At 45.0% G+C, this 231,099-nt stretch overlaps 2 protein-coding genes across 3 annotated transcripts; both read left to right on the top strand.

The window, feature by feature from the left end:
* Positions 1 to 394: 394 nt before the first annotated feature.
* On the top strand, positions 395 to 88,453 carry LOC147684182 (cytochrome P450 2J2-like). The gene is made up of 9 exons (XM_086944595.1): positions 395 to 686; positions 23,227 to 23,389; positions 31,654 to 31,803; positions 44,044 to 44,204; positions 44,755 to 44,928; positions 57,264 to 57,411; positions 72,351 to 72,538; positions 86,472 to 86,613; positions 88,001 to 88,453. Exons 1-9 carry the CDS (start codon positions 510 to 512, stop codon positions 88,249 to 88,251), a joined length of 1,554 nt encoding a protein of 517 aa, XP_086800721.1. The 5' UTR covers positions 395 to 509; the 3' UTR covers positions 88,252 to 88,453.
* Positions 88,454 to 98,533: 10,080 nt separating this feature from the next.
* FYTTD1 (forty-two-three domain containing 1) lies at positions 98,534 to 228,395 on the top strand. Of its 2 annotated transcripts, XM_086944593.1 has the most exons (10): positions 98,538 to 98,772; positions 109,723 to 109,839; positions 121,868 to 122,016; positions 136,526 to 136,623; positions 175,420 to 175,473; positions 178,756 to 178,873; positions 182,567 to 182,628; positions 208,787 to 208,861; positions 214,305 to 214,425; positions 225,697 to 228,395. In XM_086944593.1, exons 1-10 carry the CDS (start codon positions 98,538 to 98,540, stop codon positions 225,790 to 225,792), a joined length of 1,125 nt encoding a protein of 374 aa, XP_086800719.1. In that variant the 3' UTR covers positions 225,793 to 228,395. The 2 variants fall into 2 exon arrangements, with proteins under 2 accessions (XP_086800720.1, XP_086800719.1); XM_086944594.1 differs by lacking the exon at positions 175,420 to 175,473 and having other exon boundaries at positions 98,534 to 98,772.
* The last annotated feature ends 2,704 nt before the right edge of the window (positions 228,396 to 231,099 follow it).

The following is a 231,099-nucleotide window of genomic DNA, read 5'->3' as shown; positions in this document are numbered from 1 at the left end:
AACCATCAGCGATATAAGTATTTCTAAAGAAGGGGATGGTATGGTCGGGAGCAGGGAAAGAGAGGGGGTGACGAGGGTGCGGGCGAGCAGGGAGACATGGGGGAAAATAAACGGAGAGGGAAAAGAGAGATCAACAGGAAGAAGCAGGGCAATAGAAAGAGTGAGAAAAGATTGTGAGAGAAATGGAGACGGTAGGGAGAGAGGGTGTAATAGAGAGGGAGATAGAGACGCATAAAAAACAGACGAGGGAGAAAAATACGATAGAGTGTGAAAGAGGCATGGTGACCGAGGGAGTGAGAAAGAGGCAAACAGAGAGGGAATGACAGAAAGTAAAAGAAAAGGCACGAGTTAGATGGGAAAGCCCGTGTGAGAGGAAGAGCGAGGGTGGTGTGTGATTGAGAGAGCGAGCGGGGAGAGGCACTCGTAGTACCCAGGAAGGAGGGGACTGCTCAGCGTCCTCGGATCCTACCGAGCACTTTGGCAGACGGCATCCGGGAGGTGGAACTGCGATGGACGCGTTGGGGCTTGCCGTGGGGGCCGCTACTGTGCTGGTAATTCTGCTCATAACCCAGTTTATGACACTCCGACGCGCTGCAAGCAAACTGCCTCCGGGGCCGACCCCTCTCCCCATCCTGGGGAACCTGTGGACGCTGAACTTCACCCTGCATCATGAGACCCTCATGCAGGTACGTGGAAGCCTCAAGGTGAGCCGAGAGAGCGCGCTGCGAAAGCCTTTCTTGCAAGGTGAAGCTCTAACAGTGAGGGGTTAGTGATCAAAGAGACGAATAGAGCTGACGACTGAGATCCTGTATAAAAGAACTGAGCTCCACGTAAACGTCCAATCTCCTTTTAACCTCTACTAGTTTTTATTTGTGGTGAGATTATTGCCGCCAATACGCCGATTCGGAGTTAGCGACCCTAAGAATTCGTTTTTTATGTATAATGGATCTTAGGCTTTAAGTAGGTCGGGTCCCGCCTGGGTTGAGCACCAGCAGTTTTTAAAGGTAGGGGAGGGGGGAGGGCTCGAATCGGGTCCATATCAGGCTCTGTTTTATGGCTTTGCGGACTGCAGCGAGAGCATGCACATCGATGTGTGTGTGCTCATTTTGCTCACTTCTCACCAGTGCGCTTCATCTCTCAGCCCACTAACGCTCAGTGCCCACGTTCATTGTGAAGGTCACTCCCAGGGCCCTGTCCATGGCCAGCGCTCCTCTATTCTGTAACTAGGTCTGCGCTTCATAGGTCTACTTACTCTAGGGCTTTTGGAGCGGCGGCCGACCAGCGGGAGGCCTGCTTTTGGGGGGGGGGCAGCCAGCACCTCAGTTGGACTGCTTTCTGTTGGGCTGGGTGGGCTAATTTTGGGCTGGTTTTGGGCTTGGGTGGTATATAGACGGCCATTTTATGTCACTCACTTCCCACCATTTGGTGGTAGTGACACGGCAGCCGGTTGTGGGCAGTACTGGGAATTGTTTTCATTGTGGGAAATTACTGTTTTCATTCTTGCCTGCATTCTCGCCTGTTGGCTGACTGTGGGCCTCTAGCTTGCGGTATTTTGCCTGATTTACCTTTGGGTGCGCGGCGTGGTGATCGTTGCTGTGTGTAGAGTTGCGCTCTAGTGTATGCACGTCGCGTCACGACGCGACGTGCCGGCGGCCATCTTTAGGATGCGCGCGCACCTTAAGTAAAACGGCGCGAGTGTCGGAGCACAGAGGTTGCCGGCTCGGCGCTCTCTAGTGAACATTATTAATTAAACAACGTATCTGCCCAGCAAGTGTCCTGTCGTTATTCTTGGGTAAAGAAGCATCATTACAATGGCGACGAGGTCGGGATGAAGACCTAAGGAGGCATACCAGTCTGAAAAGAAAAAAAAACGACCTAGACAAGAGAAGGACCACGGCTGGGAACCAGACATCCGAAGCATCTACAAAAGTGGCCTGTAAGTACACCCCACAGACCAGAAATCACCAGAGAGCGCGGCAGAGCCCACAGTCACGCGAGTGGAGCTAGAACTGAGCACAGGGGAAGAAATACAGGGTGTGCACAGGGAAGACCACCCAGGGAACCCCACGACGCAGCATGACCAAGGGCAGGAGCACTGGCGACCGATGGGAAGAGCGAAGGGGCAGACACAGAGACCCCCCAACTGAAAACAGAGAAGATAGAGGAAAACAGTGCACCGGGCAGCCCCAGAAGTCACAGTGGTACCCCGCCCACGGAAAAGCGCGAAAGAATGTGTGCGCAAGCAGCGTCTGCGACGGCCCCCGTACAATTTTTGCCCAAGCCAGGAGAACCACTGATGAGGTGGGAAGATTGGAGAGACTATATTGACAACTTCATCGAAGTGCTAGAAGATGAAAATGAAGAAAAGTTCTCAAGCAAGAGGAAGAGACGGATATTATTTCACTACCTAGGCCCGGAGGGGCTCAGGATCTTCAAGACTCTAATACCCAAACAGCAGGGGAGTACAGATGACGATGTATACGCCCACGCAATAGAAGAACTGAACGAACACTACAAACCGGCGGTTTGTGTTTCGATTGACAGGTATAACTTCCAGCAAAGAAAACAACAACCCGGAGAATCAGTGGAAGAGTACGTGGCGGCGTTAAAGAAGTTGGCATCAACGTGTAGATACGATACATTCCAAGACGAATTTATCAAGGATCAAATCGTAATGCACACCACGAGCACCGCAATGCAAGACAAGCTGTGGGCCAGCGGCGACGCCACGTTACAAGAAGTGATGATAATCGTCAAGAGAGCTGAGCTGGCGCGAAGATGCGCAGAGGCTGCAAAAAGAGAGGCTGCAACAACGCCTGTGGTGAACAGGATAGAAGACGAAGAACCCCGGCAGGGACAACAGAAGCAAGGGGCCCACATCGAAGGGACCGAATAGGTGGCAAGGGATTCCAGGGCCACCGGGAAAGCAAACTGGGAACAACAAAAAGTCCTGCTACAGATGCGGAAGTTGGGCACATGAGGCTCATGACAGGAAGTGCCCGGCGTTTCGCGCCAAATGTATGTATTGTGGAAACATAGGGCACTATGAGAAAGTATGCCACAGGAAGTCATCCAGAACTATGGTTAAATACATCGACCATGGACAAGAGGACAAGGAAGGGAGTGACCATGAAGACGAGGACACGGTACTCTGCATCTACGACCAAGTACTGAGTGTGGATAACAAAAGGTCGACCAAGCCAGTACTGGACATGACGATCGGAGGAGTGCCGATAAATATAGTGGCGGATACCAGATCCCCCTACACCATTGCACAGAGAACGGTGTGGAATGAAACCTTCAGCCCACACTTGGGCCCAGACTTGGAGAAATTAGACATAAGGCCGGTCACATACAACGGAGACCGCATACCCATGTTAGGATTCCGACCGCTAAGGTTTGAATTCAGAGGGCGCAGGGCCTATTGCAAACTGTACATTTCTGAAAAAGGACCATCGGTGCTGGGTTGGCTAGACCAAGGGGACCTGGGCCATCAAACTAGACCCCGGAGGAAAAGAACAGATCCTCCTCACTGAACCGGAAGAATGGCCGAACCTGGACAAATGGAAGAAGGAGTACCCCAAGGTGTTTGGAGGCACGGTGGGGAGGCTCGAGAAGTTTGCACACAAAATTGTCCTCAAGGCAGGCGCCATACCGGTGACTCACAAGGTGAGAAACGTACCTCTCGTAGTGAGAGAGGCGGTACAAGAAGAATTGCAAGAATTGGAGAGAAGGGGAATCATCGAACCGATCACGTGCGCAGAGTGGCTGGCACCATTGGTGGTAGTCATGAAACCCAGTGGAAAGGTCAGACTATGTGTGGACCTGCGTGAATTGAATAAGAACATTGTGGTAGAGAAGTTTCCCCTACCAAGGATTGAGGAGATGCTAGCCAAGACGAGAGGGATTAAGTGATACTCTACCATCGACCTAACCTCAGCGTACCATCAAATCGCATTGCACCCGGAGAGCAGGAGGTTAACTTGATTCATTACCCCCTTCGGGTGCTACCAGTTCCCCCGCATGCCGTTTGGACTGGCATCAGCGGCAGCGGTGTTCCAGAAATTAATGCCCCAACTGTTTAAGGACATGGATGGCATCCAGTATTTACAGGATGACATCCTTGTGATGGGCCGCAACAGATTAGACCACGATGCCAAACTGACCAAAGTGTTGAGAGTATTACAAGGCAAGGGCCTCACAGCGGAGTGGGAAAAGTGCCGCCTGGGCATGGAATCGGTGACCTACCTAGGGCACGAAATAAGAGTGCAAGGGATCACCCCTAAGGCGGAAAATGTGAAGGCGATCAACGAGGCACCACCACCCACCGGTAAGGAGGACGTCAGGTCCTTCTTAGGAATGGCCGAATACTATAGTAAATTCGTGCAGCATTTCGCAACAAAGACCCACCACATGAGGAAGCTAACGAGAGAGAGCTCAGTGTTTTGCTGGACGGAAGAAGCGCAAAAGGAATTCGAGAGGGTAAACAAATACGTGGTGAGAGCCATACCCCTGCAAGGACATGACCCTCATGGAAGGACTGTGCTCACGACGGACGCCAGCGACAAAGGCTTGGGCGCGGTGTTAATGCAAGACCGGGGACAAGGGGGGATGGACACACTAAGCTTTGCTTCTCGCACCTTGAGTGACACAGAAAAGAAATACAGCGTCATCGAAAAGGAGATGCTCGTAGTAGTGTGGGCAATGACCAGGTTCAGGCAATTCCTGTGGGGCACGCGATTTCAGCTAAAGACAGACCATAAACCCTTGGTGAAGGTACTCACCTCTAGTGGGCACGCGAGTGCCACCCCCAGGATCTCAAAAATGACATTGAAGCTGCTAGAATTTAGATATGATGTGGAGTACATTCCAGGCAGTCGGAACAAAGTCGCAGACTATCTAAGTAGGGCGGCAGCCATGGAACCTGGAGGAGAAGAATCGACAAGTGGGAAAGAGATGGTGGCCCTGACAGATGACCAGGAGAAAGTCATCAGCAACCAGGAGAGGAAGGAAGCCTACAGTGAAGACCAAACAATACAAGAGGTGAAGAATTTCATAGTACAGGGATGGCCGGAGAAGAAACACACCAGTGACACCCTGAGAATGTACTATGAGGTCAGAGAAGAGTTGTCAATGGACGACCAAGGAGTGTTTGTGTTCAGGGGAGACAAGGTTATTCCCCCAGCTGGCATAATCCCCAAACTACTGACCTTACTCCACGAAGGCCACTTAGGGATAGGCAAGATGAAATTGAGGACTAAAGAAGGGTACTGTTGGCCAGGCATGGACTTACGAGCAGAACGATATGTCAGAGATTGCCCACAGTGCCAAGGAGCAGACAAAACTCTTAAGCCTTTGCGCCCGGCGCTAGGGAGAATTGACTCCCCACAGAACCCGTGGGAGGAGTTGTCCATAGACATTTTGGGCCCAATCCTAGATGGACAAGGAGTCCAAAAGTATGTGTGCGTCCTCATCGACAGATACTCTAAAAGGCCTGAAATGAAGGTGGAGGAAGTAATGGACACAGAGACCATCTTGAAGTTTTTGAGTGACACGTCTGTGAGAGAGGGCATTCCAAAATCCATCCTGAGCGACAACGGCCCCCAGTTTACCTCAGATAAGTGGACCAACTTCATGGAGAGAAATGGTATCCTCTCCAAGCACACGTCGATCTATCACCCAGCAGGAAATAGACTAGTAGAACGGTTTAACCGTGTGGTGATGGGATCTGTGCAAGCAGCGATAGCCCAGAACAAGGACTGGGAGAAAGAGATATGGCAAATGGTATGGGCATACAGAATCACCCCCACGGGCCCGGGTATAGTCCTTTCCAAATCTTGAGAGGGCGTGATCCCTTCACGAAGGACAATCGTGTGTGGAAGGAGAAAACCATAATTAGTAAGTGGTGCCCTGCGGTGGTTCAAGCGAACTTAGAGAGGGCACAAGCTGTATATGCCAAGCACTACAATAGACGAAGGAATGTGTAGGATACCGGACTAGAAGAAGGCGAATGGGTGCGAGTTAAGTTGGTGACTATGCAAAGAAAGGGGCAGAGCAAATACAGCAAACCCCTGCAAGTTAAGAAGGTATATGACAGAGCGGCCTTGTTGAGTGATGACAATGTGTGGTCTCAGGACCGCATGGCGAGATGCAACAAGGTGCTGCAGTGGAGCCAAGGGGGTCAAGACCTGGAAATGGCGGCGGAGCCTGAGACAGGAGATGAACAAATCGACGAGGAGATGGACATGGGAAGTGGAGAAGTCAGTGAGGAGCAAGGTGACGGAGGTAGCCCCGGAGCGGAGCAGGAGATGGACATGGGGAGACAGGTGGAGAGCCAGGCGGCGCTGAGCAACAGAGGAGGCAGCGCAGAGACTCCGGGGAGAGAGGCCATGGCTACTCCGGTAAGACTGACCCGAAGGGGGAGAACTGTGATGAGACCGGCCAGGTTCCAAGACTTTGATATGAGCAGCGGACTGTAAGTTATAAGTTTCCATTGTTTGGAAAAAAGGGAGATATGTAGAGTTGCGCTCTAGTGTATGCACGTCGTGTCACGACGCGACGTGCCGGCGGCCATCTTTAGGATGCGCACGCACCTTAAGTAAAACGGCACGAGTGTCGGAGCACGGAGGTTGCCGGCTAAGCGCTCTCTAGTGAACATTATTAATTAAACAACGTATCTGCCCAGCAAGTGTCCTGTCGTTATTCTTGGGTAAAGAAGCATCATTACACTGTGGTGCAGGAGTCCCTGGTGTGGTGTGCGGCCTTGACTCATGGTGCGTTTTGAAGACCCCCGGGTGGTGGAGGCCCTCCGCCTTCTTGCTGATGCGGGCCGCATGGATATCCTGTGGCCCAAAGTCAAGATGAGGCCGCCGCAGCGCGCGGCTAGCGACGCGGCGGCAGCAGTACTCGCTGCTGAACCGCCGCGTGTGCAGCAGCGGCTGGGGGCAAAGGGAGGGGGACGCGGCCGGGGAGCGAGAGATGGAAGGAGGCGCGGCCGCATAGTAGGAGCGGGCCGAGGCGGGGCGCGGTCCAGATGCCCGTATTAGAATTTGTGGAGGGGGCTGGGGGGGGCCACGCGTGTGGAGTATTCCGCTGGGGAAGCACTACAGGAGGGGAGGTAGGGCGCGGGGCCGGGAGGGCACAACTCGGCAGGAACAGGTGGTGGGGATGCCATCGCGGGGGAGAGTGATGGGGGGTGTCTCCCCTGCTGATAGAAAGCTCTGGGGGGGAAGGGAGCAAGGGGGAAGGGGGTGGGGTGGAGGGAGCTAGGGTGGGTGCTGGGTACTCCCTGGGGGAGACGGGGAGTTTGGGGGTGACACGCCGGCCGCAGACCACAAGGGTGGGGCCGGGAAGGAGTGAGCAGGGCGGGCAGCGCGGGGGGAGGGATTTGATCACGGGGGTGTGGGGGGGGGGTCGACGGATTGACGGAACTCTGGTTTTGGGCCGGAAAACGCTGCGGTGTTGAGGACCGGGGGGGAGGGGGTTGGGGTGGGCGGGGGACAGTGGGGGGAGGATGGGGGGTCTCGGAGGGAGTGTCTTGGGTCTCGGAGGGGTGCAGAGCTTTTGGGGGAGTGGGTGAGGGTGCTTCCGTACGGCGAGAGTTGGAGGCCCTGGTGTGGAGCGACGGGGAGGAGGGCGGCTTGGGGTTTGGGGCTCGAGGGATGCGGGGGGGATGTGGGGACGTGGCGGGATACCCCTTCGTGTTGAGGAGGCATTTGGCGGGGTGGGGAGGGGTGCGGGCGGAGGGACGCCGGTGGATCGGGTGGGGTGGGGGGCATTTTAACCCCGCCATGCTGGACTCCACTTCTTTTTCCCAACAGGGACGTGTGAATAAGGTAATCAGGAAGGGAGTGTGCCCGGACGTAGTGGTCATCCACCTCAAGGAGAACGATTTAGTTCAGTGCAAGGGCCTAGCTTTGGTGAAGCAGACAGTTGAAGAGAGATTTGCTGGAGGTACGGCGCCAGTGGTCCGGCTGCCATATAATATGGTCGGAATTTGTACCCAGGCGAATTTGGAGGGGAGCGGAGCTGCTGGCGGCCATGGATAGGGCACGTAGGAAGATCAACAGGGAGATGAGGAGTTTCTGCAAGAAGGAAGGTCTGGGCAGGATGGAACATCTAGAGTTGAGCTATGGGGCAGTGTACTTTTTTAGGGAGGACGGAGTCCACCTTTCTCGGTATGGGATGGAGCTGTACATTGTGCAATTGAAAGAAGCACTGGACAAGGTTTAAGGGGTATGCAGATATCGGAAGACACATGAGGCCTACAGGGGAGTCGAAAGCCGTTAGGACTTTCGAGTGGAGTTTTTTCCCCTAAGTAATGGGGGATTTTAGGAGCTCTAGTTTACTGTTAGGGTAGATACAAGAAGGTATTTAGTTAGGTAGGTAGGTAGGAAAGTTGGAAATTGCAAGTTTGTGTTGATAATTGTTGCAGGGGGAACCATGTTTAGGGGAGGGGGTGGGGGGTGTTAGGAAGAATATATTTAGCGAGGTTTAGTTTTGTACGGCACAGGCCAAGGGATTTTATTTGTACATGCACAGATGTGAATGTACACAGGAATTCGTTATTTACCATGCAATAGTATTACATGGTAAATAACGAATTCTTAGGAGCCTGTGGCACTGTTTGCAGTGCCACCTACATATAGATTTACCGATTCGGTAAATTTACTAAATCGGTATTTTACAGAATCTGTAAATTTATCGAATCGGTAAATTTACCGATTCTGTAAAATTTAAGCACCCACATCTCAATCACCAAATACCGGTCGGTAACGGCCGAAATCGTCTGTTACCGACCGGTATTTGGTGACCAACATCTGGCCCTTAGTTACTAATTCATGTTTACGTAGATGAGAGCAGAGAGGAACGCCTTGCAAAAACATATCAGTCATTTTCAGGAAAATAGGAACATGTGCTATTTGGCTGAACTCCCATTTTGCTACAATATCTTCCAAGAAGGAGTCCAAAGAACGAATGCAAGCTCACTGTACACACGTGAATAGTCCAAAATAATAAACTAGTATTGGCAAAGCCAATAGCTCCTGCATCTGCTAGAGCTACTGGATTTGGCAATGTGTTTTAGCCATGTTTTAGGCCACGCCCCTAATTGAATAAACCACACCCTTTTATGAGGTTTGTCACACGCCTTTTAGAGCACCCCCAGTTTTTCCCCACTTAAAGCCCTGTATGAATCCCATTTTAGGAATATATAAACTTTTACCGACTCCTAAAAAATGGGACTGCAAACCCATATAGATTCACTATTTAGAAGAGGCGTTTTCTTTTGGGCATCCCTTCCAAATACCAATCTGAAATGCAACATATGATAGTTTTGCATTCGAAACGTGGTGTTAACCCTATTTGCAAAAGAGAAGTGGATCCCTTGGGACCTGTTTCCCTTTGTAAATATTAAAATGAAAAATCCTCAAAAAAACTTAAAAAGCAATCTTTTTTGTACACAGCACTAAAGTTTACATTATTGTAAAGCAATCATTGACATGGTGGCCTTCTGTCTCTCATAGACCACCAGCCCAGTGATGGCAACCAATCGTAGTGAGTCACAATTTGCGACTTGCCTCATTACCAGTGATGAAGTTACTTCAAATTATATTTTACAAACTGACCTACTGGTCTGTAAAATATTTATTGTTCCCAAAAAACACTGTTCACATTGCAACCAGTTTTTTACAACCAGTAAATCGTCCATCTGGCCCTTTATTCTCTGTAATACATGGTTGACACGTCAAGCTCCACCAAACACTCAAATAGATCCTTGTACTCTTTCCTCTTATGAAGACCCTGGACAGCCTGCACTCTCCTATGTGCATTCAGCAACATTCTGTATTTTTTCCAGTATGTTTTCTACAAAACATTTACAGTAGTCGTATCTGTAACCTTATCTTAAAAGTGCAACAATTCCGTTGGTATCAATAATGTATGCAATGTGAGAAAGTGTCACATTGTAAGGTATCCTGTGCATCCACCCTCCCTCCCACACAACGAAAACAACTTGAACTGCATTGTGGTAACTAGTTTAACTTTGGGCGTGTATTTACGCAGACATCTGCAGTGTTGCAATGTCTGTGTTTATGCGCCTGCCAGCGCTCTCTCTGGCACACCCATTTTATCTTTGGCCAAATACCTGAGAAGATTCAGATTTTTGGTGACCTACTTTTCAACAGGAAAGAAGCATACATCTCACAAGCATGCCCTATGGAAGGGGCACGTCAGCGGCTGGCAACACCTGGCAACAGGACTCACCCAGCAAGATACGAAACCGCCCACCAACGGGTGCTTTTCCGAGGCAATAGAACCATGCTGCTTGTTTTTGTTCTGATTTACATGGGAACCAGTTACATTACAACAAGCTCAGATTCACTGTTGGGAGAGTAAGTGATTTGCCTAGAACCACAGGTTGTGGAGCAGGGGCCAGAGCTCGAACCTGGTTCCCCAGTTCGAAACTCGGCGGCTCTGGACATTACTCCACCACCCCACCATCCTCCTCTTTTAGTGAGGTTGGGCAAAGTATTTCATTTAAACGCAAATTGGGCTGAACCACGCCCCTTTTAAGCTGGATTTATGTTTCACCACGCCAAACCCCCACCAGGGGAATATCTTAATTTGTTTACCCTGCCCAAGATGCTGAAAATGGAAGTACACATGGCAAGACATGGGGACTTTTTCTGAACTTGCGTTTTGCCGCCCTGGTTTTTTTTAAAGTGCAAACAGCATGTGACAAAACACAAGATAGTGAGAAAGTTCCCAAATGTTGTTAAAAATAATGTAACAAGGAAATAGCTTTGGAGTGAAACTCTTGTGTAAAGCATCAATCCAGACGTAATGATCGTGAACATATTTTAAGAAAACAAGCATTTGCAATGAATAGGTCTCACATGTTTTTTTAGAGTTAGAGCTATTGGCGTTGTAAAGGAAATGTTTTTACTTATGTGAAAGAAAACGCCCAAGTGTGAAAAGTGATAGAAAGCGAGAGAGAGAGAGTATACAGAGACAGTTAAGAGTTATTTGCGTATATAAGTGAGAGGTAGACTGAAGAGAGAGAATGAGATAGAGTGGAAGAGAGTTAGAGAAATGTAGAGTGAGAGAGAGACACAGAGAGGGAGAAACAGAGAGAGAGAGTTAGGCCCCCATTTGGATAACTGCAGACTTTGCCCGCCCGCCATCCCATCGTGGAAAGGGATCGCCCGCCATCAGGGCGGGGGTCCCGTGGGGGCAATTAGGATGCGCCCGACACAGGTGATGGTGACCTTGACTCTTGTGATGGTGACCTTCTCGACCACTGCGATTTGTGGGACTCTGCTCGATCGTGAGGATCCGGTGGACGATCCTCGGCAGTCTCGGACTGCTTTGGCATGATGTCACGCGGTTGTTGGGCGAGACGACCTGGCCTGATCTTTTTGTTGGTCTTTCTGATATTCTCCCCAGACATTCTCAAAATGATTGTCTCTCCCGCATTTCCGGCATTGTTGTCCAAGTGCGGGTCATGCATCAGTGTGAGGGAAATTGTATCCGCACCGGTAGCATTTGAGCGGACGTTCCAGTCTCCTGTCCCTTCTGCTTGAGTCATGACATCTGCGACCTGTGTGCTGGTGATGGGTTTTGGGTCGTTACATCCTCTGTCTGTCACGAGAGTGTCTGCGGGTGGTGCACGATAGAAGTCGGAATGCCTGTTCACGCTTCTCTGTGCGTCCCGCCTCCATCTTCTTGGCGTGTTCCTCTGCCTGGTCATGAACTCTAGTCATCTCTTCAATCTCATCTAAGGTGTAGCTTTTCTTCAGAAGTCGTCTTTTGAGGGATTCTGATTGGCATCCCTCTATGATGCGTAATCTGAGAGCATCTTCAGTGGAGAATTTGTCGAATTCACAGTATCGGGCGAGCCATTGAAGCCTTGTGATGAACATGCTCATTGGTTCTTCCTTCTCCTGCGATGCTAGATTGAAGGTGTACCTTTCGTAGTCTACATTTTTCTTGTGCAGAAACTTAGAAACTTTCTATTCAGGGCATCACGTACTTTGGTATATGTCCCAGCATCATCAGCAGGCAGTTCATTGATGAGTTGACGCAGAGCGATTAATTTCTGATCTTCTTCCGTCACCTGAGACCCTTGCATAAACCATTCTTGCCATCTGAGGCCCATTCCTCCTCCAGCCACAAGTGCGAGCGGTTCAGGAGGGCGTAAAAAGGAGACGCCCATCATGCCTGGTCTGTTGGTCGCAGCTGGGACTTGGGCTCGTCTTGATGGTGATCCCGACATCTTTCTCTTGTTTTCTTAATGATTCGTGCTTACAAACAATCACTTTATTGGTGGCAGAGGGCTTTCCCTGCACGTATTCGCTGGTGCTTCTGAAGTGTCTGTTTTCTTTCTATACACTACACTCCAGCCATCTCTGGGCAAGTTCGTAGCGCTAAACAGCAGGTCCGGAGCTTGAATTGGCATGTGTTTGTTGGAAAACCCTGGCTGCCTGACCTCAAGATGGCCACCAGCTATCCCTAACAGGGAATAAGTGGAGGAGCCTGACTCCAAGATGGCCGCCGTCCTCGAAATCTCGTTCTCTTCGAGATTTGGCTACAGTTCACACTCTTCCAGCTCCAACACATGCAGTCACCACGCTGGACCGGGCACGACGTGGAAAACCGGGTGGCCTCCCGGCTTCCATCGGCAAACTTCCAGGCATCAGGTACAGCCGGGGTGGGCTCCCGGCATCAGCAACTCTCACATGGGCAGCACACATGGCTGGGGTGGGCACCCAGTCCTCAGCGCACAATCGCGCTAGCAAACTCCACTCCACAGAGCTTCCAAGCCGTGTAGCTCGGGTCCAAGTGACGCAATGCTGTCGGCCTTAACTCTGCCGAGGCACGCACTCAGAGGGGCACGCTCGTCGCGACTGCAACACTGTACACATGCCACCACGGGGACAGGGTCACCAGCTTCAGGGATCAGCGCATTCAAACAGTGCAATGCATCCCACCCTCTTCGCCAGTTTTCACGTCTTCCCTGCAATAAAGTACACGGACTCGGTGACGTCGTTGCAGACCTTTTATTACTGTGACCCTTCCCTATCAGTCCCTACTCTATTCTGCCCCTATCCTGTTCCCTCCTCCCTTTCCTGTCCCTCCCATGTCTCCACCCTCCAGCAACTAGACTGCTGCTTACCCCATTACAGCCTTGATGGACCGAATGCATCATTACATAACCATCCCCAGTACACAGGCTGAGCTGCAGAAGACCAAGCTGGATTTCTACCAAATGGCACAGTTCCCACACGTAATAGGTTGCGTCGATGGGCCCCACATACCAATCTGCCCACCTGCAGCAACAGAATATATTTACCGCAACCGCAAATCCACTCACTCCATAAATGTGCAGGTGATATGTGAGGCAATGTTCATCATAACTGCCATTGTGGCAAAATTCCCAGGGAGTACCCACGGCTCGTACATATTCAGGAACAGTGGTATCCATACACGTCTGGCTGCTGGTGAATTCAGAGAAGGATACCTACTAGGTAAATCATTGTGACACACCCTGATTAATACTTTGGCTCAACCTATTGGTGATATACATTAATGGCACTTTCTTTTGCATATAGGTGACAGCGCATGTGCCCTCCGGTCTTACCTACTCACACCATATCTCAACCCATCCACACCAAGGGAGAGGAGATACAATGTGGCACATAAGAGTACACGCAACGTGGTGGAGCGCACCTTTTGACTGTTTAAAAGCAGATTCCGTTGCCTCCACAAAAGTGGAGGTGCACGTCAGTACAGCCCCATCAAATATTGCAAAATAATTGCTACATGTTCAATGCTACATAATCTAGCCACAAAAAAAAGAACAGCAGTGCACTAACTGACTCCGAGGACAAGGACAATCCCCAGCCAGAGCCCTGCGCAGCTGGTGTTGCAGTAGAACAGGATGGGAGACACAGACGGGCTGAGATAACGTGCAACTATTTCTGAGTGAGTAACGAGACAGAGCCAGTTACTGTATTGTGTAATGGTGTTTAATCAGCACACCACCAGGATCTAAACCAGTGTCCATACAGACATGGGTAACATCACCCATTAAATGAGTCCCAAATGACAGTAGGATCTATTTTTTGCGCCCACGCGCTGCACGTCCACGTTCACTGGCCACACTGTCTGTGCTGCCGCTATGTTCCTGCGCAGCGCTGTGGCGTTCACTGCGCCTCCTGCCCTCAATGGGAGAGGGCGTAATGCTACCACGGATGGTAACCTCCTCACTATCCCCCCCCCCGCTTCCATAGTGACCGCCTTTACATTCTGCAACAGTTCCAGTGCAGAGGTCATTGACACCATGCCCCTGGCCACGTCCCTACTACAATGTGCCATCTCCTCCTGCATGGCAATGGACCTTCTACACATTAGGGAGGTAGCCGTGGCCAGCCGGTTCACTGTCTTGGTATAGGCCTGGAGTCTATGCCTCTCCTACAAAGACGGTCCTGCTCCAACTGGCTGCAGAGCTTGTCCACAGACTTCGCAATGTCTCTCATGCCCTCAGACATGTTGTCACCCATTGCACTGATGCCCTTCTCAATTCTGTACATGTGTTTGTTAATGTGAGCCACCTCTCTATGCAATGATCGCATCTCTCTCCATTGCAGGCGCTGGACCTTTAGCATGTTGCCTTCCAGTCCAGCAAAAACACTTTTACCATGTTCCGAGCCTTGAGAACTGGCTGGCCTTGCCCTGCGGCGTCTTGATGATGTGTGGGCACGCTCAGATGGAGTCCCAGCCCTCACCATGTTGCCCTGCTTATGGACAGGAGACTGTTGACCCCCTGTACCCTCCTCCTCCGACTCCTCCATCTGCTGAAGGGTGGCCACGGCATGCCTCCTGCCTGATTGTGGTGGTGGTGTTGGTGATTGTGGCACTGGGGATTGAGTTTGAGGAGATGGCGGCGTTCTCTGGTGCTGTGGTGATGTTGGTGAAGGAGAAGTTGGTGGTGGTGGTGCGGAGGTTGTGTGCCCTGCAGGCAAACTCTCTTCCTCCTGTTGCCTTCCCTCTGACCTGGCTGCCATTGGTCTGCTCCCCTCTGCAGCACTGCGAGATGGCTCGCCTGTAATGACATAATGTACATATTCTCACTTCTCTGGCTGCATTTGCATTGCATTAAACATCATGCATACAGATCACACTGACTGTCCTCAGCTTGCTAATTTCTTTCGCATGCTATTGGGTTTGCTAGGCTGACTGTCCTGTACATCTGTTCCCTAGGACTACATCTCCCACAATGCATAGCAGGTAATGAGCAAGACATGTAGTGGAGTGGGAGCCCCTATGCCTCTATGGGGATTGGGGTTGGGGAGGGGGTAGCACAGCATGCTGGGCATGCATCTTACCTTGTTTCCTGGCAGCTCTGGCAGAGCTTTATGCGTCTCCCACGCCACTCATACTCTCCGGCTGGAGGGTGGACTCTACCATCAGTTCCAGTGATGTTGGTGCAGGTGCTGTGTTCTTCCCTCCACCAGTTTTGCCGGCCTGCCTCTGCCTCTCAGCCATCCTTGCTTTCGCCGTCTTCCTGAGGTCGTACCACCTTTTTTGATGTCCTCTATGGTACGCTGGGTGACCCCAATTGCATTACTTTTTACTCTGGATCCCAGTCCAGATCAGTCTCTTCTGAGACTCAGGCACATGGAGGGACTGCTTTCCAAAAAGCTTGTCATGGTCCTGGTTCACATCTTGTATTAGTACCTCCAGCTCCTTCTCTCTGAACTTCAGCTTCCTTTTCCTTTCTGATCCCTCCTTCTCTCTCTCCTGGCTTGCCATTTCCAAGGTTTTTTTCTTGGGATTTGAGGATGTGTGGCTCTGTTGCTCCTGGATCCTCAGTTCACCTGCCTGCCTCACAGTCAGCTCCAATTTCAGTGCAGCTGCCTGGGCGTGGCCTGGGTGTGGCCACTTCCTGTTTGGGAGGTAATTGGGAGGCACAGGATTGGCTGATTAATCAAAAACCAAATTTTTGAATTACCGAATCGGTATTTACCGATTCGGTAATGGATTCGGTAATTTCGAATCGGTATTGGTGTTTCGGAATTTTATTTACTGATTGCTTCCGAATCGGTTTATTTTTACTGATTCGGTATTTTTTACCGATTTTTACCGAATCAGTAAATTTTTACTGATTGTTTATGTACATCGGATATACCGATTCCTTAATACCGAATTGGTAAAATTCGGTATTAAGGAATCAGTATTTCACGATTACCTACATATGGCCCATAATCATTTAAATTCTAACAATACAAAATTAATTGTAACATTTAATATGCATACTATTTCCATTAAAATTTAAACAAAACTATGCAAACTATTAAAGTAAATATATAAACAATGTTCTACTCCCATTTAGCACAACACATAAATATTAAGAATGGATAAAAATACAATTGATAAATCCTCCTCCGATAAATGCAACAGCAGTAAAAGTGATAAATTACATATATAAAATACTAGCAGCCCGCCCCGGCGTTGCCCGGGGGCAGAAGGGGGCTGGGGGCTACTTTTAGAGTATTAGTGTATTCCCGGCCGGAAGCCCGCCCCCACCGCCCTCCCTCCCGCCCCGACATTGCTTGTACCGCTGCCCTCCCGCCCGCCTCCAGCCTGCCCCGGCGTTGCCCGGGGGCAGAAGGGGGCTGGGGGCTGCAATTTGAAAATTTCTTTAGTCCCGGCCGGGCCCCCCGCCCGCCTCCCTCTTTACCTCAGTCGCACTCGTACTTAGCCCCCACGCCAGCCCCGACATTGCCCCTCTCGCTTTACCTGAGCCGCCGCGCCACTCAACACTCCTCGCCGCACGTCAGCCCTCGTCCCCGCGCGTCATCACGTAGGTGTAGGTCGCGGTCAGCGCTACGTCGCGGCCGGCGCTTGTTTTAGGGGACTACTTTTTTTAAAACTATTTTTTTAATTTACGTTTATTTTTTATTTTTTGCAGCCTATGTCCATCTACACACCGTGTGGTTTACAACAATGTATTGGGTGTGTGGATTGGCACTGTGGTTCCCGAGTTTACCTTGCCAAAAGGTGCAAGTTCTCTCTTTATAATAGTAGTATAGATTAATTTCTTCATTTTGAACCTAAGCTGTGCACAGACGTTACCGCACATCCCTCACTGTGCGTGGCCTTTCAGCGCTCAAAGCTGGGGGTTGGCTGCCTACCCTGCATCTACCCCACGCCCCTTGTACACTGCCTGCACCATCTCCTGTGCGTAAATTGCCAATGTCAAGCTTGTGTGTCGACTCCGACGTACGAGTTTCTCACGAGTGCCCTATATTATCTATGTGTCTGTTTACACCTGGCCACTCCCCCGGGTAGGTTTGTCTTGGGGTTACCCCTCTAACCCCCATGACTGTGATTTTTTTACACAGTTATTCTTTGCATTGAATACATATAAAGTTACGTTTTTATGAAAGACAGAGATTCACATTAGGAGCAGGTCTCTGGCACAACTTTTATTAACTTATGTGGTAATGGCCCGGATGCAAAAGAAATAATCTTTTTCAGAAGTTAAATCTTTCTGGGAAGATTTGGGAGGGAGCTAAAACTCATCACCCCTAAATGTCTCTGACAGCCTAAACGGTGTTTCATAGTCTCCTACAGCAGGAAGAATTTGGCTATCTCGTTGTGAATGTCTTTGCCAGGGCGAGTTCACATTCTGAATAGTATTCAGAGTCAGACAACAGCTCGATTTTGGCTTCCACAGTGGCTGTGACGCTTGAAGTCTAACAAGTGGACTCGGAATGGTATTCGTTTTAGAAATAACAAATTCATTGTGGAGTTTACGAAACGCTGAGAGTTAACTGAACTGGTGCCTATTGCTTGGGGAAACGTTTTTCTACTCTTCACTTTTAATGAATATAAAAATTAGCTGACAGTTCCGATATCAATTAAATTAAATGAATTGCTTATTGAAGGTGAATGTGTGCGCCTTTCCGATGAAACACAAAATGCTCGCCGCATTTGCTTTATAGAATACTAGGCCCAAGAGTCTGGAAGAATAGAACCCAATGGGCCATTTCATGGCTTAGACCCATGGTATACTCTAGACCTGTTGTCCACCTATTGTCAAATCATAATACGAAATGTTGTTTAACTACTCGCTACGGCTTTCAGTGATTTCTGCAGAATATTTTCGGAGGGAAGACTAATATATCATGTTTTCAGGAGCGATCTGGAACACCAAACTTCTGACGAGGTTATGAGGTTGTTCTTAAAAATGGGACGCCCGTAACAGAGAAATGTCAGGTAAGAACGGAAGAAGTAACACCTGAGGATTTTAGGAAATGGGTTATCACTGATGGTGGGTTTGGAAAAGACCACCATTCTGAGGACATTGGATGCCATGGGAAGGAGGAGCCTCGCTGTCCTTTACTATCTCACGCACTTGCTTCCATGCCCTCCTCTGGGTGTTAGCTATCTCTCTGGACAGTCTTCCCCCGACTGCCCCTCACCCCATGGAACGTAAGGGTCTTCCCTCCATTAGTCTCCGAGGGAGCCCTAACGTGGCAGCCTCGCCTACGTGTAAATGCATTGAGCGCTTGAGAGGCGGTGGTCGCCTACACTGCAGTGGCTGTGTCTGTGCCTCGTTACGCCCGTTTTTCCCTCCCGGCTTCTACCTGCCCCCTGCTTCTATTCCGATCCGACCACCTCTCCCCAAACGCACGCGGCGAGTTTCCTCACACTCCACAGGTTAGCTCAGCTCAGGAGAGTGGATGGCTGCCCCTCGCGGGAGGTGGGAGGCGGCTGCTTGCGACTCTCGACTCTCGCAACCGCTATGCTGGGGTGCCTGGGGCTATGCGCAACCATACTGTGCAGCACAGCAGCGGCTTCTGATGCAATGAGCCAGGTGAGATCCGAGGTGGCCTTGGAGGAGGGGGCGGGGAGCATCAGACGCACGGTGTTGCGCGCGCAGGGGATTCCTAGTAGACTACAGCTGTTGTGTTGGGGATCGATCGATTGGGAGCCGTTTGAATACATGAGGGTAAACTTCTCGGAGCAAAGAATAATCAAATTCGTTATCGCTCATTTATTGCTAGTGGCCTCAAAAACGATTCTTATTGGAAACTATAATTTATTGGCAGGCGAAGCAGTTATTTAAGAATAATCTGGTGGGCTACTAATTTACTTTTGAATCTGTTTGGTGATTAACAGGTAAATTCCAGATTCTGCCCCTGTAGATAAATTAACTCTTTCATCCCGCAGCTACGTGTCTGCTTCAGAAGCGTGTAATCCATCGGTAGTCCTGTGTTGCTTTACGATTTGCTTGCTGCTTTTGGCAAATGAATCTCGCACGCATGTAAACTCTGCGTCCCGCATTTACGGGTGAGACATGTGCCTACTCCCCGCATATCGTCATTACGTTACGTGTCGGTTGCGATCAGCGCTACGTCGCGGCGGCGCTTGTTTTAGGGGACTACTTTTTTTTTTAAACTTTATTTTTTTAATTTACGTTTATTTTTTATTTTTTGCAGCCTATGTCCATCTACACACCCTGTGGTTTACAACAATGTATTGGATGTGTGGATTGGCGCTGTGGTTCCCGAGTTTACCTTGCCAAAAGGTGCAAGTTCTCTCTTTATAATAGTAGTATAGATTTACTGCACCCATTCCAGCCAATACAACACCAAGGAAACTGTTAAAGAGCAGAGGGGTAAAATATAATATTCCCACTCCAGTGAAAACAACAGTAGAAAAGTGTTGGATAGCATAGGGATACAATGTACTATTTCCTCTCAATTCAGTGCAACAGTAGGGAAAGGGTTGGATAGCGGAGGGTTAAAGAGTGCAAAAGTAGGAAAAGTGTTGGATAGCAGAGGAGTAAAACATTTCTATTCCCACTCCAGTGAGAGCACCAGTAGGAAAAGTGTTGGATTGCGGAGGGATAACATTTACTATTCCCACTCCAGCCGGTGCAACAGTAGGGAAATTGATGGATAGTAGAGGGGTAAAAATTACTATTCCCACCCCAGTGAGTGCAACAGTAGGGAAAGTGTTTGATTTTAAAATTTACTATGCCCACTTCAGTCAGTTCAAAATTAAAAACAAAATATCATCAACAAAATACAAATATTTAATAAAACAAAGTAAATAAAAAATATAAATATGTTAAAAATTAAAATACAAACATATTTAATACTAAAAATAAAAAATATATAATGTTAAATACATCACAAATACCTACAAATATTATATTAAATAAAAAAATTAAATCAAACAAATGAATATTTGTATTTAAAAATGATTTATTAACAAAAGCATGAATTATTACAATACTTTTAGTTTATTTACTTCCTACCCTATAACACCACACAATATGTAACCCCCATCTAAAATAAATAATGTTTTACTTGCATAATTAACATAATTATCAATTAAACAAATATTTTTGAGAAACAAATTAAAACACATACAAATTAATTAACTTCCAATCCTTTACCCCCATAATCCCCACAACACACACCTAAAATTAACCTGTAAAAAAATGAATTACTCAATTAAAATTTATTTTCTAACTAAACGTATTTAACAACTAATTGTAAAGTAAGTAAAACTAATTTATGCCCCTCCCTTTACCACTATAAATCCAAACCCTCCCAAAAACAATTACATAATTCATTAGCAATTAATGAATTAATATTAATTATCAACTAATAATTCATTACAAATAAAATACTTCCCACCCTTTACCCCATGAACCCCACAACCCATACTTAAAGTTAATAAACAATTTCCATATATAATTGTCAATTAATTAATATTATTAATAACTAATTAATTAAAAATGAATAACTTCTCACCTTTTACCAATATGAACCCAACCCCCCCCCCAAAATATAATGAATCAAATATTAAAATGATCAATTATCTATTAATTAAACTATTACTCAATTAACAATAAATTACTTCCCAACCTTTACCGCTGTGAACCAAACTCGCACCTAATTTTTTGTACCTAATTACCATCATTAATAACAAATTAATTAACAACCAATTAATAATTAATTACAAGTACATTGCTTCCCACCTTATACCCCTATAAGCCTCACAACCCACACATAAAATTTACAAACAATAAATTAAAAACTCAATTAGCACTATAAAATCTCAATTTAATAAATATTATTAAATAAAAAATCATTAATTTATTATAATTAAATTACTTCACACCCAAATTCCCTATAAATCCACAATCCGCTACAGAACTAAATAACACAAAATGTAATTAAAATAAAATGTATGACTGCTACAAATGTACCACATATTAAAAACTATAAGCAATACTTATACAAAAAAATCACATACATTTAAAATATATACTAAAATACATAACACTAATAAAAAAATCGATATTTTAAACAACTATATTCATGCGAACGATATTAATGACTTCTATATTTTTTAAATCAACATTCCTTAACTTACGTTCGATATTCTTGACCACGATTTTCTTGCTGTCGATATTTCCGTGTCAACTTAATATTAGTGTAAGTCAACATTTCCAGCTCAATATTTGGTCTGAAGACCCTATGGAAATAAAGCCAGATTTGCAAATATGTTTTCTTAAGAGGGAAAATATTTTCTCTGATGAAGAAATCCTTTTCCCCCACAGCCATCCAGGTTTTTGGATGATGCAGCAATTTGCTGAAGTAAAACTCTGATCGTATGCAGACTGGGAAAGGGTCAAATAGTTTGTGAATGCCAGCATACTCTTGTCACTGTTTTCCTATCTTTCACACCCTCCTTCTTTTACCATTCCCTGCCTTTTTCTCTTGCTGATGGTAAAAGTCTTTTGATGAAAAGTAAGGAAATCATTACGATGGCAAACGGACTTCCGTCCGTCCGCCATTGTGCCGTGCTTGGGACCGATGCGGCAGTTCCGCACATAAGATTACGATGCGACCGCAACCGTGGCGGTCATATTGTGTTTCTCTGACATTATGGCAGGTGCTGCTGGCTGCAGCACCTGCCGCAATGTCAGAAATACTGCGTTTGCATTTCCCTCCACTACATGGCCACCTGGTGCAGGGAAATGCCCAGTGCATACCCACCTCCCCCAACACAAGGGGAGCTTGCTACGGGCCCCCAAATGCAATCCTCGCCAGCCTGTGAATGGAGGTTCCACCTTCATATACCAGCTGGTGGGGAGGCAGCATCGTAATATGGCATATGGTGCCTGCTAGGCACCGCCACCATATTGTTGATGCAGGGTGGGTCCGCCAGTCAATCACGGTGGATGGACTTTGCATCCGCCAGCACATAGCTCGCCATTGTAATTTGGTGGGCAGAAAAGTGCTTTACGATGGCGGTAAAACTGCCATCGTAATCAGCCTCATTATTGAGTCAGTGTCCTCAATAATGAGTGCCAGTGCCCACCTCTTACAATCATCACCTCAAACCACCAGCACAAGTGAGGCCTGGATTCCATGACTTCCACCCACTAGCTGAATGGACTACATTGCAGCTGCCACATTCTATTCCACTTACACTAGCCAGAAAACAGAGTATAGATTGTGCCAGTAAACTCAATGCAGCCAAATGCCAATTAATACGCTGATTAGAAGACCACAAAAACAGAATGTTCCTGTAAGTGAGGGCGCGATTCTTCATAGAAGAGATCTGCAAAGAGGCCTCCTTTATTCCAGTCAGTGGGCCATGGTGAACTCACCTCTAAATTCACAAATATGCAGTGGCGTTACTGGGGTGGTGGTGGACGGCCCAGGCGGAACGAGTTTTGGGGACGGCAGCCTCCCCCGCTATTATCTGCCGTCTCTGGGCAGAAACAGCAAGCCCTCCCGCCGCGGGGCGGCAAACAGAGAATCCTCGCCAGCATCCCCTCCACCCCCGGTTTTCACTGCGCCCGCTGCGGAGTGGCAAAGGGAGGGACCACCAAGGGCGGCCAGAGGGCTAGCTACATCACTGCAAATATGCAATGCATCCTAAATGTATTAGTATTTATTACGCACTGCCAATCAACCACTTCAAATGGCTAAAGCACAATATTTCAACAAAGCAGAACTACATACCAGTTTGAAACAGAACCCTTGTCCATATTACTCACACTTAGGAAAATGTTTATTAATCAGATCAGGGCCCATAACAAAACCATATGTTGCTCACCAGGAAACCAACTGTACTGTTCAGACAGTTTGGTGTCAGGCACATAATAGCTGTACTTTTGTATCCTTTCAGCTTACAAAAAGATATGGAAACACAATCACCGTGTGGATTGGACACAGCCCCATGGTGGTGGTCCATGGATACGAAGCTGTGATGGACGCCCTGGTCACCAGCTCAGATGTGATGAACAATCGCCCATTAACTCCATCTCTAAAGGACTATGCAAAGGACAAGGGTAAGCTTGAGGATAATTAATTCTATTTATCATATTATTAGTTGTAAAGTTTACATTAAAGACTTAGGGCCCCATTAGGATGGCGGGCGGATCGCTCCCGCCGGGCCCGCCTGCCATCCTTGCAGCAAAGACCCCCGCCATATTAATATGGCTGGGGGGGTCCGTGGCGGACGGAAAGACTGTCCGCCGCTATTACACCCGGTCAACAATTCGACCGGGCGGAAAAGGGTTCAATATGGTGGCGGTGTCTGTTAGACATTGCCAGCCATATTTGGATGTGGGCTGAAAGATGCCTTTCCATGGTGGCATTGCCGCCACGAAAAGGCATGCGGTGTCTGCTTGCAGGGGCCCGTTGCTGGCCCCCAGGGATGTGGGGGTGCACATGGGGGGTACCTATGGTACCCCCCTGCAGTTCCATGCACAACATGGCAGGCACTGCGCGGTGCCTGCCATGTTGGGCATGGAAGTGCACAACATGCCTTCCTGGCATTGTGGCTGGCGGTGCTGAGTGCACCGCCCGACGCAATTTCAGGAATGCAGGATGCGCCCGCCGGTGTGGCAGGCGCATCACAATGTATGCAACGGGACCCCCGCACCAATGGCGGGCGGTTCCATTCCACAGGGGGCCGCCCGCCATCCTAATGACCCCCTTTGGTGTCTCTTTCAAATGGCAGCAGGTGTATCGAAACAAAAGTAAAGCACATCAGAAAACCCATAGATCTGCCTTGCATTTTGAGATATAAACCAATAAGCCAGGCCGATTGCCTTCCCCAGGTGAGGTGACACAGTTGAGGGAACAACAAAGGTATGGGCAGCTAAAGTGTGCATGGGAGAAGCATGGTCAGCGAAGGTGTGGCTATCAAGAACAAGAATAACAAGCACAGACTACAGAGGTGTGCCACAGAGATGTTTCAGAGCAAGGGAAAAGTGGTCTCTAGCCCAGGGCGCCAGCCTTTGAGAGGTCCAGCTCTGTTCTCCAGAGTCCTGCCCTGATGACTTTGAATGATTCTTCAAAATTGTTTGTTTTAAATACCATTTGCCTTCAATTTAATTCTAATATGAGTGATGTGTGGGAGTCTATTGCACACAGTGCTGAGAAATATCTGTTTTTCAGCATCATGCAACACCCATAAAAATATATTTTTCTATCAAAGCAGGACCTTTCATATGAGAAAGGTCACAGAGATTATTTGTAATAATAGTAGTGAGCTGCTGTTGCATTGCAATATTGAAAACACACTCACTATCCCATGGCAGTATATAGAAACAAGCATTTGCAATGCAATATGTCTTGCATTTTTGAGAGTTCGAGCTATTGGCGTTGTAAATGACAATGTCTTTTCCCGATGTGAGTTAGTAAGTTTATTGTGTTGATTATTTAAAATCTTACAATATTGCACATTCGAAAAAAGTCAATAAAAGCTATATTCATACATAAAACAGTTAAAATATCATTCAAAATTTAAATATTTAAAATAGTTACATCTCCCAGTTTCCTTTTTGCTGTTGTTAGAAATTTTACAAACGTAGCATTTAAAATAATATCATTCGAGTCCAAACACCTTATTAGGGCCTGCCTGCATGACCTTATGCCTCGTGCATTTAGAGGAATCTTAAGCAAAGTTTTTCTCTCCTGGGAGAGTTCCGGACAAATACAAAGAAGATGAAGGATATCCTCCTCACAGGCGTTGCACAATCTACATTTGGTTTGCGTTACTGTTCTTGCCCAAGGTGGACGATGGCACAGGCCTGGCATTTTGCCGAATCTTGCATTTAGGAGCACCTGTTTATTTTTTTCCGTCCAAGGAGTCACCAAATATTGTTGGATTTCTTTCTTTTTAGAACCATTTATTATTGTCTGTGCATGTTTTCTTTTGGCAAGGATCGCTTTATCGTTTAGAATAGATAGATAGCTTGCAGTTTTGTTAATTATCCTCTTAAATGATGTCTTGGTTATATTTGTATCCCATATTGACGTCACTTCAAAATCTTTTATCGATTTCGTTAAGTACAGCCCTGCCAGAGAGTTCATGTCATTACTTAATTCTTTCCATAAGAGTTGTGATATTTCATTTTGGTGATCAGTTTTTATTTGGTTCCAAACTTTTATGAAGTGTGCTTGCCTTGTGTATTGTTGATTAATTAGTCCAAAATCCAACCTTACTTGTGCAGGTGAAGCGTTTGCTGGTAGCCTAAATAATGCCCGATATACTCTGGTTATGTTTTTATTCAGGATTTCAGTATCCCTACCCATTGCAGCTTCACTACCGTATGAGATAGTCGGTTCTAGTCTTGCAGAAATAATACTAAGAAGAGGGCTGTACGTTAGGCTGGGAAGTGATTTCTGCACAATTCTGAAAGCAGCAGACAATGCATTTGATTTCCTTCGGATGTCCCTTTTTTGTAGTTGAAAATTGCCTTTTGAATCAAATAGAACCCCCAGGTATTTATATGACTCCACTTGCTCCAGCTCGATGTTATCCATATACATTTTAGTAGTGTGTTTTTTTGTATTATTTTTAGTAACTACCATAATCTTGGTGTTTGTGTCGTTTATGACCATACCATTTGCCTTAGAGTACGTGTGAGTCCTCCTAATTAATAGCTGTAAACCCACTTTGGTATGGCTCAATAATATCACATCATCTGCATATAATAAGTTTGTGAGCCGCTTATCTGCTAGCTTCGGGGGGTGCGCATTTTCATTATCCAGTATAGGCGTTAGATCGGCAAGAAACAAATTAAAAAGGAGGGGAGCTAAAACACAGCCTTGTTTTAGGCCTTCCTTTGCTGGAATCTCCTTAGATAATGAGTTGCCGTCCCCCATCCTCACACTCACCCATGTGTCTGTGTACAAAAGACGAATCAATTTAAGTAGTGAGGAAGGTATTTTCATTGTCTCGAGTTTTTCCCAAAGTAAATTCCTGCTTACACAATCAAATGCGGATTTAAAGTCTATGAAACATAGATATAAAGGTTGCTTCTGTCTAATTGCCTTGTCAATAAGTAGGGTGAGAATAAGAATTTTTGTGGTTGTACCCAGTCCTTGAATGAAGCCTGTTTGATTTAAAGGCAATTTGTTGTTGTCCGCCACCCATTCTTGTAATTTAGTCAACAGGATTCTGGCAAACAGCTTGGCGTCCGTGTCTCGTAAGGTGATTAGCCTATAGTTTTCTGCCAGTGCCCAGTTTCCTTTTTTGTAAATTGGGGTTATTAAGGATCCTCGCCATGACTTGGGGACAGTTCCTGTTAGTATGACTTCTAAGAATAATTTCTCTAGAATAGGCGCCCATAGTTCGGGGTTTTCCTTAAAGAGTGCAAATGGTATGCCATTTGGTCCGGGTGCACCGTTTTTCTGTTTTTTTATCAATTTAATTATTTCTTCTTTCTCGACTGGTATTTGCATATCCAATTTGTTATAATGATTGGAAGGTTCCATGTTGTTATCATTTTTTCCCTCATAAGTCTTATCCGACGTGATTGTTTGAGTAGTGTCCTGATTGAGGTGGTTCCTCAGGTAGATCTCCCATTCCTGCTCAGTTAGCGGTGATGAGACTACTTGCTTATTGGGTCTAGCCAGTTGATTGATAATTTTCCAGAAGTCTCTTGAGTTCTTCTGCTTACTGGCATAAAGTAGTTTTGCCCAGCTTTCTTGTTTTACTTTATTTTTCTCACACCATATTAATTTTTTTAGGTTTTGATTTAGTTGCTTCAAAATTCCAATATTTTCTTCTTTTACTTCTGGTTTCTTCATTGACCTAATAACCTTGTTGCGATCTTTCTTTAATATCGTAATTGCATATGGCAGGTTTAACTGCGGATCCTTGTCCCTGGGTAAGTCATTCCTTCTTCGGTTCTTATTTGACTGCAATTCACTTTGAGTTCTGATTAGTAATCCAGTGAAGTTTTCCATTTGCTCAATTCCTGATTCTAGTGCAGTATCTTTAAAGCATGATTCAATGAGCCTTTCTATCTGCTCGTTCATTACTTCTTTGTTGCCAACATTCCAAAATATTTTTTTATAGTTAGTTGTGCCAATTTGCCCTTGAACAATGTGGTTTTGTTCAGAGTGTAGTGGATGTATCAACAGAAACGCAGCTGCAGCACTGCCTAGAGGAGTTAGAATGGAGGAGTTACTGGAGGTGTCCAGAGAAGCTGCTAGAAGCACTGCCTAGAGGGCTAGGAGTGAGGAATTACCACTGTGAACAGAGACACAGCTGCAGCACTGCCTAGAGGACTCAGAATGAGTCAGTTACTGATGGGATCAGAGAAGCAGTTAGCAGCACTGCCTAGAGGACTAAGAATGAGGAATTACTGATGGGAGCAGAGAAGCAGCTAGCAGCACTGCCTAGAGTGCTTAGAAGGAGGAATCATTAATGAGACCAGAGGAGCAGGAAGCAGCGCTGTCAAGAGGACTTAGAATGAGAATTTCTGCTGAGACCAGAGGAGCAGGTAGCAGCGCTGTCAAGAGGACTTAAATGAGAATTACCGATGACACAAGAGAAGCAGCTAGCAGCACTGTGTAGAGGTGTTTGAATGAGGAATTACCAACGGCCACAGAGAAGCAGCTAGCAGTATTGTGTAGATGACTAAGAGTGAAGAATTACCACTGGGAACAGAGACACGGCTTCAGCACTCCCTATAGGACTTAGAATGAGGAATTACCAAGAGGACCAGATAAGTAGCTAGCAGTACTGCCTAGAGGACTAAGAATGAGGAATTACCACTCGAACCAGAGAAGCAGCTGCAGCACTGTCTAGAGGACTTAGAATGAGGAATTACCATTGGAACCAGCGAAACAGCTGCAGCAGTGTCTTCAGGACTAAGAAAGAGGAATAACCACTGGGACCAGAGAAGCAGCTAGTAGCACTGTATAGATGACTAAGTATGAGGAGATACCACTGGGAACAGAAAAGCAGCTGCAGCACTGCCTAGAGGATTAAGAATGAAGAATTATCACTGGGACCAGAGATGCAACAGCAGCATAGCCTTGAGGTCTAAAAAAAATGAGGATTTACCACTGGGAGCATTCTAAGTTAAAGCGCTTGTAACAGAAGTAGGACAACCATATAAAGTGAAGCGTTTGGCTGGCTCAAAAGTTACCTCACATTTAAAAATGTACTGAAAAAAGTTACAATGTAACACTGCCTAAATAGAAAATGAATACTATTAGAGGTGTCTGAGAGTAATACTAGTGCAGTAAGACACTGGTTCCAATTTAAAAAATCATCAAATGTTTGCAGTTGTAAAAGCTTTTTAAAGGTGTAATGGTTTACTTGGACCTTGTAGCCAATTCAAACCTAACATAAAGACAATATTATAGCATTAAGCTTTGAGAAGGGCAGTCCTGCCAAGCGTCACGCAACAGGTGTGACGCTCACGCATTTCAGTGCGGTGATCCGCATCACCGCCCTGAAATGCATTATCACGCATTTTTGCCAAATGCCAGGCGCGCCATCAGCGACGTCTGTGCCAGCCTCTCTGCTGCTCCGAGAGAGGTGCTGGTTGCTGAGCCGAGTTCGCAAATAGTTAACCAAAGCGCTCTCAGCTCTGTGGAGTCGCTGAGAACGCTACAATGTATCTCTACACTCTGCCCAGGCAGCTGCCTGCTGTTGGAAACAATGAATGCGGTAAATGGTGTGGCGCCAGCTAGGCGTCGCGCGGCTTCAGAGACACTCATTACCACACAGGGGGGGGGGGGCGGCAGGCTGCCCTCTCAGCAGTCAATACTGCAGCTGTCAATCTACCCATGGGGGCGGGGATAATCCGGATGTGCCGGCGGAAGTGTGGAGAAACTAGGAAGTAGGCAGAAGCGGCGGGGAATCTGAGAGAGTGCAGGCGAGACTCGAGTTTCTCTCGTGCCATGGCCGCCTGCCGCTCAGGGGCCGCAAGAGCGACCTGGGATCATGAAGGATCGATTGCCGGTCCGCCCCCCCGGGCCGCCCCCCCGCTAAAAACACTGTAGGCTGCACCTTGTTGACCTTGCCGCATCGTCATTAACTGTTGATTTATTGCCAAGTACCACGCATCGTAATTAACACGCATTGTCATTAACTGATGAGTTAATGATGATGCTGGTACTTGGCAGGTCTAGCAAATTACAACAGCCGACAGAGTGACACAAATGGGTGCAGTACATTTAAGTGTGGAATGAGCTGACCTTGAGGTAGCGCAGGCGGGAACTCACTGCTGCACTTTGCAGCGCGTTTTGCCTGGTGACTAGGCCAGGGCTCCGTGGCGTAAGGATTTGGAGATGCTCCAGACCGTCGTTTACCTGCTACTGATAGCTACAAACTGGGGTCACTTCACTGAACAGACAGCCCTCTCTCTGTGACACAACCAGCTGCCACCCGTCGGAAGGTCGTCATATCTGCCATTCCGAGGGAGGCGGAAGAACATGGCTTCTGCACGCACCAGGTCTTTACTCTTCTGCCACGGAGGGCTGTTGTGAAGATATGCATTGCAGCATGGCCCAGTCGGGTCAGCTGAAATCTTTTGATGCTCCTTGACCATCTATTGGTGTTCGCTAACAATTAGCGAGCAGTGACACAAGACAGCCCTGGCAAGTACCAGCGTCGTTGGCGTTTGCAGAGGAGAGCTGGGGGGCATCACACCCACAAGAAGTAGACCACTGAGCGGGCAATGTGCTGTCTGTCACCAGTAACGTGGAACGAGGAGGGCAGTGACATCGACTATGCATTGTTGGGGTAAGTGTCACTAAGCACAAGTTACATTACAAAAGGTCACTCTTTTTTTCAGTTTCTGTCTTTCTGCCCATGTTTGTAATGGTCAGTGCCAATTCACCCATACCTTTATGCCCCATTCATGTGTCCCTACGTTTTGTTGTGAGTTCCCTGTGCCTTTCTACCCCGTATCTGCCTTAAGATGTAGTAGGGTTTCTCATTCGTGAATGGATGTACTTTGTGATATTTATGTGTTTCCCATGTCTTCATTACTTCATTTTGCTTGTGAGAAAGTGTCACTCATATTGGTTGAAATGTCACTCATAATACCACTGAAATTATGAAAATGTCACACATGGCAATGTGAAACCTTGGCAGCTATGGAAGGGTTAAAGAGATTGAAACCTTATCTTACCTCACAGTCACACAGTCATTTGCACAGAGCTCTCTCCAGAGGCGCCTGGCCTTCCGGGCGAGGGCACATGGTTTTCTCCCATGCAGAGCCCACGCGGACACCCAGCGCTCCCTCGTGACTTCGCAGACCCAGGTTCTTCCCTGTGGGACCGACCCGAACGCCGCAGCCTGCTTCCGTGAGGCCGAAAAACGGCCGGCCTCGGGTCGGCGTCGACGGAGCGAGAAAAATGGGGGGAGCTTGCAGTGGCGCGAGCCGCGCGCTGAGAGCGTGACGTCATCCCGCGCGGTGTCCGTTAGGGCAGAGCGCGTGGCGCCGGTGCGCGCGTGCGTCCCTTGGAAGCTTTGCCCACGAGGCGCCTGTGGGGCTTAGCCAGGGTTGACGCATACATTTTACACAGAAAAGTATGTTGTGACATTATGCAAAGGCTTGGACACGAATCTTAAGAGGGCAGACTGGAGACCAAAGTAAACTAAAGTTGGCTCCCTTTTCATGCCTATCATGAATCAAAAAATGACATTGATATTGTCATTTGCGTTATTAAAGGAATCCAGAAGATGAATAGTTGCCCTAGCGGAAACCCATAATCACCAGGAAGCAGTGGTTTGTTGTTTCTCTTACCCTTCTTTTTGTTGGGTGGTCATAGTGATCTATTGTGTAGCATTTTAGCACGTTTATCGGAGTCTAATATTAGACATACCTGAGCTTATTTGGCAGTCAAGGCAGGAAATCAGGTTACCACTCTCAGGTCAATGACTTCTTCAGTGCCCATTACCTACCCGAGAAAAAAGGAACACGTACGTATTATCACACCATTTACCACTGGTTTTAGTCCAAGTATGCCCATTGCTCCTGGTAGTAATACGCCCTACTAACAGTTCTAAAAAGTTTTCCTCAAAATGACTGATGTGCTACTGAGGTAGGCGGTCTTCGATATTAGGAGTGCTCAGATGATCTGCAGAAGATAATGGAAAACTGTGTAAAGAAAGATCTGTTGAAGTGTATACGTCTGGCTGTTTGAAAGGAGGGAGTCTCCGCTTCAGGTATGAAATGGAATGTGAGGATGGAGTGACATTGTCATGAAATCTCTTAAACTTGCCTCATATAAACAAGGCTTATCTGGTCCAGATATCAGTCAGAAATAAATAATGGGTTTGTGTTTGCTACAGGGGTAACTTTCTCCAATGGGAATACATGGAAGCAGCAGAAGCGCTTCTGTACAATGGTGCTACGCAATCTGGGAACTGGAAAGAAGCCTCTGGAACAGAGGATCCAGGAGGAGGCCAGGCACATGGTAGAAGGCTTCACCGCTCAACAAGGTAGGCATAAATCTGTGCAGTTAATTGATGAGTGAGTCGTTAGAAGGTCATAGGTGAAGCGGTGAGCCTCTGAAATCTCCAAATCAACCACACGATTATGTCTTTTGAGGCATCCTACTGGACTGATAGACATACTTCTAAATGTATGTACAGTTTGTACAAGAATTCTAATATTAGTACAAATCTCCTGTGGTTTGCTCGTCAACCCCACTGTTGCACACATAAAAGACAATTAGGCAGCTGCACTCCTGGCTTGTTCTTTGATCCTCCTGTGACCACGTTTGCTTACCCAGGGGTCATGAAAGCAAGAATAGAAAGGTAACAAGGCCATACAAGCAATATGTACTTTCTGCAGCTTACACTCTGCAGCAAGCACAAGTCTGTTTTGGGACTAAGGGTTGGACAGTGGATCAACCATCTTACATCTGTGTTATTGCAAGGCTTTGAAGGTGTTATGATGTAATTTCTGCTATAACTGGCATGTTGGTGAATTCATATCACGAGTGTCCATATGACGGCAATGCTGAATTTTTTTATTATTATAGAATAATTACTTCATAAGCTTTAATGATAGTTTTCACAGTGAATTGCATAACATGTTTTAATCATACATACTAAAGACAGAATCTCTTTGGCAACCAGTTAGGGTCTGACTCAAACTCTCCCATTTCAAATGAAGATTGAGGCAGAGTGGTAACCTCCAAGCTACTAGTCCTTATAATCAAAGGTACTCTGGATCACTTCCAGTCCTATTCTGTTCTGGCTCGTAATCTGCCCACCGTTGTGAATTTCTCTGAAGAATTCAACCACATGTCTGACTTTGACCATTCCATAGTCTTCCTTCAACCGCTCAATGGTGTTTCAAAATTCCAGCCACTTAGACCTAGTTGTGATTTCCATGATGTATTGCAAAATGTAAGCTGGCTTTCTTGCTTCCTGTGTAGAATCACGGTGAGAGGTAAATACCCCACTGAGCTGATTTAAGATATGATGACAATATCCCAAGGCAATGATTGAAAGAGGCTAATCTAAATAAGCCAATGGTTGACAAAAGTCTTCTTTATATATATGAACAGCAAGAGGTCATGCAGACAGCTGAGCTGCCAACACAGACCTAATGACTAGAATAGATTTATTAAATATATTTTACATTATTCCTTTCAATCCTTCCAGCACCTACATATGGGATATCTGGTACTTATATTTATGTATAACAGACCATGTGGATACCCAAAAAACATTAACATAGCTCAACTGGCAAGACGGTGGGCACATATGAGGGGGAACCTTCCTCAGCAAGTACACCGAGATGCAAACCAAATCATCATCCTTATAGTTCTTCTCACTCATGAAAAGATGATTATCTAGAATGCAATAATGAATTGTATGAAACCAGTTCAGAATCCATGACCATTCTTTCAGGGCACTATGCAAACAACACCCTTCAGCATTTGTTGTTTCCCCTTTTTGACAATCATTATCTTAAACATTACAATTCTTGTGTCAATCAAGCAAGGAGAACTTTGCAATTTCCTCATAAGTAGCAACATTGCACTAGACATTATATTACTTCATAACACACCAGCGTGACCACCTGATTACTGGTCATTGCTGACACTGTCTCCAGGCCTAGTTTTTCACCTAAAAGTTATTCATTTCACTGGTGTTAGACTAACACCCAGAATGCAGTTGGCTATTAAACAAACGTCTATGATCTGGCTGGAGGTGGTCACCCTATAAAACACTCCATTCCTTTCCCTGATCATGAAGCATTTTCAATTGGGTTGCATGTGCCCATGTCATGCAGAGAGATCTGATTTACCATCACTCATCATTTGTTCAGTTGATAAAAAAAATATTGTCCATTTATAAGGACATTATTAGTGAAAGAGAATTAGTCACAAATACTTCATGAAATGCCAAAAGAAAACAAGAAAATTGCCAATTTGCAGATCAATCAATAGTTCCTCTACACATTTTAACTGTCTCTTTGATCAGGCCAGACAGCTAAATATTACTATACCTTTAATTTCTTCAGCAGAAACTTCTTTGCAGCCATTCTGTGGAATATACATCACAAGAAGAACCCATGAATGTTTTTTTTTTTTAATTAATGTGATTTCTTATTTTCAACAACATTAAAACATTGTGATCAATAGCATAAAACATGTCAATGGCGTTGTCTTAACATAACACGATTCACCTGAGGTTGGCACAAATAACACGTCGTAAAGGAAGGAGAATGAGGCCCGAAAACACCCACAGTGTCAGCGTAAAGAAATTAACAGACAAATCTAGGCCTCAACATGCCACCCATCTTCAGCGGCCCACTGAACTGTCATCTGGAAGACATAATAGATATGATTTTAATAACTGTCACCTTCTTGGTACTATTCGGGCCACTAAGATAGCATGGCATAGAATTCAGCTTTTGCCTAAATAATTACATTTTTGTATTTGCCTAAGGCTGCCTTGAAAACCTATTTGTCCTCACCTTTATAGACAATACGCCATCTCCTTTCTGCCCTATTACACAATTATTTTAACTCACGGAGCGAGGGATTGTACCATAACTCAAATGGTTTAATTTCTTTTAAAGAAATGACTGCATTGAAGGTTTATACAATTTGTTTCTCCGCAGCAGCATAGTCGTTCTCGACGGAGCTGTCTGGATTCAAATTAGCGTCACTTAAAAATAGGCCTAGCCAAGCCAGGCCTACTAAGCTTATTCCATGCTCTTACACTATGGGCCTGATTAGGATTTTGGCAATGCCGCTCTGTGTCCGCCCTGCCGCCGCACCACCAAACCCGTGATCAGGTCGCCCGCCAGATTACAAGTGTTTCTTGTGGGCTTTTTTTAACGTTCCAACAGAGGTGCCCTGAAAATGAGTACTGCAATACGAATCCCAAAAACAGTTCCTGCACGGCATTGACTATAAAGTCCATGCCGTGCAGGAACTGTGGTACATACACCCAGGGGGGGGGGCACAAGTTGTTCCCCACTGAATGCATCTTAGGGCACAGAGGCACAAGGGGTGGAGAGGAAACTTGTAATATGCTTGGCGGGACAGCTGCAGTATATGCGTGGAACAAGGCTATAACATGAAATGGGCACAACAATTCACACTACACTACTCAGCAAGCTCCAGCAGCCCTTTCATACAGGATCCCACTCCAAGACACCAAGACACCATCCTTGTGTTGTCCCACTGAACATCTTGACCACCACAGGAGCCATCCACACCAGCAGCAGAATAATGATGTAGCCAACAGGGTTGGACGAGGCTGAATCAGAGACTTTCAAGTTGATAATGTGCTGGTTTTTTTTTTGTTGAGTAAAATACACTATTTTATTCTTCCATGTATTTTACCATGAGGAGATGATTTCCCTGACTGTGAAGTCTCCCTATAGTAAAGTATAGAGAAAATGTTTTAAAAAAATTAACTAAAAAAATAAATATTACAAATAATTTTAAGTTAAATATTAATATACATTCATTTTATGTAACTACTTTAAAAGTAGAACAAAACAACAAATGATACAGCACTATTAAATACATTTGTTATTAAAACTTTAGTCAATGGAAACATATTAAATGTAACTCTTTTTTTATTCTGTTTAAATTAAAAAATGAATTCTGAACTACAGCAAAAAAATGTTTTTAACATGCGTTAATAAGTATTAAATATCATGTATAGAATTCATTAAAATGTGTTTATTTTCATTAAAATGTATTCAAATTAGCTTCTAAAATTATTCTATAAGTAAATAATAAATATGTACTATTTTTGTTTTTTAACATTCATTTATATTTATTTTTACTTTTAACTATTTCAAGTAATGTAATTTAATTTAATCTCATTCCTACAGGGCTATATTTTAAGTCCGTACCTCCATTATTAGGTCTGGCGTTAGGCAAGACCTTTTGCTTTTACTAAAGTTACATGTATAATATGGTTACTTAAGAGGGCTTTCAGCCACCTCTTTTCATCCATTGGTCTGAGGTTGTGTCATTCACATTTTGCTTTTGCCAACTACAGCATAGGGCTGTGGGTCAGCCTACTTCCGCCACTGGTTAACTTCACTTTGAGTGACTGCATTTTTCCCTCTCACAATTAGCACATCAGCACACAAAGTAGTTCCCTTCAGTCCCAGTGTTTTTGTTTTTACCTTTATAAATACTTTAGTGTTACCTTTATGTTTAGAACCAGAGATGAAAGCAAGATGCTTTATACTAGGTGTGAGCACAGGCCACGTTCCACGTTCAGTTCCTGTCTCCTGCCAATGTTGTTGTAAATTCCTTTTGGGGTGTCCTTTGTTTATCTGACTGCTGGCATTTCACAGCCTCCATTTGAAACTGTTCTGTATTACGTTATCTTCTTTTTACCAAGTGTGCAGTCCACAAACCGACAGTAAAAAACAGCCTTTATCATTTTAATTTGTAACACTTTTTGAAAATTAATTTTATTATGAGCTTTTCTTTCTTTCTCTCTTTCTTTCACTCTACCCTTTTTGTTTCTTTATTGCTTCATTTCTCTCTTGCCTTCTTTATGTCCTACTTTCCTTTCTTCTTTTCATTTTTCTTTTTCTTCTTTCTTTCATTTTACTTTCTTTCTTATTTTTCGTTCATTCTTTCTTTCTTTCCATCTTTCTTTTTGTCTTCTTCCCTTCTCTTTCCTTTCCTTTCCTTTCCTTTCCTTTCCTGCTTTTTTTCTTGCTTTTATTCTTTCTTGTTTCAAGGCAAGAGGCTGGTAGTTAGTGGCAGAACCATTTGCCTTTTTGGTCTGTGTTAACTAAGACCCTTTGATTTTACTAAAATTATGTTGATGACACAGTTATAGGGGTTTTCAGCCACACTTCATCCATCTGTCTGCGGCTGTAGCCCTCACAAATTCTCCTACCCACTCAAGCATGCATCAAGGGGCAATGCTTCAGTCCACTTCAGCCGTTGGCTGAATTCACTATGAGTTTTTTTGTTTTTTGTTTTTAAACTTCATTTGTATTATTTTGCAAAAGTACATGGAGGTACATTTTCGTGTGGTCCATAATATGCAACATCAGATATCAGAAATAGAGGCATGCAATGATAATAGTTTGTGCATGGCATTGCTAGCAATTACAATGTACAGTCTTAGGAGGACATATCGAACATGGGCAGAGCAAATCAGGTCAGTTGTCACAGTGCTAGCTGAATATATATATACATTCTGTCAGGGAAAAAAGATATTCCATAGTAGTATAGAGCATTGTATCAAGGGTCCCAAAACAGTCACTTTTCTTGACACCGATACAATATACCTCACAACTCTCCGTACAGCACATCCACAATAACATAACATAGGCCAATAAGTACAAGCTATGACATTGCGGCAACTCCCTCCATGTGTCCATTATCTGGGGTATTACCATGTACGACCCCTCCGAATCCGATCCTGCAGTGCTCACAAGATAAGTTTTTAGTGGCTCCCAAATATCTCTAGGCCTACTTGCCAGCGGTTGTGTTTCAGCATAAATGGAAGTTTGCTCTTGACAATAGATGACATCAGTGAGCCAGTCCTTAAACTTCGGGGCCCTCCCCCGTCCCCAGCGGCATGCCACTCGCCATTTAGCCAATAGTAGGGTAATGTCTAGGAACTTTCTGCAATGCTTGGGTGTTTGCATAGTATAACCTAACAGCATTAGCAATGGATCCCTTTCCCCACCATGGCCTCCAAAGCCTTGTGCACCTGCGACCAGTATCCCCACACAGCAGGACACTCCCACGCCAGATGCAAAAATCCAGCCCCTGCCCCATTACATCGTTCGCATCTATCATTGTCAGATAATTTAAATCTATATTTCTTAGCCGGTGTATAATACAGTCTCTGCAAGAACCTATAATGAATAATCTTGAGTCTGCAGCTAGCTAATATATTGGCTGTGACCCCACAACAATAGCTCCACTGTGCATCAGTAACCTCCCCGCCCAGAATTTCGCCCCATCGTAAACAAGCTGACCGTTCAAACCCCTGTCTCCGCTCCCTAATGCTACCATAAATACTAGATACCAAGTGCGTCACGTTTGCGGAACCCAACATACAGTGCAGAGGCTCTCTGGCTCCTGAGGAAAATCTGGTAAGATATCCCTCTTTCCCTAGCGCAGCCGAACATAATAAAAAATCTCAAGTGATGTGGGACGTGTAGCCCCAAAAAACAGAGTCATGGACCGAAATTGTCCCTCCAGGAACAGATCGCTCCATGTAAGGACCTTGAGGCGCCGACAGAGCATTTGGAACCCCTTTTCCTGCAACAACACCAGTTTGAGATGGTAGGTTAGTGGCAGTCGCACCGAATATAGCAATGTAGTTTGTAACAGTGTCGCTATTCGCCTCCAAGCATTAATCGTGCATGTCACTGTCATGGGTGGTGTCTCTAAGGCCTCATCTGGGCCATGTATAAGGCCACTCAGGGTTAGGGGATGCGCCACCCAGTCCTCCGCTGCTATTTGGGGCATAAAAGGCATAGGCGCCATCCAGTGATAGGCTTAATGGGCCTGCGCACTCATATAGTATCTTCAAAATCTGGGATATCAAAGCCTCCTTTAAATAAGGCTGCGCCACAACCGACCATTTGAGCCGCGGCTGTTTTCCACCCCAGAACAGTCTAATCAGCTTCTTTCGCAATGTCTTAAAGAAAAAGGCACCCGGATAGTAAGGGACATTTAAAAAGAAATATAAAAAACGTGGCAATATCACAATTTTAATGAGCGAGGCTCTACCAGCCATGGATAAGGGAAGGGAGATCCACTGTGTAAGGTTGGAGGTCAAATTAGTAATCGCAGTGCCACAGTTAAGTCGAAGCGTCTCCTCCCTGGCTCTAGACACCTGGATCCCCAAGTAACAAGGTCAGAATGGCACCATTCTAGGGCAAAGTCCAGGGGGAATACGGGAACAGCAGGAGTGAGTGGGAAGAATTGAGATTTGCCCCAATTGATTGGCACCCCTGATAATCTACCGAATACCACAAATTCACGCAGTAGAGGATTTAAATTTTGTTGCGGGTCTATAACGTATTGCGTTAAATCATCGGCATAGTGGGAGATCGCAATTTGGCGCTCGAAGCATTTAAACGCGCTATCGCGATGGAGCTGACGTAGCCGACATGCTAGGGGTTCTATTGCCATGGCAAAAAGAAGAGGGGAGAGCGGGCACCCCTGCCTAGTACCCCGCGTTATAGTAAGTGAGGTGGAGAGATGCCCATTAATAAGGACTTGAGCTGTAGGTTGTGTGTATAGTAGTTGCACCCAAGATATAAATAGTTTGGGGAAACCCATTCTCTGCAAAACGGCAAATAAATATTTCCACTCAACCGAATCGAATGCCTTTGAGGCATCTAAAAAAAATCGCAGCAACAGGAAAGTCAGGCGCCAGTTTGAAGCAGGGAGAAAAGAGTGCGCAAGTTGTGGGTAGTAGATCTGCCGGGGACGAATCCAGCCTGATCCGGGAGTATGATTTTTGTCATCAGGAGGGACAGACGAGTGGCCAACACTTTAGCTAAAATCTTTGCGTCACAGTTAATCAATGACAACAGACGATAGGAGTCACAGCCAATGGGATTTTTCCTGGGCTTCAAGAGGGAAGTAATCACCACTTCCTGCATCGAGCGGGGCAGGATCCCCACCTCTAGCGACTCTTCAAACACCTCCTGGAGCACAGGAGCCATAATGTCAATGTAGCATTTTTTAGAATTCAGCGGGGAGACCGTCCAGCCCCGGTGCTTTCCCGTTTTTGAGTGACATTATCGCCTCCCTTATCTCATCCAGCTCTAACGGGGCACTGAGGAATGTCCTGTGTACGTCACTTAACCAACAAAGGGCAATATCCCCCAGAAAGTTTTCAAACTACACCTCTCCCACATTCTGCGTGGTGTACAATTGACCATAATGCGACGCAAATATTTCCAAGATTCCCGCAGTATCTTGGCATGTCCCTCCCTCTGGCTTGTTAATTTCCAATATGGTGTTACTAAAACGTAGGTTCCTAGTGATCTCCGCCAATGCCTTCCCTGGTCTTTCTCCTTTACAGTATCTAGTGCTGTCCCCGAAACTTAGCCTCCCTCACTGCCTCTTCCTCATACTCTGACAGCTTGGTCCCAAATTCCATGTGTGCCTGTCTCGCCTCCCCATGCACCATGAGGGCCTCCAGCCCTCTCAGCTCTCGGTCCAAGGCATGTATCTTCCTTTGTATATCTGGAAAGACCCCAAAGCTCTTGGAAATACAGTACCCTCGGACCGTGACCTTAAATGCCTCCCACACAACCTCAACGCTGTCAACTGATCCCTTGTTGCCGGGGAAAAACCCAGCAATTTCCTCCCCAAGTTCCACCTTGAATACCTCATCCAACAATGCGTCAGGCTGAAGACGCCACTGTGGCCTAGGTCTGTCACATCCGGGCATGCGCAACTTTACCAATACAGGACTATGATCAGAATATGTTCGTGCCCATGTGCCAGTGTAAGACGCGAAGTGTGTCCCCTCAGTCCGCAGTGGATAAACAAATCTCCAGCTATCTAGTAATCCTCCCTCTTCCATAATACCCTGCAGGGCTTCTCTAGACCGGCTCTTGTAGTGTGCGACTCCATCCGCCCTATACTGAGCTGGTATCATGGCAACATTAAAATCCCCCCCCCCCAAATAATGTGCATAGATCCAATATTTACAATCCGACCCCACAGTGCCGTAAAAAATTCTGGCGTATCGACATTGGGGGCATAACAGTTCACTATAGTCCCAGTGTCAGTCCCCATTCCTCCCCATACAATAACATATCTCCCAGAGGGATCAAGTACCTTTCCCAAAACCAGAAACTGTATTTATTTTTTAATCAGTATGGCAGTGCCTCTAGCATAAGCCGAGTATGATGAATATAACCGGACACTCGCCCATCTGCTAGCAAACGTGTTGTGAGCCTGTGAATGGAGATATGTCTCTTGGAACAGTGTGATGTGCACCTGGTGTCTTTCCAAATATGCCATAATTTTCCTGCCTTTCCTTGCATCATCCAGCCCTCGTATATTCCATGTCATGGTCTTTAAGGACAAGTCACTCCCTGTCCCTGCCATCCTGTTTCTTGCATGCTATAAATTTGCCCTGTAGCACAATCGGGCACATTTCTGCCTCTCCACATCATTATTTGTAACCGGACCGCACTCATGACCTGCCTCCCCTGCACGGAAAAAACTTTCCCAACCCCGCCACCCCCCTCCCACTGAAGCATCCCAATCATGTCAGCCATGTACCCTCCCACCCTACTCCCCCCAAAAAAAAAACAAACCATGATGCAATAGGTGTATTCCCATTCGGGTGTACCTCCAGATGACGCACTTAAACCTTGCTTCCAGTCAGGGAACCGCCAGCTCTCATTAGTCCCCATTACCAGCAAGGGTGTCCGGTTAAGGTCACGAAACATGCTACTTCCCCCATAACAAACTTTGTATATGAATCCTCAACAACAGGCACTAAAACCCAAGTCAGCAAACTCTGTTATACATTACAGTCTTCCAGTGGTAGTCAGTCCTACAGCTATTCCACATCAGTGATCACACATCCACAACCCCACAGGTTACATCCCTTCGATACTGCATGTTCTCACTCAACATCCGACAGTGGTGACTCTTCCAGTCCTTCTTGTTCATCCGGGACATTTTTACGCCGTTTTAGCATCTTCAAGAATTTCTCCACCGACTGTGGCGTAGTATGGATAGTTTGCGTTCCCTGGTGGGTGATGCGTAGACGCGAAGGATACAATAGAGCATAGTCCACCTGCTCCTGCCGCAACTTCTGCTTTACTCCATTGAACTTCCGTCTCTCTTCTAGGACCCGTACCGTGAAGTACGGGAATATGGTGAATGGGACTCCGCTGAAATGAAGTTGTTTCTTCTCTCTTGCCACCTTCAGGACCGCATCGTGATCCCGATAATTAAGAAGGGGCGCTATAATGGAGCTAGGCGCCCCGTGTTGGTACTTTCTGGCACACCTAAAATTCTGACATTGTTACGGCGGCTGCAAGCTTCAATATCCTCGTTCTTGGCATCTATGATTCGCATGAGCTTGTCCATTTGAGTCACAGCCTTTTTCAATTGTTCCGTTACATCTTCAGTGTCAGAGATCCGCTGCTCTACCTCCTTGAGCCGGGTGTCATGGTTGTCCAGCTTGCGTGTGATATTATCCATGCGAGTCGTGAGCGTATCTACCGTATCCGCTATTGTTGCAAATCCCTGCCGCATTTTGGTAAGTATATTGTGCAACTCGCTGTCTGTAGCAGTGTTTTTATCAGACGACACCTCCATCGACCTAGTCTCTTCCTCCTCAGGCGTCTTTTTTTGGTTTCTTTTAGCCTCGAATGTGAGGCGCGGTTGGCGAGAATCCAGCCTGCCCATGGTGCACCCCTCCTGCCACCTCAGCACAGACCTGGCTAACTGTATATGAACTCCTCACAAGAGACCCGTCCAGGCAGCAAAGCAGCAAACCTCGCAATCCATGCCAAAATGTCCGCAGCGTCACTCCCGTCAGCTCCCACACTCCAGCAATGTTAGGCAAACGCCTTTCGAATGACTTCAGGAATCCAAACTGCTCACAGTGTAAAAGATATGCTCGTACTTTCAGCTTTGCGCTTGTCAGCCCCAGAGGCAGACGCCGCACTTGCGACGATCGCCAGGCAGCATGAAGTCAATTAACTACCTGCAGGGTGATCAGCTCAAGCACCCACTGTGGTCGCCGCCATTTTATAAGTCTCTCGGGAGCGTTAGGTCCAGAACCATCCGCCAACAGCATCCAGAAGTCTCCCGTTATAGTATTTCTGAGCTCCCTCCCGCCAGTATCGGGCAACAACTTCTTCTGCCCCTGACACCTCTCAGGTATGTTCCAGGTCAAGGGGTCTGGTGAGCGCACTCACACGTCCCACACCCTGTAATGGAGTCGTATTGCCCGCTTATTGTCTTCCACGCGCTCCAGTCACTCGGCAGGCACAAAGAACAGGATAAATTGCCCACTCGTCCTCACCGTCAGATCTGCATCATTTAGGGCCAAGGAGCACTGATCCAAGCAGCCATTGTTAGGCGCGACCCCCGCGGGCCTCCATGATGGCCGCCGCCATGTTAGAACTGCGGCCGATGCCCCGCTGCGTCTGCACTCCTCCACCCGTCGGCATCGGACCACTGCAGGCACACGATGTGCTGAGACCGCAATACAGCCCGCCGGAGTCCAGCAATGTGTTTTCCTACTCCCACAGCCGTTCACAGTCAGCCGCGCACAGGCGACCGAGCACTCACCCCGTGCGGCCCGCTCACCACATGGAGACCGCGGTGCTCCCGCAACAGCCGCTCCTCTCTCTGAGCTCCACAGCAGCACCAGGTCACCTCGCAGGCGTATCGACTGCAGCAATATCACCTCCAGTTGCCGCAGGACAGTTGATGCAAGCAGTCTATAGGCACCACTGGCCCTAAGTCGAACAGGGTCAACAGTCCATGTCGTCTCAGCGGGACGTAGAACAGGATAATTTTAGGATAAAAAGCCGGACAGCCGGAGCCTCACGGAATCGCGGCCATTCCGCTCGTGCGCCACCTAGCGCCCCCTGAATTCACTATGAGTTATGGAGTGTTGCCCTTTAACAAGATTTACATCCACATGCAAAGTACCTCCCTTCAGTGTCGGGGAGTACTATGGTAATTTGTGCTTGTTTGAGACCAAAAATTTTTTGCCTTTAGTCAATTTATTTTTTAGATTGATGAACACCCTCTAGATCCCGAACAATAAAGATTTCAAAACCATTACAAAACAAGAATTTCCAAAAGGCTAGCAACAATGCCAGACCCATTGGCTTTGCGAATGCTTTTTTCTATGGGAAGATGTTGTCGTACCAGGAATTGGCCATGTGTAGGGCTGAACATACTGCAAAACTGTAAGTTACAATGAAAGTGTAGTTCATGAATACCAAAAATTAGTAAACTTACTCAATAGGGTAAACTTACACAAAAGTTTATGCTGGGAATCAGGCCATATAAGTAAATTTGTGTTGTTATTAATTTGATGTAATGAAGTCCCTGACTGTGAATAGGCGGTCTGTTTAAACAAATGTACAAAAAATGTGACATTCGTGTTTTTGCAGAAGGGCATCCATTTTGTATCTTGTCATTTTTGATCATTTGTGATCACAGAAACTGGAGTTGCATGAACACGTGATGGTGTCTTCTCTTTTCCCAGGGACTCCCTTAGATCCATCTTCCCTCATCGGGGGTTGTGTTGCCAATGTGATCTCCTCTTTGGCGTTTGGGCATCGTTTTGACCTCAACGATAGCTCGTTCCATCATCTGATCGAAGATTCAAATTACATCACGTATTTCCTGGGCTCCAACTTGAGTCAGGTAAGGAAGCCAACTTTCACAGATGCTTATATATTGCAGATCGTTTGTTAACTAGGCCACTTCTGTAGTGCTTGTTGGAGGGAACTTAGGGCCTGATTTACTTCAACGGCGATAGTTTTCACTTCCCGCCAAGATTATTGTACGTCTGCTTGATTTAAATTCGGGTGAACAACAGTTTGACATCACTTGACACTTCTTCATCTCCACAGTGGTAGGAGGTTTGGCTATATGTCCACCCACCTAATTTGGATAGGCAGCCAAGTATCTGTTTTTGAATGCCTTCCACCTATTCTGGGTTTGGTAGAGCGCAACAGCTACCCCAGCAATGGGGCGTCCCGGCGCCTCCAGGAAAAACATGGTGACAAGGGGTATTGAAAGGTGCTCAGCCTTCCCCCTGCCATGGGAAACTACATCATTGTGACTGAGTTCCCTCTCTGGCAAAAAAAAAATAATGCTTGAGTCTGTGCTACCCATAATATACACTTTCATGCAGTATTATAACAGATTAAGATGATAAGCATTTGTAAAGGAGCCTTCTTGTTCGCTGCAGGTGCACAATGCTTTTCCATGGGTGTCGCGAAATTTCTTAGGACCTTACAAGACACTGACTGCGCATATAGAGCGAATGAACAGCTACGTAAAGAAAGAGATCAAGGAACATCGGGAGAAACCAGGAGGGGAACTACAGGATCTCATTGACTTCTACCTGGACCAGATGTCGAAGGTCAGTAGCTGGAAAGTTTTGTTGGCCATTGTGTAGAACAACTGTAAGTAATCTTTAATGAGACTAACTTTAAAGGGGCCAGTGTATAAAAAAAAAGTTTTCTTACCAGTCCCGCATCACTAACAATAGATATTACAGATTGTGACTTTGTTTTGATGATGTCTGGGGGTGTTTCCAAACGTATTGTGACACCATTCACCAGATGGCCCCTTTAACATCCGGCAGTATGCCTGAGCTTTTAAAACCTATTTTTTGCTGTGTTGCCTTGTGTTCTCTGGAATTCTTATAAAGTCACCCAAAGTAGCACTGGAGCAGATGTATAAAAATGGTTAGTTGCTAGAAATAGATGACCTGCCACCCTATAGTGCAAATACTCATAAACTGGGTCAAACGCATCACAATAAATTTTCACCAGCATCTTTGCTGTGGTGAGTGTATCTTCTGTTGTGGAGTTACAATGTGCTTTGAGTTATGCTTAAGATACATTTTCCATTGTAAAAGCATTTTTTGATTTGCCTATAACTTTAGACCCCATAAACGGATTTGCACAAAACTTGGCAGTCTATTATGTTTTGGCATACCAAGTTTTGTGAAGATCCGTCCATAGGAGAAAAAAGTTAACGGGCAGTAAAAAAGTTGATCATTTCTCTTTTTAGCTCCTTTAGTACATCTCGCCAAAAGATATAGGAAAACAGCAGAACGGATTTACACCAAATTAGGCATGTAAGGAGGAAATTACCCAGAAAGCATAACCTTTCATTTTGGGGCAACTTCTTTTAGTAGGTTTAGAGAAATTATCGGAAACAAAGGTATAAAACAGGATTTAAAGGTTTAACAATCTGTGTTTTAATTCACAATTGACGACTTGTGAATCATGTCAATCACACTTCGAATTTTACAAAATGTAATTGGGTGGATTTGGGATGAAAAAATATTCATCCGGCCATCTTGAAACTCATGAGTCAATTCAGCAAGTTATGTGTGTTTCAAAACATTTGACAACACAAAGGTTTAAGTGTCAGTAAAAGATGGGCGCACTGCTAGAGATCAAAAGCGCATGAGTATACAGATTAGCAACCATAAGATTGGTGGTGCAACTGGGTGAATGGAAAACCTATGAAACCACTCAGAAGTCTAACCAGACGGCCGGCTAGACCCTAAACATTAGAAACAAAATACCCTATGCACACACATTCGAAAGTACAAACAATCGTCATATCATTGGATAAGTACAAAATGCAAAGGGTAAGGAAGCAGAATGACAAAGGAGTCTTGTGTAGACTGAAATCCTCAGTTCTTTATTTTTTTGACATAGAAACAGTCAAGTCAAGTCAAGTCAAGTAATTTATATAGCGCACTACATACCCAGAGGGTCTCAAGGCGCTTAGGAAGGGGAGGAGGATTACTTGTCAAATATCCACGTTTTAAGTTGCTTTCTGAATGCTAGGTGGTTCTGGGTAAGGCGAAGGTAAGTGGGGAGTGAGTTCCAAGTTTTGGCTGCCAGGTATGAGAAGGATCTGCCTCCCATGGTGGTCTTGTTGAAGCGAGGTACAGTGGCGAGGGCTTGGCTGGAACAACGTAGTTGGCGGGAGGGGGTGTAGAAGGACAGTCGTGAGTTGAGGCATTCTGGTCCGATGTCGTAGAGTGATTTGTGTGCGTGGGTTAGCAGTCGGAAAGTGATTCTCTTATTGACGGGTAGCCAGTGGAGGTCTTTCAGGTGACCAGAGATGTGTTCGTTGCGCGGGATGTCTAATATGATCCTGGCTGAGGCGTTTTGGATTCGTTGGAGTTTCTTCTGGAGTTTGGCGGTAGTACCTGCGTAGAGGGTGTTTCCGTAGTCCAGACGGCTCGTGACCAGAGCATGGGTGACTGTTTTCCTGGTTTCGGTGGGGATCCAGCGAAATGTTTTTTTGAGCATGCGAAGAATGTTGAAGCAGGATGAAGAGACGGCGTTGACTTGTCTGTTCATTGAGAGTGAAGAATCCAGGATGACGCCTAGGTTCCGTGCGTGGTCTGTCGGGATGGGTGCTTTTCCAAGGGCTTCCGGCCACCAAGAGTCGTCCCATGCAGAGGGGGATGTACCTAAGATGAGGACTTCTGTTTTATCTGAGTTCAGTTTCAGACGGCTGTGTTTCATCCATTCGGCAACTTCTTTCATTCCTTCGTGTAGGTTAGTTTTGGCGGTGCCGGGGTCATTGGTGAGAGAAAGGATCAGTTGAGTGTCATCCGCGTAAGAGATGATGTTGAGGTTGTGTTGGCGGGCGATGGCCGCGAGGGGGCTCATGTATACGTTGAAGAGGGTGGGGCTGAGTGAGGATCCTTGTGGTACGCCACAGATGACTTCAGAGGCCTCAGACTTGAATGGTGGGAGGCGGACTCTCTGGGTTCTTCCGGTGAGGAACGAGGTGATCCATTCAAGTGCTTTTCCTTGTATTCCGATGTTTCTGAGGCGTTGTAGAAGGGTGCTGTGGCAGACTGTGTCGAATGCTGCAGAGAGGTCGAGGAGGATGAGGGCGACTGTGTCTCCATTGTCCAGTAGAGTTCGAATGTCGTCTGTTGCTGCAATGAGGGCGGTCTCAGTGCTGTGTTTTGCTCGGAAGCCAGATTGTGAGGAGTCGAGGGATTTGTTGGCTTCGAGAAAGGCGGCGAGCTGGTTGTTGACAGCTTTCTCGATTACTTTGGCCGGGAATGGAAGGAGCGAAATGGGGCGGTAATTTTTGAGTTCGGTGGGGTCCGCTGTGGGTTTTTTCAGAAGGGCGGTGAGTTCAGCGTGTTTCCAGTTTTCCGGGAAGGTGGCGGAGTTGAAGGAGCAGTTGATGACGTCTCGGAGGTGCGGTGCTATGACGGAGTCTGCTTTGTTGAAGATGTGGTGAGGACATGGGTCTGTGGGTGATCCTGAGTGGATGGAGTTCATCAGGCGGATGGTGTCCTCAGTGGAGATTGGGTTCCAGTCGTTAAGGGTGTTCACGGGGGGAGAATGTGCAGCATATGGTTGGGTGGGTTGGTCTCCAGTTTGGTTGTCGAAGCTGTTGTGGATGTCTGCAATCTTGTTGTGGAAGAATGAGGCTAGGGAGTCGCAGAGGGCTTGAGAGGGTGTGATGTCGTTGGAGTTGGCCGAGGGATTGGAAAATTCCTTGACGATGTTGAAAAGTTCCTTGCTGTTGTGGGCGTTGTTGTCAAGTCGATCCTTGAATGCTGTTTTCTTGGCCTTGCGGATTAGTTGGTGGTGAGTGCGGGTGGCGTTTTTGAAGGCGTCCTTGGTGCTAGTGGTTGGGTCTTTTTTCCAGGCCTTTTCAAGGGAGCGGCAGAGTTTCTTGGACTTAAGATCATCGTTGAACCATGAGGCCTTCTTGTTGCCAGGTTTGCTTTGACGTTTTTTCAGTGGTGCTAAGGTGTCGGCGGTGTTGGATAACCATAGGGTGAAGTTGGCGGCGGCTTGGTCTGGGTTGGAAGAGTGGGCTGGGGTGTTTAGAAGGAGCGATGAGGAGATCTGGTCGGTGGTGATTTTGTTCCAGTTTCTTTGCAGAGTTGGTTGGAGGTGGTTGGTGGGTTTTGGCTTGTTGTAGGTGAAGTGAACGCAGCTGTGGTCAGTCCAGATGAGATCCGTAGTGTGGCTGAAGGAGACATGATTGCTGGAGGTGAAGATGGGGTCGAGTGTGTGACCTGCGATGTGGGTGGGGGAAGTGACCAGTTGTTTAAGTCCGAGGTTGGAGAGGTTGTCCAAGAGGGTGGTGGTGTTGCGGTCGTTGATCTTTTCAAGGTGAAAGTTGAGGTCTCCCAGAAGGATGTAGTCTTTGGAGGGGAGCGCGTGTGGAGTGATGAAGTCCGTGATGTCCTCACTGAATTTTGCGCGGGGTCCTGGTGGTCTGTAGAGGAGGGTGCCTCTGAGTGTGGTCTTGGGGTCGATGTGGATCTGGAAGTGAAGGTGTTCGGAGTTGGCGAGGTTGGCGTCAGAGCTGGTTGAGATGCGGATTGATTTCTTATGGACGATAGCGATTCCTCCTCCTGTGTGGCCGGTACGGTCTTTGCGAGTGATCTTATAGTCTTCAGGGATGGCAATGGTGATGTCTGGGGCGGAGGAAGCGTTCATCCATGTTTCCGTTAGGAAGGCGATGTCTGGAGAGATGGTGTCTAGTAGATTCCATAGGTCAATGGCGTGTCTGTGGACCGAGCGGGTGTTGAGAAGGATGCATTGTAGGTGGTTGGGGTCGGGAATCTGTGGTGTGGTCGTAGCGGAGATGTTGTCGGTGCCGCTGAATTTGCAGGAGTAGCAGGAGAAAGGTCCATGGGTGTGTCCAGGAGCAGCTTGGACGCAGTTGGGGGCACGACCGGGGTTAAGGGCTAGGAGGGTGGCGGCATCGTAGGTAATGCGAGAGGGCTGGGCAGCGCGAGGGCCAGGGGGTATGGCGCTGGGCGCGGTCCAGGCGCGGACGGGCGTAGACGGGCTTACCTTTGGCGCACCTTCGGCGCGGATTGGGCGCGGTCGCTGCGCATGAACGCTGCGCGCGGGAACTACTGTCATATATGGATAGTGAAGGGGGAGGGGCGAGGGCGGCTCAGCTGGGAGGCGGGGCGGGCTGCGCACGACAACGACAAACAAAATGGAGGAGGGGGGAGCACAACAGAGCGCTTGGGGAGAACGCGCTAATGCAGCATAAAAGTAAAATCACAATCAGGTTAAAGCGCCTACAGAGCAAAGCGGCAGCCAGGCACAGCTGAAGGCTGAAATCACGAAGCAAATTCGGCAAGAGCGCTAATGCAGCATAAAAGTACAATCACAATTAGGTTAAAGCGCCTACAGAGCAAAGCGGCAGGCAGGCACAGCTGAAGGCTGAAATCACGAAGCAAATTCCGCAAGAGCGCTGCTAACGATACCAGTGAGGCGCTAGGGGCACTGGGAGCGACCACTCCGGCCAAAGCGTTGAGCGAGTCACAGCGCTTCCAGGTCGGGAAGCGTCGTTTGTAGTCTGTGGGAGGGCGGCTCACCTGGGAGGCGGGGCGGGCTGCGCACGACAACAACAAACAAAATGGAGGAGGGGGGAGCACAACAGAGCGCTTGGGGAGAACGCGCTAATGCAGCATAAAAGTAAAATCACAATCAGGTTAAAGCGCCTACAGAGCAAAGCGGCAGCCAGGCACAGCTGAAGGCTGAAATCACGAAGCAAATTCGGCAAGAGCGCTAATGCAGCATAAAAGTACAATCACAATTAGGTTAAAGCGCCTACAGAGCAAAGCGGCAGCCAGGCACAGCTGAAGGCTGAAATCACGAAGCAAATTCGGCAAGAGCGCTGCTAACGATACCAGTGAGGCGCTAGGGGCACTGGGAGCGACCACTCCAGCCGACACGTGTTTTATCGCTCACGGGAATCTTCAGGGCTCGAACGCTACTGTATACGCAAAGGAGGTAGCTCTGCCGGTGATGGAGTCACGGAGTTCCTGGTACCGATACCAGGAACTCCGTGACCAGGGAGATCTAGATGCTGGTGCGCAATTCGCGTTTTTCGTCTTGCATCACGTCTGCTACACTACAATATGGATACTCTACAATTTTACAACAAAATAGAAACGGATTGAACTCACGACTTTGTGACCTTCCTCATTGTTCTACTTTTACTTGTATTGGTCAAGGGCCCCACCGGGTCGGAAGTATCACCGGCAGAGCGACCTCCTTTGCGTATACAGTAGCGTTCGAGCCCTGAAGATTCGCGTGAGCGATGAAACACTTGTCGGCTGGCTGCTGTTTCTATGTCAAGAAACTAAAGAACTGAGGATTTCAGTCTACACAAGACTCCTTCGTCATTCTGCTACCTTACCCTTTGCATTTTGTACTTATCCAATGATATGACGATTGTTTGTACTTTCGAATGTGTGTGCATAGGGTATTTTGTTTCTTGTGTTTCAAAACATGACTGGTGAAATTCAGTGGTTTTACACGTTTGAGCTAGAAACATACCTTGGGCCAGATTTAAATTTTGGCGGATATGGTACTCCATTGCAAATGTGAAGGACCCACATGCCTCATTTAGAGACAGGCGGACCTTAAGTTGCCGGTTGACGCAGACCCCGTTGGAGTAGAGGCCAAGGAAATTATACAGCCAAACTTAATTTTGGATTTTGGATTCCCTGTGTAATGTCTTTCTTTTCCAGTGTGTCACTGCAACGGAAAAACTGAAGTTGAGGGGCAGAAAAAAAACTCAGAAGTTTGCCTCAGAAAAACAAAAACTTTTGTATGGTTTGAGTCAAAACTGATGGCAGTCGTCCAGAAAATCTTTCCTACATTGAAAGCCACAGCTTTGACTTCCCGTCCTCTAAATCTTAAATAAGGCCCTCCGTTTTTAACTGTTGTTTTATAGCTAGATAGGTAAATAGATAGATAGGTAAATAGATAGATAGGTAAATAGATAGATAGGTAGACAGACAGACAGACAGACAGACAGACAGACAGACAGACAGACAGACAGACAGACAGAAAGATAGATAGATAGATAGATAAATGGCTTTTTTGGTTGTACATATTATCCAGTTCATATAAAATAGTTTGGGTCTATGTAATATTTGTACAAGATAAACCTAAAAGAAATTCAGCGGTGTGCTGTACAGGGTCAAAGGAAAAGATTAACTCAAAGAATGATTGGAGATGTAGCTGGAGTCTGGCAGCTGAAGTGTACTGTCCCTGCATTGTTATGCAGTTTACTATTCTTTCTATGTGATAATTCAAATTAAAATACACATATTTGCCATTTCATATATGGTCTTTTTAAATCCAGAAGTGCATTGGAATAATGAGGATATGCCACCCGCTAATCCATCATGTACAGATCTAGTACATATTGGTATCAGATTTATGATATACAACTGATGAACACCAAACTATATGTTCATGAACTGAAGTTATAAAGGTAGTCCCTCTATTTACTATCCGAGTAACATATTGGGGCATTGTAAACTCTATTGACCGTATTCACAAATTAAATCCCTGGGAGTACATTCTGCACACATAGTTTAATGCCTATGTTTAGGTGTAAATCTATGCTTAAATGCAAGTTTTCTCATGGCAGAGATTTATGCCTAGTACTAAGAGTAAGGGTACCCGTGCCATTATATGAGGAAGGGGGACATGTAAAACTCATAATGAACCATAAAGTTGCTATAAGTAACTTCACAGGCATGTTTTAGGTGTAAATTGCCCAAATATATTTTTACGTAGTGTAGGCGGTGTTCCACCTACTGTATGTAGATGTTTGAATTGAAGAGAGTCGGGAAAGAGGTATCACAGAAGGAAATGTTACCTTCTAGAAACACATTTCTGCTGGGAGCACAGTAAGTGATCCAGACCTGTGTTGGCCATTCTGCCAGTACAGGCAAGAGGGCTGCTTTCAGAGCTGGGTGACATACGATGACCCAACCATGAAAATCTCCATAGCTCTATTATAGTAGCGGTCCCAGAATCATTAACTCCTTATATATGTGCAGTTTTCTACATGTAAGAAAGTGAATTTTAATTGGGATGGCTGGTAGTCTTCCACAAGAAATAAAGTCACTAACTTTTCAGGTCCAACACAAGGTTTCAGTAATTTAAAACTGAGCTCAACACCTGGTAGTGATGCCATAGAGCAGACAGGCTTAACATAGAGAAAATGTCTAAAACGTTTAGAAGTCCCAAAACAGTTAAAAAGTCAACCTAATAAAAATCCCACTCCAATTAATACAAATTTAAATTAGAGTAAACATTCATAAATAAAATGACAGCAAAAGGACAAAAATCCAATAAGGGGAACCTGAGATATGCATTTTTAACAATTTAGGGTCTTTGCGCATGGGTAAAGAAGTACAACTTCCCACACCCAGGCCACTGTCTGCTATTGGAGCAGTTTCACCCCTCATTAAGGTCAAGCACTGGATGGATAGCTGTTGTCAGGCTCATGCAAATTCACCTCCAGGAGCTCCAAGCAGGAAAAAGATAACTATCTAAACGTTAATTTTTCTAAATATTTATAAAAACTAACTTTACCATTATATTGGATTTTTAACACATTTTTAAATTAGTAGTTGAATAATTTTTCTTGCTGACTCCAAACCTGAGATTGTAGAATTAATCTGTCCTTTAGTTTTCTCATTGGACAGCCAGAACCTTCCACAGTAAAAATAGCTTTGGGGGGCTTGTCACTGCAGGGATATGGTAACATTACATTTTTATAAGTCCCACTTTTAATTACTATGCCCCCCTACCTTGTGGGCTACAAGGCTTACAAAGAAGTGACTTATTAATCACTCAAACCAAGCTTTTTCTGCGGTTAAAGGGATTATGTTGACTGGACGGGTGGCAGGTGTGAACATTAGCACTCAGGCTGCAAAGGTAGGCCTGAAGTTATGTTTTCCTTGTCACATTAATGGATTTCACAATAAGTGCTACAGTGCATAGGTGACATTTAGCTTTCCATGCCGTGGAGGTATTCAGCCACAAAATAGGGAGACCACGCAAAAAGGGCCATTTTCCCACAGTACAGTGTTGTACACTTTATTTAGAACAAATATAAGGATTCCCTTTTTATGTGTTTTAAGTAAAGAGACTGTATCTGAAGTTGTGATACAACATATGTCTCACTACCTATCCCTGGTTTGGATCCCCTAGAGATCTCAGTCTCTTTACTTAAAACACATGAAAAGGGAATCCTTATATTTGTTTTAGAGTACCTAACCCCTCCCTTTTCATAAAAGGGTTTCTCCTTTAAACTTTTTTGATTGGTACACTTTATTTAGATCTTCCTAGCCTATTGTAGGGCGCTGAAACATATTTTCAGAAGGGTAGCATACCACACAGTGACCGATTGCATGCTTGGCAGAGCATTGCATTTTTTGTGACCCTGTATCAGAAGCCTTTCTGTGATGCAGAAGTGACCAGACAGGTACTCTTTCCTTTCTTTTTTTTAAATATTTTAAAATCTTGGTTTATACAGGTGTCTGATGTATTTAAAGTAATATGACAACATTTTTACATTCATTTTATTTATTTATTTATTTATTTATTTAATTTGTACATTGTCTACATATTTTTACAATGTGATGTATATGTGTGTCTACAATGTGTCTAAATTCATATGACCATTTATTCATTTTTTTGCATGTCCAGTTTGGTGCTGGCAGTGTTATTCTCTGCCTCCTATCTGATTCCCTTAAAATACCACCGAAGTCCCAATTATGAGTCTGGTGGCTCACTATGAGGTGGATGGTCAGACCGCCCTGGGACCGCCGTTTTGCTGTGGTTAAAGGCCACAATATATGTCCCGCTGAGCATATTACGAGCTTCCCCTCCGCCGGCAGTGTCATGGAGGTTACTCCTTCATAAACACCATGGTGGAGAGGAAATGGTGCACACAGGGGGTCATAACATGTGCCCCCCTGTGTGCATGCCCACCAGTTCCTGAGCAGCATGGACATTCGAGTCCATGCCATGCAAGAACCTTGTTGTGTAGTGCCATTGCAGTGCCTTTTTCAAAGGAAATGCCACCTTTGAAAGAGGCACCTCTGTGGTACTGCCACGCCCCCTACCCTAATGACCACTTTTAAGTCTCAGGCTGGCAGGTGGTGCGGGGGCATGGCGTGGTTTACCGCCCGCTTCTGAGCCACTGAAACTCGCAATAGGCCCCTGAGTGTCTATGTGAGGTGTGTGACTTGCTCTAAATAATTAGCTGTAGAAAAATTGAGCCGGTTTCAACTTTGATACTATGGAGTATATGTAGATGTTACTTTAGTGTACTACAACTGAATTATTTTTAGTAGGTGTTTGTTTTGTATTTACCTCTCCCTCCCTGTGCTTCACCTACATTTTCCTTTTCTCTCTTCCCATTTTGTGGAAATTATCTCTTTTTTCTTGCTACTCCTCCTTCCCATTTCCACATTTGCGCCAAAATCACAAACCTACACGCACATGAGAAATAAGGCATGCATAGGTGGAGATTTCCACCTGTACCTATGTGAATTCCACTTAAAATACACGTAGTACTGCAGGAGTACTATTTCAGTACTCATAAATGCCTTCTATAATACATTATAGAATATTTGTTAAAATGTTGGTTACAGTCCACAATTGTATTATTTTTGCAAATTAATTTCGAGCAACTAAGAGATGGTTTCCCTTTGCACTACGTATGGGTGTTTTAAAAAAACTCACATCCACCATAGCAATTTATATACAGAAAGTGACATTCAGGAGATATCATTTATGATCTCAAAAGCCCTGTATGAGGCAGAAAAGTCTTCCTAACTCGTAAAAGTGATTTTGAGACTCTTTCTCAATCACACACTAGAGTTATGAGTCATGAGAATATGCATCATCATTTTGTGGCCACAATTGCGCGTCACAAACCATTGATCAGTTATTGATCCCTAGGATGTGGTAGTAACTGATTTGCAAAGGGGAAGCTATCCACAGGGGAAAGCCCCACTTTGGGAATAATGTCGGGGAGCCTTCGGAGGAGCAGTCAGGGGAACCCCGTATAGCTTTCCATAAATGAAACATAGAGAGTACTTGCCCATTCCATGGACAAATGGCACCTTTAAAATAATATTTTTAACTGTTGCGAATACAATTGCAGGGATGAAAGTCAGATGTCCTTGGCTAGCTAGTTAAGTCAAGACCATATTGATTGCAAGAAAACGTGGTAACATCAGACAGCCATTTTAAAAGCCATTACGAACTGTCTGCCATGCTGCAAAGCATCTGGTCAACAATGCATAGTCTTAGAGCCAGCTGCCGAGGGCTATGTTGGTTGTTAAAGGCCCTGAACCCGAGTGTCCTGTGCCTATAATGCAGGCAAGAGCCTTTAACAACCGGTATAGCACGAGGCAGAAGGGCTATAAGGCTATTAGAACATTCCATCCGTGAGGGTAGAATGTTCTAAATTAAAAAGGGAGAAATATAGAGACAAACATTGGAATGTTGGAAATCAAAGCTTATACCAGCCGTTATTAAACCTGAGCCACCCCATTGTCCTCAATGGAGCTCTCAATATTCCAATGTTCTAATATAGCCTTAGAGCTTGCCGTAGTGGGCTCTACCAGCCATTAAAGGCCTACTCCAGAGTAGCCTTTAACAAGAAAGTGGGCCTTTATGGAGGGCTCTAGGGCTATTAGAACATTCCGCCCCTAGAAGGTAGAATGTTCAAATTTGAGACAAAGCCCTCACGGAGCCGTGGGGGCTTGAAATACCCTTGGGTTCTGTGAGGCCTTTGTTAAGCATTGGCATGTTGATGCTCCGGGCTTCTACCAGCCGCTAGAAGCCCGTAGCACTCCATTGTTTTCAATGGAGTGCTCAACCTTCCAATGTTCTAATAAAAGTAATATTGCCGCAGGTTATGGGCAGGCACATAATAAAGTAAAAAACTAAAAAACATAACAAAGACACCGAAATTTAGTCAGCGGCCACACTGTTTTTCATGTAGTCTCCAACTGTTTCGCCTCTGCCATTTTGCTGAACTTTACCAAGCCGTAGAGCAGTGGCTGTGTTATAAGCCACTGAAGTAAATACAGTTCATAATGTACCATGAACAGCCACCGCTTTTGACAGTGAGGAAAAGAGGGTCGCTGCATTCCTTAACAATGTACAACACCCTCAAAGATGCACTTCTTAGATACTTATGGCCACATTTTTAATTTAGAGGACTAGCCTCTTTACAGAATGAGTGCCGAAGGCACCTGCTCCACCAAGCTGTGGTCCGCCAGAGCTGGCATAAGAGCGGGTATCATTTTTTCCACTGAAGTGACACCTCAAATGAAGAAGCTGCTCTACAGAAACACAATTTATCACTGGTCATACTATGGTGGACTGGTGGACAATCTGCACTTCTGTTTTTTTCTGAAGACCAACATGGGCCTGTCTTTGTCGAACCACCATGGTAGCCATAGTGATCGCAGAAACCACACTGGTGAGAATGGCATGGGAAGAGCTCCATACATTAAAGTTGATCCCTCAATTTTGTTTCCAATAGTGTCAAATGTAGTTTTCCCTTTGATGAGGCCAGCAATGGCTCCACTTTTACAAATGAATAGGAAAGACTTGGAGGACGACCCGCGGCTTCTGTTATGTGGGTGCATGAAATGTACCATCAATATGAGTATAAACTGGTCACTTTAAATCCACCATGCTGGACAGGCAAAATAATTGCTGTGGAAGTACATTTTTGTCCGAGCCAGTTCCCACAATGGGGGAGTGAGCTAACCCTGAAGACAAAATCCTTGACGTTTTGCCACACTGAACATGCTAAAATGCCTGAAATGTATTTATTCAGCAATATTCATGCTAATCATGTTAATAATCTCTTTCTTGACCTCTGCAGAACAAAGGTGAAGGTGACAAAGAATCTATATTTGATGATGCAAACCTGTTTCAGCTTGTGATCGATTTTTTCATTGCCGGCAGTGAGACTGTTACCACAGTTCTGATGTGGTGTCTCTTGTATATGATAAAGTATCCAGATATTCAAGGTGAGGCAATAAAATAACTCTTGATTTAATTTACACCAATTTTCTGAAGTGCCTGGCTGCAAATCCTAGGTCATATGTACCTGGACACGAGAACTGTGGTTGTTTGTAAACTTGAGGTATAAATGACAAAGAGTTTATTGTGACCTACTATTGTGGAACTCCTGTCTTACTCCTGAATTTCAATCATTAATAAGCCAAGAGTTGTAGTAAGCCATGGGTAAGCCAAGAGTTGTAGTAAGCCATGAATAAGCCAAGAGTTGTACTAAGCCATAAGTAAGCCAAGAGTTTTAGTAAGCCATGGATTAACCAAGAGTTGTAGTAAGCCATGAGTAAGCCAGATTTGAAATAAGCCATTAGAGCGTAGAGTTACAGTAAGCCAAGAGTTGCAGTAAGTCATAAGTAAGCCAAGAGTTGTACTAAGCCATAAGCAAGCAAAGAGTTGTAGCAAGCCATGGTTAAACCAAAAGTTGTACTTAGCCATAAGTAAGACAAAAGTTATAGCCCAGCTTCTTGAGGACTGCGAATAAGTATATCCATTCAATAGTATCAAACGCTATAGTGGCATCCAGTGACACCACGATCGCGTCTTCCTAGATTATGGCCAGTCGCCCCAGTACACTGTGCAATCTATGCAAATTTAGGGCTGTGTTCCGATGAGGCATAACGCCGGATTGGTCAGGGTGCACCAACTTACAAATAACCTGGTTGATCCGGGTTGCCTATAGCTTAGCAAGGATTTTAGGTTCACCAATTAAAAGGGAAATGGGCCTATAGGATGAGCATTTGTCTCTCTGGTTTCCCTTCCTTTTGTATGGTGACTAGCGTTGCTATTCTTTGGTCACGTGGAAGTTGGCCTCGATCTCTACTCACCACAAACATTTTTTTAAGGTGGGGTGCAAGTTTGTCAGGCTTAAGCTTGTGCAGCTCAATGGGTATTCCATTAAGGACCCAGGGCTTTGCCTGGCCGGAGGTTCTTAATTGCCTGAGATATTTCATCATTTGTTAGGGCACTGTCCAATGTTTGCCGTTCTTTGGCCGTAAGGGTAGGCAAGGCGATGTCCGCCAGGAATGTCATCGAGTCCTCCTCCAGTAAGTCAGAGCAGTGTTGGTAGACCACTTTGTAGTGATCTGCGAATACATTGGCTATATCCTGATGATGTGTTAGTACGTCACCTGCGTGACTTTTGAGTTCAGGTACTAGGCTATTCGTCCTCTATTTCCGGTCAAGCCATGCAATTAATTTGCCAGCTTTGTCTCCCTGGTCATATAGTCTGCCGTCCCTGGCTAAGGTTTTGGCCATGTCTGTTGCGACAACCTTGTACTTGGTTCTTTTCAGCAGTAAGTGATGATGGCTATCCTGGGCCTCCCCTGGAGCTTTAGGTTTAATCCACACAGACAACACAACAAGAATGCATTATTTAAACAAACAAACAAGGGGGAACAAGATTGACTATGCTATACCTGCAGGCACAGCAAATCTGGGATTGGGCTATTCAACGTCAGATAACTCTGACAGCAGTGCATGATCCAGGAGTGGCCAACATTCTAGCGGACTCATTGAGCAGGTCGATTACAACCAATCACAAATGGAAACTTCACCAATGAACGCTGGAGCACATCTTTCGTTTGTGGGGCAAACCACGTTTAGACCTTTTGCAACCAGTTGGAACCTTAAAATGCCAATTACTTGCCAGTTGGCTACCCCAACAGGTATCATAAGGGGATGCGTTTTTGATAAATTTGTCAAAGATTTATGCTTATGCTTTGTGAGAAGTTGGCCTGGTATATGATGTCCACTATTCTAGTGGGCACCTTGCACCAGTCCAAACGACCCTTATTGATGGTAGGTTGTAAAGTCAACCTTATAGAAAGCTATTCTAGTGGTAGCTGTGGAGAACAGCCTTCAGGCTAAGACTTAGAGGTGAGTTAAGCAAGTTTTTTTACCAGTTATAATCTCTTGAAAGATCAAATGAAAGCACACCACACAAGGTATATATCAAATATATATATGTATTTAATCTAAACACAACTCCTCTGGACTTTTTATGATTTCAGAGGTAAAAGTACAATACAAAGAACTTAATTAGCATACGATAAGTTGCACAGTATACGTATTGCCCTAGGGGCCTCACAAACCATATACTAAAATAGTTGTATAAGAACCACGTGAGGGATAGAAAGCAGGCCTAGGGCCTGTAGAACCACTGGGGCAACCAGGAACCACCCAAGGTAGGGACGCAGGAGGCCCACGGGGGACGCGTGCAGTGTCTAAACACAGCCGCGGATCATCATTGACTTTCCGTGGAGAATGAACAAGTTAAAATTTGAAAGAATAAGGGCACTTAGAGGTGAACGACGATGGAACCCTTTTAGACTAGGACACCAGAGTACTCGTGTTACCTCACCCAGGGAAGCCGGGTGCATAGGTGTCTTTTGGTGTCAGGTTTCGTCGTCGATTCCAATGGAAAGCTGCAAAGAAATGCTTCAGGTGACCAGAGGAAAAGTGTCCGGGTGGATCCAAGGGTGGATCGGAGATGTGAAGAACCTGAAAGCCGAGGGGACAGAGTATGGGTCATTAGCCAGTGACCAGGATGGCGAGGAGAAGATGCCAGCCAATATCGGGTGATTTCAGGTGAAAAAGGTGAAGCTTGACTCCTCAGCCACGAGGACCAGGAGGCGTCAACGACGACCAGGAGCTGGATTCGAGCTGTCCCACAAAGGATGTTGAGAGCTGTAGCGTCGGAATCTGGATTGGGCCCAACAAGCCGTGGCAACAGCAACCCACGCAAGATAACAAGCTTGGCTTCGGTTCAGACCAGCAAGGTCTGAGGGACTCCTCCTTTGGAGGAGAGTCAAAGCACATCTGGAGCAACTAGGAAAGCTCAAGGAACAAAGGATTGGCCTTCATAGGGGCTCGCTAGCCAACGGACTAGGAACCGTGAAGGCGCGTCAAGCTGAAATGCACAAAGCAGGCCCACTGAACACTCGTGGAGTGTAGGCCTCTGAGCTTTGGTGTAAAAGATGCTCTGGGCAGGGGCTTCAAATACCCCAATGCACAACTTCGGGATACCTCGGGAACTAGGTGCAGTAGCAAAAATGCAGGATGTCCAGGAGTTCCGGTCCCACGTCTCTCGTGTCAGCTACGGGTCTCAGCTTTGCTGGGATCTCGGGTCAGCCTCAGAGATGTCTGGAAGTCCATGTCCTGTGTTGCAGATTCTTTGGGATCCGGCGGGAGCCTCAAAAATGCAGACTGGCAAACATGCTGTTGGTGCCTGTTTGAACAGGGTGGTCACTCCTTGACCACAAGCGAGATTTCTTCCATCTTCCAGTCAATATGGAAGGTCACAGGTCCAAGATATATGTTGCAGAGATTCGTCCAGGGTAATCTAAAGTCCTAGGGACTGGGCTCCTATTCTTTTTTTTTTTTTTTAACCTTTATTTATGTTGCATGTAGTTACAGGTATGGGCCTACAGCCATCCCGGCCGGCCGCTAAGCAGAAGTAAAGCAAGCATTATGCGTGGTTAAAGCAGTGTGGCCCCCAGGGGAAAGGGTAACAGTGCGCGGCTTGTATTCATACACAACAGCTGAAAATCAGGATTAGAGAGGTTAATTTTTCAAATAAGAAACTAAGAAGGTGTCGCACAATCGTACACAGTCCCGCAACAATGTGCAAATCAGGATATCGGCAATCAGCAATGATACGAAGGAGTCATCGGGGGGGCAGAATACACAAAGCAGGAGAAAGGTGGGCACAGCCCCATCGGATAACAAACCTTACCCCCGCCCCTCAACACCAAACATATCGCAAAGAGCATGCGCGACGACGACACTAAAAAAGGAAAGAAAGACTAAAGGGCCATACAAACAAAGAACAAACAAACACCCATCCCACTACCCCCACCCTGCACACCCGCAGAAGGTCATGGCCTACCCCCCCAGCCGCGTGCCTGTCGCCCTAATGGAAACCCGAAATATAGAAAGAAAAGGAGAAAAGCGAAGAAAATAAGCGGAGGGGGGCCCTCATCGTGTCGCCCAGCCCCGCCCTTCACCCCTACACCACGGAAATCCCAGAGTGGAAGCAATACTATACTGGAGAATAACCAACCACTAGTATAAACACGATACAATATCAATTAAACATACCCACTGCACCGTCTAACAATAATAGCACCAATTGACATGACCCACATCATCCCTGACCCTGTCTAGCAGTAACACAGCCAGAAGTCCTCTCGTTGATCAATTTAGAACACAATCCTAAAAGTCCGTACAGTGCAAGTGGGTCCGGCTGGGATGCAACCACGGAAGAGTTCGATAATCCAAGCCCATCAAAGTGTAGACAGTCAAGAACAAATTATATCAACATCGGTCCCGGAAGATTCCCAAAGCTCACAGGCGACGACGCCAACCAGGAGAGGAAAGGCACACAATCCAGCCATCGCTGCAACACGACCATTCCATTCCAAAAAGAGAAACAGCACTCCATCTCCAGCCGCCGGCCAGGCAAATGTCCCAAGGTGACATCCAAATAAGCAATCGAGTCGGCCCGCACAGGAGCACGGACCTTAGGCGGTCCCCAGTGCCCACGTGAAGCCAAAGTTTCCTCCGGTGGGTCAGCAGCAAGTTCACCGGCAGTCCCGTGGAGTCGGGGCGTGGCCGCCAAGGACGGCGAAACAGCGATGGCGTCCATTCTTCCCCCAAGTCTCGGGCATGGCAAAGCATAGTTTCGTGCAAAACAGCTAGAGCAGCTATCACGTCCCGGGAAATGAACTCCTTTGTATGATGCGAGCATCTCAGCCCCACCTGCAGATCAGCAGTCCGATCTGGACTCGGGTCATAGAGAAATGCATCCGCCGCCATCTTGATCCAGCCGGCCCCGTCCCTCTTCACCACACTCAGGGACTAGGCCTCACCATGAGGAACGTGCTTCCAGGGCAAACAAACTGTGGGCGAGGCCCCAGAGAGGAGAGCCACCAAAAGGCTAAAGTCCCGGCCGGGAGCCTCCCGCCTATATCGGGGGTAGACCTTGGTTATGCCCGGGCAACAAAATTTGGGGATGGGGGGGGGGGGGCAAAAGTCAAGCGCCCCCTCCGGTCCAATGTCTCCCCACTGCTCCTCAAGAGTCGCCAACAAGCGGACCGGGTCTTCACCGCCAGAAGCGGTCTTTCACGTCAACGGCACCCAACGGCAGGCTCCTCGTGGCCATCAACAGCCGTCGATGCTACAGGCGTGGCCGAAGACCCCGCAGAGTCAACGCCCCGGTCTCGTAGCCGCTTAGGCCGCGGGGCAGACGGGGACTATTCAGAGGATCCGCTGCACACCGGAGCTCCGGGAACACGCGGTAGGTGTTCGTAGTTCTTCTCCTATCAAAATATGTTCTCTTAGATCAGGATAAGCGCCAGGATAGTCGTGTGGGGCGAAAGGGCTCACGGAGCCGAGCGACTATGCGGCCCTTTTGAATGCCTGCTTGGCTCCTCCCCCTGGGCTCCTATTCTTATAGTAAGTTTAGGGGTTGGACTAACTCTAGGGTCCAACGTATGGGAGGACCTGGGGAGGGGGTGATTACTCCCCTTTGTCCAGTTTGGCGCCAGAGCTGGGGCAGAGTACCCCAGCAACCGGTTTGAACTGGGAAATGCATGGAGCACCTTGTGTGCCCCAGACAGTGTCTGAAAAGCATTCACTGAATGCAACCCACCTTGCCCCAATACACTAAAGCCTGTCTGGGGAGGTGCTAGCAGCTCCCTGGACAGGAAACCTATTGTCCAGGCATCCCCTGCCGGAGTTTTATCCAGCAGCAGGAGTGCAGACTCGTGTCTGTGGCAGCAGCATCCATTTTGTGATGCTGGGGCTCTGTTTAACTTTAACCGGGTGTACCAGTGTGTACATGTCTTTTCCCTGTAGAAGGGTGGAATGCTACCCTGCCGCCAGAACTGGCGGGGGGTAGTATTCCAAAGTGTTTGACATCAACCACAACATGTTTTGATAAAGCCAAACCAAAGTTAGCTTTAACCGCGAGGATTATAATGCACTTAAGAGTATATGGTATGGCTATGAAATGAAATGAAAAGTAAATTTATAAAAGCGCGATTGCTGCCCGGGGGCGTCCAAGCGCTAGGAACCACCAGAAGCAGCCGGACAGAGATGCTAGCTGAGATTACTGAGGGAGGTTGAACAGGAATGTCTTTAACTGTTTTCGGAATAAAGACGGGTTGGGTTTAGATCTAAGATGAAGGGGGAGTGAATTCCAGGTTTTGGTGGCATTATAGGTGAACGTCCTGCCGCCAGACCTTGTCTTTTTTATTCTCGGAGCTATAGCCATAAAGGCCTGGCTCGATCGGAGGCTTCTGCTGGGTTGATAGTGTTTTACTAGGTCACGGGTGATCATAGGACCTGTGTCCCAGAAGGCCTGGTGGGCAATACACATGGCCTTGAAGAGGATCCTCTGACGCACTGGTAGCCAATGAAGGCTGATCAGTCCAGCTTTGGCTGATTGTCTGCATGGGAGCTGTAGCAGTGTGCGAGCCGCACAGTTCTGCACTGTCTGAAGTCTGCGCAAGGTGTACTCCGGAGCACCAAGGTAGAGGACATTGTTGAAGTCTAAGCTGGACTGTATCAAACCCTGGATGGCTACCTGCTTAGCCTCCATGGGTAGAAGGGGGAGGATTTTCTTTAACATCCTAAGAAGGCCAAAGCAGGTGGCCGAAAGTTTTGTAGCCTGGATGTTAAATGAAAGGGTCTTATCCAGCCACACTCCGAGGCTCTTAATGTTGTCCTTGGGTGCTGGGGGGGTGCCTAGACAGTGGGGCCACAGGGAGTTGAAAAAAGTGGGGTTAGAGGGGCCCAGGAGCATCAGCTCAGTTTTATCCCCATTGAGCTTGAGGGATGATGAAGACATCCAGCCCTTTACCTCCTCTAAGCACTTTCTAAGCCCGCCTGACAGTGGCATGTCGGCCTCCTGCGCCAATGAGACCACCAGCTGGGTGTCGTCCGCGTAAGAAATAATCTTAACCCCAAATGGACGGACAACCTCAGCCAGTGGCCTCATATAGATGTTGAAAAACGCAGGGCTTAAAGAGGAGCCTTGTGGGACTCCACACCTCAATGGTCTACTCATGGACACTGACTCTCCATCAAATACTTGAAAAGATCTGTCCCTCAAGAAGGACTCGAACCAGAGCCAGGCTTTATCCATTATTCCGACATTCGACAGGCAGTTCAGCAGGGTGTCGTGGCTGACCGTGTCGAATGCAGCACTAAGGTCAAGGAGAATCAGGGAATCTAGGATTTTTCTGGATTCCTTTGTGACTACAAGGAGGGCGGACTCAGTTCCGTGTTTGGGTCTAAAACCCGTCTGGGTGGAGTCTAACAGCTGGTTGTTTTCCAGGAAATTCACCAGTTGGAGGTTGATATATCTCTCCAGGATTTTACTCACCCAGGGAAGCAGGGAAATAGGCCGGTAGTTGCTAAAATCTGAGGGATCCAAATTGGGTTTCTTTAGCAGGGCTCGGACCATGGCCCACTTCCAAACGGGAGGGACAGTGCCAGAGGTGATGGATGAGTTGAAAAGGTCCATTATGGTTGGCAAGGTGATCTGGGATGCTGACCTCATGACATCTGGCGGAGCCGGATCTCCGGGGGATCCAGATTTCACCTTACGAGCCACGGACTCTAAAGTTTCAAGATCTAGAAGGGGGAAGTGATCCAGTATAAGTGGAGGCTCTGGTGGGGTGTCTGCCAGATTTGTATTGGCCTTAGCTAAAGGGGCAGTGGCTATAGAGGGGAAGGATGAGTAGATTTTATTGACTTTTTGGTAGAAAAATTCTGCCAAGTCATTGCAGTGGGCTGTTGTTTTTGCCTCGTGCAGGCTAGATGATGGGGGTTTGGTGAGTTTTTTCAGTATTTGAAAGATTTCTTTGGGTTTGGATTTGGCTAGTATAATTCTGTCAGAGAAGTATACAGAATGGGCAGCTTTGATTTCTGCTTTGTAGGCATTAATTGCGTCTCTGTATCGATTTGTTGCCTCCAAAGAATAGTCTAGACGCCATTGTCTTTCTATTTTTCTGCATTGGCGTTTCTTTTCCCTGAGAGCCTCTGAGTACCAGGGGGCAGTTTTGTGGGAGCGTTTCAGCGTTATTTTACTCAGAGGGAGCGTGGCTTCCAGGGATTGTGTGATCCAGTCTTCGTAAGCCTGATTGGCTAGACAAGGATCCTCACTGTGGAGGGGTTGGTTGCTGGCGAGCTTATTGGTCCATGCGTCAACTGGCAGGCGCGCCCAGGATCTGGCGTGTCTTATCATGGGTCTAGTAGGTGGTGACTTAAGCGTGGTCCAGGTGAAAGGTACCAGTGAATGATCCGTCCACGGGAGGGGGATTGGTAGTCCTACTACAAGGTCTACACAGTTGCTGAACACCGGGTCCAGCAAGTGGCCCTTGACGTGTGTTGGGGTCTTGACATGTTGGATTAATTGCAAGGCAGCTAGGTCATCTACAAGCGTTGTGACTGTATGATCGAGCGCAGTGTCAAAATGAAGGTTGAGATCACCTAACAGAGTGAAGTTAGAGGCAGTGCTAACGCGTTCAGCCACAATCGAGGAGAGGTGATTGTGGAACTGCTTAGGACGGCCTGGGGGGCGATAGATTAGTGTTCCTGAGAAGCAGTTGTTAGGAGAGAGTTCCAGACTGAAGGCTAGGCTCTCACAGTCTGGGATTGCTTCCGGAGTAACTCGGCAGTGGAACTGTTCTTTGTAAATAATTGCTAGGCCCCCTCCTCTCCCCTCAGGTCGGTCCTGACGAGTAATTTGAAAGCCTGGAGGGAGGGCTGTTACTAGGGCAGGGTCGGAATCTATCGCAAGCCACGTTTCCGTGAGGAATACTACGTCTGGGATGCGTTCTTCTAACAGAAGGGCAATTTCCGCCCTGTGTTTAGGCAGGGATCTGTAATTTAACATAAACATACAGTACTCGTGTGTCATTTCTTGGACCTGCTTAGGTTTAAGAGGTAATTTACATTTTGGACAGGTATCTGGAATTTCTTCTGCATGGTAGAAATGCAGACCGCAGTCCAATCCTAGGGGCCTAAAACTGTGAAGAGTTCCGGCACTGTATGTAGTGGTCTTTTGGGGTAGAGATGTAAGAGGTATGGCCCTGGGCCCGGACACGGCGCGAACGAGCGCAGACGAGCTTGCCTTAAGCGCGCTATATCCTAGATCAGCTATAAGGAGATGGTTCTGAAAGCTACAGAGGGGCTCAGCTCATGCTAGGGCACCCTCTCACACAAAAGAAAGCACTCTGCCTTCAGGATTGTCAAGGCCTGCCATAGGAGTGACTTATAGGTTAATATGTGTCTATATGTAAAGGTAGATATAGGTATACTATATCTCAGTAAGGGATGTTTACACCACCTTACCCAGGCTGCAAGTGCAGACCTGTGGTGCCATTTTGGAAGGCTAACCAGGGGTGGCATAATACATGCTTCTGCCCCTGGTAGGCCTCTGGGGTAACTATGCCCTGGGTACCTAAGGTACCATATACAGGGACTCACAAGGGTAACCCAGTAGCCAATCAGGTATGTACCTAAAGTACATGGATTGCTGTTTGATTCTCCTCCAGAGGCGGAAAGCCGGGAGATGTGCTGTGAGAACTGACAGACTTGTGTGTGTAAACCCCTTATGTAGTGCTGTGCCACGGATTTATCGCAGCACTTTCTCCTTTTTTAATACATCAAAAATGTATTCACTGTTAATTTTACCTTGCACTCTGCTCTAATTTAGGCAGTAGTTTTAAACCTGCATTTCCCCGCTCTCCGGGCGGTACTCAGCCGAGTTAGGTGCGGAGTCCCTTGGTCCCGGGCTGTGCATTTCGGCAGCGGCCATCTTGGGTGGGAGGTATTACACTCTGCACTCTAGTCGTCAGTATTTAAGTAGACGGTTATGTCTCCGCGCAGCGGACGCGGTCAGCGGACGCGCCGTATTAGCGCCGGAGTCACGCCAGAGTCCAGCCCGTCTGCGCCCGTCCGTGCACCGGCCGGGCATAGGGCCAGAAATGCTGTCTGTTTAGCTAATACCAGGAATTTCAGTAGGGAGGAGCTCCTATCTTTACAGTCTGGCTCCCACATCTGTAGGCATCAACTAGATATATCACTATGGAAGGGCCCTGTGAGTTGCCGGGGATGTCAGAAAACCTTCCTCTGGACACAAATTTCTGCTCTCACGGTTGGGAAAAATGAGTTAAAGGGGGGGTTGATTAATGCTAGATCACTGCCCAAACACGCGCTACATATTTATGATTTAATAATTGAAGAGAATTTAGATTGTCTTTTTGTCACGGAAACATGGCTCAAATCATGGTGCACCCCCGATATAGTACACGCCCTACCACCAGGATACTGTACACAAAGGGCGGACAGAGGGGAAAAACGGGGGGAGGGGTGGCCATTATTTACAGGGACTCACTTAACCGCACCGTGGTTAAATTACAAGAGCTGAAGGAGGCCGAAGGGATGGGCTTCCACATCAAGATCAATGATACTTTTTCTTTTGCGGGTGCTTTGATATATCGCCCCCGGGCCCGTGCAAGGGCTTCCTTGAGAGTATTGGGGAGGCTCTGAGCACTCTGGCACTCCGGTTCTCTAATTTTACGATACTCGGGGACGTTAACATCCACCTGGAATCTCCTACAGATGCGGCAGCAATTTCTTTTAGGGACACTATGGACGTGCTAGGGCTAGAGATTCTTACCACACAGCCTACCCATGAGGCAGGCCACACTATTGACTGTATTTCTACCAATCTTTATGCACTTAAGGCCAAATACCCCATGGTCCAAACATGGTCCGAACATGCGCTGCTACCCTTTACCCTATCAGTAGAAGGCACTAGGAAGGGCAAGCAGTGGGGAAAAAGCACTCAGGGTAGACAGGAGGAATGGAAAGCCGTGATGGGCCATCCGGATTTGGCGGGGATGGCTAGGGATTGTAGGCCCCAACTTGCAGGACATCCGGACACGGATAACAACATTTTTTGTGAATGGATGTCCAAGCTTAAAGACATAGTAGGCCCCATGAGAAGCAGAAATAGGCTACGCCAAAAGAGACAATCAGCTCCATGGTTCGACCAGTTGCTTGAAGTCAAACAAGGCGAGGTACGAAGAGCTGAGCGTAGATGGCGGAAAGGGTACTGCGATGAAGAGCGCAGCAAATATAAAACAGCTAGGAGCGCATACCATGCACTGATTAAACAAGCTAAAATTAAGTTTTACACGGCAGCAATTGAAACTGCTAGTAACAAACAAAAAGCCATTTTTAAGATCGTAAACAGCTTTAATAAACCCAAAATATTAGTGCAAGACATCCCGCCCTCAGAGAGTCTCTGCGATACTATTGCAGACTTCTTCGAGGATAAAGTACAGGGCCTTACGAAGGATTTCGCAGTTCCTGTCTTAGGGGCAGGAGGTGGTAGCCGCAAGGGGAGTCACGAGGTCGACCAGCTGGCGACCTTTTGCCCAATTACCTTGGAGGAGACACACCGGGCAATATTGGCGGCCAAATCTGGCTCACCATTTGATCCATGCCCCTCTGCGCTCCTACTTCTGATTGTGGAGGTTGTTAATCCTGTGATCAATGAAATTGTAAACACTTCACTGGCCACAGCTAACATTCCCCCAGATTGGAAACTAGCGGCAGTTAAACCGCTGCAGAAAAAACAACTGCCCGACCGCACCACGTTATCTAACCTCCGACCAATCTCACTACTCCCTGTACTGTGTAAGATCATAGAGTCATTTATAAATAAACATATGACCAAGTTTTTGGAAGACAGTGAGGCGTGGCACCCTAATCAATCAGGCTTTAGAGCACAGCACTCTACCGAGTCAGCCCTCCTGTTCACCACTGCTACCATCTGTATGGCTCTGGACCAGGGTAAGAAGGCCGTCCTGATCTTATTAGATCTGTCGGCGGCCTTCGATACGGTCTCGCATGCCATCCTGATTAACCGGTTAATACCATCTGGCATTACCGGTAAAGTCCTGGAATGGATTAAGAACTTCTTGAGTGGCAGGAGACAAGTGGTTACTTTGGGTGAATTTAGCTCAAAGGAGAAACTACTGACGACGGGAGTGCCACAAGGGTCCAGCCAGAGTCCAACATTGTTTAATGTCTATACTACCCCTCTGATCAGGTTGATATCATCATTTGGCATTGATGTGGTGGCATATGCCGATGATACGAAACCATCTGAAATGTAATACGGACAAGACTGAGATCATGCCAATGGGTCCACAAAATGATTTTGTCTCCAAACTATGGTGGCCGGAGAAGGCAGAAATCCCGCCTCACACCACCGACTCGGCTCGAAATTTGGGGATCAACTTTGACACCGCCCTGTCATTCAAGCAACAGGCACTGAAAGTAGCAGGGACATGTTTCAGTATCATCAAGGGACTAAGGAAGTTTTTCGATCTACTTCCATTGGAGGCGAGGAAAACGGTAACAGTTGCCCTGGTGACATCAAGGATAGACTATTGTAATAGTCTATATGCAGTTACTAACAAAATGGTCACCCATAAACTTCAGATGGTGCAACACGCAGCAGCCAGGCTGGTGCTGAAATGGCCGAAGAGGTCATCAGCAACTGCAGCATTAAACACTCTACACTGGCTACCAATAATCAAAAGGGTCCTTTTTAAGATACGGATCATTACCTTCAGAGCCGTCCACTCCCTAGGGCCCAAGTACCTATGGAGGAAGTTCTCTAGGTATCACCCAACACGCACCCTACGTTCCTCAAATGCTAATCTGCTGTCTGTGCCAGCTTTCAGACTCAGTACGAGAGGAGGTAAATCATTACCAGTTTTAGGGTCAAAAGCCTGGAATACCCTTCCCCCCCAACTTCGGGCATTAGAGAGGGAAACTGAGTTTCGAAAGGCACTTAAAACCTGGATTTTTAAGCTACAGGACACCCACGCTAGAGCACTAGTGTGAAAGTCGGACCAGTTGACATAAGCAGCCTGACCGCTTTATACATCTCTGGGTCATTCAGTGGTGCCTAGATGCTCCTTGGAGCGACAGTTGCGCGGTATAAAAAACGCATTACATTACATGGAATTAATTGTATAGAGAAAGCAGATAGACTGGGGCCCTGAATAGCAGGATCCCAGCCCAACTCAGTCGAAAACCAGCAAAACACCAGGCAAAAAGTGGGGGTAACCATAGTCAGATTCAACCTTCCTACACGCTTTTCCTCCGATTACTTTAGCCCCAAGGGTGCTTGGGAAGATGAAGAAAGAACCCTGCAGAATCCTTCTCATAGCTCCCAGGTGGCCTCGCCAATTCTGGTTCAAAAACCTTTTATTCCTATTGCAGTGCAAAACCAGGCTGTTGCCCCCATTCCAGAACTTACTGATAATGAACTGCGGCCAGGTCTGCCATCTAGATCCAACATCTCTGTAAATAGCCGCTTGGCTCTTGAATACTTTGAGTTTGCCAACCTAGTTATACATGCTGACTGTCGGGAGGTCCTAGTGAATGCCAGAGCGCCCTCCACTATCAAGACTTATAAACTGAAGTGGAAGAGATTCTGTCATTGGTGTGCAACCTCTGAAGTGCACCCTATTCAGTCTCCGCCAGAGCAAATACTGCCTTTTTTCCTCCAACCGGCAAAACCTGGTCTTTCTCATTCTACTATTAAAGTATCCTTGCTTCAATTTCCAGATTTCGACAGCGGAATGGATTACAGTCTCTTTGGTCATCAAGAATAATAAAACAATTTTTTAAAGGATTGTTTAGAATGTTTCCTTCAATTAAACGCCTACCTCCACCGTGGCATCTCAACAATGTATTAGCGCAACTTATGAAAGCTCCCTTTGAGCCTATTCATAGGGCTGATCTTAAATTAATTTCATGGAAAACATCATTTGTACTGCCTCTTACTTCAGCCAGACGAATAAGCAACATAGATGCTTTCGCTACTCGACATCCTTTCCTTCAGTTTGCTAAGGTCTCTCTTATACTTCTGACAAATCGTACCTACGGTCCCTTTGGATTTTCACTTAAACAAACTAGTCACCCTAAAGTCTTTCTTACCTAATCCTCCGACACCAGCGGAAATGACCTTACATTCCGTGAGTAAAACTATAGCATGTTGGATTTCCTGTGCGATCCAGTTTTGCAATCAGCAAGCAGGCAAACCTCTATGTTCAACAGTGAAAGCAAATTCTACGAGAGCAGTCTCCTCCTCAACAGCTCTCTTCGTCGGTGTGCCTATTCAGAAAATTTGCAGAGCAGCAACCTGGTCCATCAGGCACACTTTTACAAATCATTTCTCTCTGGAAGCTGTAAGTAATGCTGATACAGCTGTGGGACTGGCGGCGCCACGTAATCTTTTTCTATAAGGTGAGCGTCTATCCTTCCAACCTTCTTTTACGTTTTAAAATGGCTATATTCAAGGTCACTGTTATTCTGTGCCTGGGCATTGTCAGATTAATATATATATATAGGTGTATAAATATATAAATAAGTGGTACATAAGTGTGATATACACCGGGTGATGTACTGTTTTATTTCGTTCTCTGTGTTCTACATGCTTTCTTGTATGAACATTCATACCTATGTGATAAGTGCTATCTATTCTGATTCAAGCATGTGAATCTATGAAAGATACCCCAATCAATACAGGAGAAGAAAATAAGTTACTTACCTGTAGACTGTGGTTCTCCAGTATTGGTATCTTAAATAGTTTCACATGCGACCCACCCTCCTCCCCAGTTTTATTCTACGCTTATACTACTCGAAAATGTGGAGAGGGTTGTAGTATGCTTTACAGTTACACATATAGGAGACATTCTTAGACAGGTCTCTAGTTCAGTCTAGTTTGCCGTGAGCAAAATGTGCCATACCTCCATGTGTCTTTCAGCAGCCTCTAACACTAATGGTGTCTTTTCAGATAAAGTGCAGAAGGAGCTGGATTGTGTACTCCATGACTCTCAGACTATTCGCTATGAGGACAACCAGAAGCTGCCGTACACAAAGGCGGTGATACATGAAATCCATAGACACTGCCTTCTTGTTGCATTAGGAGTGCCCCACCAGTGCACAGAGTCCACCACAATCCAGGGATTCAGCATCGAGAAGGTAAAGATCCTTTCTTGGGCATGGACTTCATGTCTCACTGGCCTAATTAAAGATATATCAGACACTGCTGATTTAATTGGATCAAATTCATAATCGCCACATGCCTTATTATTGCATGAATGTGTCTTTCAACAGAGCTAAAGTTACAGGCATATCAGGAGAACCATCTGTCAAATGTAAAACAGTTATTCCTAATAGTCCAGGTATGCAAGAATGTGAGTTTAACTGCATCAGCACCCATTGGACACTACACACAGAGCTGCACTTGGGCAGTTTATCAGTAGCCCAGCCAGGGGGAATGTCAGGTGATTCTGAGAAGCCAGATGAATTAGCTATAGGCACTGGATAGTATTTGGGACATTCTCACAAGACTGTAGCAGTCTCCGAAACACACAAGGGTACCCATATCCGCATATCACCAGGGTATCTTTCAAACTATATCTTTTTTTCTTATAGTTTAGCAATGATTGTTCCACTCTTTCAAATAACCACAAAATCAATTTCAACAGAGACCCACTTTCCCAGTTCAGCCTTTCCTTCATTGAATCACCTTGTCGTCTCCAACTTTTAAGCCAATTATTTCAATTGAGGTGAACCTGGGTTACAACTCCCAGCATATATTGAGCTGATTGAAAAACCTGTACTGGGAGATTTAGTTGCTAAAGAGATGCAGGTAACCTGAATTGTGCATTGTTAAGCAATGGAATATAGGTGCCTATCTTTAAAATGCAAATATGTTTTACCTATTTGTATTCTTTTTTTAGGGTTCTTTCTGAGTCAATCCAACATTATAGTAGACTCCTTGAAGTATCTTATGTGAAAGGTTCACTTCTCATATGCTGGGAACCAGTGTAGGGACTCATCAGGTAAAGGGAAGCAGGTATTGCAGTCAGATAAGGATGACCACACCAGACTCCTCAAAATCAACTGTTCCCCCCTTCCTGCCTGCCGAAGAACTGACCGAGTTACCAGGCTTGTCTTTGCTGCTATTGAGATGTATGTGTTTGCTTCTTTCTGTGTATAGCTAAAGTGCAATCATTAATTGTCTTTCATGTATGGAATTATAGATGGGTAACATTGAATTACAGGGATGTTTTCACTGCTGGGTTATGGCTGACATCAAATAAACACCAAGAGTGAACCACCGGTTTTCTATGATGTCACTAAGAACCCCCAGGTGAAAAACATCCTTGTAATTCACTTTTTTACCCATCAATAATTTTGCTATGTATGGTCCCCAAAATCATCTGCCCCAGCTTTCAACTGCTATGCAGAGGTTGAGGAGTATTGGGGAAGCCGTACATAACATTGCCTCCATCATGTATCCCTATCCCAAAGGAAAACAAAGAAGAAGCTTACCTGACATCTTTGCCCAACCACCCTTCCTTCCCCTTCCAGGAGCTGTGCTTTCTGCCTTCATTCAGAGCAGATCTGCAGAGCTGTCTTGCCAGTCACTCAGGGAGGCCCCTCAGCTTACCCTGGAAGGCCCGTATGACATCACAAGAGTGGGTAACCAGTTTTGTTGTCAACTGTTGCTATGTCACAGCAGTGGGTTATGAGATTTAGATACTGAAATAAACGATAGAGTCACTCTGTGAGAGCCATACAAACAAAGCAGTTCATCCGGCAGTCAGGCGTTTATCTAGGGAATCATTTTGCCTGCGTCCAGCAGTCTGCAGAAGTTGGTTAGGTGGGAAAGGTTTCGCTTCTATCAGCCCGAGGCAGACGTCCTATCCCATTGAAAGCTAACCATTGCAATTAATTTAATGTAGTCCATACAAAACAGAAATGAATGCTGAGCAGGCTCCATGATTTCTTGGTCCACTTGGCGTTCATTTTCTATGTTCCTCAAACAAACTCTTAAAGTGGGATTTTGTTTGTGGAATACATGAAGCACTATCCTTGAAGTGACGTGTTTTATCGTTATGCATGCAGCCTTGTTTTATCCCCTGGCCTGGGATGCCTATGCCTTTCAAGGCAGACAGGCAGGGAAACTATTTATTACGTGCTCCATGATGCGCCGTATTGTAAATACATGGTGTCGTGCAGATGGTGCTATGAAAGGTGTTTTTGCCCACCGGTGCATCACTTTTCATAAATGAGGCCCTTCGTTTTTATTTCCGGGAACGGCCACGCCACGCATGGCCGACTTGGAAATTGAACTGAGAAAATATGCATGAGGGTGACTGCCCTAAATTGACAGTTTTCTCGGAACACCATGTCTCACGGAGAAGAACCAAGCAGGGATCACAAACATTTTGAGGAGTATCATATTTGAAAGGACCTCCTGATTCTTTGAAGGTGGTAACCTTGTGGTGGACGGGTCACCACCTTTGATTAACCACCTGTAGAGGATTCACCAGTGGTCACTCACACACTCCCCCCCCCCCCAAAACAAGGTAGTGAAGTAGTGAGCCGGTGTGGCAAAAGAATCAACAATTTACAGCAGTTATCCCATTTACCAACCTCTGGACTAACTCCCAAGTGCTGTACATAACATGTGTTGTTATTTGTGATAACAGAAGTACTCAGTTTACTGACCCCCAAAAGTATCAAGGCGGAGCTGGTCTTGCCTGCACTTTATCTTGTGGCCGGTAGACGACCAAATGTTTTAGCAGTCTGCATTCATTCCCCTCAGCCATCCTCCTGGCTAACCCAAAATACTAACCAGAAATCTATAATGAATCCAAGGTAAATCATTTACATCAAATTAACTTACCTTCTGTTGTATTGCACTCAAGCATACCTTTGCCACAAATTAAACGGAAATTAAATAAAGATAAAACATATTCTTAACCTAACGCTAACCATAGCCTTGTATTATACTACATTGATTTTGTTTTTAAGTAACTTTAGTTAATGCTAACCCTAAATATAATTTTAGTGTGATTTGAAATAAATGCATTTATTAAACCTGATTAAATGTTTAGTCAATGGTATTCTACTGTTTAAGAAATAAGTGTGTGGTTTTAAAGCTTAATGCTAAATTATGTGTCACTTAAAAGTCACTTACCTGATGCTTTGGGTGAAATGACTGACCCTGCAACGCAGGACGTGCATTAAAAGCGGTATCCATGTAATTTCAGGAGAGTCAGTGTCAGACCAGGAATAGTGAAGTAAAGTGTTTCCGTCACAGGAGAATTCTGCTACTTTCAACCTGGAGAGACACTTGACAATCTAGAAAGAGTCTAAAATATGATCTGGGTTGTAAGTGAAAATATGCTCTCTCAAAGTTGCCACCCCTTGCCCTATCTTGAGCTGGACGACCGTCCCTTATTACTACTCAGAGGAGCTGAAATCCTATATTGAAGTAATACCTGGTCACGGGCTACCTAACAATGCCAGATCACCCCTGATGAATTCACGATACCGCCTCTTTGCACCAACCCCCTCCCATCTCCAGCCCTGCCTCTGTGAGCCTCATCACACCCCCTTGGTATTACAGCCCACTCTCCCATTCCACACCATCCACTCTAAAAAGCCCGTTGTGTACACCACAGCCTTGCATTGTAGACTTGCTTGAACTACCATCACCGACATGCATACCTGCCACACTACAGAATCTTCAGCAGATCCTGGCTCAAAGCACTTACAGAGAATATATTTCAGATATGTCGAAACACTTCCTGTTTTTCTTTAAAATGCCCTTGTATATGCCGCAAAAAAAATATTTTGTCTGCTGGATAGCATTCTAAAAATACTGACAGAGGACATTTTCATGATTATGTAGTACTTTGAGTGTACCACTAGGTGGTGCCCTAAGCCTAGTTATTGTCATACTTGGTAGTGTGTACAGTCCAGTGCAAACTCACACAGCTGCGGTGAAAGCAGGCTCCATCTGACCAAAATCTCTTCAAGATAACAACTATTTTTTGAACATGTTAACTTACACATGTCTTGGCACCTGGTTAACACTATCCTTGGTGTAAAATAGTTACTAACACAATTAGAAAAGTGTGAAGATAAGATATGAATAGTTGAGCGAGTTATCTGAAAGATTTTCTTACCAGGTTTACTCAATATTTTTGTTTAAAACATAGGTAGATGGAAGGGCCAGGACGTGATAGCAGTTAGTTTGCAGAAGTTCAATTTATGAGCGAATTTCAAACATAAAAAGTCATGCTTGTTCAAGAAAATGCACAATGTAGCATGCTTTTGGTGCAGAACATTGCTGTTCATAATTAGTGTTGGCACGTTTTTGCTACAAAGAATTTAATGTCAATTTAGGCCAAGCAGCAACACTGCACAATTTAGAAGAGAAAACAAATGTGTTTGCTGGCAATCTTGACCAGAGTTGCGTATGTTAAGCTGCTTATAATATGTGTTGCCAACAATTTAAAGACTGCCCGTTATTCTTTTCACATTCTAGCTTTCCCTTTTATTTTGCATGTCTGCGACTGTAAGCTATCTTTTATTAGAAGGACTGAGAGGCCAAGAGCCAGATGTACGACGCCCAAAATAGCACCTCGCAAATTGCGTTTTTTGCGATTCGCAATTTGCAAGCCGCTATTTTGGATGTACAACAGTGTGTAACACACTGTTAGCGATTCCCAATGGGGTCACAAATAGGCTCATGAATATTAATGAGCCTCTTGCAATTTGCCACCCCATTAGGATTGGCAGGCCCTCCCAGGGATGGTGACCTGCTGGGCTCAGTGGACCACCATGTCTGGGACTGCTTTTAAATAAAGCAGTTTTTTATGCAGCCCGTTTTCCTTAAAGGAAAACAGGATGAATTTAAAAAAGAAAAAAAATAAACTTTTTTGTTTAATTTTTCAAGGGCAGGCAGTGGTCCCAGGGACCACTGTCTGCCCTTAAAAATATGTTCCCATGCATTTGCAAAGGGTAAGGGGTCCCCTGGGGACCTCTTCCCTTTTGCAGCAATTACCGCACTCACCACCCTCTTGAAGAGGGTGGTAATTGCGGTCGCAAAACATTTGTACATGCGGTTGCACTCGCTATTAGGAAAGGAATGCCCCTTCCAAAATAGCGTTTCGCAAATAAATTGCGACTCGCTATTTTGGAATGGTAAATACAGCTATTGGTTTTGCACATGCAAAAACCGGCGTACATCTGGCCCTAAGATTGTAAAAAGTGGCTTGAGAGAACAGTGATGATGTGACCACATAATATAAGGGTTAAAATACCCCTCTCATTAATTCAAAATGGTTACTTCAAGTTATATTGGGGTTGCCTGACTTTACAAAAGAAATTACTCAGTGGAAGTAGTAATATGTTGATTCTAAAACAGGCACATAACACGTTATAAGAAATCCTGAAGAAGATCAGAAATAGCAGAAATTGAGCTGAGGTGGATGCCAACAGGTGTCAACACTATGAGATGGTCCCTATATGGTTGAGTTCGTTCATAATCTTCTTTACTGAAGGAATATGCCAACTCACCAGAAGACAAGAGAGAAACAGTCAAGCAAATCAAGAAATAGAATAGTAGGAGTGCCTATGAAGATTCTCCAAATATGATTTTATTTGTGGTTATTGGGAGAATAGGAATATTTTTAACTTAATGTGTGAGATTCTTTTAATTAACAATATATGTGCCTGCATATCCTAAAGAGCAGGGTTCAACAGTGAGCAACAAGGCTGCCATACTGGTTTCACACAACATGGGTTCTGTTCCAGTCAACAATCAATAGCCATAAGCACTGAATAGTCACGCCCAAGCACCCCGGATCCCAGAGCACTGATAACATTGTACATTTATGTATATGATACTTTGTGAAAGAGTACACTACATATATGTTTGCAGCCCAAAGAAAGCGTAAAAAGGTCCAAGTTTCATTTAGTTATCGTTTTAAAAAGAAGTTAATCCCATAACAGTTAATAATTGATAGAAAAGTAACCAAAGAAATACTTACAACAACATTTTCTAAAGAAAAAATAAAGGGGATATGTGACATTTTTAACTAACAGGCTGCAATGCAGAGTATAGAAAAGAGAATCTGGCAGGGTGCCTTTAACCACATGGCTGCTGCGGGGATTTTTGCGCTGTGCTGCAAATTGCTATTCTGCTGCAGATATGACGAGCTCAGCTCGTCATCAGCACACGACACCCGTGGGTGATGACGAGCTGAGCTCGTCATCAGCAGCGAAAGGGTTAAGAGCCTCTGAACACAACCTGCATCTCATCGTGTCCCACAGGTGACCAGTCAAGTCATTTTTCCAGCTCCTGGAAACAGAACCCTGGGGCATTGAGCTCTGCCGTTTTGCCCAAAAACCATTGGAATCTTTCCAAACTTTATATTTAGATTTCCCACTCGATGTCCTGACGTTTAGAGTACTTTAAAACTTTTATTCTGACAGGAAAATATTTCTTTTTCCAGTAAAAAAAATCCTTCACTTTTTGTAATGTGTCCTTCTTGCGGGATAAAGTTGGCACAAACAGATCCTCACAAGACCTGTATCCTGTGTTTCCCATAAGATCAACTTCCTGATTCCTGCAGCTGCTGTTAGATCTTCTCAAGGAGAACTCTGAGGAACAAACATAAGATGAGGCTGCATGTACTACAAAGAAGAAAAGAGCTTGAAGATACTGCTAGGTCTTCCGGAGGCCATGGAGAAAGTCAGCCTTCTACCAGAGGGCCTTCTTCCTGCTTCAAGGATTTCTACAGGGGTAGATCCAAGGAGAGAAAACACCAGAGGAAGAGATATTTCTCCTGATCACCACTGAGGAGCCTGATGTTGAAGAGCATGACGTTGAAGTTTGACCATCTGCCTACATGTTCCCCATCAGATACTACTTGTAGACACCACTCAACGAGAAGACACCACTCAGTGGCAACAAAACCTCCTGGCTTTCACTGCCAAAACATCAAATGATGTCAAAGGCACCACTTTTGACATCAGGGCCTCCATTGTAGATGTCGAAGTCACTACTGCCGATGTTACAGCCACCACCGTTGACATCGAAGCTCCCACCGTTGACGTCAGAACACCATCCAAATCTTTTTCAACAACCAGAGCAAGGTCTGCATAACCATCTATCCAACTTTCACCAAATGGCTACTAGACCTGGGGGAAAAAGTGAGTACCTGGCACTCCAGGCTGAGATTATTCACAGACATGTTTACTTCCTCATCATACATCTGATTACCAGGGTGAGTGACACCATCCAGATTTGATAACATCACCTCGTCTTTCATGTAGGATCTCTCTGTCACCGTGTCCCTCTGTTCCCACAAGACCACAGGAAGATACCACTTATTCAACACACAAGTCTGAAAAACAGAGAAGACATTGTTCAAGATCCAAATTAAAGTCTAAATCTTGGAGAAGGTTAGACTTGATACAAACAGTTAGCTTTGGTTCTACTCCCAGGCTTAGAGGCCTCATTTGAAGTCCCTGGGGCACCCAAACCTCAGAATTTCATAAACTTCATGTAAAACAAAATGTGTAAACTTCTCGATCTCAAGAACATTTTTGTACATGTCAACTCTTACATTACACCTTCAAGATTGCGGCTTATGTCACAGTTTGCCCAGTGGTCCTGTATTACATGTATTTTAGTAAGAGATTGTATATAAAAAATGTAGTTGTACAAGGGGAGCGGGTTAAAGTTATGCCCAGTTGCACCGCTGGCATAGAAGAGAAGGTGCAGCATGGATGAAGAGGTTTGCAGTCATATATTCAGCAGTACTGAGCAGGTGTAGAATGAGCAGTGCTGTGGGAAGCAAGATGAGGACATTATGGGCAGGGGAATTCTCTTCAAGAAGACTTTGGTAGCTGGGCTTTCACAGGGCTTTTTCTCAGCTAATTGGGTTGTCACTTTCAGAAAAACACCTCAGAACTCACTTGTTCCATCTCTTCAATGTTGTCTTAACTTTTCTGTCTAAAGGTTGTTCAGTCTTCTCTGTCCATTAGTTCTCCGGTTGCATTGTTGTGTAGCGTAAGTGAGTTTTCTTTAGATGGCTTAATTTCCTTTCTGGTGTTGACTTCTGCTTCAATGTTTTTTTTCTGTTTACTGTGATGTAATGCATCTGAATTCTTCGTTAGATGTCTTAATATTTTCTGTGGTGCAAGAGCGATATATAAACCTGTTAAATACATAAATAAAATCTGTATGTAGAGATGCTTCAATCAGACCCACGCATGTTACATTTGTAATTATGAAGTTTTGTGCTTTGGTTTAGTGTACTAATCATTAGGGTGATATAGGTAGCCAAAGCTTCAAGCATTTTCAGTGACTAACAGCCAGATTCATCAACCCAAATTGCAATCGCAACAGCTGCGAAATAGCTATTGCGATCACAATACCAAGAATCGCAATTCAAGAAACAAAACCTGACCCAAATGCGAAATCGCAAAACATTATTTGCGAATTCACAAAGATAATCGCAGAATCAAGGTGGAACCCCCTATGCGAATCGGAAATTGCGAGTTCCCAATGATTCTGCTATTCAAATTGCAAATTCGCTAAATAATCGCAAACCAAATGCATGAAATATCGCAAAAAGCGAAAAACATCAAAATCGCTATTTGCGAGGCACAAATTAACCCGTTTAGCGCGTCGAACATTCCGCCCCAGTGCGGACGTTCGATCGCGCTAACGGGATTCGGACGTCCAACGGTCGTGCGCAGCACCAGCGAGGTAGTGCACGCGACGACCGTTGGACGTTCGCAGCACGGAAAGGGTTAAGGAGAACCCAAACCAGGTGGTAACCATGAAGTAAAAAAAAAAGTTCAAAAAATTTTCCAAATGAGCCACAGGTACGGGGCTGACCAAACACACTTAAGAAGACACAGTAGGAGCATGAGTACAATCACAATGCCAGGACTCTACATGGTGGTTAGGCGGCAAAGGCTCCAGGCTGCAGCAAGGAACAGACGCAGGATCCAGGAGCGAATTTTCCGCCAGCGGGTCACACTTCTGGGCCAAACGGAGGAGCAAATCTACTTAAAGTACCGGCTGAATGGGGCAATGATTACTAAGCTCATCCGGGACCTTGACCCCCTGATGCAGCACCCAACAAGGAGGCCCAATGCTGTGCCCACCCATGTCCAGGTCTTGTGCAGCCTGCACCTCCTGGCCTCGGGAAGCTTCCAGGGGATAGTTGCTGTTGCAGGGGGGATCTCCCAGAGCACCATGTCCCGCTGCCTGAGGAGTTTCCTGGATGCCATGTTGAGCCGCCTACACCATTACATTAAATTCCCAACCACCCAACAGGACTTGAATCAAACCAAGCTAGAAGTTTACATCTTAGCACAATTCCCCCATGTAATTGGATGCATTGACTGTACCCACATCCACATCTGCCCACCCGCAGAGACAGAATACATGTACCGGAACCGCAAGTCCTACCACTCACTGAACATCCAGATGGTGTGCAACCCTAAGACAATCATCACTGACATAGTGGCACAATACCCGGGGAGCACGCATGACTCCTCCATATTCTGGCACAGCGGCATGCACACACGACTGGCCAGGGGAGACTATGGCGAGGGACACCTTCTAGGTAAGTACATGTGCCAACAAACAGTACATTGAGACCATGTAGCTGCGCATGACAGGCACTCACCCTCTGCTCCTTTCATTCAGGTGACAGCGCCTATGGCCTCCATGAGTACCTCCTCACCCCATACCTCAACCCTGCCGCACCACAGCAACGGCGTTACAATGCGGCATTCATTCGCACTCGGAATTGCATTGAGCGGACATTTGGGCTTTTAAAGAGCAGATTCTGCATCCTACACAAGACTGGTGGGGCCCTCAAATACCAGCCTGAGGTCTGCTGCCGCATCGTGGCTGTGTGTGCAATACTCCACAACATTGCTACCAAGTGGAGGATACCTGTGGATATCTCTGGTAGTGAGTCGGAAGGGGACAACCGCCAACCTGCAAACGTGCATCATGCACGCGGGGAGAATCCTGCTGAAGGACACAGGCTCCGCAACCAAATCACAATGAACTGTTTCTAGTGCACCCATTCCCCTCACACAACACTGCACTCATGCATGACAAATGTAATAATGACATGAGTCTGATTTACGTGAGACCATAAATTCTTATTGTTTATTCACAATAATGTGGCTTTTGTTTTCCATAATATCACATGCGAACTGTATTCCGTTATACAGCCCAATGAAGGGGTAGAGGGCTTGCTTGTTGAATCAGCATGGCCCTGCAGGCAGAGTTAAATGTGTCACTGGCGCCTCCGTCCAGACGCACCCAATCGCCTCTCTGTGTCCTCCACAACACTGTTGGCCTGTGATGCTGCAGTGAGCCTGCTGCTGTGGCGGCGTTCCGTTACCAACGGCAAGGACATGCTGCTGTGGCTGGAAGTGCCCTCGCTGCATCATCCCCCCCACCTGCTTCACCATGGCCAGTCGGCCGCAGACTCTGCACAGCTGCTGTCACCTGTTCAAGGGCCCTGGCGACGTCCTGGCAACATTGGACCATCTGCACCTGCATTGCAAGGGAGCGGCGGGAAAATTGTGAGGTGGCATTTCCAATTATGTGATTGGACCTGGTGTAGGCTGACAGGCGGGTCAACAGCTGGCGGTGGCGGCGGCGGGCGATATCCTGCTGGGATACCAGGATCTTGCTGTTCTCACGAACAGCTGCGGTCATGCCCTGCATGCATTCTGTGAGCTGGCCCATATTTTGCGCCGTCTTATGCAGCTGCAGGTGAATGGCTGCCAAGTGACGCGCCTGTTTCTGATGTACCGCGAGCATGCGGCGTTCAATGGCCAGGCCAGGATCCCATACATGGACGCCTCTGCCCGCACATGTTGAGGCATCAAGCTGCAGTTAAAAGAATACTAGAAAAAATATACATAACCAATAGACATGAGACTGAACAAAATGTTGAAGGCAAAGCGGTAGATGTCACAACGCGCTTTTCGGCTCTTGAGCCTTCTTCAGGTTACCGTCTATTGCTAAAAATGTGTGCGAACTCAAACCTAATTCTTGGCTAGGATGTGACAGGTCACTCGATATTTAGGGTTTCTTGATATCTTCAAATGCAGGTAGATGAAAGCGAAGAACATATATGTTGTAGCTGTCAACGGATGGGGGTGATATCTAGGAGTCACTAGATCAGTTCCTGTCCGTTATCTACAGTTTATTGGCACTGGGGGTAGTATAGGATTGAACTTGCTGGACATGAAAATAAAAGATGTCTATAAAGTTTCTTCACACTTAAGTTATGAGGCAACTGGATGACGAGGATAAACGATAATAGCATCAAAGGAATTGTTCATTATCTGGGGATAGCCAGAGAATTGCTTCCCGGGAGTTGGGATCTGTGTAATAATTAACGTTCATATTGCCATATCTGCTGAGAATGGCTGAAAGTTTCTAACTCCCGGTATTTCGAAGAAAGGACCGCCTGTGACTGAGGACGCTGGATACAAACCGGGATCTTGCTGTTCTCACGAACAGCTGCGGTCATGCCCTGCATGCATTCTGTGAGCTAGCCCATGTTTTGCGCCGTCTTATGCAGCTGCAGGTGAATGGCTGCCAAGTGACGCGCCTGTTTCTGATGTACCGCGAGCATGCGGCATTCAATGGCCAGGCCAGGATCCCATACATGGACACCTCTGCCCGCGCGTGTTGAGGCGTCAAGCTGCTGGCGCGTCAGTCCGCTAGACTGTGATCTTACTGTGGCTGTGCGCCTTGTCTGCCGGTGGTGTGGCCTGTACCACTGCCGTGGGTGTCACTTGGGGTGGTTGCTGGGCACCTGTGGCTGCAGAGGTGGCCCTGTCCACATGGGGAGGTGGTGGTACTGCTGCTGGTGGCTGAGATGGTCCTGGTCTTGGTGCAGGTTGGCCCTCACACTTGGTGTCCTCGGGGTTCTCCTCTTTATGTAGGGCCTCACTGTCGGTGCTGGGTTGTTCAGACGCACCTGTGATGTAAATGGGTGCATGATTAATTATATGTATCTTGCACATGAGATGTTGCTACATCCATGCAGGCTTGCTTTCCCTGACTGGCTTTAGGAATTACTTTGAATTGACAGGTCTGGCTGTGTGGGGCTATCTGGGAATTTTGGTCACACTACAAGTCCCACAATGCAATAGGGCATTTCAGGTGTGCATGGCCCGCATTACTGGGGTTATCAAATGGCTAGCTCAGGAGTCATGGGCATTGTTAGGGGACGGGGTCGCAGTCGCATGGCACTTACCTTGGGATTGTTGGGTGGGTCGGGAGGAGTCCAGCTGGGTAACCCCCACGCAGGCATCAGGATTCAGGGTGTCCTCCACAAGGTCTTCCAGTGGAGTGTTGGGTGTGACAGTGGGCTCTCCTCCACCGGTGGCAAGTCGCTCCCCAGCCTCTCAGCGATTCGCTCTTTGGCACGCCCTCTGAGGTCGTACCACCTCTTTTTTAATTCGTCTATCAAGCGCTGGGTCACCCCGACTGAATTGACCTTTGCGCGAATGCGCAGCCAGATGCGGCGCTTGTCAGCCTCAGGCACCCACCGGGAGTCCTTACCAAAAAGGCGAGCATGTTCCTTACAGACTCCCTCAATGAGGAACTCAAGTTCCTGCTCAGAAAATTTAATCTTCCTCTTCCTTCCTGGTGCACTGCTCCCTGCTGCTTCCTGGGACATTTTGAAAGTTGTTGGTGTCCTGGTGTGGTGCTGCAAGTTGTCTGTAGTGGAGCTCTGGATAGTACTGCTTCCACTTTCAGGCTCAGTGATCAGAATGAGGGAGGGAACATCCTACTACCTGGTTGTGATGTCATCAATGGGCTCGAAATGCGACTTCCCGTTTTTGCGATCTCGCAGTTAGGGAGATCGCAAATTGCAATTTCGGTAATTGCGAGTTTGCAATTTCAACATGGTCAACGGAATCTGCCGTTTTTCTGCGATTTTGCGGTAATCATTATCGGCAATTGCGGCCGATTGCGATTCACTTTTTGAAATCGCTTTTGTTGATGCATCCCATTCTGCGAATTCTAAATTGTGATTCTGTATTTTTCGCAATTTAAAATTCGCAGAATATGGGATTGATGCATCTAGGTGTAAGGCCTCAGTTTCAGGTGCCCCAAAGTAGTGGTTTCCTACCTTTGTTCCTGGGACCCCTGTGGGTCCACGAACCCTCCTCAGGGGGACCACGACTACTTAAAAAATTAAATAACATTAACAGATTAATAAAGTGTATATAAATAAAGAAGGTCAATGTGCTATTGAACATTTTAAAATATACTGTAAATGTGTAGAAATTGGAGACTAGAAATTAAATTGGTATCCTCAGATTGATTTGTGGGAGCAGTGCAGGTGCATCAAACAGAGTATAGTATGGAGGATGAGTGTCCTCAATTGAGTTGAGAAAAGCTCCAACCTACATATTAAAAAAAAAATGGTATATGTGTTTGCGAATTAAATAAAGTGTGTCATTATTTGTGAATTCGTTTGAATTTTTTTTCTGTATTTTTTGTGTATTGTTTTGCTGTTTGAATCATCGACAATGCTTAGGATGAGCCCCTCAGCTAGCAGTCATGACTCAGTAGGGGGGTTCCCGGATTACAATAATGATTATGGGGTGGTTGAGGGTTCCTCTGGTTCCAGTGATGATTATTTGGAGGTCCCCAGAAGTAAAAACGTTAAGCACCACTGCCCCAGAAGACGTCACAACAGTTTTCACACCCAGTAAAATCAGATACCCCAGAGTTCGGAATTTAGTACCCAACATGGGTTTTCCCTAGATTGTGGATATAACATATATTTTGGTGCATTTCACATCAAAATCTACATGTCTCAGTATTTACCAGGGCCCTTTTTCTCCAATACATTAAGCCGGTTTGAAAAAATATTTGGCATGTAGTGTGAACTTTACTGTACCCACACAAGTATTTGAGCAGGGATCAGTAAAACCAAGGCACTTATGATTGAGGGTTAAGTCAGTTGTCCACCCTTTTTGCTGTGATGGTTGAGTCCATACTGTTTGGCAGTAATTCATGTTTTTCTTTCAGGGAACCGTAATTTTGGCTAACTTAGCCTCTGTCATGTATGACCCTAAGCACTGGGAGAAGCCTCAACAGTTCAACCCTAGCAATTTCCTGGACCAGGAAGGCAAATTTGTGAATCGGAAGGCGTTCCTTCCCTTTTCTGCAGGTAAAGGCAACATTGTAGAGTGTACAACATCCTGCAGACATTGGTGTCACCTTCAAAGTTGAATCCCCATCTTTTTGCAGCAATTCCCTTTTAAAGAAAGAGCTTGAACTTCTTATCAAACCCTAGAGTTAATGAGCTTGATCTTATCAAACTCTAGGGTTAATAATTTTATTAAAACTATTTACTTTTTTTTTAAAAATCCCAATTATTCATTGTTACCCAGCTATAATTCTACATGTAAGAAAGGATTTCCACCACTAATGTGTACAGTCACAAAGCAGTGCAAAACAGCACAGGCGGCCGAAGGCTCTCAAAGATTGGTGGTGGAAGTGATTGGCAATGGCTGGATCATTACAATAACAGGAGATTACATATCATCTACACTTCGCACTTTCACAAATTTTCTTAATATTTGTATATTATATTACACATATTTACCACTCTGGCCACAGAGGGATTAAGGGCCTGATTTATATTTCAGCGGACTGGTGACTGTCATAATTGCGACAGATAGCCTGTCAGCCAAAATATAAACTTCATTATATCATATAGGATTTATAATTCGGCAGACGGGATTGCTGTCACCCTTGTGAAGGAATAATCCATCTGCTGAGATCTAAATCAGGCCCTTAGTCTGCGTAACAGAGTGATGTAGGTGATTGGAGCAGCCTTTGCCTCTTCCTTTAATGGAGGCTTGACGAGCCAGTTGTCAAAGTACTCGTATAATTGGTGACCCTGTCGCTTGAGGTGCTTGCCAAATATAGAGTTGTCTGCAGCTCTGCAGACAACGCTAACCATTGACAGGAACCAACGTCATGGTAGTTCCTTTCAACGTATTAAAAGTTTGACGGACAGTACCATGAAAATGACGGTACCTTCTATCAAACTTTAAACATGTTTTTGTTTTTTTCAAAAACAAAATCCCAAAGCAGGATTTTGTTTAAAAAAAAAAAAAGAATGACCCGCAAATCATGAGAGTTTTCTCCCATGGTTTAGGTGTCATTTAAACTCTAGTACAGTCCCTTAGCCTCACATTTTTCATGGTGTAAAGGAGAGTAGAAACTAGCCGCACGACAGACCACTCTAAATTGGGCAGGCGGTTGAATGGCGAAACCTCTGACAGCCCTTACCGTCCTAGTATGTCAGCAGTAGAGATGGAGTAGACTCCCAGGCTGGCATAGTTAAGGTCCGCCCATTTGTAAATCAGCTGGGTGGAGCTTCAGTTTGTGAAGAGGGTACTTAATTGCAATGGTGTATCCTCGTCGCCAAACTCTAAATTAGCCACTGTGTCGGTATTACCCACACACCATTTCTTGGGGCTTGGTGAAGATGTAGACTGGAGATTGTACCATATACCATCTGGTGATTATATTTCTTACTTTCACAGGACAGCGCATGTGCCTTGGGAGTCAGATGGCCAGGACTGAGCTCTTCCTCTTCTTCTCCAACCTCCTGCGAGAATTCAGATTTCAGCTGCATGATGCCGGTGCCGAAATCAACTTAGGTTATGTTTATGGCTTGACTTTGAAGCCACAACCATGTCAGATCAGTGCCTTGGTGAGACGACCTGCAACATCAGTGAACACAGGAACATTCAAAGAAGAGAAGGAAGCAGACATTTGTAGAAATAAACAATAACTGAGGCTTCCAGCTTGGTAATCAGCTAAGCAACACCGCAAGCAGCATATGCCGTGAAATGTAGTAACTGCCGCCTTGCCGTACTATGCTAACTTTGCTTAGCTCAAAACTGTGCGAAGATTGGCTCTGATGTTCTGGGTCTGATATATTAATGACAGGCTTCACTCTATAAGGTATTATGACAAGTAACAAGCCCAGGCAAAGCGAGAAGAGCGGCAATGTGTGCAACTAAAATAAACAAATATGCACTAGGAATTACAATTAGAGTCAAATGTATTAAATATCATTATGATAAAAATTCACAATATATATATTTTGTTAGATAAAAATTGAGAATTTCTCTATACATAAAAATAAAACAATGTGATCAACAAATCGTGTAATACAAATCAATGTTGAGAGGAGATGGTTTTCAGTTGAAAACCATCTCCTCTCAACATTGATTATATATATATATATATCTTGAATTTTTATCATAATGATATTTAATAAATAACTCGAATTGTAACTCCTAGTGCATATTTGTTTCTTTTAGTTGCACACATTGCCGCTCTTCTCGCTTTGCCTGGGCTTGTTACTTGTCATAATTTGTTTTACCCTGGTCCAAGAATTTGATCCACTGCCAGGGGGTCCCTGTTACTTGCAAGGTTTACTCTATAAGGTACACATAGGCCACCTACTTAAAATGGATGAGGTAAAATTCAGATGTCTGAGGCGTCAGTGTTTATACCAATTGCAGAAACCGGCACCTCAAGAGACAGCACGCCTCTGTCTGCTTGCAATTGAGCATGATGCTGGCAGGTGACTTTAGCCCCTATACTTATAGCCTGGGCCAATGGAATAATGTGGCAGGGAGGGCCAAATTATGTGGCAGTGTTGAGTAAATTATGCAGCAGTGTTGAGTAAAATATGTAGCATAATGCGCCACATTTCTTAATAGTATTACTTCATTATTTTGTAATTTTTACACTTGTTACTACTGTCTGAGCATTGTTTACACTTAATTAGTAACAGTTTAATACCCAAATACAGCAATAAGCAGCAGAAGGGTGTCCTGTCAACTTTTGCGAAGGGTCTTCCACTGTGTGGTGACACGTGTTGGTGCATTTTTATTAACTTTTCATCCATTTGCACCAGAAAAAAAATGTATTTGTTAAAACCTGCAGTTTATGCAGCAGATGATGGATTAAGTGGCAACTGCAGCAAATCCATAACTATGCTAAAAAAGGCAGCGGCCACTCAATCACATAATCCAAGTGGCCCTAGTTATAGTGGTCACACTGCCACAATTGGTGGGGGAAGGGGGGATTGGAGGGGACATTGCAGGAAGCATTCACCAGCCCACTCCCTGTGCTGACAGCTTGCAACTAGAAGCTATACAAAATGGAGAGCTTTGATTTATAAGTAATTACTGCCTGTGCTCAGCAGCTGGTAACTTTTGAATGCTGTGCATGCACTTGTGTAGTGTGGTTTGCATTGATAAATGTATAGCACAGCACATAATTGTACATTATGAGATTTAACTTGGTTTGGCAAATCCAGCTGCATTTTGCAATAGTGCCTTGTGAAATAAATAGCAACTTAGTACATGTGCCACTGTTTTGGACTTTGCCCATCTGAAGAATTCCTTTGAGCTGCATGAACCAAAAGAGGGAAGAGAAGAGGACTTAGCAGGAAAAGGAATCACTTACAGAATATTGAGGAGCAAAATATCGACCTGCAAAATTATCGGTGACAAAATATCTACTACCAGAATATCGAATTCCTATCTACAAACAGGTAAGTACAAAAATATCAAATCCAAAATATCGTTGTAAATAATATAGTTTGTTAAAATATCGAATTTTTAAAATGTCTTAAAAGTAATGTAAAATTAATGAAATAATAAATATAATTAAGTAAAACATACTTACAAATACTTAAATAACATTAAAATTAATAAATAATTAATGTAAGATAAAGAATGTAAACATGCATTTTAATTTTTTAATACATATATATTAACTTAATAATATTTAAAATATTCCATATTTTTGGCGTAGGATAGCGGGAAGGTAACATTTCAGTGAGTGCAACAGTTGGGAAAGTGTTGGATAGCGTAGGGGCAAAAATTACTATTCCCACCTCAGTGAGTGCAACAGTAGGGAAAGTGATGGATAGCGTAGGGTAAAAATTACTATTCCCACTCCAGAGTGCAACAGTAGAGAAAGTGTTGGATAGCGTAGGGAAAGTAATGATTTAATAATTAAATAAAAACAAATAATTTATCAATAACAATAAAATATTAATTAAAATTCACTTCAAAGTATTCAATAATTAATTAATTATAAATATCAATAAATATTATTTCTCAAAAAGTAATTACCTATGAATAATTAATTAACAAATTCATTTTCAATACTAAAAATGAATAAGTGATAAAAAAATAACAATTAACAGTTAATTAATTATCAATAAACAAAAATATTTTTAATAATTACTTAATTACAATTAAATTACTTTCCAACCTATTCCCCTATAAACCCACAACCAGCTACAGAACTGAAACGCAAAATTGAATTAATTAATAATTCCTAAAAATGTATATTAAATTTAATATAATTAAATTACTTCCCACCTTATGCTCCTATAAACCCACAACCCGCTACGGAATTAAATGACGCAAAAATGAAATAACATAAAATTCAGTACTTTAAAAAAATTCAAACCTACATTACAAAAATAATACATACTTTTAACACATATAGTAACACTTAAAACACTATAAAAAATCGATATTTTTAACTATATTATGACTGTCGATATTACTAACTTCGATATTATGAAAATCGATATTTCTTACCTGAATTTCGATATTCTGCACCACTATATTTTTGCAATTCGATATACTGCCCATTCTATATGACAAACTCGATATTCTGTCCAGTCGATATTTTTTGTTCATTATTGTGACTGTTCACCCAGGAAAATGCCTGCTGAAAGGTGGGTCTTCAGAACTCTGCTAACGAAATGTTTGATTTGTTGGTCAAATTGAGTTTCCAAAGTCTCAAGAGTTGCACATAGCTGGACCTTACTCTTGCTTTGTTTTTCAAGATGTATGTCACACTCAAAAAGCATGTCAAGTAGGAGTGCAACTTTCTTGGGTATTCTATTGATCAGGTTTGTAAGTAGGAAAGGCCTGGTCCAATGACTAAAAGCAGGACCAATTGAATTTGAACTTCTCTGTTACAAACTCAGTGGAGGGCATGCACTGCAGGTTGGATGTTGACTAAGATTTTTGCTGGTTGGATTTGGCCTATTGCTTTGTGCTGGCTGGATTTGGTCTGTTGCTTTGTGCTGGTTGGATGTGGCCAGTTGCCTTGTGCTGGTTGGATGTAGCCTGTTGCTTTGTGCTGGTTGGATGTGGCCTTTTACTTTCTGCTGGTTGGATGTGGACTGTTGCTTTGTGCTGGTTGGATGTGGCCTGTTACATTGTGCCAGTGGGGTGTGACCTGTTGTTTTCTGCTGGTTGGGTTTGGCCTGTTGCTTTGCGCAGGTTGGATGTGGACTTTTGCTTTGTGCTGGTAGGATTTAGCAGATTGTTTTGTGCTGGTTGGATGTAGGTTGTTGCCTTGCGCTTCTTGGATGTGGCTTGTCGCTTTGTGCTGGTTGGATTTGGCCTGTTGCTTTTTGCGGGTTGGATGTAGCCTGTTGCTTTGTGCTTGTTGGATGTGGCCTATTGCACTGCGCTGTTTGGATGTAGCCTATTGTTTTGAGCTTGTTGGATGTGGCCTGTTGCTTTGTGCTGGTTGGTTGTAGCCTGTTGCTTTGTGCTTCTTGGATGTGGCCTGTTGCTTTGCGCTTGCTGGATGTGACCAATTGCTTTACTATTGCTGGATGTTGGCTGTTGCTTTGGGCTGTTTTGATGTGGCTTACTGCTTTGCGCTAGTTGGATGTGGGCGGTTGCTTTGTGCTGGTTGGATGTAGTCTGTTGCTTTGCATTGATTGATTATGGTCTACTTCTTTGCGCTGGTTGGATGTGGCCTGTTGCTTTGCACTGGTTGGATTGTTGCTTTGTGTTTGTTGGTTGTGGCCCGTTTCTTTGTTCTGTTAGGTGTGGCCTGTTGCTTTGTGTTGGTTGGATGTGGACTGTTGCTTTGTGCTAGTTGGTTGTGGCCTGTTGATTTGCGCTGGTTGGATGCGGCCTGTTGCTTTGTGCTGGTTGGGTGTGGCCTGTTGCTTTGTGCTGGTTGGGTGTGGCCTATTGCTTTATGCTGGTTGGATGTGGCCTGCTGCATTGCTGTAGAAGAACTTTAGGAGGACTTGCTTTTTGAATCATCTAGTTTGTTAGGGGTAAGTGGAGACCAGAAGCCCCAGATAGATGGAGCTGCTATAAACAAGGCATGAAATCACTAAAGCCATAATCAGGTATTTGCAATCCAGTGTGAGCTGTGGGTTCTGTGCTTTCTGCCAGAGCAATATGGTAAATACATGTATTTGTTAAGGGATGAGTCTGATAATCCTTATTTAAAGCTGGGGTGGAAGTTGATGAGTGTTCGAGAAATAGTGATCTTTATCAGAGCCAAACTGGAAACCAAATCAACCCAGGCAAAAATGTTCAAACTAGTTCATAATTGCACCACATGAAAGAGTCAATAAATGATCCTGACTTTTCCAGTAAAGCGTGGGAGTTTTCACATCCTTTAGTTGAAAAAAATAAATAGCCGAAACTTTGTATGTTACAGTTTTTCAAATATATTTTCTCAAAGCCTCCGAGAATGTACAGACAGGTCAAGTCAAGTATTGTGTTATGTTTTGGCACTCCGAAGAGGTCCACATAAATGCAAACCAAAAAGGACTGTGCAAAAGCTAATACAAAGAAAATGACTTTAAAATAATGATAATTTGTAAAATGCTGAGGGTACCATTCATGCTTAGTACTATGCTCTACTGTGAAGGCCCAAGTGCAAATAAAGTGCAAATGCAAAATGATTTCAATTCAATAATAAAGTGCAAAACGTAAACGGGACAGAGGACCATGCATCCTTACTAAAGTACCAAGAGAAGCTGTGCAAAATAGGCAGATAAAAACTATAGATATGGAAAGAGGATTCATTTGGCAATATGAAGCTTTACTAGTATAGTCCTTCTATTATTGGAGACATAATTTTGAAAACACAACAAAGCTGTTGAAACTCTACAAATTTTAAAGGGATTTAAAAAGCGATAGTACACCCACCACTCCTCGTACCTATCGAGAATCCAGCGTAATATATAACATATGAAAAATACTGTTTTGTAAAGTAATTGCAAAGAGTCTATGCTACCCTCATCTAATGAAAATAAAATGAAAAGAAATAATACAAAAAATTATGAGCACATTTAAAAAATATTTTAATAGTGTTTAAAAATGAAAAATGTTTTGTGTAGTCTGTTTCTGCTAGAGGGGGCGAATAAGCATTGACGAGCTTCCGCTGCTGAGGTTATATTATACTTTATAATGTTTCATATTTCCTACTTTTGAATACCATGTACCCTACCCTAAGGACAATAAGGCCTGCTTACGGGTGAGTTATACATATTAAAAAGGAAGGTTTGAGCCTTTCAAAAAGGGGTTATTTTGACAGGTTGAATTTGCAGTTTAAAACTTTACAGACATGCTACAATGGTTGTCTTGGATACATGATTTAAAGTGCCACTACAGCGGAAGGCACATTGTGTGCTGCAGTTCACTGGTAACATTTCATTTATCGGCAATGGATATATTTGGTACCATATGCTTTGGCGGTATAGGCAAATTAAATAAACCAGTCAGGTGTATACTAAATTCATCCTGTTGAAAGGAGGAGTACAAGCACTTTACCATTGGTAAGCAGGGGTAAAGTGCACAGTTCTATAGCTAGCAAAAGTAGGGTTCTGCAAAAAGACAGAAAAATCTTGGTGACGCTGCAGAAAACTCAGTTTTGTTTACAATATGATTATCTAGGGGCATGTATTTCAGATCGGGTTAACTGGCAGCCACAAGTATGATTTGAATAGGATGCAGAGATGGTGTGATCTATTGAGCACAAGCTTTCTTTGTATGAGTGCTTAGTTATAGCATAAACAAGTTGCTGTGCATTAAATTTAATAAACAGCAAATTCCATTTCGAAATGTTAAATCTTCTTAGTGAGACCTTGCTAGTCGACCTGTTTTTAGAAGTGGATCGAATGGATGTATTCCAGGATATGTGTTTAACAGCTAATGCCTTCTGGACTGGCCAAACATTGCAACCTTACATTAGGATCATTAAAGAGGGTATAACACTACCAGGTTGCTCTGAACTCCCATGCTTTAAACGGCATAATAGATATGTAATAAAATCTGCCCTCTAAATTTTCAGGCAAAAGAGCTGTTACCCTCAGAGCAGAGATGGTTCTTATGCAGAGGTACTGGGTTTATATGTGATCATGTTTGATAATCCAATAAATGGATATAAAACAAAGGCAGGGCTGGGCAGTTTAACAAAGTCATATGTACTTGGCGCCTGTCTATAAGAGATACATCAGCTAGCTGTCCAGCCTGCATTTCCCCTCAAGAAAAAAAATCACCAATTTCTGATTTTGTTCCCATTATCCAAGACTCTAAGTGGGTCATTAGGATGGCGGGCAGTGGCGGGCGCATCCTGCATTCCTGTCATTGTGGCGGGCGGTGCACTCAGCACCGCCCACCACAATGCCAGGAAGGCATGTTGTGCACTTCCATGCACAACATGGCAGGCACCGCGCGGTGCCTGCCATCTTGTGCATGGAACTGCTGGGGTGTACCGGGGGATACCATAGGTACCCCACATGTGCCCCCCCAGAGTCCCTGGGGGCCCGCAACGGGCTCCCAATGTCAAACACTGCAAGCCTTTCTGTGGCGGGGTTGCCGCCTGAATAGTAAAATGGATGGCGGTGTCTAACAGACACCTCCACCATATTAAACCCTTAGCGGCGGACGGTCTTTCCGTCCGTCGCGGTTCCCATAGTAATATGGCTGGGGGAATTGGGTAGCGGGCGAGTTCGCATCACAGGCGGACTCTGTGGATTGTAGGGGTGTCCTGTTCATGCAGGGCCACCCTCACACTATGAACTGAGCACCCTGCCTTCAGGATTGAAAGGCCTGCCTTAAGGGGTGACTTATAAGTTTTAAGTGCAGTGATCTCAGATATAAGGAAACTTATAGCTTATAGCACCAGCTTACACAGGATGCAATGACAGGCCTGTAGTCACAGTTTGAGTGGTCTCCCAGGGGTGGCATAATATAGGCTTCAGACCATGGGGGACCCCTGGTGTAACCATGCCCTGGGTACCTTAGTAGCATATAGTAGGGACTTACAAGGGTAAATCTGTAGCTGGTTATAGTGGATGACTATCCAAAATACCCAGAGGTTAAAATAGTATCCATTACCTAAAGTGACGTGATACTGAAATGGGAGAAGATAATGGCCACCCATGGCTTGTTGCAGGGTGTTAGAACGAATAGCGGGCCTATGTTTCGAGGACAGGAAATGGCTGAGTATTTTTAAATCATTGAACATTACACACCATAAGGTAACATCTCAGGTGGCTACAAAGAAATGGAGAAGTGGAACGCTTCACACAAATGATGAGCAAGGTGATTCAGATTACATATGCCAGTCAGCAGCCATTACAGGGAGCAATACATCCCTTCATTTGTTAATATAGACAGACTCTCCACACGATCACTGGCTGTGCTCCGAACAAAAAGTGCATGGGTCAGGTGGTTTTGTCTGCCATCATCATCCCCCCAGGACAACTGGTTTCAACAGCAATGAACAAATACTGCAATGTTACCAGAATCAAACTGGAGCAGTCGGCCAGAAGAGAATGTTTAAAAAAATAGATTTGGTGAAGTGGTACTAGTATGTGACCCATACCCTGGCAGCAGGTTCTATCTCCCTTTGAACTGAACCCTTAAGTGAGTGATTCATCGGTAGGGCACCATGATAATTGGGCAATGTGACAGCAAAGTTGTCACCCAGAATGTGTTGTTTTTCAAAAAGTTTAAAGGGCCATTATCTGAAACATCAGCTGAGGGAAACTGGCAATGAGCCCTGCTGGCCAGTGTAAGTGCTGAGCCGACTGTGACAAGTTATGGAATAAGTAGTCGGCGGAGAGACACTAACGGTGATAATTATGTAGGCTACTCAGCTGTTCCTGAGACTCATCGCACTATCCAAGAGATTTGCTCACCAGGTGATCATTCTCGCTAAAACCTGAAAGTGCATCCTATATCTTCTACTTGTTATCTTAACTTTGAAGTATGAAGAGAGGCAGTGGGTTGCAATATTGCTGTGTGGATTATGTTCATTAAAAAAATTGATATTTTGTGAGGAATGTAATGTCCTGATTTCCCTTGAGGAAAGATCAGTCCAAAAGAATGGGGGGTGCCAGATGCTCTCTATGTGATAGTAATGTGTTGGAGAGGTCTGATGGACGCAAACATAAGTAATAAAATGCTGGGCTGGAGAAGGGCCAGTGCTTATCATGCAATCCACTATTTATTTATTTTTATATAGCACGGACATTACCCAAAGACAATAATGCCAACCCTCCCGATTCGAACGATAGACAACTGATTGCAAGGCTCGTCTCCTACCTCCTGATTCCTGCATGCAAAACCCCAATTCCTCTGCAGCCTTCAGATGGCAGGGGCTGGTCTTGTGTGGCTCGGATTATGCACTGACAGTATTCGTTTTATGTACTGTTTAGGGAAAAATTCCAATCACACATTGATTTGTTTTGTAGGTTATTTATAATGGTGTTGTCGATGTAGATCATCCACATCGACTGACTACACTATCTGAAGCGGCATCATGCCCGAATCATAGAGAATCCTAAGAATCAATCGACCAAGACTATCCTGACTTACACTGTACTTCTACAAACTGCCCTGAAGAAGCCCCAGGCCGGATGGCCGTGTAAAGGGGCAAAACACGTGTTGGCTGTTTCGTTCACTTACTATCACGGATAGAGTGACAACACACCATTATAAATAGCCTACAAAACGAATCAATGTGTGATTGGAATTTTTCCCTAAACAGTACAGCAAACGAATATTGCCCTGGCAATCCTGTTTGAACCTTACTTAAATTAGGGGGTTAGGGGTTTCCCCGTTAAGGGCCAGCACAAAAGAAGAAAATCATTGCTCAATATACTGCCAATAAGGTATCGGGACCTTTCACCCCTTATCTCCAATAACTATGCACTGACAGAAACCTGCTCCTGCGTGCAAGTACACAGCATTTTTGGGACACATTCTCTTCCTGCCATAGCGATTTCTCTATGCTCATGACATGTTTGGAAAAAACGTATATTATAATTTCTGATGTCTGATCCTGCAGCAGCACACTTGCAAGTCCTAAAGACGCGGATAGACCCAATGAAGGCCGCAACAGAAGTCAATGGGAGAAATACATTCTCCAGATTATTTTCTTTGAATGTCCCACTTTCCTCTTTCAAAATGTTGGCATATATGCCAAAGGTGCTAGAGTGCTTTGCAATAGAAATAGATAATTTTACATGAAGCTTAAGGTTACATAACCAAAGGTGTTCATACAATTACATTAGGCACAAGATTAGATTACCAAAGAAAAGAAAGGTTGAAATAATCCGAAAACCTGGGAGCATGGTACAAGTTATAAATTGCAGCAGAGATAGCAACTGAGCATCAGTAGCAGTTGTAGGCTGGTGCCTGGTAGTAAATAGAGTTATCAGGATGCAAGGCATTCATCAGTTTTTTATTTATTTTTTCTTTATTTAATGCGATTTTCTAAAGCGCGAACATTACCCGAAGGTGTCAGATCGCTTTACAAAAGAACCACTTGCGATACATGAGTTACATAAAAGATTCAAACAGGAAAAAAATTGCAAATGTACAAGTTGTAAAGTCACACAGGGAAGAGATACAAATAGAAAAAATTGAAAATGTACAAGTTGTAAAGTCACTCAAGGAAGAGATACAAATGGATAAACTCTAAGAATCACATAGGAATGGTAGTGAGTACAAAGGTCTACTACATATACTAGTGGTTAGAGTTATCTCTATAAACATATATATACAAATAGTAGATTTGCTCAGGATCAGAAAATCTACTAGGGAGGTTCTCAGTGGGTTAAATGGCCCCATGAATACTTCCTGCCAGGGCAGGTCAACCCCTGCACACCATTGAGGTTTCATCTGATGTGAAAGGTAGTCCCTCTTCACTGTCGCCAGCCTCCTTATCAACGCTGCCCGTTGCAGGCGCAAGGCGCCGTACGCAATGATGTCAGTGCGCATAGTGACGACGTCTCCGGCCCCAGCCGGCGCATGCGTAACAGAGGGCGGCCGGCTCGGTGTTCTGTGGAGAGGCGGCTCCGGGTCCCGGGGGGAGGTCGAGGCGGGGGCCGAGGCGGGGGCTGTCGCCCGAGCAGCCATGAGCGGCCTGGGCTTCGGGGACGTCGAGATGGACGGCTCCGAGGGCGGAGAGGTGCTGGACAAGATCGACATGTCTCTAGGTAACCCACCGGGCGCGCATCACTGGGGAGACGGGGATGCTGCTCCCTGCCGGCGGGGGCGGACCGGGCCATTTCACGCAGAGAGGGGGGGTTTATTAGTGAAGTTGTTAGCTCATCTGTAACCCAGCTTGAATGTTGCGGAGCATTGGAAGCATCCGACCCCCCATTTCTAGCGATGGTTCGCCCCTGCAGATGGTCTGTCAATAGGAGGACTGTACCATTCCCTTAGTACGCGGGTCAGTTCGGGTCACGTCACTCCTGGGCTGTCAGTTTCATGGTTAGGGTTCCATCTGTTTGATCGGGATTGGGGTTAGTTTGCAGGCCACAGGCGCTTAAAAGCAAGAAAAGAAGCACGTGTTCCTCAAACCTGTCAATTGCCCCATATCATAGGATTGGCCATTTAACTAGCACATCTGCACCTTAGCGCTGTTAGATTCAAATTCTCCCTCTCAAGATCTGCCCTGCAAGCACTGGCACACCTAGTGCCGGTGACTCTGAGTGCGCACCCACATGATCCACGCCCAGCAAGACCAGCACGTGCAGAGGAGACCTTGTATTTACATTTTAACTTGGAGGAGTGGTCAGATCTGTTCTTAAACTTACATTGGTCATTACTCCGATCAATGTCATCAACGCCCTCTCTCCATAGTCACAGAGAAGTACTTTTACAATTTCTTTCATTATATTTCACTGACGTTAACTGGATTCCCCCAGGAGTCTCATGTAACTGTGCTCTTTCCTTTGTAAACCTCTTGGCTTGCAGAGGTGAACTCTCTTCTCTGCATCATCCGGCTGATCTACCTCCATCCACTACGTGCCAGAATGTAGTAAAACTGTACTACACAATTAGTACTAGTCAAGTCAAGTCAAAAAGCTTTATTCGATTGTTCATAGTAACAACCATAAAAGCAGATTTCAGTAAACATACATTGACGCATAAAATCCACGCATTGTTAAAAACGACATAGAATAGGAAATCACAAGCAGAATATACAGTAAAAAATATATATATATATATATATATAAATATACATGATTATGTTAGTTAAAATATATCTGTCAGCAACACAATTACCCCGCCATACTTTTCCTAAATTTAATTGCTAGTTTTAAAAAGCTGCATACAAAAAAAGTGCAATCACAGCTTAGGAGTTGGAGGTAATAAAGTGCTGGTCTGATTTGTGCAAAATTCATTTGTTTGAGGCATGGTTTCGTCAGCAGAAAGCGGTCATAACCTGACAAGGGCCATGACAGGTACGGTTCCATGCGCAAAGAGGTTTTTAGTAGCACATGTTTCCGGACACTGTCTTTCTTTAATTCAACCTCCTCCCGAGCCAAATACCTAGATGCAATGAAGGTCTTCTTCACAAAAATAACATCAGATTTAGTGATGGAATCTGGGGTTGCAAAAAGATCGGGACGCCCTAGTTCAGAAAAACAGTTACTGATATATTTAATCCAAGGGACTTTGAACCCGTTTTCCCATGTTAATGCTTCTTTCAGGATTTGTTGGGTAAGGGGTATATCAGTATTTAGCCAACAGTTTAGCCAACAAAGTAAGGGATTTACGGCTATCCTATCGCATAAATAGGGCATGCCAAACTCTTCATCGGCAGAAAAGTTTGCTGTTCCCCTTGGAACCCTCAAATCCCGTTTTAAAAAACTATTTTCTGCAACCTCCAGGCCTCTAGAGGAGGCATACCCCCATAGCTCACTTCCATAGCATGCAATAGCAGTGCTCTTAGCTTGATAGAGTTGGAGCAATGCGGCCACCGGACTATTACCCATTTTTCTTGCGAAGTCCAGTATTGCTGCATTGGCTCTAGTTACCTCTCCCATTTTTCTCTGTACTGCGGGTCCCCAATTTAGTTGATGATCAAAGAGGACACCGAGGTAGGAAAATGTTTTAGGTACAGGAATTGTTTCCCCATGAACGTTAAAGGAGTTTGGCTTTTTTTTCCCTAGGCCTACCTTCATGAAGTAAGATTTTGAGTTATTGATACTCAGGTCTCGGGACTTCATAAAAGCATGGAAAGAATTTAGCAGGGCTTGTAGGCCAATTGCAGTCCTGGATATCAGGACTGCGTCATCCGCGTAGAGCAGAACCGGCAAGCCTTTCCGGCCGACATAGGGGTAATCTACTCCTGTACTTAAAAGATGCTCTTCCAGGTCATTAATGTATAGGTTGAAGAGGAATGGGGCTAGAATACACCCTTGGCGGACGCCCCGATGTATTCCAAAGTCCCTCGTTACTTTTAAGTCTTGTGTATAACGAACATTTGCTCTTGTATCGGAGTGCATGTCGGCTAGTAAATTTATCAGGTTCTGCTCTACACCCAACACACAATTAGTACTATTTGATTTGAAGTTTATTTCTAGCAAGAAAGGAAGGACCCCTACAAAGTTCTCAGGCATAGCTGTCAGACAAGGACCCTACTGATAAAGAACTAGCTAAAGTTCCACCTCCACAACAAACAACCACAATAAGAACGGTATTGAATCGTAAACATTCCATCTGACGTATTGGAATAAAGTCAACAGTGACCCAATAGTTTATGAGTAAAATGTAAAGCAAATTAACGATTATAACAAAGATGTAAGTCCAGTATATGCAACAGCTTTTCTACCTTTCCTGAAAGAGAAACTCCCCAAAAATATATTTGAGTACAATACATGTTTTTTATAACTAGTTGGAACCATAGGCCTGCTAGTTCTTTAAGATTAATCACCACTTCTATCTTAATGCTCTCACCCACGCCCCCTACATACGTCAGTCCCACCAGTGGTGTCGCCGTCCGTTATATTTTCTCAGTAGTCATTCTTACGGTATTATTCCTTCATCAATTGGCGCTCTCCCCCAATCCCTATCAATCTGCACTCTTACCAAATTTCGACTGATCAAGAAGGAACACAGAAGCTATTAATTCTTGCTTCTGGAATAGATCTCAACCTATCTCTCCAACCATATGGCAATAATGCATGGTTCATTTTAGTTGTATTTTATTCTGTTTCCATAGTGTAATTTATTCTTCCTTTACTTGTGCAGCTCTCTGATACCTTGAATGTTTACTTTGAGTTTTAAAGAAACATAATAGTAAATATTTGTTTACATAACCCTCATTCATTAGTAGAGTACTTGTCATATTGATATTAGATTCACCTTCCATTGAATAACTTTCCTTGCTAACAAGATAGCACTCCATGTTCCACCGTCTCTAACCCTTCAACAAGATGTCCTACTTGGGAACCCTGATCATTTGTACTGGTCCAGTAAATGTTGACTTTGCATTCATTAATCTTCCAAGTTTTCTCCACAATTACCAAGCTACCAACAACAGACTTACATTCTTTGGTTCTCCTAGTACGATAATGGCACTCTTTGCTCTGTTTCTGTTTGTCAACAATGTTATCCTTAACACCTTAGCTGCGTGTAAACATTTCTCCCCAGTGCTGCGCTGTCCATTAGAACTAGTGCTGAATGGACGTTCAATGGTCGTGCGCAGCACTGGGGAGGTAGCGCTGCTGACGACCATTGGCCGTCAGCAGCACTTAAGGGGTTAACATGCTGCAGCACTTCATCCTTCTTTAGAAATCTGCTAACCCTCTAGCCAGCCATTTGAAGTAGGGCTCAGTGATTGCGCATCAAAGGTGTTTACCGTCGTTAGAACTGTGTCAAAACAGGGGGTGACTCCATCATAGTGGTGGAGGAGCGTCACCCTACTGAGCCAGTCAGTGAAAAATTAAAATGATTTTTATTTTATTTTTTCCACTGACTGACTGAGCCAGGGAGTCTTGGGCAGGGCAGGATCTTGGCAGGGAGGAGTGGTGGGTCCATTGTAATGTGCGCATGTCTGTTTGGCCAGCTGTCTTAGGCCTGCCAAACAAACATGCGCACTTGTGTTTCTCCAACCCAGCTGTGTTGCAGCACAGGCTCTCAGGCACTGTGAGCAGCAAACCAGGCCGCTCAGACCAATCCTTGCGCTGCTCCCATTTGATCCCCATTGAGAGCAGCATCTGGATTGGGTGGAGAACCTGCGCTGGTGTCCCAGGGACTACTGTGACCCCATCAGGAGCATGAGAGAAGAGAAGCACTAAGAAGGCCAGCAGGACAGGTAAAGATTGTTTTTGCTTAAGTTTGTTTTTGCTTTTTATTTCCCTAATATCCCCCCACCCCCCACTTAAGTTTTGCGACAGCCGCCACTGGGCGTAACAATAGCCCCTGCTGTGCAGAGGTGGCAGGCCCCTGGTCTCAGAGCTCCTGACAGGGTTCGGAGCATGGGGGCTCATGCTATGTTACTCCACTGCTTTAGAACTCAATACATTTGATTTTTTATCCAACAAAAATTGTTGGATAATCTCCTTGCCCACTTGCTACAGTAGGGCTATTTTTAGCACCCACTCGTCTGTTCTGGCGAGTGAACGTAAGCTGGAAGTAACAGGTTTTCTGCTCATTCAGAAAGTGAATGAGCAATAAAGACTCCTTTAAATTATATTTTTATCATGACACATTTGCTGTCTGTTGAAGGACAGAGGTCAAATGTCTGTTTGTCTTTTCACTAATTGTTTCCTATCCTGGAAACTGGTGTCTACTTTTCTTTCACTTATTACAGTTAGAGGTCTTTGTCAAGTGAGCTGTCTGACATTCACTGTGAAACAAAAAGCTGTAAGATCTCGGGTTTTTATTTCTAACTCACAGCATACAAACAGCTTGTAAATGAATAGTACAAATATTTCACAGTATTTCAGGAATGACAAAGAACTTTTTTTTGTATAATTCATAAGTGTAATGCAAACAAAGATTTAAATAGGAGCAAAACAAATCCAAACACTTGGTGATGTGCAAATGACAAATATTTGCAGAAAGCCAATTTCCCAATATAACACACTATATAGTTTTATGAGGAAAGACATATGTCCGCGGACAAATGGGGCTATTTTAATGGAAATCTGCAGATTGCAAATGAGTGTTACTGCTTAAAACCTAAATTATGTATTTATTAAAATCATTTTTAAACATGATTTGAGAAACATTCTTGCCCTTGCCCTGATGACAATGCGGTTCATGAACTTAGGCAAGTCAGTGGTCATGTGTATCCTTTATATTGCTAGATTTGTATTCTATATGGAGCTTAGTCTAAACTAAGTCTATATTAATTCAAGCTTAATTATTTTTTTGGACAGCACAATGTTTTACTCCGGTATTTGAAGCTGCTGTCATGTGATAAAGAAGAAAATGACGAGTCAGTGAATTCAATATTTGTCCACAATCACATAAATTGAGTCCAGTTTAGGGGTCAAAAGCTTTATAATTAGGTCAAGTAGATTATTTAAGTCACTAGACCTACAGGTCTAGTAACATATTAATGATTTTTCGAGGCCTGCTTAGGAGTCCTTTCCTTCACAATTGACAGCTAAAATCTGTCGCTATCACCATGTCCATAGTAAATAAGTAATAAATCATTTGCTACTGTAATCCATCACTATTCTTAATATTTCATATTTGGAGAAAGTAACACATGGTCCTGCAAAGTATGTCTGTTTTTCTCTACGGTCCATTGGGTAAGGGTGCTTGATGAAATGATTACTCGGGTGACGCTTGTAATCCAGTTTGGAGTACAAGAGGATGCAGGTCCAGTCCCTCAGGGCACCTCTCAGGCCACAGATAGCAGATCCAATCCTTGTCTGCAGATTTAGAAAGTGTTTTGTGGTGCCGCACTTTGGGATAAAACAGACAAGCTCAATAAGCATATGGAAGATTATTAATTAAGAGTAAAAGTAGAAAATAGAAAACATGCCACCACCTAAGTTTGGCAGGCATATGCTTGAAAGTACCACCAAAGCCACCATACTCAGAAGCAACATATTAGTCCTCTTGGGGTGAGAAAATATTGATGCACAATACCATTCCAAGGTGTCTCCTCTGTAAACATCCCTCGGGTGGCCAACTTGGATGGTAAAGTGTATAATGTATCCGTGATTCAAGATGGCCTACTTCTGCTGCTAAACTTGGTAGATATATTGGAACATTATAGCAGCAATACACTATTGACCCCAGGCCACCCCCCACGGCGCCTGCGCTGTAACCGCGTCTCTGCCCTCCGGCGCCGCAGGTTCACTCCTGGCCTCGGTGTCCCCCTGCAATCTGTTTTTTTCTGCTGTTGCCCACTGTGAATTGTGCATTTATTTTGTAATTCCTTTCTCTGCTGTTGCCCACTTGTGATTTGTGCATTTATTTTGTGATTCGTTATTTTCGTACTTGCTGTTGGTATCCCTGCCCTCTGTGTGTGCCCCCGCTCCCCGCCGCTGCTCCCTCGCGGCCCGCCCTTTTTCTTTGTACCCCCTGCCCATTTGCCGCCCTGCTCCCGCCTCCCAGCTGCTCCTCCCTCCCACTTCGCCTCATATGGAGGCCGCATGGCGGCCGCGCAGCGGACGCGCCGCTGTCGAGCTGCGCCCAGCGCCAGGACCCCTGGCCCTCGACGATGCCAGCCACGGACCCTTCACCTGCCAAGCCTGCAAATTCACCTGCCTCCAAACCTGCACCGCACCTGCCAAGCCAGCCACCAGCAACAATCACCTCAAGTCCATCCTGCTCAACACCCGCTCCGTCCACAGGCACGCTGTCGAACTCTGTAACCTCCTCGACACAACATCACCAGACGTCGCCTTCCTCACAGAAACCTGGATGAACGCCTCCTCAGCCTCCGACATCGCCATAGCCATCCCTGATGGCTACAAGATCACCCGGAGGGACCGCGACAACCAAACCGGAGGAGGCGTTGCCATCGTCCACAGAAACACCATCCAAATCAGGACGAACTCCGACGACACCCTCACCGCCGCCGAGCACCTTCACTTCCAGATACACACCGACCCCAAGACCACCATCAGAGGCACTCATCTACAGACCCCCGGGACCACGCACACAATTCAGCGAAGCCGTCGCAGACTTCGTCAGGCCGCACGCCCTAACCTCCTCAGACTACATCCTCCTAGGGGACCTCAACTTCCACCTGGATAACAACAATAACAGCAACACCGCCACCCTGCTGGACAACCTCGCCAACCTCGGGCTGAAGCAACTGGTGAACACCCCCACCCACTACGCTGGCCACACGCTTGACCCCATCTTCTCCTCCAGCAAACACATCTCCTTCAGCCACTCCACCGGACTTCACTGGACAGATCACAGCTGCGTCCACTTCAACTTCAGGAGAACCACGACCCACCACCACCCGCAACGGGTTCCCCGCAGAAGCTGGAGCAAGATCACCGCCGACCAGCTCACCACCTCCCTCAGCCAGAACCAGCCCACCAACACGACGGACCCCAACGAAGCAGCCCGCAACCTCACACAGTGGCTCACCAACTGCGCCAATGACCTCGCACCACTGAAGAACCCTCCCAGCCGACCCGGCAGCAAGAAAGCCTCGTGGTTCACCAACGACCTCAAAAACTCAAGAAAACCTGCCGCACCCTCGAGAAAGCCTGGCGCCACAAACAGAAAACATGACAGCCCTCAAGAACGCCACCCGCAAACACCACCAGCTGATCCGCACCACCAAAAGGACAACATTCAAAGAACGACTGGACAACAACACCCACAACAGCAAGGAATTCTTCAGCATTGTTAAAGAGCTCTCCAACCCCAGCGCCTGCAACAACGACATCACACCCTCGCAAGACCTCTGCGACTCACTCTCCTCGTTCTTTCACCGCAAGATCGCCGACATACACAACAGCTTCGGTGCACAGACCACGCACCGAACCAGCGCCCCCCCCACCACCACCCTCTGCACCTAGACCTCGGTCAGCACCGAAGACACCACCCGCACGATGAACACCATCCACTCCGGCTCCCCAACCGACCCATGCCCACACCACATCTTTAACAAAGCCGACTCCATCATCGCACCCCAACTCCGGGACATCATCAACTGCTCCTTCGCATCCGCTACATTCCCGGAGAGCTGGAAACATGCCGAGCTCAGCGTCCTCCTGAAGAAACCCACTGCGGACCTCAAGAACCTCCGCCCCATCTCGCTCCTCTCTTTTCCTGCCAAAGTCATCGAGAAGACAGTCAACAAACAACTCTCCGCCTTCCTCGAGACAAACGGAATCCTCGACCCCTCTCAGTCCCGTTTCTGAGCAAACCACAGCACCGAGACCACCCTCATCGCAGCTACCGATGACATCCTGTCCCTGCTCGACAACGTGAAACAGCTGCCCTCATCCTCCTGGACCTCTCAGCAGCCTTCGACACCGTATACCACAGCACCCTGATACAGCGCCTCAGCAACACCGGAATCAGAGGAACGGCCTTGGAGTGGATCATCTCGTTCCTCGCCGGAAGAACCCAGAGAGTCCGCCTCCCCCGTTCCGATCCGCGGCCACCGAAGTCATCTGCGGCGTTCTGCAAGGATCCTCGCTCAGCCCCACCCTTTTCAACGTCTACATGAGCCCCCTCGCAGCCATCGCACACCAACACAACTTTATCATCCCCTACGCGGACGACACCCAGCTGATCCTCTCCCTCACCAACGACCCCGCCACCGCCAGAGCCAGCCTCCAGGAAGGAATGAAAGACGTCGCGGAATGGATGAAGCTCAGCCGTCTGAAACTGAACTCAGACAAGACTGAAGTCCTCATCCTGGGACGACTCCTGGTGGCCCCCAGCCCTGGGCACCGCCCCCAAGCCAACGGACCATGCACGCAACCTGGGCTTAATACTGGACTCCTCCCTCACGATGACCAAGCAAGTCAACGCCGTCTCGTCATCCTGTTTCATCACCCTGCGCATGCTCCGAAAGATCTTCCGGTGGATCCCCACCGAAACCAAGAAGACGGTCACCCAGGCCCTCGTCACCAGCTGTCTGGACGATGGGAACACCCTCTACGCTGGAACCACAGCCAAACTCCAGAAAAGACTCCAGCGCATACAGAACGCTTCGGCACAACTCATCCTGGACATCCCCCGTCACAGCCACATCTCTGCCCATCTGAAAGACCTGCACTGGCTCCCCGTCAGCAAGAGGATCACGTTCAGACTCCTCACCCACGCACACAAGGCTCTCCACGACATGGGGCACAAATACCTCAACAGCCGCCTCACATTCTAAACACCCACCCGCCAGCTCCGATCCGCCAGCCTCGCCCTCCCCCCACGAATTCGCAAAGCCACCGCCGGAGGAAGATCCTTCTCCGACCTGGCGGCCAAGACATGGAACTCCCTCCCCATCCACCTACGTCTGACCCAGGACCATCTCTCCTTCAGGAAACAACTCAAGACCTGGCTGCTTGAGCAGTAGGGACTACCCCCCCCTCCCAGGGCCTTGAGACCCTAGCGGGTGAGTAGCGCGCTTTACAAATTTGTTGATTGATTGATTGACTATGGACAGTTCCATTCTAAGATGGGTGACTATTTTAGAAATATTGGCCACATAGAATGCGGCACACTTTTGATAATAGTGTATTGATGTGTTACTTCAAATGCCGATTTCTCCCGTTCCTTAAAACACCTAACTGTGAGGTCTGTACAACTGCTGAAATAATTTGTCCTGTTTTACATACTTTGGTCCAGTTAGCATTACAACCCAGGTTTCCTTGATTTTTTTTATTTTTACATTTGGCAGCATAATCACTATAAAACATACTTCTCCTAAAAGTACAAAGAGTCTCCGCTTTAAAATCCATGAACATAAAGACTCTAAATTCTTTATTAATACTAGAACTCTAGTTTGAAATGTTTCCAGGCAGTGTTTTCTACGGATCTTTAACATAAGTTATTTTAAAATATTGTTTTGGTAGTTCTTGCAACTAAAGCATTGTGAGATAAAGTAACACAAAAGAATATCCCATACCAGACAAGTGGGAAGGCAGCTCTACTGTTCTGACTTTTTAATCCTGACACAACCTCCTTTCTACCAAAAAAAAGAAATGTATTAATGATGACGTCGCACCGTAAAGTTCCTTAATGGTGAAAAATTCAAACATTGATAACACTGCAATTTAAAATACAACCATTTTATTTATTGTCTAAACTGTTCATATTAATCCAAAGTGCTAGCTCAGAATATACCTAATAATTTCAGCTTCCAGTTTGAGCCGTTGCTACGCTAAAACCGAAGTAATTCCTAAAATCATTTGCCCCAAAAATCTTTCACTGCTGGATAGAGCCAAAATTCCAAAGAAGGTTGGTAATCCTTCTACGCATATGTTTCTTTACCCTATCACGTGAGCAGAGGAAGACTTTCAGATGGTTTATTTCAAAATTAAGAACACTTTGGTCTTGACACAGCTTACATAACAACATTCCTGAATTCTGATTTACACAGTCTGATATGTTAAACTATTAGGAACCCGTCTAAAAAAAATAATACACTTGGGTTTGGTCTCTGCCAATATCATTCACGTTTTGCCCCTACCCACCACAGCATAAGGCAAGGAGGAATGAGCCACACCACTTTAGCTTTTGGCTTTCTTGCCTCGTGAGTCACAACTTTTTTCCTCATCACAAGTGTATAACAGCTTACAAAGTGCTTTTCAGTGCTAAGCTGTGCTGGACTAGCCATGTTGGGCAACCATGAACAGTAACTTACCTCTTTCAAGTTTCTGTCTCCTGCAGTGTTTGGTTTCTCTTTTTTTTCCAGTTTATACATTTTTGAAGGCTGGCTTTACTTTCCAACCTGACCTATATATATTTTTTTTTTTTATTCCTCCTTTGAATTTTTTTTTTTTAATGTACTACTCACTCCTCCAGCTTGCCAAGGCAAACCTCTAGGCTTTGTCAATGTTTGTTATTCTTTCTGTTGAAAGAAGTAGCTCTTGAAACAAGACAAAAATTGCTGTGGTTGGGCATCACTATAGCTGAGAATTGTGTATGATTTTGCTTGCTACGGTTTCATTACACTCTTTTTTTTTTTTTTCTTTTTTTTTTCTCTCTCAATTTAACAGATGATATTATTAGAATGAACAGGGCGCAGAAACGCAGGCTGAATACCCGATACTACCCATATGCAAATGGTCGTTTCAGGCCAGGAGGGAGCAGGTGGGGATTCCAGCAACAAAAAGGTATTTGAAATGCTGCCTCTAGCCTTGTTCTTCTCTTTGTGCTGGAAGCCAGTGTTTTGTGTCATTTGTGATTGAGCAGTTTTGCGTGTTCCCAATATGTGGTTACTTCATATGCAAAAAATAACTGATCAGTAAAGCTGAAAATTTCTTTTCAAGTTCGGAAAATGTTCCTGTGTACATTTTTTAAACCCTTATTAAGAGGACTGTGCAACTTTTAATATGGCTTGCTCCAGGTGTTACACTCCTGATCTCACTATCTGAAAATTACTGACTCGAGGTTGTTTTAAACCCTTATGACTTGGCATCAGGAAGCACAGTCATCGTGAGCCGCATGACCTTTTTCAGGAACTAACATTATGGAGAGATGCCCCCTGAAGCACATTGTTTTTCAAATCGCCCATGGTTTTAAACAAATGACTTTAGAGACCATGCCTGTGTATCAACTTTGCATATTATAAAATGCTGTTTCAGTCTAGTTGCCTTTAAATTTGTTTATAATTCTGTTGAAAAAGTCTGTGGTTTTCATTTTAGCATGCTCCTTGAATTAAAGTTTTGCCTATTTCACTTAATTTTCTGCTATAGTCCCTCATTCTATAGCTGCTGCCGCACACAGCAAGCTCCCAACGTTTATTAGCACATAGAGTATCACCCCCTATCTTGAGGTAAAGTAGCCTTATTTTGTGCTGTCATAGACACTGTGCACCCCCACAGTGATCCAGATAAACTCTGCTTTCCTCTGTGGCCCTTCGCTCCTGTACCCAAATTAATGCCATCTAGTCTGAATTAGAGGCTCTGAAGGAAAGTACCTAAAATGTCTTCTACTAGTCTTTGGTCCAGTTTTTTTACTGTGCATTTGTTTTCTCCTTTGCTACTCTCTGCCATGTTTGGCACCACCAGAGTTTTATTGATCCTGTGTCTCTTTAGGGAGAGAGGAGTCTTGCTTATCATGTATGCCCTGCGCATGCGCCTAATATATTTCCTTTTATGGTGAAAACTCACGAAGCCATTTTCTGGAGAAAGTAAAAGGCTTCAGCTCGAAAATATGCTTTAAAATAACACTTGCTTTAAGACCAGCACAATACCCAACAGTGCTGAGTGTTTGTATCAGTGATCACTAGGATTGGATAAACAATTCATTCTCATGGCAAAAAGCATTGATGATCGTAGTCAGTCAGAGGAGTCTCATTATGTGAAAAATGCCCCTGGTGGAGTAGGAGCTGGGGGATTGCTAGACACTTTTATAGCCGAGTTCCTCAATACTCTTTCAAGAATTAATTTACTCTGGCCTCCCCAAGGATAGCCTTAATTGCTTTGTTGTGTCATTGTGTCTCACCCTTTAGTAATATGAGCAGATCTCCGGGATAACTCTGAAGGTGCAGGTTTGTGGGTGTTCTCAGATTTAAAAGCATTGCAGCCAATCTAACAAAAAATTGGAAGGGTCAGCCTCGAGGTTTTATAAATAGTAAAATGTATTTCTTCATACTTGCCAAAACAGTGAAGTACAAGGGATTCAGTTTTTTTTCTCCACCTTTGGGGCCATCGGGTGGCCTAGGTTATTGTATTTTTTTTTTTAATTTAGTCCACCTACACTCTGAAGGGTTTAATTGCTCTTGAGCTCAAACAGATGCTATTAGTTCTGAGTAACCCTGAAATAATTCCTTAATGTTTCATAAAGGTTCTGTATTAAATATCCTCTGGAAACAAAAATTACTTAAAAAGAGCTCTATTGGATTCAGAAGGATTTTAACCAACGGTAGTCATTGTAGAACCACGTCCTGTTTATGGGGAGCTTGGTATTTGACTCTAATGCAGAGGTCTTCAAACGTTTTGATGCCGAGACCCCATGTCAAACATTTTAAGGCATAAGGGCCCCCTACTGGTGCACATTTCTAGAACCTGGTACTCATCATTGACAAACATAACCCCCCCCCCTTAATTTCCACAGCAAATAATTCTTATGGTGGGGAAATAATATTGAACAGTGTTTAGCAAACCAAAGGTCAGTGAGCATGGTGATGTAGTCAAAACAAAGGGCCTCATTTATGAGGAATTGGCTTATGGCAGCGCCGCAAGTCTTCTTGCTGTGCTGCCCTAGGCCAATGTTGAAGGGCAGGAATACAATGCACCGTATTTATGAGATACAGTGCATTCCTGTCCTTTTCCCTTGCGTTGATGCACAAATTGCTGCCTAGCACCAGCATAGGCAGGGTTGTTTTTGTACAGGAAGGGGCGCCTTCCTTCACAAAAACAAACCAGGGAGGCGTTTTCCTCTTTCTATGTGAGCTGCAGAATGCAGCACACATGGAAAGGGGAAAACGAGGAGAAATGAAAACATTTCTCCCCGTTACTCCACCACTGGGTAGGCGTCCATTTTTGGAGCTGCCCCACGTTTACGCTATTTTGTAAATATGGGGCAGCATCAAAATCCATGGGTGTTGTGTGGGAACCCCACGCAAAGCCCATGGAAAACCTCCTTGATGCAGAGTAAGGCAACGCAGTGACTTGCGCTGCCATGTCTTACTTAATAACTATGAGGCCATGTAGAGTGACTTTGCACTGCCTCATAGGTATGGTTTAGAGGGTTGCGCCACAGGAGCGTCAAAAACTGATGCTCTGGCGTTGCAAGCCTCTCCTAAATGAGCACCAAAATATTCTGTACGTTTCACCATCCACTGTCTGCATATAAAATAATGGGCAGCGTAAATGAAAAATACATAAAAAAAGTTGTTACTCAGTGGGAAATGCACAGTGGTACATTATGAAACCTCTATTAGTTAATGCACTGCAGAGGTCTGTGTGTTACCAGAGAGCCACAGAATTAAATCTTGATTGGTGCAGGTGAGAATTGTGATGGGTATTTTTTTGAACTACGAGGTCACAGCATGTGACAGAAAGCACTGTGAATATATGTCATTATTTTATACTTGCATTACAGACAGTGTAAGATAGAATGCTGCAAAATGTGCAAATAGTTTTTCGATAAAATGGTGCTTCCAAAATGTAGATTTTAGTAATTCCAGAGCGGATGTAATGCTATTTTTTTAAAGATACAGGATACACGAGTACGTGTACCTAGAAAGAACGGAATATTTTTGAGGTACTTTACCATTGAGGGAAATAGACATTTTTCTCGAAGTAGCAGGCTAAGACATTATACAGAAACGCCTTCGTAAGTTATACTCGGGCGTAAGAGAAAACCAGTGTCGGCAATTCCGTTAAAAAACACAATGCCCGCGTTAGTCTGTTCGTGCACTATCCTACAGCGCGTAAGAATGCAAGTTCTGTCTAGAACAGTGCCCGCATTCAAATCTCTACCGGCGTTTACCTGCTCGGTTTATCGCAGCGTCTCCTCGTCAGCTTCCCGGCTTTCGTGTTCACTTAGGGCGCCATATTTAAACGTTAAAACGTGCACTGCCAACTATTAGCGCCATGTTTGGCGAGGCACGTAATATATAATAGTGAATAACTCTTAAATGCGGTATGATTGCTTCATACATATCGGTATCCTAACTCGTAGCGTGGTCTTTAGAAACAAAGATAGGACTAAATATATGATATCTTATTTTTATTAATAGTTAACTAGGGGTTACTGGTACGAACGAAATTTTGAATACGTTAAACTTCCAATAAATACTAGCATCTTACACGAAGTAAAAAATAATAAATGATGTAGTGAAGACCCGATTACAAATTGACCGTAAACAACAAAATAATTTATTTACTTAGGTATAAAATAACTATGATGCAGCAATCATACCGCATTTAAGAGTTATTCACTATTATATATTACGTGCCTTGCCAAACATGGCGCTAATAGTTGGCAGTGCACGTTTTAACGTTTAAATATGGCGCCCTAAGGGAACGCGAACGCGAAAGCCGGGAAGCTGACGAGGAGACGCTGCGATAAACCGAGCAGGTAAACGCCGGTAGAGATTTGAATGCGGGCACTGTTCTAGACAGAACTTGCATTCTTACGCGCTGTAGGATAGTGCACGAACAGGCTCGAACGCGGGCATTGTGTTTTTTAACGGAATTGCCGACACTGGTTTTCTCTTACGCCCGAGTATAACTTACGAAGGCGTTTCTGTATAATGTCTTAGCCTGCTACTTCGAGAAAAATGTCTATTTCCCTCAATGGTAAAGTACCTAAAAAATATTCCGTTCTTTCTAGGTACACGTACTAGTGTATCCTGTATCTTTAATTGCTGCATCGGATCTGATGTACCCTTCAGTGAGAATACACCTATACTACGATAGGTGAGTTTTTCACAAAACAATATGAATAAGAAGCACCTTATGTTTATAAATAATAGCTCCCACATATATATAATTTTCAAAAAACTTACTATGATAGTATACCTTTGTTTCAGGCTCTTCTAACTGATTTCTACATATCACAAAAGCATTGTGAAGCTTTGTTTTGGCAAGACTTAATTGTGACTGAGGTAATACTCTGCTATCTTTATTAATGGAATGGTGCGTTTGGGACTACTTTTATTCAGTATCTACCTTTTGAGCACCTAGTGTATGATATACCTGGTTTCACTGGAATAACTTTTCCTTTCTTTTCTTAATTTTATGGGTTAATTTTGGTAGCCTCCTGAATTGACTTGTTTGGCTTTATACACTTTTCTTGGTGGAATTGGTTATGGGTAATATAATATCTCTATTAGTTGGTACAACTAATAATGTAAATATGTTTGGGTTTCAGCCCTGATGAAGTCTGTTGATGCAAGGATTAGCATCAGACGAAACACGTGTTGGCTGAAAGTCAATTAAGGACAAAATTGTGAATTGGAGTGAAGAAATACCAATAAAGGAGATTGGAATACTGGAATTGTGGAATTTTCATTAACTAAAGACTTTACTGTGGCAAGGAAGATATCACCTCTGCACTAAATATTATTGAACATTGTACCGGATTGGTGAATTTACAACCTAGTGATTAATTTTGTGGAGCTCAGAGAGATACTGTTTTGATTGTCTATTTCCCTGGAGTTCCGGGGTATCTTGGGTCACTGTTGGTAACCAGTACCTTTCTCTCTTGGAGTTCACTTTTCAGATTTAGCTGAATTTGTAATATATTCCTGTACTCAGAGCTGTGCGCCTGATCTTTGACTTGGTTGCCAAATTAGCATTAAAAGTTTTGGATTGCAGGGACAAGTGAAGCTGGGGAATGCGCTTCCCAGGACCCCCTGGGGGTTGCGCCCCCACAGATTGAAGACCTTTGCTCTAATGGGTCACTGAACATTTGGGCTGAATCAGAATATTTCAGACTTGTGCTTGGCAGGTGGAATATGTTGCTGTCCCTCTTAAGAGTTATTGGTGCTTAGTCTACTCCAATGGTAGTCCTCTCTAAGCTGTAGCCAGCTATGTTGTTTCCGTTTATTAGAGTGAGTCGAAGGTTGCAGGGGAAAATGGTAAACAGGAGATGGCTCTGTATGGACTAGAAGCACTTGTATGGGCTCAGGCAGGTCCTTGGATTGGCTGAGAAGCTGCCCTCTGGTGATCTGTTGTGGGATTCACAAGTCTTGGTTCTCTTCAACATGTCATATTTGAAAGTGGAGCACAATTCTATGACCTTTAGGGTAAAAGTCCATATGCTTACGAGAGCTCACCTATTAACCCTACCACATACAACCATAGAAATGTCATATTGCACTTAGGAGCAACTCCACACCTCTACTAGCAAGGAAATACTCTACCACATGTTTAATGTCACAGTTCTGACACTTCTTCATATGGTTATCTTATTTCAATACCCATATGGAGCACAATAATACAGTGTATATTGTGGGCATGGGACAGTTGGCATTTCTTAAAACTGCTGATTCTCCTTTTAAAGGTCCAGAGCCAGTGCAATTCACTAAGACTGCTCCAGTTTTTATGGCAGAGTATTGACCGCTCCCAGTGTAGTTGCTGTATTTTATCAAGCCCATATCAATTCTGCACAGCTGCTCTACTTTGACAGAACTACTCTTTGTTCAGATGATTCCATTTGAAAATGCCCACTTCAAGGCCTACCAATCCATCTCCAGCTGTTTTTAGTGTAACATTTCTTGTCATTAGCGCTCAGCAACCTACTTAATCAGAGAAGCTTAAAACCCCAATCAGGTGATGTGGCCTAGTGTATAATCCAGCTCCAGTGCCTAAGGCACTCCAGGCTATCTCAGTCTAACATTGATTCACAACAAGATGTATCAACAATAAAATACATTGGCCTTCCTTCCCGCTCCGTTGTTGCTCAAGAATGTCTCCTCAGGTAAAAAAAGCCATCTGTTCCACAGATCTGGCCCAGTTGTCATTTAACAAACTTCTTCTTGCCAGATCTCTACTCTATGGACATCAGGCTCAATTTGATCATTTTTTTAACTTCTGCAAACTGTTTAAAATAAGGTCTGCTTTCTACTCCATATTTGAAAACGTCTTCATATTCACATAGCCTTTTTGTTACCTTTTACACCGTCTAGGGTGCACCACTGTCTAGAGTGCACCACCTCATGAGTCCAATCAATATTCACGATTCAAAAAGGGGGTGGTGATGAACAGAGTGTCTGAATTTAGCAGACCACTCTTACCCAGTCAAGAGATCAGGGCTTGATCCATCACCGTTATTTAGCTCACTGCATCACCCCAGTTCAGAACCTGGCTGTATGCAAATTAGTCTGACCCAGTGCCTCATGGGAACAGGGCAGACCAAACTACCAAGCCAATTCTTCACCGGAAAGGATACAAGCTTCCGGGGACCGGTTTCTGGCATTTCAGCTGTCGTCGGCCCGGCTTGCTTGAATCCTGGTGGTGCAGTGAGCAAGGGACTCATGTCTGAGTATACCCTGCCACACTTGTGGTGGCCAAAAACGATTCAAAAAGGGGGTGGTGATGAACAGAGTGTCTGAATTAAGCAGACCACTCTTACCCAGTCAAGAGATCAGGGCTTGATCCATCACCGTTATTTAGCTCACTGCATCACCCCAGTTCAGAACCTGGCTATATGCAAATTAGTCTGACCCAGTGCCTCATGGGTTTCCTTCCCAGTGTAAGAATTGGCTTGGTAGTTTGGTTTGCCCTGTTCCCATCATGCACTGGGACAGGAACAGACTAATTTGCATTTAGCCAGGTTCTGAGCTGGAATGGTGCAGTGAGCTAAAAAAATGTGTTGGATCTAGCCCTGATCTCTTGACTGGGTGAGAGTATTCTGCTTAATTCAGATACTCTGTCCATCACCACCCCCTTTTCTGAATAGTTTTGTCCACCATAAGCGTGGAAGGGTATACTCAGATGTGAGTCCCTTGCTCATTGCACCATCAGGATTCAAGCAAACCGGGCCGAAGACGGCTGTAATGCCAGAAACCGGTCCCCCGGAAGCTTGTTTCCTTCCCAGTATAAGAATTGGCTCGGTAGTTTGGTCTGCCCTGTTCCCATGATGCACTGGGCCAGGGACAGACTAATTTGCATGTAGCCAGGTTCTGAGCTGGGATGGTGCAGTGAGCTTAAAAAAAACGGTGATGGATCAAGCCCTGATCTGTTGACTGGGTATGAGTGTTCTGTTTAATTCAGATACTCTGTCCATCACCACCCCCTTTTCTGAATCAATCAATATTCAGGCCTTTTATTTCACTTGGAGATAACGCTCTCATCCAAAATTGGCATAAACAGGTCTAGACGTGCAACCAGGACTGCATAGCCCATATTAATTCTACAAGTAACTGTGAGGAAAACTCCTTCAAAAACTTGAATTGGATCAGCTTGAAGTGGGTGTTGAAGGATAAAAACTTGTTGTGAAACTTTCTTCAATTATATTTCCACTGGCGTTATTCATGTCACTCTACATCCTTTCATAACTAGAATGGGGGCTTTACCGCTGATTTAGGTGGTTGCTACGGAAGCACCTCGTAGGTCACCCACTGGGTTAACCAGTTTGTGCAAGATCGCATAGATGATGAATCTGGCAGGACGCAGTTGCCTTACACAGTGAAGTTGCAGCAGTGAGGCAGAACATTGCAGACCTTCATGCCTGTAAGCATTCATAGGAAATCTGACACGTCTTGGTCACAAATAGCATTCGATGCTGCAGCGCTGCATAATGTCTTTAGATAGTCTGGAGCCCTATATCTCTTCTGATTTTTTTCTTTGTTAGGAATTTCAGCATACATTACTCCACCCTGGGGCTCTCTATCCCAGTGTTGTCAAAACATTCACATCTTCATTTTTTGTTTCCCGATCATGCAGGTCTGAGACCTAGCACGCCCTGAAAATATAAAATGATCCTGCAGCAAAAACATTTTAGGAATGGCTATTCTACCTAGGAGAGAGCTGAAACATAACTTCAAACCCACTCAGTCTCCTTAGTTTCAGAATTTGTTCCATAATTATGTCTCCTTGTTGTTGCGGTGTACCTGAACCCCCCCATTACTTGAAAGAACTAGCTTCCTCGAGGATCTGCATTCGGGCAACACACATGCACCTGCACAGGGAAGACTTATCTGGACACACTTAGTGTTCCAATGATAGTCAAAGCATAAGTGTCCCTTACAGATTGTGGTCTTGACTTGCACAGAAGCACCTGCAACCATATAAAGAACTTTTCTCAGTGACCAGACCCAGCTGCAGGAGTGTGTTTTCGGCGTCTTTGAAGTCTTCATCATCTGCAGTATTTAACAATGTAATTTTGGGGGTTAAATCGATCAGACAACCCAGGCAACACCTTATAAGTCTTGTATGGCTTTGCACAACTGTGGAATTTCGCTTCAGCCCTGGATTGCGTGTAAGAAATTTCCACCACACACATTTTGTATCTAAGCTTCTGTTCATACACCAGTGTCGCTGGGGGATCAAAAAGATATGGTGTAGCTATTTCGTTTGAATAAAGTGGATTCATGCCACTATAGCAGATTCTTGTGGGCCATGAGTGCAAGGATCCGTTCTGTATCGTCAAGTTACCCCAAGCCATGTTTCCATTTTCCTCGCAGTTCAGGGAAAGTGCAAGGTGTATTAATGAGTACAGTATTGTGTACGGCTGAAGTAGGACCGCTCATCGGTAGTTGAGACACAGTTTATTTGGCCTCTAGTGGATTATAGGTGGGTATATCTGTGATAGTTGATAAATATGGCATTAGTACTTGGCGCTATTGAAAGTATCTAAAGAATTGGGGATGCTCTAGCTCAACCTAATTTGCATTTCTTAGAATAATTTCAGAGTGTTGGTCGCAAGTATGTTCCACAGGGATGTATTCTTAACAGGTCTCATGCTCGTAATCTGTCTAAAACATTTACTTGGAGTTTATTAGCAAACTGCAAGGGAGTCTTCTCTGTAACTTCTTATCCCACTTTATTTGTATGAGTTAGACTGTCCAAATGGCCAAGATTGTCCAAGTGGCAGGCGGCGAAAATGTGTTGGTAGTTTCCCCATAAATATAGTGAATAGGAGAGCTTCCAGTCATTGCCCATACCTCAAATGTATATGCTGGTTCGTATATCCAGTCCTTCAACTAAAGCAGGTTAGTGGCCCTATAGTATGAAGCTATATCGAAAATGGTGAGTTCCCCATTGTATGGTGTTTTGGCTGCTTTTATTAAAAGCCATTTGGGATGAACCCATCACTCTAAAATAATATTTTCAATAATTCAGTTAAGTAAGAGTGGTGCCAGGCAGATAGAACAGGTAGTTCTGTAGTATATAAATGATCTTGGAGAGTATGATCTTAAACACACACGATCTTGATAAGTGCCTCCCGCCCAATCAACGATGGCGGCAAAGCTTACCAGCGGGAGAGTGGCCCTAGGTTTACTGTTTAGTATGGAAGTCGTGTTGGCTGTGCTAGCCTAGGTTTCATAGTCTAAAATTTGTATCCCCAAATATCTAAACCTTCTAGTAACAATCTGGTCCATGCTTCCATCGAATTTATGTGGTTGATTGGAAACAATCGTATTTTGCCCAGTTGACTCCAAATGGGCAGAAGTCTTGCGTCATCCTACATGGAGCAGAAATTTGTCCATGTACAAGAACCGCCTAATAGCTGTCTGACAATCCGAAGCCAGTAACACAAGAGTCCTGTCTGAGCAGGCGTGCCAGAGGTCTCGCCACTAATGCATCAAAGTAAAGGTGACGATTGCAACCTTTGTTTCGTGCCCCTTGGTAATTCAGAAAAAATGCCTCCGAGTTTTTTCTGTGTAGCTCGTGACACTTCACTTAATAGTTTTTACATAAGACACAAAATATAGGCTAAAACCAAGATATTCTAACAAAGACAATAGATATTGCCAGAACAGACTATCCGTGGCCTTGTCAAAAACTAGAAATATGACCTTGGGCTACTGCGATCTCCGAGCCAGATGGCATAATATAGCAATCTAATTTTATGTCTGGTTGGTTGATGTGATATGAGGCCACTCTGATAAAAATGCACCAAATCAATAATTATAGTCATCTATAGTCTTTCTATGATTGTCTGTTAGCTTAGTTTCACTACTGATTAAGGCGATTGGACTGTATGAGGCACACAGATTGGCCAGTTTATCAGGTTTTGTATTGACTGTTGTATGTACCTCTTCATCGAAGAACACAGAGCTGTAGACTCTTGCAAATGCAAGACCAATTGCAAATGCTAGTTTTATCCTGTGTACTTGAAGCGGCACTGAATGTATCCATTAAAAAAGACGAACGTGGGCGTTTCGTTAAAAAAAAAACTCTACATTGCTTGCCAGAAAACTGCCCTTCTTGGCAAGCAGAAGCAGAACTGGAGGTCGCTCCATAAGTTGTTCAAAGAAAGAAAGCATCCTTCTTCCTTTTTAAGAAGGACACTATAAAGTCTTCTAGATCTTCAAAATGGAAGTCTTTCGCTCAGCCTTCTCGACGACTATCATTCAATCAGTCATTAAGATTTCAGGGCACGAGGGGACGCTAGAGAACCCAGCTGCAAGATGGCCTCATATTGGTGTGGCTCTGCCGGCCGGAGCATTAATCCGTCATTTATTCTGCTTCAAAAAATGTCTCTTTCCCTGATCGACCTATGCTGGTAGAAATTAATGTGATTCAAGGTGAATTCAGTATTGATAGTTGGTGCACGAAACAGACAGGAGTGATTTTTCGTGCTGTTTTGCATAGTAGTTATTATTAATCTCGAATGTGATCCTTCACGTTCTTTGGCTCACCCCTTATATGTATTCCCACTCTTATCGTATCTCTTTTCTTGAACCACCAAACCCAAGTCCTTTGCTAAGACTCTGCCTTTTTGGGCTGTAGGGTCACTCCTGGTTTAGTTACTGCATCACAGGTGTTCCTGCAACCTTTTAGTTCAGACTGTACCTCCTTAAAGCTTGGGAGATTTGTAAATGTCAGCGCATACAGTCTTGATTAATGGCTGGGCATCCGAGCTTTATAAAGCTGTATTAGTGCATGTGGCTCCAAAAAAGGGGTGACCAAAAATTGCATCCTCCCCGGTGCTGCTGTCCAGTAATAAAATTCCATGTTAGAAAGTACCCAACCTCCCTGCTTTGGGTAGCTTAATCTCTTTTGTGCTATTGTCAGATACTTTTAAATATTGCTGACTTTTATTAAAATCATATCATTCCTGACAAGCTAGTTTTCTGAAAATTGTATTTTGATGCATCATTAAAATGGTCAAACACGAAAGTCCAGTATGAACCTGGCTCACTAAGAAGGCGATTGCTAAGATGCTCTTTCTGACACATGAGTTGCATGCATCTCTCCAAAGCAGAGAGTCTCCCAGGTTCAAATGCCTCCTTGACTGTACATCGTTCGCTTGTACATATTGGGTTCATGAAGGGACCAGAGGCTGCCAAATCCACTCACTTTTCTCCACTACCCTCCTATATTAGAGCTCTAGTGCTGTACATAAAGGGTAAGTACCTTATTCCATTGCGTGTGCACTTTTGCTTAAATTGTGTCAAATTAGTAAACTCGGTAAAAGCTTTTTAAGCATTCTGTTTTGAAACTGCATTACAGCTTGCCTGGATTAGCCAACCTGCCACTTGTTTTTTCAATGCATTTGTTCTGGATCTTATTACAGGTTATGGCCGGGGTCGCTATGGTTACAGATGGCGAATAATGCCTGGAAGGCGGCGCCCTTATAGAGTAAAGACCGGCCTGGCAGCCTGGAAGGCATCAAACTTTCGGGAAGGAGTCAGTCCTCTCAGCCGCCTGCCTCTCAGCGAGAGAGTAAGAATTCAATGTTTCCCTCTGTAAATTGTGGTATTTTCAATGGATGAAGGGGTCGGTAATCATGAAACATGGATGCAACTATTGAAACATATCAAGGTGACTTTTTATTCACTAATTAATGTTAAAAGGAGAAGATCGTTGATCCAGTAATAATCCGATCGAATATACATTTCCTGAATGGCATGTGTGATCTGCATTGAAGGTGTTTCAACAAGTTGCTGCATTGGTTTTGTCAATCTGAGCGCATGCTGTTTGCTGCTTTTCATTTCTGGTCATTGCTGTTAAACCAGTGTCCCAGCACAGACCTCTAGTGTGTGTTTTAGGAAGCGATGGCATGACAAAAATAAAATACACCGGGAGCTACATTAGCTGTTCATTCCAAGTAGAGGCCCCCTTGTTATTTCATGAGATCCGTTCTATTAGAGCCAGTACTCTGTCATGAGACCAGAAGTTTGTTTGCAAGTGTCCGTGCAAAATGCATGATCTATAGCTAAGCTTACCACTTTGTCTGGGAGATGTGGGAAGGAGGTGAAGGGTGCCAGCAACAGATTAGCAATGCACTCTTTATCTGTGTGATTTCAGGCCTTCTTGGCTTGGCCTCTTTGCAGCACTTCTAAAAGTCCCATTGTTGCCATTCACAAACCATACTTTTCATGGTGTTTGGAAGGTTGTAAGTACTGACCAGAGTTATGCTGTCTACAAAACGTGTTTGAGTTATTGAAAAGTCATTATTCCATCTGTGGTGAGCACTCTGGGTGCATAACTGTTAAAGCATTCACATCTTGTCTTATTTTTTTGTAGTAAGTAAATGAAAGGTTATGTAGATTTGTTGCTTACTTTGGTTATTCCACAGAGCAGCCTTTTGTCACACTGTTGAAGTCTTAACGCAAGGGCTTGAAGAAGAGAAGTTCTGAGTGAGCTTCTAAGAAGCCACACATTGTCTTGAGTTCTGTCTCATCCTTACTTGGATATATTGAGCGTTGTAATTCCTACAGGGGATCTGTGGAATGCTTAACACATGTTTAGTAAGATCTTTGTAAGTGTCTTTTTCTGTGAGAGCTTAAGTGTGCCTGTATGGTTTTGCAGAACGGAGTATTCTCGTGCTGTGCATTATTCTACCTTCTATTTTTTTTTTTTTTGGTTCAGAAGTTATAATTTGGGTTGTTCCCATTGGTACAGCAACTATGATGAGTGTAAGCTTAGAAAACCTCAGTAAATTTGCACCATCTCATGATTTCTTCTTCTTTTTTCTCTGCCAGTAGATTTAGAAATGAACAGACAAGCTGTTGAGTTTATTTTCGAACTCGGAAGATTTACTGACAGCAAAGTGATAACAAAAGAAGGAAACTGATGAAAAACTGCACTGATGCAGACATACAGGGTGCCCTCATCTACAACCTTCCAGGGAAAGAAATGGGGATTCAGGCTGGCGAATTTTAATTGTTTTCTCTGTAATTCTTGAAAGTTTTGTTTAGTGTGTTGGGTGACGGCTTAGACGTGATGTAGCTTAAGGGTCAGTTGTGCCAGACAATGTGTTTTCCAGTAGCTGAGAGTTAGGTGGCTGTAGAGGAAGCAGCTAAAACAATTTGCCAGCACCTACTTTGACGGGTTCTTTCCGGGGGAGGTGTTTAATGCGGAAGTTGTAAAGTCCGTCCCAACAAGTATTTTTTTGATGCTGAGAAGGCATAAGCAAATCATGCCTCATTGTAAACACTGAGAGCGTTAAAAAAAATATCTGAAAAGGTGACTAAAATTGTACCCTGGTTGAAGACGGTACAGGCACAACAGAAACGTATGAACCTATCTTGCAAAGTCTAATTGTAAGAATAGAGGTTTAGTTGTTGAGAATGATTGCATGCTGCATCTGTTCAATAACATGCATGGTGGAACATGCTGCCAATCCAGGAGTAGCGGTGAACCTGTGGTCTCCGATTACAGAACTGGGACGATCCAGTCGTTATCACTTACAAAGTGCCCAGGTGGCGACATTATAGCAAAGGGAACAAAATACAAATGACAGTAGCTATACCTTTTATCTATAGCATGAAACACAGAGTGGGGAGTACATCCGAACAACATGCAAACTCGGAAACGACTTCAATCGGCGAAAAGCCATGATGCCCGTTCATTTCCCCGAATGCAAGTCCGTGCATTCTCGCTCGTTTCAAAACTTCAAACCGACACTACTGTTGAAACTCTGCCAAACCACTGCAATGTTTTGCAAAAACAGTGTACAGCAGAGTAACACTCTCGAAGTTGGCACATGACATTTGTCACTACAAGACAGGGCATCATTAGTGCCATAACATGTGTATGTCAGGGGGACCAAAGGGGACAAAGCCCTCTCCACTGGAACTCTTTAATCTGATATTGAGGCAAACTGATCACAGTAAGACAGTGGATTAAACTTTTTAACCCCCACCCCCCTGGAAAAAAGAAATCATGCCCCTCCCTCAAAAATTCTCACAATTCTATTAAACTGGCAATGTTTAAATACGTCTAGACTTATTTAAACTTTGCAGTTAAGTTCTGTTAAAGTTTTAAAAATGCAATCAAATGCATGGTTGCCAATCATACTATTCTGGTCAGGCACGCCTTACTAACATGTAAAGATATTCAGTGTGATTATTAAAAATGGGAGTAGTGTTTTAAAGAATATTTGGAGTCCCTTCCCCTTTGACACCTTCTAGCCATGATATAAATGACAAAAGATATTAGTCATAGCCCATTAAAGAGCGACTTACTGCCGCTCATGTTTTTTCCCCACTGAAAACAAAGCACTGTTCTCTGCATAATGCTGCTTTTTGCCTTAGCCTGGTGCACCCACTGGGATGGCTTGAAGCCCTCCTGGGGGGCACACTACCCAGTTTGAAGACCCCCACTGTAGAAGGTAAATAATGCAGTGTCCTCACTTCATACTAGATCACAAATGAGTATTCTCTGTAATTCTGGAAATAAGTATATTGCACCTGCGTGTCTGATCAGATATAAATACATACGAAGATGTTTCACACTTGCCAATCAATCTCCACTCAACTTGTGCAATTATTTCAAATTAAAACAGACCAGTTTGGCCCTGTGATGATCATTGTATCACGCTTTTCTATTATAATGTTGCTATATAAGCACGTTATCATTCATCTCATGAACGTTGGCTACAAAAAGTCCGGTTTAGCTGGTAGGAAAAACAAAATGTCAAAATTGTGCCTCCTAGTAATTGCATCTGGAGTCCAAGGGAATGCATTGTGAGAGAAATGACATGTGTTTCGGTGCTGTTTGCGGCACACACTTTTTCAGATTGTTTTCTGCTGATATGAGTGAGTGCAGTGAAACTGCCATTCAGTTTTGCAGTGCATGTCCTCTGTCCTTGTGATATGAGCTCAAATTGGCTATACCATTTATTTAACTTTTCAGTGAAACAGGTGGGCGAGGAAATACCCGCGTGGCATCATGGTTAAGTGCCTCATGTGGACTGAGGGTATACTTACTCCACTCAAATATGTAAAGGAAAAAACAGGGCTCCAGCCTCTTTTATGGCTCGCTGCAGCGTGAGTCACTGCAGTAACATGTGGCAGAAGAAACATGTAGAAAGACCTATTGTCCATTAGATAAGTCACTCCTGAGTGTACATTGTAGCCCGCAGGGCTGGTGACCTAATGTACAGTGGTGAACAGCTACAAAATTGTATTTACACTGTGCAGGAGAAGTGGCACTTTTCTGTGGAAAGGTGTAGTTGTGATTAAATGTTTGATTTTACAACTTTGAAGACAGCCATCCTATGTAGCAAACTCTTGGCTTGAACTTCAAACCGATGAAATAAATAGCAATCCGATGTTCATTTAATAGGGATGTCTCAGTTGCACTCTACCCACTGTAGAAAAATCTGTCTGTTGGTTTTTTGCATCTCAGAATACGTAGAAAATTCTTTCTGTGGTCCATAAGAGTCAAAAGTTAACTGAAGATTATGTTCTAAAACTAAATTAGCTGCTATTGAATATTGTGTTTTGGTTGTTTTGTTTACCTGCACTCTTGTCAACTTAAGAACCACAGTGCTGGTGCAACTAGTTAGCAGACAGAAACAACTTAATGTATTGCTGCCCATCACCATTTTCCAATATCCACTCTATCTGTAACTATTAAATAAAACCATTGTGATGTGCTAAAAGGTCCAAGAGGCCTACAAAGAGACAAAGGAGAGGGGAAGCTACCCTACTCAAACAGGTAAAACAGTACTAGTCAGAAAAGCGACCTCCACACCATCGTGGACCGTTTTCGTCGACATATTTGCTTGGACCTATTGCCCCACCACCCATTACCTGTCCACTCTCCCAAAAATGTATTTCGAGCAACTTGAAAATATTTAGACACTACCTTCAAGGTAGTCAATCGCACTTCCTCTCCCCCCACCCTAATTCTGAACAGGAAAGCCACACCCACCTTAGAGAAAGCGTACTTCTTACCCTCTTGAGTCACCTTTAACTTTAAGTGTAGCCCTATAATTCCACAAACTTCCTTTGTATGCAGAGTCTTTGTTGTCAAACTGTGACCTTTGTCTGACTAGAGCCTTTTGGCTTAAATCTCGAAACAAAAGCAGGCATCTGTTTCCGATTAGAACTACTTTCTGTCTGATGTCGGCTTGTAATATCTTAACCTTGTGCTGGTAAGCAGGGCCCCACTATGATTTGTTAGCACAATGAAGGGTCTATTAACCATGTCCGAGGGCATTGTGAAACCCTCCAGTACCAACAAGTGAAGACTCCTTCCTCAGTCCACAAGTTCACTGTGAACTCATTTTGAAGAAGAGGCTTTAGGCTGGTCACTCTCGATTGGAATATTTTGAAGACTGGTCCTATGCATCAGTTTACATGTGACACTTAGTTTAGATGGCACTAAATGTAATTCATGGTTCAGAATGTCTTCTGATAAAGGGGGACTTTGAGTCCCACCATTCTATCCTTAACTGCTACCAAGGTGTAAAAGGATGTCCAAGAAGGACTTTTGCAATCAGCAGGAACGGCAGCCAAAAGTAACAAAGATAAATTAGACCCGGATAGTAGAGGAGGTAATATCTGCTCTCATTGGCATGTCCGTGGGTTGAACTGTTTCTCTAGGCTCAAATGTAGACCAACTTGAAGGTGTTATACATTTTTTTTTAAAGCCGGTTCTTTTGCCTTGTTAAGAATGTCCACTCAATAAGAGTGGTTAACCTTAACTTTTGAAGGCAGTGGTGAAGGATTTTGCTTCACATTCTCAATAGATCACCCACATGAAAACCTCTTGCATGGATCTCAAAGTAGGACGAGTAGGTCTGGTACGGACTTTGTGGCCAATCTGAGGTTGTGAGGATCATATTTTTTGATCCACACTTTCTAAAGGGTGAATTTTAGTGGAAATAAATTCCTGACCAGTGTATCAAAAGGATATTTTAGACTGATAGTTTCTGCTTTCCCTTTCCAGTCGGAAAATAGATTAAGTTGTGTCCTCGTGTTTGGTATACTAAAGAGTACATCTCCATCATGCTGTTGTAAGAGATGCCTGCTTACCTTGTCCATCTTGGTGTTTTGAAGACCTGGAGTGGGACTGAAGTAATCGTTCTTCAGCACTGTATCTTTCACAGACGTGCATGCTGGAATGAATCCTCATTTGGTTGTGAATCCATAGTACATTGTAACCAATGTCTGTATGCGGTGGACAAGCATACAGCCCGTCTCCTTTGAGTAGGTGTTCAGCCGTGGTCATACCATTGATCTCCATTTGTTTGTCCAAGTTTCTCTCAGGCTTCAGGCAGTGGAGGTGATACTAAGAAACCTTCCTACTCGGTTTAAGTCCAAACCAGACACATACTTGGTTTTGAAATTGCCTCACAGGTCAGCGAAAAAGAGCTTCTCGTACTCTAGTAGGAGATTGTGTAACTGCTCTAACAGCAGAGGTTGGATTGCACCGTTTAAAGCAAACTGATATCATTAAACTATTGGTTTCCCTCTAGTGTTACCCATGTAAATATGTTTAGATTCGGTCTTAAAAGTTGAATTAATCCCCTTTCTTGCCTTCTGATCATTATCAGTATGTAGGTCCCCAGGCGAGTCTTCATCTTTTTATTTTTTCTTCCCTAACATCTGCATTTATTGGCCCTGGGGAGCTGTGACCTTGCCTATGCCAACCGAGGAGGTTATTCTTCCAAACGTTGCCTATTCAGAGTGAACTTTGTAAATGAGATGCGCAATTTGCTCATGAAATCTTTATTATGTGCCTATTTTCTGTGTATTGAATTGAAACAGCCTAAATACAATGCAATGCGACTATCTCGCTCAGTTTTTTCTTAATAAAGTGGAAACAATATACTCTGCACTGGGAGGCAATACCCCTCCACCGAACCTTCTGGCCGCTCTGAGTTCTGATCAACCCAGCCCCCTTCTTGACCGTCCAATCGCCCTTGCTACTGACCGGGGAAACTTACTCAACACCTAGTCAATCTTGGCATGACCACGCTTAAACTTCTTCTTCATAAGATTCACTCAGGATCCCCACTCGATACCCTTCCCCTTTCTGTACTACAACAGCTTGAACAGCCAGCACTTCAACGCATTTTGGAACTTCTTAATGTATCCCTTATGGAGTCTTCCGTCCCTGCTGACTGGAAGCACGCAATGGTGGCTCCTCTATTGAAAAAAGTTAATACAGACCCTGCTCTTCTTCCAATTACCGACCTATTTCTTTGCTTCCCGCTCTCTAAAGTTTTAGAGAGACATATCAACATCCAGTTATCTCACTACGTTGAAACTAACAAGCTTCTTCATCCCTCCCAATCCGGTCTTAGGACCGGCTACTCGACTGAGACAACACTTTTAGGTGTTACGGAACTGCTTCGCAGGAACATGGATGCGGGCGATACGGTAGCCTTGGTACTATTGGACTTAAGTGCGGCCTTTGATACGGTATCTCATGCCGTACTAATACAAGCCCTTCAATCCATAGGAGTAACGGACGCCGCTCTAAATTGGCTGACTTCATTTTTGGCGAACCATACATTTCAGGTTTTTTCATCTTCTGCCAATTCTAAGGTCCACTCATCCCCCTATGGGGTCCCATAGGGCTCGATTCTTAGTCCCTTGTTATTTAACATTTGTTAGACCCCTAGCTATGATTGTTGAGGAATCTGGGTTGTCGATTTTTTTTTTTTCCTATGCCGACGACACCCAGATTGTCTTCTCCCTCTCAGCAGGGAAGACCACAGAGCCCTTAGGATAGGGCTAAACAAGGTGGTGTCATGGATGAATGCAAATTTGTTAAAATTGAATGGTGAAAAAACGGAGGTGCTGCTCCTGGGCAAGGAGAAAGGACTCTGGGGCCCTTTACATTGGCCAACAGAAATGGGACCTCTTCCTCAGCCCTCCTCGCAGGTCCGCAACCTTGGCTTTATCATTGATGAATCTCTATCTATGCGTCAACAGGTCACCAAGGTTGCAGCTACCTGCTTTACCATCTTGAGATGGCTGAGGAAGATTGTGTGGATGTTGCCTGTCCATACCCAGAGAACCGTAGTCCAGGCCCTTGTTACTTCAGGGCTGGACTACGGTAATATCCTTTACCTGGCAGCTAATAAAGATGTCATGCGCAAGTTGCAGCGTGTGCAAAACACAGCCGCTAGATTATTGTGCCATGCCCCCAGATTTTCCGCGGCCTCAGGTCTGCTGAAGAAGCTACACTGGCTCTCAGTCGAAAAACGGACTAGGTTTAAGGCTTTAACCTACCCGCATTAAACACAATAGAGTCCCCCGCTATCTTAAACTCCTAGCCCATCCCTATGTACCTTCCCGCACTCTTCGGTCCGCCACACAAGCTAAATTCCAGGTACCCAAGATGAGACTTTCCCGTATGGGCGGTCGGTCTTTTTCATTCTTGGGCCCTGTCTTATGGAATGCTCTCCCTCGGTCTTTGCGCCCACAATCCGACCTTCTCTTGTTTCGAAAGTCACTTAAAACCTGGCTATTTGGCCAGTAGATTGTTCTTACTCTGCTGCTCCTTGATAGCGCCGGGAAACCCTTGATGGGTAGCTGTTTGTGCTCATATAAATCTAAAAAAATAAATAAAATAAAACCAATCCAGCCATAGCTTGAGACTACTCAAGCAGCCACAGTTTATACTCCTTATCCATGTGGATAAGTGTGGTTTCTGCCTTAGTCGTATGCACTCCATGACCCCTGATCAAGGTGATGGAGATAAGCTTTACCAAACAAAATCCTAATAGTTGTGAAAAACCAGTTAAGAGCTTGCTTTTTTGCTCATCACTTTTGCTGCCAAATAAACTTTCTAGGCTTGCATCATCAACACCTTCAAAAGCACCTTTTGGCTGTATAGTGATTGATCTTAGGCTTGCCCCCCCAATTCTGAATATATAGTATCCAAAATTTCACACCCAATGTGTGAACCATCCAAAATGCTTGGAAATCTCCCAGTGAAGTCTAATGTATGTACAGCATCACAAGGCAGATGTTTATAGCAGGGACAAAGAAGTCTCAAATTATCTGTATGTTGCAGAAACAGTACAGTTCTTTCACTGTTCTGTCCTGCTTGAGTTTGTAAAATTGTGAATGCTTGGAAAAGTTAACCTAGTCAGCGTCAAGATAAAAATGAAGAATTTCTGTAATGTACTTAAAAAGCTAAAGAAGCTGATCTTCAGCAGCTAAAGATGTTATGTCCAGAAACGTCACATTTTCAAATATTTAATGACACAGCAATTGATGACCAAATGTAGGTGCCGATGTCCCTTATAGTTGGGCATTCAGGATAAAGTGAAAGACTGCTTGGGAATAAAACTCTGTACAGGTACGTTTGAAATCCTGGGAAAAGCAAATAGGGATGGTGACTGCCAAATCCTTATGTCCTTTAATTTACATCCATCAAAAGGTTACTTCATTTTCACCAGATTACAAGGGTTTTAAGGCCTGACATCAATGAGAACAGGCCATTAAAAAAAATAATTCCTTGAGGAAGCCTAGATTGGTGACAAGATGATGCTTAAGACACAGATTGTCACCGCGCCGCCTTACACCTTTCAAAATATCCTCTGTTTGGTTTAAGAACTGCAGTTTCTTTAGTCCACAAACACCCAAGGATTATTAATCCCAGGTGGGGGAAGCTTTACCTCTTTTACAAAGAATAGCCTTCAGTCCGTAAAACTAATCTGTATTGAAATTAATTTTGGATCTCGTGACTTCTCCAGCACCCTTGTCTGTACTTTGCCTCCAAATTTCCAGAAATCCCCACCAGATTTACAGGAGCTGAATAAAAAAAATCTTTAGAAAAAAACAAGTTTTAAAAATATCAAACTGGTTACAGGTGATAATAAAGTGCATTTTGGCCCTTAAAATGACTAGTGGCATGAGGCATACCTTAGACTTTTGCAGACTGAACTAATTTCTCATAGGAGAGTGTTTTCAAATGGTCACTTTGGAGTTGATTCTGAATGTGTTTCGTCTAGCTGCTTTTTCTATAAAATGTATTTTAATTGTTTTATAACTGGGCCTTAAAATATGAAAAAGGGGGTCTTTGGTATACAAAGTACAATACATTTCCTGCATCACTAATAGAATGCAACCCCAACCGTTCTTTGTTAAAGTGGCGGCCTTTGAGCTTATAAATGGGTTCCTCTAATTTTGGACATCTTTCCATCCCTCTTAACCAGTTCATAAATGGGTCGGTGGATGTACCTCTGGCCCGCGAGTGCAACTTTGGTTTCGGCAGTGAGAGTTGGCCCTTTTCCCAATTTTTTGTCAGTTCAGTTCCTCTAGCAGGTGAAGTCGGGGCAATGGTCTACCCTGCTTCAGCGGCTAAAGCTGCAGTGTCCAACCCCAGGCACCTCCACCTCTCCCCACTCTTGCACTGCTCCTGCCAGACCCTCTGCACCATTGCAAAGTTAGGCAGCATACGGCACAGCAGGATCAGGCCTTCTCGGGCAATGGACATCTCTCCAAAACACCTCCGTGGTACCCCGCCAAAAATGGGGACTGCCACTTCAGGGGCAAAAGTTAAAACCGCAATGGTTCTTAACCAGTCGGCTATGGACCCCTTGGGGCTTACAAGGGGTCTGTGACTGCTTGGAAATTTAAATAATATTAACAGATAGTGCCTATAAAGAAGCAGAAGGCGTGATTGAAAACAGTCTGTAAATGTGAAAGAATTGAAAAGGTCAACGCTAAAAATGAAATTGGTAGCCTCCGATTCATTCGTAGAAGAATTTAAAGTGCATCAGAAAGAATCTAGTATTGACAATGGGTGGCCTCAATTGAATTTAGAAAAGCTCCAACCTTCATAATACATTTTTATATTTAAAAACAAATCTATATACTGGTTTGTGAATTACAGAAAATATTTAATTTTCCTTTGTGTCTAACAAGTGCTTGTTTCTGTATTTTTTGTGCATTATGTTGCAGTTAAAATTATTGAAAACGCTTAGGCCAGTGTCCTTGCCTTCCAGTAATGACTCAGCGGAAATCCTCTGATTTCAAGAAAGATTCAGAGGTAGATTTCAGTAATGTTTAAGGGGTGTTCCACAGAAGTCGAAAGGTAAAGAACGACTGGCCAACATGATATCACAGGGTGAATGGGGCTGGCTGCAAAACGTGTCAGCCTTTCAGGCCACACCCCTTAATCTAGAAGTCTTGTTAGCATCTGTAGTATTCTGAGGTGTTCTGGATGAGACTACATTGCTATTGTGAAATCAGAAGTATCTGTACAGATGCCTCCTGTTTGGCCACAATTTGTCTCCTATTATGTGTACTTTCTACAGAGACCTCCTGCTCACAGTCACAGACTTTCATTTTCTTTACTGCAATTTTATAAAAGCACAGTCTTCAGAGGGACTGGCCAAAAACCTAGAGGTTTTGTACATCATTGTACCAACTTGATTTTTCCGTAAACCTAAAGATATCTGAGCAAGCTCCTTGCCAAAGAGGCCAGTTAGCTGGGGCCCAACTGGTCAGCTCTCTGGACATGGCATGAGTTCCACCGGTGAGGATAAAAGCAGAAAGCACTGAAATTTGATTTGCCACTTGTCTTCAAGATCTCTGAAAACAGTATAGTCTCATGCATTTGTCAGGTTACATTACCCCTTCTGAAAATGAGCCTTTCAAACCATATGCCTCTTTTTGGGACCTCCTAAGAGATGCAGTTGACCAATATTTTGCAGTTCAAAAGATTTTTGAAACTTTGTCTGTTTGCTTTAATATTCAGATTTCTTAAAGTGTCAGTCCTTTTAGCCACAAGTTCTCAAAGTTATAGTGACAGTGCCACATAAATCTGGAGATTAAAGTGATATTTCTGGTGTTGAAGTAATTTCTAAACTTTTATTTTATTTGTTGATGTATTGTCCGTGTTTCCTTACTTTCAGTGCTCATTGGCTGTTACATTCTCTTTAACTTTGTTGAAGTTCTTCCTTGCACCTCACAAATGGCAGTTGAATCTTATGAACCTTCATTCTTTCTTTCACAGATGTATTTCTTCAGCTCGTCGGAGAAATATCAGCAATGTGCTTAGTCTGCTTCTTGCCTGGGAGAAGAATGAAAGTCCTGTGGGCCAGGATGGAGGGCTAAAGGGAATGCTTTCAAAGTAGCTTGTCATGGAAAGCCGTCTTTACTTTTCTGCGAGTCCAATCACTGGTCTCTCCAGAAAGGGAAACCTTTTAACAACCTGGTGATGCATCTCATGGCCTCAATCTGGCCATTTTGGATCATCTTTATAAATCTTTATTCATGATGTCTTGCCAGGTTTTGGGCTATTTGTTCAGCAGTAGTAACAGATCTGCAATCGTTGAATTTTAGTGATTCCAGAGAAATGAGTCCCCTAAACTTATATAGTTTGAACATGTGTGCTGCTAGGTACAACTTTGCTTTACTAACCTTTTACTGGAAATTGTATAGAGCGAGTCTGCCATTGGTGTGGCATCCTAGGACATCTGGAATTCTTGAGTTGAGAGGTTTCCATTGAAGACTGGAGTCTGATTCAGCTTATAAAAATGTAATGGCCCTACTGTGCAAGGATCTGTCCCTTTGTTAGGTGCCTTGTAACTGAAAGCTCTTGTTGAAACTTGTGGGCTGTTTTAACTCGATTTAAGGATCCCTTGAATAACTTGGTATGCCCTGGTGTCTTACGTGTGTCTTGAGCAAATAATTTCACCTTCCAAAGTAGACCACCATAGAAGCTCGACCTTTTATTTAGGTTTTCAGGTTCATTTCACTATCTGTAAAGCACCATGAATGTATAATTTTCAGATTGGCAGAGCAACCACGATGTCATCTGCAAAAGTTGCTTATTGGGTGCATCTTGCAGCAACAAATGCAGGCTTTTATCAAAAAAGTCACAGCACCCTATTTGTTTGAAGGTGCTTCTGCCATATACTGTCTTAACGCTCCCAGCAGATATGGGTCTGTGGAATTCGGTTTAGGAAGCAGGCTTGAAAGTCATGGTAGAGAAATACCTCTGATGCATTTATTCATTTACTTATTTATTTTGCTTCATCCTCAACCCCTCTTTCTAAAACACCAGTCCAGCCATCCCAAAGCTAAACATTTGCAGTGCTTACCCTATAGATGCAGATAGGACATTTGGAATCTTAAGTTCGAACATTGCCAAGGAAGGGGGAGAACCTGCCATCAAGTCAAGGACATTTGTGGTAGGTCTTCTTAGAAAATGTAAAGGGATAGGAACCTTTTGGAGAAGCTATTCTGGTGCTGCCTGGAGAGCAATGCTGCATTTTCACCCTGATGAATGAGTGAGTGTATCAACCATGCTGAAAGGGCTAGGACGGCGACCATTTTTTTACTTTTACTTATGTTATTAATGTCCACAGTGGAAAAATACTTCAAGATGTTCTAGGCATTAAAGCGCCTCAGACAATAATGCGTCTACCTCTGAGAGCTTAAAGTACAGCTGCAGACTCCTGTTGGGTTGTATTTGGAAGACAGTATGAGCAACTACTAGGCAGACCACCCCAACTTTGCTACATAGTCTTTATAATGTATATCATTTTGAAAGTTTATCTGTCCTAGGCTGGGATGTCTGTAACTGATCACAAATAATTTAAGGCTTTGTGATCCTGATTTGTGTAGTGCACACCAAAATGGGTGTTTAAACACAGTGGAGACCAACTAGTTTAATCAGTTTCCAACTCCATGGCTTTAAATGTCCTGACACGCCCTACATCAAAGTCTGCTCTTTTCCTTCAGTACCATCCAAGTGCCATAGCACATTACCAAAGTGCCTCTCTCACTTACCTCTTGGCCTCCTTCCTCCAGCATCTCCTTCTTTCTATGGTAATCTACTGTGACTTTGCCCATTCCCTGCACCCTCTCACAATCAATGGTCACATCCTCTGCTCGATGTGAGAGAGCGAATATATTTGTGGAAAAGGTTTTAGGTGGGTTCGACAGTGGTGCTTTGGAAAGAAAGAAAAGGCTCTGAGGGCCCTGTCTAATTTAAAGAGATTTTTATGTTGGCATGCATTGGTAATCCTATCGTATTGACTGAAATGGTGTAAACTAAAACTATATTCATCTACCCCTGCTATGAAATTTCAACACCGGTCTGGTTAAAGCAACTTGATCTTCCGGACATCAAGGATGGCAAATGTATCTTTAGGCAGGAGACTTGCTTTAGATTCCATCTGAATTCTTTACAATTGCAGAGTAAAGTCAAAAATATTATGCACTATACATAACATGACAACTTTTTTTATGTGATCATATTCCAGTTGTTTTAAGAGCAAATGTGACATCCCTAGACCTTTGCGACTGTTGAGTTAACATCTGAAGGTTTAGAATCTGTCTGCTTTGAATTAAACGGGTGCGGTGTAGCTATAAGGATGTCATGGCTTCATGTAAATAGTTAGTCTAATCTGATCAAGTTTTCAATGTTGGCGTTTTCTCTTGGCACCCAAGTTATCCTGCCACTGAAAAAGGTGGATAATATTTAGCTTGAGTAAATGGTTTCCAGATTAAAACCACTGAAATTGTGGTCGCCTGTGTTGTATGGTAGATCAACCTGTGACCTTTAGAAGATTGCATGTTGACACCAACAATCTTGAGTGTGGTGCCTTGAAAAAACTAAAAAGGAATTGTGATAGAGAGGGAATGAAGCATTTAAGCCTGTTCAGGTTGGAGAATAAATTGTGAAAGAAGAGCAGTGTTTTACGTGTGCCAAATCGTAGGTGTGATAAGATTCTGAGTAGGCAGCCTGAACTAGTGATGTTTCCAGTGATTTATAGGTGGTGGAGTTCTTATCCAGTGATGCAAACCTTTCAGATTTTGTAGGCAGAAGCAGTACAAGTGCAGAGATGGTATTTTAGAGTAGGTAGATATGAAAAGGGATTTCTTGCTGACAAACACCCTTCATCTCTGAATGTTTCCCAGCATCGTAAACCCTACAGATCAGATGTCTAAAGCATTATTTGTGAGTGGTGGAAAGACAGAATGGGGAGAATGATCTTTCATATCTTTTTATTTATCGAAAGAGCATGCAGCGTACGATGTACAAAAGGAGTATTACCCCTCCGAGGTCACCAGAGTGGAGGAAACCCCTGCCAGGTCTGCAGTGGCCGTTGCCGAGGAGGTGAGAGACTTCTATAGGTAGAATGATGAATATATATGGTGCTGTGCACTGAAGATTGTGTGTTGGGGAGGAGGTTGGGATCTTGAGTTTGTATTCTAAAAACCTGTATTGCACCCGATTCAGATGAGTGTACTGGCATTGTGAGAGGTGAAACTACCATATATATGTGACTACTAAACCGCTAATGCTTAATCTACATACCAGGCTATATGGGTGCATTCAAATGGAAACATTCCATGCATTTTGTGGTTTTTATTATCATATGTGGTATAATGCATTTTGCATGGGAGACCATCCCTAAGGAACAGTCTAGTCTACTGTAACTAAACAGAACAACCGAAACCTGATGCACTACTTAGTTGTTGAGTTTATGCCCCAGTTGGTCTTCCCATAACCATCTGGATGAAATAATGCAGCTTTAGTTGTTGACTTACCTATCTAATATGTACACACTCCTTTTATCCTTCACTTAACCCATCTATGAGAATCACACAAACAGTTTGGAAAATCTGAATCAGAGCTGTCCTGAAATATGCCTCATAGATATTTAAGAAAAAACATGTGTTCGTTTTAACCACATTATTCTTTTAAAGAGGACATTTTGTTTATTCTTTTGTACTATTACTGTTTTAACCACTGCCAGGTTTTTAATATAGTTTGAGTGTTTCCTATTCATAACCTATTTGGATGGATGTGCTCCATTGTAATCCCTTCAAACCCTGAAGTAAGAATTGACTCAGTGGGGGTGGTGTTGGTAGGTAAGGGTGGATGGGGGGAGGTGATAGGGAGGGGGCGGATGGCATGGGTGGTATGGAGGGCAGGGTGGGAGGTGCAGTCTGCAGTTCTATTGCAGCCACAGAGATGTATAGTAAAAGGTTGCATTTTCTTGCTCATCACATTAACAAGTTTAAATGCCTGTAATTCTGCCTCTTTGTAGCCTATTAAATTACATACCTGATGATTCTACCACATATTTTAATACTTTAAGAATATGTATCCCTCTTAGCTGTTGGATATATTTGACACCCCTGTCCCACAATAACCTATTTACCGCCTTGCCCACATTGTACTATTCTTGCATCTAGTACTAACGGTATTCTTAATTCTGATGCTTCAGCTACTAGTACTGCTTGTATTGCTGCTGTTGGTTCCGCTATTAGTAGTAGTAATCCTTTTACCCGAAATGCTGCTGTTCCCAATTATACCTTGATTTATCATTTTGTTACTGATGATGATAGTGCTGTTACTTTGGTTTTATTTCTTCGGGTTAACCTAGTAAGTAATCTTGCAGGTAAATTGATAAAAGTGAGCAGGGTCTTGGGTTTTAGGGGCGAGCATCCATATTAGTTTATGGAGTTTGTAAAATGTCAGCATGAGTAGATGTTCGAGGTCTGTAACTATCCCAGATCCTGGTAACTCGCTCACGTTCTATCGTGGGATTATCTTCTAGATCTATTATTAACGGCTTCCTGTTACAGGGACTCTGGAAGAGCAGCTATCCTATCATCTGTGAACATGGACAATACATTTCCCCCATCTTGTCTTCCTTGTGTATATGGGTTTTCCTGATTCTTAGTGTTGAAGGTTCAATAGTTAGAGCAAATTGAAATGAGGGCAGCCAAGTGTGCTTCGGATCTTTTTCTGAAGGAATATAATTTAATGCTGTCAAGTCCACAGCTTGCCCGCGATTTGCACCTAGCATTTAAATAAATATCGGTAAAATCTGTCCCCTATATTTCTTCCATGCTTGTAAAGATTGTAATCATGTTTTTGTTGTGTTAATATGTATTGTCCTTATCCTTTGTTTCTATCCTCATGTTAGTGTCATCTCCCTTGTAGATATGTCTCAGTGCTGCATTTATGAACTGTGGGTCTCTAAGAAATTGGTAATGTCCCTCTTGTTGTTGGCATGGAATAAGAAAATATATGGCAATCCAAGCACACATTAATTAGCAGTAAAAAAAAATAAAGCAAGTCTGCCTGTTTTCAGTCTTTGCATGCACTACATCTAAATGCAAGGCAGGTATGTCAGCACGTGCTACATACAGCCAGTCCTGTATTGTCGGTAAAAATACACACAGGGCCTGATTCAAAGACTGCACGTTGGAGTACATTTTGTAGTACTTCAAAACGTACTGCAAAGTATTCTTCACAAGCTGCACTTTTGTATTTATTTCAACTTTGTAGTACCGTACATGTGTAATTTGCATTTTTGCAGAAACTTATACTTTTGTTATATATCCAGCACTAAATATTTTCAACCAGTGGTACCGCAACCACCCTTCGATTGAAAATAACGGAGGTAGACACTTAAAATAAAGCCCCATAGTTAATAATATTAAATTAGATTGATTAAAATAGTTCAAAATAAATATAAATTAGTTTTAAAAAATGGATTGAAAATTGTACATATTTTTATTTAACTTATACATTATATTTTTAATTTAATATTTAAAATAAAATGTAACCTTACATTTGACTAAATACTTACATGAATTTTAATTCATACTATATACATCAGTTTTAATAACGCACAGTAAAGATATTTTTGTCTTTTTATTGGGATTTTTTATTTTTTTTATTTTAATTTTATTTTTTAGTCCTCATCTCACCATGAAGCATGCAAATATAAGCTTGAAACCAGCCTTCTATCTTGAGCTCCCAGAGTTTCTGCTATTGCATTCGCTATGGGCCGACCAGGCCAGCTTTCTTTTTTTGTACAAAGCCTGGTGTAATCATTGGACTTGGATCTTAAATCAGCCTCATTTCTTTGCCCAAATCTAGAAGCTGTGTCCAAATACTGGACTCGTCACTGACCCAGTGACCCGTGCCCAACTGGGCCATAGCGGCCCCTAGCCATTTCTCATAAAGCGGGGGGATGGATCCTTCCATAACCTACATATCTTTCTTCGGGCTATTAAGATCAAATACATTAATAGGCCTTTCTGTCTACCAGTCAATATGTGCAGGGGGTTGTTGTCTATGCCAAATATGGCAGTTGATAGATCAAGCTTAAAATTTACTTTTAAGATGGCACCAAGCGCACACTCTACGTTTTGCCAAAACCCCTTTAAGACCCCACACTCATAAAATATTTGCTGATCGGCTTGGGTGGAGTTACATCTAGGGCACTTAGAAGAAGCGAGGGGAGCAAATTTAGCAATTTTCTTTGGAGTGTAGTATAGCCTGTTGATTACATAAGAATGATTCATCTTTAAGGAAGCGTGTTTAACTACTTTGTATAACATCTGCAAAGAGGGCTCAAACATTTCTGGGGCCACAGTCTCCAGCACTGATGAGTCCCAAACTGAATATTGTAAAGCGCCCGCAGTTTCGCTCGCTTCCAGCATCTTCCTATACCAGAAACAGACCTCCTTTTTAATAGGGTGGATATTCTGGCATTGGAGCTCGATTTCCCAATTTCCACCAATGTTTGATTTCTCCGTTGCATACCAGGAGGTAAGTTGCAGACATTTAAATATTGAAAGGGAGTCCCCAACTTTTAACCTTAAAACCTCCTAAGGGTGCACTCCATCGGTGGATACTAGGTCTGACCAGAATCTAGGCCCAGCTTTCTTAATGGGGAGTGCTAGGCTGTCCATTAGGCACTCTGGTTTTTCCAGTGAATCACAAATTGGGGCGAAGTCGGAGTAGTAGCCAATGCCCCATATTTTCTGAGCCTGTACCACAAATTCAATGCAGCTGTCAAGACCTTCAGACAATCAATCACAAAAAAGGGGCGAGGGTCAACTAAGTTTTAACTCTATCACCCTAGACCCCCAAAGACCTCAATTGTACACACAACAGGGGTGAATCGAGTATACACAACAAACCGAGAAGGCCCCAATAGGGCAAATCACTCTATTTGAAAAAACTGCCCTCACTCACATACCAAGGTATGTGACATGCTTCATCATTGGGCCTGCTTACAATACGTCCTGGTGTACCCCACACAGGACGGAGCATAAGGGAGGGGAAAAAATAATAAATTTCTCTTAACACGACATATAGTCAGGACAAATGGACATCAACAACATTAAACACATTAATTGGTGAGAATTGTGCTAACACCAAGTGATCTCAACCGAGAAGTGCGACAAAAAAGTGCAGTATAGGGAGTGATTAAAACTGATTAAAGGTGTCCACCAAAAACAAACTTTATTAAACTTTCCTTGACACCCTTATCAGGATTAAAATTTGAAGAAAAGGATGGGAATGGGCCTCTAAGGAATAATTAGGAATCTCAAGGCATTCCTCCTACCACTGCCAGAGTCCACATGTTTCGACCGCTCTGTATGCGCCTGTAAAGTCACTCCGGTCTTCTTCAGGACCGTCGCATTCGGTGTCAATCTGGGATCCCCCGTACTCTGGAGAAATATTATCCCACCAGGGGGGGGCAGGTCAAATTGATCCGTGCCTCTCCTGTGTTGTATGTGAAGAGTGTTCCCTCAGATGCGGGAGAACATTCACGAGTTCATAAAAGTTACAAACTCGAACTGGTGTCCGGTAAGGGGGACGCCCAAGAACACAATCGTTCCGTAGGCTCGCCCCGGCTCAGTCACCTTCAAACCGGAACACCGCGCAGACAAACTGTCTTTGAAAATCTAGGTGCACCAAACTTATACAAGAAACTCTCCCCGCCACCTTCAAAAGCCACCATCTCTGTTAGAATCTTCCCCCAATTAGATGCCCCCTCCGTTGAAAGTAAAGCCCGGATTAAACTGGAAAGTGTATAAATACCAGAGTATATCCGGGAGTGTCAAGCCCCCTTTCTGGAGTTTGTGGGTTAATTTTTTCCATGAGAACCGAGCAGTTTTGTTGGACCAAATAAAAGATCCATTTTTACTTTGTATTTTCTCTATTTCTGTAGTAGGGGATCTGTGTATAATCTAGGGAATAGTCCCGCTCATGTGCGGGGACCCCGGAGCAATCAAAAATAATCTCTTAAGCTGTCTTTTTGTGCAATCCTGCATACACTTGAGAGAGAATTTAAAGACAAATAATGCAGCCTATACCTATCAGGCTACACTGTCCAGTACTTCAACTAGATATTCCATCAAAATTAAATTCAGCACAGCCTGCCAAGTTTCTTTAATAGAAAAACCTCCCCTTTTACCAAGAAACCCACTGGAATGATAGAGAGGAAGGGGTGGACAGACAAGCCCCAGGCTGCCATTATGTGGCTCAAAAAGGGATACTGTGCCTTTAAGAAAACTTTCTAGAACTCTCAGTATCCCAGAATGCACCGCAGGTCCCCTCCACTTTCAGTTCTTTTTTCCGGCTCCTGCTAGCAGGACCCTGGGGCATTGAGCTCTCCCTTTTTAGGGTTTATTTCAATTTTTTGCACTTTTAAAGTGTTAGTGTGTTCACGCGACGTGTTTTTGTGCCTTATTTAATTTCTGGTAATTCTGAGCCCTCGTTTATCAAATATGCCTGCCTTATTGGATAAATGCCCTGAGTGCTCTAGGAAGAAGGCTAAGTCCGATCCACACGAGGTGTGTATCCTGTGTCTCCCTTCTACACATGTTCCTGAGGAGTGTGAGATCTGCCAGACTTTCTCCACCGCGACCCTAAAGGACAGACAGGAGATCAGGCTCCAAGGAATGGAGCAAAGAAAGCAGCAAGGTAAAGGTGGGTCTGGGCATGCTGGAACTGCTTCATCTGCCCGTGCTGAGGCCTCTGGGGGCTCCCCAGTGAAAAGAAGGCCAGAAAACGCCACCGGTCTCCGTCGCTAGCCTCAACGGCGGCGTTGAGAGGAATGACCACAGTCTGTTCCCTGTCTCCCCAGGGCTCTGGGTCGAATCGGTATCTACGTTCGACGTCAAGGGGGACTGACATCGAGACCTCCGTGTAGGTCGACGTCTAGTACAGATTCATTGTCGTCGTCTAGTCATCGACGTCCAGGGAGACTGCGCTCGCCGTCGAGGCGACACCGCCGTTCAGCGTTGACTCTGCGTTCGACGTCGAAGAAGAGATCGTCTACGTCAAAAAGATCACAGACGTCGTGACTAAGATCTTCGAAGTCGCGGCGATCTTCGATGTCGAGAAGGAGAACTCGGACGAGAAGGAGAACTCAGACGTCGAGACGCTGCTCGTCAACGTCTAAGGCGTTCATCGACGCCGAAGAGGCGCTCAGAGCCTAAGAGGAAGGCATCGCCCTCCAGGAGGCGTTCTGACACCAGAAGCTCCTCCAGATCATCGGGGGCACAACGGCAACGTCTTTCACAGACAGGGGGCACGGCCTCTTGGTCTCCCCAGTCAGGTCAGGCGAGGAAGAAGAGGAGAGTGGAGAAGTCTCCGGGCTCTGTGTACTCTGTGGTATACTCGCCCCCTAAACCAAGGTCGCCTTCACCACCGCCTCCGTTGCCAAAGGATCCGCCCCCTCGGATTCCGACACCGAATCCACCTCCGCCACCTCATGGGCGGCCGCCTGCTCCACGAGGTCTGTCTCGTTGCCGCACTTTCCGACTCTTCCTACAGGGCCTCTTCTTCCGAGGTTCCCAGTCAGGCCGCCGCAACTTCCGCTGCTAAGACCTGCGGAATGCCCAAGGCTGAGGAGGTCTAGATCCCGGGAGATCCAGGAGTCGCCGTCGTTCGTCTACAAGATCCAGACGGCGCCACAGGAGGGGCAGGTCTAGGTCCCGTACGGATTCGTCCAGCGCCAGGGACTACTCACCTACCCTGTCAGAATCCCGTCAGACGAGGGTGTCGCCGGTGGACGACATTATCTCCATCCAGGATGTGCTGCTCAGAGGGGTGAGCAAGCTGGGCATCACGCTTACTGTGCCCACGCCGACTGCCTCAGTCATTTTTGAGACCCCTCATAAGAAGCAATTGTCTCTACCTCTGTTACCGTTAGTGCCGGGATTGGTGGAGCCCGCCATGGAGTCGTTCCTCACTCCTGCGACTACGAAATCAGCCCCCTCCAGGCTACAAAAGAAGTACAGGGCTCCTGACTCGGACCCAGCATTTCTCAGGGTGGATCCAGCACCGGATTCAGTGATAATGACAGCGGCGCGGAAAAAACATGCCACCACTCCATCATCTACAGTGCCTCCAGGCAAGGAGAGTCGCTGGATGGATTCGGCAGGCAGGAAGGTCTGCGGGACGGCCGCCACCTCCATGAAGACCGCAAGCGCCTCAGTGTTATTGGGACGGTACGATCGGGCTCTGTGGGAGTCCCTCCAACAGTTCGCTGACCTCCTTCCCAAGGACAAGAGGGAGGATTTCATGGAGATCCTGAACGAAGGGCTGCTGGTCTCTAATCAACTGATCAGCACAGCTGCGGATTCCTCACTCCCTGCAGCCCACTGGTAGTGCCATGGAGTCAACCAGAGTCGTCATGCCTGGCTGGGTATACAACCTTTAGCACGCACCTTTTACAACGCATGCCATTACAACGCATAGCGCTTTGGGGCGATCTGACATAGGGAATGGATAGTGAATAGGTTAATTTACTATCCAATAACCTTCCCTAGTGTCCACGGGGACTGGTGTTGGAATAGTAAATTAAACTATTCACTATCCAGCACCCAAAGCACTATGCGTTGTAAAGGTATTGCGTTGTAAAAAATGCGTGGTAATGGTATGCGTGGTAAAAGTGTGCGTGCTAACATCATACATCCGCCTGGCTGCGGCTTACGTCATTGAAACCTGAGGCCCAACAGAGGGTAGCCAACTTAGCCTTTTCGGGCGAGACCCTCTTTGGAAAGCACAAGATGGCCCGGATGAAGGCAGAGGCTGAAACCCTGACTGCTGTCTGGTTGGAGAAGCCCAAGGAACAAAAGAAGACCTACCTCCCGTTCCAGAGACGGTACGGGGCGCAGGGCAGGGGGCTAAGCCAGCAAACTGGACAGCAACAACAGCAGCAGTTCCAGAGGGCCGGGGTGGGCAGCAATCTGCCACCGCGACCAAAGGCCTGGACGGGTCTAGGCCCTGAGCTATTACTTCCCCGTCATCCTTTACCCATTCCAGTTGGGGGGGGGCGTCCAATTCTACCTGGCAGAGTGGAAAAAAATTACTCCGGACAAGGGGGTGCTGAAAATTGTTTGCAATGGATACAGTCTTCGGTTCATCAGCCCGCCTCCAGCAATTCCACCGGTTTGCTCGCAGTTTCAGCTGCGCGAGCTCCAGGCGGAGCCCCGATGCCCTGTTAAGAAAAAGGGCAATAGAAGACGTCCCTCTGTCTCAAAGGGGAAGAGGTCTTTACTCACGGTTCTTTCTGGTACGCAAGAAAGACAAGAACGAGTTCAGGCCCATTCTGCATTTGCGACAAGGAAACAAATTGATTTGCAAGGAAAAGTTTTGCATGCTGTCCTTACACCAGATTTACCCTCAACTGCAAAGGGGAGACTGGCTGTGCGCGATAAACCTACAGGATGCATACTTCCATGTGCCCATTGCACAGAAACACCCGAAGTTCCTGCGATTCCAAGTCGGCGCCAATCACTATCAATACCCAGTACTACCGTTCTGGCTGAAGTCTGCGCCCAGGACCTTTTCAAAATGCATGGCAGTGGTAACGGCACACCTGAGAAAGAACAAGGTGTTGGTCTACCCGTATCTGGACGATTGGTTGATCAAAGCATCCTCCTTCTTGAAGCTCAAGCGCACTTCCAGAAGACGTCCGTTCTCTTGAACAAGCTGGGGTTGCACATCAACATGTCCAAGTCTGTCCCGACTCCGGTCCAGTGCCTACAGTACTTGGGAGCCTCCATCAATATGCTGTCAGCAAGCGTGTTTCCTTCGGAGGAAAGACGTTTATCACTCCTTCGGAAGGCTCAGGCTCTTATGACTGTTCCATCTACAACAGTGAGGACGGTGTCTTCTCTACTGGGGTCGATGGCCTCTTGTATCTTCCTCACGCCACACGCACGGCTACACATGAGACCGCTGCAGGAGTGTCTGATACGACTGTCTCTGAATGCTCTACAGTCTCGGCAATGGTGGTGTTCAGCGAAGAATCTCCTCAAGGGGGTTCCCTTCCACAAGGACATTCCCACTATTGTGACGGATGCTTCTCCCCACGGCTCGGGAGCGCATTCCAGAGAGTTACAGATACAAGGAACGTGGTCCCCGACTGAGTCCACGTATCCTATCAATTTCCTGGAACTCAGAGCTGTTCGCTTGGCGTTGAAGGCCTTTCATCCGTCCTTTCAGACCAACTCTCTGCTTGTACAGACGGACTATACGACCACGATGTATTACCTCAACAAGCGGGGGGGGGTTCAAGATCGCGCACTCTGTCGCAGGAGGTGCAGGCGATCTGGCACTGGCTTCTAGCCTGAGGACTGACGATAACGGCTACCCATCTACCAGGTGTGCAGAATGTTCAGGCGGACGCACTGAGCAGACTGATTCAGGAAAACCACAAATGGGTCATAAACGACAAAGTACTCGGAGGCGTGTTCGCCAGGTGGGGCACTCCGGACGTGGATCTGTTCGCCACTGCCGAAAACAGCAAATGACGAGACTTCGCATCCAGGTATTACCAGCAGGGGACGCTGGGGAATGCGCTATGGACGCTGGGGAATGCGCTAAGGATCAACTGGTCGAACAGCTTTCTGTACGCTTTTCCACCCATTCCCTGATTCAGGCATTGCTCATCAAGCTGTCCCAGTCCAGGGTGCGGATGATCCTTATTGCCCCGGAATGGCACAGACAGTGGTGGTTCACGGACCTGCTTCACTGGTCTCCTCTTCCTCACATACGGCTGCCTTGCCGGCCGTACCTTCTCACGAAGTTCGGGGGACAGATGGTACACCCCAACCTCTCGTCTTTGAGTTTGGTGGCATGGCTCCTGAGAGAGTGCAATATGGGCATTTGAATCTTCCTGCAGATTGTATGGACATACTGAAGGAGGCTAAGAGACCTTCCACTAGGACTTCTTATCCTTACAAGTGGAAGAGATTCTGCATCTGGTGCAAGTCCAAGAACTATGATCCTACGACATGTAAGGAAGATGTCATCCTTCCATACCTTTTGCATTTGGCGCAGTCTGGCCTCAATTTTCAGTCCGTTAAGGTCCATCTAGCTGCTCTGACTGCCTACAGGAAATGCCCTTCACAGACTTCCTTTTTCCAGATTCCAGTGATAAAGGATTTTTTGGAAAGCTTGAAGAAAGTGTTTCCTCCTGTTCGTCTTCCTTCGCCTTCATGGGAATTGAATGTGGAAACCACGGCAGGATCAGCCAGGGGCGTATCTCGAGGAGGAATTAACTTGTCGTCTAAGATAGGCTGATCTTCCAAGACCTCATACTTATTGGATATTCTAATGACTGGATGGATGAGGACTGACTGAGCAGCTAGGGTTTCACCCTGAGATGACTGAGGGGGCCCAGGCACTACTAAGGAGATTTCTGGGAGTGAGAAAGATTGACTACTCCCCTGACATTCCAAGACTTGCTCCTGGGAGGGTCTGAACTTTCTGAACCGACATAATGGTTTTATTATGTAGGCCCTTATCTGAGGAAGCGGATATAACTTTATAAAAGGACTTCAATGAGGGAGTAACTCTTACTTTTGAGACGGATATATTTTTTTGCCCCTTCCTTTCCCTATACCTCCTGTAATTGTAGCCTCAATTTCGCCCATGTCTTTGCACTGCCTAGGTCTTGTCTCCGTAACTGGAGGTGTAATGCGTAAGGTTTTATCAGCCTCTTCTTCCTCGAAATGGCCCACCTGATTCCGAAGGGTGTATCTACACACAGTTGTTTTGAGAACACGCTGTGGCTGTGGCTGTGACTGTGGCAGCGTGGGGGGGATATGCTGAATACTGCCAGTATTTTTTTCCATGCAGAAAAAAAACGCCTGAGGATAGCACGTCCGCGAAAGTTCAGCTCCAAGCCGGCATGTTTCCCCTCACGATGCACTGGGATTTTTTTTTTACTTAGACCAGAAAAATAATGAATTTGTTTTAAAAGATTTCCATTACGTAAATGGTTAATTCATAATGAATAATGCTGTCGCATTTTTCTGCTTTGTTCTACACTTAAAGTATATAAAATGTGTCTTTGATATTTAGCATGAACACATTTTTATTTAGTTTCGAGTGAAATAATGTTTAAAAAGTTTCCATATACTTTACCTTACAGAGATCCTTAGCCTCACTGTAAAGTCTTCATTTGGTACATAATATTTAAAAAATGTTTAACTCTCAAAATAAATATTGGCAATATTAAATCTCTCTTCCATCTATTCTTTTGTTGGGCTATTGAAGAAAAATACTCACATTTACTTGTTCATTTAGTAATTACATTTGTTCTGCTCCTGCAGCCAGGGGATAGTTCTTAGACCACACTTGACACAGCTTACCAATGGCGTAGTTGCATTTCATACGTAAGAGCCACTATAAGTGCAACTAGTCCTAAAACTCCTTTAGCAAATCTCGGATAGCATTAATTTCTGTCCTTTCCAAGTGAGAAACATTGCCTCTTTTGGCTAAATTATGAACAAATTCAGTGTCCATGCCACCACAACACTGGGGCATGGTGATTTGGTGTACATCTCTCTACAGCCCCAACTTTGTGAGCTCTCCAGGATGGTCATTTCAGATCTGTGATTTTGTTAATCAGCAATTGATCGATTTTATATTTTCACAATTAGACATTAAGGGGTATATTAGGATGGCGGGTGGAAAACCTCCCCGACCGCCATGGTAGCGGTAAAAGACCGCCCGCAAGGACCGCAGCATAACCGCCGGTCCAATTACGATGCTCCACAGTCTAAATCAGACTGCGGCAGTCGGATTCTTGCCGTTAACATTGCGGCGGTTGTTGCTGCCAACAGCACCACCGCAATGTAAAAAAGAGCATGTCCTGCATCCAATGTTCCCTTTAATTTTTTTCCTCTGTGTGCGGCAGTGGAGGGTCTCTGTGCTCTGCAACCATGGCTCTGTGCGCCATGAACCGAACCTCGCGTGTCTGCGGCGCCAAATGCCACTCGTTTTTGGTGCCCTCTGCCCCACTCGCTTTTGGTGCCCTCCTGCCCTCTGTCCCACTCGCTTTTGGTGCCCTTCTGCCCTCGGCCCCACTTGCTTTTGGTGCCCTTCTGCCCCACTCGCTTTTGGTGCCCTTCTGCCCCACTCGTTTTTGGTGCCCTCCTGCCCTCTGTCCCACTCGTTTTTGGTGCCCTCCTGACCTCTGTCCCACTCGCTTTTGGTGCCCTTCTGCCCCACTCGTTTTTGGTGCCCTCCTGCCCTGTCCCACTCGCTTTTGGTGCCCTCCTGCCCTGTCCCACTCGCTTTTGGTGCCCTCCTGCCCTCTGTCCCACTCGCTTTTGGTGCCCTCCTGCCCTCTGCCCCACTCGTTTTTGGTGTCCTCCTGCCCTCTGCCCCACTCGCTTTTGGTTAGCGCATTTCAACTGGGTAACACCGGCGACAGACCGGCAGAACATTTAATATTATTACTCAATGGACTTGTGTTCAGTTAGTTGACTTGAACAAACTCTGAAGGATGTCGGGCAGAGTTGGAAGCCTGCAATTCGACCCCCTCCCGAGCTTCCTCCCGCGAAATTTGAAAAAGACAAACAGCGAGAAACTTCCAGAAAACACTGAGAATCAGCGAACCCACCGTGCCCTAGAGCATTTCAAACGGCTATTAGGAACTGGACCCTCTATCCGCCTTGCCCACCTACCTCCCACCCACCTACCCCACCCAGCTTCTCACGCTGGGAAGGGGTTCTGATAACTGCTCCACATAGGCTTTTCTCCTGCTGTGCGTCAGTGGAAAGAAACTACACACTCCCAAATAAAGATTAAGAGTTCAGTGGCAGCAACACACATAAACACGAGGAAAAGTGGCACTGCCTATGCACACGCAGGAACAGACACACCAGGCAGGCAGGCTCAGCCTTCCATCTTTACTAGGTCGGCAAACTTGGAGCGATTTTATATATCTGTAACATCAGTGCTTGGAAGAATGCATTTGATACAGCGCCTTAAGATGCAGCTATGTTTAAATACATTATATTATTATTAATAATAGTAATAATAAATATAATGATAAAAAATGACACCGTTCCCAAACAGACAGTATGGGCTGTCAATCAATTATCAAGGGATTGAATGCTTCTGATAAAGTGTCACTCATAGTTGTTGAAATGTCACAAGAAATTACAATGAAATTATGAAAATGGCACACACAGCAATTTGTGGCGCTTGAGGCTATGAGGGAGGGCGGGGTAGACTCTGGCCATTTGTTTAAGGATTGCTGTTAATCAGAGCCCCTTCACGGGCTCCGATTAACAGTAATACGCAAACAAAAGGCCAGAGTCTTCCCCGCGCTTTCCTAACAAAAGCGTAGGCCGTTTCCAAACACAGCGTGTGTTTGGAAACTGTCTACTCTTTTTGTTTAAGTATTACTGTTAATCGGAGCCCGTGAAGGGGCTCTGATTAACAGCAATACTTAAACAAATGGCCAGAGTCTACCCTGCCCTCCCTCATAGCCTCAAGTGCCACAAGCCCTCCCCCCACCTCCTTACCTGCACGCCTCACGACCGCTCCGCCGCATTCGCGCTGCTCGCTTCTTTCAAAGCGGCCGGCGGCGCGACTTCCAGACCGTGTGCGCGCTCCACGCTAGGTGGTGCGCGGTGAGGTCAGGAGCGGTGCACGCGCGCCTTAAAGGGAACGTAGCCTGCATCTCCCTGCACTGTGTGGCAGGCACTGCACAGTGCCTGGCACAGGGAAATGTAGGGGTGTACCATGGGTACCCCCAGTGCCCCAACACATTGGGGGCCCGCAATGAGCCCCCGAAACATGTCTCTGCATGCCTTTCCATGACTGTTCCAAAGCCGCGGAAAGGCTGGCTACCGCCGGCATCATAATCGTGCCGGCAGTGCATGGCCCTGATACGCCACAATTGTAGCAGTGCAGCTCCGCCTGCCAGGCAAGTGGGCGTACCTCAACCAGCGGTAAAGTGGCGGGCGGAAAATCACACCGCTGCAGTCACTGCAGCGATCTTAATCGGACCGGCGGTTTACGTGAGTTTCGACTGCGGGCGGGTGGCTGCCGCCAAACCAGCGGCGGCTATCCGTTCGCCATCCTAATAGACCCCTAAATGTTTAGTGGGGTTTCTGGTGCTATAATTCATTATCCTTTGGCGGAATTTGAGGCAGATGGCCTTGGGTGTCCTTGTGGGACCCCCTGAGCAGGCCTAGGGTCTTTCTACCCTGCCCCTTTTACGTCTTTTACGCACTTGTTTATCACTTTTCTTGTGTCTCGGTTCTACCGAGACACAAGATGACTGCCAATACTTCCTGGTTTGGAGTGTTGACAGCCAATTAGCATTCAGCTTGTGCACGGGAGGGTACGCGTACCGTACTTCGTCTATAGATATATCTATGATTTTACTTTTGATTTTCTCAGGAACTACTGAACGTATTTACACCATTTAACAAAAAGCGTAATCTGCTAACCAAACTCTACCTTTTTGACAATTTTGGTGTAATTCCGATCAGCAGTTCGGGCTGTAGCCTCACTTAAAGGTCCCTATGGAAAATTGCATAGGAGAAAAAACGTTTTGGGAGCCCCTTTTTTCTAGGCCCCGCTTCACGAATCACCCCGAAACTTTCAGCAAAGGAGCGGAGCAGGCCATCTTCTTGGAGAATTTCGTGTGTATTCGTCGACCGGCGCAAAAGTTATTCCAAATTTGCCGGTTGTGCTCAGAAACCTGGCTGCCGCCTGCGCTGATGTGTCAAAATTTCCCAAACTCCATTAAGAAAATGAAAACTGGCACTAGTGCTCAAAGGAAGCAAGCCTGTTTATTGTGTTAAGCTACCCCAGATGCAGGAACACAGAATCTCATTTCGGCAGTACAGCTGCCGTTTACAATCTGCAATCCACCATCTTGATGCTCCATTTAAAGTTAAAAAAACAGACCAGATACTATATATTTTGATAGCAATTTTAAAAGGGCTTGTTTACCAATGTGTGACATTTATGCACTGAATAAATGAAGCGCGTTTCTTTTGCTTCTCAGAATTATTTCACTTAAAGCTATTAGGGAGTAATTTCAGAAAAAAATATCTGATTCGTATAACAGAGAGCAATTCCTGTGGCAAGTATCAATATACCATCACACACTGAAGTGTTACATTCAAAACCCGAACTGGAGTTATTTTGAAGTCTTTTGCTACTGTTGAAATCAAGCATTCAAAACATATGCTTTTAAACCTGCATGCTGCATTGTGTTAAGAGACTGGTGAATAGTCATTTATAACACCAATAGAAATAATGCCCCTCTTCACCGAATAAAATCGGAGCATTAACCTAAAAGTCTTGTTAACCCAACATATATATATATATACACCCCCACACTATACATACATACCTACATACACATACGCACACATACATATTAGCAGATTCCTGAACTTGTTCTATGTGGTGGGGTGGAGTGAGTACCACCGACTCAAATTACGGGCCAACTTTTACCTGCAAGGTATTGGCAGAAGCACCCATTGAAGGAGGAAGCACGCCTTCAATTCTTTTATCGATTTATGCACAGGTCAAGGGGGTGGTCATGAGAGCAAATGGTATGCTCAAACAAGGCTCCAGTGTGAAGGTTGTAAGTAACAGTGAATCCTGGGTAAAATGAAACCTACATAGCTCAGAGATATGTCAAGACAAGCTCTAATGAACCACACACTTCATGAGATGCTGTTCGTCATAACATATAGAGACTAGAACCCTTATGATCAATCACACCTTTATCTGTCACAAAATTTGAAGCTCACCCAATACAGTTTAGGTGACGCACAAGAAGCTGCAGTCCGGACAATGTCATCCGTTTTAATTGGCTGTCTACCTATGGTCACATTGGCTTGATCTATGGCTAAGAGGTTGGAAGGCAGAGAGAACAATTCAGCCCCCCCTACCGAGGAGCCAGTGCCAGTCACAGCGACAAAAACAATGGCATTAACACAGTAACCTGTGGAGGGAAGACAGGTGTCCACTGACTCAGCGAAGCCATTCAATGGAGGCCATTCTGTATGGCTGACCAGTACAGCTGTTAGAAATACAGCAAACTGTGTAGTATAGCCCAATATGGAATACCCTACAAGTGGAGAGCAGCCGGGTCCAAGAAAGACCAACAACTAGTAGGCACTATAACACTTAAGGAAGTAACACTATTTGCACCATCGGAGCTGCGTTGCAGAGTGTTGTAAAAAGGGGGCGTGGCCGCTGAACACGGCTCTGCAACGCAGCTCCCTGGCGCATACTGGAGGTACCTGGTGAGCTAGTTAGCCCACAGGGGACCTCCGGATTGAAGAGGAATAAATTCCCCAACCTAAAACGAGCCACAGGGCGTTGCACACGTCACCTCAGGCCCCACCCCCTTCCTTCTCTATTGAGCAAAATATTCCTCTAAAATCAGGCGAACTACGAATTCCCATTTATTCACCTGTTATCAGGCGAGACCTCAGTGCTGCATCTTTCAGCCCTGTACTGATCCTGAAAGGTAATTTTAACCGTACTTACCAGTAACTTGCATAGGATATCATTGCCTGCTATATAAAATATATATAAATTAAAAAATATATCAAATAAAAAAATTTAAATTTTTATCTTTTTTGTTGTTGTTTTTTTAAAACCTTTATTATACCTTCACACAGTTACACAGCAGTTTGCCTACAACCCCGAGGGGCCGGCCGCTAATAAAAGAGCAGTGATAGCCATGCATAAAAATCCACACAGTAGTCACACTGCTACTGTAAAAAGGCACATCACCAACTTGAGTGAAAGGCATATAGTCAATATCACATTGCAGGTTAAGTAAGGTTTTGTTTTTTTGTTTTTATGAAAATAACAAAAAGAACATTCAGGAAATCACAATGCGGTCACATAAAGGTAGTAGTGCAGTTTAGCTGTACGAAAGATTCATATGGCAGTATGTGTTGCTATCTGTTGTCTGGAGTCCCAAACCGAGGCGAAGGAGGACGTTATCCCCACATCCATTCGCATCCCTATCACCCCTCAGTCTACCCCCCCCCCCTCATCATCTGACTCTAACTGGTCGTCCTCTGGCAGAGGGTCACAAATTTCACCACGGTACACATTCCATGGGGACCATACCTTATTCCATTTACCTGGGCACGCACGGCTTAAGTATACCACCCTCTCAGTTACCATTATCTTGTCCATATTCATGCACCACTGCGACTTCGTTGGTAGTTCTGCACCCCCCAACGCTGAGCAATATCTCACTTTGCCACAATCATGCCTAATGTCACCCAGAGTTGGCCATGTCTGGACAGGTCGGTTGGTCCCCACACGTTTAAGAGACATCGCCTTGGTTCTGGGAGGAGCGAGGTCTCTAGAGTCTGTGATACAGTGCGCAATATTTGCCGCCAGTAATTTAGTATGCGTGGGCAGTCCCAGAGTGTGTGGAAAAAGGTACCCTCCTCCCCACAGCCACGTAGATAGAAAGGATGTTGTATTCTGTGGATGCGATGTAAGAGTGTTCTTGTATAATATACTCTATGTAGGACCTTAAGCTGTACGAGTCTCAGCCTAGCTGAGATGCCTACCTCTTTTGGTGACGCCAACGCCTCATTCCATTCGTGCTCGTCTAGGGCGTCTGCTTCCCTTTCCCATCTTTCCTTCAGGGGAGCCAGCGGGTCAAGCAAGTTGTTCAGGAGTTTACGATAAGTGAGTGAAGTCGCTCTTTATATCATAAAGTCAGTTAGGAGGCGATCCTCCAGTGGGGAGGACTCTGGTAGAGTCGACCCGAAGGGGATGGCTGCCAGCAGAGCATGGCGTATTTGAACGTAGCGGTATGACTCGTGTGGCCCCAGGTCGTACAGTTCCCTCAGTCGGGTAAATGAAATGACTTCGACCCGCTCCCACATGTCGCCCACCGTGGATATTCCAATGGAATCCCAGTGAGAGAAGCCCTTACTGTATCTCAGGTTTCCCAAGGCACGTGTGTCCCAGAGCGGGGTGAGTTTGGTAATTTTCCCCTTCCAGCCTAGCGCGGCCGTCGCCACATGCCACAGTTCCACAGTAAGTTTGGTAGGCCCCGTTAAGGGTCTTATTCTACGTCGGTCATAGAGTGGGGCAAGCATGTTGTTGGTGCCCAGTTGCGCCCTATCTGTTTGAAAAGCTGGATCAGATTGTGAGGCATGTATCCGTTGATTAATGGGCTTGAGCTGTGCCGCCCAGTAATAGAAGTGCAGATTCGGCAATGCAATGCCTCCATCGTACCATCCTCTGTGTAGTTTGGCCTGCGCTATGCGTGCCGGACGATTGCTCCACAGCAGCCCAGAAACAACTGCCGCTACCTTCTTAAAGTACCCCGGCGCCACCGAAAAAGGCGTATTGTCTAGAATATACAGAAAGCGGGGCAAGGACATCATTTTATACAACGCTGCTTTTCCCAACATTGTCAATGGTAACCCCGCCCAGAATTTGACGTCTTGCTTAAGTCATTCCAACGGTGGCGCCAGATTTAGTTGCATATATTCCAGTGGGTCCCGTGTGACATGGATCCCAAAATACTTGAGAGGAACCAGCTAATCCTAGGGGACAGTCCGGTCCGAGCGTCGGAACCTGGCCCTTCAGTACATATAGCTCCGATTTGTTCCAATTAATTGTGTAACCTGAAATTTTGCCGTGGTCGTCACAGATTCAAAAGAGCCGGCACGCCTTGTTCGGGATCTGTTAAGTACACCAGCATGTCGTCTGCATAGAGGGACAGCCGGTCTTCCCAACCCTCCTTCCATTGTATCCCTTAAAGTAAGGGTGTCTGCCTTATTAGGTTAGCCAGTGGCTCTAGGGTTAGCGCGAAAAGCAAAGGAGATAGGGGGCAGCCTTGTCGAGTGCCTCTCCCCAGCGAAAATGTGCGTGAAATGTCGCCATTCGCCACCACGTGTGCCCTCGGTTCCGTATATAACAGCCTAATCCACGATACAAAGTTCAGGCCGAAGCCCATACAGGACAACACCTCAAAAAGGTAGTTCCATTCCACCAGGTCAAAAGCCATTTTCGCGTCCAGGGCCAGTATAACTGCGCTGTCGTGAATCAAGTCCGCCCTCGCCAGCACCCCATGAACCCTGCGGAGATTTAGTGCTGTGTTCCTATGTGGCATAAATCCTGATTGGTCTGGATGGATAAGATCAGGCAGATGAGCCATCAACCGGTTAGCCAGGAGTTTAGCCAGGATTTTACCTTCTGCGTTTAATTAGGAGATGGGGCGATAAGAGGAACACTCTTCCTGTGGTTTCCCGGGCTTGGGTATTGCTACTATAGTGGCCATTCTCTGATCTAGTGGAAGTGCACCCTTCTCTCGGCACTCCTCATACATATCGAGCAAATATGGACTAAGGTCCTCGGACTAGGACTGGTACCATTCCACTGGAATGCCGTTTGGTCCGAGAGCTTTACCAGGTTTGAGCGCTCGTATGGCCAGCTGTATTTCATCGCTGGTTATGGCCACATCCAGGTCGGCTATTGCCTCTGGTTGTAATACTGAGATTTCCATTCCACTCAGTGCATCCTGTGCCATGACCGCGGTCACCTCCCTCTCTGGAGTATACACCTGCTCAAAATGTGCCGCCAGTGCTTCTACTATCTGTTCAGGGTTGGTTTGCGTCACGCCATTTCTATCTTTCACCTGCTGAATCCCTCTGGAGCTCCCCCCCCCTTTTGTCGAGCCAGGCCAACATCTTTCCCGCCTTATCACCTACATCATATATCCGATTCTGTGTGTCAGTAATGTGCCCCTTCACCATAAGGCGAGCATGGTCTGTGTATAATCGCTGGTTGAGTGCAAGGGTATGTGCCGTGTCATCTGTAGGGTTAGCCTCGTGTAAAGTTGTTACTTCACGTAGTGTTAGCTCAAGCTTAGATTGTTCAGCTGCCTGTTCCTTTTTATGGACCGCGATAGAGCTTATAGCTTGCCCCCTTTGCACTGTCTTGTAGGCCTTCCATAACACCTCGGAGGAGGCCACCGTAGCCACATTTTCATCAAAATATTGTGTTGTAGCTTTCTGGAGGGTTTTCCTAATTTTCGGGATTTTGAGGTACGATGCTTGAATGGGGTACATGCGGTTACGCGATTTTGTCTGGGTGGAAATGGTTAGTGATCGGAGAATGGTCTGAGATGCCTCGAGGGTGTATGTCTGCAGTATCTACGCGCTGTAATCCTTCGCCTAAAGCCAGGAAGTAGTCTATCCGGTAAAGACTGTTCTGGACTGTGGAGTGGAACGTGTACTGTTTGTCCTGGGGATGGACGTGACGCCATATATCTACTAACCCCATCGCCGTCAATCGCTGAAACCGAGAGGGCCCCCCAGGTGCAGTTGTCGCTGGAAACCAATCCAGCTGTAAATCTACCGCTGCGTTAAAATCCCCACCCAAAATTACATCACTCTCGGGGAGAGACAACAGAAAGTCACTAAGGGCTGGAAGCATTATTGAATGAAGGGATGGCGGAATATATACTGAGATCACAGTTAGTGGGCGACCGTCCCATTGTCCCTGCAGAGCTGCGAAGCAACCCTGACTATCAGTTTTTGTGCTCAGTGGAATGAAGTGCGAGGATTTTTTAATCAAAATACCAGTTCCCCGGGAGCCCGATGAGAACTCTGAGTGCACCGCCATCTTGTACCCTCTCCTATCTAAGGCCATAGTGGCCCCTCCCGTCAAGTGTGTCTCCTGTAGGAGCCCAATTGGGGCTTGTGCCTCTTCAGCGCATTTAGTACCAGGCCGCGTTTCACCTTATCTCCTAGTCCCTGCACATTCCATGAAGGTATTCTAAGGGAGGAACCACTCGATCGTGACTCATCATTCCCCGCGTCAACTAGCTGTTCATCCGCCATTTTCAATCACGCAGCCACATACCCACAGTCCAAATAGGATCAATCGTACCTGTAGGTATATCTTTCCATTTACACCACACACATTGCAAGCACCAATTCCTGACCGACTTAGCGAATTTCCAACAAAGAAACAACAATCCCCCCCCCCCCATTCCCTCCCTGCCTCCCTGCCTCCCTGCTTAACGGACCTTCAACTGCCCGCCTCCCCAACAGAGCAGAGCGCTTGACCCATCCCTCAAACAGAGTACTTGCACGTTGGGGGAGAGTGTCTCCCCGAGCAGGCGGCTCCCTTGCTGCCCTCGGAGTACCCAGGCCGGCGTCCATTAACGACCTGTATGAGCGAACTGTGTGTCAGGGAGTCAGTGTCTAAGTAATTCACGGTCTGATGACACTATTTTCCCCCGGCAGCTCCAGACAGTTCCGGCGTCGGTGATTTACTTGCGCTTCTTCCAACTGAAGTCTGTGAGCCAGGTCGGCTATCGTTCCGTTGTCTGTGGCGCAGTCTGTCAGATTTGTGTTCCACTGTGCGCCATCCTTCAAGCCAGTCTCTCGCTGCCTCGGGGGAGTCAAAAAATCAAACTTTCTTATCAGCGACCACCCGTAACCGGGCTGGAAACAGCCTAGAGTATGGCAATTCCTGTTCACGCAGTGTCTTTTTCACTTCCAAAAAGGTCCTTCTCCGTCTTGTTACCTCCGCTGTATAGTCCGGGAAAAAGGATATTCGTGAGTTTTGAATTTGAATGGCTTGTGCCACTCTGGCCGCCTGGAGGATGGCGTCGCGATCTCTAAAGTTAAAGAGTCTCACTAGGATCGGGCGCGGTGAGGCCCCTGGCTTTGGTGTTCCCCCAGGTACCCTATGAGCCCGTTCCACGGTGAAGAAGTTTGAAAGGCCCTTGGGGGCTAGATGGTTTTTTTATCAAGTCTTTCACATAGAAGTCCATGGCTCCTGTGGTTTCAGATTCCGGGACCCCCAAAATACGAACGTTGTTCCGCCGGGAACGACCTTCATGATCGTCCAGCTTTTCTTTGAGCAGCTTGTTGTCGGCCTGCAATTTCTCCATTGTGACCTGAAGATCCGAGACATCCTCCACCAATGATTTAGCTACCACCTCCACCTGCTTCACTCTTTCGCTCATCTTCTGGAGGTCCGCCCGTATCAGGGTCACTTCTGTTGCGGTTGCTCCCACCGTTGCCTGTACCTGGGCCAAGGCGTGCAATACATCCTCCAGGGTAGCCTTCTTCGCACCTTCTCCTTCCGTGCCTTTACCCATGGATTTGCGCTGCTCTGGCTGGGAGAGTGATTGTTTATCATAAGCGAATTTATCGAGCTTAGCTTGAGTGGAGGTATTTTTAGGCCCTCTGCCCGCCATAGTGTTACGCTGGTACGTTCTGCCAGCTATGGCTCTGTTGGAGGATTGTTAGCGGTTGGTCTGTTGGGCCGCCGAGTTTCAGCGGTGCCCAGTCTTCTTAGTTGCTAGGCTTTCCACCGTCGGGTCCGCACTCTATACACCAGATGCGCTAGTTGCTCAGGATCCAGTTCCAAATAGGTCCCTCCGGTGAGAAAGTTCGTGCCCACAGTGGCGGACGGGACGTAAAATGGCGGCGACTACGCACTTACTTTCCAGACTTCAATAGCGGTTAGCGCCGCCGTCGTCCACTGTAGCGTCTTGACGTTGGAGCGATATGTCAAACCCTTATTCGATCTGCAAGGATCTACAGGCTATCAATGCCATTGTCGTGGGTCTGCGCTTGCTGCTGGCTCTTCCGGTGTACAGCGCCGGCGAGGCTCCACTTCCGCCCGGGCAGGTCCCAACCCAGCCACCGCGGTTGCACTCACTCCACCAGGCCGCATACAGAGGTCGTCGTTTCTTCCCGTTCCCGGGACATCAATGCTCCCAAACTTTTCCTCCAAGTGCCGTTCGGTCACCGGACCCGGGGCACCCCTTCTGGGTTCGTTTTTGTGCGGATAGGCATGCGGATTGATGCGGGAAGCCGCCTTGCTACGAGAGCCTCTCTAGGTTGCTGCCGCCATCGTCTGCCGCTAGCCACGCCCCACCAAAAATTTTAATATTTTAAACACTTTTTTCAATTTATATTAAATATTTAATGTAATTTAAAAAAACAAATATCTAAAAATAAATAGTTTAAAACAATGTAGTAAATCAGTATAATGGCTGACTGATCACAGGTGAGCGAGAGGCAGCCGGCGCACAGCAGCAGCAGTAGAGAAAACAGCGGCAGCCCAGACCCGCGACCCTTGAAAATCCGGGCAAAAGGAAATCAGACACCGGAGGAAAGGCACGGTTTGAAGCTGTGGACCTGCGGCGTTGGTTCTGTGCCTGTCCCGGTGCCGCGAGAGCAGGTCCACAGCGTGCACCGGAGCCAAGGAGAATGTTGGTGTAAGCCGACCGGTGGCAGCGTGTTCAGGGGGAGGAACCCGAGCCGTTGGAGCACAGTGTTTGGGGGGCTCTCAAGCACGCTTGGATCAATTATTTCCACATACATACTGCATGTGCAAGGATTAGTGCTCAGCTACCCTCCAGCTATAAGCAGTAGTGCATTTCAGAGACAGACATTAACTAACCTGAGGATTTCACTTCAGACATCCAGCTCCTTTACATTCAGCAAGGGTGGTAGCTGGAAATAAGGGAACACCACTCCCTACGGTCCTAGATACAGCCTCTGTTGTTGCCGTAGTGTGTGTATCGCGCATGCGTGCCCGGTGACCCCCAACGGCCCTAACGTGTTGTGGCCGTAGCTGCAGAGGAAGTGAAATATTAGTTTATTTTAATTTAAAAATTTACGAAATTAGACTGTCTGAAGTGTTGAGTGAAACACAGAGGGAGTAAAATGGCGCCACGGAAAAATAAAAGCACATTAGGGAATACAAAGAAGGCAGAACTGACTGGGGGTAATCAACAGGCTGCCCAGGAGTCCTTCTCCCCGGAGGGTAAAGGAAAAATCAAAACGCTCCCAAAAAGGAAAAACTCCCAAGGCTCCCAAGGAAGTGCAGCATGGAGAAAGTAAGGGGAGTATAGCATCTAGTACAATTAAGGAGTTCGTGGGAAAGCACTTTAAAAGTTTTTTTTCTTCTGCAAAGACTATAGAAATGGAAGAAGTGGAGGTAACATGGAAAGAGGGATCCTCCCTAATATTCGATGGACATTTGGTAGACTCCACAGATCTGGTTAACAGATCAGTCCTGTCCTTGACAGGGCAGAAGGGGATAATAATGTCACCGAGACTTTCTTCCTCCATAAGATTAACTCAACAGGTGTCGGAAGAGGAAGATAGTCTTAACCACAGTGAAGATTCTGCCCAGAACCCAGACGGCTGTCCAGTTGGATTTGTAAAGAAGGTCTTGGGGGAAGTCAATGACCAGGAAGGCCTGGACAAAAGCAGTGACACTAATGGTGAAAACTGGTCACTGGATGTAAACTTGGAAGTATCAGAATCCCCGGCAGTTTCAATGTTAGAAATGATGTTAATGGTGCAAAAATCGCTACAAGGATTGTTAGGAAAAGCAATGCTAAACTACGATGTCCTGAAAAGTCAAACTTTTGTGAAGTTTGTGTCAAGATGGCCAATGTTGGTAAAAAGGAGAGGTGAGTATATGCATTACGGCCACTCTAAACGAATACGAGGCTCAGGCAGTGATGCACAAAGAAAGTTTAATCTAAGAGCAACAAAAAAAAGAAAGTAGAGGAAGGAGTCTTTAGAAGAGTAACACATAAGCTTAAGTCTCAATCGAATAAAACAATGAGGGATCAGAAAGGAATAGATTCTGAGAAAAGGACCAGCTTCCCAGTAAAAAAAGAGAAGTATAATAGGAAAACCCAACAGGATAATGAGTCCCGTAGCCTCAAAACTAGCAAAGACACAGGCCCGGATGCCTCCCATCAAAAATAAAAGTAATGTAAACCGGGAAAGTAGCCCGAAAGTGATTCCTAGATTAAACATACAAAACTATCAAGGCGCTACAAAGTCAGAAGAAGTGGTTGACAGAGGGAATGAGTGGCTTTATTTTGAACACATAAAATTGGGAAGGGGTGGCAAAAAATTGAAAAAGAGTGGGTATTTAAATAGAGCACACCTACTCAACGTTTTTGCCCATTGCCCAAATCTAAATGGAATAGGTTCTCGATCTAAGAAAGGTGGGATTCCAAACAACTGGGGATTGCAAGGAGGTCACCAAGGTACAGCTTTATTCAGGCTTGGTGACGTTCGCAATAGAAAACGCAGAGAAAGAAATCCGTAAAGAGGGGATTCGTCTAGTGCCCAAAGAAGAGTTAGCGCTAGTGTTTAAGGTGCCCCAGCAGAAACCTTTTGTAAGGTACCATGCGGGCTAAGCAAGAGGCAGGTGAAGCTCCCAGAGAAGGAAATAGAGTAAGGGAGAGAATATTTTAACATAGTAATAAATAATACAGATATGCTGGAAGCAGGACCCTCATATAGTTACATGGAGGATTCCGTAGTGAATGGGTTTTTAAGTGATGTAGAATAGGCAATGGGGCAGCCACAGAGCACACAATTGGTCTCTTGGACCATAAATGGACTGGGAACACATCTAAAATATGAAGCTGTGAAAAAACTTGCAAAAAAGAATGAAATAATTTGTATACAAGAGACCTGGCTCTGTGGTGTACCCCGAGTAGATGAAAGGTTTCGACAAGTCCACCGTACAGCTGTAAAATCGAACTCTGGGCGCCCTGCAGGTGGCTTGTTGACAATGATATCAACAACTTTAACAACTAAAACCATTTTGATATCGGTAAAGTGTAAGTGGCTTTTAGCCTGCAGAATCCAAACCACATTCGCGGATAAGAAATATAAATTTATGCTGATCCTAAATGTGTATATGCAATAGAACTCAACGAAGGAATATGGGGTGGAATTATTACATTTTAAGAATGATATGGATGCACTTTGTGATGAAGTATGGAAATGACCTGATTGTGTCAACGGGAGAATTTAATCATAAGCTAAATCCAAAATTGTCAGATCAATGGTACTCGGAAATTCTAGAGGCATATGATATAAAAAATGCTGAGTTTATGGAAACAAAAACCTCTACTGATGCGGTGGAATTGGGTAACTATTTATCAAATAAAAGTTTCTTTTGTCTAAATGGAAGGATAGTCCAAGACCGCCCGGCAAAGAAAACTTTTAAATATGGGGCACATAATTGCCCAATAGACTATGTGTTTATGCCGGCATGGAATTTCGAGTTAGTGAAAGATTTTAGCATTAACCCCATGGAATGTAGTGATCACAATTTAATAAAGTTAGAATTGGGAATAGCACAACATATGGTTTTCGACAGAGTTATCTGGCAAGAGACAGAGTATCCAAAGCGGATGACCACCAGGTTATCTGAAAAATCTATCGAAGTTAGCAAGCCTGCAACATAAGATTCAGTTAGGCAGTTTGAAGGGCCAAGACCTATTCTGGTTTGTGGAAAAAATAAAACAAGTAGTGGAAAGTATAAGTATAGAATTAAGGCCCACTGCAAATGACCAGAATAAGAAAGGAAATACCCAAAGTAAGAAAGGAACATGGTTCAATCAGGATTGTTTAAAGAAAAAGAGAAATTAGGAGAGAAGAGCGTAGCCTATGTAAAAAATTTACACGAGCAAAGGCGGAAAACCTAGTAAAAATAAAGAGAATATAATATGTAAATCCGCAATGTAAAAAGGATCCATAAATAATTTTGCTGGGGCAAAATATTGGAAACCATTGAAACTAAGAACCTACGGCAATTCTGGAAGCTAATAGTCAGCTAGGGAACCTTTGACTGCCCCAATGACCTGTGTAGTGGAGGAAGATGCATGGGCTGAGTATATTCAGAAATTGTTTGCCCCGGGGAGGTTGTCTGATAATTTGGTACCAAAGCTGTGAAGAGATCTAGTAGAGGATCTCAAACATGATTGCTCAGTAATAAATGTTCTTAGGATAATTAGGCTTTAAATTTAACAAGCGCGGCGGGCCCGGATGATATGCCTGCCCTGATATTCAATTCAAACCAGCTCTGGTGGGCGGAATTCTTCTCAAAAATGTTTACTTTAATATTAGAGCAAGGGGTTGTACCAGCAAACTGGAAGGGTGCAATATTAAGGCCACTGCACAAGAAATGGGATGTACATGACCCTAAGAACTACAGGCTAATTAACCTATTAGATATAGGAGAAAAGATTTTTGCTAAGATGATACTCGGTAAGCTAAAAGCGTGGGCGGAACTTCGGTCAATCGTGCCAGGGGAACAGGGTGGGTTTAAAGAAGGCCACTCGAGGGGGAGGAGCCAAGATGGCGACCTGATCGGACGTGTAGTCCCTCGGCTCCGGAGACCGTCTCCTTCTTTGTGTCTATCCTGCCGGTGATCCTGTTTTTAGAAGACACGATGTGGAAGCCGATGTGTCCAGGCGTCCTGCGGTGTAATCCTGAGGCTTGCGACTCTTTGCAAGTAGGAGCAATGTCCAACTGAAGTTTGCGGCCCGCGGCGGACCCGAGTCCGGGGTCTCGAGTGGACGCTGGGGCCGGCTGCCGGGTGATAAACACCGGGCGACAGAAGCGGCTTTGACCCGGTCGGACCAGTCACAACAGAAGCGGCCGAATTTGGAACGTGCGCTCTCTTGGACTGCAGGTATTGCGTTGGTTGTGCCTGGCAGACTATCCGCAGAGATTGCATGAGTGCAGATGTCCACATCGCGACTACGGACGAGTGCTTGAACACTGCCCTGCTAGCGGCGGGAGGTTCCCGATCTTTCTACCCCCTCCATGTCGGGCGGAGTGGCTTGCTTCTGGGGTGATGTATACGGCCCCTTTTTGGACCTGCTTAACACCTTTCCTCGAGCTGTACGCCTTTAGCACTACTCGAGGTGTTTCCAGTGGCGATCACGAAGTGCACAATGGAGGGCAGCTTCGGAGAGGCTGTACCACGGAGTGATGGTGGATGTGTGGTGCGTGACGACTTGACTGGGCGGACACATGGAACTGCGCGGGGCTATGGAGCTTTATTGGCGGCTATTGTCTCCCTTCACTCCGAAGTGTTACACTCTGCAAAAACCCTGATCAACAAGGTGGCCGTTCTAATAAGTGATCGTGGATGCTCTAAAATGGCCGCCTCGTCCGACTGTAGCGGGGCTCTTTGTTCTACGTCTGACCGCGACAAGATGGCAGTGTTGCGTAGCGGTGCCTGCCCGGCGACCCCAGACCCCGGGGTGCCTCTTACTACTGCTGATTATTGCCCTGGTCGAAGTGGAAAGTACAGACTGCAATCACGACGAGTATTCTATCCTAGCACTGCCTCACCCTCTACCCGGGGATCGCTCCAGAGGGGGCCTGACACCGAGACTTTCATCCTTGGTCTGACTTCGCTCTGTGCCACGGGTGTGTCTACTCTTGGCCCAGCTTGTTCTCATTGGCCCTGTATGTACGGGACATGGTTGAGTGCTCTAGTCGATGTTTCCCGTTTGGACTATCGTACACATCTCCCTGGATTCCCTGGATTTCCGTGGTTAGCAGTGGTGGCGGAGAGAGAACTGACCAGGGGTGAACATGTATTATTATGGTCTGGGGATCTCCTGTTGCTGACCTGGGCATGTGGGTGGTGTGTCACTGCCTTTGACTGCGCTATGTGTCGATTCTGCATCTCTAATTTATCCTGATTGTATTGCTTAATATCACCGGGCTTCTTACTCTGTGTTGTTGCTGGACTTGCGGGACAGGGGGGGGCGGGCGGTGGGCTCCTCCCGACCTTTCTTTATTTTTGAGAGTTACAGATTAGGATTCTTTTCTTACTCTCTATATTTCGGGACTCCTTTTACTGGGCGACAGGCACACTGTTAGGGGGGGTTGGGCCGTAGCCAGCTGCAGGGGTGCAGGGTGGGTGGTGGATAGGGGGGGGGGTTTGTTTTTTCCTTTAGGTTCTATGGGCCCTCTATTCTTTTTCTTTTTTCCTTATTCTGGGTTTAGACGTTTCGTATGTGTGGTAGGCAGCGAATCTGGCATTTTATTACGGTCTTATTTGTCAATCCTGTTTCTAAGACGCCAGATCCACCTCGTTGTCCTCGATATCCTGCTCTTGTCTATCCTACAGAAAAAATCTTTAAAATTAGACCTCATTATTCCTGTTATATATCCTTAGCACCTTTTTTGCTGCAATGTACTGTACTTGCTATCCCTCGGGCTCATTGCTGTATTGTATGTGCGTTTTTTTGTCAATAAAGGTCTTCCAAAAATTTAAAACAAAAAAAAAAGGCCACTCCACGATTGATCATTGTTTTGCCCTGTGGGCTTTAGCTAGGAAATCGATTGAACAAAACGGCAAACTATGTTGCTGTTTCGTCGATTTCCGAGCGGCCTTTGATTCAGTAGATAGAAGCAGCCTTTGGGAAGTGCTAGAAAACTATGCATTGCCGGTGGGAATATTAAATATTTTAAAAGAATTACATAGTGACAATTGGGCCCGGGTCATTAGAGATTCAAAGGGCTCATTAACGCAGAAAATTCCTGTAAAGAATGGCTTGAGACAAGGGTGCGTCTTGGCACCCTTGCTCTTTTCAATCTTATTAGCAGATCTTCCCGTAGTTTTGGAAGTTGATAAGAGTGCTAGCCCGCGCATGAATAGTAATAAAGTTGCATGCCTTTTTATATGCTGATGATCTAGTGATCGTGGACCAAACTGAAATGGGCCTCCAAAGGAAATTAAACACTTTTAAAACATATTGTGATAAAAAGATTCTAACGGTGAATATGGAGAAAACAAAGATCCTATGTTTTGGGAAGAGGCTAAACATTTTTAAATGGTTTTTAGGTTTAGACAAATTAAAGGTAGTAAGTGAATATAAATATCTAGGCCTTTGGTTTGACAGGGCATTAAAGTGGAATACCCACGTGGCAGCACAAACTTCAAAGGCGGCCTCATCGGTCTGAGGATTGAAAAAATTAATAAGGACTATGGTGACATGTCTCACAGACCGTTACTAAAGGCATTTGAAGCTATGATACCCCCCACAAGTTCACTACGGCGCTGAAGTGCTCTATTTGAGTGGTAAAAGGGAGTGGGACCGGGAGGAAGGAAAGATAATTAAAATGCTGTTGTCCCTACCTAACGGTTCCATGTTGCAAGCTATTAGATTGGAGGTAGGCTTGACTGCATGGGAGGTAAAGGCACAAATGTCATTGCTAAGATTTTGGAACCACCAGAAGCCCGGAGGTGAACAGAAGGTGTCAATTTGTTGCAGAAAGGAAATACAAGTAAGCAGCTTACATAGGGCACTGGAAGTGAGGAAAACCCTTCAGATAGTAGCTGCGCAATTAAAGTTGCCCCTCGAACAACCTTTATTGAATTTTGTTTTCACTAAGAAAATACTTAGTGATCGAGGGCACGGACATTCCAGATCACAAGACCTGGAGTACCTGAAGTTAAAAAACAGTGAACTGGGTAAGGAATGAATGGGAAGAGGAGGTCCGGTTTCCATATTTGGATGTGTTACCCAGTAAATGGTTAAGGTACGAAATCATGAAGGTTCGGGTAGGCTTAATCACATGGAAGATCGATAGTAAATTAAAAGTAGCCCTGATCCAACCTGATGGTATTTGTAAATGTGGCCTAGTTGTAAAGAATGACATTTTACATATGGCCACCATAAGCAAGATTACAACCAGCGATCACCTCGGTCTACCAGGCAGGGTTGCAAGCCGCAACTTATAGAAAGCTTCTACAATATATAATGCCTTTACATGGGTGGCCATAACAGCCATAGCTGCAATACCTCTGGCACCAAGGTAATGACCTTTGTAAAACGTTTTCCCAATGTCACATGATTTATCTCTAAAATTTCAGCCTTAAAAATATTTTGGAAAAGCAGCCATTGTTTTCAAAATATGGGCTTATGAGTTCTGGAAAAAAAATTACCTTTTCTCAATTATACACTCTATAAAATGTGGTACACGCATAATTCAACCAAGTCAAAACTTCGAATGTAGTGTTGAGGACTGCACACAGGAGAGCTACTTATAGGTGCCTGGAAGGCTAACCGTAAATTATCTTCTTACAATATACAGAGTAGCCAAGACTCGTGCTGCACTAGTTCCTTCAAGTGTTAAATCAAACCTAATCAAGCCAATTCATTCATACTTACTCAATCAGCCACTCATGGTATTGTAACTTTAGAAAGCCCATTTTGCCTCCGGAACTAGTTGTGCTTCGCTGGACAACCTGGAGGTGGGGGGTGTCTTTTATGTGATTCTATTGCAGAACGTATTTCTGGCTTGACTTTAGTTAGCAAATAGGTTACATCGGCTACTTTTTACACCTACACTGCAGATTTTGTGATTGATCAGTGACTGAATTGCGTTTTCAAGTGAATTTCCTCACTTTGGCTAGGTTGTTCTGTTCATCAGCCAGTGGAAACTGCTTTCTGAAGTAGTCACTTGATGCCCAGAGCTGCGTTGCTCTTATCCTCTTGCCTAGTGAGTCTTGTTAACCATTGGATTTCCAGTGTTTTAAATCTGAATTGTACCTTTGTGCACAAAACGAGGGCTCGGAAGCAATTGATGTTGGTACTAAAGCATTGGTATTCTGTAGAGACTGAAGCAATGCGTTCAGTTCAGCTATTTGTGTTGTTGAATCACAACCCATGCTTCACATGTATACATTTTTAAAATTCAGAATCCTCAGTCGCCCCTTTTGTAGTGTGGCAGGCAGCAGAGTACCTCTGTGGTGTGCCTACTGCAGGTCCTGCAGATGTGTGTAAAATATTTTGTTTTTATAAGCATTCAGTGCTATCACTGAGTGTGTATGAAATTGCTCGCTGACCATGTATTGTTTGTGAATTCATTCACTATTGGGAAATTAGGTCTTTTTTTCTTCTGACAGTTGCACCACAAATAATAGGTTCCCAGTTTTATAACTAGTGTGGTACTGGGTCTAAGGCCTCCTTGTAAATTGTTTAGTGTGAAGCCCTGATTTTAAAAAAAATCACTTTCCAGAATTGTCAACTATTTCTAGCATTATTCAAGGTCGGTAGCACCCAAATGTTTGTGAATATGCATCGGTTTCCTTTTATGTAGTGTATTAACCACTTCCATGCTCATGACTGCTCCCGGCCATCATGCGCCACGGTTAGCGTGTGCGCCCGACGGCCAGGAGCCGTCCGAATCCCGCCCGCCGTTTATTTCTCCCACACAGCTCGGGAAGTAAACTCATGTGCAAGGGGTTAATAGGCTTTGGGTTTGATTTTTCAGCACCTGCCCAGACGCACTTGGCTATCCTGCACAAATCCTCATCAAAATAGGAAAGGAAAAATAGTATACTGCTCATACCAGCAAAGTAATGTGTTAATGTCTGACTGGGTTGTAAGTCTAATAGTAGTCCCCCATATCAAAGATAGAAAATCTCTACTGTGGAATCCATTGCCAAACTAAAACAGTCTCTTCAAATTCTATTTTCTATTCTTTATAAGTGCTAGTTTCCCTTTTATTTCTGCATTCAGTCACAATGGCCTTTGAGTACCTTTGAAGTGGGAAAAGGAATGCTTTCTTATATATGAATGGGCAGAACATCATATGGTGCCAAACAGTTGCACACAAACATTATAAGAATGGGCAAGCCATATTATTGGAAAGCAGTAACATAATTACTCTGTCTGAATGTGAGGGGGTGTACTAACAGCAGAAAAGCACCAGATATCTATTGCAGTGAAAGCTTTCTTGGCATGAAATAGACAAAGATATTGGAGTAGCTTGCATATATAAAATACTCTATGCAGATTGAAGAGAAATGAATCTATCATCCTTTCTTGTATATTATTTGTCCCCGGAAGTAGTAGAGCTAATGGGATCTTCCAATTGAGTTGTCTTTTGTTGGAGATTATTTGTCTCCAGTCACACTTTAGATTTTTGGATGTTTCAACTAAAAGAGACCGGAACGGGGAAAGAACAGTACATTACAAGTTGGAGACTGAAAGATAAAGACCTGTAAAATAGGAAATAGTAACTAGTCCATGGCAAAGGACGTCATAGTGGATGATCAAATATGTGGCACAATATAAGTTGAACATCTTATTGCCTGTGGGGTGTGTTTGACCAAGGCATCTATAGTTGTACAGGGACAGAAGCTTGACTAGTGTTTTAAATTAGCAAAACACTGAATGGGTTAGAAGTAGCTATTGAAAGTTCAAAGTTGAGTGGTCACACAAGGTGAGAGCTTAACTGAGGACCATAACCATGCAAAGTCTAGAATTTCATGAAGTACGAATCACCTGAAAGTTTAAGAATGTGCAAATTGAAATCCAGATTTCAAAGTTTGTAATAATTAGACAGTATATTTCTTTGTGATAGACTACCGGCCCTTTACCCAGAGCAATTTGGTTTGAAGTTGGGTTGGATTTTGTGGCAGCTGCTCCTGTACAAAGACACCTGTGTCTTCTAAATCCAACGCTCTCCCTCATGACATCTGCATAAAAAGTAATCAGCTATACATTCTGCATCGCCATGAGGATTATCTTTAAATCATATTCTATTTCTATTTGAAGAGAACAGTCCTCTTCTTTAAAATCAAATGAATAATGGTGTGGTTTGGAGCTCCTTAACACAAGTTGCTAAAGCACCATCACACATTCTGCTTTGTGGTCTGGTCCTGTCTAACCATTCCGAGTCCAAGATGATTGGTTATTTTTGATCAGAGGAGAAGTTGACTTGTGATTTTCCAAAATCAACAAGCACTGGCAAAGCCAATATGGTTGACTTTAATGTGCTAACACATGGAAAGTGGCATGCACACATACTGTGTGCATGCATTAGCAGATTCAATACAGACCTATTGGCTTTACGAATGCTTGTATATTTGAGTAATTTTTATAGATTGCACACTTGAGTCCAGCAAGGGCCTTTTCATATTTCAAAAAGTGTGACTGTCATCATTTTTTCCCCTAGGCCAGTGGTTGGAAAAACAATGTCTCACCATCCTGTGTTTTTTGGTAGAAAATAGTTTTAATACGGTTTCAAAAAGTACATTTTCATGTGTTGGCAAAAGTAAAAGTGACAATATATTTTTTCCCTACAAACGGTTTACCTGTCTAAATGAGTTAGAAATTTTAAATTATTTTACATCTGAAAAAAGTCCAACTAATAATCATAAAGTATTTAAAATTTCGAAATAAAAGCTGGTAGTGTATTATCCTTACAATGCATGCTAAAATGGGATGTTCATGTTTTTTGCCACAAAATGCTAGAGAACTTTTGAGAAGATTTGGCCTAGTGTCTTGGACTACCGCCTTTAATATCTAGGGATCTTGGCCCCTGCACTATACTTAATGTGTGATTCTGGGCAAATTGCTTAATCTCCTTATGCCTAAAAATGTAATGGGCGTGTGAATGTATTTGTGTAATCCTCACTTGACGTGCACTATCGTGGAATCTCCCAACCTCACACATAATGTTCAGAACTCCGTTGCTTCACAGGTAGGTTTACAGTATATAAATATCATTATGTACATACAGAACAAAAGGTTTTTTTGCAGCCCCAACCATTTATCGTTACTGAAATGCTTCGATTGAGCATAGGACCTAATAGGTTACTCCGCAGTGCCTTTAAAAGCTCTGGAGAAGATCTTTATAGATGGTCTATACACACTGTTAGGAGCTTGTCCTTGAATGAACAGTCTTTTTAGTTCTTGTCTATAACAGTGTTTGGGAAGCTAATTTTCCAAAGTCTTGGTAAGAGCTGCTTGCTGTAAAAGTAATACCTGGTCTATATAGTAAAGTATGGCCAGACTTTTTGGAAAAAGAATTTGCAAGCAGGAATTTTCAGAGTTTTATTTTGTTTTTGTCTAAACCATATAGTTCATTTGAGCAACGGATTTTAGCACCCTTTTGTCAGTTTTTATTGTGGAGGGTTTCTTTTTCCTATTGATACCACTTGAAATAATCTAAATGTTTTTCCTTCATAAGCCAAGAGGTTTAGTATTTACTAATTTCTCCTTGTTTTTAACTGCGGTTATACGTGTTGGAATTTAATTATTGACCCTTATCCCAAATATTGCTTCTCTTCTTGACTGCATGCAATATCGTATTCCTCATGCTACCTGGAAAACTTAACTATTGCTTGACCATTGTTGTGTTTTTTTTTGTCTGAGACCAATTTGGTGGCTTTAATCATAACCTCAGTCTCCTTTCTTTGTCTGAAGTTTTCCTACAAATGTATGTCTTCTCAGCTGAATAAACACATGCCAGAAGATAACTTACTTAGAATACACATCCGATAACACCAGGCCTGGCCACTGTACAGGATCTGCTACACTTGTAGATGGCTTGCTCCAATATTTTGATGGTCTCCTTTCAATACTCCTTCTTTAAGCTATTATTGAAGCATTTGACATATGAAACCCACATCAAGACAATACAAAGCAAAATGGGTACCCATGAATGGTTCAGCGCCTGCTTCCCTGAACACACAACTAGTGAATATTGGAACAGCCTTTTACTATCCGTTACTACTATTCCTATTTGTTCTATTACTATCTGTGCCCCTTTTATTTATTTATATGCGGGTTTGTAAAGCGCTTGAATAAACTCCCGAAGGAGTATCTCCGCGCTGAGAGACAGCAGAAGCAAGAACCAGGACGATACAACAGTACAGGACCAAAAACTCACAAAGTGGCAGATCTTTGAGTGCCACTTGACTTAACTGGTTAAACCTGAAACAAAAAGGTTTTCAATTGTTTTCTGAAAACCGAATGGTCGTGACACTGTCTTAGTTGGAGAGGAAGGCTATTCCACAAAATAGGACCTACCACTGACCGAGCCTTGCCACCCAGTCTGGTCCTGCTAACCTTAGGTACCCTTAGCAGCAGCTGCTCACTTGACCTAAGGCTGCGTGTGGGAACATATGGAACACATTTATTAGCTAAATAGACAGGGCCTAGATCATGTGTCTCTTTATCACCAATGCTGTATGTTAAACCACTTGGAGACTTAGAAATATTTTTCAACGGTATTCTGGGGATGCCCACATTTTTCTAAAATCTAATCTTAGTCAACAAATCCAGTAGGGTCCATGGAACTGCTTATAGGTATAGATAGTGCAGAAGCACCTAAAATTGAATTCTCTCAAGGCAGAATTTCTCCTCTATCAAAAAAACTAAATGTTTCTCGGATTTCCACCTGGGTTAATGTCTTAAAAGAAACTGGCATAAATACCAAACTAGATAACTCACGCAAATACCTTACTTTGCTTCTACATGAATACCAGCAACTCAGAGACCACATTTAAACTTTGACTGAATCTGATCATGTATGCCTGTGTCAGAGATCAAGACCCTAGTGAATACACTTCCTATATGAGACCTTAAAATTGATTTTGAGAGTTGTGCTTTTTCATCTAGATTTTGGATTATTTCAAAAGAACCGATCGCTTTAGGTTAATTAGTATCTGATAGACTTCTAGACCCATATTCCTTACCTTTTGAATTTTGTCCAATTATCAGACTGGGATATTTTTCTTGAGCAGTAGCCATGTGCACTGGTAGTTGGGCTCATTCGGTTCCACGTGGCATCGTCATCCACTCCCGAAGTGATATGCCCACATAGGTGCCACCCCAGCGCGCTGACGTCAGTTCTTTTCTTTCCGTGTCAGTTAGTGCAGATCCGGGAAGAGCTGCCTTTAGTTTCTTTTTGACTAACTTTTTTTGAAGTTCTGTCAAAGCTTTTTGAGGTTTTTTCCTTCTGGTCTGATAGGAAATGTAATTGAAGAAGGCCAACTTCAAGCCCTTGGACTGGTGTGAGTATCTGGGTTAAGTCTGCAGACTGGACACTTTTCCAGATGCTGGCATGCTTTTCCTACACGTCCCCCGGACACAGCTTTGGCCATTTCTTCATATCTAGTTCCAAAAAAATATCTTTTCTTGGTGCAGGCTAATTCTGTAATGGCTTAATGTGTTCTTGAGACTCTTGGGATAGTTTTTTGCAGTAAAATATTTTAAAGGATTTGATTTTCTGCGAAGATCCCTTCTTTAAACATGCCCGCTTCCCTGGCTGCTCTTCAGTGCCCATTCATTCCTTTTGAGGTCTCGCCTAGCGTTGCAGCGCGCATGCTCTGCTTGCGTAGCGAGATTTATTGGGGTAGAGGGATTTTAAGAGAAGGACTTTTGCTCCCGCCCATGCTTTCTATTGGGCAACGTCAAAAGCTCTGCCTTGTCATTGGTGTGCAGCAGTTTTTGTTACCGCCCTGTGGCTTTTTTCGACACGCACTTGGGACAGCTAGTCTATGGCGTATCTTGCTCACGCTGCCTGCATGCACTAGACGGCTCTCTAATTGCAAATCAGCATTGTGATTGGTGGACCTTGTCAATCAATCGGAGAGCCTACTGGTGCATACAGGCAGCGTGAGCAATACACGCTGTAGACTCGCTGTCCCAAGGGCTCTTTGATTGGGCATCGATTAGGTATCACGCTGCCTTAATATGGGCGTCACTGTCCCTCTTCCAGACTGCATCAAAGCTGTTACTTAAACCCTGTATTCCCGTAACTTGTGCTGACTCTGTTCCTGACGTCAACCTTGCCTAACTTTGTAAGCCGGTAGAAACAAAATGTATATTTATATAATGACTTTGTATTGTGTGCAGAACAGCATGATTAATTATTGCATATTCAGTCTTTCAAGAATGCCAAATTGTAATTGATAGCCTGGATGAGAGGCCTTGTCTATATGCTGGGGCGCAGCTTTTCACAGCACTAGGCTTTGCAGCGCCTGCTTGCACTTCGGTGTAGGCCTTTCATTGTGGGTGTTAGTGTGTGTTGGGGTGAAGGGTTTTAGCAACCCCTTACATTTCATAGTCATACTGTCCGAAAACGTTTGTGAATTGCTCGACCTGTGGGGTACGTAGGAGAGGTCACATGCAAATCCCTGCTATCTGGAGCTGTCGCCATATACACATTCCTGCATTGCTGTCATTCCTGGGTGGGGGTGCTGCAAGGGTTAATCCCAAACTGCTGCACGCTTCACCCAGAACGTGCCACACATTTAAATACCTTTTAGCTCCTAATAAAAAAGAAAATGCTCACTCCTTAAAGAAAAGAATGAGGCGCCATTTGAAAGTTTTCATCCTAGGATGTAAAACAAGCATTTGCAATGTAATAGGCCTCGTTTTTACGAGAGTTTGAGCTATTCGCATTGTAAATGACAATGTATTTTATTTGTTTTGGTTTTTAAAACAAATAAAAGGCAATGTCATTTGTAATGCTAATAGCTTAAACTCTCGCAAATGCGAGACCTATTGCATTGCAAATGCTTGTTGGTATTTTGCTATTTAAATTCAGTTAGTAATTATAATGTAGTTTTTTGGGGGCTGCTGGATTCTCTTGTCTTTTTTTCAGCGATTATTATATTTTTATATTTATTTTAATACGGTTCACTCTTCTGCAGTCTTCTAAAATACACCTGCAAAACGTTTAATAATTTGCTAACCAATAAATTACGTAGTTTTGATTAGGATAATTCACAATGTGATTTAAAAGTGTAACTTCATTGTTTAATGCTTTACTGCACAATAGATTCATGTTCCCTTCCATGCAAGCACTTGTACGGATCTGTGACCTTTGCCCCTTCCAATACAAGGAGCAGGCACACGATGGTGCAACACCAACATTAATGGGCTGTTGGAGGATGTCGTCCTCTCCTGCTGACCACCATGCAGTCTGTACCTGGGCCACTTCGGCTTTGTGCTTAGCCATTTAAGCCGGCTGCGCATTTTCTGTGATTGGGTTTGTAAGGAAGGGAAAGCAGACAAAGCTAGTCTCTCAGCTTCTGTCCTGCACTCTCTAACCCACTAAACACTAGTGTCGGCAGGTATACTAGAAGCGGTTAATGAAGCGTGTTGCCGTCTCAGATCTAAAAAGCCATATTTCTTTGCAATACCTATGCCATTGTATTCATGTATAGGGCAGCTTTTGGTAACTAAATACCCTTTTATCCAAACAGCATGCAGCCACACAGATTGGATTTCTTTGGCTCGTCTCAGCCTTTCTGGCTAATGTGAGTTATCTTGAAGGATTAGTTGTTACCATTTCTCCTGATGTTTCCATCGTCTTCAGTGTTTTGTCTTCTGGCTGTATTTCATTTGTGGCCCATCACTTCATCCCACATCTGTAGTAGACGCTCTGAACCAGCAAAGAGTTCTGTTAGGGATTTTCTGATTACAGTAACCAAGAACGGATGTTTTTATATTTTGTGGAGTCTCCATTGAAATTGTATCTCTAGCACAACTCTTTGTTTCTTCTGTGTTAAAGACATTTCATTCCCAACCAGCTCAGATCATTGGCATGTGGTAGTGTCCTTTCATGTTTCTCTCTAAGTAATGTAACACTTCTACCTACCCCCTCCCATCTGTTGTGCAATTTAAATATTGTATGTTGTGTAGATGTATTGTTCTTAATGTTGACTAATTGTAAAAAAACCTATTGTACTATCACAGAACAGAATGTTGAATGTGAACTCCTAGTTGGGCACCGTCATTAACCTTTGCCCGTGAGAGCGTGAGCTAGGGAGAGGAAGATAATTAATGAGACCCCTCATGTTGAGCAGGTTGAAAATGACAGCACCAAGTCTGGATAGATTGGGAGCTGGAGTGGAGTAAACTCTGCAGTATTGGGCTTACATAAAGCCATGTGCAGCATGCACAGTAAGGAAGCTGAGCGGATGCATTTTACTTTTATCCACACATGGAAACAGAACATTGAATGATGTGCATTTTGCTAGCTAAATAGGTATCTAGTACAGGATTTGTAGACGAAAATCAAGTACACAAATTGATATTGAAGACAAAATGTTGGATTTTCTACTCTTACAGAGGTGTCGGACGGGTTGCAGTATTGTATAGGCATCTAAACCTAATCTCCTTCAGGGAATGCACGATTGGTAGAGTTCAAACTCATTGACACAAATATAATTTATCAAAATGCAGCTTCTATGAAAGTTAAGAGCAACAGGGACCAATGAACTCTTGCTTATAGTAAACAATACATGACATGAATAATGTTTTGGATTCAAGTGAAATCAGATCTTTTTTAAATTCTCTGTAGATGGATTTTCACCTGAAGGAACTCTGCTCTTTCAATCCCTTAGATGTCTACTCCATTTGATAAATTAAAAAAAAACTACACTGACTGATAGCTCTCACTGCTCTTGGAGAGATTATGTCTGTGGTGGGTTGCTCTCGAGACCCTGGTCTTGTGAATGTGAAAAGTAGTATTAAATGAGGCATGAAGTGGAGCTGATTTTAATGTACATGATTTGTGAGGTTCTGTGATTGTGGTCTCGCTACGATGTGCATCTTGCCAAGATTCTACTTTGGGGCTTGGAAATGCCATTCAAAATCTGCACTGGAATTGAGCAGACTGTTCTAAGACTTCGACAACTTTTTCTAATGTTATATGTATAGACTCCTAATGCCTCTAATTCACATGAGGAGACCTGATGATGGGCCATAGGATAACTACAGTGGAGACATGTGTTATGGTATTAAATATCTGTGTGAAATCAACCCTGAAGAAGTTCCTCTGTTTAAAAAGGAACAAAATGGGTTTACTGTTTTTATTACATAATAATGGAATGAAGAGTTAAAAGTTCGTGAAAAACATTTGGGACTCCAGTCTTGAATGTTCCAAGTTAAGAGTGTGCTCAAACATATTTATTGAATTGTACTTTGTTGTGGTAAACTGTCAGCAGGGATAAGGCAATTGCCCCACCTTTGTGCTTTGTTTCTACCATGATCGTAGAATAAAATGGCGGTTAAATGAGAGCCTCTGTGCTCCAACCTGTGCTCATCCCAAACTGTAACCTTGTACTGACCAAGCCTCTTATTGCATTGTAACTGCTCTGTTCTGCTTTGCTACCATGATCGCTGTATTGAAATTAAATCATCTTGTGCCGCCCTGTTGTCCTGAGAGCCCTGAAAAGTACTTACTTTATAATCATTTAAAGGGATGTGGGCTCAACCTCATGGATATCTTCAGAAAGCCAGTTGGCAGAGATGTGACTATGGCTGAATCTGTCATTTTTGCCCCATTTGTAACCATAAAAGTAAAGGTGAGTTGGGGCACAGTAAGTTGACGGTGAATATCAGACTAATTCTGTGATGGTGAAGTGGAAGGTCCTTGGTTAGGTGTCCCCTTCTAACAGCAAGCCATATGTGATTGTTCAAGCTATCCTAACCGAAAACTGTTGTCTGGACTGTCACGCTGTAACTTATGAGGCTCTACCTCTTCAGGTACTGCACTTTTACCTGGGGGTAAAAATGGAATGTGCAGATTGGATTGCTGGAGACCAGGCTTTTCTTAATGAAATGGATTAGTTCTCTGCCAGTAAAGTTTGTGCCGTTAAAGTGGAGGCTGCAGTCTGCATTGATTGATTAATGAGTTTTCAGTGCTCATTTTTGTCACTTCTCAAGCTTTTTCAGGTGTTTTTTCAGTCACACAGCTATAATTAGGCGCAATCAATATTTGTGAGTCTTAAAGTTTTTTTTCTTCTATTAAACCATCCCACTTCAAGTCTTCAGTTTACTTAACGTATTGCATCTTTAGTCGTCCTTGGATTGCGTAGTCTGTTTTGGAGGCAATACTATTAAATTCAGTTTCTCTAACTAGTAGTGCTCCCACAATTGTTTTCTATAGTAAGTGTCAGGAAGATGTTAAACTTGCATAGTCAAAAGTAATTCTTTAATTCTTCAACTTTAAGTGCTTGATTGGCCCAAGTTTCATTGTGTGATACTTTGACCTACATTACGAGTGGCCATTTGCTTTGAGGGGGCAAGTGCTGCAGTAGTTACCAGCCACATCAAATTATGAGATCTGCGGTAACACTATAACTGTTTTAGTTTTGCCCAGAAAGGAGCTGGGTGAAGTCTCGACTAAAATGATGAATTCCTTGTACCCAGAAATATAGCTGCATCACCTGTAGTTCTGTATTTCTTAGTGATCCTCAGGGTCCAACTTGTAGTAGCTAGATTTGGAGTTGGAAGTAACCCCAGCAGCGTCAACTCGGGGTGTGGGGAAATGCTAACCCATTTTCCTAAACAGTTTGTAATGATGGCCTAATGATAATACCTAGGAAATAAAAGTTCTCCAACTTGTATTTAACTAGTAAAGTATCTGGTTAGCATGAGATTCGATCGCTTCAGATTTCAGTGCCCCTCAACGAAATGTCTGTTGCAGCGTCCATTGTTTAATTAATTGTCCTGTCTATATGTTCTGAAAGCCTACTTTTGGGTTGATAGTTTGCATTTTTTTTTAAATGTATTCTAATGTTTTTCGTTTAAAGGGACAATTTATCATCTGCTATGTCATACAGTGGATCCACTATGTCTTATAATGGGTATAAATTGGAAGAACAGAGGGAAAATCGTCAAGCAACTTTCCTTTCCAGAAGGGGCCTAGAGGTATGTCTGCACTGCATTTTATTCAACTTGTTTTGCAAATTGGTGTTAGGCATGTTTTGATAATTTTACCGCACCATGTTTTGATAATTTTACCGCACCAGAAGTAGTGTCAGCTCTTTAAATTTGACTTTTTTTTTCTTCTTCAGAGCATTCTTTAGTTTGTCACTTAAATTAACCTCTCCATAAGTGTTCAGTTTTTTAAGTTTGAATTCATGTGACTCACTAGATCTCTTCGTGTGTAGTCTGATATCCTCTTTAAAATCATGGTACTATTGATAGGTCGCTGGGACAGCCCATCTTCCTTATCAAACTGAGACTCTACGCCTAGGGTTTAGCCTGTTCCACAGGACCCCGTGGACTCTGGTATTGGTTAATCCTTGGCTCAGTATTCCATATTATATCTCCACCCCAAGACCAATGCTCTACTTCACAGCGTTGATTGTAGAGGTAGGGGTGCGAAAGGGAGCATTGATTGGCTCCACTCAAGGCTCTAGGTAATGAGGGAGATTTGGAACTCAACTTGGTAATAAATAAGCACCAATATACATGCAGTTCTTGTATTTAGAAAAAGAAATGGGTTCATCATATTCATTAATAATAGAGTAGTAAAATATTTCCGTCCAATGTGAGGGCAGTTTTCTGTTTTAGCAGATAACGCAGGGAGGCCCAGCATTGCCGATCATGCCAGAAGACTTCGTGCTCAAGCACACCTGAGTGTTTGTGCTTTATTGTATGCAGTGCGAGGTGAAGTTGTGGTGTGGGGATCAAAGCAAGCAGCTTTGGGAGGAGTAGGTGGAGGAACCTTACCAGACGTTTCACCAATAAAGACTGCTTGCCGCACCAGTTGTAAAATAAAAAAGTGAAAAAAACTCCCTGTAACATGATATCCCTTCTGCCCTCAAAAACAGCTCTTAAGAAGTCTACCACCAAAAAAAGCGTGTAAAGTCTGAGGGACATGGCGACTGCGGAGCATGGTCAGACAGAAGGCTTCTTGTCATCTGTGCTGTAATCCACCTGCTCCTTACTCTATGTTCACAGCCCTGCCTGCTTCCATCCATCCATTTTCTTCGTCAATCCATAAATAAAAACGGCTCACTTTTGGAGAGTAGCCTCTTGATCGGATCCATAACACCCTTTCAGCACCAATGGAGTCCCCATACCCAAAGCACGTAGGGTTGGTGCCAAAGGAGGAGTAGAGGAATCGCAAACTGATCGGCAGAAACTACTCGACTGCGGGAAGAACTGACCCTGATCAGCCTCTGTCGCTACAATGGACCCTGCATCTGAGACCTCATCAGCCTTGTACTGCTGTGTGTGCGCGTGCCCTCTGATGCTTCACTTTCCAATGTTCAACCACCAAATTTAAGCGTAGTACGTCCAGCCTCACTCTTGCAATCCATGAATTAGGCTGACATTGCCTCCCTGCAACAGGACAGCCATCACCTGTCCCTATAAATTATCACTGTACATGTCCCGGCAGACCCTCAGCTTCCCATACACCTGCACCACCAAGTCTGACCACCGGCATATATCTCCTAGCTGCCCCCCCCCCCTCCCCTCTTTCGCCAATCAGCCAATTGCATTCCCATAATAGACACATTCAGGAAACTGACCCTGAGTAGCCACCATGGAAATCTGCTCCCAGTAGTCTCACCAACTGGCACCACAACCCCCAAATGACATGAGCGCCCACCCAAGGGACAAATGTGAGCCACCAGATAATTTATTTATTTATAAAAGGGCATGCTGACCTAGCAGAGGGATGGCAGAAGAGCAACAGACACCACCTGAGCCCACAAGGAGACCCACCAACAAGAATAATTTGGGAAAGTAGTAATCCATATTCCCCTAAATATTCAAACCCTAAAGGTAGGCCTCACTCCCTTTCCCAGAACTGGGTAGAACCACAATGCTCCCAATTTTTGTCCTGAAGTCCGTTCTCTCACTAGGTTCTTCCCATCTTCCGGCGAATTGACCCTCTACCACTCCATGTCTTAGACATTCTAACATTCAGTTACTATTTCTATCGATCAGGAATACTGGGGACTAGATCAGGGTCATAGCAGATCCAGCGTAGTCTCTGCTGCAAAGAGCGTTTGGGATGTCTAACCTGGTGTGAGGGGAAAAGGGAAATCGTCATGCTGCTGAGCAGCTGGGGCTGAAACCACATGTATAGAAAGTCTTCAATTTTAGCTGCATCGAAGTGTGGTGCAATGACTTCTTTGGTTTGTTGGCTTGCTTTCTGCCACCCTGCTTTTTGCCTTGGAAAGCATAGGCGAACTGTCATCTAACCGTTTCTCCACAGCCATCTGAGGAAACATCTGTGTTTGGCTATGAATAAACTTCTCTCTTGCATTTTGGTGTGTGCATCCATTTTCCATCGAGCCGTCCTCCGATCTACTAGAAAGAAAGATTGATAGATGCAAATGGCCTGTTTGCTATCCTTCAGCCATTATGCTCTTGTCTCTTAAAATTAAGACCGAACTTCAGCATAATCTACATAACTGCCATCCCTTCAGAAATGACATCTGGTTTCTTTGTTCGATTGCACCTCTCAAGACCATGGTGAAACTTCAGATCTTCATTTTGTGCTCCAGCTCCTTCGTTCTATGGGCTCTTGGCATTTTGCTGCAGCGGTGTGCCATGTGTGCATTGAATCGTCACTGGTAATTTTGTGGGCAGCTCTGAACAAGATAAAAACTAGGGGTTGCATTTCTGATCTCCCGGCTAGCCTGCTCATTTTCTTTGTTGGAGCCCCTACCGCTACAGGTAATCCCCTCCCCCTTAAAGCCAGGGAGTGTTTGCATAGATCTGGCCAGTCTCCAGTGAGCTGTTAAGCATTGGCATTGAAGCTTGAGCCTTGCCCCCCTTTTTGTATTGCGTGCAGCTGGGAGCATGATCCTTTTGTGCCTTTCTGACACAGTCCACCATAGAGAGTGCATAATATTATTTTTCCCTTCTCCTGTTCAAGTTACAATGAACAGAAAAAATAAGTATGGCAAGGACTCTTCCTATGTTGACAGTTTTGTGCAGTATAATAAATTCCTACTCCAACTGCTAGGGATAGGGCCTGCAGGGCCTCACACTTGGTTTACATGTGACACCCGGCCTCCCAAGCTGTTTCTATCCTTCTCAGCTGAGACAGGGTGGGTGTACCTACAAACAAACCCTGTGTGATATCCTGGTTCAATCTTAGCCACTCTTTCCTTGCACACCTCTTCGTGTGGTACACACATTGTTTTTATAAAGCAGTATTAGTTGGTTGAACTGGATTGGTCTTTTTTTATTTGTTAAAATAAAGGCAGCCTAAGCCACAAAGGAATAGTTAATGGCCTTTGGGTGTAGGACCAAAGGAAAACATATTGAGTTGAAAATTCCTACCAGATTGTCCTCCGCTTAATATCTAGTTCCAAGGGAACAAGACTGCAGCCACTGCTTTAATCACTAAATGGAATGCTAGGCAGAAGCATGGGTGTCCACACAAAAACAGCAGGATTCTTTGTCCGCTGACGCAAGGACTTAGACTTGTTACAATAACTCTGTATAAGGGCCATCTAAGTAATGTTAATTTGTCTTGGGCGAGCCGGTTCTTATTATAGCTCCGTGAAATACCTGTGGCTACACAGAGTGGATAAAAATACATCTTCTATATGCTAGATGATAACTATTTTCTACTTTCTCCTGTGCTTGCAGGTGCAGACCCAAATGGAAACGGATCTACATTTAGACCAGCCATCAGACATAAGACCTTGTCCGTAAGTGCCTTTGCTAGTTAATACCCTATTATATGTGGAGTCTTTTTATTTGCGCACCCTTCTGTGAAACAGATTGTTTGGACAGTTGCCCTGAAGCTTCTATTACTCCTTGGCTTCGAAAAAAAAATGTTTTCTTTCATAAAGGGGTTGTGATGTGATAAGTGACTTTAGTTTTGAACACCTTTGAAACCTGGGTAAACGGGTATCTTCCTCTGCTGTTTTTGACATAAGTCTCGACCTTACTTGTCACTATGCTGCCAGACTCTAATAACTGTGTAAACTTTTGTAACGATGTAACTTGCAATTTATGGTCTGATACTCATGCAAAGCGCTCTTGATTCCTCCGGGTCTAGCCATCGCTATATAAAACTTTTAAAATAAATGTCAGTGACCTTGTTCCCCCTCACCCCCAGGTGTATATCGAAATTGACTGAAAATTCTTTCTGGAACTGCGACAGAATGCCATGACGGCACAAACTTTCTTTCTCTGGAACTATCAGAGTGTAAGCTCCTCTGAGACCAGTCTCATTGTGCAGACATATCTTTAATCTTATTTTGGATTGCCAAACTTCCTAAATTAAGAGTGGTACTTTTTTTTTTTTAAGGAAGAGATAGTTGTTAAAATGTATTTTCTGGTTTTATTGAGTCTTGAGCATTTTACTATAGGCGCTCTGGGGCTTTCGGCAGTCACTAGCAACGTGTTTCTCTCTGCTCTGATAGTGCCTAGATTTGTTTGCCTTTGTGTTCAGGGGGGTATTTTAATTCTTGAGCATTTTACAATAGGAGCTCTGGGGCTTTCGGCAGTCACTAGCAACGTGTTTCTCTCTGCTCAGATAGTGGCAAGATTTGTTTGCCTTTGTGTTCAGGGGGCTATTTTATATACAGAAAAACCTATGGATAATCGGCAAACGCCCTAGTCTACAGGGTCATAGGTATGGATTATTACTTAAAATCCTAGCTTTTCTCCAGAAATACATGAAGTGAAATTGCTGTCATTTTAGCACTTTTTTTTCTTGGCTTCTTTTTTCAACCTTATGCGTGTTATTCGGGCAATATAACACTGCTTTTGCTCTGCTCTATATACTTTTTCGGTTGCTCATCACCAAAGCCTATGTAACCTTCTCTGTGCTGAAACTTTATCAGGGTTTTAGCGACCTGTGTATTGAAGGCAGAAGCACTGCATTGTATGACCCGTCTTTAAACCATTGTTAGGACTTCCAATACTGTTTACTACAAGAATACTTGCCAGAACGAATGTCAGCCTCTGTGGCAACTTAATGCACCAGTCCTTTAAAAAATAATTTAAGACTAATATGAAAAAATGTTTATACAGATCTTGTAAACGAGATTCTACAGAAAACATGATTTTCCAGTATTGGGGTATCTTTCGTAGTTCATGTGCTTTAATCGTTCCCTGTCTTCTAGATGGGAGTCCCATCTCAACTACGGGGATTGATTCAAGCATGTGAATCTATGAAAGATACTAATACTGGATAGCCACAGTTTTACAGGTAAGTAACTTATTTTCTTCCTTGAGATTCAAAATCAGTAGAAATTGATAGTTTTATTAGTTTAATAATCAGCCCATTATTGTATTCTAAATAATATTTGGAGAGCGTAGCGAACACCCTAAGGGTACCCTGGTGCTATAGTACGTCAACACTGATCATCATAAAACGAGGAGGACAGAAGCAAAATTGAACTGTACTCAAAGACAGCAAGGTCAAGTTCTGGGGAACAACCACGTTTTAATCCTTTTCCTAAACATAGACAGGGTGCTACATTGCCTAATTCCTGGTGGCAGCAGTACTGAAAGCTCTACCTCCGTCTGACCTTGTTAAATCTAGAGACCTTCGCCAGAGAGGCAAAGGAAGAGCGGAGACTCTGGGTGGGAGTGTACCAGCGTAATTTCTTTTGTAAAGGCTTAAGACCGAATCCATGCAGAGCCATTAGCTGTAAAATATTTTGTATTGCGTGATGTAGTTTAACGCCGAATGAATTGTCGAGCTCTTGTTTGATAATCTTGGCTTCAGGGCAGGTGAAAATGTAGAACAGTCTTATTTGCGATTTAAACCGGTGTTCACTCTAACTATTTTATTTGATTCCATTCCTTATCGCTCCCCCGCCTTACTTGGAAAGGGATGCTATTTCCATTCTGTTCAATGACTATAACAATTACTGAAGACTAGGAAAAGTTATGTCATAGAATACCAGTTTTGCAGCATGAATCTTTCTGGATTCACTATGCTGTGCATTATTCTGCGGTCTTGTGGTTGGGTCCGGATTCGTAGTCTTTTCTTTATTTTTTTTTAATTTTTTTCGTAGCCCAGGTGGGCGTCGACGTCCCACCTTTGGTGTATTTCCGAAACCTTCGACGACGAAAGTCGGCTCTGCGCCGAAAAGAGCGGCCGATCCATTTGACGCAGACCAGACTGACAAAATGGAGAAAAAGAAAAGACGCCTCGAGGCCGAGATGGAAACCTCCTGCAGCGGAAAAAAGATTTCAACGCCAGGATGAAGGAATACACAATCCCGACGAAACCTAGGGTACAGATGGTCGAAGAAACGGAGGAGGAGGACTACGACGTCGAAGGACATTCGGTGGGCGTCGAGACCTTCGACAACCAAGAGGAGGAGGAGGCCTCCTACTACGAGGATGAAGTAGACGACTACCGCAGGACACTCCTCGGGTCTGCATCCTCGGAGACTCAGGAAGTAGACTGGCAGGGCGTCAACACTGAAGGTCCAGAGGAAGCCGTCGACACGTGTCCCTCGAGGCCCTCGCCGCCAGATGACATAGGAGTCTACAACAGTCATCAGGAATGCAGCTGCAGTTTTCAAGGTAAAACTCGACTAAGAAAAGCAGAAAGCAGACTTCCTTCTCGAGACACTGCTCCCTACACAAAGTTCCCAGAGTTCCTGCCCATGCTCAACAGTGTCATGGCACAGGGAAAAAAGGCTTTCAAGGAACCAGCCACATGCAAAGCAGTCACTCCCAGGACGGAGAAAAAGTATAAACATTCCTCCAAGGACCCACCCTACATTCAGGGATCTGTCTCAGCAGACTCAATCATCGCAGCCACGGTAAGAAAGAGGGCCAATGTGCCTACCGCTTCTGGGCCACCTCCAGACAAAGAAAGCAAGAGGAATTTAACTGAATGCCGCATTGCACTGGTGCATGGCAAATTCCAATGCACTGCTCAACAGGCACCAATACCAGATCCTGGGCCAGTTAATAAAGAACATGCCACAGGAATTCAAGCAAAGAGCTGAAAACCTTGTCGAAGAGGGGAAGAATGTAGCCAATTCTTGCCTCAAGACTGCCCTGGATGGAGCAGACATCTCCAGCAGGCTCATGATTATGGGCATCACGGAGAGAAGACAGGCCTGGCTCAGGATTTGGGCTTCAAGCCGGAAGTACAACACAGCATCCTCAACACACCGTTAAATGGAGAAACGCTGTTCGGGGCCCCAGTTGACGAGAAACTCAGCCAACTGAAAAAGGATAACGAGACTGCAAGGTCCATGGGGGCATTGCAGTTTAGAGGTACTAAAAGGGGCACCCCGTCACAAAGACCTAATTGGAGGGGAGGAAACCAGCAAGGGACATCACACCAGGTGTTCCAGCAAGCCCACCAAGCAGACGCCCAGACACAGCAGGGGCAGCAAAAACAGTCTTGGCAGTACCAACCAAGAGGCCAGTCCTTTCGCGGGAGAGCAAATGGACGTGGACAGAATAAGAGAGGGGGACGGCAACCCGCCTCTAAGTGACTCAATAAAACTCCATGTGCCCACCCGAGCAAAAACTCCAAGGGTGGAGCACAAACACATCGGACAGGAGTTTTTCGAACTAGACACCTCCGCACATGTAAGACCAGTGGGAGGAAAGCTGAAACACTTCTTCAGGGAGTGGAAGAGTATAACATCAGACAAATGGGTACTCAACATCATACAGTACGGGGTACTGCATAGAGTTGGAGGGACAGCCAATGGACAGGAAACCAAGAAGGCCACTAGCAAGGAAAGACCTAGAGCTCCTTCGAGAGGAAGCGAAGGAGCTCCTGCAGAAACAAGCCATAGAACCAGTACCTTACAGGGAAAGGAACAAGGGGGTATACTCCACATACTTCCTGGTACCAAAGGTGGACGAAACTGAGACCGATCCTGGACCTAAGGTTCTTAAACCAGTTCGTAAGAACGCAAAGGTTCAAGATGACCTCCCTACAAGAGGTACACCCTCAATTGCAAGGCGGGGACTTTATGGTCACCATAGACCTAAAAGATGCCTACCTGCACATCCCAATGAACAGGGGCCACAAGCACCTCCTCAGATTCATCATCTGAGAAGACCACTACCAGTTCACAACCCTGGCGTTCGGGCTCAAATCGGCACCAAGGGTCTTCACAAAGTGCCTCGCAACAGTCGCAGCACACCTACGAAGGCAAGGGATACACGTGTACCCTTACCTGGACGACTGGCTGATCAAAGCAAGCTCGTACAAAACGTGCAAGCAGCACGCTCAGAGAGTGACCAGCACACTGATGAACCTAGGATTCTCCATCCACTGGGGAAAATCCTCCTTGGAACCAGAACAAATAAAAATCTTCCTGGGAGCACAGATCGACACCTTACAGAACAAGGTGTTCCCCAGCGAGAAGAGAACGATAGCGCTCTTGAGTGAGACTCAGCTCTACCAGAAGGGGCAAGCTCGGACAGTGGGGACAGCGAGCAAAATCATGGGCATGATGGCATCATGCATACACCTTGTGCCAAATGTACGGCTCCACATGAGACCTTTACAGGAATGGCTACAGGAGCAATGGTCACAAGCTACAGGTTGTTGGGAGGTTCTAGTGGTTGTAACGCACGCAGTGCAGAAAGATGGCATGGTGTAACATAGAGAACATAACGAGGGGGAAGCCTCTGACGCAACCAACGCCAACAGTGACCATTACCACAGACACGTCCCAGAGGGGATGGGGCGCTCACATGGAGAAACTCAAAGTAAGAGGCCTGTGGACACCAGCAGATGCGGTCAGACACATCCATTACCTGGAGTTGAAGACCGTTTACCTAGCCATAAAGGCCTTCCAAACATAACTGTACAACCAGAGCGTGTTGATCCAGACAGACAACACAACAGCGATGTTTTACATCAACAAGCAGGGGGGGGGGGGGACACAATCGGCCCCGCTTTCGAAACTAGCTCAGGAGATATGGAGATGGGCCATCCCACTCAAGATAGACCTGCGAGCCATACATCTACCAGGAAAGGACAATGTAGAAGCAGACTGGCTCAGCAGAAAGACATCGGCATCCCACGAGTGGGAACTCCATGCACAAGAGACGAGAAGGCTCTTCGACAGGTGGGGGACGCCGTCGGTAGACCTGTTTGCAACACGCCAGAATGCAAAATGCCAAAACTTCGCATCCAGGCAGCCCGGGGAGGCCTCCCTGGGGAATGCCCTATGGATAGACTGGTCCAGGCCATTTGCTTACGCTTTTCCCCCGATACCACTGATACACAAGGTACTCAGCAAGTGCAGAGCGAGCAACATGACCCTGATACTGGTCGCACCTCAGTGGGCCAGGCAGACATGGTACTCGCAGATCATGGAGATGACAGAGTGCACCCCACAGATTCGGGAGGAGAAAAGACCTACACTCCATGCAAAACTGAGAAGTGCTGCATCCGGAGCCAGAGAGCCTGAGCCTCGTAGCATGGCTCCTGAGGACATAATTTGCGCATTTGAAACTGCCAGAAAGCACCCTAAGGGTACTTCAGGAGGCACGTACGCCCAGCACACGGAAGTGCTACGTAGCAAAATGGAAGAGATTACACTGTGGTGCAGGAGGGAAAAGCTACACAATAAGATGAAAAAGGACTCAACAGTGCTAAAGTACCTCACGCACCAGCTCAACAAAAATCTGAGCTCATCCTCGCTGAGGGTCCACTTGGCAGCGATAGTCGCTTACACGAGAGGAGAAACATGCAAGAGTTTCTTCACATCACAGGTCATTAAGAGATTCCTGGAAGGAGCAAAGAGGATCGCACCGCCAAAGAGGGTGCCACCACCGGCATGGAACCTTAACCTAGTCCTAACGGAACTCATGAAGGAACCTTTCGAACCAATTCACAAGGCCTCCCTAGAAATGCTAACCATGAAAGCAGCCTTCCTGGTAGAACATGAAGAACAGGACAACCTGACCAAGGTTAAGCACAACCAAAACAGAAGTATTTTTCAAATTTACAATTGTGGTGCTGCACACCAAGTGCCTGCTGTCCTAAGGCACAAATCCGAACACTAGACTATAGGGTAGGAGGCGCACTTCAAAGGATCAAGGAGGCAATGTTGGTATTCAAACAGTTCTCTTCTTTATTTCTGTAATTATGCCAGATAAAACAACCAACGCGTTTCGTTACAGTACGTAACTTCGTCAGGGCATTTCTGGAAGAAACTCTGTATCTGTATAGTCTGATTCAGGTGGAACCTTGACACCATCTTTGGCATGAAGTGTGTCCGTTCTCATCACCACCCTATTGCTGTGTATCTGTATGTAGGGTTCCTGTAGCGTTAGTGTCTGCAGTTCGCTCACTCTGCACAGTGAAGTGATTGCTACCAGGAAGGCTATAAACGAAGGGTAGGAGGTGCACTCAAAAGGATCAAGGAGGCAATGTTAGTATTCAAACAGTTCTCTTCTTTATTTCGGTAATTATACCAGATAAAACAGCCAACGCGTTTCGTTACAGTACGTAACTTCGTCAGGGCATAAATTCAACACTTCCAGAGTGGTCCATAAAGACCCAGTGTGTGGAAGCTCATACATGCGTGCCCACTCTACCAGGAAAAAAGGAGCTACAATAGCTTTCCTAGCTAACACACCAATTCAGGACATATGCCTGGCGGCAACATGGGCTTCAGTGCACACGTTCACGAAGCACTACTGCGTGGATATACAGATGAACAAGGAAGCACAAGTCTGACAAAGGGTGCTTCAACACATATTCAATAACAAACGCTCATCTTCCACCCAGCCGCCACAAACATGAGAAACCGCTACAAAGTCTATGGACAGCATAGTGAATCCAGAAAGATTCACGCTGCAAAACGAATAGTCGGTGTAGTTTTGCAGCTTTATGATCTTTCTGGATTCACTAGCGAACCCACCCACCTCCGCCAGAAAGATGAGGCTGGAGAGACAAGGTAGTTGAAACAAAGACAATACTTGGAAAAGAAGCCTTAAAGGTTAAAGCGGTGAAAACTTTAGTTGAACATTGCCATAACTTCGGTAACAAAAATGAACACGAGAAAAAAGAATCCGAAGATGGCGCCCAGGAGTTGGAGCTTCCGTGGGAAACGAGCTGACGTCACCGGAAATACACCAAAGGTGGGACGTCAACGCCCACCTGGGTACGAAAAAAAGAAAAGACTACGAATCCGGACCCAACCACAAGACCGCGGAATAATGCACAGCATAGTGAATCCAGAAAGATCATCAAGCTGCAAAACTACACCGACAGGTAAGAAACTATTCGTTTTACAGTGTGAATCTTTACTGAATTCACATGTTCTGCCATTTAGTGGTTGGGTCAAAGATCTGTCAGGCCCCCTCTTTTCTTTTCCTCTCTTTTGGGTGTCAACCAGGTGTGAGCTGTGCCAGCCATGCCTCTATTGTGAGTGTAAGACCACAATACCCTACTGGGTGATCACTATCTTTAGATTATTTTTGTCCCCTGTTTGGTGACCTCTGTCTCTTAGAGCTTGTTTAACGTGCTAGCTGCTGCTTCACTCCGTTACAGGATAAGTTACCTTTCCCTTTTGCAGCCCAAATCTTTGATGAATTCAGATGCTCTGCATAGATTTTGCAGCAGCATTCGAAAGTTGTGGGAGGATAGATTCAAGTGTGTGTGTTTACATAAGTGTTTAAAAACTGTCTTGCATATGCCTCCCTGTTCCCACACACATCCACGCAGTTGTGGTTTGTAAAGGTATGATTGATAACCATGTTGCAGCCATGCATATGTCATTAATAGAGAGATTCGATATGAAGGCTGGTGGCTCTCCAGTTTGCCTGGTGGATGAATGCGCTCTTAGTTTGCGGTCTAGAGCCTTTCCCGCTAGCAGTTACTGTGGTCTGAATGGTTTACACTATCCATCTTGCAATAAACCCTTTTAACACCAGCTGAACGCTGTATGAGAAACGGGGCCTTTAACAGGATGAGCTGAGGTCTAGTTACCAGGGGTGAATCTCATGAAGTTGTAAGACTATAGGATTTGCTGATATCACAATCTGCAGAACATGGAAGTCTGCATGTTGGTAAAATCTTTTGAACAGGAGGGATGTGTTCTGGGTTCTGAAGGAGTTCTTCCAAGATTAGCAAGTGACCCAGATGCACTTGGACGACACACAAACATGCAAACACATATATATTTTTTTAAAGTTATTTTTATTATTTCAGTCATAGCAAAAGTACAAAACCATCATCAAAAGTTGTGGTACATTTAAATGGTACAGTGGTGAGTCAGTTACTCTCTGGGTACATAGTCTGAGATTCCTATTCCTGTCATGTCAACTCTAGCAATGAATGCATGCAGCAATATCTGCTAATTAAGCACCCTGCAATACATCCTGAAATAGGTATGTAATCAAGTTACAGTGACAACCCCAGTTTTCCGAACTCAGTGTCCTTCACTGCTCTCTGCAACAAATTGATCTCAGTTCCAATAGTTCTAGATAAAGCAGTGCACTCTCAGTCCATCCCCCGTGGCCTACAGTTGCAACTCTACCTTTCTACACCGCAGTCTCCTGCTTCTCATCTGTTGGTATAGTCAAGGCCTATTACGTGGGGTTTCGTGGGTGTTCAATCAGGTAGCATGTCAAAGGGGCCCATATATCCCTGGGCCTTGAGGCCATAGGTAACAATTCAGCATATGTTGTGAGTCGTTCTTGGCACATCACCAAGTCATCAATTCAAGTCTTGAATTTAAGTGCCCGCCCCCTTCCCCAGCGGCAGGCCACTCTCCTCTTAGCCATGAGTGAGTAACGCAATAGCTACAAATTTACGGTGCTCCGCCCGCAAATGTTTAACGTACCCTAATATTGCCATCAATAGAGTACGGTCAACTTGCATGTTTAACATCACTGTCAGAGCCTGGAAAACCTGTTCCCAGTAAGCATACACTTCGGGACATTCCCACGCCAGATGGAGACAGTGCGCACCCTCTGCCCAGCACATGTCACATCTGTGTTCGGTCTGTAAACAACAAAATTCCCAATGCTCGTCAGGACAAAACCCAGCTCCTCCCCCATCTTGTGCGAGTCATAGTGGCTGGGACTTCCCTTTGCGTGTGTATGCTACGATATACCAGGGACACTAGACGTCTAGCTGTCGCGGACTGCAGCATCAACTGTAATGGTGTCAATGCTTGTGGTTAGGTTCGGTTGGGAAATCCGGGATCAGTGAACGTATCCATTGGGGTCTGCTGACTTCTTGAAGGAGGGGTATGCTCGGGTGATAAGTAAGTGGCAACAATAGAGAATAGAGCCTGGGTGCGCCCAACATACGCCCTATGTGCCGCCATGCTGAGATCGTGCATGTAAGGGTTGTCGGCATCCTGTCTCTAATTCCCACAGTCTCATATATAGCGCCATCTTTGGGTGTGGGGTGTGCCAGCCAGTGTCCTACTGCAACTTGCGGCATTCATCGCGTTACCCAAAATCAGGCATAGTGGGCCTGCGCGCTCATGTAGTATAATTTGAAGTCTGGTATCCCAAACCCTCCCTGCAAGTAGAGCCTGGTCAGCACGCTCCACTGCAGCCTCGGCTGTTTACCGCCCCACACGAGTCGTTTCAGTTCTCAATGTTTTGAAGAAAAAAGTATCACCATTTTAATCAGTGATGCCCTTCCCGCCTTATAGAGTGGCAAAGCAATCCAGCGTGTGACAGTCAGTTATGCGGGTCATGGCTGTACCATAATTCAGTGTCATTAGTTCCTCCCTGTCCTTAGTAATTCGTATCCCCAAATATTTCAGCTCCTCGTCACACCATTCTAACGGATAGTCTAGTGGGAAGCGGACTGTCGCTGTCGTGAGAGGGAAAATATTTGATTTCCCCCAGTTAATCTGGATTCCCGATAATTTCCCGAACACTATGAATTCCCTCAGTACTGGGTTCAGATTCTGCTGCGGGTACCGAATGTAAAGCGTGATGCCATCTACATATAGAGATATAAGTATTTGACGCAGATAACACCTCAGCGCCTTGTCATTATGGTGCTGTCGCAGCTTTGCTGCCAGCGGCTTCACCGCAATTGCAAAAAGTAGTGGGGAAAGTGGCCCCTAGTGATCTTAAATTGCGGCGAGGTATGCCCATTAAACAGTACATTAGCTGCCGGCAGATCTAGAAGCTGGATCCACGAGAGGAAGAGGGGTGGGAAACCCATTCTGAAACCGAAAATGTAGTCCCACTGAATAGTATCGAAGGCCTTTGTGGCGTCTAAAATCACTGCAGCTATTGGTAGCTCCTATGAGACATTATTCAAGATAGTAAAAAGTGTCCTCAGATTATGCGAAGTGGCCCTCCCACGCACAAACCCTGACTGATCAGGAAGGATCAGAGTCTCCATGAACAGACTCAGTCTGGTCGCGATTACTTTCGCCAATATTTTTGCGTCACAATTAAGGAGTGATAGTGGTCTACAAGAGTCACATTGTTCTGGCGGTTTACCCGGCGTCAGCAGCGAAATTATAAGAGCTTCCCTCATAGAGGCAGGGAGGCTACCCACCTCCAGCGATTCCTCATACACCTCACGAAGTATGGGGGCCATCAGGTCTATATACGTTTTGTAGAATTCTACTGGAAGTCCATCAGTTCCTGTGGCCTTCTGGATTGCATACTCATGATTGCTTCCCTAACTTGATTGAACTCAAAAGGGGCACATAAGAATGTCCTCTGGACATCGCTAAGCCACCCTATCGCTACGTCCCCCAAAAAATTGTCAAGATCCAGACAATCCACCCAATTCGTGGTGTAAAGCCAATAATGTCGCGTAAAGGCATTAAGAATATTGGTTGTGTGCCTATAGACCTTCCAGTCTAGATCCTCAATTTCCAGGACCTAATTGGCACAGTGAGGTTTCCTAACTATTTGCGCCAGTGCCCTGCCTGGCCTTTCACCTTCTCCATATCTTCTGGCTTCCCAGTATCTCCCCCAAAATCTCACCTCCCTTAGTGCCATATCCACGTACTCTGTTAGTGTTTCTTGAAATTTATCTTGGGCGTCTCCGTTCGGGCCTGCCACAAGTTCCCTTTCCAGGCTTTTGAGCTCCAGCTCCAGTTTCCGTATGGAGTTGAGTATATCTTTAAGGACCCCAGCACCCTTCGATATACAGTACCCACGAATCGTGACTTTAAATGCCTCCCAGATTGTCTCCACACTGGCCACCGAACCTTTGTTACGCACAAAGAATTCCTGTATTTCTTCTCGCAGCTCTTCCTGAAAAACAGTGTCTAATAGAATAGGAGCATGGAGCCTCCATCCCTTTCGCGGGGTGGCAAAATCCCGTGATGAGAGCGTGAGCAGAACTGGGGCATGACCCGAATATGTTCTGGCTAAATGTCGCACTTGTGTTACTGCAGGGACCAGCCCGCAGGAGACCAACCAATAATCAAGCTGTGCCCATGATGCTGCTTGTGCTGTGTAATACGAGCCCTCTAGTGTGTTAGGGTGGGTGTATTTCCATGTATCAATGAGCTGGTAAGTGTCTATGGTGTCATTCAGCACCTTCCGCGCTTTGGTGTAATGGTGCGGCGCTGGATGTGATCTGTCCAAACCGGGGTTAAGTGTGAGATTAAAGTCACCTCCCCCCCACCCCCAAAAAGTATGAGTAGACCCCACTTCAAAAATCTTAGCCCATAGCGAGGAAAAATAACCCGGGTCATTTTGTATTCGGCCCATAACAGTAGGCCAGTGTGATGGATTCGGACCCCAGTCTCCCCCACATTAGGCAATAGCGGCCCTGTGGATCCCCTGCAGTGGCCGCCAGTTGGAATGGCACCTTCTTCTTTGAGGATCGCCGTACACTTCTCAGTGCCGCAATCCAGACCACCTGCGAGTCACGGCCGGGGGGGGGGCAGCCACAGCGCCCTCAGCCGCGTTACTTTCACGAGCCCCAGGAGGCTATCTCAATGCCTTATCCGCACGCTGCAGCTCCCCGCTTCAGACGGCGCTCCGCGCAGAGGAGACACCACTCTCTCTCTCGCCTCCTTGAGGGCCACCGTTACTTTCGCCGCACTGCCCGCGGCTCTGCACCTCGCACTATCTCCTCTAGTCTTCCCCGCTCTCTCCTGTCGTCCTCCGTCCCTCGTCGGCTAATGTACTTCACTCTCTCGGGTATAGGGAGGGTCACTACCGCTCCTCCCGCGCTCCTCTTGTGGGCAGGCCTGCACGCCCCCAGCTCATCCGTGGTCTGTTAGCAGGCACATCCTCGCCTGCTCCCCCACGACTTCCGTGTCTCCTCTCGGCCCAGACCCTAACTCGCCAAATCTCGAGTGGGACACTCCATATTCTCAATACTTGCACTGAGTCTGCATGGGGATCTGTTCTTCCAGTAGGCTGCGGTTTTACCGGTTTATGGGTCAATAAATAGGATAATTAACAGGATTGACACTGGGCTGCGGGAGCCTCACATCAGTATGGCACTCACGCCAGTGCGCCACCTAGTGCCCCCCCCCCCCCCCCATGCAAACGCATACTTCTGTCAGCTTTACGGATTCCACTTTTTTTCGTGTGTATTTTAATTTCTTACCGAGTAGACACTTGTGATGTGTTTCCTCTGTAGGTAATACCTTCTTTCTGTGCAAACGCATCAACTTTAAAGGTACGTTAAAGTCTAGTGTAAAGCTGTGAAACTTCTGAGTTTGCTGGAGCCACATCCTAATCGACATGTTGACTGAGGCGTTTAGCCCTTGGTGCACGGTTTCCCTAAGTCTGATATGCTATGAATGTCATCTGGTGATTATTGCACATGAACAGAAGATCATTTCCATCATTAACTCTCAAGGCACTTGAGCAGGCCTGCTCTGTCATAGACTTCGATATCCTTTTCAAAATATCTTTCTTAATGTTCTTTTGGTGTTGGACTTGTTCTGTCGCCAATTGATTTGGTTTCTGGTAGCTTATCTGACTGCATTTTTGAGTGTCATTTATTTTTTCCTTTAAATAATAGTTTTGGGCTTAAGGTGACAGGTGTTTGTTTTGGTATGTTGTACACCGCCTTATTGCTTTAACACAATGTCAACTCTTTTCCTAGTGCGCCACCGACCATTTTTGGCAGGGAGTGTTTAAAATGTTTTTGGGAAAGCTGTGAATTCTAATGGACAGTCTTCTTCCGCACAGTTTGCTTGCCAGATATTACAAGCTATTTACCCTGTTGTCTTATTTGGGTTCACTGTTTCAGACAGATAAACAGATTGCGCCTCTTCACCTTTTAACCGCTTGAACTCCTGTTTCACTTCTATAAAGGTATCGCATACCCATGTCTGAACTTCTCATTCTGATATGGTTAAAGAATCACTTCTGTGCTTACTTTTGAATTCCTTACCCTATCATTCAGGACCTTATTTCTCTGAGCAAATGTAGGGATCTTCGCTTGGAATTGGCGCAAACTAATGCAGATGTAGCAACCCAACTATGGTCCAAATTCTAGAGGCTTAAATCAAAACCCTTTCCTTTTAATGAATTCTTGTTCCTTCTTATACCTCAGACTAGGTGTGTAATTTACTATCTGATGCAGACTCTTAAGTGCGATCAATACAGTGGGCAAAAGTCTCACGCTCTGGCCCAATTAAGTTAACAGCGGGCCCCTTCTTACATACGGGGTCACTTGTGCGGCGGTGCGTACCTGGTACTTCCTGCGTGGCACATTTCACACAGTGGCCCACATCTGGCATTTGGAGGGTCATCTGACTCTTCCTGCACACGGGCAACGACCCGATCGGTGTGTAGCTGCTCTCTTCGCACCTCGCTCAGGATTCTACTTGATAGGGCTTCCTACTGAACCTCGCTCCTTCCAATTCTCCCCTCTTCCTCACAGGGCATAATAGCTTTGACATGCAGGCAGGTGATAGTGCTCCAGGGCTAGTAGTCTTGGTTTTCCTGACCCAGCAGGGAAGTTAGCAGGCTTCGGTCCCCAGTACTGGCCACAGGCATATGCCTTGCAGAGCTTCCCATTATGTGGCTGCTTGGCAGAGGTCATATTTTTGGGGACTCTTCATCCCATTCTCATACACTTTTCCAGACACCAAATTAAATTTAAGGTCTGGGTCTTTGAAGTTGTTTGTTGGGGGTCCTGTTTTTAAAGTAGGCACTTCTCTTTTTCAACCTCCTCCATGAAATAGGTCCGTCACAGCAGGCATGAATCCAAGGCTGATTAACATACTTCATGGGAGTGGCCCGAGTTGACACCTGGATGTCAGCCACAGTGCTATGTGCATCAAATGTTTAATCCCAGACACCCACCCCTACTCTTTATGATTCGCTTATCTGCCCCATCTCCCTTCCTGGGATATGTCCAGGCCCATCCCTTGTGATCAATCACTGAAGCAAAAAGCAGTCTTTTAAAATGTAAAGTTAGTCTCATCTTTTCCCTAGTGTCCCCAACCAGTTCACAGGAATGCAGCAAACACTAAATTCTGTTTGGAGTGGTATTCCTTTCCTCATGTCTACTCCAGGCATACCTGGGCTTCCAAAAATGGAACCCAGGATCCTCCATACAATGTACCATTGCAGACCTATTTATTACCCCAGTATTGGGACTTTCATAGATTCCCATGCTTTGTATCATTCCCCGTCGTCGGAATGGGAGCCTCAGTAAATAAAAAATAACATAACCATAGGTACAAAAGAGAAAAACCAGGCCTGTGCCTTATCTCATTTTGTCGCATATCACCCTCTTTGTGTAAAAGAGCCCAAACTCTCCGCAACAACCAATCAGAATAGCCTCACCCCATAGAACCTTCCTGAGAGAGCCTCAGATTTTCTACCGCACGTTGTGCAAGGGAGTCTCCGCTGAGCTCTGCAGTTTTTCTTTCTATTCAACTTTAAACTTCAACATTTTTCTTCAAAATCTACTATGTCTGACAAGGAGAGGAAGGCTTTATTCAGGGCCTGTGCTAAAAAGAGGCTTTTTGTAGAAGACCAGCATGAGGACTGCATTTATTGCTTGTATCCTGACCACAAGGCCACAGATCGCAAAATCTGTAGGACCTTTTCAATGAAGACTTTGAGAGACCGGGAGGGCCTATTGTTGACCTGGCTAGGGAAGATGAAGGCACGGAAGGAAGTACTGTCTTCAGATGAGGAGGATTCTACATCCATAACTTCCTCCAGAAGATCTAAAAAGAGGGGTAGGTCTCCTCCCTCTACTTCTTCTGAGCCCCCTGTCAAAGCCCACCAAAAGATCTCCGATAGGTCTGGAAGGGTTAGTCCCATGAAATCCCCTCACCGAGGTGAAAAGGAGAGGCTGGGACAGGCTGCTGAAAAGGACACAGCCAAGAAGGTGGGAAAGGACGGTTCTGTTCCTTCACAAACATCCCAGAAAGAGAAGGACGGTAAGAAAAACTCGTCTTTCACTCAAGAGACTAAACAGGACAAAAAACAGCGTTCGACGAAATCTGCAGGTACGTCGACGACTGTCTCGCATTAGGATTTGAGTGTTCCGGTGTCTCCGTCGACGGGACCGTCGATGGCGGCTGTGTCGACGGTGACATCTTTAATGACTGCATCGACAGACATTTAAAATGCCTTCTTGTTTGTTGACGACTTTCTTGACGTCGACGATCATGTCAACGAAGATCCTGTCGATGGCCGCTTCGACGGTGATGTTGATGACGACGAGTTCGTCGACGACGCCATCGACGATCCATCCATCGTAGACGATAAAAGTATCGTCGACTAAGACTTTTCCAGCTTCGCCGATTCCGTCGACCGATCCTTCGGCGATGGCTTCTTCGTTTCTTTCGACGGCGACTCTGTCGACGATGATTACAAAAATGCATATTTCAATCAATCAATCAGTGACACTTATAGAGCGCGCTACATACCCGTAGGGTCTCAAGGCGCTGGGGGGGGGGGGGGGGGGGGGGGCGCTACTGCTCGAACAGCCAGGTCTTCAGCTTCTTCCTGAAGGAGAGGTGGTCTTGGGTCAGGCGCAGGTCGGGAGGGAGGGAGTTCCAGGTCTTGGCGGCCAGGTGGGAGAAGGACCTTCCTCCTGTAGTCGTTCTTCGGATGCGGGGGACGGCGGCGAGGGCGTGGTTGGCTGATCGGAGGTGGCGTTTGGGAGCGTAGAAGTTGATCCGGCTGTTGAGGTAGCTCGGGCCTTGGTCGTGTAGGGCTTTGTGTGCGTGGGTGAGGAGGCGGAAGGTGATTCTTTTGTTGACGGGGAGCCAGTGAAGGTCTCTCAGATGTCCGGTGATGTGGCTGGTACGTGGGATGTCGAGGATGAGTCTGGCCGAGGCGTTCTGGATCCGCTGGAGTCTCTTCTGGAGCTTGGCGGTGGTACCGGCGTAGAGGGCGTTGCCGTAGTCCAGTCGGCTGGTGACGAGGGCCTGGGTGACGGTCTTCCTGGTCTCGGTGGGGATCCACCGGAAGATCTTCCGTAGCATGCGTAGGATGTTGAAGCACGCCGAGGAGACGTTGTTGACTTGCCTGGTCATGGAGAGGGAGGAGTCCAGGATGAAGCCCAGGTTGCGTGCATGGTCTGTTGGTTTGGGTGCGGTGCCCAGGGCGGGAGGCCACCAGGAGTCGTCCCAGGCTGAGGGGGAAGAACCCAGGATGAGGACCTCCGTCTTGTCAGAGTTCAGTTTCAGGCGGCTGGTCGTCATCCACTCGGCTACCTCTTTCATCCCTTCGTGCAGGTTGGCTCTGGCGGAGGCGGGGTCGTTGGTCAGGGAGAGGATCAGCTGGGTGTCGTCGGCGTAGGAGATTATGCTGAGGTTGTGTTTGCGTACGATGGCCGCGAGGGGGCTCATGTAGACGTTGAAGAGGGTGGGGCTCAGAGATTATCCTTGAGGGACGCCGCAGATGACTTCGGAGGCCTCTGACTTGTACGGTGGTAGGCGGACTCTCTGTGTTCTTCCGTCGAGGAAGGAGATGATCCATTCCTGCGCCTTGTCCTGGATTCCGATGTTGCTGAGGCGTTGTACTAGGGTGCGGTGGCAGACCGTGTCGAATGCCACGGAGAGGTCTAGGAGGATGAGGGCCGCTGTTTCTCCATTGTCCATCAGGGCTCGGATGTCATCGGTGGCGGCGATGAGGGCGGTCTCGGTGCTGTGATTGGCTCGGAAGCCGGACTGTGAGGGGTCGAGGGATCCGTTCGTCTCGAGGAAGGCGGCCATCTGCTTGTTGACGGTCTTCTCGATGACTTTGGCAGGAAACGGGAGGAGCGAGATGGGGCGGTAGTTCTTGAGTTCGGTGGGGTCCGCTGTTGGTTTCTTGAGTAGGGCGCTGAGTTCGGCGTGTTTCCAGCTCTCAGGGAAGGTGGCGGTGTCGAATGATGTGTTGATGATGTCTCGCAGGTGGGGTGCGATGACAGCGTCGGCCTTGTTGAAGACGTGGTGAGGGCAGGGGTCGGTCGGTGATCCGTAGTGGATGGAGTTCATAGTGCGGATGGTGTCTTCGGTGCTGATCGGGGTCCAGGCGTGGAGGGTGGTGGTGGGGGGTGGCTGTTCGGTCATGGTGTGCGTTGGTTGGTTGTTGAAGCTGTTGTGTATGTCCGCGATCTTGTTGTGGAAGTATGAAGCGAGGGAGTTGCAGAGGTCTTGCGAAGGGGTGATGTCGTTGTTTCCTGCGCTGGGGTTGGAAAGCTCTTTCACGATGTTGAAGAGTTCCTTGCAGTTGTGTGCGTTGTTGTCCAACCGTTCCTTGAATGCTGTTTTCTTGGCGGCGCGGATCAGCTGGTGGTGCTTCCGGGTGGCAAGCTTGAAGGAGGTCCTGTTGTCCGGTGTAGGTTCCCTTCTCCAGACTTTCTCGAGGGCTCGGCAGTTCTTCTTGGAGCTCTTGAGTTCGTCGGTGAACCACGGGGCTTTCTTGCTTCCGGGTCTGCTGGGCGGGGTCCTCAGCGGGGCGAGCTCGTCCGCGCAGATGCTGATCCACTACGTGAGGTTGTCGGCGGCCTGGCTGGGGTTCGCTGAGCTGGCAGGAGGGTGCTGGCTCAGGGAGGTGGCGAGCTGGTCTGCTGTGATCTTGTTCCAGCTTCTGCGGGCAGCCTGTTGCTGGTGGTGGTGAGTCGTCATTCTTTTGAAGGTGAAGTGGACGCAGCTGTGGTCCGTCCATTGAAGCTCTGTGGCGTGGCTGAAGTCGATGTCTGTGCTGGAAGAGAAGACTGCGTCGAGTGTGTGTCCGGCGAGGTGGGTGGGGGTGGACACCAGTTGCTTGAGTCCCAGGTTGGCGAGGTTGTCCAGCAGGGTGGTGGTGTTGCGGTCGTTGTTGTTCTCCAGGTGGAAGTTGAGGTCCCCCAGGAGGATGTAGTCAGCGGAGGGGAGGGCATGCGGGCTGACGAAGTCGGCGATGTCCTCGCTGAATTGTGTGCGTGGTCCAGGGGGTCGGTAGATCAGGGTGCCTCTGAGGGTGGTGTTCGGGTTGGTGTGGATCTGGAAATGCAGGTGTTCGGCGGTGGTCAGGGTGTTGTCGGTGCTGGTCGTGAGACGGATGGTGTTCTTGTGGATGATGGCGATGCCTCCTCCCATCTGGTTGGCGTTGCGGTCCCTCCGGACGATCTTGTAGCCCTCTGGGATAGCGATGGCGATGTCGGGAGCTGATGAGGCGTTCATCCAGGTCTCCGTGAGGAAGGCAACGTCGGGGGCTGTGGCGTCTAGGAGGTTCCAGAGTTCGATGGCGTGTCTGTGGACGGAGCGGGTGTTGAGCAGGATGCACTTGAGGTGGGTGCTGCTGGTGTTCGACTTGGCGGGTGCTGGTGTGAGGCAGGTCCGGATGCAGGTGAATTTGCAGGCGTGGCAGCTGAAAGGTCCGTGGGTGCGTCGTGGTGTGGCTTGATGGCATTCTGGGAGTCGGACGGAGTTGAGAGCGATGAGGGTGGCGGCGGAGTACGTCAGGCGGGTCGGTCGGGGTCTTCGGGGGCCAGGGGTCCTGGCGCTGGTCGCGATCCGGTCGCGGACGGGCGCAGACGGGCTTACCTTTGGCGCGCCTTCGGCGCACAAACGGCGCGCCCGCTGCGCGTGACCGCTGCGCGTTCGCACGGTCGCCATATAAAGGCGAAGTGCGCGGGTGGGCGGAGCAGCTGGGACGCGGGAGCGGGGAGGGAACAGAAGGAAAAAGGGGCGGGGTCTGCGGTGGTGGCGGGAAGCGGGGAGCGGGGAGGGAAGACGGAGGGCGGCGAGGTAGGCGGGCAAACAGGAAGGACACAAGCTGAAAAATAAACAGGCACTAATGGAAGCAAAAAACGCTAACACGGGCAAGAAATACAGTATAATACTAAACAGTATAACAAGCACAAATGGCAAACAAAACAAAATAAAAACAAACGACAACAGAGTCAGCCGGCGGCGAGGCAGGCAGCGCGGCAGGGACAGGGCTAAGGGGCACACGCAGCAGCTGGTGGCCGTGCGGCGCGGGGGTGTCCACACGGAAACGGCAGTTTAACACCGGAGATGACTTCTCCAAGGCGAGTTACACCTTTGCCTCCTAATATGCTGCTGGATGACGAGTCTGATGAGGAGGGTGACGATATGCATTATGGGGATGCCTACAGTCCCTCGGATTTGATTGTGAAATGTCAAGAAACAGATACTGAGGAGTACTACGAACACCAGTATGTTCGGCAGGAACAACCTCCTCGAAGCTTGGGTCAGGACATGGTGGCCATGCCGGCCTCTCTGGTTTCGGATTTGCAATTGATGTTGCAAGACTATAGAAATAGGTTTCTGACTCAACCAGCTGTACAGTCTTTACGCCCTCCTTCTCCTACTGTACCCCCGACATCTACAATCATCGTGACAACGGTGGTTCCACGGGCTGTGGAACCGGCACCCACAGAGGAAGTCGGAGAAGTGATGCATGATGTGTCTTCAGATGACATTCTGGAAGATCCTATAGCTGACCCTGACGTGGATTATGATGATAGTGGCCTTAAAGATCCAGATGCCACATGACGGGACTCTATGTCTCTGCCAGCTGACATTGGAGGATTCCATAACCTCATGGAGAGGGCATCTACAAGATTTGGTCTGCCAATCACAACAGTGCAGTCAGACTGTTTTCTTTATGACTTTAAAGAACCATACAAAAAGTCAGTCAGATCGATTCCTATCCTAGAACACGTATGGTCGGAAGGGATCAAGGTCATGCAGAATCCGGCCACTGTCATTCCCGTTCTTCCCCGGCAGGAGAAGAAATATAAAGCCCCTCAAGGCAGTCCAGCGTGCCTACTTGGACAACCTAAGCCAGATTCTGTGATATCACAAGCGGCACAGAGCAAATCCAAGAATCCTTCTACAACGCAGACTACAGCTCCTGATAAGGAAGGTAGGCGATTTAGATAACGTGGGCAAGAGATTCTCCTCTATGGCCAGTCTCCTCGTTCGAGCGGCTAATGCTCTGGCCATCTTGGGCAAGTACGGTTGCCAGATGTGGTGTGATTTGGCCCCATTTATAGAACAGTTGCCAGAATCCTCAAAAGAGGAAGCCAGAAAGGTTCTCGTGGAGGGAAAAAGATCATCATCAGAGGTCATAGATTGTGCTATGGACATAGCTTCTACGGCTTTTCGAGCTCTGGCTGGGTCAGCTGTTCTACGATGACAAGGCTGGTTGCGGGCGACCTGGTTTCGCCAAGAAGTCCAAAACAAGATACTGGACCTTCCATTCGATGGTGAAATGCTTTTTGGGAAGCATGTCGATGAGGCCCTTCAAAGTATTAAAAAGGACACCGACACAGCGAAGTCCTTGGGGGCTTTAAATTACCGTAAGGTCCCATTCAGAGGTGCAAGAGGAAGAGGAAGAGGCTTCTCCTCTTATAGGGGTGGCAACCAGCAGAGATATTATTCACAATCCTCGCAATCATTCAAGCCGCAGTATTCTAACCAACGCCAGGGCCAGTCTCTCGTCAATCTCAAAGAGGACGTCAGAATCGTCAAGGACGGGACTCTTCCAAGAGGCAATAGCGGCCTCCTGGCTCTTACTACTGTTCCTTCCCGAGAACATCAGTGGGAGGCAGGATCTCTTTGTCTAGACAGCTGGAAAATTATAACATCAGACCAGTGGGTCCTGAATATTGTTCAGAGTGGCCATACGTTGGAATTTCAAGATCTTCCTCCAACCAGAGCTCCAGGCGCCAGTCGATCACAACATCTAAGTCTGCTACGGGCAATAGAACCTGTACCTCTTTGGCAGAGAGGGAAAGGGTTTTATTCCAGGTTCTTCCTGGTTCGCAAGACTACGGAGACTTGGCGCCCCATATTAGATCTACGGGAGCTCAACACCTATCTCATCAAACTGTCCTTCAGGATGGTCACTCTCCAGGATATTCTGCCTCTACTGAACCTCGGGGACTTCATGGCGACTCTGGATTTGAAAGATGCGTACTTCCACGTACTGATCCACCCAGCTCACAGGCAATATTTGCGCTTCACAGTAGGCAAGAGCCATTTCCAATTCAAGGTGCTTCCGTTTTGGTCTTCGATCTGCACCAAGAATATTTACAAAGGTGTTGGCCCCGGTAGCAGCTTTCCTCGGGAAGCAATCACTGGAAGTTTTCCCTTACCTGATGACTGGCTTGTCAAAGCTCCTTCTTTCTAGGGAACTTCCAAGGCTGTTGCAACTTGCATTCAATTGTTCGAACACCTGGGCCTTCAACTCAACAGGAGCAAGTCAATTCTGCAACCGTCCAGGTCAACAAAGTTCCTAGGGGCCATTCTGGACTCGGAACAGTGCAAGGCTTATCCTTCAGACGAACGTCAGAACAAGCTAATGCTCTCGGCTTGCCAAGTGCTAAAGAGGAGATCCCTGTCAGTACAGGTTTACAAGTCTCTGCTCGGATCGATTTCATCTTGTATACCATTGGTTCCGCGTTTCACGCTGCAAATGCGTCCTCTACAAGAGCAACTCGACAAGCATTGGCGCCAAGCAGAAGGCTCTTTCAACAACAAAATGTTGGTGACACCAGAGATGGAGGCATGCGCATCGTGGATAGTGAGAAGCAACATCGCAGAGGGTCTGACTTTCAGGCTTCCTCCGTCTCCTATGGTCCTAACCACGGATGCCTCGTTAGAAGGCTGGGGAGCAGTGCTCCAGGAGCTGCAAGTCAGTGGACAGAGGGATTCACAGCAACGCCAGTACCACATCAATCTGCTGGAGCGGACTGCCATCCGACTAGCTTTGCAAGCGTTTCTCCCGAGGATTCGAAATCATCTGATGCTGGTTCGAACGGACAATACGACGGCCATGCACTATATCAACAAGCAGGGGGGGGGACATGGTCCCTCACTCTTTCAAAGGAATCTCAACGAATTTGGGACTGGGCAATACTTCACAAGGTCACTCTGATAGCAGAACACCTGTCGGGTTTGCTAAATGTCCCAGCGGATGCACTAAGTCGTCAAAAAGCAGCCAATCACGAATGGGAGTTGGATCAGTCCATTCAGGAGGAGGTGTTTTCTCGGTCTGGGGGACCCCGACCATAGACCTCTTTGCGTCTCCGGAGAACACCAAATGCCGGTTCTACGCAAGCAAGGATCACCATCCAGGATCCTGTGGGAACGCACTTTCGATTGCCTGGTACGGCGCATTCTTTTACGCTTTTCCGCCAATACCCCTAATACCGAGGTTACTCAGAAATGTCAAAGCGGAACCGTGCAAAATGATTCTGATTGTACCAGTGTGGCCCCGGCAGTTCTGGTACACGGAACTCCTCCTGCTCTCCCAGGATCATCCCATTCGCCTGCGACTAGTTCCGTCCCGGTTATTGAAGTCTCAGGGTCAGGTGCTGCATCCGGATCCGGCGTCACTTCACTTGACAGCGTGGCTCCTGAATACAGAGAATTCCGACATCTGAATCTCCCAAAGGAGTGTAGGGATGTTTTGTCTCCGGCTCGAGCACCAAGCACTAACAAAACGTACAAAGCAAAATGGAGGAGATTCTGCCTATGGTGTCAGAGACAAGATCGCCACCCTTACAAGTCAGCTCCACATCAAATTTTGCCTTGTATCCTTTCCCTGACTCAGTCTGGATTGGCTCATTCTTCGATTAAAGTTCATCTAGCAGCCATCTCAAGATTCCGGCGGACATCTTCAGGTCCTTCCCTTTAGTCTGCTAGAATTGTCAAGCAGTTCTTAAAGGGCTTGTTTCGGATGTATCCACCAGTTCGCCGCCAATGTGGCAACTTAATCTGGTGTTGGCTCTGCTAATGAAAGTTCCGTTTGAGCCTATTCACAGAGCGGATATTAAATTCCTTTCTTGGAAGTTAGCCCTCCTTTTAGCTCTGACATCTGCTAGGAGAGTTAGTGAACTTCAAGCGCTGTCAATAGTGGAACCTTTCCTTCAATACAAGAAAGATGTTCTCATCCTTTGGACGAATCCGAAGTTCATCCCTAAGGTTCCTTCTGAATTCCAACTGAATGAACCTTTGATTTTGAAATCTTTCTTTCCACTGCCTTCTACTCCGGCAGAAAGATCATTGCATTCTCTGGACGTTCAGAGGTGTTTGAAATTTTATTTACAGCGCACAAAATCCTTTAGAAAATCCTCACAACTGTTCGTGTCTTACAGTACACCACGGAAGGGTTTTCCACTAACCAAATCCAGCATTTCACGCTGGATCTCCAGCGCTATTCAGTTCTGTCATCAAGGGGCGAGCAAGCCCCTTGAAAGGAAGGAAAGCCCGTGCTCATTCCACAAGATCAGTGGCTCTTTTTTCTGGAGTCCCTATCAAGGACATCTGCAGGGCAGCGACGGGGAGCAGTACACATACCTTCACGAAGCATTACTGCCTGGAATCTACAGGACGGGACGACGCTGCTGTTGGACAAGCAGTCCTCCGGAATCTTTTTCAATGAGAAGTGAGCTTTCCCTACAATCCCGCCTTCCTGTGTAGCACATTTTTTTATTGGTGATGATTCTGGTTCTTTGGTAGCATCGTTTTCACTGTTACTTTTAACATTGCTATGGTGTCATGCAATCACATTTCTGTAAAAAAATGTGCTTTGGTGACTTACTGCTAGATATTCTGATACAAAGCATGGGAATCTATGAAAGTTCCAATACTGGGGTAAGGAAACCAGTTACTTACCTGTAACTTTGGTTCCCCAGTATTGGTAACTTTCATAGATTCCCATGCGCCCACCCTCCTCCCCTGGGAAAGCTCAGCCTTTTTTCTGAGATAGTGGCTGTTTTCAAAACGGCTACGAAAATCTGAGGCTCTCTAAGGAAGGTTCTATGGGGTGAGGCTATTCTGATTGGTTGTTGTGGAGAGTTTGGACTCTTTTACACAAATAGGGTGATATGCTACAAAATGAGATGAGGCCTAGGCCTGGTTTTTCTCTTTTGAACCTATGTTTGTTCTTTTTTTATTTACAGAGGCTCCCATTCTGACGACGGGGAATGATACAAAGCATGGGAATCTATGAAAGTTACCAATACTGGGGAACCAAAGTTACAGGTAAGTAACTTGTTTTCTTCTGTGTACTCCACACATTTACTGCCCAGCACTAATACCTCTATGCATTATACACATATAATTATACAAGCAATCTCAACGAGATGGTTACTTGTGGATTCCTTACCTTAGAATTTCCCCCAGGCGTCCGTCTGGATCTAGAGATTTTTCTTTAACAGTACCCCTCCATGTCCGTAGGTGGTGTTGGTCGATTCTGCGTCGTAGTCGCCAGTATGATGTTGCAGTGCCTACTTAGACGCCGCCCCTGCGTGCTGACCTCAGTTCTTTCTTTTTCCACACCAGCCTAGAGCAGATCCAGAGAGAGCTACCCCTTATCCATTTTTTTTTGGCTAGCCTTTCAGCGACTTTTATCAACCTCCTTTTTTTTTTTCGACACCTGGTGCGCGAGGGATGTCTCAAAGTCAGACCGGTTTCAAGCCCTGCGGGTCCTGCCACAAGGTGTCAGTGACTGAGCCGCACCTCGCGTGCTTGTGGTGTCTGGAGCACGACCTCAACCCGAAGTCGGGCTCCGACTGCCGGGCCATGCACCAGAAGACTTTGCGTGAGCGGTCCTGAAAGTTGTTGGAGGCCAGGAGGTCGGCTCTGCGTTCTGTCTCGTTCGAGAGGAATGTCTCGACCGGTTGCGGAGCCCCCACTCCTTGTCGCTCTCCAAGTCGTCGAGTTCATCGGGTAAGTCCAAACACAAGAAGAAGGCGAAAAAGCACAATCTCTCTTCACCTTCGGTCAGCTGACGTTAAGCAGGGACTCAAAGCGTCGTCTCTCAAAGGCTCCGTGCAGCTGCCTGCTTCAGGGACGACTCCGTGCCTCCTAGCCGAAGCGTCCCCTGCTCAACCCTAGACAATTTTACGAGTCCATACATCTCATCTTTGGGCAGCCCGACTCCGCCGGCACGCCTTCAGCTCTGTGGATCCAGGCCTGGATCTAGATAGGCACCGGTCGATCTTACTTTACCTTCACTGGGGCCGCTCCAGACGACGCCCCGCCGCCGGACGTCCCCCTGACCGATGCCACCCCATCCTCATCCCAAAGTTGGGCCCAGAGCCAGACCGACGTCGGAGGGTACTCTTGATCCCCTGTTCATCCTTGGTGTTCCCTACTGGCCAGGATATATTTTGGTGTAATAGTGATAATGGGTTTTCGACCAGAGGCATAGCTGCTTGTAGGCGAGACCTTCAAAAGAGCCTTTTTTTAAATAAAAATTAAAGAAAGGGAATAATAATGAAACTGCATGTGGAACTGACACATGGATGGGACTAGTCTTCAAAGATGATTGCTATAAAAGAAAACTAGAACTATAAGTAGCTTTCTTTATTTAGATGATTAATAATAGTTAGCCTGTGTTTAGGCTGCAAACAACTTAAAAAGAGCAGGACAACTTTGCTGTAATTTGTTTGCCAAAGAATGAATGGTATTACAAAAGCACAATATACAGAGTGTTCTGCCTTTAATGCTTCTGTTCTCTTTAAATTAGATGGCGGACGTCCTCAACGAGTGAAGGAATCTTGACGGTGTCAATAGAGAACCCAGCAGCCCTCGAACTAACAATGTAAGTAAGTTTGTAGTACGCTATTGAGTCTTCTTCAGTGTCATCATTAACATTTTCTTGTGACTACTAATATAGTAAATAATAGATCAATATGCACTGCTCATTTAAAAGAATTCAGATATAACCCATAAAACTGTTGAACGCCGGACAGTGACAGGATTTCAGGCGTGGGATCTGATAGGCATTACCTGCCTTTGGGATGTATGGAAGGGAGAACACTTGTCCTCCTTTCAAGATCTGCAGCAGGTTTACTCCTTACATTCTATACAATTCTTCAGATATCTCAAACTACGTCACGCCCTGGGCATCCACATTCCTAACTGCTTGGCATTTCCTGAGTTTATATAACCAACAAACTATCCATGGGTCTACAAAGTGTAAAAGGTATCCTATTTAGATGCAAATAACCTAGTGTGCTGTGTACAGAGGATCCTGCCAATAAGGGGCAAAAAAAATCTTTTCAAAAGGAAAATCCTTTAAAAACTACTGAAACCCATCACTCACCGAGGTGACATTCTTCATCATCTGGGTTCTGTTCCTGGTTACTCACTAGTGTAGCCAGGGGCTACACCCTTCTCTCTAAGAAAGGGGAGCACACAGATGTTTTCAACAGAAAGAACAAGTGAGAAACTACATATGTGCAGTAATATTCTGTGAATCTAAGGGATGGACGCAGTGCATTGATGTGAAGAGTGAAAATAAAATTGGTGGTAGAAGAAAAACATTTTAATGGGTATCTTCTGCTAATCCAAATTAAAAACTGTGCAAAAACAATTGGAACAAATAAATTGAATAGATGTAACTGGTTCTGGTCTACGTGTTTCAGCCTACCTGGATGTCATTTAATCTAAGGCCTTCCTCAGGACCACTATAATTTACTGTGTGGTGAATAGAATAAGTGAAAGAAAACTCAAAAAACTGTTTGAATCAATACAACCTAAAAACCTGATCTGCTGGTGTGAAGATCCTCCGCATATCACAGGATATTATTAGATTCTGCAACATAAACGAAATGACATTTTGTAATGAGAATACAGAGCACTAGGTCAAGTGTATCTATTAACACTAACAATAGTGAATTGATAGTCATCTGTTAACATTATATTGCATATTTCTAGTGTTTAACTACAATATTTTTGCTCACCCGTTTCTTCCGGGGGATGGACCTCACCCCACCTGGCAACAGCTCCGGAATGAATTTCCGCTCTTTCAGAAAGAGGGAATTTTGTTTTAAATGTTGCATTAAAACGGCGATTGCCCTTCACTGCTCAATCCTTTCTCTCAAATTTTGAAAAAATCTCTGCAGCGAATGGCTCACTGAAATAACTAGGACAAATGCAAAACCTCAGGGCCTGTCTCTGAACACAGTCACTATTATGTTAAATACAAATAGTTATGTTCTCTTGAAGCTTAGCATAATGTCAAATGCAGAGCGGGATAACTTAATTTCGTATTGATTATGCAATCATGGGTATAAAGACAGGCTAAATCTTCAGACCCCATCCATTGTAAATACACCATGCTAATACTCCATTCGCTCTATTGGTCAAAAACCCTCTTACTCTAAAGATGTCATGCTAGTTTATAAGAAGCTATGTATTTATGACGAGGCTACTGAGCCGGAATCTTAAATCCGATACGAACAGTAAAGGATACGTGTTATAGTAAGTGGTAAAACAACAAGGTATCAGCATAATATATTGCATGGGGCAAAAAAAACCTTTCAAACAAATTGGTTCCAAGCAGTGCGGCTGACCTGTCCCTCTGGCGGCTGCTGAGCTGAGAACGGAGGTACCGACTGCCGGAAATGCCTCGTCTTAAATACAGTGTTAGATCTGCAGCTGCAACTGATTAGTTCTAATCAGCGCCCTATTTTTACGTGTGTTCCCTCAGGACTACTCATATGCCCCGAAGGCAATAGGGAGTCATAGTTCTAAAATGTAGTTTCGTAAATAGTCCTGTGATGCACAGCATTTGATTCATTACGTGTGTGACAGAACTACAGATGGTACTGGGAAATGGATTTCTCATTAGTTGTGCGACTTCTTGTTTGTATAGTGCTTGGTGAAACTATGCAGATTGTAAAATTAGGTATTTCACCGAAATTCTAACCAATAGTACTGATAATACGACTGTTATTAACCCTCTGGACACTAATCCAGTGTTTTCTCAAATGCGTTATAATAAGTTTGTGCACTATATTGAAGAGTTTGTATCTACTAACATGTTACCTGTTAAATATGCAATGTGCATCTCTCATGGACAGTTTCTATCCACACGACGCATATGTACATGAGGCAGTGGAAAAGGTCTTCATATAATTACATATTGTAAACAGAAGTACCATCTGCAATATGTAAGTCCCTAAGCACAAGCAATAAATTTAATTTAGCTCGTATATTGCTAAAAACGGGCAAATTGTGATTTTAAAAATGATGGCTATAAGTATGCATTCATTAAATACATCTAATTTTCATCTGATATGAATATGCGTGCAATTAGATGTATTTGATCACTTAGTGGAAAACTATTTGTACCCTGTCTCATATGGCCTGTTTTTCTTTGATTTTATCGAAGTGCACAAATTTAAGCCGTAGTGTGCTGAATTGATTATATATCTTTCTGAATGACACTTCTATCCAAAGATTCCACACCCTGTGAATATTCCTCAAGATGTCCAATTAGATCTAGAATCTCAAAAATAGTACTCCTGCCTTAAAAAAAAGTCCTGAAAGAAGTACAAGTAATCAAAGAGGGAATCTGCCCCTTCCTGCCACTCTTGATCTCGCGAGAGTGCACAGGGGCATCAGCGTGTATCGCTCTCAAACTCCTGCAGAGCTGATTCATAGTTTGAGCGGGATGCAACCCAAATTCCCAGCAGTGTTGCAGCAATGAGAGAGGCCTTTAGTGAGGCTTAGCTGGCCATATTTGTCATGGTTATGGCTCCATTTGGTGCACCTTCTGGCCCAAAGGATCCTCGGCGGCCTCCAGTCAAGGTACCGCTAGAGGGTTCTCCGCCTGTGCCTCTTGAACTTTTTTGCATACCACACTGGCTTTGATGCGGACTCCGGTTTTGGTACCACTCCCTATGTCGGTTCCATTTACATTGAGGTTGGTGTTTACAGTGCTGGACGAGGTGCCATTAGGTCCAGTGGTCTCTGACTGAGAGTTAGCTTTATCTCTGCTCCCACCGAGGCCACGCAGCGATCCCACTGGTTCGCAACCTACAACCAATCCTTATGACATGGTTAAGTTTCCTGTGACATGGCAGAGCTCACACTTTACATCAGCTCTTTGGATCAGATTCAGACAATAGCTACTGCGATGAGGGGTAATGATTCGGCCCACAATACAATCAGAACAAATGGTATTCGGAATTACAGAATACAAGTAGTGTGGATACCATCCCAGGCACTGGTCTTGTCTCGCCCCCATGTCATGCCACAAAGGATAGTCCCTCCGCTATGGTGAGGGGGCGGGCTGCTGCAGGCCCTGGACCTGCAACTCCCTACAATCGAGATCAAAACTAAAGTACTAATGGAGGTTTTTCAGCCTAGCCAGACACCTACTAAACCTCGTTTGCCATTCAGTGAGGCCTTAAAGGACATCCTCTGGACACTTGAGCTGAGCCATTCTCTGGGCCCCGGTCAACAGGCATGTAGCTCGTCTGGTGGTTCAGGCATCCTCCAGCAGAGTGAAAACAGTGTGCCTTTCCACAACTCTTCCTGACTGTAAATTTAAAGGCATGGAAACTTTTAGCAAGCAAATCTTTTTATCGGCCAGTGGTAAGCTCAATAAATCCTACCTGCCTCCTGGGCTATTAGTCATGCACACAGTTAGTCCGATCTTTCTGGCAGTTCCAGAGGACCTATCTGGGCTTCCTTAGCCCGGATTCAGCAAAAAAAATTGAAATGTTTAGTGCCTTGATTCAACTCACTGCTTGCGTCTGTCAATGGGCACAAGTGTGGTGGTTTGGCGCCATGCCCTCGATGAGCTCTACAGGCTTCTCTGGGGATGTCCAGGCCTTTTCAGTAAACCTTCCATTTGAGGGCTCATTTTTTTGGTAAGAGCGGACTCTGCCCTGGAGCATTTTAAGGAGGTTTGTGACACAGCGTGTTCCATGGTGGTATCTGCGCCTACCAGACAGTTTCCTCAGCAGTTTTGTTCTTTACGTGGATATGGTACGCAGTTCCACTACCGTGAATACCAAATCATGTCGCAGGCACAACAAACTTCTTAGTCATTTTGTTTCAAGGCCACGGCACCTAGACACGGCATTCAAGGTGTCAGTGTGCCCTTTTTGACACACACCAACCCTGTAGGAGGCATGATATGGCATTTCCTCAAACCATGGCAAATGCGTAGGGCGCCTGGGTCCTCCAACTTGTCAAGCGGGGCTACGCCTTCCCATTGCTTTATAAAACTCCTTACCTGCCATCCTAATCCGCGTGGCTGACAGTGGAATGCCAGCGGAGCCATAGAGAGGTTTCAGACTTGGAAGTAGGAACTTTGTGTTGCTCTTACAACTTCTTTGTGCCAAAGAAAGATGGAGGCCTACGTCTTATTTTAGATCTTTGCCCTCTCAATGCCTTTCTGCGAAAGGACAAATTCAAGGTGCTCACACTGGCCCAGGTTTTGTCTACAAACCCACAAGCATTATCTGCGGTTTCCAATTCACTGTGCTCCAGTTTGGATTTACCAGTGCACCTCTGGTGTAAACATAGATTTGTGGAAACATTTAATCACTTAGTGCCATCACTTGTATGTGATTGTCAAAGCATGAGGGGAAGAGTATATGGCTTAACGGCTAGAGCGGCCATCTTTGAAGCTGGGGAACCAGGTTCAAGTCTGGCAGGAGACTCAAACATGCTATGATTCTGGGCAAATCACTTAAACTAAACGACCCTAAAAATTAATGTTTCCGTCTGTAATGCAACTGGTGCTCATGTAAAGTGCTCTCATACCTTTGGGCTGAGTTTTTTCTATATAAAACTGCAACAACAAAAAAAGACAGAGGTCGTAGCTAATTTTCAAACAACAAAGTCACTGGGAACTCTTTCCTTAGTCCCATCACTGAGAAGGTTTGCACTGCGTAGCTTCTTGATGAACGTTTTGAGAATAAGGTTGAGGAATTATCAAATTAGCTAGCTCATGGTATGAATGTAATATTCAGGTATCTGTCTTTTTGCTCCGGTCTAAGACTATTGCATTGAAGGCAGCCTTTTTAGATACTGAAGTGAAAGGTAGCTTCTCTCTTAAATGGTTGTGTTGGTCCTGAGCAGGATACAATTGGCTTTTATGATCTTAATAATTGTATTGTTTAATATTTAATTGTGCTATATAAATGTGACCATTACGATATTGTTTCCAATGAACTTAAAATAAATGTTTTAAGAAAAAAAGATTTCTTCTTTGTTTAATATGTATGTTTACTCTTTTACAGTAACTCAGCACCGCGATTATCCCGTCCTATTCTGCCTCCATTTTTAATCAAGGACCCATCGCAACAGAAAGCTCCCAAAGGAGTAGCATTACAGTTTGACATAAACAGCATAGGCAAACAGGTAAATATTTTATACTTCCATTATGTTTATTTTTACATTTGCTTTTTTAAAAGCAATAGTGCGCTTCATGTGACTGTGACAGCAAAAGACCTGGGTACACGCAGCTCCAGGAAGCCTACCATACCAACTCAAATGATTCGCTCTGATTGGGTCAGTAAACATTTGGTGGGGCTATTTGTTATGTGCATGGTGTCATCACTAGAAAAATTATGATTCATGGATATTGGGGCATTTTAGAGTCATTACGTGTACCTCTGTCACTGCCAGATTTCGAGTATTTCTTGAGCAGGGTTTAGGGCTTCAGTTCTTTGTCAGGTAAGTTTGTTCCCACTCTTTTCCACCCATGTACCGGGATCCCCTACATGCTTACCCAGGGTAATATGGCATAGTTGCTGTATCTTCTTATCTGGCCACCATATAGCAGTTGTCTTGCCCCAACTGGAAATAACATATCCTGGACAGAAACAAATTGTCCTACTTGAGACCTAATTTGACACTTCCATTCATGGGAATGTTTGAGAAGGCTGTAAATTTAAAACTAAAGGTGCAAATCTGTGCTTGCCATTGTAACCACTCACTTTGGGTCTGGCCAGAATATAGCACAGATGACATATCTTCTGAAAATGATGCTGTATATTTTTGCCTATAGTAACTCATGTCTTGGTTCTGCTTGACCTCATTAGCAGCTTTTCATTTTCATGCCTTCAGACAGTTTTCTCTGCGCTTAGCCGTTCTTGTTTTCCAAAATATCTTAGTCATTGCAAAAGCTGGGTTACCTTCAAAGTCTCACACTTCGAAGGCGTTGAGGCAACTTATTCCATAGTTTCCAACCCTTTTAGATGTTATACCATCAGCTGAGATCTCTGCTCTCTGCGGTGGTCTCTCCATGTGTCACAGAGCGTGCCACCTCACCAGTAATTGTATGCCTCTCTGAGATTTCTATTATTGCATCCCGACATGTAACAGCACAACCAATGCTCAGACCCAAATCAAGGCAGACCTATTAGCTTTGCCAGTGCTTGTTAGCAGTAGCAGATAAGTGAGTAACAACAATAATATTATTGGGAATAATTAGAATCTAAAATGTTTCAATTCTGAAAATGAGCCTGTGAATTAACATACTATGGTCTATGGAAAGGGCAGTGCCCTTTCGAGTGCTTCCGACAACCCAGTTCACCCCTTCACACCACTTTCTTATTAAGTCTCCCACTCGGTTACCCACTTATGCCCATTCCCCCCTCACATCTTTCTGCAATAGTCCATCTGCATATCTCGCACTTTCCCACAATTACAACTGAACATATGTAGCCATTGCTCTGAAGAAAGGCCAAGGACTGGAGGTGCATACAGTCTGTACACATTTAGAACCAAACGGCAGACACTGTGAGAAAGTTGCACTGCCTTCTGTCTCAGCTTGATAGCTCTCAATGGTGCACCTTGAACCGCCCACACACATAACCCGAGCTCACTCAGACATCTCGAGGCGTCTCAGTTTAAAATATGCACCATTATAAAAGAGTCATTTGGTGTATCAAAACACTACAGAAACACAACACCTTGAAAAAGCAAATGCTCCCAGGGAATGCAAGATAAAGTAAAACATGTTACACGTAAACAGATTGCATCGCTAATACGGAATATCAAAATGCTTTTTACAGTCATTGTTGAGAAAACACTTATGGGTTTTCCTAGTAAAATTACGGACATGAATATAGAGCCATATAGCGGACATTTTTAAAGACAGATTTCAATTGCTACTGGGTTTGAGACTTAGCAAGGCCCACCCCCACCTATTTCGTGTCTGCTATAAAGGTATTCTAACCCATCTCCACACCACTCATTAAGCTGCATCCTAGGACATCAAAGTTTCACTAAAATAAAGCACTGCTCCCCCGCACAAGCACACAAAGGCAAACATTTTAACCACAGCAATTAAAAGATTGGAAAGACGCCTTGTGCGAAGCCTAGTTTCGCCAACAAGTTCGCTACCCTCATTTGTTACAGTGACTGGCTAGTTAAAGGCTGTTTTGGGAAAGTTAGGATGCACTGAAGTCTCTTCTGCGAGCCAGCTCACTTTCTCGCGCTCCCATCGGTGCAGGCGCGCACACACACGTGGGGTCTCTTGCTTCGGGAAAGCTCGGTGATATGAGAATTAGATTTTTTTCCAAACCTATGGGCTTTTTAATCAGCCTCTGTGCGGCTTGTTCACTGAATGCTGGCCCCAAAATAGTGCAGCCTGGGGCAGACCGCCCCTCCCCCAGCTGCACCACTGCACATAGGTCCATCAGCCTGTAGCTGTAGCTGCAATTTCCTACACCGTGCTCGTGGCGCCCCTGGCACCTCATTACGGCGCACCGGGGTGCCGCGGCGCACAGTTTGGGAACCAATGCTCTAGTCCTTTCTCCATGCAGTTCCCCTGTGGTTCTTAGGAGGGAACTGGAGCCCAAATTAGACGAAGGGTCTCCTCACAGAGGCTTGACCGTTCTGAATCCCCTCGGCCCTCGAAAGCAGAGACTCTCAAATCCTTCATTCAGACTCTGACTCTTCTGCAGTTTTGTGTGATCCTTTTCTGTTTCCTCACTCCATTCATTCAGAGGTGTCTCTGGTTGAAGATCTGATATCCTTTTATGAGCTGTCCACCAGAGCTGTAAGGGAGTTTAAAATTCAAACAATAACCCCGAAGTGGCTACATCCATCATTATCCAAAATATTCAGATGACCTTGCAGGCATAACCTATGGTCCCTTGGTTTTGGGCCTCTTGGATCCAGTGATAGACACCTTTGCCAATCCCTGCTCAGCCAGCTTCCTCTTCATTGGCCGTACAGTGATTTCAGGTATTCAGGTTCTGATCCAAAAATAAGAGTTAGTAGCAGGCAGTTTTGTAATGTTAGCTGCAGCAGGAAAGTAACTAAATGTTTTGTTTTCTATCTCTTTAAACCGACTGAAAATGAGAATGTAATTAATCTTTTTTGCTTCCACAACCTGAACAAGGTTTAAATAGAATTTATTTTTCTGTGAGCCACTGTGACAGTTGGCTGCCAGATCAAATGATCTGCCTGGTCCTGGAAATATAGTAATCTTCCCTAAAACCAACTCCCAGTACTTCAGTGTTGAAGATAGTGCTGGTTCAAATCAAGGGTAGACCAAAACCGTAACCATTTCAGGTTCACTGAAGCGTCCGAGCAGAGCTCTGCCAGGGGACTCCCTTACAAACAACATGCGGTAGAAATATGAGCTATTGAGTCTTCTGAGGAGTAGGAGAGCGTAAGCTTCCACATCATTGGCTGAAGCTTGGGTGCTTTCAGATGTGATGGATGGGCTACTAAAGGTACTAAGTTATATATGTTTTGTTTATCGATATCATGTGAAAGGACTTGCATGTATGTTTGTGCTTTTATGACCTTTTACGTCGAATAAAGCTTTTTGGAATTGGATACTATGTTACAGACCTAAGGCTATTTTATACTGTGCATTGTATATTTTACACTGTATACTGCTATGTTGGGATTCTTTGTACAGAGTTTGGAGTTACTTCCAGAAGAGAAGACTGAAAACTTCCTGGAAATGAATGAAGGGATGATCACCTCAGATGGCTAGTTTGTAGAGGCTCAGGATAGGGCTGATATAGCGATTGCTTATATCTGCCATGCTGTCACTTTCAGGTATTCTTAATTACGGACGTACCTCCTCAACACCATAAAATCATTAAAAGATGTTGGATCTTCCGTTCATTGGATTGTCTATGGTTGGACCACTAATGGACTAGGAGAATCTACAATGGAATCTGTTGCAGAGACCTTGAAGTCAGAGTCTTGAAAGAAGAAAGGAATTTCCTAGACTCCAATTTAAAGACTTTTCCAAAGGGAAAAACATGCACACCACCTTTCTGAAAGCACTAGTTGCAGAAGCAAAATCAACAACTGCAGCAGTTCTTTTAGTGGCAAAAATCAACTTGTGGAAAAGTAACTGCTCCACAGCCGCAGAAAGGCACTGACAAAGCAGTGATGATCTAGTCCTGAACCCATCATTTAGCACCTTGGTGGGAGTAGATCATATCGCCCCCTTCCCGTCCCCCTCTCCCCAAGGTCAAGTGAGTGCAAACAATTGTGCTGAAGGGGTACAAAATCATATTTTACAGTTTAGCACCAAAGATTCCATTGAAGGGGATTATCCCTGTTTTCTGGACCAGAAGATTCAGGAGTCATTTACTGCTTGAGTGGTAAACAATAAAACCTGTTCACAAACAGCAGCAGAAGAGGTGTATGTAATTATTTCCTAATCTGAATGAGTTTACCCAATTTAAACGTTTTTCCATTTGTATTGCACCATGGTGATAAACACACCAGCCCACCAGAGCTACTCCAGAAGTGCTGGGAACAGAACCTGGGCACCCTGGGTAAACCCCACTGGAGGAAGGCATGGATAGCACTTAGCTGTTGACATCCCCACGCACACTGCTCATACAGTTTGATTACCTATAATGATTCTACTTCACACCTGAAAAATTGGGGAAAAGGGATAGGAGCCGATCTCAGACTTGCTTGAGATGCCACAAAACATTTGTCCAAAAAAAATCAAAAGTCAAAAATTTATTTTTGTATTGGTACTCAACAGAGGACCACAAAAGAAGTTATTTACATTTTACATGTATAAAAATGCAACAGTATTAATACAAGGATAAAAATAGTTTTAAGAATTTGTACAAATTGTAGCAAACAAATTCATTCAAAGGTTGACTACACATAACTAAAAGTTCTCTCCCCTTAGTGATTCTACAGGAGCGGAATTTAGGATCAAGGTATCTTGTACGAGCTAAGGGTACTTTATGATTAGGACACACGAGTAATAAATGCTCTATAGTTTGGTCGCCCCCTGCACACAGTGTGCATGAAGGAGATCCTCCTGGAAGCCATCTAGAGGCATATGCCAATAGTGGTAAGATGCCCAATCGGTACATACTAATCGCTCTCCTTGCACCGTGTGTCAAGGTAAACCCAATATAAGGCCGACTTTGCTTGTATTCAAGTACATCCACAAACGGTTTATAGATAGTTAATTTGTTGCAGTGTAAACAGTCCAATTCGTAGCTCAGTTTAGGGGTAAAAGTTTTTAAGAACAATTTCAGTTGTGTCGGCGACCAAGTAAGCAACATTTCTACATTAATTTGTGCCATCTGAAATGCTACAGCCAAATTTTCCAAAAAGATTTGCTTTTTAGACTCTACCCCAAAAGACTCTTTTTGCAACGCTGACCTTAGAGTGTTCTCCTTCGCGTGTAACAGGTTGTAGGCCCACCTGATTACATTGGCAATAGCTATGGCATAAGAGCTTGTAATTGATAGTTCTGGTCTCAGTGCCTGAACAGGTACAGCATCAGAAACTCATGATCCTTCTTAAGATTTTCCCCTCTTTTCGATCCATGAAAACCCATTGCTTTATGGGGATATACTCCGTCGCATAAGATAGTACAGGTGGTATTTTTACTCTGTATGTGCCTAACAGTGCAGAGAAATGTCTATTCCCTGTTGCACTGTAAAGTCTCAAGAGAGCAGAGGCATGTATATCAGTTTTCCTTTGTAAGTTTGATACCTGTATTGAGTTTGTCAAGTTTTTGGAGAGAATCCTTCCAAGATATGGATAATTATCTACCTCTTCTATTTTATCTCCACCAATCTTCCAGGTATACTTGGCACTTTGTTTTCTTCCCGAAAAAGCTATCACTTTAGTTTTCTGTATATTTGGTACTAGATAATTTTCCTTTGAATATTGATACAGAATGTCCAATGATGCTTGCAGTCCAAAAGGGGTTAGATCTAGTAGTACTATGTCGTCAGCATAGAGTAATGAAATTATGCTTTGCTGGGCTATCTTCGGCGGTAAATTAGAGCCAACTTGTAATTGGTGAGGCAGGTCACTTAAGTAGAGGGAGAATAGGAGCGGGGCTAAAAGGCACCCTTGTTTTAATCCGTTCTCTGTTTGGATTCTTTTTGTGAGTCCTTTTTCTCCCCCCATCTGGACTTGACACCAGGTATTGGTATGGAGGCTTATTATTACTTGTAGCAGTTGTTCTTGGATTCCAAGCCTCCTTAATTTTTTCCATAAGGTTGGTCGATCAACCCGATCGAATGCCGTTGAATAATCGATAAATGCGGCATAAACTACCTGGGCTTTTTGAGTAATGTATTTGTCGAAGATCACCTGAATAACTGCTATATTATCTGTTACCGAGTGCTTAGGCCTAAAGCCTGCTTGACACATGGGTATCAGACCCGACGAAAAGGCCCATTCTTTCAGGCGGTCTAGTACCTCTGCTGCAAACACTTTACCCACAGCATCCATGAGTGCGATCTGTCGGTAATTTCCAGCTTGGATTCTGCTTCCCTTCTTATGGATTGGGATAATAATGCTCCCCTGCCAAGATTTTGGCACATGTCCACTCTCAAAGATGTGATTAAAGAGAGGGCATAACAACTTGCTCCATTCCTTCGGTGCGACTTGTAACGCCTTAATTGGAATCTGATCCGGTCCAGAGGCTCCTGTAGTTCTTGCTTTGCGTATGTTGAGTTCAACCGAGATGGCTGTAGTTTGTGATAGAGAACTCATATCTTTTTCATGATTCATGACTTTGCTACTTACATTTGGTTTTATAAAATTTACTTTGTAAAGATCTGAGAGGTATAGTTCCCACAAAACATTTGGTTCCCTCTAACGGGATTGGCTGATGATAATCAACTGTTGGCAATTTATTCAATGCAGACTGGTGGTTCTGCAATGGCCCCAGGAACTTAACTCAAATCGTACATCTGGGGCTTCTGGAGTGGTAGGGCGATCTTGGGGTTCTCGCACACTGGTGGAGAGCAGTCACCTTTTGGCCAAAAGAAAACATTGCACATCACAGGAAGGAGGTGAAGTATCCCACTCTCCCACACTTTTGACAGAGGAGTGGATAGAGGGAATGGGTTGTTACACCTAGAGGAATCCATGTACAGGGCTAGGAGCTGTCTTGGGAAACCTAATACAATATGGGGGCTTTGTTAGGAACAATTCTATGGACATGACATGAGATGCTACTCCCTACATAAATGTTTGACAAATTGTTGATCTGAAGTTCCAGCCATTACCTGAGTACTGATTCCTCTTCGTATTCAATTTACCATCATATATAGACTTGTCTGCAATGCTCAACTTGATAATGCAAGCAATTCACTAGATGTGTTGGACAACAGACAATGAAGAGAAATGATTCCTACGTTAGTATGTACAGAAGCATTGGGATTTTAAAATGGGAGGTACCCTATGGCATTGATTGGAAATGCGCACCATAGAAAACGTTAAGGGTGCCCTCTGCTTTGAAGACTCTGTTCAAGATGGCATTTACCAATTTGTTCACTAATATCTTGAGACCTAGGAAGCTGTTGAGGGTGCTGATTAGCCTTAGCAGAAAACAAAGTACAGGATGCAGAAGACATTGTGACTCCTGAGTGGAGGAGGCTGCTAACAGGGTCTGTTCGGTGTAGTTCTGAATGGCTGAGGATTGTAGCACACAAGAACTGGGGAAGGTGTAACAGAGTGAGCGGTGCATACTAGTCTTTAAGCCCAAGAAGTCGTTACTACTTTTTACTGCTTAAATCCGTTCCACAGGCTTTGTAACCTGAAGACTAGAGTCCGAGAATAGAAGAGCCGTCATAGCCTTGAAAAATATTAACCAGAAAACTAAGAAATCCTGTCAAGTCCTCTTTTACTTTTTGATTTTTGAGGCACTGATCAGGAATGCAAAAGGAGGAATCTGCACTTGAGACGGGAGATTAAGAACTACAAAAGCCCTGGAAAGTGTGTCTCTACCAACTACATGATGTTGTCATTTAACAGGATCCAAGCACAAGTCTCCATTTTAGTTACACGTTCATACTTGAAATCTTTTTCTAAACTGCGACTTTTACATGCCTTGCACTTACACTGTAACTGGAAGGGGAACACTTACTGAAATGCAGCCCTGCTGGCTCTAATCTCTAACTTGCAAAGGACGATGCCCTGCTCTACATCAGATCAGCTTCCTGAATCCTCGTACACAGGTATGAGTAGTTTGGTTGTCCCAATCGATCTGGCAGAGGGTACTCCCACTATGGTCTGTTGTGTAGGTAGTATTAAATAAGAGCAGGACTGTAGATGTAATCATACTCCTGCTGTAACGTTATAATAGTTGAACTGTTTACCTTTTTCACCATTCTTGTAATGCTGGTTACATTGCTTTGTTTCATACTGCTGATGATTGCAGCCCACACGTTTTATACAAGAATATAATTTTCAATAAATGTTTGAAAGGCCAATTTGTATCATTCTTATGTCTCTTGGGCATGCCCGAGTAACAGCTAAAGGTTAGATCTATTTCCACCCTTCCTCTGGGAAATTGTGGTCATGTTCTGAGGTTGCAGATAACACCTGGTACCCTAGAGGGTTGGAGGGGTCTAGTTGGTGCACTGTGAGCTACCTAGGAAATAAGCAAACATATTCTGATATTTGTGAACTCAGACCCCATATTCTGAAGGTTATACCGTCCAGATACAGTCCTACTTGGTTTTAGTGACCATATGACAAGGGCAGTATGAAGAGCACAGGGAAACACTTTACCTCAACTGATGCCACCTTTACATTATTGGACAATAGGATTTGAAAGACCAAGTACATTTCAAGATGTATTGCAGTAGAACTCCGTATTAGGGGCCAGCGTTGCAAGGTTGAAATCTGACCAGGACAAAAAAGGTCCAATTCTGCTCAGTTGCTGCATTGAACCGCCTATAATAATAGCTAGACTATTTAGAGGGCACATTGAGATCAGGCTCCCCTGATATAGACCGGTCTTAGAAGGCTCTCACCCAAATAAGTCAGAAGTTTTTTGAGCAGGAGATTCACTCATCATACCCCTCCCCCCCAGAATATGTCACAAAATGCTAAACTTACAGCTGACCAACTAGGCCCGAAAGTACCTTCACAGCCGCAAAGGTATGGTGATACCAGAATTTGGTAATTCCACTGAAACAGCGCTGGAGTAGCATCACGCTAAAAAAGGAAACACCACATTATGTTGAAGTTAAGTTATGTTGTAATCTTTCCAGACTATAGTCGAGCAAAACAGGAGAAAATATTTACAGAGCTTCATAACTTTCCTTCTCAAGTTGAAACTTGAGGCATGACTGTGACACGCTGTAAAACTCAGTGAAGACACATTTTTTGCTGAAGGCACGTCAAAGTGAACCAGATGCACTGACCGAGAATGGCTTCACTTCCGTCCATTCTAAATTACATATCTGTAGGATGCAGGCATGAACGTACTGCTCCTGTCCTTGAAGTTTTGTTTATGGGACTTGGGTCTAGTAGTGATTTCCCCCACCTTCTATTTCCGACCCAACCCCTCCCACGCCCCACCACCCTCGAGGCTTGGTACTTTAGAGGGGAGGGGGAAGGACCATTTCATAAGTCAGGGGTACATCACAAGAAGAATTTTCTGCTTGATTAGATCAGGACATGTTTGTTTATTATGAGATATCCAAGCAATACGTTTCGTAAATGTTAGAACCCAAAATGTCATGTATTTGCTGAGACGGGCCAAAGTCCCAGCGAAATGCATCAGTCCACAAGTGACACTACTTTGCCCACTGTGATGTCTTTTTTGGAAGTCTTTGAGAATTAAATGAGTGATATACTATTGATTCCTTGCTCATGTCTGTAGCTAAACTCGTTTGATGAATTGTTAGAAGAGTGAATGAGACTCACAAGTTAATTTCACTCATTCTGGGTGGCCTGTGTGATATTTTACCAGGGCAAATGCTGTGGTACCTGGCTGTGTAAGCACCTGAGCAATTTTCTTCATTTGGGTAGTAGTTGATTAGTCTGATGGATTGTCATTAGTACTTTTTAGTTTTATGTAATTTGAGTACACAATAAGATTACAACCAGTTTTAATACCACAGCATTTGCAAAACGCAGAAGGTGTGCTGTCCTCCATGCCTGGCGGGACCTCATTCTGAACTCAAACCAGCTCACAATGCATCATCAGATGGTGTGTCCTTGGAAGTGCAAACTATCTCTCTTCTACAGTTTGGTTTGTTGCTGCTAGATCCTCTTGTAGGTGTACTGTTGGTGCAGCTGGTTGAACCGGGACATCGGTCGCAGCCCCTGAACGACAGACCACCAAAGGGCTGGACTGTGTAGCTGCAAGATCTGTCTGAGCACAAGGTTTTTCCATAGTCCATGAAAACTCCACATCGTGTGTTATGAATATTCACGCTCTTTTGTTCGGACTGTCCCCCTCGAGCACGCAAGAGAACTCCATTCAGTTTAAAAGTGTTTGTGCTTTCTCTTCCCCTAGTAACTCTTTACCCAGTCCTTGTGCCTGTAGCTGGTTTTGTTTCATGATGATGGACAAACCATATCTATACTTGGTTAATACCTGGTCAGTCATTAACGACCACTCACTTCTCTGATGCAACCTGCACTATACAAATCCTTATGCTGTTCTATTTCCAAGGTCAATTGTAGCTCTACACTTGCACAGGAAATGTTGTGAAACAAATATTCTTACTATTGACCTGGCTGCCTTCTGGAATTATTAATGAGGCCTTGCATTTTCTCCCCCTTTCCATTTGTTTTTTACTTTGTTTCTTGTTAGCTTGTTTACCACAGTTCATTTCTTGTAGGGTGCCTCACAACGTTGACTTTCTAGCACCTAAATGCCACACTGGATATTTCTTTAATCACATTTGCCAATTTCCACTTATTGCTTGTTTTGTCGAACTGCATCTTGAACCCTGGCTCCTGGTAACAAAATTCTGTATTTGCTCTGTGTTCTGATTGAATGACATTTCATTTGCTATGTCTCTGTCTGGAATATTTGATTTTTGAGGGAGATTTTCTTGGGTCATTAATGTGCACTAATGTGTTCAGCATAGCTCTGAGGTACCGCTTATACAGCGGCGTTGGTAGTGTCCGCTCCTCTCGGGATGTCTATTAAGAGTAATGAATGTGCATGATTATTTTCTAACCTTTGACTGAGTTCTACAGTATATTCCATACTGGTTACCTCTGCTGCCTTTACTCCCTCTGCTGCCTTTACCCTTGGAGTTGAACATCTTGGCTAGGATGGATTTCGCTTTGCCTGCTTTCTATACTGTATATAGTGCTGTTTATTGTTTTGAGAAGTGACAAATCCTTTAAAATATTCTTCTTACTTGATGGAAATTCTGTGTATTATAAATAAATATTTTTGTTTTTCAGACTGGAATAACGTTGAACGAACGGTTCCGAATCCTGAAAGAGCAAAGAATTACCTTGAGTCCGAGCAAAGGAACCAGATTTGTCACTGTGGGATAGCATCTTTTTTTGCCTTTTTTGGGTGGGGCTTGGAAGGAGCTGAGGATGCCAGAAGATTGGGATCATACAGACTTTACCAATCTTTGTTTTTTGAATTGTTGACCAGAGCGCCGCAACCAGAGGATACGGCGGGCTTACGGAAACACGAGCCCCGCACAAGCAGTTTTCTGTGAAAGTGCACACGGAACATTTTTTTTGTAATTGTTTTTACTCTTGGATTGTTGAAAATATTGAGGGCCACCTTGAAAGGGAATGGGGGGGTTGACGCTGCAAAAATAAATCATGTAGCATCAGTGCAATTTGTTCTGAAAAGTACATTTTTATTAAATCCGCACCATAATGTCATGCAGAGAAACTGCTATATCTGCCAGAAAGATTCCTCATTTTTATATTTTCAGGATAGCTGAAGCCCATCCTCTTTCCTTATTAAAAAGGGAATACAAATTGTGATGTTTCCCCCCTCTTCTTTTTGGAGTCCTGAATTTGTGGGTAGGAAGTCACCTGTTGATATCCCAGCAGGTGTGAACCGTGAAACAGCATGGAATGAAGACAAGGAAGCAATCTTTTTTTCCGATTTGAAGGAGAAATTATCTCCATTCCTACGAAAGATGTGGATTATTTGAATGTCACATACGCAAAGATGGGGGTTTCAAACCATCGGGGGGGAAGCTGGTTGCAGTAGTGCCAATGATGCCAACAAAACATGCCTCAAGTCCATCTACTAAGATTTGAGATGTTCTACATTTTAAAGATGTGTCCTTCAATTCTAATGTTTTTCTTTACAAAACAGATTATAATCCAATACATCTGTGCTGTGCCCTGCAGGTCCTTCTGTTGCTCAGTGAAAGTATAAACCAGTTCTAGTGGACTGAATGGTTGAGGGGATTTATATTTGCCTTACCTTGCCTTATTGTCCACTGCTATGCGGTTCTGTGAAATAAAAACCAGTCACAAACGTGTGTGTAATTGGTCAAAAATGTTAGGTCAGACATAGCCACGGAGCAATGCCTTTTGATCGTTAATAGGCCAACCTGTGGACCTGCAGTGCCATCATGTTTGCTGGTTTCTACCTATGTGGTCGGTTTTGGTAGTTGTGCATGTTTATGGCATTGGTTGACATCTCTGTAACAGCATGCCTAGTCTCTGGTAGGGAATGGTTTGAAAACTACTTCAGGGGTGGGAAGGTGATCAGCTTCCTTCCGCTCTTTGTGCTATAAAAGCTAGTGTGCACTTCAGGGTAGACACTATGATTATTTGTAAGTAACAGAATCAGTTACAAATGGTGCAAGTTTGTAATGATATTCTGTGCTTCCTCAGACCGGTTAGGCAGAGTTAGCCATTGAAAGTGGCTGGTATTTTAAACTTTCTTTGGCTTGGTAACTGGTAGTTAGTGGATGATAGTTGCTAGTGCCTGAAGCAATTACTACTTAATGTCTATGTAAACTGATTACGTAACCTTTGCTTCACTGTTACTGTTCAAACTGCTTTGTAATCAACACTGTGCGTGCCGTCTTACCGAGTCACGCTTTCACTACCTAAGATGTGGACCTCAACACTCTAATAAAGGGGACATTTCGGGTTTTATAAATTTATAAATTACTGGGCAATACAAAATCTGTGAAAGTAAGCGGCAGTAAATCCCTTCCGATAAAATTTCTTTTTTCGAGTTACCCGATTCTTTTTTTTTTTTTTTTTTCACGTTCCAGGCCCTTTGAATTCTGTGACAAAGTTAAAAAAAATATTGTTTTAGGCGGATGAAAATGTGTAATCTCCAAAATGTCTCAGTGTTTTTATTAAATGGAGAGCCTTAAAACTGGTGTCCAGATATTGGATAGTTGAATAGAAGTGCTGGATTTTAGTAAAACATTTACTACAAATTTACATTTTGTTTAATACAAGCCTTTTTCAACCATAAACCACTTTAGGTTGGTATAAAATTGTGGAAAAACCATACTATATTTTGGAATCATGCCTTGTGAAAGATAACTCTCACATGCACCTAGGAACACTTCAAAATTTACATAAATTGTACATATTAATTTCTTCATCACTTACTAAAGGATCATCCCTATTGTCAAGCATTTTGACTGTTGCTTAAGTGATTCCCTGCAAAGGTCTAAATGGGGTGATTTTTGTGGTCGGGATGGCTGTTTGTAGAGCCCATTTGGCAGACATGTTATTTCCCTGAAAAGCAATGTACAGCTGATGAAAAGATGTGATGTCTTGGTTTTTAGTTTGTATTTCATTTGTTTCACAGGTCACCTGTGTTTTAGCGCACTGACTGATACAAAATAAGCGAGGAATCCATTTAATACACCCATCATCGCCTGCCTCAGTATTTGTGTTGTGTGTTAAGGGATTTTAGTTTGATGATGGAATGTTGCATTGGCTGCTCTGTACACTGCGTTTGAAATAGGTGGTCCGTTCTGGTAGTTTCTTTCATGGAGGTTGATGCCAAACAATTGATGCACTGCATCGCAAGATGAACGTTTGTATTTAAAAAGAGGAATCTTTACATTGTAACTTTTGGTATTTTTTGAAGAAAAAAAGTTGGATCTCCATCCGTTTTAAGAGATTTTTTTAAATAAAAATTTACAGGTTTTTGTGTTTGTGGTTTTGTTTTGCTTTTTTAATGTGATTTGTTTTTAAGTATTGAATTTGGGGGTTTGTGGTGTTGGCTGATTGATAATTTGTTTAGCTCTAAATCAAAGTTACAACCTTTAATAACCACTTTACCTTTTTAATTTTTGTCTATTTTCTACTAGCAAGCAACTGTTACATTAGTGTTGAGAGTGGGACCGGAGGTCATACCTTATAGTACACTTCACTTATCTTATTTTAACTCTACAAAGATTTGCCTACACATTTATGCATTATGGCACACTGATTCTCATGTGTGAAAATTATCATTATCTCTATGAATGGTTGGTTCCTCACACACAGTACAAAATAATCACCCTGGGTCTGCATCGCAGGATTTTCATATTGTCTTGAATGTAGTCTTTCCACACGCTGGTATCCCGTGTACATAATAAATATAGAATTATTTTTCTTTTTATGGGGTTGGTGTTCTGACTGTGGAGGTAGATAACAGCAGTCTGGTGACAACTCCGTAACTCTGTGCCGGGCCAGCTTTAACTGCATTTTTATCTGCAGAAAAATGCAGGAATATAAATAAGATACCAGACCTATTGGTGGGGAAGCCAACAATTTACCAGGGGGAGCTGAGCCAAGGGTCTGGCTTGGATCTTCGAGCCTGTGCACGAACGGAGCCCTGAAAATATTTACCATGAAAATCCTACAACAAACATCACGTAAAATAGGGTAGTGTCTCCAAAATTCTATAAAGTCTATATCTGATAGGCATCTCACTGCAGATTCTTAACTTTCGAATTTCCAGAGGCCTAGACTGGATCCAGGAGATTTTTATTGTGAGCAGTACATCTGGGAGCCTGTGTGTTTGGCTCCACGTGGCATCGGTGGCGTCCTCCACACAGTGACGTCCTCGTGACCTATATGGGCGCCACCTCGCCGCACTGACCTCGGTTCTTTTCTTTCTGAGCCAGCCAACACTGATCAGAAAGATGAGCTACCCCTCTATCAGTTTTTGACTGGATTTTTGCAATTTTTTGTCGTTCTTTTTTTAGGTTTCATCCTGGTGTGTTGAGGATATCATTGAGGAAGACCAGTTTAAAACCCTGTGGCGCCTTTCACTGTGCCATGTACGGTGCAAAAAGTATGCTCTGGTTGCTATTCCCTCTACTTTCTATTTCAAAAAAAGCACAAGGGCTGTCATCCTATCCTAGAACTTCAAGCCCTCCACTACTTACTCAAAAAGGATAAAGTAAAAATGTTCACTTTGGCTCAGGTCTTGTCTGCCCTGTACCCTGGACACTGAATTGGGAGCGTTGGACTTGCAGGACGCCTATTTTCACATAATTCGTCCTGCCTATCCATCTGTGGTACCTCTGGTTTACGGTAGGCCACAAGCATTTCCTCCCACTTCCAGACTACATTGGACCACCTGAATTTGATTGGGTTCACTGTCAACCTGCTGAAGTCACACCTGACTCTGTCGCTCCCTTCCATCTGAGCTGTTCTGGATATTTGGCAGTTTTGGGCTTATCCTCCTGAGCGGCGAGTCCAGGATATTCAAACTATGCTACCATTGTTTCAGCCTTTATCCTGGATTTCGGTGAGGCTTCTGGGCTTCCTGCATCCTGGCAGTTATGCATGCCTGGTTTCCTATGCGGGCTCTGCCGTGGGACCTGAAGTTCCAGTGGGCGCATTATCAGGGGAAATTCTACGCCCTGGTCTAGATCCCAGAGTATCTGCAATGGTGGCTAATGAACTGCAATTCGGTCAGAGGCAGACCCTTCCCCAACCAGATCTCACAGTAGTGACAGTTGCTTCACTCCTGAGATGGGGTGGCCACCTGGGAGAGGTGGAGATCAGAGTACTCTGTTCTCCAGTGTAATCCAGACTCCACATCAACCTGTTGGAGCTCTGAGAGATCAGTCTGGCACAAAGTCTTTCTACCCTCCATTGAAAGGCAAGTGCAGGTGTTCATGGACCATACCACCGCTATGTGGTATTGCAACAAACCGGGTGCGGTGGGGAGGTGGACCCTCTGTCAAGAGGTCCTATATGTCTGGACCAGGCTGGAGCAGAAGGACATTTCCCAGGTGGTTCAATACTGGTCAGGCTCCCTGAACGCCAGGGCAGGGGAACTCTGCCGTCAAAGCCTAGCGACTCACGAATGATGTCTCCTTCCGGAAGTGGGGCACGGTCTCTTCCAACATTGAGGAGAGCCTTGGTTAGATCTGCTCACCTCTGCCAAAAACACGCAATGTCAGCAGTTGTGAATGCTGGGGGTTCCGAGGCAGCTCTCTATAGAAGATGCTGTAGGAAAGTGCCCCTTTTTGCATGGTTACCACCCACTTTTTGCCTGATGTGATGCAACTTGACTTGATGTGTCCTGGGTCCCTGTCAATCATTTTCCCAGGGCCTGTGTTCATTCCCAAAACTGTACCTTTGTATCCTCCATTTGGCACATCTCTGGCCACAGGTAAGGCCCCTTGTCAAGGGTACCATAGGTACCAAGGGCACTGTGACCACGGATGGCCTTTAAGGGCTGCAGCACCTATTATTCCTCCCTTGGGGGCCATGCACCTTAACACCCGTACTCTGCCATAGCAGGCTGCGAGTTTTGGTGCAGAGGAAAGTGAAAAGTTGACATGGCACACATCCCTGTGTTCCATGCCTGCAATCCACTTCCTATGCCATAGTAAGCCACCCGTTTAGCAG

Source organism: Lissotriton vulgaris, chromosome 11 (genome assembly GCF_964263255.1).
Source record: "Lissotriton vulgaris chromosome 11, aLisVul1.2, whole genome shotgun sequence".
Taxonomy (NCBI): Eukaryota; Metazoa; Chordata; class Amphibia; order Caudata; family Salamandridae; genus Lissotriton; species Lissotriton vulgaris.
Note: the sequence above shows the minus strand (reverse complement) of the source record. Positions and strands in the feature narration are given on the sequence as shown.

What these genes read in the sequence shown, in the direction of transcription:
- LOC147684182 (XM_086944595.1), top strand. Translation starts at nt 510, where the DNA reads ATGGACGCGTTGGGGCTTGCCGTGGGGGCCGCTACTGTGCTGGTAATT. An exon ending in AGGGATTCAGCATCGAGAAG is followed by an intron (nt 72,539 to 86,471) that starts GTAAAGATCCTT and finishes TTTTTCTTTCAG; the next exon opens with GGAACCGTAATTTTGGCTAA. An exon ending in GTTCCTTCCCTTTTCTGCAG is followed by an intron (nt 86,614 to 88,000) that starts GTAAAGGCAACA and finishes TTACTTTCACAG; the next exon opens with GACAGCGCATGTGCCTTGGG.
- FYTTD1 (XM_086944593.1), top strand. Translation starts at nt 98,538, where the DNA reads ATGATGTCAGTGCGCATAGTGACGACGTCTCCGGCCCCAGCCGGCGCA. An exon ending in GGGATTCCAGCAACAAAAAG is followed by an intron (nt 109,840 to 121,867) that starts GTATTTGAAATG and finishes ATCTTATTACAG; the next exon opens with GTTATGGCCGGGGTCGCTAT. An exon ending in GCAGCCCTCGAACTAACAAT is followed by an intron (nt 208,862 to 214,304) that starts GTAAGTAAGTTT and finishes ACTCTTTTACAG; the next exon opens with TAACTCAGCACCGCGATTAT.